This window comes from Oryctolagus cuniculus, chromosome 1 (genome assembly GCF_964237555.1).
Source record: "Oryctolagus cuniculus chromosome 1, mOryCun1.1, whole genome shotgun sequence".
In the NCBI taxonomy this organism is placed as follows: Eukaryota; Metazoa; Chordata; class Mammalia; order Lagomorpha; family Leporidae; genus Oryctolagus; species Oryctolagus cuniculus.
The window spans coordinates 186,867,067-187,155,424 of record NC_091432.1 but is presented as its reverse complement, the minus strand read 5'-3'; the positions used below and the strand labels follow the sequence as shown (position 1 = coordinate 187,155,424).

At 41.0% G+C, this 288,358-nt stretch overlaps 1 protein-coding gene and 2 long non-coding RNA genes across 33 annotated transcripts in view; 2 read left to right on the top strand and 1 right to left on the bottom strand.

Annotated features, from left to right (window-relative positions):
• The window catches only part of LOC103346257 (uncharacterized), a 1,098,305-nt gene extending 1,041,759 nt beyond the window's left edge, over nt 1-56,546 (bottom strand). For 7 of the 16 annotated variants that reach the window (XR_011380304.1, XR_011380303.1, XR_011380310.1 and 4 more), the window contains exons 1-3: nt 56,270-56,544; nt 55,521-55,601; nt 54,534-54,594 (exon numbers count right to left, since the gene is read on the bottom strand). This is a non-coding gene — a long non-coding RNA (uncharacterized lncRNA). Of the gene's footprint in view, nt 1-54,533; nt 54,595-55,520; nt 55,602-56,269 lie in introns of all 16 variants that reach the window. The other 9 variants (XR_007923860.2, XR_007923875.2, XR_007923861.2 and 6 more) reach the window with 4 other exon arrangements.
• Nucleotides 56,547-83,771: 27,225 nt separating this feature from the next.
• On the top strand, nt 83,772-257,170 carry ELAVL2 (ELAV like RNA binding protein 2). Of its 16 annotated transcripts, none has more exons than XM_051857178.2 (8): nt 83,772-84,314; nt 166,436-166,526; nt 169,303-169,543; nt 206,758-206,861; nt 236,302-236,455; nt 240,291-240,516; nt 248,710-248,748; nt 249,297-257,170. In XM_051857178.2, exons 2-8 carry the CDS (start codon nt 166,455-166,457, stop codon nt 249,625-249,627), a joined length of 1,167 nt encoding a protein of 388 aa, XP_051713138.1. In that variant the 5' UTR covers nt 83,772-84,314; nt 166,436-166,454; the 3' UTR covers nt 249,628-257,170. The 16 variants fall into 16 exon arrangements, with proteins under 16 accessions (XP_051713138.1, XP_051713144.1, XP_002708097.2 ...); XM_051857184.2 differs by having other exon boundaries at nt 83,773-84,314; nt 249,300-257,169; XM_002708051.5 differs by having other exon boundaries at nt 83,773-84,314; nt 169,300-169,543; nt 249,297-257,169.
• Nucleotides 257,171-287,112: 29,942 nt separating this feature from the next.
• LOC127493570 (uncharacterized) overlaps nt 287,113-288,358 on the top strand; it is a 19,726-nt gene continuing 18,480 nt past the window's right edge. The window contains exon 1 of the long non-coding RNA XR_007923917.2: nt 287,113-288,358. This exon is cut by the window's right edge and continues 3,742 nt beyond it. This is a non-coding gene — a long non-coding RNA (uncharacterized lncRNA).

The following is a 288,358-nucleotide window of genomic DNA, read 5'->3' as shown; positions in this document are numbered from 1 at the left end:
AACTGAGTATTCTTTTTTTTAGCCTTTTAATATTTTTAGTTACTCAAAAAGCTTCATTTTTTTTCTTTAGCTCTGACTCTGTGTGCTTTCAGCACTCTCACAATGATTTTCTGCTCCTCAATAACAAAACCATGCTCGAACCTCTCTGACTCATGGAACCACCATAAGCCTTGCCAACAGGTTTCTTTCATTTTAGACAACTTCCTAAGAACTTCAAATCTTACACCATGAACCACATACGGATCCTGATGCTTTATCAACTTTCTTGGTATAAAGGTAAACAACTCTATTGCCAAGATTTCAATTCAGCCTAGTTTTCTTAAAAGTTGTATTGTAGAAAAGCCTATGATAGAATGCCAAACTGAACCATTCCAAACAACTGTAGACACCATCTTAGAAGAGGGGGAAACCTTAGTATTTTTAACTAATGTGCAAACACACATTACTGCATCCTTGTTGAAAATCAATTAACTGTACATATGTACTACTGTTTTTGGACTTTCTATTCTGTAGGTCTAAATGTCTATTATTATGCTAATACCAAATGGATTTGATTACCATAGCTATACAGTAAGTTATTAAAACAAGGCATGAGTTCTCAGCCTTTTTTTTTTCTTTTAAAAGACTGTTTTGTCCATTTAGATCTTCTGTATTTTTATATAATTAGGACCAACTTGTCAGTGTCTCAAACAGGGCTCTTGAAATTTTGATTGGGATCCCAATAAATGTTTTAATAATTTTGCAGAATTTTGACAATATTAAGTCTTTTGTCTACTATTTCCTCCATAAATGTTTCCTAAATTGTAACCATAGATGTCTTAGAGATATTTTATTAAATTTGTTCCCATGTATTTTGTTTTCTGATACTTTTACAAAAAGAATCAGTTGTGTTTGCTTTTTTCAAATGGCTATGTTCAATGCAGTAATATAATAGATGTGTGTATGTTTACCTTACATCCTGTGTCTGCTCTACGAGTTAGTTCTAGTGGTTGCTTTGTACTTGGTATCATATAGAATGTTTACCATTTTTCTGTATATTTGTTCTATCAACTTCTATGAGTAGCAATATTAAAATCTCCATCTGTGGTGGTAGAAATGTCTATTTCTCTCTTGGCTTCAATTTTCTTAATTTAAGTCTGTTATTAGGTACATACATATTTATGATTGTTATACCTTCTGATTGAATTGACCTTTTTATCCTGAAATACATGTTTGTATCTGTTGATTTTTTGAAGTCTTATTTCATATTAATTTTACTTAACCAGAAAACTGGAGAGACACTGCTGCAGCCCACAGTTCTGCCCAGACAGCTGCTGGCTATGAACCACCATCTTTACTAAGTCAAGGTAGAAAAAACTTGTGACATGCTCCACTGCTCACAGTTTCAGCTGAGAGGGAATTCCACAGCCACTCACTGACTTTTATTGCAGCCAGGAGAGCTGACTGGGGTCTAAGGAACTAGCTGCCTTGGAACAGGGAAGCCAGCTTGCTTCCTTTCCTTTCCCCACGCCAAAAGAGTGCTATACTTAGCAACGGAAAGTTGCACAGCACCTCTCTTCTACCAACATCATCGTCACAGTCAGATCAACATGTGGGGCAAAGGAGAGATTGTCTGCATCCTGCACTGTAGAAGTTTCGGGGCATTTGTCCCAGAGCTATGCTCATGCACTCTACAGGAGCAAGAGGGATTCACCGTAACTTCTGGTGGCTAACATTAGAAACAACCCATAAAATAGTAGTTAATGACTCCACTATACCCTGCAACACCAGTATTTTAACAATCCATTCTAAAGTTCCCAGTGCCACTGGAATCTACCTGGAGAACAAAGGGAAGAACCTGCCTGCATTCCACCCCTCGGAACTCATACCGTGCAGAGTAAATGCTTTTGTATACTTTGTTGTCACCTATAGGACTGGAACAGGGTTCGGTTCACACCCCTAGCCCTAAGACTAGGGCTGTTGGTGCTACACGCCCTAGCACCAGTTGGCCTCTCCTAGCAGGACCTGAGAAAAGGTCCATCTGTATCACATAGTCCTAGAGCCACAGCAAATGGTACCACAAACCCCAGCATCACTCAGGCTTGCCAGTAGAACAAGGGGGCAGCCACCCTTGTCCCCCTCAGCATCAAAAACTAGGCCATGGCTATCACATTCTTCAGGAAGACTAACACTGAACTCTCTGTGAAACAAAGATACATGCCCAAGGAAACCCTTATTATCTCAAAGTCACACATCTGTCCCTAAAAACTGCAGATTAGTCCACTAAGTCACTTATAGACATAGCTGACATTGATTAAGACAAAAGAAATCACTCAGAGATTATATTCCTGGGCTCACCTAGAACCAAAGCCAAAGCAACAAGCCTAGTGATATCCTGTGTTTCAGCTAAAATCATAGGCTCTTTTATGATAAACCTACTCCGTAAACAAGAAGGGACGGATACACCACATGGGCAGACATCAACATAGAGACACAGGAAACATGAAGAAGCTAGCATGACACCTCCCCAAAAAAATATAGCACTCCCTCCAGAAGGAGATCCTGAACTGAAGAAACTCTATGAAACGACAGATATAAAATTCAAAATAATGATTGTAAGGAAATTCAGTGGGATGCAAGTGAATACAGATACACAGATTAAGGAAATCAATGAGTGACATGAATGAAAATATTACTAACAGGATGGAACTCATTAAGAAGAACCAAATAGAAATTTTGGAGATGAAATTTTCAAACAATGAAATAAAAAATATGATTGAGAGCTTTAACAGTAGAAAAGACCAAGAGGAGGGAAGAATTTTTACCTCAAGGACAGAATTTTGAAATAGTCTAATTAGACAAAAATAAAAAGAATTAAAAAGAATAATGAAAGTCTACACAAAATATGGTATACCATTAAATGACCAAATATTCATACTATAAACATTCCTGAAGGAAAAAGGAGTTGATAACCTGCTAAATTAAGTAATAGTTGAAAATTTCTTAGGACATCCAGATACAAGAAGCTCAAAGAACCCCAAGCAGACTCTACCAAAAAAGGTCTTCTCCAAGGCATACTGTCATCAAATTATCAAAAGTTAAAGACAAGGAGAGAATTCTAAGACAGTAAGAGAAAACCACCAAGTTACATATAAAGGAAAACCAATTAGATTAACATAAGACTTCTCAGTGGAAATCCTGCAGGCCAGAATAGAGTGCAATGATATATTTAAGATCTTAAAAGAAAAAAACTGCCAACCAAGAATATTATGTCCAATGAAGCTATCCTTTAAAAGTGAAGGAGAAATAAAGTACTTTCCAGATAAGCAAAAACAGAGAATTCACCACCATCAGAGCAGCCTTACAAAAAATTCTAAAAGGCATTCTGCATTAGAAGTAAACATCATGATGAGGCCAGCTCTCTGGCACAGCAGGTTAACAACCTGGCCCAAAATGCCAGCAAACCATATGGGCACTAGTTCTATTCCTGGCTGCTCCTCTTCTAATCCAGCTCTCTGCTGTGGCCTGAGAAAGCAGTAGAAAATGGCCCAAGTCCTTGGCCCCCTGCACCCGTGTGGGAGACCTGGAAGAAGCTCCTGGCTTCAGATCGGCGCAGCGCTGGTCGTTACAGCCAATTGGGGAGTGAACCAGCGGATGGAAGACCTCTCTCTCTCTTCTCTCTCTCTCTCTCTCTCTCTGCCTATCCTCTCTCTGTGTAACTCTTTCAAATAAATAAATAAATCTTTAAAAAAAGAAGTAAACATCATGAAAACACAAGATACCACCAAATTCACTAATAGAGCAGGTAAAACCATTATTCAATCAACAACATGACAGGTCTTAGTTCTTAGCTATCAATACAAACCTTGAATGTAAATGGATTAAATTCACCATCCAAAAGAGTTATGTTGGCTGAATGGATTAAAAAACCATGACCCCCACTGCCTGCAAGAAACTCACTTCACAAAGATACATACAGACTGAAAGTGAAGGGTTGTAAAAATATACCAGGCAAATGGAAAACAAGTGAGCAAGGCACAGCTATCCTGATATCAGATAAAACAGACTTTAACTCAAAAACTATAAGAGACAAAGAAGAGATGAAGAAAAGGTTCAAATCAGAAAATGCTATAACAATCCCAAATATATATGCACCCAACACAAGACCACTCTGATATACAAAAATACTATTAGACCTAAAGGGAAATAGACTCCAACAACAGTGGGTGACTTCAACATCCTACTCTCATCAATGAGTAGATCATCCAAACAGAAAATCAATAAAGATACATCAGAGCTGAAACATACTATCAAGCAAATCAACCTAATAGACAATTACAGGACATTTCACCCAACAGCTAAATAATACTCATTCTTCTCATCAGCACATGGAACATTTTCTAGGATAGATGACATATTAAGACACCAATCAAGTATTAGCAAATATTAAAAAAATTGAAATCATGCCATGTATCTTCTCAGATCATAAAGAAGTACAGCTAGAAATCAACAAAAACAACAGAACACTTATAAATATTTGGAAATTAAACAATGTGCTATTGAATAATCATTGGGTCATTCAGGCAATAAAAATAGTTCTTGAAATAAATGAAAATGAAAACACAACATATCAAAATCTTTAGCATACAGCAAAAGCAGCATTGAGAAAGTTTACAGCATTAAGTGCTTACATTAAAAGAGAAATGTCCCAAATTAATCTAATGATGCGTCTTGAGGACTTAGAAAAACATGAACAACCAAACCCAAAATCAGCATGAGGTAAGAAATAATAAGGATCAGAGCAGAAATAAATTAAGTTGGAACTAAAACAAAAAAAAAAAAAATAGAAAAGATCAACAAAATAAAAAGTTGTTTTGAGAAGATAAACAAAATAGATAAATCTCTAGCCAGACTAACAAAGGAAAAAGAGAAAAAAATCAAATAAAATTAGAGAAAAAAAGAGACATTACAACCAATACCATTGAAATGATCAAAGGACATAAGAAACTACTATGAAGAACTATATGCTAATAAACTGGAAAAACCTCAAAGAAATGGATAAATTTCTGGATTCATATAATCTATCAAGATTAAATCAAGAAAATAGACAATCTGAACAAATAACAAACAATGAGATTGAAGTAGTAATCAGAAATCTGTCATCAAAGAAAAGTCTGGGACCTAGTGGCTTTACTGCTGAATTCTACAAAACATTCAAAGAGGAAGTAACCCAATACTCTTTAAACTATTCCAAAATACTAAACAGGATGGAACTCTGTCAAACTCTTTTCATAAGGACAGCATTACTCTGATACCGAAACCAAAGACACAACATGAAAACTACAGACCTATATCCTTAGTGCATATAGATGCCAAGATTCTCAACAAGATATTAGCAAATCAAATCCAAAATCACATCAAAAACATTATACATCATAATCAAAATAGATTTATCCCAGAAATTCAATGGTAGTTCAACATTTGAAAATCAATAAACATAAATCATATCAGTAGAATGAAGAAAAAAAACAATATGATCATCTCAATAGATTCAGAGAAAGCATCTGATAAGATTCAACACCTCTTCATTATAAAAGCCCTCCACAAATTATGTATGGAAGGAATAATCCTCAAAAAATATTTTCAAACCACCTGACAAAGAATTAATATATCAACATAAAAAATTCAACAACAGAAAAATAACCAATCCAGTTGAGAAATGGGCAAAGGACTTTAGGCAGTTCTTGAAAGAAGAAATACAAACAGCCAACAAATATATGAAAAAATGCTCAACATCACTAGCCATCAGGGAAATGCAAATCAAAACCACAATGAGGCCGGTGCCGCGGCTCACTAGGCTAATCCTCCGCCTTGCGGCGCCAGCACACTGGGTTCTAGTCCCGGTCGGGGTGCCGGATTCTGTCCCGGTTGCCCCTCTTCCAGGCCAGCTCTCTGCTGTGGCCCGGGAGTGCAGTGGAGGATGGCCCAAGTCCTTGGGCCCTGCACCCTATGGGAGACCAGGATAAGTACCTGGCTCCTGCCATCGGATCAGCGCGGTGCACCGGCCGCAGCGCTGGCCACGGCAGCCATTGGAGGGTGAACCAACGGCAAAGGAAGACCTTTCTCTCTGTCTCTCTCTCTCACTGTCCACTCTGCCTGTCAAAAAAAAAAAAAAAAAAAAAAAAAAAAAAAAAAAACCACACACACACAATGAAAGATCATCTCACCCCTATCAGAATGGCTACATCTAGAACATGGTAACAAATGCTGGGAATTCTCATATGCTGTTGGTGGGAATGTAAATTAGTGCCACCACCATGGAAAACAGTGTGGAGATTTCTTTAAAAAGTAGAAATGGATCTGTTATATGATCCAGCAACCCCACTACTGGGTATATACACAAAAGACTTAAACACAATGTATCAAAGAGATACCTGCACCACCATGTTCAAAGCAGCACAGTTCACAATAGCCAAAAATTGAAACCAACCCAAGTACCCATCATCAGATGAATGGATAAAGAAGATGTGTTATATATACACAATGGAATATTATTTAGCTATAAAAAAGAATGAAATTCTATCATTTGCAGCAAAATGGTTGCAACTGGAGGACATCATGTTGAAATAAGCCAGACCCAGAAAGACAAATACTGCATGTTCTCCCTTATATGTGGGAGAAGAAAAGAAAGGAAAGGGAAAAGAGGAAAGAGGAAAAAGGAAAGGAAAGGGAAAAAGAGAGAAAGAGAGAGAGGAAGGTCTGGTATATAAGTATTGCTGCAAATATAGTTTTGTAAAACTTTGTTTTATTCTTTTGTGAAACCAGTGTTTAAGAATGTTATACTACTGGCCAGCGCCGCAGCTCATGTGGCTAATCCTCCACCTGCAGCGCTGGCACACCAGGTTCTAGTCCCGGCTGGGGCACCAGATTCTGTCCCGGTTGCTCCTCTTCCAGTCCAGCTCTCTGCTGTGGCCTGGGAGTGCAGTGGAGGATGGCCCAAGTGCTTGGGCCCTGCACCCACATGGGAGACCAGGCGGAAGTACCTGGCTCCTGCCTCGGATTGGTGCAGCGCGCCAGCTGTAGCAGCCATTTGAGAGGTGAACCAATGAAAAAGGAAGACCTTTCTCTCTGTCTCTCTCTCTCTCACTGTCTAACTCTGCCTGTCAAAAAAAAATGTTATACTACCATCATTTGATGATCTGTGATACTTTAAAATTTATTGTGTATAGGTAAAATGGTCATTTTTCCATTCAGTTATTGTTTGTAGCTGCTGTCTATATTTCCACTAAACTATAGTCTGTCCTTTTACTTTTCACTTGTTAAACTTCTTATTCAGTGAAATATTAAGAATTTTGACTGTAATGTATATTTAAAACATGTATCTCAGAAACTAAAAAAAAAAGACAAAGAAAGGGAGAAGGAAGGAAGGTGAGAGGAAGAAAGGGGGGAGAGAAGGAATATCATTATGTTAGAATTTTATCTACAAAGCATACTGAATCTGACAAAAACTAAGAATTATAATTTTTTAAAAAGAAAAATATTGCTTAAACAGTTTTTTTGAGGCTTATTGAGTATTATATGCTTTTTTCCAGATTTTACTTTCAATTTATGTCCTTATATTTAAAGTGTATCTGCTTGGGGCCAGCACAATGGCACAGCAGGTAAAGCTGCCAGCTACAGCTCCAGCATCCCAGATGGGATGCTCTTCTTCTGATCCAGCTCTCTGCTATGGCCTGGGAAAGCAGTAGAAGATGGCCCAAGTCCTTTGGCCTCTACACCTGCATAGGAGACCCAGAGGAAGCTCCTGGCTCTGGCTTCAGATAAGCCCAGCTCTAGCTGTTGTGGTCATTTGGGGAATGAACCAGTAGATGGAACATCTCTTGCTCTGTCTCTCCCTCTCTCTGTCTATAACTCTGCCTCTCAAGTAAATAAATAAATCTTAAATAAAATAAAGTGTATCTGCTTTCATAGCAATCAGTTAAGCTTTTTACCCACTCTGCCAGTCTCTTTTAATTAAATCGTTTTTGCTAATAGAGTTGATGTCCATTTACTACTCTTTTTTTTCTGCACTATGGGTCATATTTTACTAGTTTTTCTCTTGGCTAGAAAAAAAATTATATTGTAGGCTTGACATTGTGAATGACACATTGCAGAAATTTTGTTCTAACATGTAGTTAACTTGGTAGAACTCAAACTATGTTCTCTGTAAGGGGCAGCAGCTAAAATCCATGCTCATCTTTCTTCAGCTTTACAACTTGATATGAGAGAATTTCTCACGTATGCCCAGCTGAGAGACCAGCCCAGGAACTGAGACAGATGACATACAGATGTAAGGGCTCACTAGGCTGTAGTACCTTCTTGCATCAGTTTTGCCCCCTTTCAATCTCAGGCTGTGCTGGTAGCCCCAGATTCCATCCTCTCACACTGCAAGCCAACACGCACTTACCTCCTTTTAATGCATCTCACTTTCGGGCATCACATATATTATAAATATGTATGTATTTCTACAAATGAAGGTTTATGGCAACCCTGCATTGATAAAGTATGTTGTCATACTTTTCTGATAACTCAGATGATCATCAGCACTTTTCAGCAATAAAGTATTTTTAATCACAGCATATATGTTTTCTAGGCATGAAGGTGTTTCACACTATAAATAGATTATGAAATAGTATAAACATAACTTTTATATGAACTGAGAAACCCGAAAAACTCATGTGACTCTCTTAATAGTGATAGTTACTTTATCGCACTGGTCTTCAACTGAACCCACAATACCTATGAGGTCTGCTATAGTTCCGTGGCTTTTTTCTGGAGTTCTAAGTGCACTGCCCTGCACAGATGAGAAAGAGCCTTTTGGAGGAACATTTATATAAATGTGAATCTCACTCAATGCTGTTCCCTTCTTTTAAGGATTGTGTTTCTTTCAGGGTTTTGTGTTTTACCATTTTATTTTATCTGAGAGAGAGAAAAGTCTAATCCACCAACTCACTCCCAAATGATGACAAAGCCAGGCCAATGTGGCCACCAGGAGCCGCATGCAATGCAGTTCTCCAGCACAGATGATAGGAACTCATTTCCTTGAACTATCACCACTTCCTCCCAGAGTCTGCTTTGGCAGAGAATGGGGATAAGAAGCCAGTAATTCAACACAGGCACTCTGATAAGGGCCATGGGAATCTTAACTATTAGCTAAATGCCCACTTCCAGGCTTTGATTCTCTTTCCTATTTTTTATTAAATGTTATGCCTTTAAGTGAATAGTTTTCATAACTTAATACAGAGCTTTGAATTGTTACAGAAAGGATGATCATTCTAACACAAGATCCTTGGCTACTATTAAAACAAAAACTAAAGATCCCATAGTTTATAACAAAACTAACAAAAAGGGGCTAGCATTATTATGCAGTAATCTAAGACACCTCCACTTGTGATGCTAGTTCAGTTCAAGTCCTGGCTGCTCCACTTCTGATCCAGCTCCCTGGTGATGCACCTAGGAAAGCAGTGGAAGATGACACAAGTGCTTGGATCCCTGCTACCTACATGGGAGACCCTGATGGAATTCTAGGTTCCTGGCTCCAGCCCTGGCCACTGTGGACATTTAGGGAGTGAACCAGCAGAAGGGAAATCTCAATCTCTTTCTCTCTCTCTCTCTCTCTCAACTCTGCTCTTCAAATAAGTAACTCTTTAAAAAAATAAGTAAATAACAAATTAAATCATCACTTCCCAAAGTATAACACAGGCAGATCTTAAAATGAACAATCAAAAGAATTTTTTATGTAGTCAATATTTAGGAAATTTGGTTAGTTTTTCATTCACTATGCCTTCTAGATGTTCACAGTTACATAAACATATCGAAGACTATTCCAAGTCTTTAAGTAAATAAATCTATTAAACTTTAACACAGTGTTCTATTGATTTAATAAATATTCATTAATTGACATTTTAGTGTTTTTGCAGATATACTTTATAATGGAATCTTTTTTGTTTTCTTTTAACACTTTTTTATATTCCATAACCTAATGTTCTATGTAACACATGTTAAGAAATGCTGCAAAGCATGACCCCTACCTAGGATTTTAATTTCTTTTCCAAAAAATTTACTTCAGATATTTGCTGTTCCAGAAAACAAACTAAGTTTCTCCTACCATCTGGAAGATTTCTAGGACTCCATTTGCATATGGGGTTATCCCCACCAATAACCAATTCTGCAGATGATTCTCCAGCTGACACCAACTGGGTATACTACAATTCAATTCAATACTGATTATTACCTACCTAGTAATAACACCAAATCTCCCAGCTTGAAGGCATACCCTTGCAAGTCTGCCTCCTAGTTTGAATACCAATTGCAATCCTCAGGCTGTTTTGTTTTTTTTTTTTGTTTTGTTTTCTTTTGTTTTGTTTTTGACAGGCAGAGTTAGACAGTGAGAGAGAGAGAGACAGAGAGAAACATCTTCCTTCTGTTGGTTCACCCCCGCAAATGGCTGCTATGGCCAGTGCACTGCGGCCGGCGCGCCACGCCGATCTGAAGCCAGGAGCCAGGTGCCTTCTCCTGGTCTCCCATGGGGGTGCAGGGCCCAAGGACTTGGGCCACAGCAGAGAGCTGGACTGGAAGTGGAGCAACCAGGACAGAATCCGGCACCCCAACCGGGACTAGAACCCGGGGTGCCAGCGCCACAGGCGGAGGATTAGCCTAGTGAGCTGCAGCGCCAGCCAATCCAATCCTCAGGCTGTTTTACCTGTGCCTCTGACCAAGTGGTTTTAAACTAGAGTTTCCAGAACACCCTCCTTAGGTCTAATTTGCTGAAGCATATCACCAAACTCTGGGGAACACGTTTATTAGTTTATGACAACAGACTTAAAAAGGATACAGAAAACAGAAAATATACATGGGGCAAAGTACAGCAGAAGAAGCAAAGATTTTAAATGTCTTCTCGAGGTGCACCACCCTCCAGGACCCTGCATGTGTTCAGCTATCTGGAAGCCCACCACACTCTGCCTCTTGAGTTGGGATGGAAGCTTCATTACATAGGCATGACTGATTACATCATCAGCCATTGATGATCGACTCTATTTTCAGTCCCTCTCCTCTCCTCTGAAAGTTTCAACCCTTTAATCTCATAGTTGGCTTCCTGGCAAGCAGCCCCCATCCTGCGTCTATTTAGGGGCCTACAGAAGTGTTGCTTCATTACACTAAAGGATGCTCCTAGCACCCAATCATTCAGGAAATTACAACAATTTCAGAAGCTCTGTGCCAAAAAGACTGAGGGAGAGACAAATAAGCATGTTTCTTATTATTTTACAATGAATAAATACATCTCATTGGTTTTCTACCTCCATGATTTCACTTAAAGTAATTAAATTAATCAATATGTTTTCTTCCTAATTACCAAATTTGTATTTCCAATTATTTTACCATGAAGGCCAATTCTTTATAATTTATATACAAACTAGAATTCTACTAAAGATCAACTACAGTCCAGTTATTTCTCTCATACATGTAGCGCATATCAGAGAGCATGCCTATTAGAGATGAGAATTACATCACAGAAAGCAAGATGTCGTTTGTTTGGTTTTCTATTACTCTGCAACTAACCATCCCAAGGCTTAGTATCAAAATCAATAATATGTTATTATAATTCACAATTTAAGGATGTGGCCAACTCTTCTTCTCCACATGGCATCAAGAGTTACTCAGGGGCCAGCTCTGTTGTGCAGCAGGTTAGGTCACTATCTGCAGTGCCAGCATCTGATATGGGTACCAGTTCGAGTCCTGGCTGCTTCTCTTCTGATCCAGCAACCGGCTAGTGGCCTAGGAAAGCAGCAGAGGATGGCCCAGGTCCTTAGGCCCCTGTACCCATGTGGGAGACCTGGAGGAAACTCCTGGCTTTGGCCTGGCCCAGCCTCAGCCGTTGTGGCCATTTTGGGGAGTAAACCAGCAAATGAAAGATCTCTTTCTCTCTGTAACCCTTTCAAATAAATAAATAAATCTTTTTTTAAAAAAGTTAATCAGGGATATCAATGAACTTGAGGCCAACGGGTATGATTTAGATGACTTCAGCCACTTCCCTAGCACCTTGACAGGGATGGCTGGAAGGCTGGGCTCCAAAATAACCCTCTACATCTCCTGTAGCCTTAGGACCTCTCATATGATGGCTCCTGTTAAAGAGTCAGACTTTTAGCCATGTTGTCTCAGTGTTCCAAGAGAAGGAAGGTGGAGGCTGTCATTACTCTTCTTTTTCTTTTCTGGAAACACAGTTACAAACGTAAAAACAGTGAGAGAGAGAGAGCAAGAGAGAGAGAGAGAGAGATCTCTTCTATCTGCTGGTTCATACCCCAAATGGCCACAACACCTGGAGCTGAGCTGATTTGAAGCCAGGAGCCAGGAGCTTGTTCTGGGTCTCCCAAAGGGGTGCAAGGGCCCAAGCACTTGGGCCATCTTCTACTGCTTTCCCAGACCATTAGCAGGGAGCTGGATCAGAAGTAAAGTAGCCAGGATTTGAACCGGTACCCATATGGGATGCCAGAGCTGCAGACCGGGACTTTAAGCTGCTGTGCCACAGAGCTGGCCCCTGTCATTACTTTCAAAAACATGGTACCTTTTTCTTCCATACACAGTTTGTCAATGCAGTCACTGTTCATCCCAGATTCAAGGCAAAGGAGAACCAGAACAATCTTCACGGGAGGAACATCAAATAGTTTGTATTCATCTTTAATCCATGACACCATTCTGTAGTAAAAATGGTGTCAAAGAGAAGAAATTCTGTTCTATTGCAGAATTACAAAGGTAAAGGTAATAAGCTAGTACAAACTGCTAGTGTTAAAACATACAGTTGGGGAAATGATGAGAAATAATATAAACATGAAAACATATATAGGAACATCATGAACAACTTCAAGCCAAAATATTTTAATATTTAGATGAAACTGAAAAGAATCTAGAAAAGAGAGCTTATAAAACTGATTAATCAAGGCAATCTATGACAAACCCACAGCCAGCATCTTATTGAATGGTTAAAAATTGGAGGCATTCCCAATAAGATCCAGAAGCAGACAAGGATGTCCAATATAGTCTGAGAACTTTTATATGGAGCCATCAGGAAAGAAAAAGAAATCAAAATGATATAAATTGGGAAGGAGGAAGTCAAACTATTTGCAAATGACATGATTCTATAAATATGAGATCCAAAAGACTTCACTGAGACTATGGAATTCATAAGAGAGTTTGATAAAGTAGCAGGATATAAAGTCAACACAGAAAAATCAATACCCTTTGTATACACAGACAATGCTATAGCTGAAAAATAACTTGTAAGATCAATCCCATTCACAATAGCTACAGAAAATTAAATACCTTGGAATAAATTTAACCAAGGACACCGAAGATCTCTACAATGAAAATTACAAAGCATTAAAGAAAGAAATAGAAGAATATATTTTAAAAAATGGAAATATCTCCCATGTTCATGGATAGGAAGAATCAATATCATCAAAATGTCCATACTACCAAAAGCAATTAATAGATTCAATACAATCCCCCATCAGAATACCAATGATATTCTTCTCAGATCTAGAAAAAAATGATGGTAAAATTCATATGGAAACACAACAGATCATGAATAGATAAAGCAATTCAAAACAACAAAAACAAAGCTGGAGACATCACAATACCAGATATCAAGATATACTATAGGGCAGTTGTAATCAAAAAACCCTAGTACTGGCACAAAAACAGATGAGTAGATCAATGGAACAGAAAAGAAATGCTAGAAATCAACCCACGCATCTACAACTAACTTATCTTTGACAAAGGAGCTAAAATAAATCCCTGGAGCAAAGATAGTCTCTTCAACAAATGGTGTTGGGAAAACTGGATCTCCATATGCAGAAGTATGAAACAAGATCCCTGCCTTACCCAAAAATCCACTCAAAATGGACCAAAGACATAAACCTATGATTCAATACCATCAAATTACCAAAGAACATTGAAGAAACCCTGTAAGACACTGGCATAGGGAAAGACTTCTTGGAAAAGACCCCAGGCAATCAAAGCCAAAATTGACAAATGTGATTACATCAAACTGAGAAGCTTCTGCACTGTAAAAGAAACACTTAGCAAAGTGAAGAGGCAACCAACATAATGGAAGAAAATATTTGCCAACTATGTAACTGATAAAAATTCATTTCCAGAATCTACAAAGAGCACAAGAAACTCAACAACAACAAAACAAACCCAGTTAAGAAAGGGCAAATAACCTGAACAGACATTTTTCAAGAGAAGAAATTTAAATGCCCAACAGACATATGAAAAAATGTTCAGGATCACCAGCCATCAGGGAAATGCAATTCAAAACCACAATGAGGTTTCACCTCACCCCAGTTAGAATGGCCTTCATACAGAAATCAACAACAGGATGTGGGGAAAAGGGTACCCTAATCCACTGCCTGTAGGAATGTAAACTGGTGCAGCCACTGTGGAAGACAGCATGGCAATACCTCAGAAATCTGAATATATACCTACCATATGACTCAGCCATCCCAATCCTGGGAATTTACCCAAAGGAAATGAAATCAGCAAATAAAAGAGTCATCTGCACCCCCATGTTTATTGCAACTCAATTCACAATAGCTAAGAGATGTAATCAACCCAAATGTCTGTCGACGGAAGACTAGATAAAGAAATTATGGTATATATGCACTATGGAATACTACACAGCAGCAAAAAAAAATGAAATCTTGCTATTTGCAACAAAATGGATACAACTAGAAACATTATGCTTAGCGAAATAAGCCAGTTCCAAAAAGACAAATATCGTATGTTTACTGTGGTCTGTGATAACTAATAGAGCGCCTAAAATGTAATCTATAGGAGTGAAATTGACACTTTGTGATGTGATTATTTTAAACAGCCCTTGTCTTGGCTGTTGGGAAACAATTATTTTTGTTTTTGTTTATTTTTCTTCATTTATTTGTTGAACTCTCCACTCTGTAGAGTCAATCTTAAGAGTATAAAGTTAACTGAAAATAGATCTTTGTGAAAAATAAGAATGGGACTGCAAGAGGGAGGAAGAAGAGGGTAGAAGTATGGGCAGGAAGGAGGCAGGGTAGAAAGAATAACTATGTTCCTAAATTTGTATATATGAACTACATGAAATTTGTATTCATTAAATAAAATTTTTAAGAATGGCGCCGTGCCTCAATAGGCTAATCCTCCACCTGCGGTGCCGGCACACTGGGTTCTAGTCCCAGGAAGGGTGCCGGATTCTGTCCCGGCTGCTCCTCTTCCAGTCCAGCTCTCTGCTGTGGCCTAGGAGTACAGTGGAGGATGGCCCAAGTACTTGGGCCCTCCACCCACCTGGGAGACCAGGAGGAAGCACCTGGCTCCTGGCTTCGGATCAGCGCAGTGCACCGACTGCAGCACGCTAGCCACAGTGGCCATTGGAGGGTGAACCAACGGCAAAGGAAGACCTTTCTCTCTGTCTCTCTCTCTCACTGTCCACTCTGCCTGTCAAAAATAAAAATAAAAATAAAATAAATAAAATAAAATTTTAAAAAAAAATAAAAATAAAAATATTAAAAAAGAAGAAGTTAAAAAAAACTGATTCAGGGGAAAATATCATTATCAGGTAGTTTTATATAATTGAAGAATCTAGAACAGAAATTTAATATCTCAACACATGGATAACACCAGGCCTGGGGCAGGTCTTTGGCATAGTGGTTAAGATACCACTTGAGATGCCTGCATACCCTATCAAGAGTGCCTAGGCTCAAGTCAGTCCTATTTTCGCTCTGCATCCCAGCTTCCTGCTAATGGTATCCTGAGAGGCATCAGGTAATGGCTCAAATACCTGAGTCTCTGCTACCCATTTGGAAGACTCAGTGTGTTCCAGTCTCCTGGCTTCAGTCTGGCACAGCGTCCCAACTATTGCAGATATCTGAGGAGAGACTCAGCAGATAAAATATTCTCTCTCTGTCTCATCCTCCACTGCACTCCATGGCCACAGCAGAGAGCTGGCCTGGAAGAGGGGCAACCGGGGCAGAATCTGGCACCCCAACCGGGACTAGAGCCCAGTGTGCCGGCGCCGCAAGGCAGAGGATTAGCCTAGTGAGCCGCGGCGCCAGCCCTCACTTTCAAATAAATATAAATCAATAGATATTTTTTTAAAAAAACCTCCAGGAACAAAGACTTCTGAGCATTAAACAGATAACCATTCTAACAACTATTTCCAAGTATTTCAGAAGATGGTAGTTAAAATTCCTAAAAGATTTTATTAGGATAACATAATCTCATGTAGAACATATATTTATTAGAGAAATTAGCCTGTAATTGCCCACCCTTTCTTTACTATCCTTCTCAGCAGGTAAATTATTGTATTTTGTTAATATCCTTAAAATATGGCTTACATTATATATTTGCTATTAATATATTATCAAACACAATTAAGCATTAACCCATGTTAATGACCAGTCCCTTAAGAAATTTAAGGGACATAGATGACTGGATCGCAAGTGATAATTCTTTTGTATTAGAATTTCTGGCTAGGACAAAAAAAAAGGGCTGCTTTGTTTTGCTTTTTAAACAGGAGTGTGCCCTATTTCACTCTCCCTTTTATCTCTACTATAAGAAAATCATGTCCTTGCCCATTTAGGTCCTCTGCCTTCTAACTTTCTTCTCTGCTGGAGCTAGTCTTTTTGTGATGCAAAAGTATAAGGAGGAAGGAGTGGAGAGAGGGATGAAGGAGAGTCTTCAAACACAAAGGCTACATCTATTTACATAACAAAGAACCAGGAAGGGGGGGGGGGCAAGAGGACTGAAAGCTCTGGGTGAGTTTGGGAAGGGTCCTAAGGAAGACCCCACAGAGAAACCACAAGTCAGTAATGGACATTTTAGAAAGTGTAGTTTGGGAATATAAATCTTATCCTCATTTCTCTCCTACAGACGCAAGTGAAGATTGAAATTACTTTCTAGTGATCACTGTAGTAGTTACTAACATAGTGTTACTCTTTTCTACTTTATGACACTTCAAAAAATGAGCAATGTGGGAGTACTACCAGGAGCATGTTCTAGTTTTATAATAAAGTTAATAGAAAACTTACTTATTTAACCAAGACAAGATTGCCCCTCCTTGTGAACAGAACTAATTTGGCCTGATCTAATTTCCACAATACAAAATTCTTTCAAAAATTACAAACAATTATCCAGGGACTCATATTCTCAGCACTTCTTTTGCTACCTTGATTCCTGCTCTCACTCAATGGGTTACTGTTTGTTTTTCCTCTGCCTCAGAGGCAGAGGCTGACCATAGGCCATGGTGTCAACTATGCAAATGGGCCCTGATCAGCCAACACGACACATACATATACAACCTCTATTACCCACAGCCTCAATCTATATATTCACACACAAACAGATGGCATGAAGCATTCACAAGACTCTACCAACTCTGAGGGCAAGATGAGAGATAGGCTTACACTTCCCCAATTCAAACAACTTCCATAGAACAAGCCTGAGCTATTTTTAAATGCCCTCTGCTATCCTTTTATTGTAATATAGTCCCAGGTGTTCCCTAATTCTCTGAAACTCCCTGCCCTTTTCTCTTTATGCCTGTCTCACACAGAACAACATTGTTTTCTGATGATGAAAATAATAATAGCTAGCACTCGCTCAGTATTTCACGTTTCAGATATTTTACTAAGTGTTTTATATGTCTTATCACACTCACTCCTCACAACAGCCCTAGGAAGAAATTATTAATATTACCATCCTTCTTACAAACAAGGAAACTAAAAGACCTTGTAATTTTGTTCACACAGCTAATTAATGGTACAGCTGAAATTTAAACCAATAGAGTAAGATTCTAGAGCCCATCCTTTGAACTACTATGCTATCTTGCTCACTACTATCACGTATGACCTTGGGAACTTCCACACCCTTACCACAAAGCACAATTTATCTCAACTGAGCCTCTTATCTAAGGCAATCTCCTTTACTTAAAGTCAATGGATTAGGTAGTAGTTTAGCAGTTAAGACAATCTCTGGGACACTCACATGCCATAATCAACTGCCTTTTTTTTTTTAATGACTTAGTATTTATTTGAAAGACAGAGAGAGGGAGAGAGAAATTTCTATCTGCTGGTTCACTCCCCCAAATGCCCCACAACAACCACAGTTAGGGTAGGCTGAAGCTAGGAGCCAGGAACTCCATCCAGATCTTCCATGCTGGTGGCAGGAAGCAAGCATTTGGGACATTATCCCCTGTCTGTGAGGTTCATTAGCAGGAAGCTGGATCAGAAGCGTGAAGCATGGACAGTTGGAACCAGGCAGTCAAATATGGCATGCAGGCATTCCAAGGGAGAGTTTAACCTGCTGTGCCACAACACTTACCCTAAGTGCTTGAGTTGGAGACCTGGCTCCTCCACTTCCAATTTCGGTTCCATATTAGAGAGCACCCTGCGAAGCAGCAAAGGCTCAAATACTTGGGTCCTGGACACCCAAATAGAGTCCCAGCTCCCTGGCAGTGGCCTGGTCCAGCCTTGGCTCTTGCGGGCTTCAGAAAAGAAAGGCTTGCGATTGAGGGGAGGGGGCAGGGGTGGTGTAAGAAGCATGGACCCTTTCTGGAGAAGCTCCAAGAGCTTTGACAGCATAGAATAACCGAGAGGATGGGATTTTAAATGTTAGGTTGAATTACAGTCGCCAGGGAAATTTATTTAAAAGCCAGGTTCCTGTATTTTTCCTTAAGATATACATTTTAACCATGATGCACACAAAGACGACAATTAAGGAAAAGCAGAGGCTAGTGACAAATATTCATCCCATGACTAATAAGAATGTGAACTCCCAAACATAACAATCTCAGTGAGGACAAACCTCACCCACTGAAATGATAGAATGACCAGCTAGACCTGAATCATATCTTCCCACAGAATGAAGATAAGCTCCACAAAAGGAAATGATAGCCTAGATATGCCAAGCAAATTTAATTTCAGAATAGCCATTTTTGAATGTACAAATGGGATCAGAACAAATCACAATTGAAAGCCAATTTAGGATATGGCCTACACCCCACTTCCTATCCCTACGCCTTTCATTTGTTTGTGGTAATAAAATTAGAGCATATCACAGAGAAATAGAACAAAGTAACTGCAATGCTAAGAGAACAGTTTGTTCTCAGTACCCAGTTTTCCAAACTGCTGTTTATAAAAAAAAAAAATGCATTGTTTTTGCCAAATGAGATGCTCACCAGTTTGAATGACTTATATAGGATTTATCAGAATGCAAGCACACCAAAGACAAGGCTTCTGATGAAAGATGAGCTTGAAATAAAATTTTAATTGAATTACTGTTGATAATAGAGAATGGAATTAAACTTTGATCTTATGAAGCAAAAGCGTTATTATTATTGTGTGTTTGAAATTACTCTTGCAGCCTTGCAAGCAGAAAAATAAAATCTCTCCCCTTTTGAACTTGATTTAATTCATAACTGCCATCCAGGGACCTCTAACCAGTTCCTTATCATATAGAAACATAAATTTCTAGAATCTTAAATTTACATGTAGTCTTGATATTCAATCTCCAAATCCCCTATACAATGTATTGACAAAAGGTCTTCAAGTCTGTGTTTTAAAGTTACTGATGATGGGTAAGTGTGGGGAGCAACTCGGACTAGACTAAGTTACTGGAATTAAGACTTATTCTATGCATCTGCTCTCCCACAATATGGCGCTGGGAGAGGAGGCAACAGCTTCTACCCAGCTGCCTCTCACCAACTTGACAAGCTGCAGGAGCTGCTCCTGATTGGAGGAGAGCAGCGTACTCGGCGTGTGGGTAGCAGAGTTGGGATTGGTGGAAGAGGACTATAAAGGAGGAGAGAGACAACATGCACCAGGAACATCTAGGGGGAACATCTACCTGAAGGAACACCTGTGCAGCCCCCGAGAGAGCCAGCCGGCGGTGTGCCGCTCCCCTGCAGAAGTGGGGAATGTGGCAGGGGGAACCGCCCTTCCACGGAGGTGGAAGGGACGGCAGCCAACCCGGGAAGAACCAGCAGCAGACCCGGGGAGGGCCGAGCAGACAAAAGAACAACGCAGGGTCCTGTGTCGTTCCTCCACGAAGAGGGGGAGCAACAGGTAAGTATTATCTCAAGAGTATCCCTGTACACTTACCAACACTAATTTGAAAGTTTTCTTTGGGGCCAGCTTTGTGGTATAGAAGGTTAAGCTGCCATCTGCAGCACCAGAATCCCATATAGTCACCAGTTTGAGCCCCAGCTGCTCCACTTCCAATCCATCACCCTGCTAATGTACCTGGGAAAGCAGAAGAAGCTCCTAACTTTAGCCTGGCCCAGCTCTGGTCATTGCAGCCATTTGGGAAGTGAACCAGTGGATGAAAGACTTCTATTTCTGCATCTCCCTCTCTCCCTCTCTCTCTCTCTCTCTGTAACTCTGCCTTTCAAATAAATAAAATCTCTTTTATAATATAGTTCTCCTCTTTGATAAATTGTTTTCATCTAATTTTTCATAATAATCCTCAATCCCACTCCATCCTATCCCATACATCCCTACATCAGAGACTCTCTCACACACACACATACAAACACCCTTCACACCACACATACTCTAACCTACTTGGGACACTTAAATAATTTCCAAGGAGCACGCATTTGACCTAACAGTTAATATGCCCATATCCTACGTCACAGTGCTTCCAGTTCCTGACTCCAGCTTACTGCAAATACAGACCTAGGAGGCGATGGCCATGGCTGTACTAACTGGGTTCCTGCCACACATAGAGGAGACATGGATTGCATTTCCTGGCTCCCAGCTTCAGCCATCAGCCCAGTCCAGCCCACCCACTGCAGGCATTTAGGATTAAATCAGCAGATGAGAGTCAGTCTCTCTCTCCCCCTACTCCTCTGTGTATGTGGTGTGTGCGTGTCTTTCTCTGACCATGACAAGGAAGCAGACCAGCAGAGCTGGAAAACATTTCTGATTCCCTATAATAATATGGATTCACCCAAATAAATCATTTATTACCTTTAGAATATTATTAGTTAATACATGGAAAGTAATTGACATTAAGTTTATTAACAATCTCCATCTGTAATCAGAAAAGAAACTAGAGCTATAACTATATAAAGCAAATGTGTTCAAGCATTCTGAATTTTTCATTCAAACCTTTTGCTTCATTCCTTGTATTGAAAAAGCATGTGAGAAGGTGGGAGGGATGAAATATAATTTGATATTAGAATGACAAGGATGCATATAAATAACGGTGTGGTTTCTGAAGAGTCAGATTTACGTGACTCCTTATTTTGCAACAGAATCTTTAATGATATCTATCTTTAAAATGAATAACCAGATCTTTTACATTGTTAGTCCCATAAAAAATGGGATGTGGCAGTTACTCAAGATTCTTCATGCTGGAACTGGAGCTATGGTGGTAGACTAAGCCTCTACCTGAAGCACCAGCATTCCATATGGGCGCCAGTTCATTTCCCTACTGTTCATCTTCTGATCCAGCTCCCTGCTAATGAACTTGGAAACCAGGAGAAGATGGCCAAAGTTCTTGGGTCCCTGGACACATGGGACACCTGGAAGAAGCTCCTGGTTTTGGATGGGGCCAGCTCCAGCCATTGCAACCATTTCGGGAGTGAACCAGCAGATGGAAGGCTTTTCTCTCTGTCTCTCCTTCTCTGTCTGTAACTCTGTCTCTCAAATAAATAAAATCTTAAAAAAAAATCTTAATGTCTTCTGTATATCTAATTAATGCCCTAACATATCATAATAGATCAGTAAAGTCAGAGAAGATTTAATCATTTAAGAATTCTTATACCTATATTTAAAGATATCTCCTTATAAAAATAAGTTCCTAAATATATTTAAATTTTAGATAATACAAAATTTCCAAAATTGTTTAGGTTTCCTTTTTATAAACATTAATAAAGAGAATGTTAAATTTTTACAACCTGACACCACATGAGGCTGGTAAAACAGCATTATTTGCTGACATTTCTTTAAAAATTTACTCAGTGTTAACATAACTATATCATAGAGCTCATAATTCTATTTGCACAGAAACTATAGCAATGTAAAGTGAGTTTACTTTGTATAAAAGAAATCTTGACCCAGTAGAGGTAAAGAAAAATGAATTGGAATCCTGCTTCCATAACTTACCAGCTATGTGACAATGAAAAAATTATTTAACTTCTCTGACCCTCACTCTCTTCATTTGTATTATAGATATAAATATTATTATTAAAATGAGAGTATTTTGAAAAGATTATAAATATTTTATGTAAAATGATAAACATAGTAGTTGGTACACAGTGAGGTACAGTAAGTCACAGCTGTTCTCATTGCTGTAGTTGTTTTAAGTGATCAAAAGTTAAAAAAAGATTTAAAAACACAACTGAAAGTTTAAATGTCAGTTACTTTCTTTTTTTAAAATTTATTTATTTATTTGGAAGTCAGAGTTACACACAGAGAGGAGAGGCAGAGAGAGAGAGAGGGAGGGAGGGAGGTCTTCCATCTACTGGTTCACTCCCCAGATGGCCACAAGGCCAGAGCTGGCGGCTCCAAAGCCAGGAGCCAGGAATTTCTTCTGGGTCTCCCACGAAGTGCAGGAGCCCAAGGACTTGGGCTATCCTTCCACTGCTTTCCCAGGACATGGCAGAGAGCTGGATAGGAAGTGGAGCAGCCAGGACTTGAACTGATGCCTATAAGGGATGCTGGCACTGCAGGTGGCGGTTTTACCCACTACGCCACAGTGCCAGCACCAGTCAGTTACTTTAACACTTTCTATATATTAACTAATGTTCTTTATTGTACTTATGTCATTTTTCTTATTTTAAAATTTATAATTAGTGAAGTACCATACTGATATGAGAATGCTTGTACTTATTGCAAGCTGATAGAAAAATGCTCTGTAATAAAATTTACAATATTTGAAGTAATATACCCCCAAAACCCAGTAAAAATCATGATTTAGAAAAGGACATTGAGGCCGGCGCCGCGGCTCACTAGGCTAATCCTCCGCCTAGCGGCGCCGGCACACCGGGTTCTAGTCCCGGTCGGGGCGCCGGATTCTGTCCCGGTTGCCCCTCTTCCAGGCCAGCCCTCTGCTGTGGCCAGGGAGTGCAGTGGAGGATGGCCCAGGTGCTTGGGCCCTGCACCCCATGGGAGACCAGGAAAAGCACCTGGCTCCTGGCTCCTGCCATCGGATCAGCGCGGTGCGCCGGCCGCAGCGCGCCGGCCGCGGCGGCCATTGGAGGGTGAACCAACGGCAAAAGGAAGACCTTTCTCTCTGTCTCTCTCTCTCACTGTCCACTCTGCCTGTCAAAAAAAAAAAAAAAAAAGGAAAAGGACATTGAGTTTCAGAGGAATTGTTCTTAACCAGGATCACAGAGATAGTCTTCTCAGAAAACCAGAGCTTGAAGTAAGATCTTCTGTGACAAGTTTCAGTGGATACAGTGGTGAAGTCAAAGAAACTCAGAGCAAAATACTGATTGTTATTTCCCATAAAATAGTATTAATCAAATCTGAGAACACTGAACCAAGAGTAAATGAGCAAAGGAATTCCAATTATTTGATACACATATCTCCCATTTGAAAAAGAACACCTTTGTTAATTGATATTATGCTAACAAAATAATGAAATTATTTGTAGAATCTGCTTGTTAAAACCTGCTCTCAAGCGCTGCCATTGTATTAAATTTTAATAATTTTAATTATCTAATAGTGATAAACATATATAATATATTTTAAGTAATGAAATAATATATAAAAACACTTTAAAAAGTTTGTGGGCAACATGTGTTTGGCCTAGTGATTAAGACACCAGTTAAGCTTCCTGCATCCCAGGGCAGGTGTTTGGACTACATTTTGAGCCACCAGTTAGGACACCCACGTCTTACATCAGAATGCCTAGATTTGAGTCCCAGCTACACTGCTGACTGTAGCTTGCTGCTAATGTGCGTCCTTGGAGGCACCAAGTACTTGGGTCCCTGTTACTCACATGGGAGACCTAGATTAAGTTCCTGGTTTTGGCCTGGCCCAACCCTGGCTGTTGCAATCATCTGGGGAGTAAACCTGCAGATGACAGTTCTCTGCTTCTATGTATGTGTGTACTGGACTTTTACTACCCATGAAGAAGTCCTAGATTAGTCTAGCCATGGACATGACAGGCATTTGGGAAGTGAACCTGTGGATGAAGTTCTCTGTCAGTCTCTCCCTGTCAAATAAATAAGAAAAAAATTGAAAAACTGTTGAAATCATGAATAATTTAATAATATGTATTTTTCATACATTTTAGAGAATCCTTGTATGCATAGATTTCAGGGTTTTTTTGCACAAAAATAAACTTTTAATTCCATTTACCACAAATTTTGAGGTGTCCTATTATCTATAGTTATAATACATAATATATTATACCAAAAAGTCACCTAAGTCAGTGTTCATTAAAGTACATATCACAGTCCACTTTGTGAGATGAGTCATTATTTTGTGGTACTTAATACAAGTAATTCACTAGCAGTTTGTCAAAAGGAATGGTTTCCTTCTCTCATATCCTGGTCAGCGTGTGAATGAGACAGAATGCCAAACAGATGACTTAGTAGATCTGCCAACAAGGCTTTCTATAAATACCTGTTGATTACTTGACTGACATCCATCAAAGCTAAAGAAAACTACTATCAACTGAGGTGTATTTCAATTTCAATGTTTTTAGTTCATTAACTTTGAAAGCCATCCAGAGAAAAACGGAATTTTCCCATTTAAAAATGCATTTTAATTGTAAACACAAGGTATCAGATATTAAAGGCAATCATGGTTATATGAGAAAAATGGCATTCTTAACTATGCATACTAAAGTATGCTAAAGTGTAAGGGTGAAATTACAATGCTTGGGATTTTACTTGAAATACTTCTGCAAAAGTACATACAACAGGGGCCAGTGCTGTGGCGCAGCAGGTTAAAACATCAACTGCAGTGCTGGCATCACATATGGGCACCGGTTTGTGTCCCAGCTGCTCCACTTCTGACCCAGCTCCCTGCTAACAGCCTGGGAAGGGCAAGGGAACATGACCCAAGTTCTTGGGCCCCTGCACCCACATGTGACACCTGGAGGAAGCTCCTGGTTTCCGCCTTGCCCAGCCCTGGTCACTGTGGCCATCTCGGGAGTGAACCAGTAGATGAAAGAGCTCTTGCTCTTGCTCTTTCTTTCTCTCTCTCTCTCTCTCTCTCTCTCCTTCTTTCGCTCCCCTCCCCCTCCCTCCTCCCCTCCCTCCCTTCTCTCTCTGTGATTTTCAAATACATAAATGAATCTCTTAAGAAAAGCATATACAACAGAAATGCATACATGTGTTCATTAAAAATATTTACAAAAATTATAATGGTAGCACTACTTTTAATACTAAAGATGGGAAAAATCCAAATATTTGACTTATGCATATAACTGAAGACAAGAACAAACAAATGACAACAAAATGCTACAATATAGGTGAATCTCATAAGCACAATGTTGAGCAAATACAGACATGAAAATACGTGAGATTTTATATAAAATCCCCCAAACAGCAAAACCAGTCTATGAAGTAATAACACTGATTACTCTGACATTGGAACTAGGGACTCGGGTTCACTTGTGGTCTGAAATGGATGCTTATGGAAGTGTGTTTTTATGGTTTGTATATCTTCTCTGTAGTTTGTTATTCTGTTTTTTTTTAAGTTTATGTAAAATACTTTTATAGGTTAAAATTATGAAGCAATCAGTAAAGTCTCTGTAACTGTTGAAATTGCATGATGCTGATATGGAGATTTAATTTTACTTTTCTTTCTACTTTTGTGTCTGTTTGAAATTTCTCATATTAAAGATATAATTAGGTGTCAGCACTGTGGCACAGTGGGTTAAAGCCCCAGCCTGCAGCGCTGGCATCCCAGATGGGTACCAGTTCAAGTCCTGGCTGATCCTCTTATGATCCAGCTCTTTGCTATGGCCTGGGAAAGCAGTAGAAGACGGCCCAAGTCCTTGGGCCCCTGCACCCGTGTGGGAGACCCAGAAGAGGCTCCCGGCTCCTGGCTTCGGATCAGCTCAGCTCTGGCCATTGCAGTCATTTGGGGTGTGAACCAGCAGAATGGAAGACCTCTCTCTCTCTCTCTAACTCTAACTCTTTCAAATAAATAAAATAAATTTTAAAAAAAGATATAATTGGGGATTCCAATTCAATCCCATCAAGGTGGCATGTGCCAATGCCATCTCACTACTCCAAGTGATCAATTTCAGTTCACAATTGATCATAATGAAAGGACTAAGAGTCAATGGGAGCACATAAACAAGTCTAGTATCTGCTAACACCAACCGATAGAATAAATAAAGGGGAGAGTGATCCAACATGGGAAGTGAGATACTCAGCAGACTCATAGAATGGCGGATGTCCTAAATAGCACTCTGGCCTCAGAATCAGCCCTAAAGGCACTCGGATCTGGCTGAAAAGCCCATGAGAGTATTTCAGGCATGGAAAGCCAAGACACTCTGGCAAAAAGATCTCTGTGAGTGAGATCCCAGTGGAAAGAACAGGTCTTCAAAGAGGGAGGTGCCTTTCTCTGAAGGGAGGAGAGAACCTCCACTTTGACTATGACCGTGTCTAAACAAGATAAGAGTCGGAGAACTCAAGGGGCTTCCATAGCCTTGGAAACTCATAACTGGTGCATAGGGAGATTACTGATGCCATAAACAGGAGTGTCAATTGGTAAAGTCAACAACAGGAGTCACTGTGCACTTACTCCTCATGTAGGATCTCGGTCCTTAACGTGCTGTACACTGAGGCTTAATGCTATAACGAGTACTCAAACAGTATATTTCACTTTGTGTTTCTATGGGGGTGCAAACGACTGAAATCTTTACTTAATGTACACTAAACTGATCTTCTGTAAAAAAAAAAAAAAAAGAAAAAAAAGAAAGAAATTTTCAATTCCCAACTTGACTCTCACTGGGATTAAACATGACAATAGGTCTGATCTGATTTCATCATCATTTAAAAAAAATCATCTATTATTTTTCACTTTATGTTTCTGTGTGGGAGCAAACTGTTGAAATACTTACTTAAGGTATACTAAGCTGATCTTCTGTATATTAAGATAATCGAAAATGAATCTTGATGTGAATGGAAGGGGAGAGGGAGTGGGAAAGGGGAGGGTTGTTGGTGGGAGGGACGGTATGGGGGGGGAAGCCATTGTAACCCATGAGTCGTACTTTGGAAATTTATATTCATTAAATAAAAGATAAAAAAAAAAAAAAGATATAATTGTCCACTGGCTTCAGAATGGCACAACACATAAAGCCACAGCCTGCAACGCTGGCATCCTGTATTGTGCCAGTTCATGTTCCAGATACTTCACTTCTGATCTAGCCCCCTACTAATGTGCCTGGGATGGGCAGCAGAACATGACCCAAGTGTTTGGGCCTCTGCACCCATGTGAGAGTTCCAGAGGAACCTCCTGGCTCCTGGTTTCAGCCTGTTGCAGAACTGTTCTTTATGGCCATTTGCAGAGTGAACCAACAGATGGAAGATCTCTTTGTCTCCCTCTCTGTAATTCTTTCAAGTAAATAAATAAGTCTTTTGAAAAAATGTTTTGTAATCTGGAAAATATTGTATCCATAAGTAGGGACTACAGAGTTTAAAATTTGGGCCCTACAGATACACAGGTTCATGAATTTAAGATGTAGGTTTATAAGTATGTAAACATTATTATAGATACATATTAGTTTGAGTCTTTTGAAAATAATTGATTCTGCCCCAAATGGCACTTTTCCCACCTATCCACATAAAAGTTTGTTAAATTAAATTAGGTCACTCACCCTAGAGAGATTAATAGGCTAACACAAATATGAGTGCAATCACCATGGATCCCAGCATTTCCTTATTAAGGAGTCTAAAAAAGTTAAATCAGTGCTCAACACTGTAATAAAGAGGGACATCCTCCCTGACACCTGAATAGAAGAGCTATGCCTATGTGAATCTTATTGATGTCTATAATGTATATTCTAAAGAGTGATTCTAACAGACTTGGAAGGGGGTGAGAAAAGAAGTGAAAGGAGAAGGTGAAACATTTCCGAGCAATCCTCCAACAATTTTCAGCACAGTTACTCCAAATTTAGATGCAGGCAGAGTTAGACAAAATATCATTAGACTATTGATTTAAAGAGGTAAAGAAAAATTTAGCCTACAAGGAATAGCACAATATTTCATTATGTTAACATGAAACCTCAAGAGTTTGCTGAACAGAACCTACTGGGTATACATGCCAGACACATTGTCTTTCAAATTAGGCCATTTTTATACCCACTATGAAGAGTGCTCTTTCTGGGTATAATAATACCTAAGCTTGCAGACTTAGAAAAGTATTCTCATGATATGCTATAAAATAATCAATTTCTCTTTATAGGAATATGATTCTTATTTATGAGGGTTTTCATTAAGTCCATGGAAAATGTGTATTATGAAAAAGCTATGTATGACTATCAGAAATGTTATTGGATGAAAATAAACATCTTTTTATTCCATTTTCCACACTTTTTGAAGCAGCCTTATATAATCAGAGAATGTGATGTCTGAGGTGAGGCTAAAAATTAACAACTCCATGTACTGATAGATTTTTTTTCATTTTGAAACCATTTGCTTGATTATTTCTAATTTTTTTTGCATAAGTTGAAAAAAATATTTAATACCAGCCAGTTACAAGTCAGTTTCTTTTTCAGCAAACTAACACTGCTTGTTGCTTTTTAATGTTAAAACTCAAAAAGAATTCTCACCTAGTCATAGGGTATATGAATTGTAGTTAATAAACCATTACTCTCTGTGAACATTATGATTTTGGGTACCTACTATTATATATGCCTTAAATCAAAAGTTTAAAAAAAAAAACTCTCTCCATTCAGCACAAATAAAATAGGCTTAGCAGTAAGTAATTGCTGATCATTTTTGCTGGATATTTTTATTAGAATTGCATGGTAACCATTAAAATGGGTTTGCATTTTCTTCAGGAACATTAATTTTCGGATTAAATAAAATACATGGTCTTATTTTAAATCAGGCTCATTTTATACAATGGACCAATTTTTAAAATGAGCTACCCTACACTTAATGTCATTAGAAAACAACATATTTAGTCACACAGGAATACAAGGCTCATATATTTAAAACACTTCAGCATCTAGTTATGCCAGCTGAACCCTACATAGTGATGTAACCCAACAGCAGCTATTTATATAACCAAATGGATATAGGAGACTGATTTTCCAGCACACATGCTGCCTCATTTTTAGCCTCTCTAGTAAAATATCAAAATAGTCATCATTATAGATGTTGAATATAGTTGGTGTTTTTCTAGGATGAGAAATTGTTATCCATATCTCACAGAATTCCAGGGAAAGTCTACTAAATGGAATTTCCCAAGAGTTTGTTCTTAGCTCTAGAGCTTTATTAAGGTATGTTATATGACCTAACAAAAGGTTATGTCTGTTATGTACAAAAGGTAACAGTGTACAATGTCAACATGATTCTATTATTAATAGTCATGATTATGATGCATTAACAATGAGTGTGCTAAGTTTTTCACATGTTTAATCTCACTAAACACTCACAAAAGCCCTAGGAACAGTCTGTTTCCTCATTTTTATTTATTATTGAGGTTAAAAAAAAAAAAAACAGATTCTAAAACAGAAGAAACAATGGGCTACTGGTTAAACAGGTAGAAAATGGCAAACTTGGAATTCAAGTTAAGTCTAAATGACTCTACAAAGAAAACACCCTAGCCAACTTTCTTTTTTATATATATAGAAAGCTTTTTTATAGAAGCCTTGAGTCCACAAACTCCAACATTATTTAGACAAGGCGATAAGCAAAGTGGAAGTTCTCTCCTCCCTTCAGAGAAAGGTACCTCCTTCTTTGATGGCCCCTTCTTTCCACTGGGATCTCACTCACAGAGATCTTTCATGTAGGTCATTTTTTGCCACAGTGTCTTGGCTTTCCATGGCTGAAATATTCTCATGGACTTTTTAGCCAGATCCAAATGCCTTAAGGGCGGATTCTGAGACCAGAGTCCCTAGCCAACTTTCTAGCATTTCAAAATAATACATTCTGCCTTTGTTTCTTACTTTATATCTTTTATCTTTCTCTAAAATTAAAGCACCAGCATTTACTGGTAAATAAAGCTTTGTCACTATCTAACACATTTCAAGTACCCATAAAAAGTTATTTGCAAATAAATCTTATTTTATTAAATTGTATTATATCTATGAGATAAAATTCTAAATAAAATGAGTAGATGCTCAAAAATTTTGTTAAATTCAATTTCTTGGTTATTATCAGTAGTCATAAAAATCACAATTCAGATTTTAAAAATATTAATATAGGAATAAAATAGGTTTTTAAGTAAGGAAGTGATTTTAATGACATTTCATAGTCTATGGAGTAAAATAGTTTACAGAAATTATTTGGTGTCCTTCCACCTTACCATCCCCAGCTCCAAACCACTCTCCCTAATATTCAAACACAAACAGACACATCCCCATGGAATGCTTTAGTATCTTTAAAAAAAATGTTACCATAAGTGGAGCTCCCATCTGTACCTAACCTATCAATGTCTTAGTTCGGTTTGTGTTACCATAACAAAACACCAAAGGCTGGATATTTCATAAAGAAAATAGGTTTGTTTGGCTCTTGATTCTGGTGGCTGGAAGGTCCAAACAGTGTGGCAGGGCATTCTGGTGAAGACCCTGAATATGTGACAGCACAGTAAAGAAATGGAAAGGAACTGGTTGCATATAGAAGGACCAGGCACTTTGTAACAATCCACTCTCACAAGACAGCATGACTCATTCATGGAACAGAGCTCCCAGGATCTAATTTTCTTTCACTAAACCCCAGCTCTTTAAGCTTCTACCACCTCAACACTACCACAAAGGGGACCAGGCATCCAGTATATGATCCTTTGGGAAACAAGGGACTTCCACATCATCATACTCACCAATCATGGGAAACTAACTTAGAAGGAAGCTTACTCCATTTTGTAGGCAATTCCAAATGCTTACATTCCTCCAAAACTAATGTTCACCTCCTAGTCTGGTAGGTAACTAAAATTCAAACCAAAAATTTATCAAAATAACCATTGCAACATTAACAAAACTGTTGTCTCCTCTTTCGTTTTATTTATTTATTTATTTATTTATTTATAAAGGTGAAAGTCAGAGCCACACAGAGAGAGAAGGAGAGGCAGAGAGAGAGAGAGGTCTTCCATCCACTGGTTCACTCTCCAATTGCAGCAATGGCCGGAGCTGCGCTAATCTGAAGCCAGGGGTGTCTTCTGGGTCTCCCATGCCGGTGCAAGGGCCCAAGGACTTGGGCCATCTTCCACTGCTTTCCCAGGCCATAGCAGAGAGCTGGATTGGAAGTGGAACAGCCGGGTCTTGAACCAGCACACATATGGGATTCCGGCTCTGCAGGCAGCAGCTTTGCCCACTACGCCATAGTGCCAGCCCCTCCTCTTTCATTCTATTTATCCTTATGAACCTGTATCTCTTTAATTTCTCCACTCTGATTTTTTTTTTTTTTTTTTTTTTTTTTTTTTGACAGGCAGAGTGGACAGTGAGAGAGAGAGACAGAGAGAGAAAGGTCTTCCTTTTTGCCGCTGGTTCACCCTCCAATGGCCGCCGCTGCAGCCGGCGCACCGCGCTGATCCTGGCAGGAGCCAGGATCCAGGTGCTTTTCCTGGTCTCCCATGGGGTGCAGGGCCCAAGCACCTGGGCCATCCTCCACTGCACTCCCTGGCCATAGCAGAGAGCTGGCCTGGAAGAGGGGCAACCGGGACAGAATCCGGCGCCCCGACCGGGACTAGAACCCGGTGTGCCGGCGCCGCAAGGTGGAGGATTAGCCTATTGAGCCACGGCGCCGGCCACTCCACTCTGATTTTAAAGCAACCTTAGCAAAGCACACACAAGCATATGTTTCCTTTGGGTCTATTTACACAGAAACTTCTCAAAATTTCTCAACTTCTACAGTTGTTTCAAGAAAGGTGTCTTGTGATTTATCCACTCTCAAGAGATTTAACTAGAAGGTCTATAGTGTATAAGTTTTATATATTAAATATTTCACAACTAGTTTTCCTATAAAATACTCAAATTTATATATATTTGCATATAAGCATAGATTTATACACACAATTTTAATAGTGAAGTTTAGGGCAGAATGGAGATTTATTTTGTTTTATGAAAATGAGAAGGAAAAGTAATCCTTTATCCATAATTTTAAATGAATAATTAGTTATTTAATAGGAGTTAATTTAGCATACAAATTCATAATATGGCTAAATAAGAAAACTAGAAAATAGTTATTTTGCCTATGCTATTGCAACAAAATATACCAAGAGTAGTGACAGATACAGACTAATTCTTCTTCCTGAGATGCAATGCTTTTTTTCATTCCAAAATTCAGTATTATCAAAACTGATTATTTTATTTACTTAATAATGTGCAGTTGGTGAGAGTAGTGAATAATTTTTTTTATTTGCTGGTATCTAAAATATCTTTACTAATATTAAGTTGTAGCCAATTGAAGCTATAACTCTAAGAGTCCTTTGGATACTCAAGAAAAGATTTATTTTCCAGGGACCAGCACTGTGGCATAGCAGGTAAAGCTATCACCTACAGCACCAGCATCCCATATGATTCAAGGCATAGCTGTTCCACTTCTGATCCAGCTCCCTGCTAACAGCCTGGAAAAGCAGCAGAAGATGGCCCAAGTTCTTGGGCCCCTAGAATCCAGGTCAGAGACCCAGAAGATGCTCCTGGCTTCTGGTTTCAGCTTGGCCCAGCCCTAGCCATTGCAGCCATCTGGGGAGTGAAGCAGTAGATGGAAGATATGGAGTTCCAAATAACTAAATACATCTTTTTAAAAAAATATATATTTATGGGACCGGCACTGTGGCATAGCAGGTAAAGCTGCTGCCTGCAGTGCCAGCATCCCATATGGGTGCCAATTGAGTCCTGGCTGCTCCACTTCCTATCCAGCTCTCTGCTATAGCTTGGGAAAGCAGCAGAAGATGGCCCAAATCCTTAGGCCCCTGTACTGTGTAAAAGACTAGGAAGAAGCTCCTGGCTCCTGCCTTCGGATCGGCACAGCTCCAACTGTTGCAGCCAATTGGGGAGTGAACCAGAGGATGGAAGACCTCTCTCTCTTCTGTCTGTCTGTCTGTCTGTCTCTCTCTCTGCGTTAACTCTGACTTTCAAATAGAAATAAATAAATCTTTAAAATATATTTATTTATTTATTTATTTGAGAGGTAGCAAAGTTACTGATAGAGAAAGGGAGAGATAGAGAGGTCTTCCATCCGCTGGTTAATGCCCCAAATAGCCACACAGCTGGAACCATGCCAATGCCGGTGCTGCAGTCAGAGGCTTATGCCGCTACACCACAGTGCCAACCCCAATAAATAAATCTTTATTAAAAAATTATTTTCTTATCTTTCTTTGAAATATTAGAGAATCTTTATGCCATATTGTCTACCAATCAAACTTGAGAACAAGTCCAATTAAATTATCTCAAAACAAACAAGAGATAAACAGGGCTAGCACTTTCCCATCAATTTACTACAGAAAATGGTTTTGACAAGTTTTTAACAAAAAGAACTCTCATTTTAAACCAACAGTGAACAATACTATTAGCAGAGTAAGTAGATTAATTAAGTTGTTTTTGTAAAAATTAAAATAAAAACACAACATATCCTTTGCAGGTGCTGAAGTGCCAAGTCCCAGGCCCCTACCCCAGTGTCAGAGACCCGGAGGAAGCTCCTGTCTCCTGGCTCCAGATTCGCCCTGCTCTGACCATTGCCACCATTTGGGGAGTGAACCAGAGTATGGAAGACCTCTCTCCCTATCTGACTCTCTCTCTCAGTAACTCTGCCTCTCAAATAAATGAATAAATTAAAAAAAAAAAAAATACCACAACTTATGGGCAATAGCAAAAGAATTACTAATAAGGAAGTTTATAACAGTAAGTACCTACATTAAAAATTGGAAGATTTCAAATGAACAATGTTTATTATAATGTTTATATTATTAAAAATAAACAAGATTTCAAACAAACAATGCGATTTAAGTAACCATAAAAACAAGAACTTGGGGCAGCACTGTTCTCCTAAGCCTCTGCCATAGTGCAAGCCTCCAATATGGGCACTAGTTCTAGTCCTGGCTGCTTCTCTTCCATTCCAGCTCTTTGCTATGGCCTGGAAAAGCAGTGGAAGATGGCCCAAGTGCTTGGGGCCCTGCACCCATGTGGGAGACCCAGAAGAAGCTTCTGGCTCTGGATCTGCCCAGCTCTGGACTTTGTGGCCATTTGGGGAGTGAACCAGCAGATGGAAGACCTTTCTCTCAGTCTCTCCCTCTCTGTAACTCTAACTCTCAAATAAATAAATAAAATCTTAAAAAAAAAATTAGCAGAAGGAAAGAAATCAAAAAGATCAAAGAAGTAATTAAAATACAGGCTAATAAAACATCAATAGAACAGAGAGCTGGCTTTTTTGAAAAGATAAAATTAATAACCTTTAGTTAAAGTAACGAAGATAAAAAAAAATAGGAAGAAAATTCAAATTAATAAAATTAGAGGTGCAATTAGGCATTGTGGCAAATCAGGTTAAAATGCCCACTTCCCATATCAGACTTCCTGGTTCAAGTCCCAGCTACTGCATGCTTCCAGTCCAGCTTCCTGTTAATATGGATGGCAGACGGTGGCCCAAGTACTTGATGGGTTCTTGCCACCCATGCTGGATACCTAAATGTTGTAGATGAGTGGCTCCTGGCTTCAGCCAGGCCTAGCTCTAGCTGTTGCAGGTATCTGGGGATGTGAACCAGTGAATGGAAGCTTGTTCGCTCTCTCTCTCTCTCTCTCTCTCTCCTCCCTCCCTATGACTCTTCTTTTCAAATAGATATATCTTAAAGAAAAATCAAAGATGAAAAAGGAAACATTACAGCTGAAACCATGGAAATAAGGATTATCAGGAACTATACATCAACATGAATAAATGTATGAACACACATGACATATGAAAATTGAACCATGAAGACAGACCAACAAGTAAGAAAATTAAATCAACAACAAAGAAATCTCCTGGTCGGCGCCACGGCTCACTAGGCTAATCCTCCGCCTTGTGGCACCGGCACACCAGGTTCTAGTCCCAGTCGGGGTGCCGGATTCTGTCCCGGTTGCCCCTCTTCCAGGCCAGCTCTCTGCTGTGGCCAGGGAGTGCAGTGGAGGATGGCCCAAGTGCTTGGGCCCTGCACCTCATGGGAGACCAGGATAAGTACCTGGCTCCTGCCATCAGATCAGCATGGTGCGCTGGCCGCAGTGCGCCGGCCGTGGTGGCCATTGGAGGGTGAACCAACGGCAAAAGAAGACCTTTCTCTCTGTCTCTCTCACTGTCCACTCTGCCTGTCAAAAAAAAAAAAAAAAAGGTATGAGACTATTAGGAAAAATCATGTGCCAACAAATTGGATAACCTAGAAGAAATGGATAAATTTCCAAATACAGCATTCCATATCAGAGTGCCTAGCTTTGAGTCTCTCTCTAATATATATACATATATATATTAATGTATATATATATATATTTTAAACAGATAAGATGGCAAAGTTATGATGGGTTCTTTTTACAACAACAGAGAAAATTCAAAATAAAAGACTATCAATAACACATTTAAATTTTTGAGTATTTGGCATTACTATAACACTTTACATGAATGGAGGGAGAGGGAGAGACAGAGAGAAAGATCCTCCATTTGCTGGTTCACTCCACAAGTGGCTGTAATTGCCAGAACTGGGCCAGTCCGAAGCCAGGAGCCAGCAACTTCCTCCAGGTCTCCCACATGGGTGTAGGGGCCCAAGGACTTGGGCCATCTTCCACTGCCTTCCCAGGCACATCAGCAGGGAGCTGGATCAGAAGTGAAGCAGCTGGGAAGTGCAGCAGCCAGGACTCGAACCGGCACCTACGTGGGATGCAGGTGCTACAGGCAGCAGCTTAACCCACTACAGCGCAGTGTGTGTCTCAAAAACTTTAACAGAAAAAATTAGAGTTCAAACCTACATGTAAATATGACAAAATGAAAGAAAAATCAAGAAATCAACAATAAAAAATTTTTAAACAAAAATGTTTAAGCAAAAACAATCATATACACAAATAGGCAAAGGCCATTAAAAAAGGAAGATGAAGAAATAAAGGGCACCACTGTGAATCTCCCTACACCAACCTACAACCCACCCCACTCCAACCCAAACTACAGTTAGGATCACTGAGGGTTTCTTCCTGGCCTACATGTGTTCTAAAGGGGAAATAATGACAAAAAAATACAAGGTAGAGGTAGACAGAGGCTAAAAATAGTACATTTAGGATAACAGCACAATGGACCACCAAATTAATATCCAGATTAGACTGATTTAGCCACCAGGTCAGAGCCAACACTGTCCATCAGACAAGCTACCAGAATACAGTGTTACCAGATGTCCTTCAATAGTGTACTAGTCAAGTTATCCAAAGAAACAAAACCCATAGGGGTGTGTGTGTGTGTGTGTGTGTGTGTATGTGTATGTGTGTATGGGGAACTGACTTATACAATTATAGAGGCTTAGAGCTATGATCTGCCAACTACAAAGTAAATATCCACAAATGCCATTGATATAATTCAAGTCTGAAGGCATGAGAATATGAGGATGGATAGTTCCAGTCCAAAGGCAAGAGAAAATCAATATTCCATTTCAAATAGTTAGGTAAAGAGAATTTCCCCCCTTCCACCTTTGTGAGGTATTCAGATCTTAACAGGTTTGGATCATGCCCACACACTTTGGGGAAGACAATTCACTTACTCAGCCTACTGATTCAAATGCTAATCTCACCTCTAAACATTCTCATAGACATACCTAGAAATAATGTTTAGCAAAATATCTGGGCACCCTATGATCCAGTGAAGAAGACATGTAAAATTAGCCATCACATGGAAAATCTCTTTCTATCTCTCCACATCCCCCTACCCATGTTACTCTGCCTTTCAAATAAATATTTTTTAAGTTTTTTTTTTTTTTATTTGAAAGACAAAGTTACAGAGAGAGGTAGAGTCAGAGAGAGAGAGAGGTCTTCCATCCACTGATTTACTCCCCAAATGACCACAACAGCTAGAGCTGAGCTGATCCAAAGCCAGGAGCCAGGGGCTTCTTCCTGGTCTCCCACGCGGGTGCAGGAGCCCAAGGACTTGGGCCATCTTCCACTGCTTTTCCAGGGGCATTAGCAGGGAGCTGGATGGGAAGTGGAGAAGCCAGGTCTTGAACTGGTACCCATCTGAGATACAGGCACTGCAGGCAGCGGCTTTTACCCACTGCACCAGAACACCTGCCCCTCAAATAAATATTTTTTAAAAAGAAGAAAATTAATAATCACAAATATGAAAGGTACTCACAGGAGTGAACAACTTAATATTTCCTGTCTTCTTATTGGGAAGTAGTGGAAACGATCATGAAGGAGAAGGATGTAAAAATCAAGAAAGTGAACAAAGTTATGCACTGTTTCTTAGAAAGAAGTGAAGTTTATGCACAGAATGAAAAGGCCCTGGGTGGCGCCGCGGTTCAATAGGCTAATCCTCCGCCTGCAGCACTGGCATACTGGGTTCTAGTCCCGGTCGGGGCTCCGGATTCTGTCCCAGTTGCTTCTCTTCCAGTCCAGCTTTCTGCTGTGGCCCGGGAGGGCAGTGTAGGATGGCCCAAGTGCTTGGGCCCTGCACCACATGGGAGACCAGGAGGAAGCACCTGGCTCCCTCCAGGCTTCAGATCAGCACAGTGCACTAGCTGCAGCGCGCCAGCCGCAGTGGCCATTGTAGGGGTGAACCAACGGAAAAAGGAAGACCTTTCTCTCTGTCTCTCTCTCTCACTGTCCACTCTGCCTGTCCAAAAAAAAAAAAAAAAAAAAAAGGCCCATCCTGCTTCCAAGCATATCCCCAGTGTGAATGAACTGGAACAATACTGCCTAAGTAAGTCATTGAACCCTGGTAGAAGACCTTTAACAACATTAGCAAAATGATATTGGGAAGACTTAGATGGGCTAGACAGTTAGGAAAGGTCCCTGTGGGAATAAGGAACCAGGTGTTTGTATAAAACCTACCATCCGCTGATTAGAAAAAAAGGGCATTGCCCCAAGAAAATGAAAAGATTGAGAGTTAGGGAACACAATGTGTCATATACCCATAGGTAACCATACCAGAAACTAGGCTCTGCACCATACCAGAACACAACACAAAGCTGCATGCCTCAAATGCTTAGCACTGATCAGGTAGGCATAAGCTGCCTTAATTGGTCATGTCAAGAATATTCCTCAACTGTATATCTTCCAAGTGGTCAGCAAGATAACATTTGTTAACTGGTCAATAATCATAGCCACTACACAAGAAACACAGGAAAACAAAGCAGACCTCTGATGTATTGAAATTATGTAGAAGAATTGATCAATTGATATGCACTCCCTATATAAGCTCCCAATACCCAGACCTGGTTGGAGCCCTCCCTTAGAGACCCCCCCTGGTAAGCAGGAATCTCTGCTTTTCAATAAAATTTACTTCCACTTGCTTTGATCACCCTCCTTTTTTGTCCCCATCAAGGTTCTTCATAGGGGCCGGCACTGTGTACAGCGAGTAAAGCCACCACCTGCAGTGTCTGTATCCCATATGGGCACTGGTTCAAATCCCGGCCACTCCACTTCTGATCCAGCTCTCTGCTATGGCCTGGGAAGGCAGTAAAGTTGGCCCAAGTTCTTGGGCCCCTGCACTCACATGGGAGACCCGGAAGAAGCTCCTGGCTCCTGGCTCCTGGCTTCCAATTGGTGCAGCTCCAGCCATTGCAGCCAGTAGGGGGTGAACCAGCAGATGGAAGACACTCACTCACTCTCACTCTCCCTCCCTCCCTCCCTCCCTCCCTCTCTCTCTCTCTCTCTCCCTCTCTTTCTCTCTCCCCATCTCTGTAACTCTTCCTTTCAAGTAAATAAATAAATAAATCTTTAAAAAAAAAGTTCTTCATCATTGTGAAATAAAGAACTGACTCCAAACTCCTACAACAAAAGCAGATCTTTCATGTACACACATTCTTGAGCTCTTCCCATTCCCCATTTTTCCCTCATGGTCTAGGAAAAAAAACTTAATTAATCAAATTCCTAGCTTTTAAATTCTATATAAAAGGGTGCAACAAAATGGTCTTTGAATGGCCAGGTTGTCGAAGTGTTCCTTTCATTATAAAAAAATAAATGCAGATTTGGACACATCCTCAAGCACAGGCAAGATGAAAAGATAGAGCATGGCAGCTAAGCAAGCTAATTAGGAAGGGAGGAAGAATGTTTAAGACCAACCCTGAACCAAACCAAGAAAAAACCATAATGAAAGAAAGCGAATTAATTTCTCTTCAGGTGCTTTACTGCCCAAAGGGACTTTAAAATAACAAAATAAGAATTAAAAGATGAGTTTAAAAAACAGAAGAACAGAGAAAAGAAGGATAACAGACCTAAGGAAACAAAACTGAAACAGTATCATTAAAGAACTAGTAACAAATTTCAGAAGCAAGAAAGCAACACCAGAGATAATCATAGTAAATGTAGATCGAAGAAGTAGAAATTAATCAGAAAGCAGCTCTTAGAAGTGAGCTAACCAATCCCGTGCAACGCAGCAATGTCTCTTCTGCAAAAGCCTGTAAGAATACACCACAGTCGGGCCAGCATTGTGGCACAGCTGGTTAACTGCCGCTCGCGATGCAGGTCCCTGCCACCAAGGTGGGAAAACAAAATGGAGTTCCTGGCCCTTGCTTTGGCCTGGCCCAACCCTGGCTGTTATAGCCATTTGTGGAAAGAGTCAGCAGATAGATCTCGCTCGCTTGCTCTCTCCTCTCTCTCTCTTCCTCTTTCCCTCTGATACTCTGCCTTTCAAATAAATTTTTTAAAGATTTATTTATTTATTTATTTGAAAGTCAGAGTTATACAGAGAGAGAGAGGCGGGGGGGCGGGGTGGAGTTCTTCCATCCCCTAATTGGCCGCAACAGCCAGAGCTGCGCCGATCCAAAGCCAGGAGCCAGGAGCTTCTTCCAGGTCTCCCATGCGGATGCAAGGGCCCAAGGACTTGGGCCATCTTCTACTGCTTTCCCAGACCACAGCAGAGAGCTGGATGGGAAGTGGAGCAGCTGGGACTAGAAACGGCGCCCATATGGGACTGTGGTGCTTCAGACCAGGGCATTAACCTGCTGTGCCACAGTGCCAGCCCTCAAATAAATAAATCTTTTATAAACAACAAAAAGCAATGTCCCAGGTATAAAATTTTCTAATTGATGAAGACATTTTTCACTGAAATAAAGCAAAAGTCCAACCTGCAGATTGAAAAGGAACATATATTTCACAGTGATTTAAGTACAAACACCCAGCCCTGAGATTAAGTGCTTAGTTGGTCTCACATTATTCCATAGTAATATTCAGTAACACAAATCACTGGAAAAAACTAAGAAATTTTGAAAGGAGATAAATGCAATCCATCATACTCCATAGGTATACAAAGTATCCATACATGCAAGGTATATAACTACAACAGAACAGGCAGATGTCTTCAAACATGAAAGAAGTCTGAAGAAGACAATACTCATGTTTCCTTTTTCCCTCAAACCAAGTGAAACTAAAACAAATGCAGGTAAACACACATTATCTACTTGATAATGAAATCAACAACTTAAGAAAGGACTGAAAAGTAAACAGAGAAGGAAATGCCTAAGAGGTCTTGGGTGAACACTGAATTGATTTTAATATTTAAACCTTTGCAATACATAAATAATAATATAAATAACAAGACCAAGAGGTGAGAGAGGAAGAAAAGATGAGACTAATGTCTTCGTCTTTCAGAATAGAGAACAAAATTGATGCCATCTACAATTGAGATGTAGATTGTAAAGCTATGACTTGAACACCTTAAGGTTTTTAACAATCTCTTTAGAGGTGTCTCAGGAAATAATATGTCCAGTACTGAATACAGCATTTATTTGCAGTTTAACAATCCATTGCAACATTTCAGCTTCATTTGTTCTTTTCCTACTTCAATACTTATTTTCAAAAAAGCATGTACCAGCCAGCGCCGCAGCTCACTAGGCTAATCCTCCGCCTTGCGGCACTGGCACCCCGGGTTCTAGTCCCGGTCGGGGCGCCGGATTCTGTCCCAGTTGCCCCTCTTCCAGTCCAGCTCTCTGCTATGGCCAGGGAGTGCAGTGGGGGATGGCCCAAGTACTTGGGCCCTGTACCCCATGGGAGACCAGGATAAGTACCTGGCTCCTGCCATCGGATCAGCACGGTGCACCGGCCGCAGCGCGCCAGCCATGGCAGCCATTGGAGGGTGAACCAACAGCAAAGGAAGACCTTTCTGTCTGTCTCTCTCGCTCCCTGTCCACGCTGCCTGTCAAAAAAAAAAAAAAAAAAAAAGCATGTACCATATGTTAATAACGGTAAATGGTCCGGTGTTGTTGTGTAGTGGGCTAAGCCTCCACCTGAGGTGCTGGAATCCCATATGGGTGCTAGTTCAAGTTCTAGTTGCTCCTCTTCTGATCCAGCTCTCTGCTATGGCCTAGGAAAGCAGTTGAAGATGGCCCAAGTGCTTGGGTCCTGACACCAGCATGGGAGACCTGGAGGAAGCTCCTGGCTTCAGATCAGCTCACCTCCGCCCCTTGTGGCCAACTGGGGAGTGAACCAGCAGATGGACGATATCTCTCTGTTTCTCCTATGTCTGTAACTCTACCTCTCAAATAAAACCTCAAAAAAACAAAAATAAATAATGGTAGAAAGGAATTTGTCATGAGATTTACAACCTCTTTTTACTTTTCTGCATGACTTAAACTCATTATAATGAACAAGTGTGAGGCTGGCACTGTGGCTCAGCAGGTGAATGCCCTGGCCTGAAGCGCCGGCATCCCATATGGGCACTGATTGGAGACTTGGCTGCTCCACTTCTGATCCAGCTCTCTGCTTCCGATCCAGCTCTCTGCTACGACCTGGGAAAGCAGCGGAAGATGACCAAAGCCCTTGGGCCCCTGCACCCACGTGGGAGACCCAGAAGAAGCTCCTGGCTCCTGGCTTCAGATCGGCACAGCTACAGCCGTTGTGGCCAAATGGGGAGTGAACCAACAGATAGAAGACCCCTTTCTACTTCTCCTCTCTGTGAAACTCTGACTTTCAAATAAATAAATAAATCTTTTAAAAAATAAATTTAAAAAATGAACAAGTGTTATATTTACCAAATTAATATTTTTTCTTTTAAAAATGAACAAAGATAAAAACAAGGAGACATTTAAGGTTTATTTATTTGAAAGATTTATTTTATTTATTTGAAAGAGTGACAAAGACAGGTAGAGACAGAGAGAGAGAGAGGTCTTCCATCTGTTGGTTCACTCCCCAAATGGCTGCAATGGCTGGAGCTGAGCAGATCAAAGCCAGGAGCCAGGAGCTTCTTCTGGATCTCTCATGTGGATAGAAGGGGCCCAGACACTTGGGTCATCTTCTGTTGCTTTTCCCAGACACATTAGCAGGGAGCTGGATCAGAAGTGGACTAGTGGGGAATTGAATTGGCATCCATATAGAATGCCAAAGCTGTAGGCTGGGGCTTTAACCCACTGCACCACAGTGCTGGCCCCCACATTTAAGTTTTTTGACAAACTGATTTTGGACTCAATAAATGTGTTATAATTTAATCACTTTTCAGGCTTAAGATTTTCTCTGCACTTGGATAGATCTCATCTCTAAATTCCAGATAAGTACTTCCATTTGAAAATCCTTCAATTCTGCAAACAGAATTTTGCATGCTGAATAAATCCTAGCACTTAAATTACTGAATTGGCTGCTAAATCAACAGCATAGATGGGATCCAGGGCTGAAGTCAGAGGAAATGACAGATTCGAGCTCAGAATCATTACATTATAAGATAGCAAAATGCCTGCTTTTACTTTTAGAACACCATCTTTTGTTGTGCTCTGTGTATACCTGTACCTATTTTATTTGAATTGCTCCCTATTTCTTTAGGGGGATGGGTTCCAGTTCTCATAAATGCTTTCCTCATACACTTAGGTGTGATGCCTTCAGGTGAAAATCAATACTTACAGAACATGAACTATACAACCACATATGCTTTCAGAGAGATACATTCGTACAAGCTACTGAATAGCAATTCCCTCTTCAATCTCCTTAGAATTTTTGGTATATTACATGAATTCCCTAAGGTCAAAGAGCCTGGCACATTTTTATTTGTATTTTGTCTTTGTGAATAAGGAGATGTCTTTATAGATATTTGTTTACCATGTGAATTTGTTTCCTTGCTATGTACATATGACAGAATAATGCTCCCTCGGCAGATATATGTCCTCCAGAACTTATAAATACCTAGGGTCCCTCAAAATGATCATGAAAAATAGGATTAAAAGATATTTAGGTACAAAAAATTTTGAAGTTCATGCATATAAGGACATCTTAAAAATTTAATGGAAAATGTATATTATAAAAAACTATGCCTCAGCCAGCACTGCGGCTCACTAGGCTAATCCTCTGCCTGTGGCACTGGCACACTGGGTTCTAGTCCCGGTTGGGGCACTGGATTCTGTCCCGGTTGCTCCTCTTCCAGTCCAGCTCTCTGCTGTGGCCTGGGAAGGCAGTGGAGGATGGCCCAAGTGCTTGGGCCCTGCACCCCATGGGAGACCAGGAGAAGCACCTGGCTCCTTGCTTTGGATCGGCGCAGCACGCTGGCCGTAGCAGCCATTTGGGGGGTGAACCAATGGAAGGATGGAAGGAAGACATTTCTCTCTCTCTCTCTCTCTCTCTCTCTCTCTCTCTCTCTCTCTCTCTCTCATACTGTCTAACTCTGGCTGTCAAAAAAAAAAAAAAAAAAAAAAAAAAAACAACTATGCCTGAATTCCAAATACTTCTCTTTGAATTCCAGTTAACATAAAATTTTCAAGTACCCTTCTCTTCTATGGCAAAAGAGATTTAAAGTGTCAGCTGAAATTAATGTTACTAATCAGATAACCTTGTGATAAGATTATCTTGGATTATCTGGCTGGACTCAATGTAATCATAAAGATCCTTATTAGTGGAAGTAAAAGGCATGAGAGTCAGTGTGAGAAATACCCAACTCCTCACTTCTGGCTTTCAAGATAGAAGGAGGCCAGGAGCCAAGGAATGTGCCTGGCTTTCTGGAAACTGAAAAATCAAGAATATGGTTTCCTCCTGGGACAAATATGACCCATTTCAGATTTCTGATCTTTTTGGTTTTAAGATTTATTTATTTGAAAATCAAAGTTACACAGAGAGAGGAGAGGCAGAGAGAGAAAGAGGTTTTCCATCTGATAGTTCACTCCCCAGTTGGCCGCAACAGCCAGAGCTGTGCCGATCCAAAGCCAGGAGCCAGAAGCCAGGAGCCAGGAGCTTCTTCCAGGTCTCCCACGTGGGTGCAGGGGCCCAAGGACTTGGGCCATCTTCTACTGCTTTTCCTGGCCATAGCAGAGAGCTGGATAGGAAGTGGAGCAGCCAGGTCTCGAACCGGTGCCCATATGGGATGCCGGCGCTTCAGGCCAGGGCATTCACCTGCTGAGCCACAGCGCCAGCCCCAAGATTTCTGATCTTTTTGTATTGTGTTTTTTAAGCCATTGAATTTATGATCATTTGTTATAGCAGCAATGGAAATTAATCCAGTAAGTATTAGATGAAAACATGACACAACTTTTCTCCCTGGACCATGTCTCTGAATGTTCATTCACAATGGGTAGGCATGAGGCAAACATTTGCTCCCTGTCAGCAATTTACTACTTTTTCTGGTAGGTTTGGCTTATAGAATCCATAGAATTTCAAAAATGGAAGACACTGTCCTCTGGATACCTTTAATGCTGCTCCATATTCCTAGGACCAGGTATGATGACTATGTGTTGGTCATTTACTTCACCTGTCATTCATTTTTAAGGCTTGGAAGGTGGATGAGACAGCTGCCACAAGAAAGCCTTACAGAGAGACTGGCTGTCTAAACATAGAGACAAACAGAAAAGTTCCTGATCCAAACATAGACATCGCCACTGATGTCTCTTCATCTCGGGTGGGAGAGTGGAAAGGAATAAGGGAGTGGAGTAGACATGACAAAAACACAGTTATCAAGTAAATCGTGTAGCAAAATATTACCAGTTACCCAGGCAGGTAGATGACTTTACTATGAGAGCAGTTTAAAGGCAAGTATTGAGCTCTAGAACATGTAATGAATATGATTTATGCATAGCCACACCAGTCAGTTCCTGGTTTGAGCTCTGATACCTGTTAGCAAAGAATACAATAACACAGGAGACTACCTACTAGCAAATTATGGTCAAATTAGGATAACCTTTAGACTGAATCAATAAAGATTCATGTATTGCCTTTACCCAAGGATAGGTATCATCTAAATGTGGGGTTGAAGCTAAATGCCCCCATCACGGAATGGTATCTAGTTACTCAAACCGTACCCAAGGTCATCATTACATACTCAGCACTGTCAAACCTGAAACTTCTGAATCCCGTTCTATTGAAGGTTTTGTTAGATTTCACTGAAAGTAAATTTAACTAGATAAACCACCCGAGGCAGTGTAATAGTACAGCAGTACCCCTTGACCTTCACTATTGCTGCTGTTTTCAATCCCTGCACACCTGGGAATTGGATAACATACATTCATCCTAACAGTTTACTACGTCCATCACTAGAGGGAATCCATATCCTCACTCTGGAAAATCACTAATTCAGCTTAAAATTGACCTCACTGGAGACAGCACAGCAGGTTAAGCTGCTGCCTGTGACACCAACACTCCAAGAGCACTGGTTCAAGTTTCAGTTGCTCCGCTTCCACAATCCAGCTCCCTCCCAATGTGCCTGGGAAAGCAGCAGAAGTTGGAGCAAGAGCTCAGGATCCTGCCACTCATGTGGGAGACCTGCATGGAGTTCTAGGCTCTTGGTTTGCTTTGACCTGGTCCAGCCCGAACTATTGGGACCACTTAGGGAGTGAATCAACAGTTGGGTGATCTCTCCCTCTCTGTCTCTCCTCCCTCAGTCTCTCTGCCTCTAAATGCCTGAAATAAATCACTGTTTTTAATTGACCTAAAAGTCAGAAAATGAAGATCTGAGTACTGGTTCTGCAAGTAGTTTGACATAAACTTTCTGCAATAATTCATGGTTCACCTACAGCAGAATCAGTTATTAGGCTCCTTTTAAAAGGAATATTCTTCTACACAACAAAACAACTCAGCAACTGTTGTTCAGGATCTCAGGTGAGTATTTGGCATTCTAACAGTCACAAACATTGTACTGTAAGTGACATTAGCCAAGTTATTGGACTTTTTTTTTTTTTAGCCTGAAAGGTGTTTATAGTCCTGGTCCTTCTCATTCCTGCTGTGAGGCAGAGTGGGAAGACAGGGACTCGGTAACCAAAAGGTCACCAACTTCACTACTAACTGTGTAGCACTGAGTGATTTTTTTCAACCCCTAATACTTGCAATTTCTTCATCAGTAAAATAGGACTAGTCCTGTTATCTACTCTGTGGGGTGTTTTAAGAATTAGCAATGGTGGGGCCTGCACTGTGGCACAGCGGGTTAACACCCTGGCCTGAAGCACCAGCAACCCATTTGGGCACCAATTCGAGATCTGGCTGCTCCACTTCCTATCCAGATCCCTGCTATGGCCTGGGAAAGCAGTAGAAGATGGCCCAAGTCCTTGGGCCCCTGCACCCACGTGGGAGACCCAGAAGAAGCTCCTGGTTCCTGGTTCCTGGCTCTAGTTTGGCACAGCTCCAGCCATTGCGGCCAATTGGGGAGTGAGCTATTGGATGGAAGACTCTCTCTCTCTCTCTGCCTCTCCTTCTAACTCTTTCAAATAAATAAATAAATAAAATCTTTATAAAAAAAAAAAAGACTTAGCAATGGCAAATATAGAGTGCCTGCTGACCCTTAAAACAGCACACATAGGGCCAGCACCGTGGCTCAATAGGCTAATCCTCCGCCTGTGGCACCGGCACACTGGGTTCTAGACCCAGTTGGGGCACCGGATTCTGTCCTGGTTGCTCCTCTTCCAGTCCAGCTCTCTGCTGTGGCCTGGGAGTGCAGTGGAGGATGGCCCAGGTCCTTGGGCCCTGCACCCGCATGGGAAACCAGGAGAAGCACCTGGCCCCTGGCTTCGGATCAGCGCAGTGTGCCGGCCACAGCGGCCACTGGGGGGTGAACCAACAGAAAAGGAAGACCTTTCTGTCTCTCTCTCACTGTCCACTCTGCCTGTCAAAAAAATAATAATAATAAAACAGCACACATAACATTTTCCATAATAGCAAATGTTATCATCTCACAAATAACATGATGTCTGATCCTCACTAAAATGTTACTAGATTCTTGTAATTTTAACTCGATAGCTACCCATTCTATATTTTATGGTAGAGTGTATCATTTCACATACTGCTGCATAACAAAGCATACCAAAACTCACTGGTTAAAATTACAAGCATTGACTATTGCTCTTGGGCCTGGGAGTCAGCAGAGCAGTTCTACTCTTGGCTGTGGATCCTGCAGGTGAAATCTGCTGACCATGGCTGTGCTCCATCATATATTTAGGAACTGGCTGGCTGGAAGCTGGTCTGGATAGCCTCAGTGGGACAAGTGCACTCTCCTCCCTGCGCTCTCCTGTTTTACCAGGTTACTCTAGGACTGCTGACATGATAATGCCAGGATACCAAGGGAGAGGAGGAATAAAGGGCCTCTTGAGGCCAAGATTCGGTGTTGGCACCTTGTCACTACTTCTACATCCTATTGGTCAAAGTACTTTACAAATCCAAGCCAGATTCTAAGGGTGTGGATAGAGACTCATTCTCCTGATATGAGTAACTGCAAACTCAACCTACAAAGGACATATTCCTTTGCACAAACCTACAGCTGGGTTTAGAATTCAGGCCATCCTCGGCTGCTTTCCCAGGTGCATTAGCAGGGAGCTGGATCGTTAAGTGCAGCAGCAGGAACACCAACCAGCATCTATATGGGATGCAGGCATCACAGACAGTAGCTTTACCTGCTATGCCACAATGCTGGTCCCTGGGTTTAGAAATCTTAACTAATGCGTCAAATCTCCTGAAAGGCTTAATAAAACAGAGATTGCTGAGCGTGCCTGAATTTCTGATTCAGGAAGTCTGGGATGAAGCCTTAAAACTTTTTTTTTTTTTTTTTTTTTTTTTGACAGGCAGAGTGGACAGTAAAACAGAGAGACAGAGAGAAAGGTCTTCCTTTGCCATTGGTTCACCCTCCAATGGCTGCCACGGCTGGCGCGCTGCAGCCGGCGCACCGCGCTGATCCGATGGCAGGAGCCAGGTGCTTCTCCTGGTCTCCCGTGGGGTGCAGGGCCCAAGTACTTGGGCCATCCCCCACTGCACTCCCTGGCCACAGCAGAGAGCTGGCCTGGAAGAGGGGCAACCGGGATAGAATCCGGCGCCCCGACCGGGACTAGAACCTGGTGTACCGGTGCCGCAAGGCAGAGGATTAGCCTAGTGAGCCGCGGCGCCGGCCAAAACTTTCATTTCTAATAATTGGTGATGATGACTTTAGATCACACTATGAGAACCACTGATCTACCATAGAGTCTTCTACCTTTATATAAAAAAATGAAGATTTAATATATGTATATATACACACTTTTGTTTCTGAGTAAATATTATTTTCAAGATAGCATAAAATACATATCATAACCTGTTTCTCTATCAAAATATGAAATCTTTAAAAATCTAAATTTTTGGAGGACATTAGATTTCTTTTTCCTGCCTCACTCCCCAAAAAAATCCTTTTTGAGGTTCCACCCTTATACACATAATAAACTCCAATCAAATACAAATTTCTGGAAGATTCTATTTCATCTCTCATTTTGCTTACCCCTTCTACAGTCGATCTCCCTCCTTCCTGCCAGAGACAGGAATGTCTTGATGAATCAAATGAAAAAAATGTATTTTGTTAAAATTAGCTGAAAACAGAAAACTGAATAATAAAGCACATTCATATTCCACTTACTCAGTATATAGATGCAGTAAAAGATAGAAAAATTTAGAAACTTGTACCCAAACAATGATTTTTGTTTAATCACCTTGGCTTGATAGATCATGAATACATATGATCTAAACCAATAATCATCTCTCTTCCAATTTCATCTTAGTTCTCTATGCAGTAGAATAGAGATATTTTGTAAACAACATGCTAATTGTGTTTTCTTGATTCGTAGAAAATGCATCTGGTTTTCCATTCTTCATTAACAAAGGCAAGTAAAGGAATAACAAAGTTCATATCTATTTTTTAAGGACATTTCTCTAGAAAGACAGACATTAGTTAAACCATAAAAATGACACTTGGGTAGGTAAAGAATGTTACCTATAATCACACACCAGAACCAGAACTGGTTTGTTCAGAACCAATTTCTTTTTTCTAGTACCCCAAACAAGGTGATAAATATCCAATATCAGTTCATGTTAACTATCCATGATTAACTCATAATTAGCTAAATTATTTTAATGTTGCAATTTTTACTAGCAATGCCTAGAAACACTTAAGATTCTTTACATTTTAAGTATTTCAAAGTCCTCACTATCTGCCTAACATGGTATTATCACAAGTAGTGCTTGTTGATCACTTACTGCATGTACAGTACACAAATCCCATATTTATTGTCTTATTTGATATTCATGACAACTCTCTAAGATAGGTACTATTTTTATCCTTATTTTACAGATTAGAAAACAGTTTTAACTAATTAAATAACTATTCAAGTCACACAGCTAGTAAGTAGTAAAGATGGTATTCAAATGAAATTGTTTGATTCAAAATCTTACTATCTTACTCATGTCAATATTTGGTCTTGATACTTGTACTCTATTTAAAAGATTTATTTATTTATTTGTAAGGCAGAGTTACACAGAGATCCTCCACCCAGAGGCTCACACCCAAACTGTTGTAATGCCAGGGCTGGGTCAAGAAAAAATAGGGAACCTAGAACTGCATTCGAGTCTCTCATGTCAGTGGCAGGGGCTCAAGCACTTAGACCATCTTCCAACTGCTTTCCCAGGTGTGTTCAGCAGGTGCTCATATAGGATTCCAGCATTGCAGGTGGTGGCTTAAACCAGTGTATCACACGCCAGCCCAGATACTTATATTTTTTAAAACTCAATGATAGTAAAATGATAGTACTATAAAAATATCTGATTCAATTGAACACTGAGCCTGTCTCAATAGGAAATTTATGACAGGATGGAAAGGGAAAGGTGAAAAGACAACATCTGGTTTACTCAAAGAAACAGAGAAATAGCAACTAAAAGTAGCTGCTAGGCTGACATGTTTAACTAACACATATGACCATGTATGAGTCTCCAAAGCAGTGTCCTTGGAAGACACATGCTTATTTAAACAAGCTCATTATTTTGAGCTTGTTTTACATCTTATTATTATGCCTAACTGTTTCTCTAACAACAAAAACCTACCCTATATCATATCACTTACCTGATTTGACTGTGAAAAAATTCTAAATTGAATCATAAATTCAATCTTTAAAGAACATATTTGTTAAGATTAACACTGTTGCCATTTCCTAAAACTGTGATCCAGTTTCTGAACACAATTCCTAAAGAGGACATTCAAATTCATTTGGAGCTATGGCAGCAAACTAGAATCATGAATTTAATAAGCTCTGATAGTCTTCCAAAACGAATGCTCTGGTTTGCATCCAAAGGTAAATACATCCCAGCAGGAAAACAACAGCAAAAAAGAATGTATTAATAAAAATGGAAGTGAATTTGAACTCTAACCTGTTTTAGGACAATTTATAGGACATCCTCAGGGGAGGGAAAAAAAAGGTCCTTACAAACCACATTCTAGTTCAATAATTTGAGTACTCAATCCACTTCCATTACGTTATGGATAGAATCTCTGAGAGATCTTTCAACTGAATCCTTCAGCTGATATTTAGGGTGATGTAAATAATTTAGGCAGATTTAATTTACAAGCAGGAATAAAGCAGATATATCAGGTAGGAAAATTTCCAGTTATATTTACCTATTTAACTATGGCAAAGTCAGGAGCAGTTTATTTTTTCATAAGTAAGGATACTTTGAGAAGTTTGTGGAGGGGCACAATTTTAGCCTTGTGGTTAGGGTGCTGGTTAAGATGCCTAAGAGTACCCGAGTTCGCTATCTGACTCTGGCTCCCATCTCCAGCTTCCTGCTAGTGCAGACCCTAGGAGACAGCAGTGGTAACTTAAGTGGTTGAGTTCCTGCCACATACGTTGGAGAACTGGATGGAGTTCCCATCTCCTGGCTGGGTTATTGTAGGCATTTGGGAAGCAAACCAGTGGATGAGAGCTGTCTCTACATCTCTCTCTGTGTCTACAAATCAAATAAACTTTTACAAATCCTGTGGAAAATGGAATTAAAAATTTATATTGGTACAAGAGTTTTGAAATCCATGCGGTTTTTCTTAAGTATTTTCCATGAATTTTTAAAATGGATTTCAAAATTTTTGGATCAAAACAAATGCATCTTTTAATTTCATTTTCCGTAAGTTTTTAAAGATTTATTTATTTATTTGAAAGGCAGGGTTACAGAGAGGCAGAGGTAGGTAGGTTAGGTAGGTGGGGGGAGGGAGAGAGTCTTCTATCCACTGGTTCATGCCTCAGATGGCTGCAACAGCCCAAGCTGCACAGAATGGAAGCCAGGAGCCAGGAGCTTCCTCTGGGTCTCCCACATGAGTGCAGGGGCCCAGGGATTTTGAAAAGTTTGTGGAGGGGCACAATTTTAGCCTTGTGGTTAGGGTGCTGGTTAAGATGCCTAAGAGTATCTGAGTTTGATATCTGACTCTGGCTCCCAACTCCAGCTTCCTGCTAGTGCCCATCTTCTACTGCTTTCCCAGGCCATAGCAGAGAGCTGGATCAGAAGTGGAATGGCTGGGACACGAACTGGCAACCATACGGGATGCCAGCTCTACAGGTGGTAGCTTTACCCACTACACCACAGTGCCAACCCCTTCATAAGCTTTTTTTTTTTTTTTTTTTTTTTTTGACAGGCAGAGTGGACAGTGAGAGAGAGAGAGACAGAGAGAAAGGTCTTCCTTTGCCGTTGGTTCACCCTCCAATGGCCGCCGCGGCCAGTGCGCTGCGGCTGGCACACTGCGCTGATCCGATGGCAGGAGCCAGGTACTTATCCTGGTCTCCCATGGGGTGCAGGGCCCAAGCACTTGGGCCATCCTCCACTGCACTTCCTGGCCACAGCAGAGAGCTGGACTGGAAGAGAGGCAACTGGGACAGAATCCGGTGCCCCGACCGGGACTAGAACCCGGTGTGCTGGCGCCGCAAGGCAGAGGATTAGCCTAGTGAGCCGCGGCGCGGGCCCCCTCCATAAACTTTTAAAAGAATGTTTGTGCAACAAGAAGTCTGAAGGTAAGCAGTCCCCCACTAATTGAGCAGGACAAGTATGCCATCAGGAACCTAGGTTCTTCTCATCTTTCTTCAACACTTCTCAAAAATCGGCCTTCAACTCATATGTATTGCTTCATAGTGAGAAGATGGCTTCTCCATCTCCAGACATCAGATAAGATTTCAAGTAGGGAGAAGGCAGTAGGACAAAAGCGGAAAAATTGTGACTGCTGTGTCTATTCTTCTTTCATTAGGAAAGCAAAAGTATTTCCACAAAATCCTTCAGCAAATATGTATTTAAGTTGCCAGGGCTGTTAAACAACCACTTTTAGTTGCAAATAAAACTGAGAAATCAAATATTCCATTTTCCAATCTGTAAATTAGAGTAAGATAAGGAAGCAGGAGGTTGAGAATTTGTATTGAGTAAGCCAAATTACACTATCTGACTCAAATGGATTGATATTTCAATAGGCAGTGTGCTTTCACATTTTGCATCTTTAAATCATCACATCTGTAGGATCTGGTCCTTGTTCTTTTAAATTTACTAAAGATAGAGTGTGATCTAGAGTGGTTAAGGAAATTGACCAAGTCATCTAGTTTATAACAATGGAATGGATTTTTATATAATCCCCCAAACCCTGCTAACACAGGTTTAAACATTGTAACAAGGGAAAGCCCTTTGGTGAAACAGCTACATCACTGCTTGGGATGCCCGCATCCCACATCCTAGTGACTGGTTTGAATCCTGACTCCACTTCCAATCCAGCTGCCTGCTAATGCACATCCTGGGAGACAGCAGATGATGGCTCAAGAACTTGGGTCCCTGGCACCTATGTGGGAGACCAGATGGAATGCCTGGCTCCTGGCTTCAGGCATTTGGGGAGTGAACCAGTAGATACTCTCTTCATTTCTCTTTCAAATAAAAGAAAAAGAAATTATTAACAGCCTGAAGATAAATGCTTTCCCAAACACTGAGTATTATACTTGCTCATTAAAGAGCATTCTGTAAAATCCTTACTGGATTTGTACACAATGATTGTGCTCTCACATGTAACAGAACTTGATGTGCAGTTTCTAAAAGGAGATAGCCAAGGTCACTTGAGATTAACCACTATATTCCATTAGTCACTGAAGCCCTCACGGGACACTCAACAGTCACCCACTGGTGGGAGATTTATAGGTAGTGAATTACTTCTTTAATACCTAGCTTATATATTTTCCAGACTTGGTTTGCTTTTATTGATTATAATGTAGTCCTTAATGTATGCCAAAGAAACTATTTTGCCTTCTACCTTTCCTTCCACAGATAGAGCAAAGCCTAAAATAAATCAAGCACAAAATTATATTAATATAGAAAATATTATTTTGTTCAGGTATTAAACAGCCTGTTTTCAAAGTAGTATTAACACTATTATATGGGTTATTGCAAGCTGGGCTAGGAACTTTTGGTAGGATAAACATTTTTGCAGGATAGTTTTCTTTTTTTTAATCTGCCTACAGTTTTTCTTTGGGCTTGATGTATTTTCATCTCCTAAAAAAAACACTGATTTACATTTAAGTGTATAATTCTTGCCAATTCAGTACAACTGTGCTCCATACTAGGCTCAGGTTCTCATTAATGCTGAGTGAGTTGATATGTCTTAATAATCTCCAACTGTGTTAACTTCTCCCAGGTGCAATCTTGTGTTTCACAAGGTTAATATATTTAATGCATATACTTATTGGAGTTGTTTTTTTTTTATCACATCTTAAAATTTTTGCTTTTTAAAAGACCCAATTTCAAAATTCATTGTCTTTTAATCTATCTTTCAAAGTGTCAAGGAAAATACCTTTCTTCCGTTAGTTGGCATTCCCATTCTTTTCATTTTCCCTCCCTTTATAAACAAAGTTATAGGGTAGAAAAAGCAGAAAGGTAGATCAGAGAAAAACAAACTTATTAAATTGGATGCTTTCCAGGATGGGTTCAAAATAGTTGAAAAGACAATTTCGGAAACAACAAACAAACTTGTCCAGTCAGGTAATGAGCTATTTGTTCAAAAATACCTTAGTAGCTTTCATTCAGAAGGTGTTCAGAATAGTGTTTAGTATCTTGCCCATCCAGGTACTGAGGAAATGGAGAGTTTTAACAATAACAAATCTTTTTGGCTTGTTATTATGCTTACAAATAATGGACTGCAAAATCCATTCACTATCTCTGATTCCAATTATTTTATACACTTAATGCAAACTATTAGTAAAACAATATAAAAGGGAAATGTACCAAAGTAGTTTTCAGATGCCTCTTAAGAGAACTATTTACATGAACAATTTACATATAATTCTACATTCTATGTAAATATATAGAATTCTAAAGAGAATTTGTATTCAAAAAGGTAAATCTCTAAGGATTTCATCAAGAAAAAAGGATTTCATCTACGCAAAATTGCTATTACTGTCAGTCAATAAATTAGGCAATTAATTTAGATCTCACTACTTACAAATAGTCTTCCCTCCACCTAGCTCCATCCAACCCCATGCCTTTATATTTAATTCTAGGACATATATGAACAGAAACCTGCTACTACCTTCAAAGCATAGAATTGTGAAAAGTAATTGGTTAAAAACAGGGGTTTGGTGGACAGGCATCTGACCTAGAGGTTAAGAGGTTGGCTGCGACACCAACATACCCTTTCAGAGTGCCAGGGTTTGAGTCTTGGTTCTTCTCCTGATTCCTGCCTCCTGCCAATCCACACCCTGGGAGGTAGCAGGTAATGGCTCAAATAGTTGGATCCTTGCCTCCCATGTGAGAGACGCCATGGAGCTCCTGTCCCAGCTGTTGCAAGCATTTGGGGAGTGAACTGAGCTTTCTTCCTCTCCCTCCTCCTCTCATAAGCTACTTGATTTTCTAAAAAGGGGTGGGGAAGACTTTTTGTGGCCCTGAAGGTTGACAACCTGAAGGACCCCCAGGAGGTCAGTCCTCTGCCTAGGTCTCTCCTTCCCGTTAGAAGTGGTTTCTTAGGAGGAGCTATTAAGAGCCCCTGGATCTTTTACCTTCCCTGTGGATCAGTAGCTCTTTGGGGTGCAGCATACAGTCTTTAGTGCCTTCCCATGGCCTAGAACAGGTTGCACAAGCTATATACACAAATTTTAAATGATAAATAAATAAATAGCAGGCATAAAATGGGAGAGATGCTTCATTAGACATAAATGCCCTGTTTTCTCTCTGCTACTTGCTTTCTCTTGGCTGCTATAAGGCATCCACGATAAAGACATAATAGTTGATTGCACAGTGTCGAGAAGTGGTGCTCCATAAACTCTAATAAACACAGTGAATGCCTTCCTGGCGGTTCTGGAGAACGGCTCAGGATGTTTGGAAGGTGCTTTGCAAAGCGCATCCAGAGCGTCAGCAGCCCAGTACGTTGAAATGGAAGTTGAGTGTGAAATAAGTCTATCTGTCCACGTAGAGAAATAAAATGTTCTGTATGGCTTTTTCTACAAATGAAAAACGGACGCCTGTGAACTAGGTTCTTGGGACCACCAACAAATTTGAAAGGGAAAAACAAGTATACGCCAACCTTTTCAAGCGGTATCGGAAACCGGGAGGCGGTGAAGTAGAGAACCAAAACTCCCCACGAAGGGGTGAAAGGAAAAATGTTTCTTTTTTGCCTTCTGGGGGCAACCTGGAGTCACCGGGAGCCCCAGGCCGAGTGAGACAGGGAGGGGGTGCTGGCCGGGGGAGGGGCGGGGGAGAGGAAGCGGTGGTGGGGGCTAGCGCTGGCGGCAGGGGCTTTGCTGCGCACCTGTGAGCTCAGAGCTCTGAGGAGGGACAGGAGCGTCGGTCCGAGGGGGACCCAACGGCCGCGGGGCAGCGGCCCTCGCCCGAACCGGCCGTCTCGAGCCCTGAAACTCGCCCCCGCGCGCTGGCAGCTCCTCCCCATGGGGTCGGGTGGGCTGTCTGGGTGCAGGCTTCCTCCCTCACTGGCAGCCGGCCGTCTCGGGGCCTCTTGCCGTTTCCGCTGGGGTTGGGCAGCTTCCTCCACTTGCTCACCCCGCGGTCTGCCCCCTAGGCGCCGGCGTGCGCTCGCTGAGACGCGGTGCGCCTGCCCGTGCCGGCCGGTGCGGCGCAGAGTTGGTGCTGGTGCACCGACAGATGCAAACTATTGACCAGTCGGCGGCCTGCCCGCTCCCCACCTGCCCCCAGCCCAGCCCGGCTTTTTTCGTCCCTTTCGTCGGCACTTTTCGAGTTTAGGACCTTCTCCTTCCTTAAGTGTTTTGCGTAAATTCTGTCATCTGTCCAGTTGGAAACGACCCGATGGTTTTCATAGTGATTTGAACGCCGACTGCAGCAGAAAGTGCCACAGGGAGGTGGGAAAAGAAGGAGGAAAGTCTGGGAGGGGGAGGGAGAGAGAGAGAGAGAGAGAGAGACCGTCCTAGGGGAGGGCAGGGGGCTTCCTTCTCCTGGCGGACAGACAGAATGATACATACTGTCATTAACAGTTTTGACCCACCCAGACCCCACCCTTCGGTTGCATCCATCACAGTCATTACAAAGGGGCAGCGCTTGTCACACCGCTTGCCCTGCTCCTGGGGCTCTCGGGCTGGCTTAATGAGGTGCACCCAGCCGGGGCTATTGTGCAGCGCGAATGAGGCAGGAACGACACAGCGAAGATCCTAGCAGCTGCTCGCAGCCACCCCGGCGGCAGCAGCCCCACAGCAGCAGCCAAGCCCAGACCTCAAGCGGGTGGATGCCTCTGCAAGTGTTTTCCTGAACGGATCCGTCAGGCGGTGGAAGACTGTGGCAGGGCTAGTGAACTTAGACGGGGCTCTCGTCTCCTGCAGCTGAGCTGGCTGGAGGCAAGTGCAGTCACTCGGGTAATCCTAGCGTGCTGGGGGCGGCGGCGGTGGTGGTGGTCAAAAGGCGGCTTGGATCAATTTCCCCTCCAACCACTCAACTCTCCCCTTTACCTTTTGTTTTGTTAGCTTGGCTTTTCCCACCCCCTCCCCCTCCATAGTGTAGTCTGAACCGTTCCCTCTTGCTCTGGGGTTTGATTGTGTATTTATATGTAATTCCGATTGGTGAAATGTTCTCTCCTTTTTGTTGTGATTACTAGAGATACTTTAGTCCTGCCTTCCCAGTTCTGCGCCCTGCACAAGCAGTTTTGAAAAATTAAGTGCAAAAAGCATGACAAAGCAATATGAGGTTGCTGTGGTAAGTGAACTTTTAAACCAAAAATTACCGTTTATTCTCGTATGCTCGGTCTGTGGGTGCTTTGAAGGGGAGTCCTCACACACAAAGGGTTGGGGGCTGGGAGGAGGGGTAGGTTAAACCACCAGACAAAAACCAGTAGTTCTAATTTTGTTTTTCTCTCTACTATGGTCAGTACACAAGGTCTGTATTTATCTGTTCGATACTCTTGGGGTGGTAAAGGGTATGGTGCATTTAAACTGGGTGAGAGTTGGCAATCAGCAGGGGAGAGGTGCATGCAGGGAGAGGAGGGAACTAGGTTATTGTCTGGTTTTTAAAGAACCTTGCAGCTCTGACTTCTGAACTTGGCACAGTAGCCAGGTCATTCCTGATCAAAATCCTAAAGGCAAAAAGGGACCATGGGGTCACCCTCAGCCAGTACAACAATCTCTGTGCCCTCACCTGAAGTCAGACCGTGCCCTGTCTTCGTGACTCTTCCTCAAGTAGCACCATTAGAAGACATCCTTTCTAAATGAATTTTAAATGCAGAATGATAATCAAATAATGCATTTGGGAAATTATGATCTTAACAGATTTCAGACTGGAGAAAGGAATTCTTACTACCCTCTTTATTACTGTTCCCTTCTTGTCACCTCACCCCCACTTTTTAAAACCAAAATGTCCAGATTGATTTAAGAGTTCTTCTTCAACGCCCTCTATTTGTTTTAAAATCATCTCTTTATTTGTTGTAAAAGGAAATATATTGCAGAGAAAGATTTCTGAGCTCTGCCCCTTTTATCTCATTCGTTTTCTGAGAATAGCTATCCAACTTAGTATTTGTGGCAAAGCTGACAATTCCGAAAGAGTGAAAGGCTCAACCTTTGCTCTGAAGAATTCTAAATTGTTTGGCCAGCTCTGCACTTTAAGGAAAGGAATTAGTAGTGCTCAGTAGTCTTAAAACTTTTTCTGTTTGTGGATCTAGTTGCCTTTTAACTTATTGAGGGCCGTTGCCATGGAGATGACTGGGCTGCCTTATGATGGGATGGACCTGCTCATTCTCTGATGGCCATGCCATCTCAGTCTTCTCCTTTGAAGGATGGGGTGGAAACAAAAATGCCCCCTGAAAGGAGAGTATTCTTGTTTTGTTGAGTGCATTCTTAACTCCATTTACATATGTGTAGATATAATTGCATGTGCCTACATTTCTCAAGGTCTTTCCTAAAGTAATCATAAACTTCCTATGATCATAGGAAATACACAAAATAATTTAAAAACTATATTGCAATAATGATTGATGCATTTTATTGGGTAAATTTAGTAACATCTCAACAACTGACTTTTTTGGTTCTTTTCTATATAAAGCTCCTACAGTATACCAGTAAGTATCACAAGAAAGTGATACTTTATGCAGTCAGCTTCCAGATATCACTACTGCTTTCAGTCTTGTCATTTGCAATTACTATCCTTAAAACAGTTTTCAGTTTGAGAATTTAAAAACCAAATGGGTAGCTACACTACCCAAAATGGGTAACTAAACTTCCTGTGTGGGTACAGGAAGAATAGATTCAGTAAAACTTTTGGGAAAAAAAAACTCAGAAGATTTAGAGTATCATATTTTATGTATTTTTACTAGTTAAGAATTTCAGTTGGAAAGTTTGATTTTCTTATACACTGATGTTCTTAGATTGAAGAAAGTCAGTTAACAATGTTCTTAGCTATATAACTCATTTTGGACCAGACTATTTAATTACTACAGCTATTTAATTTTGTAAGAAATCTAGAACTATACTAGCATTATCTGGTGTTTTAAATAAACATCTTAAACTATATTCATGTATACAATATTATGTAAGATGAGAATTCATTATGTAGTACTTTTGTATAAATAATTATAAGAAAATATTTGCCATGTACATATATAAAATTAGATTACTTGGACATTTTGAGAAAAACACTTTTAGTCAAAATTACTTTAAAAGCAGCTTCAATCAAAACAAGCCCTCAACTTTGGTTTTCTACCTACATTTGGAAAATACTGTTTCAGTTGAAAACACCCATAAAAAGATACTGTTTAAAATAAGGTGGGTATTGAAAGTTATCTTATAAATTATAAGAGTACATGTGGCATATTTCCCTTTAAAATTACTTATACTATTTAAAATCACATATTCCTAATACTTTGCCTAAATAATGCCATCATTCTATGCCAGTTTTAAGTTTGCTCAATATTCCAAATATGGAAATTTATTTATATCAGAATGTAATACTATAATAATACATTTTTTTCTAGAATAATAGATTGCTTAACATTTTTATACAAAAATATAAATCTTCTATTTGTATGTTATTGGCAATTAGAAATATAATAGCCATATTCTGATATTTTCTCTAAACCTCAGTCCATTAGAAAAAATTTACAAAAAGCAGAAAGCTAAAATGTACATAAGAACAAAATTCTAAGTGTTTTCAACTAAGTAGTGCTCTCATAGCAATATTCATTGCCTTCCATAACACTAACTCACTTGGAGTTAATAGGTGTTCATTCATTAAAGAAGAAAAGTGGTGGAGATACAGGCAGTGGGAGTGGAGAACAGCTAGGTTTTTAATTAACACTACAGGTTTGTACCATATCTGGGGCATGAAAGGTGTCTGCCAACAAAAAGGTGAAAAAGGAATGGCTTTATAAAGTAATACAATAATTTAAGAAATGCAGAAGTAATCTTCATTATTACTTCTGATTTATATTAAGTTCAGTACTTAATCTTTTATCAAATACATAATCTACAAAAGCTAAGAAGTTAACTTGAATAGTTCACACTTGTTGTCTCCCTGCCATAATCCAGTCATATAGGCAATACTTTCAATGGGATATTTCAGTTAATCTTCAGAATATTCTGGGCAGTAGGTCTTTTTTGCCAAGAAACGGAGTAGCTAAGATCAGACAGCTCATAAAGCTTATAAAGTAAGTATTTGAATCAAAATATGACTTCAAACTTGGGTCCAGAATCAACGAAGATGTTAATAGTTATACAATAGGAAAATATGAGATAATTTACTAGATGTATAAAGACCCTCTTACATAAAACTCACATAATCTCCACAAATTCTAAGGGTACGGATGATGGCTGTTAGTCTTGGCACTTTCCACAATAAAACATTTTTGAAGAAAAAGAACTTACTGAAATAATCCTAAGGCTTTCCCAAATTGAGTGTGATCCCATTAGCTGGGTTTGGCTGGTTGTTTCTCCTGTGGAATATTAATTATGGAGAATTTATGACATTCTTCATTGTGACCCAAAAACAAACGAAAGGAAGATTAACTTAATTATAATGACAAAAAGATTCAAAAATAAATACAACTATACTTTTTTTAAAAAAACTTTAAGACTGTGCTTTATTGGATTCGTTCTTTTTTTCTTTCCTCCAGAAACCTTTTATTTAGGTACACAGACTTCATGTATTTCCTAAACACAAATATAGGAACACTGATTTTTCCCACCCTACCCACACTCCCGCCCTTCTTCCTCCTCCCTCTCCTATGCCCATTCTTATTTTTTACAAAGATCTATTTTCAATCAACTTTAGCACATAAGAATAACCCTATACTAAGTAAAGAGTTCAACAAATAGTGTGAAAAAGGAAAACTTAACTACACACCCAGTTTATCTTAAAGAGTCACTTAAAACAAATAAGCAGTGATTCTTTTCATTTTACCAACTGAATTGGGATGTAGTTTTCATTTTAAAGACTTAAAAAAATTCAATGAGCTAAAGTGATAAAATGTTACATGATTTTTATAGGCAGCAAATCATTTGATTTATTTTCTTGCCATAATTTTTCTTTATAAGTTAGAATTTATCTCAATACACTTATGCTAAGGTAACTTCTATCCTAATCGTTCAATGATCAAGGGCTCTCCATTTTTTTAAACTGCCCTCATTACATGAACTAAAGAAACAACTAGAAAGTGGTACAGAAAGCATAAAGTTTCAAGTGAATCCTATTAGGTGACTGCTTTTTAAACTTTAAAGATAACAGGCTCTAATAAACACTGGGAGAACATCCTTTTCCTTTAAAATATCTAATTTTGCTTTTTTTTGTTATTTACAAAATCTTTGAACCTGGGAGATTGGGACATGGATACTGCATCTGCTCAGGTTTGTTTATTAGCGTAGATCTGCAAAAGCAGAGATGTTAAGATTTTATCAAGATTAGTAACTCAAGTTCCGTAAGTATCTGTAAGAAATGTTTAAGGACATCATTTACATTCAGCAGAAGACAGCTTACTATTTCACTTTCACCTGAGAGAAATGAAGCACTCAGAGTAACTGTCCACATTTATGCAATAAATGGGCTCCTGAGTTGTTTTGGGTAAATTTTTTTCTTCAATTGGGTTACTTTATTTTTTTCAAATGCAGAGAGCTTATTATGCATTTTTGCCAAGCCTTTGAATTAATGGTCTTGTCAAGGGAGGAACTTTTAAAAAAAGGATTCACTCAACTTGCAAATTTCAGATTTTATGAAGTGAAATCAGCTGGATTCACCATCTTTAAACCAAGTTACTGTGAGAGTGCCAACTATGAGAGTGCCAATAGACTTTTTTTCTTAAAGTCAGGTAACCATAAACTTTTAAGAACCATGTTATAAATGCGAGAATTTTGAGGCTCGAGCATCAAATTCAACAGTGCGCTAGGAGTCGATCACCTACTGTCTATAACTCTACTTTGTTTGTCTATGCCTTGAAAGATCCCTGAATTTCTGTTCCCCAAGAAATTAATTATTGGCTTCATTTTAAATTTAAATTTAAGTTCATGCTCAGTTCTCTTCATCATTAATAGAATGTTTATAATTGGAATTTCTATGGTAGGATCGAATTGTTATGGCATAAATGGTAAAAATCAAGCATATATTAAATATAAGCTCTGACTCAATATCAGATTTAATTTCTGTTTTGACTTGTAAATTTGTATCTCATTATTATGTGCCAAATCTAGACAGTTTTCCTTTTCATTCAAACTCATCAAAAGTGCATAAACCTGCTATATGTTTTAATAATAAGCATATATACACATATAAAAGTTAAGTCATATCAGTATGAAACAAAAATAGGAAAGTTACTAGAAGCAGTTTTTCATTTTTCATCAATTATGGGATAATTAATGCCACAAAACTAAATTTTTTATCTAATAAGAATATTAGCTACATTTATTATTAACTAAAATTCCGGAAATATTTTAGAATAGATTTGTGGAGTCTATTTTTTTTTCTATCTCTCCATTACTGCTTCTTCATAATATCATATAAAATGACAATTTCACCTGAAAAATTAGTAGGAAAAATGTGGCATATGTTTAAAGTAGGGTGGAGTGAAAGTACCTTAAAGAAGTTCTTGCATAAGTTCTGAAATCCTTTGAGTTATGCACCACAATTATCCTTGTAAATTATTTTGAACATGAAATCATTACATTTTGTGTTAAAAGTAAAGCTGTATGAGCGCGGTGCGCCAGCTGCGGCGGCCATTGGAGGGTGAACCAACGGCAAAAGGAAGACCTTTTTCTCTGTCTCTCTCTCCCACTGTCCACTCTGCCTGTCAAAAAAAAAAAAAAAAAAAAAAAAAGTAAAGCTGTATGTTGTGGAGTTTCAAAGCCCCTCAGAACATGAAGGTGGAAAAGGCAGAATAACACAAGCTAGATATCACCATACTTGACAGACACTGACAAGGGATTATAAAGTTAATGAAACCTAAGGTCATCCGCATTAACAACTAAAAACTCAGGTTTTTTTTTTTTAAGTGTTTCCAGTAAGAATGATTAACCATAGGATAGTTTAAAGGACTGATTAATGTTTATAAATATTTAATAACAAGTTAAAAGCTTACCGCTATTCTTTGTTAAGGATAATGAAAGCACAGAAATCTAGACTTTTGAATTTCAATTTCTCAGTGCTTCATCTGTCACTATTAAATCTGATATTGTGGCAGAGATGGTATTTAATATCTAAGTTTGAGTCTTACTATAATAGTATGATGTGTTGGGAATACAAATGAGTGATATACCTTCCTCAGCAAACATTAATGCATGCTTACTAGGTTAGGCAGAGTGCTGGAGCCTAGGAGCATCTGACTAGAAAAGATGGCTGTGCTGTTGAGTAATACACACTGTGTAGGAGACAGACATGGCCACTGTAGTGAGATCATCGGTATCAGAGGTATATACAGAGTGCTTTCAGGAGCACAGTGGGAGCTATCACCAATACACCTGCTGTTGGCTTTATTATGGTTTTTGGGAAGGCTTCTCAGGGGAGGTGGAAGTTTTATACGCTGACTTTGTTTTTTTTCCATTTAAAAAGTAGAGTGGAACTTCAAATAATCTATAGAAAGATGAAGTATGTATTTTCTCATCTTTACATATTGATATGCACTTACGATAAGGGCAGAGCAAGTCTTCCGCATAGGATGCTGAGTTTTTCAAGATTCATTAGCGTAATTTCTCAGATACACTGCCTTTGATAAATGTGCACAGCCGGGAAAGCCTTTCATATATTGATTATGTTAGTGTTTTGCTGCAAGTAGCATAATGGATAAAGCAAAGACTCCATTTTTATCCTTCTATGCTCTCCCAAACATAAATAAATAAATAATAAAGGTGTCTTGCAAATGTGAAAGACATACAAAAGCAAAAAGTAATTATATAACATAAATGATATGGGAGGTTGCCTGTGATTTGGGCTAGAATAAGAAAGAGGGAGGTGTGTACGAAGGAGATTATTTGAGAGGAAATGATACAACAGTTTTTTTTTTTCTTTTAGAAATTTACTTATTTAAAGTCAGAGCTATGGAGGGAGAGGGAGGGAGAAGCAGAGACAGAGGTTTTCCATCCACTGGTTCATTTCCCAGATGGCCATGTCCAGGAGTCAGGAGCTTCTTCTGGTCTCCTATGTAGATGGCAGAGGCCCAAGCAGTTCAGCCATCTTCCATTGCTTTTCCCAGGTCATTAGCAGGGAGCTGGATCAGAAGTGGACCATGTTGGGTGCAGAGTCCCAGGTAGCAGCTTTACTTGATACACCACAGCACCCATGCCAGGATGGTGTTTTAGAATAGGAAAAAGTGTTCAGCTTAAGAACAATAGGACGTCAACTTCAGGGACGTCACTTTCCTTTGTGTTGCTTTCACATTTGCAACCAAAGCCAGAGAAATACTACTAATCTGAAAGTTTCCTTATTTATGATTAAATTTCATCCATGATTAGATGAAAATTACCTTATTTTTTCTTCTTGAACTCCAATACATATGTAGCATTAGTACAAAAAAAAAAAAACCTTTACTTCAGAGTGATTAGTACTTTATGTGAACACCATTATGCATTTTGCTCCTTGATATCATGGCAATACAGTTTAGCCTGTTCCCACTGGGATTCTCTCCTGGCAACAGTTTTTTATTTCCCTGTGTTCATTTTTAGGAAAATCCTCTCAACATTGTCATATTGTATTATTTTATAGGAAGGAAGTATGTAAAATACTCTTGAACTCATTTTACTTCTGAGTTTGAATAGCATTCAGATTAGAATGATTTCCCCAGAATTTTGTAGGCTTGCCCAATCCAGCTGTATATTTTATATGCTAATGTAAATTCTATTTTTGTTCCCCTTGGGGGTTTAAGTGATTATAATTGTTGCTCTTCAAAAGCCAAACAGATGATGATTGCTGCTTCAGGAGTATACCAAAAGAAACTGGCTTTCATTAAACCTGCTCATCCACTTCATAATTATCTCCATTTTATCTAGCTAAGAAGCAGGAAAAAATGGCAAGTACAGTTCATTGAAGCCAGTTCAGTTATTTAAACATCGCTTTATTGAACTACCAGGAGGTGTTAAAGTAGGGGGAATGTTTTCATTCTAACACTGATGTATAGCCAGTGGCCCAACTCAAGAGTTAGTTGAGCATCAAATGCCAGAGGCCACAGAGTGAGGGGAGATACTTTGAGCTGTTCTGAGAGGAGTCCTCTAGTGGATACAATAAATAGTGCTATAATGATAGCTATTTTGAAAAATTTTTTTAAGACTTATTTATTTGAAATGCAGAATTATTGGGGTAGGGGTAGAGAGGAAAAGACAGATCCTCTATCTGCTGGTTCACTCCCCAAATGACTGCAGTGGCCAATGGGCCAGGCCAAAGCCAGGAGCCAGGAAATTCATCCTGGTTTCCAACCTGGGTGGCAGGGGCCCAAGTACTTGGGTCATCTGCTGCTACTTTCCCTGGTGTATTAGCGGGGAGCTGGATTCTAAGTGGAGCTTCTGGGACTCAAATGGAATTCCAGCATGGCAAGTGATGGTTTATTTAACCCATCGCACCACAATCCTGGCCCTGAAATACTCTTTTTGCTAATTCTTCTTCCTGTAAATTCAAAATAGAGTTAGCTATTTACTATCTACCAAGAGAGATTCAGAAGTACTTTCTAAATGACAGGGAAATTTCCTGTACAACATAAAAAAAAAAAGGGATATTGAGAAATTCTTGAAGGATAACAGATCTTGAGACTAACATCTAGAGTCCTTCAAGGAATGCCTAGGGTCATACCAAGCCTTGGGATTGACCACGGGTGGACAGAAGGCAGTTTCACAGGGAGGTGGCTTTCTTCAAAGGGAGAGGATCTCCCCTATTCAGGTGACCTAGTAGCTCTGAGTTTCCTGTTTCCCAGTCCTAGGGCAGCCTTGGAATTGTACTCTACACATATCCTTGGCCATAGTCCTGATGGAACTTTTATGGAGGGTAGCAGGGGAATGCTAGACCGCAGTTGCTCAAGCTTCCAGCTGTGAGAAAGCAATTCTCTGCTAGCTGAATGAAAAACCTCTGAAAGGGCACTCCCTGAAATTTCAAAGAGCTGCCTTTAAGAAACCAACTATCTAAGGCTAGACTTAGATAAACATGATGTTCATAAACAAAACAAGAAAACGGAAGATTTCGCTTTTTCTGTAGATTTTCATTTTCATGTTCAGCAAGTTTTGAACAATATCACTTTTTGAAGCTTAGAGTTATTGTTTTAAAACTTGATTTTAAACTTTTGGATAATCATACTGAAAAAAGAAAAGTCACTTAATTTTAAAAAAAGGAAAAAAGTACATTCCTGGTAGATTTTTTGATAATTTGATAGAAAGCTAATGTGTACATTTAAATCACTTTTATTTCCCCCTCAATTCCTATGCCACATTAATAACACTTTTCAGTACTCATATATATATATATATAGAACACATGTATATACATGTGTGTATATTTACATATATGCTTTTATTTTAACTTCATAAAACCTATGAAATAAGAAAACTATCATTCATTCTATACATAGAAAAATAGAGATTCATGAGCAGTTTCTTTTTAAAGATTTATTTACTTATTTGAAAGGCAGAGCTACAGAGAGGCGGGGCGGGGGGCGGGGGGAGGTATCTTCCATTCCCTAGTTCACTCCCCAGATGGCCACAATGGCCAGAGCTGTGCCAATCCAAAGCCAGGAGCCAGGAGCTTCTTTTGGGTCTCCCAAGTGGGTGCAGGGGCCCAAGGACTTGGGCCATCTTCTACTGCTTTCCCAGGCCACAGCAGAGAGCTAGATTGCCAGGTCTCGATCTGGCGTTCATATGGGATGCCAGCACTGCAGGCAGCAGCTTTATCTGCTATGCCATAGCACCAGCCCCTCATGAACAGTTTTAAAAGCAGTGTCTGTGTTACCAACTCTTTCATCAGCATCTTGATCAATATCTCTTGTTTACTAATATCTGTTTTGTTTGCCAAACCATAATGTTGAATTATATCTAGACTGCCGAGTCATTTCTAAACCTTGAGGGTAAAATATCCCTGAAGAATAAGTATTTTCCCAGGGAGCTGTTAGTTAATAGATACAATTTGCTTTCTTAAATCCAGAAAGAGGGTATATCAATGGCCTGTTCTCTACAAACTCTAAATTAAAGACTCTGGTGGTGTGGCAGCATTGGAATTTTCCTGAATTCCAATGGAGAGGTATGCCAAGATATAAATCACTCTGATTTTCTATAAACAAGGTCTACAGAAATTTTAAGTCTGAGAATTTTCCAATTGCACTGTGATCTGCTGTAGGCAAAAATGGTGAAAACTGTCTGATCTTCTCACCTCCCCATCTCTTTTCTTGATACCTCTTGGACCTTGTTGTCCTGGGTTTGTGCTGCCCCAGTTACTGACATTGCTAAAACCCAAGGTCTACCCAGGGACAACATCTCATTCCTTCCCAAAGTGATAGGTTATTAGTCCAATAAATTAATTTCCACTAATGGCAGAATATCAACGAGGGTTCTAGTTCCAGTTAATACATAAAAGTCACATCCAGGGGAAATGCTCTGGATTTTGTTAGATGATCATGGTGATTAACTTGTGAATTAGTCATGTCCAGCCAATATATACAAGAATATTTTTCTAGTAGTTGTTTTTCTTCACTGCAAGGCATTCCTTGATTTCTGTCAGAGGAGATTGCTTACTTATCTTGAAGCAGGACAGTTAGAAATGAACTACCTCAACAGGAAAACATAACTCTGAAAAAATTGATTTGGTAGTATTAGCTTATCTTCCTATGTTTATTTAAGTGGGAGTAAAAGCTAAAAATATAGCAAACACTAAAATATATCTTTGTCAGTGGATGACTCTAATTTCCCAGACCTATCTCACATATCAGTTCTTTCATTTCACTAACAGGAAATTGTGTAAAATCACACTTATTCTGTGACCTCACAGCCATATGAATGTAAATGAAATCTTATGATATCCCAGTTAAGCCTCTCTCCACATAACATAAAGTACAAAGTTGACAATTATTCCTATAGACAGCTCAAAGAGAGAGCTGGACCAAAATAGTTCAAGCCACAGGTTACCTTAACCCCATGTTAACCGAGCAAATGAAAAACCTGTACTTTTTTTTTTCTTTAAATCACTGTTTCATCAGAATCAGTTATGGAGCCTTTTATTATTTTGTGCATATATATATATATATTTTTTTTTTTTTTGAAAGAGAGAGAGAGACAGAGATCTTCTATCCGCTATTTCACTCCTCAAATGGCTGCAAAGGCCAGGGCTGGGCCAGGCCGAAGCCAGGAGCCAGGAGCCAGGAGCTTCATCCTGGTCTTCCATGTGGGTGCAGGATCCCAAACACTTGGGCTATCTTCCACTGCTGTCCTAAGCACATTAGCAGGGAGCTGGGTTGGAAACGGAGCAGCTGGGACTGGAACTGGGGCCCATATGGGATGCTGGTTCTGTAGACAGCCACTTAATTTGCAGCACCACAGCGCTGGCCTGCATTATGGGGCTTTTTATATATATATATATATATATATATATATATATATATATATATAAAAATATATGTACTTAGACTCATCTTAGGGTAAAGACCAGACATTTGTACTTTAGAAGATAAGACCTCTGCTGGTAGGTTGAGGCATTGAAACACAGCCATGAATGAAAAGAGCTGGGCTTTTCTCTCAACGGTGATGTTCATCACTGAAGAGTCAGTCTGTGCCAAGCATTTGAAAAATGCTTTAATTTTTTTTTCACTTAATGCCCAAAACATCCCTACAAGGTGATTATGGTTTTAGCTTCCCATTTAACCAATGGGAAAGCTGAGGCTTAGAGAGCTCAAGCAAATGTACCTAAAATCATAGACCAAGGACACAGGAGAGGCAGAACCAGAATGCAGGTCTACTTGAATACTTTTAACCGTGACAACCCTGAACTTGAAATGGCCCTTTTAATATACAGATTGAAAACGTATCGCCGTATTTTATAGCTGTAATTTCCAACCTAGAAGCTTCAATTTTGCTGCTTTGATTACCCTAAGAATATCCAGAGCGTACAGGGATTGTTTCATTTTATAGCCTTAAAAGAGAGCCAATATATTCATGGGAAAGGAGATATGGTCTAACAGGTAAAAGATCCTTTAAAATTATAGGTAAAATGTTTTGCTTTCTTTGTATAAAGGTCACAGATGACTTTCTACCTCACTTCTTAATTCAGAAACACAAGGAGCTTCTATAAACCACTTTTTAATTTCCTTGCAAAAATTATTCCTATATAAGAATATGATTTTTCCCTCCAGGTCAATTTCTTATAAAAAATGTGAACAATTGTCTAAAATTATTGCTGATAAAGGCAGTTTTCAGCATGTACTATGCAATTTTAGGTTTGTTCTTTCTGATGTGGGACTGACACCAATATTTAGAATAGTGATGACTCATGTCTAGGGCTGAAATTTGTTTTTCATGGGTTTATACATTTTTCCCCTTGAATTGCACCAAAAATGGCTTTTTAATTGGCTTTAACTCATTCCCAATAAATTGGATGAAAATTGATTGCCGCAGTCATGTTTGGTTTAAAATTATTCAAGACTGCGCCATGAGTCAAATGAGTGCATGAGTGAGGGCAGAGGCACTTTATGTCTGTTTATGACAAATAAGTTTTGTTTCAAAGTGGTCATAATTCATATCTAAAAATTAAGATATGACCACAGTTTATAAAGCTTAAAAGATAGTAAAATGGTACATTAGAATATGTCATATTCAGAAATAAGTTTCTCTTGTTTTAGTATTGTCCCTTAGTTCCTTTTTTTGGTTTTACTAATACTGAACATTTAATCATAATATCCCTTTAAGTTAAATAATAACTCCATGTAGCTTTTATTAGATTCTTGGCCAGATGTTAGAATATTTCTAAGTAATACAATGAAATAAATAAGTGGGGATGTTCAGAGATTGTCCATCCTATGGAGATGGGACAGTGATCCAATTTCACATTCTCCCAAGAGTGATTTTGAAGACAAAAGTTAGACAATATGAAAATTGTCTGGGGTGCATACCCAAGCCAAAAGCTTAATAAACCACTAAATGACAAAAAAAAAAAAAAATTGAATTAACTCAGGTGACTATTAGGGCACTGAAATAGCAATTCACTAAGTGGTACCTGTCAAGAATCTAGTTTTTATGCAATCTAATTATAATTATTTACTGTATTATGGTTTTCCTTTATTTATGTGCCATAGAAAAATAAGCAAATCACGTCAAGGGCTTCACTAGTTGGGAATAAAAGTTCATTTTATGATATTATTGAGCAAGTGAGGGAATGGGTATAATAGGGGAAAAGAAATGATTAATTAAATGAAGAACTTCCCTTAGTTATTATACACGTAGGTAATCTACGAAGGAAAGACTTGGTATTCTTGTGTATAATTAATACTAGACAATTCTACTTAGATGGGACAGTTATATATGGCATTGTAGCTTAAGAAACTTGTAGAGCAATTTCTGAGAATTTTGTAATATTGCTTTGCCATATTTATTTTTAAACATGTCACATATCAAAATTAGTTTTTATAAGTGAATGTTATTTATTTACAACCCATAAAGATCTGCAGGCTGTTAATCTGACCTCTGTCTGAATCTAACTCGTCTTTGGAACAGTTTCTGGTTCTTATCACACGTCAGTATGCAGTAGCTGCTCCCATCTGGAAGCTATAGGGCCTAAAGTTTGAGATGTAGAATCCCACCCCAGAACACAAAAATGCTTTTCTTTTTTATGAAAAAGAATGCATGCTCAACATTTTTATGAAATTCAGAAAATTTAGGGAAAAAAGTAACTATGAGTATGACTCCCATTAATTCCAAATAACCATTATGTAATGTTCTCTGGAAAATTCTTTATATGATGTTTAATATGTTCAATAATATTTCATGAAAAATATTCCCATATACTTAAGTAATAAATATGTAGTCACTTTTAGTGACTTTATAACTGTTTACTTGTATTATTATGACAGACTTTTAAAAATATGCAAAAGCTAAATAATAAATATTTCCTAAAATCCTCCAAAAATATTACTGAGGGTTTGGAACATATTAGAACATCTTATATATTGCTTCTCAAATTTCTATTATATTTAACCTTATTTATTTTAAAGAAGAAAATGATTCAACTATGAATTTTATCTCACTTTGATTTATTAGCAATGGATTGCATGGTGAGAAAAGATGATTATTTCTGATAATATGACTGTGTTAATTGTAATATCTATTTTTCGTATGCATTTGTACTCTTTTTTTTTTTTTTAAGATTGATTGATTTGGAAGGAGAGTTTACAGAGAGGGGAAGAGAGAGAGAGAGAGAATCTTCCATCCACTGATTCACTCCCCAAATGGCTGCAATGGCTGGAGTTGGGTTAGTCTGAAGCCAAGAGGCAGAAGGCCGGAGCTTCTTCCGGGTCTCCTATGTGGTGGCAGGGGCCCTAGGACTTGGGCCATTCTCTGCTCCTTTCCAAGGTGCATTAGCAGGGAGCTGGATCAGGAATAGAGCAGCCAGGACTTTGAAAGAGTGCCCATATGGGATGCCGGTGTCACAGGCGGCAGCTTAATTCGCTATACTACAATGCTGGTGCCCGTTTTATTCTTGCATATGTTATGTGCTCTGTAATTTCTGAAGTATTTCTTTAAAATTAGGAACATCGGGAAAGTACCCTGGAGTTAATCTAATAAATAGTGGTTAAGGACCTGGGCCCCAGGGATGGACTACTTGGGGTCAGTTCCCAGCGCTGTCAATTTCTAGTTGTGTAATCTTGGGCCAGTTTAACTTCTTTGATTTCCCCATCTGCAAAATTGTAAGATTATTGTGAAAATTAACTGGCGTAATCTAATAAATACTGGTGAGGGACTTGGGCCCTAGAGACAGTCTGCTTGTGGTCCAATCCCCAGCTCTGTCAGTTATTAGCTGTGTGGTGGTGGGCCAGTTACTTAATTTTCTGTTTATTTTTCTGTAAAATGATAAGAGTATTGTATGGATTAATTGATCTAATACATATAGAGCACCAGAATGTTATCTTTATCTAGCACATTATATGTGTTACTCATTATCATTGTTATTATAAATCCACTCTTTTGGGAATTATGGCTTGCTGAAGACAATCACCTAGTTAGTAGAGAAACAACACTAACACTTGTATCTCCCTTCTCCAAGTTTAGGTTATCTTTGCTTGATACTACATTTTGTCTTTTCCCAGCAGAGATTTTTTTAAAAATTTTTTGACAGGCAGAGTAGACAGTGAGAGAGAGAGACAGAGAGAAAGGTCTTCCTTTTCCATTGGTTCACCCTCCAATGGCCGCCGTGGCCGGCGCATCGTGCTAAGCCAGGAGCCAGGTGCTTCTCCTGGTCTCCCATGGCGTGCAGGGCCCAAGTACTTGGGCCATCCTCCACTGCACCCCCCGGGCCATAGCAGAGAGCTGGCCTGGAAGAGGGGCAACCGGGACAGAATCCAGAGCCCCGACCAGGACTAGAACCCAGTGTGCCGGCACCGCAGACAGAGGATTAGCCTATTGAGCCGTGGTGCTGGCCCAGCAGAGATTTTAAAGTCCTCCCTGAGGCACAAAGCTGTCTAAGAGGGATCCAGGGCTAAGCAGGATGCCAGTCTGATGGGCTCTAGACCCTGATTTCTTTCCCTCTCAGCTTTCTTGTGCTTGTTGGGTCAAAAGTATTATTTGTTCAAAAACCCTATCACTTTCCCAGTGCCTGGAAGGAATACTGTGGCCATCACAGCACTTTTGTTCTTAGCATGAATCCCTCTTCCATTCCTCAGTCTTTCCCCCATTTCTATTACCTTCTGACCCTATCACCTCATTCCAGGTAGCCAAGAATTTTAAACAAAGGCTTTTTAACTCTGCTTATGTTCTAGTTTTGATTCCTATACTTTAGGTGGCTTCCTGCTTGGCTTTCAATATGTATACCCTGCATCTGGTAGTTTTATGTTAGTACTTCCCTCTACTGGCTTTCAAAGCCAGCATGAGATGATTCCACAATGCCTAAGCCACCTGATGTCCTTTGCTTTCCAGCCTACCTCTGTACTGGGGTTTGGGCTCTTCCACCAAAGTCCTGTAGTTTTCCCATCTGGACATCTTTTCATTTGTGGAGAACATACACAGGCACACACACACACACACACAGCCCACAGCAGAGTAGATTTACATAAAGGTCTTTTGAAACTGAGGACTGAACAGTGTAATATATATGAATATTTTCTTCTTTTATACAGACTTTACAAAGAGGCTGAAACTTTGATGTATCCTTTTGATATGGCTAATATGGAGACACACCTCCCTTTTAGTATTCATTTTACATTCAGGAAATATTAGTATTCTAGAAAACATCAGTGCTGGATGAGTTAAATAATGAGCACTGACATAAAAGAAAGGCTTTTCTTTTTATTGTCTGCACAAGGAATCTAGAGACACCAGTAAGAGAAAAAAAGAAATTTCACAGTAAATTGTGTCCAAATAATTCAAGGAGACGTCTATTTGTTACTCAAACAGCTAAGATAGTCTGTAACACCATTCATTGATGTACGTCTTCCAACTCATGTTTACAAAACTGACATTTCATGTTCTCTAATTTCTCATACCACAATGTAATGACCAAAGGAATAGTATTTCTATTGTAACATTATTGCCAGCCTTAAAATGCACATAGACTTGATTCAAGAAATAGATTTTCTTTCTATTTAATCATATCAATATGAACAGTTAAGAGGGGTTGGTATGAAACGGCAGTGAACAGCAGCTCTGGCTAGTCTGTGTGTACCCACATGTGTTTCTTCTTGTGCTAATTATGCTTTCTTGTAGAAGGCTGGCAGTCACATGGTTGGACATGACCTTGAGTGGGTCAATCTTATCAAATTATAAGATGCATTTAGAATGCAGACAGATGCCTATTGAAACTTAAAATAAAAACATTAAGTCTGTTTTCCATTGTGATCTACAGTGCATTTAGGCCTGCTTTATTCTTTTATCAGGCTGCTAAATTTTGTTTCCTTCCATTTCACTTACTTAACGAAAGTCCACATTTCCAGCTGCATCTGTATCAACCCATAGCAAAGTAAGCCCAGGAGAGAACTGTAGAAGTAAAAACCATAAGTAAGTTTTAGTAATCTCTGATATTCTGTTTTACAATTTCAAGTGGACAGACATTAGTTTTCCATTTTGCTTTATTCAAACAAATGACTATGATAAAAAGCTCTATTTAGTCTACTTCTGTATTCTTTTGGATATTTATTTTGATAGATTTTTTCAAATACAGACTATCTAACCAATAGAAAACTAGGACATAAAGTACTGTTAGCCTATGTAAATGGAATTAATATAATAGCCTATAAAAAATGGGGAGGAGGGAGTGAACGTAGGGCTAAATAAGTGACAAGGAGATTGGAACTGATTTCTTTCAAGATTATAAATCGCTAGTAACTTTAAAATTCTTGCCTTAGATTAACACAGAAAGGAAAGTAAGAATATATAATGTGTGCGTGTATATAATTAAATAATAAAAATGTCTCTGCATAACATCAAAATATTTTAATTTGATTAGACTATGATAGCACATCGCCAATTCAACATGATTTCATCAAGTAATTAACTGAATTATAAGCTATACTTAATGCCAGACACTAACATTTGAGCCTAACTAAGGTAACAATAGCCATGATTAATGCTAAAGGGAGTATCAGATTGCAGGAAGACTGACATTCAGGAAAGCTATTCTCTATTTCTATTAACCTTAGAAATGTTACCTAAATTCCTTATGCCTCTGTTATGCCCCTGAAAATGAGAAATAATTTATGTCCTTCCTTACCTCCTGGGGTTACAATGATAAATATGTAAAAGTGCACTGAGCTTTTGTGATAAAAGGTACCATAAAAATCTAAGGTGCTTTTATTATTATATCAGTCAAATGGGATCTCAGACTCAGTTCTTTTTTGAAGACCCACAACTTTTTATGGGTGAATCATGAAATTGTATTGGGAAATATATTGAAGTCACATAACCAGGCAGACAGGAGGTTTTATGTTTTGGGGCCTTTTAAACTTGGTTACAATTAGAAATGTGAGAAGTTATTATGAGATATACCAGTTAGGACATTAATGAGAGCACATGAAAGTATTTAAGAAATAATATGCAAAATCAGGAATTCTCATTCAGCTTCATTAGATAAATGTTTCAAGTTACTATTTTTGTTCCCATAATTGTACTTACCATGTACTGACTGCTTCCTCCATGCCAGGAAGTTTGAGTATTTTACATTCATGATTGCATTTCACCTCACAATGATCTTAAATTGAGCATTATTATCCACCATTTTATAGATGAGGAAAACAGACATAGAAGTGATAAAATAACTTGCCCAGGACCCCATGATGCTACATAGAGTCAGGTTCACATCTACCTGCGTCTTATTTCCAAACCTCAAGTCCTTAACAATTTGAAAAACTAAAACACCTAAAAGGGAAATGTTACAATTTCTATTTAAAGGAGAAAGTTTTGACAAGTTACACTATTAAAAATTTATCAAGAGATATCATACAAAAACTTAGGGGGATAAACAATAACAAAACTTGAAGCACATTGTTCATGATTTATACAACACATTAACTTAGTTATTTAAAACAACAATATTTTCACTTTATTAGAGCTTCCTAAAAAGTAACATGATGTTTTTTAAGCATTTATTTTTCCTAATTCTGTTATTTTGGGAAATGATAGGTACTCAAAAGATGCTTTTGTAATTGAAATGAACCTTTTGTCACAGTCAAGAAAAAATATCTAGAAATAGGAACTGACTATTTGACCCTTATTTGATGCTAAATATTATTATCTGGAAGAACATAATTACTTATGTCTTATATTTTCGGTAAAAGAATTATGAGCAGTTGTAAACAAAAATGTCACAACTTTTGGATATTTCCAAAGCTTCCAATGTTTTTGCCTTACAAATTATAGAAAGACTGCTTGTCTTAAAAATACACTATCCCACTTCCCACAGAGTGGAACTAATAATAGAAGCACAAATTTTGCATTTTTGAATATTTTATTATGTTTCATTCATAATGATTGGCTATGCCTTTAAAAACCATGTATATCATTCATTTATGACAAAAATGAGGAGTGGTTTTTGCATTAATTTAATGTTAGAGTACTTTTCTGTTCCATATGAAAATTTCTCATTTAAAAATCATCCTTTTGTTTTGAAATGCTGTTATTAAATTCATGAAATGCACTTTTTTTAACATTTCAAACTTACAATGCATCTTTTAATCCTTATTCAAATTTACATCTTTAAAAAGTCCTGCTTTGTGTTAACAAAGAATAAGTTTACGTGTCCATTGTATACATATTTTCAATTTGATTTAGAAAAACAACAACCATGATGTAAAGGACTCATTAAAGCTTGTAATTCAAACTTGTTTGAGTATTTGTAACAAACAGAAAAATGTCTTTTTATCTGATTATTGAAAATATGGTAGTGTCAAAAATGCAGGTATTCATTAAAAGAATATTTCCTGAAATGCTCACATATTAACCATTGTTTAAACCAATTTACCAGCATAGAAAATGATGGTTTGAAAAGCAAAATGTAGTTTACAGCCGTAAATTTCTCTCATGGAAAAGGATACACATAGCTCTGATTCATCTATTCCCTGGAATTTACAAAAGAATACCAAACACCTGTGCTCTGTGTTACACGAAATGAAGGATTGTTACATTTAACTATTCAATAGAAATGTTTTGAGAGTCATGACTTATATTTGTTTGTCATTCTCTGAGTAATCAGGTAACAACTTCAAGATTTAGAATTGTTTTCAATATATAAAATTAGGTTAAAATTTACTGAAACACACAACTTAAATGTTTCCATAATTCTTTCCATCAAATTCATCTTTAATTTTTATTCATCCCAAAGTGATGTAAGCAGCTAATGTATTGTCAATTAAATGCCCTTTGACTGTGATTAAAGTTTTGGTTTAAAATAAAAACAGTTTATTTTCTAAAGCCATATTAACCATGTGTTGTCACCTGAAGGTATCTCTTTGTAAATGTTCCTAAGACTTAAAATATAAAGGCTCTTGTGGAAAATGCAATACATCGTATCATATTTACACGCCTGGTGAATGGACATCAGTGAACACGCAATCCATTTTAGACACAGAGAGCAACGTCCTGTTCTACGACATTAGTGAAGCAAGATAACAAGGTCTTTGGCTATCCACTGATCATTATACACATTCAACTTGGGGGGAAACATGCAAATAATGCATACAACTTCAAACCTCTTATCTATAAAAACAGACAAAAGAGTGTACATAGTAAGTATGCTGTAAGGATCCAGTACTGTCAGAATACATACCTGGAATTTTTTAAGTTTCCTGAATTAGCCTATAGTAATTACCTGCATAAAAGACGGAGGAAATTGAAATATAACTTATTCCTGCAAGTAGCTAGGCAGATTCTTTTCTGCAGTTGAGAAGTTCTTAGGCTATTCTAAAAATCATCCTGAATCTCTCCGGGGAGCCCTATCACTTCAACCAAAAGGCCAGGTTTTCTTCAGTTTATGCTAACTCTTCTGTATCCCGTTGATCTGCTTTTGTTACAATGAAGGGAAAACTTTAGAGTCCATTTGGAATCCACTTCCTCTGTTCCTGCTCTGAGAAAGACAGAATTCCCTTTCTACCAGATGAGTTTAAATTGTTCCTTAATCCCGACCATACCAAACTTCACAGAACTTTATACTCTTCCGATTGTTTATTCTCAGTAGCTGTTATTAGGATTCATGGGCAGACTCCGAGTCTCTTTTTCACTCATCTTTCCTCTTCCCAAATCATTTTTAAGCCCGGCGGGTGGGCTGCTGCTTCTCACCGTCCCTCTCCCCCCACCCCCAATTTTTTTTTTCCTTAATAAAAAAACAATATCCCATTCCAGGCGCCCCCTCTCTGCCTGCCGAAAGCATTTTAATGACAGTTTACTTTCGCGGTCTATCAGCAGGCTGCTGCCTCTGCCACCTGAATTTCAATTTCTTAATTTACAGCCCAGATAAAACAGAATGGAGCAGGATCTGGGCTGCTCTCTACATTGGGTTGGCCTTATCAAGCGTGAAGTTTGGCGCATTGCAAACCTATTCAAGTGATTATCTGTTGAGGACCTCTCGAGCCATCTCCATCTCTGCAGCGGGCTGATAAGACAGCTGTTTCTCTAGCCGCGTGTCTCCCCGGGCCCCAGCCTTCTTCTGCCACAAACCCCGCCTTTGTCACCGTGCCCCGCTGCCGTCACTTGCTCTGCGGGGCAAGGGCTCGATCTGAACACACGTAGGGGGAAAAGTGTGAGTGAGAGGAGAGCCGGGGTTGGGTGGGTGGGGTGGGGGGAGAGTTAGAGACCCGGGGAGGTGGGGGGCAGGGCGGGCGCCGAGCGCAGTTGATGGCTCTGATTGACTGGTTGCTCAGCCCGGCTTTATTATTTCAAATTAGACGTGCATCGCACACAAGTGGAAACATAAATCTTCAATATAAGAAAGAGCCTCCGAGCATCGGAAGCAGAAAAACCGTTTCTTCCCGGGTCCCCGTAAAGGGGCCGGCGAGAAAAGGCTGATTGCTACCAGCTGAGACAGATGGTTTCCTTTAACTTTGGAAACTGCTATTTTTAATTACTTGTATTAATTTTGTATGAGATGTATCGGCTCCAGGAGGAAGCGTAGAGAAGGCTGTTAGCAAACCTGAAAGAGAGGAACACAAGGCGCTGATGTACCCTTCTTCAACTGCAGTTTTTCCTCTCTCAACCTCGCCCGGTCGCCTCGATGTCCCTTTGCATGCTCAGGAAAGACGTGAGTTTATTATCCTCCTAAAAGTTGTTACTGAGTAAAAGAGGGGAGGAAAATCCGAGAACTTTGGTGGGAGCGTTTACATAAATACTCCTGGTTCAGAGGCTGCAAATATATTGGCACGTGCAATAGATCCGAGTCTGAATATCTGCAGGCGAGTCACCTAAAGGAAAACGAACCTCATCAACATTTTGTCCAGAAAAGAAGTATCTGTGTGTGGGGGGACAGCAATCCAGCCTGATCTCAAAGATTTTGCTGCGACACTAGTTACATGTATTTATTTAAAACAGAAAGGTTTAAACAAGCAATTCACGTGTCTTTAAATGTTAACCTGAACCTCAGGATGGAGTGGGGGAATTCTCCTTCCGTGTGCTCTCTTTACTGCCTTTTCCCTCCAACAGGAGTTTAAAGACACCACGTAAAGGGAAAGTAAAGGCTACTGTGATCCTGCTCGCTGCCGCTCTGGCACTGTCCCCAATGGAAAGTGTTTGCAATATAAAAGAGTCCTTTCTAAAACAGTCTTGGAGGTCACTCACCTTCGGATAAAAGGCTTTTGCCCCTTTGCCAGAGGGTGGAGGGAGCTGGGTGAAGATTTGGGGGAGGGGAGAGAGGCTGAGTGGATAGGCATGTTTTGCAGCCATCCCCGCTGGGAATTCCCAGGATTAAGAACTCTGAAGTAGGTTTAGCAGACTTTCTGAAGGCTACCTGGATTTGCATTTATTTTTCATGAACACTTTGATGAAAGGCAGACTCCCCAGGACCAGGGAGTGTATGTGAAAGAGGAAGACAGTGGAAGGTGCACCGTGAATTTGGGGCTCTAACTCTCTAGGTGGTTGGTCACGATGGCAGAGTTCTAACAAAAGTGAGCGTAATTCAGAATAAACGTCTTTCCATGGGGTAGGGTGATCTATTCCTCAAAGTCTGTGGAATGAATCGTTCCCAAGAAATGCAATTTCCTTCTCTCACAGGGAAAGACAGAAAACAGTCAACAGGCTTTGCAAACCCTTATTCAAGGTCTGCTCGTCTCTGTCCATGGTGCTAATTCTTGCTTTATTCTTTTTCCGATTCTCAAGGTCTGAACTCAGTTTGGTGTCAATTTTCTCCACTTTCATTTCCTTCCTATTTTCTAAACTAAGGAAAGAAAACTGACATGCTTCTTTAAGGAGAATAAATAAAAGAGTAATCATCAAGCTATACCATAACTGTGCTTCTCATATAGGCATTAAATTGCCACATTTCCAACATTATGAATACAATCTCTCTAAGCAGTCCAACAAACTAACACAGGGTGATATTTACATTCATCTGAAGGGTGTACTGTTTGGAATTATCACAATAACTCCAATATTGTAAACTTATTTACATAGTTTAACTGCTTTATTTACTTTTAAAAAGAGTTACAAATAGTTTACAGGACCATTTAATGTGAAACACTAAAATCACTCCCTTCCCTGTTCCCAAGAGGACTAGTGTAAGGAGCTTATTTATCCCAAAAGATATTGTCCACAATATCTGTAATTATTCCTATGCATAACTGTTTTTTAGAAGCAAAACTTTAATAAAATAATCAGTTGACTTCATTACCTTTTCAGCCTTGAGAATCTTTTTTCAACTTTATTGACACCAAAACTTTTTCTCTAAGCCTTCAGTGACCCAGTCTATCTTTACCATTTCTGCTGCAACTCAGCATAATACCAAGAACTCTGAAAATATGTGAGACCTAATGTGGATTAGTCATAACTCATGTCTTTTAAATACTTTCCTAATGCAAGCTCAGACTGTGGATAATTCTTTTACCTAACTCAGAATGAGGAGGGGATGATTACATTTTTGCTTCATCTGGAGTGAGATGTTTGCACACAGCCTCCATTAATCATAAGATAGAATATGTTAATGTTTCAGGCTATGACATATGAACTTCAGAGTGAAATTTACTACCCCAAAAGCACTTGTTTTAGAGTGGTCATATAAAGTGTTTTCTTTTTTCAAAGTTGAGCAAGTACATGCTGCCTATGCTACATCTACCCATTTTAAAAGTTTCTAAATTTAAAAACACTTGTTTTTTTGAGGAAATAACCTAGTATTTTAAGATATTTACAATTTCTTAAATAAAGAAAGTTCATTTTACATACACAAAAAAGTTAACATGCTGAGGATGGCAATATTTAAAAAATTATTAGCTCCTTTGAGCACACTAAGAAAAAGCATATATACTGGATATACAGAATTTAGCATATTACATTTGAATGGACAAGTTTATCATTTTACATGTAATTTCTTTACATAACATGCTAGATTTTCATTGTTACCATCTCGAGCTTTCCATTCCTCCCCTATCACTTGCAAAATATATCACTGTAATCTACAAACTTTCTTGTGGATATAAATATGAACTAAAATGTAAGGCAAAGTATCAATGTCCACCCAGTTAGGAAGCATTTATATAATTAAAACGGTAAAGATTTTCTTCAAAGTGATAGAAGATTATAAGAACACATGGAGCTAATTCAATATCAACTTCAGAGTATGGTAAAAAGCAGGAAAGACAGTTGACTTCATAGATAAACCTGATTTAAGTCAGTATTATACTTTTACCCAAATTGTAATTGTCTAAGAGTTATTTCTTTGTACGGAGCTGGGGGTGAGGGGAGGAGCTGCAGCAAGATGACAACAAATCTAATCTTCTGTTATTCATGTATCTATTCTGGAGGAGGTGCAGTGTTTGTTTTTTTTTTTTTCTTCTCAGTCCTTAGCTTTCATTTCTTTAAACTGCTTTTCCTTTATTCTTTCCATGAGCTCCACGCAGGTCTAGAGAATAGTTTTAAGTTGACATCAAGATTTCAGGGGATGTTTTTATATACAGTGTGGGAGTGGAGCAAGATAATCATCAGTATAAAGGCTAATTATAGCTAACATATAGATCCAGGCCTTCCTTCCCAACCTCCTGTTATTGTTATGCAAAGTAACAAAACTCAGACACCATTACAGGGGCTACACAGGGAGGGAGATAAACAGGTCTTCTGTTCTTTGCCATTAATCATTTATCAACATTCAAGGACACTCTCAAGGAATCCTGATTTACTATATTCTCACTTCCAAGTCATTTTGCTCTGGGAACCCCCCACCCTGTCCCTCTCCCCTCCAGGGTACCCTGGCTCTTGCAATTTCTGATTCTTACCTGTGCTTTCTCTTTCCGGCATTCTCAGAGAGAAAGAGGGACTAGCAGCAAATAAACAGGTAAAGGAATTCCTTTCAGAAGAGGTATGTTCCTCTAGAGAAGATGCATTGTTTGTGTAAGACATGTAAGTACTATCTAGGAAGTTGGCAGGACCTTTCAAGACTCAAAGAAGAAATTCTGGCTGTAAAAGAACATTCAGAAATGAACATGATTCCGAGGACCTCACTTGCATTTAGAGGAAGAAATAAATATGGTGAATAAAAATTATTTCAGCCTCCTGAATGTTATTAAAATATGGGGTCACAATAAAGTAATCATCATCTATAAAGCATTAAATGTTGACAGCACTTGGTCTTCTGGTTAAACTTTCTCAATGCTCAGAGAAAAAGCCCTGATAAAGGTTCAGCGGTTTTTACCGTCAGCAATACATGTGTGGTCCAAGAACTGTGCCGCCAGCAAATGCAGAGAAGCTGCTTGTTCTAATTTTAAATACAGCTGCTCTTTTTGAGAGTCATCATATACCTCAAAGTAAAGGACCTTAGTACCTTTTTTCTTGGACAGGAAGTCTGTTCTACACTTTTCTATTCTAGCATGAAGTGAAAGCTAATTCAAACCATGCAGCCTTATTTGAAAGCATTTCTAACTTCATTCTTATACTCAAAGGACTTAAAAAAAAAAAAGTAGTTGCAATACCCACATATTAAAACAGAGAAAGGCAAAAACAGTTGCCTAATACAGAATACTGGAACACAAATCGAAAAAGGCATGCGGGCAAGTAATGGATGTACATTCATCCTTTATACTCAGATCAAAGACAGGGAGCGCTCTCAATGACTCATACATACCGGTCAGAGAGTTAAATATTATAAAGAAATATGCCATGGACGCAGCAGGGATGGCAAAGGAAATGAATCTTTCGGAAGCAGAAAGATTTAAGAGGAAAGGAGATCGTGCCATAACGCAAACTCTGATAGTACAGTTCCAACCCTCCCACGTTGCGCTCTCCCCATCTCTTTTTGCTTCTTGCATTTCCCTTCGCCGCCAGTGTTAAGTGTGTACCTCCCCGCACAACATACCTTGAAACGGGACTCCATTGAGCTCTCCAGATTGACGTACCCTTCTGGCCAATCGTATCACGCAGCCTCGCCTGGGCGGCCTCAACGGGAGGGTCTAGACCAATCAGGACCCCGGAGCGATGAGCAAGTTGCGTTGTGGCTCGACTCGGCGTATACTTCCGCGCGTGCTGCCCGGGATAGGAGCCTGGCAGAGCAGCTGCACACACGGCAGTGCGGAGGCAGAGAAGGGGTTGGTGATACGGTGCTATAAATCTGTGGTCCAGTCCACCTCCCTCTTAAGACGTCCTCCCCCCTTATTTCTGTTCTCACTTAGAGATGCAGCAGCTTACTCCTGTAGCGACCTACTAAAAAGCAACAAGGAGAAAGACATCGTCTTTTTGAAAAAACGTTCTTTCGTCTCTTTTCTTTGTTCCTTGGTTTGTTTTTCTTGCCCCTTTTTGTTTAGTTGAACGGCAATAGGAGGGTAGTCTCTCCGTCTTTTTAAACTCTCTTTTTTAAGTTTCCCCCTCCCTTTCATATTTTTTTTTTTCCTTCGCCGTTTCTTTTAGCATTGGACTTTGGGGTCGAGAGCATTTCTTTTTATTTGCTTCTTTTAAGCCGAGCACAGTTTAGGTTCCGTGCTGTCTTAAGAGAACTATCCAGCAGCTTCTTGCTCATCCTTATTGGGAGAACTGCACCGTTACTTTAAAAACACATATACACAAAAACCTTAAGGGAGAAAGGTAAGTTTCGGTTTGGTTTCTTTAATCATTAGTTGCAGCGATGCGCTGGCAAACCCAAAAAACCTGTAAGTGAGCGGAATGCAGAATATGAAGTTAATTGCACATGTCTGTCTCATTTCAAAGCTACTGCTCTGCTTTTTAATTCCAGAGAGCTAGACGGGGGAAAAAAAAAGACAGTGGTCGCATGCTTAACGTACTGCATATTCGCCAATGTCAGCGGCAGAAACTTGAGTGATGAAGGTGGCCAGGGCAGGGCAGGGGTGTAAGGGGGTGTTGAGTGAGCTCCGGGATGGAGGTGGGAAGTTCATTTCGTGGCAAGAGAGGGATAACTTGGGTGTTGGAGCGATGCATGCCTCTACTTTCGCAAAGCAACCGAAGGGCCAGAGAGGCTTTAGTGTCATTAAGGGGAATCAGGAACCTGGGCTTGCAGATTAGACCGGCGAAAAAAACCCCAGGCTTAATTGCATTAACCAGATAGCATGTGCTGGGGAGATGGGATTGCCAGATGGAATTTAGATGCTGCACCAGGCAGCAGCGAGTTGTAGTTGACTGAAAAAAAAGTACATGCCGCCTGAAGGCTGGGGCAAGGGCTGGGGCTGGGGTGCTTGGAAGCTGTCAAAACTCATCATTGCTAGGGATGCGGGCTCTCATTCACGGACGCCAGTGGCCATCCTTAAGCTCCTTTTAAAAGAAGAGAGCCAATTTGGGGCCCGAATGCTTAAGTCGGTACCGGATATGAGATTCCCTTTGTTCGGAAAAGCGTAAATAAGATCCTCGGAGCTGTGTCTGTGAAGCGGCGGCTGCCTGGGAGCCTCGCGGTGCTGGGCGCTGGGAAGCGGCTTCCAAGCCCTGTCCTTGGTCCTACGCGGCTGGCGTCGCCCTCGGGGAGAGGGGAAGCCTTCGCAGCCGCCAGGCGCCGCGGCCACCCCCGGAGCCAACTCCGCCGCCGAGCCCTCCCCGCCCCGGCCTCGCCGCCCCCCTTCCCCAACAGCTATTGTTAAACTGCCGCCGGGAGAAAGATGGTTGGGGACGGGGAGCTGGGCACCCAGGCTCACGCTTCCGTTTAACTTTTGGGATTTTCTCCGGGCTGGGGAGACGTGGGAAGGCGGAGGACGCTCGCGGGGCGGGGAGGTCGGGCGGGGGTGGTGCTGGAGCGAGGTGCCGGCTTTGCTCAGGACAAGTTTAAATTACTGGCACGAGGGGGGTGTGGGCGAGTGTGTGCGTGAGAGCGCCCGTGCGGTGCGGGAGAGCCGGAGGCTGAGGAAGAGGCACCGCGCTGGCTGGGCTTGCTCATTTCTCGCCGCTCTGCGCCCCACCCACCACCCTCGAGGTTCGCAGAGCCACGGCGCCGCCGGCGCCCCCGGCTGCGCTCTGCCAAGGGCGGAGGGGGCCAGGGCTGGCCAGGTGGCAGTGCCCAGCGCGCGGCCGCGCGGCGCACACGACCTCGCGTGGCCATTGTTGCCTCATTTATGCCCAGCACGTTGCTCCGTACCCACCTATTTCATGTCTGTCGAGAATTAATACGGGAGCTATATATGTGTGGCAAATTGGAGGTTGGATACCTCCCTCGTTTTCTGTTTTCAAGTATTGGTGAGCCAAACTGGTGTCGAGGTCGGGTATTCGCTTCTCCTAATTGCCAGCTGCAGCAGGTCTGGCTTCATTGTGGCGAGGGCGAGAAAAATAGCCGACCATTTAGGGTTGACTCCTAGCACTGATGGACGGGGATGGATGTCTCCGTACTTTCTCCTGAAATGCACGGATTCTCTCCCCTCCCCCACTGACGTCCAAACACTCCTTTGGGTTGAGATTCTAAACCTTGAACCCTTCTCCACACTCCTATTCAATCTACCTAGCCACTGGGTGGTAGGGGTGGGCGGGAGAGGAACATGTTTTATTTCCTAGGCCTACATTATGCATCCTATAAAAACTAGGCTTAAAATGAAATGAGGGGTGGGGGTACCTGCGGAGCAGACAATAGTACCCAAGGAGATGATTTTCTTCATTGAAAACCTGCGCCTGAAGGTCAGGAAAAGGTTGCTCATGTTTTGGGGGAACCGAAGGGTAGGGAATCTGGGTTCTTAAGACTTCCTTGTAAAATGGCTTCTTAACTGGGACATCTGAGAGATTTATCAAAATTTGAGTAAGTCCGAAAAAAAAAATTGAATGTTTCAAAGTCACCTCTTAGAGGATTTATTTTTTCTGTTCCAAATTTTAACGCTCTTCCTTAGATGGCTGTTGGTGTCTTCCTGAGTTTGTCTTACAAGCAGCCACTTCTGGCACCGGCTTTATCGCTGACCTGCTCCCCAGTTCTCCAGGAAAACCCAATGACTGTAGGCAGAGTAGTTTGGAAGACTTGGGGGACTCAACTGTTGAGAGAGGGCTCCCATAACTTCAAGAAGTCGGCTTCAGGAAGTAGCGGGTAGGGCACCCATCCTAAGAGTTCCAGACTTGGGTTGGCAAATCGGTAGGCCCGGTTTCGTCTAACGTTCGGAAACTGGCCTTTTTAGCAATCCCGCGTGCTGGGGATGGGAATGTTCTAATTAACTGTTTAGAGGGAGGTCAAAGAGGCGCAGGCGCTTTGAGCGGGCTTCTGCCCCCACCCCCACCCCCAGGAACCGGTACAAAGTCAATTAAGGTCATTTCATTGCAAATCGGATTTGGGGTGACACAGAAATGCTGATATGAAGCCAATCAGTTATTTCCGCTGTCCGCAGTCTGGGTCCCCCCAAATGGAGAGACAGCCTCGCTCTATCTCGATCTTGGATTAGCCCCCCGCCCCCGCCCACACACACTTTACTATGCCTGATTTGTCTTCTCCCCAAGAGGGCACATTTGCCTACCCCACCCCCGAGCTGGCTCAGAGGAGTCCTCGCCGCGTCCCCCCTCGCCCCGCCCGTCGCGTGGGGGCGGGGAGCGCTGGGCGCCCTGAGCGGACCTTGCTGCATCAAACCCGCAGCATGCCCTTGAAGCTGTAACCTCGGTCACGTTCTCGCGGCGACTCAGTCGCCCACTGCTCACTCCCTCTCTCTTACCTCCCGTGATTTCAGGTAGGTGTGACAGGTGATATTTTTAAATGCAGTGTTTTAGGAGGAAGGGGGAAAGCCGAAGCCTTTGCAATGGGGGAAAAAAAAACCACCTCCAGACGACAGGTGCTCTCGTAATGAAGCGGCCAGGTGTAAAAACGTGCCCGCGCCGCGTGGTTGGGGGGGGGGTCGGATTTTTTGACTTCTAGCGGTGGGGCTGGGTCTGAGGACAAGCGCAGGTTTTTCTGAGGAAAAAGGATTGAGCCAGGCAAGAGGGCGGGTCGAGGCCGGGCAGCGACGGGACGCCCCCTCGGTGAAGAGTTAGCCATTTCGGGGCTTGAGTGAGGGCGTTGCAAGGATGCGGCTGGTGGCAGGCTCTGGCATAGTCGAGTGCAGAATTTCCTACTGTGCGTTCGAAGCAGAGTATAGCACCCTGCACAGGTACTTGGGACTTATTTAAACGTCCCAGTCTCTCTAGAGAGGGAGGGAGGGGCAGCAGGGGCCAAGCCTCGTTTTCCGTCGAGGGACAGAGCCCTTTAGTTGTGAAGGAGGGGGAAACATGGCCTTTTAACTCTGCTTGCAATCTGTATGCCTATGTATGCGTGTGTGTATATCCGATTATATATATATATATTTGATACACATAGGTATCAAGGTAACCCCCGCGCGGACCGCGCTCAGTCCCCGTTAGCGCCCGGAGCCTCCGGGTTTGCAAACTTGCACCTGGCACCGGCTGCCTCGAGGCGCGCGCGACGGTCCCCGCGCGGTGCCCAAGAGCTCAGTCGGAGGAGCCCGCTGGGGAGGCACTCGCCATCCCGCAGGGACCGAGGGGAGCGGCCGCAGCGCGGCTTCTCCCCGGAGGCACGGACCCCGCGCGGCCGCCGGGCAGAGCACGCGCCGCGAACTCGCCGCCAGCCCCGCCTCCTGGCGCTCTTCCAGCCAGGCCCCTCCTCCCCGCCGCGCTACAAACGGCGGGACCGCTGCGGCCGGGCGTCGCTGAGGCAGCAGCCGGCCGGGCCGGGAGGGCGGTCGGTCGGCCGGCGGCGCGGCGCGCGTGGGGCGGGGGTTCCACCGCGTTCCAGGCCGCCTTCCCGCTGCCGCCGCCGCCGCCGCCGCCTCTCCGCGGAGCCCGCCGGGAGCGACTCCTCCGCGGCCGCGCTGAGCCCGGCGGCACGAGCCGTAGTAGCTGCAGCTCCGAGTCGTAGCAGGCAAGTGCAGGGGGGCGTGGGGGCGGGGGCAGGGACGGCGGCCGCGCGGCGCCGGGTCCCGGTCCCTTCTGGACACGGGGGCTGAGGGCTGCGCCCCACTGCCGCGGCGCCGCGCTGGCTCCGGCCTCGGGGCGGGGACGCCGGTGGTGGCGGTGTAGGTTGTGCCCGCGAAGTTCTGAGAGCTCGGCCCCTGGCGGCGGGAGTGGAAGGAATTGGGCGCCTCGGGAGGCGGCACCGCCCCTCCTCTGGGCACCGGCTGGTCGGGGGCGGAGGGAGAGGAGAGCGGGGCCAGTTGCGCCAGGCAGCGTGCACGGGCGTGGACGAGCCCGGGTACGGCCGCGTGTAGCGCCGGGAGGAAAGAAACTGCGCCGAGACGCAGGTGAGTGTATTGGAGGGAAAGTGGGGGAGGGGGCTTCTCTAGAAAAAGGGGAGGCTCCTGGTGCCCCGGCAGCCCCGCCCTGTGGGAGGATGTGTGCCCCGGGTTCTCCTGCCGAACGCCGGGTGGTGGCTGGGGTGCGCCCGCTTGGTACGCGGCGCCTCCTCGAGCGCCGTCCTCGGAGCTCGCGGGGCGCCTGGAGACTTGGCAGCGGCCACGCCGCGGGGCCCGAGGTGGCGTGAGGCCGCGGGCGCTCTGGGGACAGGAAAGAGCCCCCCTCTCCGAGCGCGTGTTAGGTGAGGCCGGGCGCAGCCGCGCGAGGTCGCCGCTCGCGGTCGCATCCCAGGTTTTTTTGCGCGCGGGCGGTGCGCAGAGCGGGAAGCGCGGGCGCTCTGCCGGGCGAGGGAGGCAGGCTCACTCGCCGTGGTTGCGGCAGCTGCTCCTCCAGCTCGGCCTCGAGCCTGGCCAGCTGCGGCCCCGGTGCGCGGACGCGTGTGCGTGCACTGGTGGTGACATTGCTGGAACCCGGCGGGCCAACCGCGGTTTCCCCGGCAGGTGCTCCTCCAGTGGCCGTGACAATGGCCAGCGGACAGTCTTTCCACAGCTTTCTCATGAAAGCCCCAGCGTTATCCTTGAGGGCCAGAGCGCAGCACCGTGCCTGTAGTTGTGAGCTGCGAGCCTGGAGTAATAGCTGTCCAGATGGCCATTTAGAATTTGTGTGCATATTTAAAGATCATCTTCATGATAGAAATTTTCACATCTTCCCCCTACATTTTCTGAAAACGTGGGAAAGCGAGGGTTTGCTATTGGTTACCTACTCTCTTCCCTGTCCCCAAAGAACAGTGCTTAACAGTGTCAAAATGGAATACTTCCACAAAGACAAAAGAGCTGTGTAAAACTTAATCTTGTCACGGTGTTTAATAATTTTGCCTTCCTAAAAATGCAGCTCAGCCGCAAAACTTAGGGCGAATAAGTCCATTTGAAAACCATTCGAATGTCAACTGAGCTATAATTTTCCCATGGCCCGAGTGAAGCCTTCCTGTTTGAGATACTGTGCAGTTGTCCCCGAAGACAGTGTGTTTCAAGAATCATTTTCCTAGATTGAATTTCCCATTTGTGCTGGGGTCGAGCTTTCTCGAGGAAGCTGAGCTGTGAGCCGGTGGAAAAACCTCTTCTGGATCTACTTTCTCATCTGGGCCTTTGGCGATAGACACGGGGACGGGTTTTGCTGGATTGACTTGAGTTCTTTATGAGAAGTGTGTAGGGTTGTGGATTTAACACTGCTCAGGCTGGGGGGAGGTCTTAGATATGGGGGTGTGTAGAGACAAAGGGAAATGAAAACATCTGGACGGTAAAACAATTGGAGAAGCATGGAAAAATAGATTATGAAGAAACATCCATTTTCACTGTACTATCTTTTCCTTGTTGAAAGGCCGTTTTTGTGTTTCTGTGATTAGCATTGGTCTCTCATTGCCTATTTGAGTGACCGTGTGCTGCCACTTTTGGGGAAGTGAGGTCTGCAAAAACATGGAACCTCCCATGTTATATCGCCACCCTCCCACCGCTTGTCTCTGGATGTCTCCTTGTGTGCTGTAAGGAATCGTGTCAAGTCAGCAGTTTTCAGCCACACACACACACACACACACACACACACACTTTCCCCACCCTTCAAGACAGGTTTAGTGTTGGCATGTACCTCTTGGGTGGAACAGGCGGTCAGCATCTGCCAGCCCAGCTGTTATTTGGTATAGAACCATGGAACCCCATTTTCCTTTCTAGGCCCAAGAGAGGTTTGTTGCTGAAGCTCTGTTTTGGTTTTGGATTGTTCTGATGAACACTTCTTCAGACAAGGTCCTCTGTCCCAGTTTCTGTGGTTTAAGGTGAGGCTCCCAGTAGGTTAAGGGAGAGCAGTGCTGTGACTGGTGTTCTGTTCTCTCCTTGAACCTGCCTTAAGGTTCTTTGTACACACAGACATATCTGGCCGAATCCTTGTAAACACCGTCAGCTGTTGTAGGCTTTGGTACTTTTCTTGTTAATAGTATTTTTCAACAATGCTCTACCCACCTCCTTTAGGAGCAAGTCCCAGGTTCTCTTTAAGGACATGACAGGGTCGTCCAGAATACCTTGACTTCTAATCTGGGATCAACCTTTTCTTTCTTGGCTGGAAAAAAAAATTTTTTTTTTAAACTATGACACTTCCCAGGCATTGATATGCCATAAGAGCACCACTGTGGCAAATAACCTTTTTTGTTCTTTTCCCCCAAAGGACTGAATTCTCCAAAATAGCTTCTTAGCAACACCAAGTTTTAACATTCGCTTAAAAAAAAAAAAAAAACCTTTGTTTTCATTTTGTTTGAAAGGCAGATAGAGATACTTTATCAGTTGGTTCACTCCCCAAATGCCCACAGTACCCTGGGCTGGACCAGATGAAAGTGGGAGCCAGGAACTCCATCTGGGTCTCCAACATTGGGTGGCAGGTACCCAAGTGCTTGCTTGTTTTATCACCTGCTGCCTTCCTAAGTTGTATGTTAGCAGGAAGCTGGATTAGAAGCAGAGCAGGGAATCAGGCCACACCCTCCAGCGTTGGGTGCGAGCATTCCTAGCAGCTTATTAACTGCTAAGCCATTTGCCTTTTTGATCACTAATCTTCATGGTGGAATCAGTTCTTTTCTCATTTGAAGCCTTACTGAGTTTACCAGTAAATTCTTTGTGCATAAAAAAGGCGGCACTGTGTTTATTTGGAAGTGAGAGAACCTGGAGATCTGGTTGGGTGGGCAAGCCTGGTGGCATTGTTGGAGAGGTGGTATTGGGCCTGGATGGTGTGCCACCCTGTGGAAAACCTGCCCATAGCAGTCCACCCAGCTCTTCCTGTTTCCGTGGATACTCAACTGGACAGACCAGAAATCATAGTAAGCTACCACATTTGAGTGTTCCTTGTTTAAATATTTTTTAGCATGGTTACTTGGTTAGAGGCTGGGCTTCTTTGTGGGCTTGTAACTTGTGCCGCTGTACACACTGCACACCTCCCTGTCTTGAAATTCCGAACAACTTTTAAGCAGAGGGACCCTGCATTTTGCGCTGAGCACCTCAGATTATGTGATTATCCTTGTTAGATGCTTATCTACTTGGTAATACTTAGCTGCCAGTGTTGCTGCTTTGTTGATGTATTATAGAACTGTTTGCAGGCTTTATGCCACACCCAATTCTTGAGTTAACTCTGTGGATTACAGAATGCAAAGCATAAGACGTACATGTCCTTTGGTCAGTTCACTTTTACAAATGTGGATGTCTTCACTGGTTCTAGGTCCTCACAGGTCTCATATTTGTAGTTAAATGTCAAAAGCACTGTTTCATATGTTTCTAAATTGTGAAGAACATTTATTGTGTATGTATTTGGCTCAAGAAACTAACTGGTTTATAGCACTGGTTGATTCTTTCTGGATTTCAGTACAAACCTGCTAAACAGAAACAGAAGGCATTAAGCCTGAATGGGGTTATTTGTTTTATGCTTTTGTGTATGAAAAGATACATTTTTTTATACCTTGGTGACTTTTGGAATCTGATCTAAAAGTCAAAATTAGGGTAGTTAAAACTTCAGTTTTCTGGAGTATTTAGGAAAATTTTCACTAACAATAAATTAACAGATTTGACTTTAAGCTTATGTGAGGTACATGGTAACTTTGATTTTAGTAAGGTTACTAGGAGAAATTCTTTTATTCACGTGAAAATTGTCTATGTTGCTAGTTTTGTATTCCACTCTATAAAATAAAACTGCAAGGTGACTTGTGCGAGCAACATTGTAGTAGGTGTAATTGCAAATATAGCCACCTCCCTATTTGTTTACTAGTGCTAAGTTTTTGGACATTAATTTTCATAAAAATACCTATTTTTGGAAAGGTTATTTTCTCAGCTCTGGGTTAGGTTTTGAATGCATCAATTGTATTGAGGCTCTTAACTGCATGTTTCCTTTTTGAATGTTGCTGAATAGTTTTATGTGATGACAGAGATTTTCATTCTAAGATATATTCATGCAGAGAAGGAATACAATAGACAGAATGACCAAGAAGGTCCTAAGAATAGGTGGCATGGGGTTAAATCCAAGCCAGTTTGTATGTCGTCTTACTAACAACAAGTTAACCATATTTTTTGCTTTTTTCAGAATTGCAGTTTTTCCCCTTACACTTATTACTGATTTCCATTATGGAAGTTTGTGACTGATAACGAATAGCAAACAAGATCTGACAAACCCCCCCCTTTCCCACTTTGAAAAATTCCTTATTTAAAAGACTTGACAATTTTTCTGAAGTTACTTTATTGTGAGACTACTCCAGTAAAATATTAGCTTCTTTTTTTTTTTTTTTTAAAACAAGCATATTGAGGATTTTGTTTGCTTTAGGACCAGATATGTTTTGAAATCCTAGGTTTTAACTACCCATATATTTTGTCCTCATCTAATTTTTTTAAAGATTATGTATTTGAGAGGAAGAGTTACAGTGAGAGGGAGAGACGGAAAGAGGTCTTCCATCCGCTGGTCCAATCCCCAAATGGCTGCAATGGCTGGAACTAGGCTGATCCATAGCCAGGAGCTTTTTCTGGGTTTCCCACACGGGTGCAAGGGTTCAAGTGCTTGGTCCATTTTCTACTGCTTTCCCAGGCCATAGCAGAGAGCTGGATGGAAAGAGGAGCAGCCAGGACTAGAACTGGTGCCCATATGGTATGCCAGCACCACAGGTGGAGGATTAACCCACTGTGCCACAGTGCTGGCCCTGTCCTCATCTAATTTTAGTAATGATAGATTAATACCAGGATTTCCCCCTTAACATGAAAAAAAGAGTTTGTACCATTAAAAGGAAATTGATATTCTGAGTGACTAGCTTATATTCTGAAATTTGGTTGTTGTGGGCTGTTCATTACTAGAGTCTGTTTCAGCAACTTTAAGAATCGTATCTGTATTAATGGAGCATCACAGAAATCCCTATTTTCATAAATTTCAAACAGATCAGCTCTTCAGGGTAAGTTTTTATTTCATTTTGCTTTTCATCAGCAATGGTCAAACACACTTAAGCTTCAGTAGACACTTTCTTGACTAATTTTTATCTCCTTTTGAGAATAGGGAGTCAGTTATTTTGGAATTCTTAGCTTTCATGTATTTCCTTATTACAGAGTCATTGTGAAATGGAAACTTCCTGTTAATATGACTAGTGAGGAGTCTCAGCATCTTGGAGCATTTGAAGGAGGTGTAAGCCTTCCTCTCCCTCCTAGAGGAATACACGCAACACAGATATTTTCATACAGTTTTTAGTATCTTGCTCTTGGGAGTGAAGAGTGTTAAAATGAGGTGCTTTGCATGTGAAATAATTTGGAAATTAGAATTTGGAAATTAGAATTGTGTTCTTAACTCTGGTGAGAGCAGGCAGGAGCCGTTCAGATAGATTTTTGTGTGCTGTTGAATTAGCCATGTGGATGGACCGTTCAGCTTTCTTCAAAGGACAGCTCTAAGCTTGCCTGTGTCTCCTCATAGTTTATTTTAAAATCTGTTCTGTTATTGTGAACAAATATTACACATGTCAAGTCTTTTTGTGAGCTCTGTCCTGCCTGTGTAGCTGCTGAGTTGTCTTGCCTCAGTAGGTTTTGTCACTTGGGTTGAAATTCTTAATTTAGCAGAGCCAGATAGAAAATACTAGGATGGAGACCCAAGTTGCCAGCATCTAATTTTGTCCCAATTGCCCGTGGCCTCGGTTTGTTTTCCTTTTTTGTGTGTTTGTATAAAACCTTACCTACCTCATTTCAAGGACTGGGTAAAGTTTGGCATATTGACATACAAGATTTTTGGACAGTGTTCACTGAATTGGAAAGGTTGTAATAGGTGAGTCTGCATAGATAAGTTTTATATTTTTGGTGTGCAGTATGACCCATTTTTAGTGATTCTTGAGAACACCATTGTGTGTGTGTGTGTGTGTGTTTGCCATAGAGGAACAGAAAAATCTTGAACTGAGGGAGGTTTTGAGAGAGTTGTGACTCTGAACATTTTGATATGGAAATAGGTGTATTTTTATCTATGATGTTAGAACTTGGAAGGAAAGTTTAAAATGTGTTTTCCTTGAAAATATAAGTAATGTTGAAAGATTGCATGTGAGATTATGGTATTTTAGCCAGTTAGCATTCCAGGAATATAAATTTCATGATTTAAATTTTCTGTATTTTTTTTTCAGTGAGAGATAAAATTTTTAAGTTTAAGCATTTACATTAAAAAGTCCGTATTCTGATTTGAATTTTGCTTAATCTCTTATGAAGATCTATTCCTATATATCATAAAACGGAGTTTGAATAGAAACACATTTTTTCCTCACTTATTTCAATACCCTCTTACTACCCTAAGTGAAAAGTCATTGATGGATGCCCTGCCAAGTAAGTTATTGGAAATTGCTCAGTTGTTCAGTTTTTAAAGGATGTTTAATATTTTTTTATTCTTTAGGCATCATTTGTGTATATCAGAAGTACAAAAGATGTTTTTCAAAGCAAATAAATCACAGCGTGTTTGAAAATAAATTCAGTGAATTATGTAAGGTAGGGAAAATATTCTTGTGTCTGATTGCACTTGATCTTGAGTTTTCTCTGAGCTTCTTTTCAGAATAAGAAAGTGAGGTTTTTCTGTTTCACTGATGCTGCTGGGAGGTACCTCTGGTGACGTGGGGTGGGGGTTGTCACCAACCTTTATTGCAGAGCCACATGAAGCATGTTAAATACAACTTCTTCTAGAGGAAGCGGTTTTTATAAGCTATTCCGAGGTAAGGCTTTTTTCTGTATGAGCTCATTTAATACCTCTTTCTCTCGTAGGTGGTACTTACTGATTGCTGGTTTATCTTGTTTAAATTCTTGGTGTCCTTTCTGGCTTGTGGCTGTGAGTGACTCATGGACTGTTCCCAAATACCAGGTCAACTGTGCTTTTGATTTTCATTCTTTCTCTTACAGTGTCTCTGTAAGGAACCTGAACTATCCACAGCCTTTCTCTCCTCTTTGTGACACCTCTGTCCCTTATTATGTTCTGAGCCTTGTGTGTGTGCTACTTCCAGCCCTGGTAATTCTGGGTCAGGTGCAGCTATTTAGTTGTCCCTTTATTTTCTTATCCTGCTTGCACTTTAGCATTGGCTTCTAGCATTAATTCACATTTTACTCACTGAAGAGTCTGACCAAGTGAATCCCTGCAGTTATAGGGAGAAATGGGGATCAGTGCACAAATAATTGGAACACCAGGTCCCAAATGGTAGCTTATGTGCTGTGTATGACCTAGAGCTGTTTTATTTAGCCTAAATTGTATTTCTAAAACTTTTGAGTTGTTGATTCTGGGTTGGAAACAACATCATATAAAGATCTAGAGCCATATTCCTTGCCTCTTCATAATTTGGACAGATAAAGCAACACTGAACTTACATTTATCAAGTGCCCCCTTAAGATTGAAAAGGGATCGTTTCACTTTGGAATTAATCACTGTTTGGCCTCAGGATATTTGAATTTGTACTTCTAATGCTATAGTTCTAAAGCCATGGGAATTAAAAAGTTCACTCTGATATAAAGATAGGCTGTAGTTTTGAAGTTTTACAGTCTTGATTTTTCTTTATGTTGCAAAAATGTTTGAATTAAGCTCAGGAATGTATGAATTACATGCATGTGTTTATAAATTTAGAGTGGTAGTTACCTTTTTAGAGCTTGTAGATACCTTTCCTTCAGCTATGGAAGTCTTGTTCTTCCTCCACCCTGACTGCAAGAACGGTTTCTTTCTCCATCCTTTGTGAGATGTGTTTCCATCTGCTTGTCTAATCTTTTCCCTCTGTCTTCTTGGGATTTCAGTCCTGTCCAATAGGGAGTGGCAATTTCTCCCTGCCAGGTGCGTGCTTCTGTTTGTTCAGATGCTTTGGGGTCACGAGCAGTTGCTCGGTGCTGGGAAAACTAACAGGATGTTAGGAACTGTTTGAAAGAGGCCTGTGGCCCACCTGCTAACCTCACTGCTGAGGTTGTTAGCTTAGAAGAGACATTCTCCTCTCAGATTGCTGTAAAAAAGAGCTGATACGAGAGGCGACCAGGTGTGAGGTTTATGTGTGTGTTGCTTCCTCCTCTCCCCTCTTATATTTCTCAGTCTTCAGCCAGCTTTTTCTCCCCCGCCCCTCCTAGAAGCAGCAGGGCAGGTTGAGCAAAGCTGTCTCCCATGTGTGTGGTAGTGCAAGCTGAGGTGCCAGCAGAAGTAGAAAGAGGCTCACATGTCACGTTTGGACCAATGCTGTAATTTTATTGTACAATAAGGAAGGTGGATATTATTAATCTACTTCTGAGCATAATAGTACGATTTGAATAGCAGAGAGCAACTTTGGTGCGTGTTAATGTCTAGTGAGATGAATACAGATGAATGCTAAGTAGGTAGAAAATGTCAGCATAGAGTCTTCCTTTTGGTGACTTTAACCACTTAGATTTCTAGTTAACTTTTGTTCAGCCTGGCAAATAGATATGAAGATCTATTTTATCAAACCAGCATTAATGTAGTTTCTGAGGACAGAACAATGCTAAGAAAGCCCTGCTCTCCTGACAGCCACTTGAGCTAGGGCAGTTATAACGATGAATCAGAGTGTGTCCCTGTATTGAACATCTTAGCAAAACCCTTCAAAATAATAGGAGCTTAATGCTGGCAGTTTTAAAAATTGGCACAGTCTACAGTCCAGCCATTTTTTCCCTTTAATTTTGGGGTGTAAGTGAAAGTATATACTTTAAAAAATTCTCAGGGGCAAATGGTCTGGAGATTAAGACACCAGCATCCTACATTGTGTGCCTAAGTTCACTTTCTGCTTCCAGCTCCCTAGCTTCCTTATAATGCAGACCTTGGGAGGAGTATGTTGATGGCTCATGTAGTTGGGTTCCTATCCCCTCCCTGGGTGATGTGGATTGAGTTCCTGGCTTTGGCCTTGGCTCAGCCCTTATTATTTTGGGAATTCCGGGAGTGAATCATCAGATGGGAATTTTCTTCTGTCTCTCAAACCAATAAATAAATTTTAAAAATTAGTTTTGGGCCTGGTGTGGTGGTGCAGTAGGTTGAGCCACCACCAGTGATGCTGGCATCCCATATCAGAGGTCCTGTAGAAGCCCCCGTTGTTAGCTTCCGATCCAGCTCCCTGCTGATGTGCCAGGGAAAACAGTAGAAGATGGCTCAAGTGATTGTGGCCCTGCCACCATGTGGGAGAACCAGATGGAGTCCCAGGATCCAGGCTCTCCCCTGGCTCAGCCTCAGCTGTTGTGGCCATTTAGGAAGACAGCCAGTGGATGAAAGGTCTCTTTTTGTCTCTCCATCTCTCTGTCATTCTGCCTTTCAAGTGAAAAAAAATCTTAAAAGATAGTTTTGAATTAACTATTTTTTAGAACTTATTTGAGAACAGAGGGTTGCTGGTTTGTTCCCAAATGCCTGGGAAGGCCAGGGTTGTGCCAGGCAGGAGCTGGGAGTCGGGAATTCAAGCCAGATTTCCCATGTGGGTGACAGGAACCCTGTTATTTGAGCCATCATTACTGCCTGCTAGGATTTACATTAGGAGCTGGAGGTAGATGTTGAACTCAGGCATTTTTTTAAGATTTTATTTATTGATTTGAGTGACAGACACACACTCCCCCAACCCCCACAGATATCAATATATCTATATATCTATATCTATATCTGTATATATACACATATCAATTAATCTTCCATCCATTGGTTTATTCCCCAAATGGCCACAACAGCCAGGGCTGGGCCACATTGAGGCCAGGAGCCAGGCACTTCTTCCGGGTCTTACATGTGTGTGGCAGGGCCCCAGTTACTTGGGTTTTCTTCTATAGTGTTGCCAGACGCATTAACAGGGAATTGGACTAGAAGTGGAGTAGAGTAGCTGAGACTCAAACTGGTGCATATATGGGATGCTGACGTTGCAGGTGGCAGCTTTACCTGCTATGCCAGAACACAGGTACTTTGATAGGTGATGCAGGCATCTTAACTGGCATACTTGTGTGTGTGTGTGAGAAAGAGAGATCGATTGATCGATTGATTGATTGGTTTTGAGAGATCTTCCGTCTGCTGGTTCATATCCCAATTTCCTGCAGTAGCAAGGATTGGGCCAGCCTGAAGCCAGGAGCCTGAAACTCATTCTGGATGGTCCACAGTGGTAGTGGGAACCCAAGTACTTGGGCCATTAGCTGCTGCCTCCAGGGTTTACATTAGCAGAAAGCCAGAGTTGAAAGTGGAGCTGGACTCTGGTGTGGGATGTGGGCATCCCAAACATCATCTTAATTGCTTGGTCGAGTGCCTCCTCCGTAACTGCCATCTTAACTTCTAGGCCAAAAGCCTACCCCAACTGTGAATTTTTTTTTAAATTAGTGTAGGTATATTTTGACCTTACTTTTGAGGTGCACTTAAAAATTCTTGACACCAAGCATCTTCCATTGATTACAGGATTCTGTTAGATGAATATGTTGCTTATTTTTGCTCTCTGTGGCGTCTGGTTGAGGGGCCTCCAGGGTGTCTTAGGTATTAGATGGGGGCTGGTGGAATAAAGAAACAGTAAAAAGTTTGTTTTATCTCCCTGAAGATTGGGGATCATTCCTTTGGAGCTTTGCTGTGTGTGGGTCAGTGGTTAACTTGTAAGTTTAGACCTTTCTTCTTCTTCTTCTTCTTTTTTTTTTTTAAAAGATTTATTTATTTATTTGAAAGAGTTACACAGACAGAGGAGAGGCAGAGAGAGAGAGGTCTTCCATCCACTGGTTCACTCCCCATTTGGCTGCAATGTCTGGAGCTGCGCCGATCCAGAGCCAGGAGCTTCTTTGGGGTTTCCTGCGTGGGTGCAGGGGCCCAAGGACTTGGGCTGTCTTCTACTGCCTTCCCAGGCCATAGCAGAGAGCTGGATCGGAAGTGGAGCAGCCAGGTCTTGAACCGGCGCCCACATGGGATTCCGGCGCTTCAGGCCAGGGCATTAACCCGTTGTGCCACAGTGCTGGCCCCCTAGACCTTTTTCAAATTCATCTAAAGTCGGTGTTTTTGTTGTTGCTTTTAAGGAATGTTACAAAATGTCTTCAAGCTTTTGTATTGGCATCATGCAAAGAAACTGGGAAGGCTGTGTAATACTTACTGTTTTGTCATACATTACTAAGTTCTAGACTCTCGGAGAGCCTTGAATAAGTTAATAAAACATTTTTGTCCTTTTATCCCTTGTTCTGTACCCAAGGGGAGATGAAGCAGAAAATGCTAATAAAAAAAAAAAACACACACACAAGCTCCCCGCTCCCTAGTTTAATAGTAGAAACTGAGTGTGGGAGACCTTGAGAGAAGGGACATCTCTTTGGATTCTAGGTGTCAGGTGTCAATCAGGTTACTGCATATTGCTTTGGGGACAGGCCTGTTGTCTTCAGTTTTGCCTGTATATATATATTTTTGCTTTGTTTTTGTGTCCACTTTCTTCCCCTCTTGATTCAGTCTGTGTGGTTTGCCAGGAGCCCAGTTATAGGTGAAAAACATTGACGCATTTCCTGCCAAGTTTGATGTTGTGGCTGGAGAGAGACCAGTGCAAAATGTCTTCATTCTGCTGTTGTCCCAGTAGAATGGGCCTGAGGCACGTGTCTGTGAGAAATGGTGTGAAGCCTCAGCCCTTCCCCCAAGCTTTATTCTCTGGAATGCACTACGTGCTAGCAGCCTCCTATGGGTATAACATTTATTTTTCAAAGCACCTAGCCAAAAGTCATGATTCTAATGTTTCTTTTGCTCCTTCCTTTTTAGGTGTATAGTTGCAATAGCAAGGAGCAATAAAAACTCAGGTGCTAGGATCCTTTTGAGAATATTGTTATATGCTTGGGAAATTTTGTTTGTTTGAAAGGCAGAGCAATGGAGAGGGAGTGACAGAGGGAGAGATCTACTGGTTCTCTCGCTCCAGATGGCCACAAGAGGCAGGTCTGGACCAGTATGAAGCCAGGAGACAAGAACTCTATCTCGTTCTCCCATACAGGAGGTTGAGACTCAAGTGCTTTGGCCATTATTTCCTGCCTTCCCCAGTGCATTAGCAGGAAGTTGGATCAGAAGTGGAGTAACTGAGACTCAGATGGGCACTCCCATGTGGAATGATGGTGTCAGCATTGCAAGCACAGGCTTAACCTGTTGCACCATGATGTCAATCACTGTGATGCTTTTAGGAGCCAGGATCTGTGCCGCCTTGAGTCTTCCCCCTGGCTAAGGCCATGTCCTCCAGGAGGAGGTGTTTTCTGGGCTGCTGACTGTGGTTTCTTGTGCCAGTTCTTAGTGTTCTCAGGTCTTCCTGTTGCTTTTCTGAGTTTATGGCATTGGCCCTTTTGTATTTTTATTTTTAATTATGAAAGTTGGTGGAACAGCATTTGTGCTGCATCATCTTCGTTTGCTGGAGAGGCGCGTTCCCTCACTTGGAACTGGCTGTTTGGGGAATAATTTGTATTCTTGCTTCTTAAACTGCCCTCCTTGCCCCGAGTTTTGCTGATCTATAAATGTTGTTTTGTGGCTTGTAGGAGAAAAAGTCTGATTTCACAAGGAATAACATCGTTTGTGATCTAAACAGCAAGAATAAAGAGATGTTTTGGTTTTCCTGTTGTGTAACTTCTAAAGTAACTTCTAAATTATTGCCTCTAAAGAGTTCAATTAGAGGAGGAAATTTTGTTGGGACAGTCAGGTTGGCAGGGTGTTGGAGCTGCTTGCTTAAATTTGCTCACTGATGGACTGCTAGGAAGAGAGAAAAATGCCTGGAGTCAGCAGTTCAAGGTGGTGAAATACCCTGGTTCCAGGTGATGGAACCAGGAGATGGAGCATCTCTCTCACCAGTAATGCCATCTTTTCAGAGCTTTCCCAGCATTCCCTGGGGCATTTCATAGGTGAAGGGAAGGGCTCAGGTCAGGTGGTTTGCCCAAGTGTACACTTGATAAATAAGGAAGTAGGAATGAGGTATGATGCCTGCTTCTGTGTCTTATTCATGGACCCCTGAGTGATGTTCTCTCTACCTCTGGTAGTTCAAGGTGGTTCAAGCCAGAGAGACTCGAGGCAGCTCAGCTGTAATGTTTTCAATGTTTGGAGAATGTCTTGCTTCTGTTATGGGTGCGTTGTGATACAACGGGGTGACCCAACAGCAACTGCATTTCAGCTCCAGACATAATTATTTAGTTCTTAACAGTGGTAAGGCTTGTATCAGGTTTTTCTTTTTTTTTTTTTTTTTTTTTTTAAATCATTTTTAAACTTCACTCTGGTCCCTGAAGTGCTCACAGAATGGTCACAGCTTGTTTCTCTGGGACAGGATTCTAGCCTTGGATTAATTTAGGTGTGTGTCTAGGTGACTTCTGGAAATGATTCCGTCACAGGCAGGTGTCTTTCTAATGCCAGCTGGCAGTCTTGACTTGCAGGATTACTTTTTGGAACCATGTGAAGGATGGCTTGGTTATTTTCTGTAAGCGAGGGAGTGAAGACACTGTCTTCAGACTTATTTTAGGCTGCTGTGAAATCAAGAAAGAAGGTTGAAATATGGCATGTTTTGTTTCCTCTGAAAGTGGCATTCAGATAACTCCAGCTCATTGTAGTAGAGAATCTGTAAAGGAGATTTTGTAAACCCCGTTATGTTTAGAAATGAATATGTTCCAAATCTGCTGGACTTTAAGAAACAATACAGTTTTTGTTTGGAGAATAAAGAAATCCCAGTTCAGGTGTTCGATAGGATATATGAGGTCCACATTTGAATTAACAAAATATTAACCCTATACAGAGGACTTTTAGTTTACCTTTCCTCAGTAAGTTGTCGCATTCAGTTTCTCTAACATTACTGACAGGAAAATTAGTTGGACAGAGGGAAGAGAATAGAGATTCAAGGTAATCTTTTTGTTCTTGTCTAGAAAGGTATTTGTGCATTGTCCATTTCTTTATCTGTACACGTCGTGTCTTTGTGGTAGAAATTCAGGATATAATAACAGTACTGAGACTTGTAATTGAAAGTTCTGCTTGTGTCTTAAGTAAACCATGAATGACAGGTGGCTTTACTAGAATTTCAATCATTACAAAGAAAATTAGCAAAAAATACTGCTTTAGCTAACGCAGTATTTCCTATGTCTTGGATGTGCAAATACATTATTTTTGAATCTCATATATAAGTCCACTTAATGTAGTGATACCATGTCCCCCTAAATGGTGAGGTTAATGATGTATCATTTAATCTATAATCTTAAAATTGAGAAGCTGAAATAGCTACATTTTAACGTGTTTTTTGACTTATTATATCTGTGTATATTTTACTCATTCTAGAGTGACTATATTAGCCTATGCTATATGAAACTAGTCTAAACCTAAGAAAATATGCTCATTGAATTGTCCTCCACATAATTAAAGTGACGTGTTGTATAAAACGGGCCAGCAGACTGTGCACAAAGCAGAGAGAAGCATAGAAGTCAGGTGCAATCTGCCCAGGATGCTCTATACTGTTTAGACAGTATGATATATGAATAGCATTTTATATAATTCAATTTTATAGAACATGGCATTTTAAAAAAAATTTTTTTTGACAGGCAGAGTGGACAGTGAGAGAGACAGACAGAGAGAAAGGTCTTCCTTTGCCATTGGTTCACCCTCCAATGGCCGCTGCGGCCGGCGGGCTGCGCTGATCCGATGGCAGGAGCCAGGAGCCAGGAGCTTTTCCTGGTCTCCAATGGGGTGCAGGGCCCAAGCACCTGGGCCATCCTCCACTGTACTCCCTGGCCACAGCAGAGAGCTGGCCTGGAAGAGGGGCAACCGGGACAGAATCCGGCGCCTCAACCGGGACTAGAACCCGGTGTGCCGGCGCCGCTAGGCGGAGGATTAGCCTAGTGAGCCACGGCGCCGGCCGTCATTTTAAATTTTTAAGACTTTTATTTATTTGAAAGCCAGATTTACAGAGAGGTAGGGAAAGATAGATCTTTCATCTAGTGTTTCACTTTCCCAAATGTCTGCAATGGCTGGGGATGGGCCAGGAGCTTCTTCAGGTCTCTCTTCTGGGTGTAAGGCTCTAAGGACTCAGGCTGTCCTCAGGTGTTTTCCCAGGAGCATTAGCAGGGAGTTGGATTGGAAGTAAGGCAACTGAGGCATGAACGTGTGCCCTTATGGAATGCTGGCATTGCAAGAGATGGCCTAATCCATTATGCCACAGCGCCAGCTCCAATCTTATTTTTTTTTATTTTTTGCCAGGCAGAGTTAGAGAGAGACAGAGAGTTATAGACATTGAGAGAGAGAGAGAAAGGTCTTCCTTCCATTGGTTCACTCCCCAAATAGCCGCTACGGCCGGTGCTGCATCGATTCAAAGCCAGGAGCCACGTGCTTCCTTCTGGTCTCCCATGCGGGTACAGGGACCCAAGCACTTGGGCCATCCTCCACTGCACTCCCGGGCCATAGCAGAGAGCTGGACTGGAAGAGGATCAACCAGGACTGGAACCCCGGGTGCTGGCTCCTCATGTGGAGGATTAGCCAAGTGAGCCATGGGGCTGGTCACCAGCTCCAATCTTAAACTTTTTTTTTTTTTTTTTGATTATACGGCTTTTTTTTTTTTTTTTCCAACTTTTATTTAATACATATAAATTTCCAAAGTACAACTTTTGGATTGTAGCAGCTTTTCCCCCTATAACCTCCCTCCTATCCTCAGCCATCCCATCTCCCACTCCCTCTCCCATCTTGTTCTTCATCAAGATTCATTTTCTTTTTTTTTTTTTTTAATTTATTTGACAGAGTTAGAGAAAGGTCTTTTTCCGTTGGTTTACCCCCCAAATGGCTGCTACAGCCAGAACTTTGCTGATCCGAGGCCAGGAACCAGGTGCCACCTCCTGGTCTCCCATGCAGGTGCAGGGACCCAAGCACTTGGGCCATCCTCCACTGCCTTCCTGGGCTACAGCAGAGAGCTGGACTGGAAGAGGAGCAACCGGGACTAAAACCCGGTGCCCATGTGGGATGCTGGCGCTACAGGCAGAGGATTAACCAAGTGAGCCACAGCACTGGCACCATCAAGATTTATTTTCAATTATCTTTATATATAGAAGATCAGCTAAGTGGGCTGGTGCCATGGCTCACTAGGATAATCCTCTGCCTGTGGCGCCAGCACCCCGGGTTCTAGTCCTGGTTGGGGCACCGGATTCTGTCCCGGTTGCTCCTCTTCCAGTCCAGCTCTCTGCTGTGGCCCAGGAAGGCAGTGGAGGATGGCCCAGGTGCTTGGGCCCTGCACCTGCATGGGAGACCAGGAGGAAGCACGTTGCTCTTGGCTTCTGATCAGCGCTGGGGGGCTGATCAGAAGGAAGGAAGGAAGATCTTTCTGTCTCTCTCTCTCTCACTGTCTAACTCTGCCTGTCAAAAAAATAATAAATAATTAAAAGGAAAAAAAAGATCAACTTAGTATATACTAAGTAAAGATTTCAACAGACTGCACCCACACAGACACACAAAGTATAGAGTACTGTTTGAGTAGTAGTTTTACCGTTAATTCGCATAGTACAACACATTAAGGACAGAGGGCCTACATGGGGAGTAGGTGCACAGTGACTCCCGTTGTTGATTTAACAATTGATACTCTTATTTATGATGTCAAAATCACCCGAGGCTGCCAAATCTATGGAATCCTCTTGAGTTTGCCAACTCCGATCTTATTTAGACAAGGCCATAGTCAAAGTGGAAGTTCTCTCCTCCCTTCAGAAAAAGGTACCTCCTTCTTTGATGGCCCGTTCTTTCCTCTGGGATCTCACTCACAGAGATCTTTCATTAGGTCATTTTTTTTTTTTTTTTTTTTTTTTGCCACAGTGTCTTGGCTTTCCATACCTGAGAAACTCATGGGCTTTTTAGCCAGATCTGAATGCCTTAAGGGCTGATCCTGAGGCCAGAGTGCTGAAACTTTTTTAAAGATTTATTATTTGAAAGAGTTACAGAGAAAGGGAGAGACAGCTCTTCTGTCCCCTGCTTCAGTCCTCAAGTAGCTTCAATGGCCAGGCTGAAGCCAGGAGCTTCATTGGGTCTTCCACATGAGTGGCAGGGATGCAGACACTTGGGCCATCTTCCACTGCTTTCCCCCGGGCCATTAATAGAGAGCTAGATAGGAAGTGAAACAGCCAGGACATGAGCTGGTGCCCATGTGGGATTCTGGTGTCACAGGTGACAGCTTTATATGCTACATCACAGTGCCAGACCTGCACTCTTAGAATTTCTTTTTAAAGATTTATGTATTTGAAAGTCAGTTACACAGAGAAGGAGAGGCAGAGAGAGGGAGGTCTTCCATCCGTTGGTTCACTCCCCAGTTGCCTGCAATGGCTGGAGCTGTGCCCATCTGAAGCCAGGAACCAGGAGCAGCTTCTGGATCTCCCAGACAGGTGCAGGGCCCCAAGGATTTGGGTCATCCTCTACTGCTTTCCCAGGCCATAGCATAGAGCTGGATCAGAAGTGGGACAGCCAGCATGTGAACCAGCAACCGTATGGGATGCAGGCACTGGAGGCAGTGGCTTTACTAACTGTGCCACAGTGCCTGCCCCTTCAATCTTACATTTTAACCTTAATGAATATATAACATTTATCTTTAATTGCTCTGTGTATGTATTTTAAAAAAATTTGCATAGACTACCAAAATTTTATTGATTAAACATTTCAGTAGTCGCCAGTTCCCTAAGGAATTCAGAAATACAAAGAGTTACAAGGACTTGTAAAGTCTTGAATGTTCTATTTCAGAGTCTCCTTAAGGAATTTTATGGAACTTTATCCACCAGGAATTTTTTATTATGGCTACTATTTTGCTGTCTTTCCCATTCCTTATGACAATTTTCTATAGTTTGTTAAATGGCTAATGAATTTTTGAAAATGCTTATAATGAATTTTTGGCAAAATCTTAGATTTTTAGTAGTCACTGCTTTAAAACTTCCAAATCTTTGCTAGACCTCTACCTTAAATAGGATTTAAAATTGTATGGTTTTATTGTGTCTGGTCTCTGGACCTCAGTGATATTTTCCTGTCTTTTTGATTGTTCAGCCATTTACTCTTTTAACTGTTGATCCAGTCTTTTCTGCCCTGCAGTAATTTAAACCAATATTTTTTGCCAATTTATAGGTGAAATTTTCTTTGTTTCCTGTGCAAAAGTTTATTTCTTTACAGAAGTGTATGTTCCTTCTTTATGCCACACACTCTCTTAAATGTTCAGGGCACATTGAGGAACACAGTATAGTCTCTGCTGACTTGGCTTAGGCTTTATTGGAGGAAACACATATTAAAGTTCTACAGATTATAGCTTACAATTGTGATTTATGCTGTGAAGGGTTAAGAGCCTTTGGAACACCTAACATAACTTGGAGGTGGTTAGGAAAGGTCATTTGTTGACTTTATCTTCTCCCTCAGCTACCCTCTGCATTACAGAGAGAGACTTTTGCTTTTAGTTTTACAAACATTAAAATATGAGAATAGATGGGACCCTAAAATTTATTCTCCTTGATAAAGTCATGGTGAACTTTGGAGTTCTGGAGCTGATCCCTGCCAAGTAGCTTGTATCTCACCATAGATCTGATTTTTTTTTTCCCCTAAAATGATTTATCCATTTATTTATTTGAAAGGCACAGTTACACGAAGAGGGAGAAACAGATTTTCCTTTGGCTGGTTGACTCCCCAAATGGCTACAATGGAAAGGGCTGGATCAGGCCAAAGCTAGGAACCTGGAACTCCATCCAGATCTCCCAAGTTGGTGGCAGGGGTCCAAATACTTAGGGCATCTTCTGCTGCTTTCCCAGGCACGTTAGTAGGGAACTGGATCCAAACCAGAGCAACTGGGACTTGAACTGTTGCTCCTATGGGATGCCAATGTCAAAGGTGGCGGTTTAACGTCCTGCCTGCAACGCCAGCACTGTGTTTTGTATTTTTTAAAAACAGCTGAGAAACAAATCTTAATATTCTTTAAAGGACATGTAATTAGGCAGCCTTTACTCTAAAATTTTACAAAAAACTGACAGTTCCTGTAGTGAAATCTCAGATGTCTGTTGTCTTGTCCTTTATTCTCTTCATCTGTGACTTTGAAAATGTGCTGTATCAGATTTGAAATCAAATGTATCAGTTTTTTAGTAACACTTTTCCAGTGTATTCATTGAGGCAGAGAATTTAAGAGGAGTATTGTTAGGCTTTTTACTTTGCGTAAAGGGAGTATTGTTGGGTGTTTTACTTTGCGTAAAGGATTTCATCAGTTCATCTAAAGTTTTATTTTGTCATTGACTGGATTATTTCATTAGTTTATGAGTAACCTTTTATTGTAATCCTTTTCTTTGCCAGATCTTAGCAACCTACCCCATTTCTTTTATGATACTGTGTTCCCCTCAGTATTAATTTATTTAAAAATTTATTTGAAAATCAAAGAAATGGACAGAGATTAGGAGAGGGTGAGCTCCCATTTGCTGATTCACTCCCCAAATGCTGGCAACAGGGCTGAATCATGCTGAACTGTCTGGATCTCCCACATGGGTGGCAGGGACCCAAGTACTAGAGCCATCATTTGCTTCTTGTCAGTGTGTGTGTGAGCAGGAAGCTAGAATGGACGACAGAGCCAGGACTAGAATCGAGGCACTCTGGGTTGTGTTTAAACTACTATGTCTGCATCCTCCCTCTATTTCAATTTAAACTGAAGGGAAACACTCTATTAATTTGGTGTTGTCTAATACATTTGTTGGGAGTGGGAGAGGCTTAGGTAGTTTTTCTTTGTAGAAAACTTGGAAGACATTTATTGTCCAAAAGTGTTGAGAAAGATGAGGAACTGAATGGCTTTGGTGGAGTCTGTTAATCCTAAAGGGATATGTATTCTTGTTAGAGATGAGTAGAAACAAAGAAATTACTCTAAGCAATCAAAAACTAAAGAGAGGCCAAGGGAATTGAGGAGGAAGTGTTTCTTCCATCTGGCAGGTTTCTTCATCCACACAGATCATCAGAATCTTTCTGACCTGCTGATGAGCTCTGTATGCTTCCTTGAGTATACTCCTGGTTTCCTCAGAGAAGTGGGTTCTAGTGGCTGACCCAGTTTTGTTTGAATATTACATTTGGAATATTACTATTGGAAGATAATCAAAACTTTGGTTCCCTTTTAGTTTATTCCACCTATAATTGTTTGATGTTTACATGGTGAGTGTACTTTTTTTTTTGTTGTTGTTAAATTTTATTTTATCTCCAATTTCAGATCTCAGGTCCTTTTTCTTTAAATGCAGAAAGAAGTCAGTGATAATGTGCACTGTAGCCTCCATATTCTTTTCTGGATGTAATTTTGAAAAGTAAAAGTCTTAGCTTAGGAAGATTCTGATACTCAGATATTACATGGACTGCTGAGGTGAGAGTTGGGGAGTCTGAAGAAGGGGGGCCCTGGTCTAATGACTTCCCATTGCCTTGGGTGTCTGGTCTGTTGCTGATGGCTCGCTATTTTTGTATGTATGTATTTATTTAAAGATTTATTTATTTGAAAGGCAGAGGCAGGGAGAGAGAGAGATCTTCCATCTCCTGGTGCACTCCCCAGATGGCTCAATGGCTGGAGTTGAGCCACTCTGAAGCCAGGAGCCAGGAATTTCTTCTGGGTCTTTCACAGGGGTGCAGGGGCCCAAGGACTTGGGCCATCTTCTACTGCTTTCCCAGGCCATATCAGCTGGATTTGAAGTGAAGCAGGCAGGACTCAAACTGGCACCCATATGGGATGCTGGCACTGCAGGCTGCAGCTTTACCTCTATGCCACGGTGCTGGCCTCCACTGATGACTCTTTAAATTGGTTTAAATTTTTAAGAAACTCCTTAAATGTTGGTTTTTACTATATTGGAAGTTTCTTGATGTCAGTGACTCTGGCCTACAACCTTGTTTCTTGATTCAGTAGGCTACACTCTTATTTCTTGAATATAGTGGATTTTGTTTCTTTAACAGTTAAGGGGCTGACATTGTGGTGTATCGGGTAAAGCCACAACCTGCCACACCGGCATCCCATATGGTCACCAGTTAGTGTCCTGGCTGTTCCACTTCTGATCTAGCTCCCTGCTCATGGCATGGGAAAAGCAATGGAGGATGGCCCAAGTATTTGTTTCCCTGCTACCCGTGTGGGAGACCTGGATGAAGTACCCAATTCCTGGCTTCTGCCTGGCTCAGACCTGGCCATTGGAGCAATCTGGAGAGTGAATCAGCTGTCTCTCCCTGTCTGTGTAACTCTAACTTTGAAATAAATAAAACAAAATTTCAAATCTTAAAACTTAAAAGGTTAAAATTATAAAATTACATACACAAAATGTAAATATTACATGTAAGTTTTCAAAAAATGTTAATGGTGTATTCAGGTTTGGTATTGTTATTACGAAGTTACCATATATAACATATATTTGATCAGCTGGAGTTAGTAACATTTCTTTTTTTTTTAATACTTATTTTATTTATTTGAAGGAGTTAGAGAGGTAGAGAGAGGTCTTCCATCCTCTGGTTCACTCCCCAGATGGCTGCAACAGCTGGAGTTGCACCATTCCAAAGCCAGGAGCCAGGAGCTTTTCCCGGGTCTCCCACATGGGTGCTTGGGCCCAAGGATTTGGGCCATCCTCTACTGCTTTCCCAGGCCATAGCAGAGAGCTGGATCGGAAATGGAGTAGCTGGGACTAGAACCAGCGCCCATATGGGATTCTGGCATTTCAGGCTAGGGCTTCAACCCGCTGCGCCACAGTGCTGGCCCCAGTAACATTTCTTAATGTTTAAACTACTGAGCACTTATATTTTTATGGATATCACTTTTTATAATATAATTAAGCGCTGGATATTAGATAAGTTAATATTTTAAGGTGACTGCTATATTTATTGTGCTCTTTCTCTATCCATTCTTCTGAATGACTAAGACTAATATATTTGCAGTATTCTTGCTGGTGAGATTTAACTATTTACTTGCACATGCAGGGAATGTTCTGATTGTGATGTTCTGTAATTACTTTGTTGTTGTTAAAACTTTTTTTTTAAATCTATTTCACAGGCAGAGAGACAGAAAAGATTACCCATCTGCTGAATTATGCCCCAAATGAATACAACAGCTGGGGCTGGGCCAGACCTAAGCCAGGAGCCTGGCACTTTATCTGGGTCTCCCATAAGGGTGGCAGGGGCCCAAGCAGTTGGGCCAATGTATTCTGCTTTCCCAGGAATGTTAGCAAGGAGCTGGATTGGAAGTGGAGCAGCCTGGACTCAAACAGGTGCACTACTATGGAATGCTAGTGTCACTACCACACAATGCCAGCTCCTGTAACCACTCTGACCAGGATAAAACTATGTCTTTATGTGTATTTATGACCTATTTATACAACCTCAAAACATGTTATATTAAAAACAAACAAACAAAAAAGCTTCACTGCTTCGGGGTGTTCTAAAGGGGCTCTGTTTGCTGGGAGTAAGGAAGCAGGCTCCAGGGATGACCACTGGGCAGTTGTTTAATAGCTTGTGAAACCCACCCTTGCTCTTGGAAGGGTGACTGCTTATTCTTCAACACTGAGCCCGCTGCAAGGTGATAGAGGTCGAGGCCCAAGGAACGAACTCTAATCATGGATGACTAACTTATTAGGCTGGGCTTGCCTAGTGCATACCTGTAATCACATATGTGCATACACACACACATAAACAATATCCAGGGTACAACAGCAGCTCCATCTGGTATTTGGTAGACTTGCCTTGACGTAGAACTGTGTGTTCTGAAGCGATTCGTTTTAAAGCTGCAATATGTTAAACGGGCAACCTTTCATTGAATGTTTCTGGTACGTTGGCAGTTTATCAGCAGCAGGGTTGTGATCCTGTCACTTCTTGTTAATGAAGGCTTTTATTTAGCATAGCAAATCATATCTCCTGTTAACATTCACTCTTTCAAACGGTAAACTAGAAAGGGATGTATGTGACTTTCTATTAATTAGTAACCAACAGGGTGCTTTGACCCTTGCTTGTTAGAACTATTTAGTTCTGTGAAGATGCAGTTGATAAACTAGGAAGACCCTCAAATGATTAAATCTTTTTGTTTATCATTTTTACAAGGCCTTTTCATTCGTATTGGGTGGTAATTTACTCCAGTCTGAATTCTACTTCGATTTGCAAATTCCTGGCAGGGGTTTTATCAAAGCATTTACTTTCCCATTGTTTGTTCCTGGACAGCCCAATAGAAGCATTCCATCTTCATATATATATATATATATATTTTTTTTTTTTTTTGACAGGCAGAGTGGACAGTGAGAGAGAGAGAGAGAAAGGTCTTCCTTTGCTGTTGGTTCACCCTCCAATGGCCGCCGCGGCCAGCGCGCTGCGGCCGGTGCACCGCGCTGATCCGATGGCAGGAGCCAGGTGCTTCTGGTCTCCCATGGGGTGCAGGGCCCAAGCACTTGGGCCATCCTCCACTGCACTCCCTGGCCACAGCAGAGAGCTGGCCTGGAAGAGAGGCAACCGGGACAGAATCCGGCGCCCCGACCGGGAGTAGAACCCAGTGTGCCGGCGCCGCAAGGCGGAGGATTAGCCTAGTGAGCTGCGGCGCCGGCATCTTCATATTTAATGTGTGTTTCTTATAGATTGCAAATTCAAGGACATGGAAAAATGTTAGAACTGAAAGTTGCCTTACCTACAGTGTTGACCAACACTTAATGATCAGAACAGGTGCTAGTGATTCTGTGTTGCCTCATGAATGTCTAAGAAACAGTGACACTGGTTGGTGACATTGGACCTATTGCTGGTTCCTAATACTTTTTCTTCTCTCAGACCCTTCTGCTGTACACTGCTGAATTATCCATTTCCTTTTAAAAACGTGCAATACTGATGATTATATAAATTGAGAAGTTTTTAGAAGATTATTTTTGGCAGTAATTAGATAATTAAGAATACATACCAGCATTATCTATGAACCAGCAATTTTTATCTTAAAATTTTTAGTTTTGTTATCCTGTATAAGGTATTATAAGCATTGAGGTTGTTGCAAAATACTGGGGTCAATGCTGTGGTGCAGTGGGTTTAGTTGCTGCTTGGAGTGCCAGCATCCCATAGGGGTGCTGATTTGAGTCTGTGCTGCTCTACTTCTGATCCAGCTCCCAGATAATGGTCTGGGAAAGCAGAAGAGGAAGGCCCAATTCCTTGGGCACCTGCCCATCCACAAGGGATACCCAGCCAAAGGCCCAGTAGGCCACTTGGGGGAGTGAACCAGTGGATGGAAGTTTCTCTCTTCCTCCCTCTCCCTCTCCCCTTCTCTCTCTCTAACTATGCCTTTCAAATAAATATTTTTGTTAAAAAAAAAAAAAGCAAAGCCTTGAAATGCTCATCTGTACAGTATTGGTTACATTAAATAGGGCATATCTCTATTATATAGCCATCTAAAAGAACTCCATATGCTGATTACTGAAATGGAAAAAGCAAGGTACACATAACATTTATAAAGATTTATCTCTGTGTATATATTTTCTTTTCCTGAAGTAGGCTTGTACACATTTGTATCTACTTTGAAATTGTTTAGATTGTTCATGAAAACTGTCAATCCCTTGGATATAGGTTGAAAGGATTAAAGATGTACTTTTTATTTTGTACCTACACAGTTTTGTGGTTATGATCTTTCTTCACCATATGTCAATATTTATTTATTTGAAAGTCAGAGTTACACAGAGGAGGAGAAGCAGAGAGAAAGAGAGGGAGAGAGAGAGGTCTTCTATCCGCTGGTTCACTCTCCTGTTGGCTGCAACTGCCGGAGCTGTGCTGATCCAAAGCCAAGAACCAGGATCATGGGTCTCCCACAGGGGTGCTGGGGCCCAGGGGCCTGAGCCATGTTCCACTGCTTTCCAAGGCCACAGCAGAGAGCTGGATCAGAAGTGGAGCAGCCAGGACTAGAACCAGCGCCCATATGGGATGCTGGCACTGCAAGTGGCGGCCTTACGCACTAATCCACAGCGCTGGCCCTCACATATATATGTTTTAAACTGTAAAAATATAAAAATGAAATTGTTAATTACTTCAGTAAACAACTCCCTTGTATTTTTCAGAGATTTATTATATTTAAAAAATTTTAAATTTGTTTTTAAAAATTTGAATTATCATGGAATATCAGTACATTTCATGAAATATAGTTGGTATTTCAGTAGATACACCCAGCACAAAATACCACTACCAGGCAATTAGCCCTTCCATTTCCAGAGGACAGTATGGTAACCATAGTCTGTGATAAAAGATTTTCGATATTTATGTATGTCTTTAAAGACATTTGTTTATTTGAAAGGCAGAATTTTAGAGTGAGGGAGAGAAAGATCTTCCATTTCTTGGTTCACTTACCAGTTGGCTGCAATGGCCAGAGCTGGGCCAGGCCGAAGCTAAGAGCCTGGAACTACATTTGGGGGTCTCATGTAGATGACAGGGGCCCAAGCACTCAGGGCATCTTCCACTGCCTTCCCAGGTGCATTAGCAGGGAGCTGGATCAGAATCGAGCAGCTGGGACTCAAACCTGCTTTCAAATGTGGGATGGCAGCATTGCCAGTAGCATCTTAACACACTGTCACAACACTGGCCCTGATTTTCCTTATTTCTTACACCTTAATGGTAAGATGTTTAGTCGTATTTCAGGCCTCGCGTAGAGCTGAGAGTTTTGTTAAATCTTCGGGAATTCAGGTGCAACAGGAAGTGGATGATACTTTTAAGTTGTTTAGTTCTAGTTGACCGCCCCTAGGCAGGAAATGGGAGGCGCTGATGATGAGAGGAATTGGGTGAGGGCTGCTGCAGTAGTTGAGAAAAGGTTCATGAAACCCGGTAGATCTGAGTGACGCTTCTGGAGAGGTTTTATTTAAGTAAGGAGTTTCTTATAGGAGCAGATAACAATCCCAGCATGCTGAGGAAATAGTTTTCATTATAGAGGGATGGGTGGGTTTCTAGAAGGGTCCTGGAATACATGCAAGAATGCTGTTTCTTGTTTGAGAGAGCCAGACCCGGGGCAGTTTTGTAGGATGGTTTGGTCTGAGGACAGCTGAAGTTAAGGACTTGCAGGTACTTTGAAAGTGGCCCTTGGTGGAAGGAGGAGGGCTTCAGGAGGAAAACGAAACATGATTAGATGAATCTACCAAATAAAATGAAAAGCTACGTGTTGGCATCTTTTGTGTTCAGGAGAGACCTGTAAGATACACAGGCATTTTCTCAACCAAAGTAAGTATGCAACATGACACATAGTTTTCAATGATGCTTTGTAAAGTGTCTTGTTTGAGAACCAGACATAAAGTTACAACTTCCATTAAAAAAAAATTCATTTTCATTTCATTTGAAAGGCAGGAACAAAGATCCCATATCTACTTTTCACTCTCCAGATGCTTTCAACAGCCAGAGCTGGGCAGGCCAAAGCCAGAAACCTGGAAGTTAATCTGGGGTCCCATGTGTGTGGCAGGGGCCCAACTACTTGAGCCGTGACCTCTCCCTCCCAGGGATACGTATTAGCAAGAAGCTGGATTATAAGTAGAGGAATCTGGACTAAACCAGGTACTGTGTTATAGGATGAAGACATCCCAAGCAGTATTTTAACCTCATGCCAAATACCCTCCCTCTACCATGGTTTTATAAAGATTCTGTATCAGAAGTGATTAGAAGAGCTTATTTTTTGTAGATTAGGGTAACACTGGTTATCTGAAGTAGTTTAGGTATTCCTAGAGCTGGAGAAACAGTTCTCTGAAGGTAAGGAGAGCAGTGTGAGGCTATGGAATTCGCCATGAAAGAAGGCTAATTTAGTAGTGAGGTAGGCTAGTGATTCTCTAACTTGTTGTTTGTAGGATCCCTTTATACACTTACATTATTGAGGACCCCAATTTTGTTTATCAGTTATTAGTGCATTAGAAATAAAGATGAGAATATTTAAAAATATTTTTACAAATTCACTAGCAACAAATACATTTTAAAAATGAGATACATACATTTCTAAAGCAAAATGATAAGGAAAAGGGTGGCATAGATTTATTGTGTGTTTTTTTTTTTTTTTTTTTAACTTTTATTTAATGAATATACGTTTCCAAAGTACGAATAATGGATTACTATGGCTTCCCCCCCATACCGTCCCTCCCACCCACAACCCTCCCCTTTCCCACTCCCTCTCCCCTTCCATTCACATCAAGATTCATTTTCGATTATCTTAATATACAGAAGATCAGCTTAGTATACATTAAGTATGGATTTCAACAGTTTGCTCCCACACAGAAACATAAAGTGAAAAATAATAGATGATTTTTTTTAATGATGATGAAATCAGATCAGACCTATTGTCATGTTTAATCCCAGTGAGAGTCAAGTTGGGAGTTGATAGTTTCTTTTCTTTTCTTTTCTTTTCTTTTTTTTTTTTTTTTTTTTACAGAGGATCAGTTTAGTATGCATTAAGTAAAGATTTCAACAGTTTGCACCCCCATAGAAACACAAAGTGAAATATATTATTTGAGTACTCGTTATAGCATTAAATCTCAATGCACAGCACATTAAGGACAGAGATCCTACACGAGGAGTAAGTGCACAGTGACTCCTGTTGTTGACTTTACCAATTGACACTCCTGTCTATGGCATCAGTAATCTCCCTATGCTCCAGTCATGAGTTTCCAAGGCTATGGAAGCCCCTTGAGTTCTCCGACTCTTATCTTGTTTAGACAAGGTCATAGTCAAAGTGGAGGTTCTCTCCTCCCTTCAGAGAAAGGTACCTCCTTCTTTGAAGACCTGTTCTTTCCACTGAGATCTCACTCACAGAGATCTTTTGCCAGAGTGTCTTGGCTTTCCATGCCTGAACTACTCTCATGGGCTTTTCAGCCAGATCTGAATGCCTTTAGGGCTGATTCTGAGGCCAGAGTGCTATTTAGGGCATCTGCCATTCTATGAGTCTGCTGAGTATCTCACTTCCCATGTTGGATCACTCTCCCCTTTATTTATTCTATCGGTTAGTGTTAGCAGGTACTAGACTTGCTTATGTGCTCCCTTTGACTCTTAGTCCTTTCATTATGATCAATTGCGAACTGAAATTGATCACTTGGACTAGTGAGATGGCATTGGTACATGCCACCTTGATGGGATTAAATTGGAGTCCCCTGGTATGTTTCTAACTCTACCATTTGGGGCAAGTCAGCTTGAGCATGTCCCAAATTATATATCTCTTCCCTCTCTTATTCCTACTCTTATGTTTAACAGGGATCACATTTCAGTTAAATTTCAACACTTAAGAATAACTGTGTATTAATTACAGAATTAAATCAGTCATATTAAGTAGAACAGACAAAAAAACTACTAAGAGGGATAATGTATTAAGTTGTTCATTAACAGTCAGGGCTATGCTGATCAAGTCACCGTTTCCCATAGTGTCCCTTTCACTTCAACAAGTTTCCTTTTTGGTGTTCAGTCAGATTTATTTGAAAGGCAGAGAGAGAGATCTTCCATCCGCTGGTTCATTACCCAAATGGCTGCAATGGCCAGGGCTGGGCCAGGCTGAAGCCAGGAACCAGGAGCTTTGTCCAGGTCTCCCACAGGAGCCCAAGCAGTTGGGCCATCTTTGCTTTCCCAGGCCATTAGTGGGGATCTGGATTGGAAATGGAGCAGCTGGCACTCAAACTGATGCCCATATGGGCTGTCAGTGTCACAGCAGGTGGCTTAACCCACTGTGCCACAGCATTGGCTTCAGTTTTACATTTTTCAACTCTTCCGTGTCATGGAAGTCAGTTGTATTTTTGTATTGCAACAGACTGAATGGAGAAACGGATCACATGACATAAACCCTTTAGAAAGCTGTGCTGTGCATTTATGAGAGACAAAGGCATTTATTTGATGGGTAAAGAGACAGAGCCAGCTACTGTCTGCTGGTTCACTCCCCAGATGGCTTCAATGGCTGTGCCAAAGCCTCAGTCTCCCGCTGGGTGGTAGCACTACAATTATTGAGCATCACTGCTGCCTCCCAGGGACAGCATTAGCAGGAAGCTGAAGTCAGGAGCCAGAGTGGATACTGAACCTGGGTGCTCCCCTAGGGCATGCAGGTGTCCCAACCAGTGTTTACTGCTAGGCAAAATGCCTGCCCTCCAAAAGGCATTGTTTTGATCACTTTAGATCTGTGAAAAAGTGTGTTGGGATCCTCAGGGGTTCTTAGACCACACTTTTGAGAACCATTTGTGAGTCTTGGAAGAAAATGAGTTTTGGAAGAAAATGAGTTAATGGGATAATGAATCTTAACCCATTGTCCTACATGTAGGGACACCTATAAAGAACTTAAATTGGTAAATTTGAAATATTCTGTTGCTGAAGTTTTCCCAAAATTGAAAAGTTGGGGCTTAATGGGTTAAAGGAAGACTTAGAACCTGTACTGAAGGGAGAAGACAACGGCCATCTCTCCAGGGAAAGTATAAATTTAAGACTAAAGACGTGGAATTAGAATAATTGGAGATAAGATTGTCCTTTGGATTAAAGATTTGACTGCTGTGACCAAGTTCTGTCACTAGCAAGTTTGACCTTAGCACAAGTCTTAAGTCTTGCTTTCTTAAAAATTAAGACTATGGTCTTGTAGCACTCAGTGTTCTGCAATTTATTCATGTGTTTCTTTTTTATAGCTCTCAACACGTCTTCCTATAAATACATATATGCCCACACATCTACGTTCACATACTTGGAGCACTTTGGAAGGTCACATGAGCTAAAAATGCACCCTGGAGTAGTTTACCTAAGCATTTTCTCTTTCCTATGAACATTTCATTGTCCCAGTTTGTTTCTTAAATAGAAATTGACTAAATGGTACCGTGGGTGTCTGTCAGTTGTTGAACACACCTGCACTTTTTTTTTTGTTTTGTTTTGTTAACACTGCATTTAGGGGCTGGCATAGTGGATAAGGCCGCCACCTGCAACATCAGCATCCCGTTTGGGCACTGATTCGAGTACTGGCTACTCCACTTCCGATCTAGCTCCCTGCTATTGCTCCTGGAAATAGTGACAGATGGCCCAAGTCCTTGGGCCCTTGCCACCCACCTGGGAGACCTGGAAGAAGCTCCTGGATTTGGATTGGCCCAGCTCTGGCTGTTGTGGCTATTTGGGGAGTGAACCAGCAGATGGAAGACCTCTGTCCCTCTGAAACTCCGCTTTTCAAATAAATAAAAAAAACCTTTAAAACCTAAAAAACAAAAACTTGCATTTAGACCTCCCCTTATGCTCCCCATTAATCATTGGAGTGAGTGGGTAAGGAAGAGGGTGGAGAGATCTGAACCACTGTTGCCAGGCAGAATTTCACAAGTCAGTTCCTGGTTGTGAGAGGAGAAAATAACATAGTAATCCTTTCTGCCTTTAAGATGCCAAAATGGTGGTATTGCGGCTGGGTGTGGAGTGCCCGTTTATTTTTTGGTGTATGGTTCAACATTTAATATTATGGTAGATTTCAGATGTGCTGATTTAGACATTTTCTGCATTTTGATTTGCTTAATGAATTCCTGAATGTTATGTTGTCAATATGTATTGAGGCCTTTAATGCCCTGATTGGATCAAGAAATGTCAATGACAATGGCATCTAGCATTCTTAAGGATGTCGATTTCCATTTAAAATTAGTGTCCCTTATGCAGGACGCCTGGTGGGTGGTGGTGACAATTATTGATATTCTGAGTTTCAGGTTACAAAAAAATTTAACTGCTCTGAAAACTCTGTAGCCCTTGAAGGCAAAGATACATTTTTTATATTCTGCTACTTCCTTGTACTTAGAGCTTAATCTTTACTGAAGGAATGACAGTAAAACTTTCAAACACAAACTCAAGAAACATTAGTTATTTTTTATTTTGGGAATTCCTCATAGCTGTAAAATGAAATCTTCAACTTGAGATTTCTGCCTAATTTAAAAGAAATAAGACAGCAGTGAGCTTTTTTTTTTGAGATTTATTTTTATTTATTTGAAAGAGTTAAACACAGAAAAGGAGAGGCAGAGAGAGAGGTCCTTCTCCCATTGATTCACTCCCCAACTGGCCTCAACAGCTGGAGCTGTGCCCATCCAAAGCCAGGATCCAGGAGTTTCCTCCAGGTCTCCCACGCGGGTGCAGGGACCCAAGGACTTGGGCTGTCTTCTACTGCTTTCCCAGGCCATAGCAGAGAGCTGGATTGGAAGTGGAGCAGCCAGGACCGGAACCGGTGCCCAAATGGGATGCCGGCACCTAAGGCAGCGGCTCCAGCATTGAGCTTTTTAACTTTTTTTTTTTTTTTTTAAAGGAGTATGGCAATTTCTATGACACCATGATGTACTTTCTTCTACATCTTCTTCTTTTTTTTTTTTTTTGAGATTTGTTTATTTGGGACCAGCACTTTTGCCACTGCCGGCATTACCAGCATCCCATTTGGATGCTGGTTCAAGTCCTGGCTGCTCCACTTCTGATCTAGCTCCCTGGTAATGAATCTGGGAAAATCAGAAAATGGCCCAAGTCCTTGAGTGCCTGCACCCACTTTGAGACCTGGAAGAAGCTCCTGGCTTCAGATTGGCTCAACTCTGGCAGTTTGGGAATGAACCAGTGAATGGACAATCTCTTAAATTTCCCGCCATTCCTCTCTGTGACTCTGCCTTTCAAATTTATTTATTTAAAAGAGTTACAGAGAAGGGGAGACACATCTACTGGTTCGCTCTCCCAAATGGCCATAAGGGCCAGGGCTGGGCCAGGCCTAAGCCTGGAGCTTCATCTGGGTCTTCCACATCTTCCACATGACCCAGACAGTTGGGCCATCTTCCTCTGCTTTTCTCATGCTATTGACAGCTGGATTGGAAGTGGAGAGGAGTAGCTGGGACATGTCCAGGTGCCCATATGGGATGCTGGCTTTTGCAGGTGATGGCTTTACCCACAACACTGGCCCCCTTTTTAGTTTTTAAATATTGCATTTGAGACTGTTTACAACAGTGCTGTTTCTGTATTTTGTCTAGGGTTTTATGCAAGTATTTCATACTGTAGGTGTTCCTAGATAAAGGTATCTTAAAGGAGGCCTTCTTGTATCTGTTATGTAGCTCCAAATTGAGGCAGAAAGCGGAAATGAAAGGAAGGGTTGCTATATAATTCACAGTATTTAGGATTGATTTGTAATTCTCTATTAGGTTCAGCTGTTTATTGGATAAAATGTGTTTTTGATCTGAAAAGCCTAGAAGAGGTACTCTTGTCTAGAAGATCAGGAAGAAGATGTGCATGCTAGTATTCCTGTGGCTTTTATTTAAGAAATGAAAATGGGGATGGCTGTTTGGTTTAGTGCTGCTTGGGATATCCTCACCCATTATCAGAGTGTACCCATTATCAGAGTGTCTGGGTTTCAGTCCTGGCTCTACTTCCAGTTTTTTTCTTTTTCAGTTTATTTATTTGAAAGGCAGAGTTACAATGCGAGAGTGGTTCACTACTGGTTCACTCCCAATGGCTGGGGATGGCCAGGCCGAAACCAGGAGCTTCATCCAGATCTCCTGCTTTGGTGGCAGGGTCCATAGTACTTGGGACATCTTCCACTGCTTTCCCAGGCCATTTTGTGTGGAGCTGGATTTGAACTGGGGCAGCTGGGACTCTGACTGACACCCAAATGGGATGCTCGTGTTACAGCTGCTGCTTTACCCACTATGCCACAGTTCTGGTGTCATCTGCTCCCAATTTCTAGATTTCTGATAATGTGTACCTTGGGAAGCAGGTAGCAGGTATTGGCTCAAGTACCTGGGTCCCTGCCACCCATGTGGGAGACCAGTTTTGGCTAGGCTCAGCAGGCACTGCCATTGTTAGCATTTTGGGAATGAGGCTGGGATGAAAGCTCTCAGTGTGCGTGCTGTCCCTCCCTCCCACTTCCTCTTTCTATATCTCTCTGTCTCTTAAAATAAATAAAACTTCTAAAAAGTGAGAATGGGTTTCTCTGAGGAGACTTAGAAAGTGAATTCATTGCCCTTGCAGGCACCCATATGGAATGAAGATCTAAATTAGTAGTGGAATAATAATTTCAGATTTTTGTGCTTCCCCAAAGTAAATTTAAAGTTTTGTTTAAACTTTTATTGTAACCTATTTTAAGTAGGTTGAGTTTTCTAATTTTGTAGATTGCTTTGCTGAGAAGGATTCTGTACGTACTGAAACCAATCTGAAGTAGTTCTCCATTCCCTTGCTATATAAATTGAACTGAGTTAGCATTAGTCAAGGTGAGAATACTGACTTAAGTCTTTTGAAAGGTCCCGAAAACTTTATTGTTGCTTTTTTTATTTATTTATTTGACAGTGAGAGGGAGAGAGGTCTTCGTTCAGTTAGTTCACTGCCCAAATGGCCGCTACTGCCAGCGCGCTGCGCCGATCCAAAGCCAGGAGCCAGGTGCTTACTCCTGGTCTCCCATGCAGGTGCAGGGCCCAAGCACTTGGGCCATCCTCCACTGCCCACCCGGGCCACAGCAGAGAGCTGGACTGGAAGAGGAGCAACCAGGACTAGAACCCGGTGCCCATATGGGATGCCAACGCTGCAGGCGGAGGATTAACCAAGTGAGCCATGGCACCGGCCCCTATTTTTGCTTTTTAAGACAGTAAAAAAGGCTGTATGTCATTTTAGGTAATCCTTGAGTGAACGGGAAAGGAACTGGGGTAGAGTTGCTTTCAACCCTGAAGTATTGGGCTGTGCACCATGAGTAAGAAGTGGAGCCCTGCATGAGCTGACAGTCTGGTTACACCGCTAGTGTTAGATATGGTGAAGATAGGAATGGAACTCTTCTGTTTCAGAATTTGGTAGTTAAACCAGTGGCTATGAATTTACAGTCAGTATTCAAATTACTCAGCTTCTGCAAGTCCTTATTGTCTGACCTGTGAGATGGGAGTAATGATGTCTACCATGAAATGTTGATTGGGATGCGTTATAGGAATGCTGCTTTCTTTTCTTATGCCTGAATAAAAATTCTTTGGATGACTTAAGATTACTTACACTGAGATTATTTTAGGAGAAATTTTTAGAAATTAAGTCTTTAAGGCCGGCGCCGCAGCTCAATAGGCTAATCCTCACCTGCGGCGCCGGCACACCAGGTTCTAGTCCCGGTCCAGGCGCCGGATTCTGTCCCAATTGCTCCTCTTCCATTCCAGCTCTCTGCTGTGGCCTGGGAGTGCAGTGGAGAATGGCCCAAGTCCTTGGGCCCTGCACCTGCTTGGGAGACCAGGAGAAGCACCTTGCTCCTGGCTTCGGATCAGCGTGGTGCGCCGGCTGCAGCAGCCATTGGGGGGTGAACCAACGGAAAAAGGAAGACCTTTTTCTCTGTCAATCTCTCTCTCACTGTCCACTCTGCCTGTCAAAAAAAAAAAAAGTCTTTATAGTATTTCGACTGCTTCAAATCTTGCCTCGTTATCAGTTCTGTCATCTATACTCACCAGAGCCGTAGAAGCAGCTAAGTTTAAAAACAAGGGCTTGGGTTAGCTTTGCTGGGAGACCTCTTAGCTTTTGAGAAAACGAAAAAAGATGGGAAACTACAAGGCTTAGGTTTCTCTTTTCAATGATAAATAGAGGCCTTTCAGGGTTTTCTGATTCTTAATAGATTTCTTTCCCAGTGTGTGTCTCTTCATTTGGTGTATTAGGCTTGCAAAGAAGCTTAGTCTAGCCGGAAGGGACTTGGGTGTGGTAAGGCAATTAGGGGTTCTCAATAGAAGATGCAGTAATTAGTGATCTGCCTCTCTCTCAGACCAGGGTGTTGGCTGCTGGGAGTAGCAGGAGTTACTATTAAGCATCAATGACTAAGAATTAATCTTATTTAGTTGGAAATAGGGATGGATATTGTAATTAGATGTGAGAGACACAGTGATCAGACTTGAAAATCTAGGTCCTCTTTCAGAACCCCTGTTCTGGAATGAAGTTAGAGTAGTATAAAGTCTTTTTTTTTTTTTTTTTTTTTTTTTTTTTTTTTTAAATAGAGGACTTAGCTTTCAGTTCCAGTTTGACCTAGTGTATTTCAGGAGAGCACTTCACTTCTCAGGGTCTTAGTTTTTTCTTTCTAAAATGTGGGATAGGAAACAACACGGAGGTTACTTTTGTCCTTCAAATATCTGGGTTTCTGGTGTTAGAACCAGGAGAAAAGTTAAGGTCAGTAGTAACAGCATCATTTTCTTGTTTATAAGTTGTGAGAGATCCTATGAATGTTTTGGCTTTTGGTGGGCAGTTAGGAGATGGAGGTGGAAAAGTAAAACGCTGCCATGAGATTGCATTAGGTTTTGTTAGGCTCTCTACTCTTTAGTTTGATCTGTCATCATTAGGTAATAATTAGCAGTGGAGGAAGGACATTATGATAAGGGTTTTAATATTTCTTCCGTCCTTTATTTTACACAACCACACCTGGGAGAAAATTCTGTGCACGCCTCAGAATGTACAGTAGGCCCCTTGCAGGAGAAAAGGCAAGCTGTCCTGGCAGAGTTCTTAAACGCTTCTCAGGGCAATTTTTTAAGGGTTAAAGCGGTATATTCTAATCCGTGAAGTTTTGGATCTAAGAACCTAATGCTTAAGTCTTGATTAAATTCTTGAAAAATGATGATAGCGGATTACATTGCTGGATTTCCTAAAGCAGTCTTTTAAAATAATGAATTTTTTTTTTTATTTTTTGAAGGTTTATTTATTTGAAATAGTTAAGAGAGGAAGAGACAGACAGAAATCTTCTGTCTAGTGGTTCACTCCCCAGGTGGCTGCAGTGGCGAAGGCTAAGCCAGGAGCTTCATCCTCGGTCTCCCACATGGGTGGCAGGGCCAAGCATTTGGGCTGCCTCCAGCTGCTTTTCAGGAGCATTAGCAGAGTGCTGGATCAGAAGCAGGGGAGTTGGGACTGTAACTGGTGCTCTGATATGTGATGTTAGTGTTGCTCGAGGCTGTTTAACCTGCAGTGCCACGACACTGGCCCCCAAATAGTATTATTTTTATAGTGCTTTTGCATTTTTGTTCAAAATAGGATGAAGGTTCACTTTTGGGGTTTAAGTAAAAAGTTGGATTCATACTAGATTTGGTTCATTTTGTCTCAAACTCTTTAATCCTGTTCACAGCTCAGGACTCAGGTGAGCAGATGGAAGCTGTTGTGCAAGACATTGAAGCATAAAGGTCAAGTTAATTCAACCTGTGTCCACTTAGCTAAATTGTGTACAATTTCATGCTTGTGAGTTGGACTCAGCATCAACCTGCTTTGCAGTTCATTGTTCCTGTCATCATAATTTAGGGTTAGCTATTTCAAAAGTATCCATACAATTGGCTATGAGGAAATTGGCATTAGAGTGAGTGGGTAAGCAAGTGCCAATTCATTGCCTATTTTGTATTCCATGGTCATGATATTGAATCATAAGGTAATTGATACTAAGGACATAGGCAAGTGCAGTTATTCTCAGAATGCCTTTTGCATATTTGGGATATTACTCTATTTTGAAGAGACTTAATTCAGTTGATTTCATACCTTCTTGTGCAGGAAACAAAGTCAGTATAGATTTTGGCGGCAAGACTTCTGTAAGAAGGGTAAATACTGGATATCTTACCTACAGAAAGTTTTGCCCTGCTGAGGCAAATTGTACATCTTTGGGCCACAATGACTAAGCAGTGGAATTATAATCTGGCAACTTTGTGGGCTTACCGTTAGGAGTGTGAAGCTGTTTTTGCCTGTTGGCAGTATTTTGCTTTCATCAGGATGATCTCAGCTTTCATTAAGTTTTCATCTAATTGAAAAGATTGATTTTTGAGTAGGTGAGAGTCGTTTTATGTAATGTCTCAAAGGACAGAGTGTGGGTCAAATCACTCTTCAAATGGATGGTAATTGTGAGGAAGTGGCTTTTTAAAATGGAGATAGCAAGTTACCCAGACTTGATTGGAACTAAGAGCCTTATAACCCATTCTAAGTCTGAGATCAGGGCTTGAACCAGAGTAATGCTTTAACGTTGATCACTGTTCTAACATTAACATTTTACAGTAGGACCTAGAAAGTTAATCGTTTGACTTTTGGATTGCTTTGTTATCAAATTAAGAATCAGTAGAAAGTTCAGAGATCAAAATGGGTACTCTGTGTGTGTGTGTGTGTGTGTGATATTCCAGAATCTTGGGAAAAAATATTGAGGTGAAGAAAGTCATTTAAGCATTTTCCCCAGTTTTTAAGGAGATGGTAGTGCCACAGAACAGACAGTGAAGAGGAGTCACTATTAAAAATGATTGTTTAGCTCTTGGAAATACTTTCCTGGAAACGCTGAATAGCAATATATCAGCTTTCAGGGAGGAAACACATTGCGATTAAATGTCTTGTTTTTGTCTCAGCTTTGGAATGAGCAGGGGAATGTTCTTTTAAATATATGGAATGTTGAGATTTAAAATCCCATTTTAATCTTGAAGTTACTTCTTTGTTGTAAGATGTTTTATGAGAATCTCACTCTTCTTGGGGTCACTTTATATGATATTAATGATTATTGACATATTCTTTTTCAATGCTTAAAATGCTCTTTTCTCAGTTTCTTAAATAGTCAGTGGTAGGATCTTGAATTCTTAGAGAAGCTTATACGAAATATAAACAAATACTACCCACAATCCTGATGAATCAGCCTGTAACTTTTATGGTCTATTAAGATAGGAGCTTAATTTGTTTTTCAAAGTTGTTGGCTTTGAAAATATTCCTTAGAAAGTTTTTTTCTTGTAATATCTAAAGAGCAATAATATTTTATTCATGTAGTTTATTTTGTAGTTGTTTTGTAGGGTGTATATACAGGTATTTGTGTGTGTCTGTATTAGAATAAGGGGGAGATTCAGCTATAGAGTTAATTTTTTTAGGTTTTGCTAAATTTTATTTTTTGAGGAGCTACTTATACCTTAGTGTATATGGTGCTGGTTCTCTGCTTATCCTTGGAATAATAGAGGGTGGAAGTAATTTTGTTTATTTCGGCATACTTGACCTGTGTTGCATCCATCAGGAAATCTTCCCAGATTTTTAGGGAGTAGTGCCAAGGGGTTGGTGCACTTGCTCTGAAAAGATTAGGTTGAATTTAACCACCTGAATATATATTTTTTTTAAATTTTAGAATGGTTTCCCCAGACACTGGGGATTGATTGCACAAGCTTTGTGTGATTTTAAGAAAAAGTCCTTTTTGACTAGTGTAGATATAGAATGTGAAAATGCTTGATATTTTGAAATTATCTAGAATTCCAAGATTTTTAAATCTTAAAGATACCTTGTTCAGTCTTGAAATTGCTAAAGGGCACTATCTATGCAATATGGATTAGAATATACCGCTTTACCCCTTAAAAAAATTGTCCTCAGAAGCCTTTAAGAACTCTTCCAGGACAGCTTGCCTTTTCTCCTGCAAGGGGCCTGCTGTACAAGTGTTTTAGAGTCAATCTGTCTTGGAAAGTGGGTGGTTCTTTTCCCCTCTTGATGGGAAGCTGATGGCCCAGCCCTTGGGCACTTGGTGTTCTAAAGAAACAGTGAATTCCTTGCATGTTACTCTCTGGATTTGCTTCTGATTCTGGGCCCTGATTGTAGAACTGCTTGGTTCTCCGCCCTGTCAGGACTAGAAAAGGAAAGACAAGCCCATCCAGCAGCCCTCATGCTCTCCTGGTGCCTGTGAGTGACCTTTGAGTATCCTGGGTGCTGTTTAAGGTGTACTTTGTGTCAGAGCCATGGAAGAACTCAGGCTGTTGCAGAAGTCTCCTCTCTGGTTGAGTTGCTGCATATAAACTTCCACATCCAGGTGAAGTCATTGGTGGGGTCTTATGTGTCTCCAGGCAAGAGTTCACAGAGTACTATTTTTAAAGGGGTAAGTAAGTTTATTATATGCTGGGCACATGGGTAAACTGGAACTAGCTAGGGAGAGGATACCAAGTAGAGAAAAAATATGTCACAAAAGTATGGTGGTGGGAAGTCTGTGAGACATTGACTATTTTGGACTATTTTGCACATAAAAATCAACAGCAAGGTGTTCAGTATTTTGAAAATGTTGGTGTATTACTGTTTGTCACCCTCATGATGAAAATCCATCAGGATCCACAGAGTATGCTGTGAAGCTCAGTTATGTTGTCATAAAAAGGTTTTTTCAAGGCCTGTTGGCAAGTTCTTGAGAGAACTGATAGGGGAGGGAACAGTTAATTGGGAAAATCTGATTCCATCAGTAAACAAATTTTGTTGCTGAAGTTTAGGTAGTCTTGGGAATAAAACAGAGGGTTTGAAAAGAGAACTGGTTGAATACAGAGATGGAGTCTGTGTGCCTTCTGTGGCCTCCAAACCTTATGTGGTGTTTAGGGTGAGATTTCAGGGAAGGGAAAAACTTGGGAAAACCTTCCAAATTCCATTTTTGTCATATCTCTCCCATTTCCTAATTGGGTCAAGCTGAAATTTTTCTGTGAAAGTTAAACATTGGTGGCTTTAAGGTAGAGCATATAAATCTCTGTTTTCAAAGGCTAGCTGAAACCTTGTGCATTTTCTCCGCCCAGCCCTCCAACCACAAGTAGTTGGATATGTTATGGAGTTCTTGGACAGGTTACAGGATTTTGTGGCTTTCTATACCTTAAAATGTTAGCCATATAATTTTTTTTTTGTTGGATGGTTTTGCTTTCATATCGTTTTTGTAAAAACATGGCAGAATGATTAGGAGGGGCTAAAAGCCTATATGAATAAAATCAGCTGTGTGGCAAAGGAGTATTTTTATGGTGGAGGGTTTTGTCTTAGCTCTTTGTGATTGTGTAATACTCATTAGTGGCTGCTGTATCCCAGCCATCGTTTAGAAAGGAAAGGAGCAGGGGCCACAATGTTGGCCACGTGTTTCGGCATTGCGTGTGACACTGGCATCCCAGCTGCTCTCCTTTTTTCTTTATTTGACAGGTAGAGTTATAGACAGAGAGAGACAGAGAGAAAGGTCTTTCTTCCGTTGGTTCACTTCCCAAATGGCTGCTACGGCCAGCGCTGTACCGATCCAAAGCCAGGAGCCATGGCACTGGCCCCAGCTGCTCTACTTTTGATCCAGCTTCCTGCTGATGTGCCTAGGAAAGCACCAGAAGATGGCCCAAGTGTTTGGGCCCCTGTCAAGATCTGAATGGAGTTCCAGGCTCCTGGCTCATCCCTGGCTGTTGAGACCATTTGGGGAGTGGACCAGCAGATAGAAACTTGAACTGTCTCTGTCTCCCACTCTTTCAAATAAGTAATAAGTAATCTAAAAAAAGGAGATAAGCAGAGGACATTCTTAAGTATCGAGGCAGTAAGCATGAACACAGGGAACAATAAATTGTAAGAGTTTCACAGGGGCCAGCACCATGGTGCACTAAGTTAATCTGCCGCCTCTGGCACTGGCATCCCATTATGAGTGCCGGTTCTAGTCCTGGCTGCTCCTCTTCCAATCCAGCTCTCTGATGTGGCCTGGGAAAGCAGTAGAAGATGTCCCAAGTCCTTGGGTCCCTGTACCCATGTGGGAGACCCGGAGGAAGCTCCTGGCTGCCTGCTTTGGGTTGGCGCAGCTCTGGCTGTTGGCGGCCATTTGGGGGAGTGAACCAACAGAAGGAAGACCTTTCTGTCTCTCCCTCTCACTGTCTGTAACTCTACGTCTCAAGCAAATAAATAAAATCTTAAAGATTCAAATGTTATAGGTCACTTTTGACCTGTGCAGAGTTTCTGAGTGGGTAGTTAAAAGAAAACATTAGGGTAGATAAAATTGAAAAGGTTGTTGAATGCATGGATTTATATACACACACACACACATGTATATGGGTAGTAGTTAATCGAGTGATAGCTTGAGATATTCTTAGAAAGTTGAAGCTGGCCATTGTATAAAGAGTGGAGTTAAGTGTGGATGGTAGGGTAGACAGATTGGAAGCAGTGTATATGGTTATGAAGGCCTGCCCTTTGGTGGTCCTTCAGGTGGGGAGTGAACCAGCTGATGGAAGACCTCTCTTTCTGTCTCTGCCTCTGTCTGCAACTCTCTTTTATAATTTTTTAAAGCCTGCCCGATGTCGTTGCAATTTCAGATTGAAGGATAGAGATACTGGTAGTAGGGAAGAAAAATTGACAGTTGTGGATAGCCAGCTCTATGAATTCCAAAGTGAGGGATATGGTTCAATGGATATACCTAATTTTGAAAAGACTGGGTGGCAGCAGTAGGAAGAAAAAGACAGGTGGGAGAAATAGTTGGCTTGACCAGCTGTATGGTCAGCCTGTGCTGCCATAACAGACTACTATAGGCCAAGTGGCTTCAACAACAGACACATTTTTTCACATTCTGAAAGCCAGAAGTTCTAAGTTAAGGTGATGACAGGGTTGATTTCTGGTCAAGTCTCTCTTCTTGGCTTCCAGGAAAGCAACTTACCTCTCTGTGCTTACTTGGACTTTGTGTCACTCTATGGAGAAAGAGAAATCTCTTGCTCTTGTTATAGGGATACCAGGTCTGCTGGATTAGGGCCCCACCCTTATGGCCTCCTTTACCCTACTTAAAGACCATGTAGTCACAATGGGGATTTAGGGCTTCCGTGTGTGAATTTGGGGAGATCCAGTTCAGTTTCTAACAGGGGTAAGCGTATTTAATTTCTCTAGAAATGAACACACATGAGTGTCTTTTTCCTGAATTTCTGATCTTCAGTTTTCCCTTTGTGGTGCGGATGGGAAGTGCTTTCTTACCTGTTCAGTTGGTCCAGGCTCCTTACCCCATATCAGTGATCGGGATTTCCGATGTAGAGATTTTGTTTTTCTTTTTACCCTTTGCAACAGTTTCTGACTGATTCTGCCTTTTAAAACTGGGTTTTGACAGTTGATACACAATTGATTTCTTCTCCAGCCCCTTCAATTTTATAGTCTGACCTCTTGTTACAAACCGCTTTTAAAGGCACGGTGCTTTCGCTTCAAAAGCCATTGAAACAGAGCATGTTGTTTGGAAGACACAAAGCTTTTGCCACAGGTGTCACGAGGATCTTGGCAGAGTTTTCATAGAATGTCTGCTGGGATATGCGTGGCTCTGGGCCCCTTTTATTTGGAGAACATGAAGGGGTCAAGTTGTTCATCGTGAAACCTGTGGAATTTGTGTTGGAAATACCAAGACATGTGAAGTGTAGGGTGTGTTTTGTTGTTTGCTTTGTGTACCTGCCCAGAGCACAAATCCAAAAATCACAGCTACTTTTTTTCCAAGATTTATTTATCTGAAAGGCTGGTTCACTCCCCAGGTGGCTGCAGTGGCTGGGTCTGGGCCAAGCTGAAGCCAGGAGCTTCATCCAGGTGTTCCAAGAGGGTGCAGGGGCCCAAGCATATTGGCCTTCTGCTGCTGCTTTCCCAGTTCCATTAGCAGAGAGCTGGATTGAAAGTGGAGTAGCCAGGACATGAACTGGTGACCAAATGGGATACCAATGTTGTAGGTAGTGGCTTAGCTAACTGCTACAATGCTGATCCCAAAGTCCCAACTTCTTAATGAATCCTGGGTTTCAAGCCAATGGGAAAATGAGCAGTGGAGTCCTTATAGCTAAAACATAAGATCAAACCTCTGGGATGAATGGTTAACACTCAGTTACATTAGTTTACAGTTATTGGCCCCAACGTAGTTTAACTGTTGCTTTCCTGTCTGTTCAGGGTAACTGTCAGAGATCCAGGTCTTCTAACTGTCTTTTCGGGAGCTGCAGTGAGATCTGGCTCCCTCTAGGTTGAGATTTATAGGTATTTGTGAGATGAGATAAAGGATTATCATTCTAGTTCCTTCAGTCAGGTTTTTGGTGTGACCTCATTTTGGTTGAAATGAACTCCCAGAGCAGATGATATACCTGTAATTAATTCTAAGCAGAAAATCTGTTCCAAATCTCAAAGTATTTTTTGTGTTACCTGTACAGACACAGAAAGAGCACGTGTCGACTTTTGAGAGCGTGGATTCAAATGGTGGGTGGAAATGTCCACTGTCCTTTCATCTGAGCAGTCTTCATGGTTCTATGCCCTTTCTCTCACCTGTAAGATACTTATTGCTGTTTTTAACATTGCTGGCTTGTTGACATAATATTATTTCTTTAAAGATTTATTTATAAGTCAGAATTAGGGAGAGGGAGAGAGACAGATGGAGACAGAGAATCTTCCATCCTCTGGTTCACTCCCCAGATGGCTGCAACAGCTGGGTCTGGAACAGGCTAGAGCCAGGAGCTTCTTCCAGATCTCACATGTAAGTGCAGGGTCCAAGTACTTGGGCATCCTCAACTGCAGGGAGTTGGCTCAGAAGTGGAACAGCTGGGACTCGAATTGACATCTGTATGTAATGCCAGCGCTGCAGATGGTGGCTTAACCTGCTGCACTAAAGTTCAAGCCCTGATAGTATTATTTTTTAGCATTTTATTTCATAATATAAAACAAAAATTCAGATACTAATACAAAGAGGGCTCATATTTCCCCTATTGACATCTCATATTAGTATGTTTGTCATAATTAATGAACAACATCCAGATTCTCTATTTTGTTTTATCCCAACTCCTTTTATTTCTGTCACCCTTCAAAGCCTCTAGTAATCAATATTATGTGTTCAGGTTGAGATTTTAAAAAATTTTAGTTCCCACATATACAGGAGAACATGCATGCAAATTTTGTCTTTCTGTGTCTTATTTTACTAAACGTGATGTCATCTATTCATTTTGTTGCAAATGGCAGAATTCCTTGCTTTTTTATAGTAAGTGATATTCCTACACTACATTTTCTTTATCCATTCATCTGATGGTCAGTTCCATATTTTGATTATAAACATGGTGGAGCAGATATTTCTTTGATAATGTGAGTTCATGTCTTAGGTGTATGTATCCAATAGTGGGATTGCTGGATCATATTGCAGTTCCATTTCTATTAAGAAATCTCTGTAATGCTCCCTGCAGTGGTTACACTAATTTACATTCCTACCAACTGTGTATAAGAGTTCCCCTATTTTCACATCTTAGCCAGAATTTGGTAGTCTTCCGATTCTAGCCATTTTTGACAGGGGTAAGATGATAACTCACTGTGGTCTTGATTTGCATTCCCCGATGGCAGGTGATAGGGAATTTTCATATATTTGTTGGTTATTTGTATTCTTTTGAGAACTGTCTATTCATGTCCTTTACCCATTTCTTAATTGGATTGTTTGTCCTTGGGTTTTTGAATTGTTAATATATTCTGGATATTGATCCTTTGTCAGAAATGTCAGTTGAAACCATTTTCTCCCATTCTGTCAGATATCTCTTCACTCTGTTGATTATTTCCTTTGCAGTGCATAGTTTCTGAGTTTGGCATAATTCCATTTGTCTAGTTCTGCTTTTGTTGCCTGTGCTTTGGGGGTCTTATCCAAGAAGCCATCACCCACACCAATGTCTTGAAAGTGTATCTCCTATGTTGTCTTCTAGCAATTTAAGTTTCAGGTCTTATATTTAGGTCTTTGATCCATCTTGAGTTTTGTGTGTGGTACAGTTTCATTTTTCCACATATATATGTCCAGTTTTGGTAGCACCATTGATTAAAAGGTCTGTCCTTTCTCCACTGTATGTTCTCATCACTGTTGTCAAAAATCAGTTGTATGCATGCAGGTTAATTTCTAGGCTCTCTGTTCCACTGATCTATGTGCTGGTTTTTATGCCATTACCATGCTGTTTTAATTACTATAATTTTGTTGTATGCTTTATATTGTGATACCTCCATCTTGATTCCCTCCCCTTCCAAGATTTCTTTGGCTAGTCTGGGTATTTTGATATTCTATATGAATTTTAGGATTGTTTTTCTGATTCTATAAAGAATATCATTGGTATTTTGATAAGGGTTACAATGATATTTGTCCCTTTGGGACTGGCTTATTTCACTCAGCATGATGTTTTCCAGATTGCTCCATTTTGTTGTAAATGACTGGATTTCATTGTTTTTTACTGCTGTATAGTATTCTATAGAGTACATGGGTTACAATGAATCTGTAGATTGCTTTAGGTAACAGACATTTTAATAATACTAATCCATCTAATCCATGAGTAAAGAATATCTCCATTTTTTTGTGTGTCATTCATTTCTTTCATAAGTGTTTTATTTTCATTTTAGAGCTCTTTCACATCTTTGGTTTAATTCATCACTAAATATTTTTTGTGGCTGTTATGAATGGGATTTCTTTTCTGATTTTTGTTTCAGTGAGACCATTGTTATTGCTTTTGCTTTTTGCATTTTTATGCTGCTAATTTTGTATCCTCTGACTTCACTGAATTGGCTTATCAATTCTAATGGCTTTTTGGTGGTGTGTTTAGGGTTTACCATTTACAATAGCGTGTTCTCTGCAAACATGGATATTTTGGTTTCCTCTTTTTCAGTTTTGATGCTCTTTTTTTTTCACCCTAATTGCTCTTGCTAATACTTCCAATACTAGAAGAGTGGTGAAAAATGGATGTTCTTATTCCAGATCTGGGGGAAAGTGTTTTCAGCTTTTTCACATTCACTGCGGTGTTGGCTGTTGGGTTGTCTATATATAGGCTATGTAATTTTGGAGTATGTTCCTTCTATACCTAATTTGTTGAGTTTTTTTTTTTTTTATTACTATGCAGGATGTTGAGTCCTATCAGATGGTTTCTCTATCTATTTAGATCATACAGTTTTTGTTCTTCATTCTGCTGATGTGATTTATTTATTTTTTTAAGATTTATTTATTTTGCTTGAAAGAGTTAGACAGAGAAGGAAAGACAGAGAGAGAGGTCTTCCATCCGCTTGTTCACACCCCAATCCGCCTCAACAACCGGAGCTTCGCCAATCCGAAAGGCAGGAACCAGGAGCTTCTTCTGAGTCTCCCATGTAGGTGCAGGGGCCCAAGGACTTGGGCCATCTTCTACTGCTTTCCCAGGCCATAGCACAAAGCTGGATAGGAAATGGAGCAGCTGGGACTCAAAATGGCGCCCATATGGGATGCCGGCACTGCAGGCGGTGGCTGTACCCACTATGTCACAGCGCTGGCCCTGAATTGTTTATTTTTTTAAATTAACATTTGTAAGAGTACAGCCTTTTTTTTTTTTTTTTAATAAACATTTATTTGTTTGAAAGGCAGAATTGCAGAGGAGGCGGAGGCAGAGGCAGGGAGGTCTTCCATCTACTGGTTCACTCCCCAGATAGCTGCAATGGCCAGAGCTGGACCGATCCAAATCCAGGAGCTTCTTCCAGGTCTCCCACCTGGGTGCAGGGGCCCAAGCACTTGAGCCATTTTCTGCTGCTTTCCTAGGCCATAGCAGAGTGCTGGATTGGAAGTGGAGCAGCTGGGACTTGAACCAGTGTCCATATGGCATATTGGCAATGCAGGCAGCAGCTTTACCCACTATGACACAGTGTTGGCCCCTTGATGTGATTTATAATATTTTTTGATTTCTGAATGTTGAACCACTTTTGCATCTTTGTGATAAATCTTGGTTGATCATGATGTATGTTCTTTTTGAAGTAGTGTTGGATTCAATTTGCTAATATTTTCTTAAACTTTTTCATCTATTCATCAGAGAGATATAGGTCTATAGTTTTCATGTTACATCTTTGGTTTTGGTATTAGTGATGCTGGCCTTGTAAAGATTATGGCAATGTTCCATCCTTTTCAGTATTTTGGAATAGTTTGAAAAATATTGGAATTAATTCCTCTTTGTTTTGGGGAATTGAGTAGGAAAGCCTTTAGGTCCTGGACTTCTCTGTGATGGGGGACTATGAAGTTTTTGCTTCAACCTTGTTGTTCGTTATGGATCTGTTTAAATTTTCTTGATCTTATCTTGGTAGGTTATATTTATCCATGTCTTTGAGATTTTTCCCTCAATTTGTTACCATATATTTGTTCATAGTAGTTTTTTTTGCCATTGGTTCACCCTCCAATGGCCGCCGCGGCCGGTGCGCCGCGGCCGGTGCGCCGCGCTGATCCGATGGCAGGAGCCAGGAGCCAGGTGCTTCTCCTGGTCTCCCATGCGGGTGCAGGGCCCAAGCACTTGGGCCATCCTCCACTGCACTCCCTGGCCACAGCAGAGAGCTGGCCTGGAAGAGGGGCAACGGGGACAGAATCCGGCACCCCGACCGGGACTAGAACCCAGTGTGCCGGCGCCGCTAGGCGGAGGATTAGCCTAGTGAGCCGCAGCGCCGGCTTGTTCTTGTTCTTCTAATACATTGAGATGCATCATTAGATTGTTTGACTTCTTTTTCTAATGTAAATATACTACTATGAACTTCCCTCTTGAGATACTGCTTTTGCTGTATCCTGCAGGTTTTGATATATTGTATTTTTGTCTCTTTCTAGAAAGTTTTCGATTTTCAAATTTATTCAGTGACCCTTTACTCATTCAGGAGCATGCTTTTCAATTTCCATGTATTTGTACATTTTCTATTCTTGATGTCTAGTCATATTTCTTTGTAGTATGAGAAGACAGTGGTATGAATCTTTAATTTTAAAATTTAAGAATTTTTAAATTTACTGGGACTTGATTTGTGGCTAGGTATGTAGTCTATCCTAGAAAATAATCCGTGTGCTAATGAGAGCAATGTATATTCCATAGCTGTTGGTGAAATGTTCTGTAAATGTCTTAGGTCTGTTTGCTCAGTAGTGTGGTTCAGCTCTGACATGTGTTTGACTTTCTGTCCATTGATGACAGCAGGGTGTTGAAGACCCCCCACTTTTATTGTATTGGAGTCTATCCCTTTAGGTCTAGTAATATTTGCTATACGTATCTGGGTGGTCTTGTTATGCACATGTAAATTTGATATATGTTCTCATGGAAATGATCCTTTTATATATGATATAAATATATATAATGTTGTCCTTTATCTCTTTTCACAGTTTTTGATTCAAAGTATTTTATGTGATATGAACGTAGCTACTTCCGCTCATTTTTGATTTCCAGTTGCATGGTATATTTTTTTCTAGCCCTTCCCTTTCAGTCTGTGTATCTTTACCTGTGAGTTTCTTGTAGGTAGCATATAGTTGGGTCTTTTTTTTTTTTTTTAATTCCGTTCAGCCAAGCTGTGTATTTGGGGAATTTAATTTACAATCAAGTTTAATAATGTTAAATAAGGACTAACTCCTGTCATTTTGTTGAGTGGTTACTGGTTTTATATGCTTCATTAGTGAGTCTGGTAGTGTCATATCCTCTCATGATGTTTATTTCTGATGTCAGGCTCCCTTGAGGATTTCTTGCAAGCTTGGTCTGGTAGTGGTAATTTCTATCACCTTTTGCTGTGTGGGAAATAATTTAGGTCTCCTTCACTTCTAAAGGATAGCTCACCAGATATAATATTCTTGGTTGGGATTTTTTTTTTCTTTCAAAACCTTGAATATAAGTTCCCATTCTCTTCTGGCCTGTAGGGTTTTGCTGAGAAGTCTGCTGTTAGTCTAATTGGTTTTCCTTTATATGTAACTTAACATTGTTGTCTTTCTCTCTTTAGGATCGGCTGCTTGTCCTCAGCTCCTGACAGTTTAGCTCTATTATGCCTTGGAAGGGATCTTTTGTGGTTGAATCTGATCGGAGTTCTTTGAGTGTCCACATCTCTTTCAGGACTGGGGAAGTTTCCACTGTTACTTCACTCAGTAGGTCCTCAGTACCTTTTTCCTTCTCCAGGCATAATAGGAAATTTTTTTTTTGTTCTATTGTATCCCATATTTTGCATAGGCTTTTCTTCTTCTTCTTCTTTTCTTCTTTTTTTTTTTTTTTTTTTTTTTTTTTGACAGGCAGAATGGACAGTGAGAAAGAGAGACAGGGAGAAAGGTCTGTCTTTTCCGTTGGTTCACCCTCCAGTGGCTGCCGCGGCCGGTGCGCTGTGGCTGGCGCACCACGCTGATTCGAAGCCAGGAGCCAGGTGCTTCTCTTGGTCTCCCATGTGGGTGCAGGACCCAAGGACCTGGGCCATCCTCCGCTGCACTCCCGGGCCATAGCAGGGAGCTGGCCTGGAAGAGGGGCAACCGGGACAGAATCTGGCGCCCCGACCGGGATTAGAACCTGGTGTGTCGGCACCGCAGGTGGAGGATTAGCCTATTGAGCTGCGTCACTGGCTTTTCTTCATTCTTTTTAATTCTTTATTTTTGTGTGACAGGGTTATTAAAAAATTCTGTCCTCCAGATCAGCAATTTTCTTCTACTTGGTTTATTCTGCTGTTGAAGCTCTCAGTTGTATTTTTTTTATATCACCAATTGATATTTTAGCTCCAAAATTTTCTGTTTGATTTTTTTTGTTTAGCTGGAATGTGGGGTGTCACTTGTGTTGTTCCTTTGTTTTTGGCTCTAGATGAGGCCAGAAAGTTAACCTCTGAGTGATTTCTTTAGTGGTCATCAGTGTCAGAAGTGTCTACAAGAGCCACAGTTGTCTGGTCTGCAGCAGTGTGACTTGGAAGTACACCTGGGCTTCTGATGGTATGGGTCTTCAGTCTTACACTAGGGATTGTGGTGGCTGTAACCACCTGTCTGGCGCTGTGAGACAAGAGGGGGCTGTCGTCCTTTCCTGAGTGATGCTGGGGCTTGTGGCACCGAGCCCTGTGGCCCTTGGGCTACATGATGTAGACAGGACTTTCTTCAGGTCCTGCTGTGCGGGTGTGACTAATTTCGGGACTTAGAGCACTAAGAGCCCACCTCCCATCACTGGGACATCATTAGCTTATTTTACTCCAGTCCCACAGAGTGCATACAGCTTATGTTGAGAATTGCACACTGGCAGGTGCTGGTCTGGAGCTCTGGCATTTCAGGTAGCTTCTTCCCTAAGTTCCACAGGATATGTTCCCATGACTGAGGAACATAGTACAAATAGTCACAGTCGTCGTGCTGCAGGATACTGTGGGGTCCTTACCCAGGTGAAAGTTACTTATTCCTGAGATTGTGGTCTGGCAGTCACAGGCCTGAATGCAGATAGGACCCTGTAGACACTACAGATAATGCAGTTACTTCACGGGTTGTAGCACAAACAATGGCAGTGCCACTGTGTAGGGTACAAAGCAGGGGACCATGCCCAGTTCTTCAAGGACATGCAGGGGTGATGTAGGGGGCTTGTGCTGTGTCCCAGCTGCAGAAGGGGCTTTCTCAGGTCTGGTTCTCTGCGTTTGAGTGTGCTGCTTCTGGAGTACAGGCCCCAGGAGCCAGCAGGAACTTTAATAGATGGCACAGAATAATAAAGTGTAGCTCAAAAGCTTGTGCCCAAAACTCCTGTGGCTGAGGGTTCACAGGGGCCTGCTTTCTGCTGTGGAAAGTGCCCTTGCTATTTCAGAAGGCATCTGCTTGCTGCCTGCCAAGACTGGTGGGGTTTAGCAGCTTTTGGACAGCAGCTGGGATCTGGTGCTTTGCGGGCAGCAAGTGGCAGGAATGGGTTCCCTCTTAGGAGCAAAGGGGTCACTTGAACCCCAGTTAGCTCTCCAGACTTAAAGTCAGTGAGGACTCTGCAGTTCTCCCAGTTACAGCTTGTTCCCCTCCTTCCAGTCTCAAAGAATGTTTGTTTACTTTTCACCCTAGTCACCAAAACTTAGATTTCTATCGTAATGACTAGATGTGATAGTTTGTTTAATGTGATGAATTACTTAGGAAGCAGTTTCTTGCCATTTAGACTGTGAATTCCAAGATAGCTACAGGATTATCTGTGACTGTGGAAATCATTTTAAGACAAAATAAGGTATGTGAAAATCAAAGTTGAATTTTTTTTCAGACAACCCTGTCAAGCTTTATCATTCTGAGCCATCAGGTTTTCAGCTGTATGGGGTTATTATGAGAATAATTCAGAGTTCAAGGGGAAGTATTTGGCTCGGCAATTAAGGTGCCTTTGGGGACACTTGTGTCCGGCATCAGAGTAACTAGGTTTGAGTCCCGGCTCTGTCCCCGATTCTAAGTTCTTGCTAATGAGCAAGCAGGTGATGGCTCAAATAATTGTCTTCCTGCCACCCATGTAGCATACCTGGGTTACATTCCTGACTTCAGCCTGGCCCAGCCCTGCCTGGCCTTGGCAGGTATTTGGGGGGAGTGAACCAGTGAGTGGGGTTTCTGTCTTCCCCAACCCCCTGTGTGTCTGTCTCAAAATATAAAAATTGAAAATTTAGTCAAATCCTCTTATTAAATGTATTTCTTCAGTAATATTTTACCCCAATAATTCAGTTGACAGTATGGAATCACTTTAATAAATGTATATAATTTATATAAATCTAACATCACAATATAATTCAGCAACTGTTTGTGAAATGACAGTCTCTCTGGATGGGATGTGTTTTGCCTTACCATTTCTCATTGTGGCTTCTAGCATCTGGGCACTGGTGTAGCGTGAAGTAGAGTAACTTAAAACAGAGAAGGATTGGGCAGACCGGACTCACGTATTTACTATCAAGGCCATCTGAAATTTAATAGTAAACAGGGACAAGTTGGGAGACTTTTCTTATACAACACACTGTTAGAATGCAGACACTGTGGTCTGTTGTCTTTTACTTGGTTTATCCCATTTATTCCTGCCAATAACTGAGCAAGATGATAGTATTTTCTGCATTTTTTTCCAGTAGGAAATCGAGGCTCAGAATGGTGAGCTAATGGTTGTAACCACTGTTCTACATCTGATTGCTCAGCAAGCCCTGCTCGTTCTCGGCTTCTTTCCTGTACATTTTGTATTCTTATCCATTGGCTTTAGATTAATCAACCATTATTTCTTCCTTATCTTCCTTAAATTCATATGTTTCTCACATTAATTATAAAAATCATTTCATGCTCCTTTCTTACCAATAGTCTTAAAAGTGTAGATTTCCTAGCCTGAACATTGTACTGTCAGCAGGAGGATTCCAGCCCCCTTTTTCTGTCATTTTAATTACCACTTCTAGTAAAGACTCTGGTTAGACAGACTCTGGACTCCCCAGGCCGGCACTGGCACTGCAACCTCCACTGATGATCTCAATGTCCTCTTTCCCCCTAAAAGCTGAATGCCGTCTCCAGACTGATTTTTTTTTTTTTTTTTTTTTTTTTTTGACGCTTGTCTGTTCTGTGTGACCCAGCTGATAGCCCTTGTCTTATGAAAGTCTTTTACAATGGCTCTTGACCTTGGATGAACATTAGATTGGGTGCTTATAAATACCAGTGTCAGGATCCTTAGGAGAGATTCTTGTTTAATTGATCTGAGGTGAAATAAGACAATGGTTATCTTATCTGCTTAACTGATGTGGTACAAAGAGCATATGCTTTGGAGTCTGATAGATGTAATTGCTAAGTTTTGTGATTCTGGGCAAGTTATCTTTTCTAAACCCATGCCTTTATTTGGAAAGTAGGGATAAAACAAGCTCTTTTTGGTTTGTTTGTTAGAATCACACAGGGTTAATACTCCCTACAGAGGCTTAGTACACTGCTCAGCACACCCTAAATTAATAACAGCTATTGTCGTATCCCATCCAGTATTGTTGCTTTCCTTTTCCAAATGCCCATGCTCTTTCTCTTGCCATTCCTCTGTTGCCCTTTTCCTGTGTTTGAATTCATGTCTTCCTCATTAAAAGTTATTTACAGATCCAGGGTGCTTAGTGGTGTTTTATTTTATTGTGTGCTTAAGTAAAAGCCTACTTTTCAGAATCTATTAGACATTCAAAGAAGCTTCCAAAGAGAGAGAGGGAAAGGGCATCAAAACTGCTTTGAATAGAGAAGTTACTGGCTTCGTGTGGGTGTGTCTTCAGGATTGTGGGGCTTTTCTGTGGTCCTCCACTCCTCTCTCCTCCCTCTCCATTCCCTAAGTCTCTGTTGCTGAATCCACTGCAGGTTTCTTGCTGATACACTTTTTTGAACACTTACTATTTTTTTCTTAATAGACCTATTTTTTGCCCTATCTTTACCTTGAGGTTCACACTGACTTTCTGAATAATATGTTATGTCTCCAGTGAGAAAGTTGATCAACAACAGTTGAAAGGGCTAACTGTCTTTCCATTTTTAAAAGGTGGGTTTTTATTGGATTGATTTTTTTTTTCTTTTTAAGAGTAAAAGATAACAGGGCTGGTGCTGTGGCGTAGGTTAAGCCTCTGCCTGCAGTGCCAGCATTCCATATGAGCCCCAGTTCCAATCCTAGTTGCTCCACTTAGCCAGCTCCCTGCTAATGCACCTGGGAAAGCAGCGGAAGGTGGCCCAACTGCTTGGGCCCCCGAATTCATAGGGAAGACCTGGAAGAAGCTACTGGCTTTGGACTGGCCCAGCTCTGGCTGTTGTGGCCATTTGGTGAGTGAACCAGCAGATAGAAAGAAGATAATCTCTCCTCTTTCTCTGCTCCCACCCCTCTGTATTTCTGTCTTTCAGATAAATAAATCTTTAAAAAAAAAAAATACAACTCCCTTTTTTGTTAATGACAGGTCAGCAGTCACCTTTGGATTATCATTTTAGTAGCTCAGTATTCACGTATATTTCTAAATAAATGCCTTATAAATCTTGGTATGAAACAAACCTCCATCTGAGGTCCTTGCCTTAGAATAGTCTTGAGTTATGTAGATGCTCTCAATATAAGTTAATCTGTACTGCTTACAACATTTTGGTATAATTGGGTATCAAGTTTTTAATTTTCTTGAAATTCGCTTGACTTTGCTGGTAGATAATAGAGCTTTGTGGTTCCACTTCTCTGTTACTTTCTTTAATAGTGTGTGTGGTGTGAGCTTTCATGGCAGTTTTGGAAGGTGACTTTTCTTTAGTAATGGAGATAAATGTTCTGGTACAGACTCAAATGTTTCTGATGTCCTTGGAAAGATTCAGAAATCTCTCAGGTTCAGCTGGCTTGAGACAATTAGAGTCCAAAATAGAGTGTAGCATCAGTGAAGACCAGCCAGGCTGTTCTTTCAGTAGGTTGGTCAGCCTCGTGTTTGACCTCTATTCAGGGTGACCTCAGCTGGTGACCTTCAAGGACACAAAGTTCTGGAGTTCTTGTTCAGGCCATGATCTGTTCCTTGGGACTACAAATTATGTGAAAAAAAAAATTGATTCTTTGCCTGTATGAAAGAGTTCCGTCAAATGACTAGTGATTTTTCTCACTATGTGTCCTCTCCAGTTTTGACCTACAATTCTGCTCAGGTTGGAGCAGGCCATGTGCTTCAAAAACACCTGTTTACAGATAGACCGAGACCTTGAGCAATCACTACTTGGCAGAGTAGCTCTAGGTTTCTGTGTTACAGCTGATTAGTACTTGTAGTGGGAATTTCGGATTAACAGGACATGAGCAATGAAGATAGAGCTATAGGAGCTCCACTTTGAATTGGATTTTCCCCCTTGTTTTTGTTTATGCACTCTAAAAAATGCAAGGTTTGGAAATTATATGATTAAAAATTGATGTTTCATTTTGACTGTGTCTGACTTAAGAGGGCAGCTGTAATAACCAAAATACTCTTAAGTCCTTTTATTGTCCCCTGGGACATGGCATTAAATTCATCAGAATTCTTAGTTGGTTATTTATGTTGGTCTGTGCATGGTTCGTCTCATTTTGCTGTTGAATAATGTATAATTTAGTGAACAAAGTATCTTCCTATCTTCCTGTTTATCCTCTCTGATAAGCACTTAAGTTGTTTCCACTCTTGAGCCTTGATCATCATTGCTGCCCTGAACTCCCTATTGGTTCCTGCACTCTGCCCAATCCTCTTTGTAACAGTTGTTCCTTGATGTTTGTATTTGTCAGGAAAGTACAGTAAAAAATAAAAAAAAAAAGTCCACGGGAGAAGGGGAATGATGAGTTTGCCAACTCTGTGTTTTGCCATGGAAAGGCATTTAAAATAACTTGACACATTCTCTATTTTCATCATATTTTCCAGAGTGCTTAGAGACCCAAAAGTAGGATACACATAATTTCAGAAGAGAAACTGAATACATTTTCCTTAACAAACTCACTACGCGTCTCATTTTGTTGTGAGCTGGCAAAGATTTTCTCACAATGGCTAGGGAGGTGCTGAGGTCCACGTCTGTTTTCCTTACAGATATTAAGCATTTCTTACACACCATGAATTTACCGAGAGCTGGCTTTCTAAATAAATTCTGTGATTAAAAAAGCTGACTGGGCGTGTGATGTAATGGAAGTTACAGATAGGGACCCTGACTCTGCCTAGTTCTGTGCCACTGAGCCTGAGCTTCACTTGAAAAAAGGAATGTTAAGCATGAGTGATTTTGAAGATGTCTGTAGCTGCTTAACTTTCCATGATTATGGGCTGGCGCCGTGGCTCACTAGGCTAATCCTCCGCCTTGCGGCGCTGGCACACCAGGTTCTAGTCCCGGTCGGGGCGCCGGATTCTGTCCTAGTTGCCTCTCTTCCAGGCCAGCGCTCTGCTGTGGCCTGGGAAGGCAGTGGAAGATGGCCCAAGTCCTTGGGCCCTGTACCCCACGGGAGACCAGGATAAGCACCTGGCTCCTGCCTTCGGATCAGCGCAGTGCGCCGGCCGCGGCGGCCATTGGAGGGTGAACCAACGGCAGAAGGAAGACCTTTCTCTCTGTCTGTCTCTCTCTCACTGTCCACTCTGCCTGTCCAAAACAACAAAAACAAAAACAAAAAAAAACTTTCCATGATTATGAAATTCTGCCTTGTGGGCTTTTCCTTCTCCATGGATTTATCAGGGCACAGGCCCTATCTTACTCCTTCCCTCAATATGTAGCATGTTGTGCAGTACTATCCCCTACCCTCCAAAGGCCATATTCATAGATCTAAACATGTGCCTAATCTGCAGTTCTCAGCTTAAATGCCACTTCTTTAGAGAAGCATTTTCTTAGCATTTCTCATTGTATCTTATTTTTTTCACAGCATAGAATAAACACTGGAGTCATCATTCAGCTTGTTTACTATCTATCTCTTCCACTGAGTTCCCTGAGTGCCTGTCTTGTTTAATCCTGAGACTCTGTGCACAGCACGTAATAGGCATTTATGAAGCGGCTTGAACCCATTGGGTCCCTCATCCTCTGAACATATGATGGCAGATAGCCTAGTGCACGTGCCCTTTCTCTGTTCTGAGCTTTTTAAAAATTGTTTTTCCTGTCATCTAGATATAATCCCATCTTCTCACACTTAGCAGATTGTGTCCTGTGTTGTAGTTCTGCACGGTTTCATTCTTTGCTAGGCTGTAAGTGGGAACTTCTTATCTGAGTCATCTTGAGTATCTAGCATAGTGCCCTGCATGTTAAATGAATTGCATATTAGAATGCATGTGGATGTTTTTGTCCTTCAAATGTGTTGATATTTGAGACATATCTATTTTTTCCTATGGCCTTTCAGTTGTGACTAAAGTCCCAATGGAATGCTCCATCTCCAAAGATCCCTGATGCTTTTATTCAGTAACTAATCTCCTTGTTTTCAGGGTTGTGCATAGACACTTTTTAGCTGTCCAGAATTGTACTGGTTTGTCATGCTCTCCAACATTATGTTTGTTTCTTCAGTTTGACAATTCTGGTATTGCTTGCAGTCACTCCATTTAAGTGGCTCTTGGATTGTGAGTTGAGATCCTGCCATCTTCCATCCTTGGCACTTTGAGCATTTCCTTTTAATGTTTATGAGCTAGTTTCTCTGTGACTGTTCTTATTTTGGGGACTACGGTATAACAGATGAAATAAGGATAATTCAGTCCAGTGAATCATCTGGAAGTGGGATGACTCCACCACTGCAGAGGGTAGAAGTTGGCCACCTTGCACAAGCACTGGAATAAATTCTGGGTATATCCTTCCCTTTTGACATGTGAGTTTGTGGGATGTGTAGAAAATGAGGTGGACTCTCCTTTCCTAGCCAGATATTTACCGGTTACTATCTTGAACTACCAGGGGACTCAGCTGAACTCCCAGGTGGGCGAAGGGATACAGTCCCAATAAGCAGCTGGAAGGAAAGAGACCTGCTGGAGGACAGACAAGATTATCAATGCATTTTCTTCCTGCTACTCTCCTTTTCATTTCCATGCCTTGAATTCTCCTTCAATTATGCATTCTTGTTATGCCCAGGTCTGCTTCACAAAACCCTGGAGGTTATTAAGGCTTGTAAGTAGCTTCTTCATCAGTAAATTAAAGGAGAATTGCCTCATCAGCAGACAAAACAAGAAGTATTTGGCTGTATAAAGTGGACTTCTTGGTATGAAATGGTGCATTATGGTTATCTTCAGATTTAATCTTAGTATGTACTTCTAGCTCTTTAAAATGGTTTAATCTCTTGTATACTTCTGTGTGATATTTATCAGAGGTTATTGTCAGTTTGACCATGCTGGGAGCCTAGATTATTTTCAAAAAGATTTATTTATTTGAAAGGCAGAATTACATAGAGAGAGCTTTCATCCACTGGTTCACTCTTCAGATGGCTACAACTGCCGGAGCTGGGCCCATCCAAAGCCAGGAACAACCAGGAGGTTCTTTCAGGTCTCCCATGTGGTTGCAGGGGGCCTAGTATTTAGGCCATCTTCTGCTTTCCCACATGCAGGGAACTGGATCAGAAGTAGAGCAGTTGGGACTAGAACTAGTGCCCATATGGGATGCCAGCACTGCAGGCCATGGCTTAACCTGCTGCACCACAGTGCCGGCCCTAGTATATGATTCTTGATATGTGAACATCACTGTCAGATCTTTAGTAATAGTGTTGTTGTTTGTTTCTTTCTCTCTCTTTTTTTTTTTTTTTTTTTTTTTTTTTTTTTGAGATTACTTATTTATGTCAAAGGCAGAGTTACAGAGAGGAAAGACAGATGTTCCATCTGCTGGTTCATTCCTCCGATGGCCACACTGACTGGGGTTGGCCCAAACCAAAGCCATGAGCTTATTCCACATCTCTTTGTGGGTGGCAGGGACTCAGGGACTTGGGTCATCCTCTGCTGCTTTCCCAGGTGCATTATCAGGGAGCTGGATCAGCAGTGGAGCAGCCCAGACTTGAACTGGCACCCATATGGGATATGGATGCTGCAGACCATGGTTTAACCACTGTGTCAAACAGAGCCAGCCCCAGTAATAGTGTTTTGACTTGGTTATTTGCATGAACATTTTTATGTTAAATATTAAGTATGCTATGTTGGCTTAATTACTTAATACTGGGATCTTAGTAGATGGTAGTTTCTGGTCTGCTTTAAGTAAGTTTAAGGTGAAAAACTGACCTTTTGAGTGAGGAAAGCCCAGCTACCATGTATGCTGGAAGAGGGGAGTATTATTTGAATTTTCCAACTTACAGTAATATTGCAGCTTGACCTTAGCATAAATTAGAAGTATGTTGTTAGAACATGAAAGCAAAAAACAAGTCTCAAGAAGGTTAGCATTTTAAGAACAATATCAACCTATTTTTTATAGTGTCTGACAATTTTTATAAGTTGTTCTTTGAATTATTATTTCTTGTAAAAGCCCTGGTTGCTAGGGAGAGTGAGAAAAAAATCTGTTTTATAGACGAAGGAAGTTATCAAGGTTAAAACTTTGCTGAAAGTCACAGATCCACCAAGAAGTAAATTTAAGACCATCTGCTGTTATCTTTGGAGTTCACTTGGGCTTTTTGTTATTTCTGGTCAGTTTCCGTATTCTTGTAAATTTTCTGTTAGTCTGGTAACCGGGGGAGAATATTTGACCCTCTGGAGCCTCTCTGAATCCTGACTCTGCTTGATAAGTAAACCGCGTATTTTCCACATGCTACATTATGTTGAGACTTGCCACCCCTCCCCCACTTTTTTTTTTTTAACCCCAATCCTTATAACTGAAGAACTGAACTGAAGCCTATATTTTAATATAAATGCATGCATTTAGTTCTGAGTTTAGGTACCAGAAGTAGTGGCTATATATGGGAGCAGATATGTGTTGCATGTGATAATTTTGATTTGAGTTGGATCAATCCAATGTGCTTCATTTCTGTAATTTGGGCCCTTGAAGAATATTGGTAGGATTCAACATGGTTACGAATGTGAACTAAGAAGTGTATTTCTTACATGATAGTCACGTTTTCTAGTCCTTAAAAATATTGACCCAAAAATATCATAAGTGATTATATGAAGACGCATAAGGTATTAATACTTAAAGTCTTTTGTCAAGTTCTAGGTATTTGGTAGGTATAAAACCATTCTTCAAGATTATCAGGTTGTCTGTTTATCTTAAGGGTTAATAATAGTTGATGTAGGGCTGGTGCTGTGGTTCAGTGGGTTAATCCTTCGCCTGTGGCGCCTGCATCCCATATGGGCACTGGTTTTAGTCCCAGCTGCTCCACTTCAAATCCAGCTCTCTGCTATGGCCTGGTAAAGCAGTGGAAGATGGCCTAAGTCCTTGGGCCCCTGCATCCATGTGGGAGATCCCAAGGAGGCTCGTGGCTTCAGATTGGCCTAGCTCCAGCCATCTGGGGAATGTTCTAGTGGATGGAAGACCTTTCTGTCTCTCCCTCTCACTGTCTGTAATTCTAACTCTCAAATAAATAATCTTTAAAAAAAAATAGTTGATGTTAAGAGGGAGTCATAGGCCGGTGCTGCGGCTCAATAAGCTAATCTTCCGCCTGCGGCGCCGTTACACTGGGTTCTAGTCCCAGTCGGGGTGCCGGATTCTGTCCTGGTTGCTCCTCTTCCAGTCCAGCTCTCTGCTGTGGCCCGGGAGTGCAGTGGAGGATGGCCCAAGTGCTTGGGCCCTGCACCCCATGGGAGACCAGGAAAAGCACCTGGCTCCTGGCTTTGGATCGGCGCAGTGCGCCGGCCGCAGCGGCCATTGGGGGGGTAAACCAATGGAAAAGGAAGACCTTTCTCCCTGTCTCTCTCACTGTCCACTCTGCCTGTCCAAAAAAAAAAAAAAGGGGAGTCATAAACACTTGGTATTTATACTTAAGTAGAATCTGAAAACCTTAGCTTCTGTTTAGTATCTGTTATGCGACCCTTGTCTGTTTTGAGTTTGATGCACTAAGCTAGTAAACAAATGCAACATGATTATTATAATGCAGTAGTATTTAATGCCAAATGTTGGCCTGTTCTCAGTTTAGGTTTCTTATTGTAGCCTTTGATAGGAGAGAATCAACTTAGGTTGTGTAGTTTTTGCAGAGTGAATAGGTTTTGTGCATTTAAGAAGCTGTACTTTATTTACCTTATAATAGAGGTTGGGCTTAAGTATTCATGAGGATTTTCTCTTTTTAATAAGGAAAATTACCATGGATTCTGGGGGAAAAAGTCAATAGTATTAAAGCAGTACTCTGCAATGTTAAAGATTTGCAGTTGATAGAGAATAATTTAATGTGCCCTATAAAACCCTCAGTTTTGGAGTTCTTCCAGCTTTTTATTTTTAGCTGTGGCTTTTTAGTTAACAAGAAGAGGTGAAAAGTATGGTTTTTCTCCTTGGTCTCTACCTGAAACTACTGAAACGTTCAGTGCTATGCAAGTTTGGGGATTGGTAGAGACCCTCATTACACTTTGGGTGTTGTGTCTTTCCCTGTTCCTTCAGATCTCTAGAGAATCAGGGAATGGTGAGTTAATTACCTCACAGTTGTAACCCAATTGCAATTGCTCTGATATTGCCAAATGGACCTAGGGACAGTCTGTAGCAATACTTTGGAAAATTGACACAGGAAACAAATTAGCAGCTTGGAAGGTATGGAAGAATGCTATTAGTTTCTGGCTAGTGGGAGGGAAACCTCCATTCCCTTGTCCACATTGGGGTACCAAGAAGTCTGTGGAAAATAGAAGTAAAAAGTAACTTCATTTTGGTCCCCAATTTTGAAAACCATCCATAGTGTTTTATAAAACACATTTGCACGAACATTTTGAAGTCTCTTCTTATGAACCCTTAAATTCCCACCCACCTCCTATGTTGTCTTTTCACTCTGCTGTAATGGAGCTCATCTTCAGGCCAGACTTTGCTTTCTATCCTTCTTGCCTTAGAAGGATTTCTCTAGGCCCTGAAATCATCTTATTCCACCTGCCTGTTCTGCCAGCTGTGAGCAGATTTTCACAGGAGTCTGTTTGGGTAAACTAAAGGCAGCAGAAAAGCTGACGACCTCTTTATAATTCTGCTCTGATCCCACTTACCCCCAAATCTACCTCCAAAATGTGAGTGGTGTGTCATTAGACAGCTTTTGGAGAATAATGTGGAAATCTGATTCTATGTTGAGGACTTTCAGTGTAATAAAAGGGTATAGTAATCTTTTTGGGCTGTTGCCTCCCCTCTCCCTCCCAGGGAAAAAGTGACCTAATACACCCCTCTTCTTTCTGGTACCACAATACATAATTGTATCTGAATTAACTGTTCTCAGCACTCATAAGGGACAGGATATCCTTGTACTGAATTCTTGGTAGACAAGGTATCTCTAGTTCAAATCCAGAGTTATGTAAACATCCTCACATGGATCTTATTTTTAAAGTGTTTCATATATATGTGATACATTAGGATGTCTAATAGCTGAGATTGTTGTATTCTTTTGCCTCGTTTTCTTATTATACTTAGTCACTAATATTTTCATAGAACTTAGATTTAAAGTTAAAGATCATTTGTTTAGGTGAGTAGATGTTTCTGAAGTAGTTTAGATTAATTTACCTTGCGCTCCTGCCCTTCATGAGTTTTATCTATGGCTGTACTATATCCACAGTGAAAATTTTTAGCATTTTGTGCCATTAATTCTCCCGTCCATCCTTTTGAACCTTTTCCATTACCATGATAGAGAACTGTGCTTTTCCTGCATTATTCATGTCTAGGCTATAGTGTTCTTTTCTTGGGATCCAGCCTTCTCAGTCAGCAAGGTGTTAAGGCAGTGTTGGGAACCATGGAGCCCTATTTAAATGACACCCTGCTGGCTAGTAGCTCTGTGGGAAGGTCAGCTATGTTGCTAATCCCTCTTTCTCTTAAAGTATTATTAAGAAAGCTGGGATTTTTTTTATAATGGGAAATTGGTAAAATTTTAAATGCTGAACACTGTAATAATAGTAATAATAAAAAAAGATATTCAGTAGACCAAATAACATGTTTGCAGCCTGAATCTACCCTCTGACTCTGACCTGTGGATAGTTGCAGATTTACTTATTTCATCTGTCTGTTGACTTTCCTCTAAGAGGTACATGCATGATGATAGGTGGTTAACTATGAATATGTTTTGCTCTGTTCAGATGTGATACTGTAAGTTCTTTTTGACTTCGTACATAAATTACTTCCAGAATCTATTGTCTTTTTAATTTCATTTTTGATTTCACTAGCTGTCCATCAGATGCTGCCATTTACTTATTTGTTTATCTGAAAGACGGTGTGGGGGACGGGGGGCTTCCACTTTGTGGTTCACTCCCAAATGCCTGCAATAGCCAGGGCTGAGCAAGGCTGGAGGTGGGATCTAAGAACCCCATACAGCTATCTCCGACAGGTGGCAAGGCCCCAAGCATTTGGGCCATTTTCTGCTGCTTTCCCAAGTGCATCAGCAGGGAACTGGATCAGAAGAGGAACAGCTGGGACTGGAACTGGTACTCTGATACGGGATGCCAAATCCACAAGCAGTGATTTATCAGTTGCTTCACAACACCAACTCCTGCCGCCATTTATTTGAATGCGGAATATTTTAAGATAAATTTGACTAGCCCTTTTCCCATCCTCCTGCATCTTTTCTTCTTGCTGATTAAAGCCACTGTTGGGCATTGTTCACCATGCCATTAGGTGTATCATGAACTTTGTACTACAAAGAACGTCCCAAGTGTCTCCCTGACTTTTTTTTGTTGGCTGTATTTATTAGGTCTTAGTTAATGTGCAGCCAACCTTGATGGATAAATGGGATGATTCCCTTGTTTGCATTTTGGTCAGTTGTTAATGTACAAGGCCAACTGTCTTTAGTCTCAGCAAGTCCAAGTATAGGTCATTTTCAGATAGAGCAAGAAGTTACTTTGGAGAAATACCGCTGTGTCTTGGCTACTGAAACACAATCATTGCTCTTCTTGATCTGATGGCAATGATATTCACAACTAGAGAGTATTGGAATGCAGTGGAAGTTTTCTCCAGGCCTAAATTTAGTACTCCCATTTCTACTTCGCTAGTTGCTGTCCTTCTTGGTCTTGAAATGGAGAAAGAAAGTTGGTGTCCTGGGCCGACACTGTGAAGCAGTGGGTTAATGTCCTGACCTGAAGTGCCGGCATCCCATATGGGTGCCAGTTCCAGACCTGGCTGCTCCACTTCCGATCCAGCTCTCTGCTGAGGCCTGGGAAAGCAGTAGAAGATGGCCCAAGTCCTTGGACCCCTGCACCCACATGGGAGACCCGGAAGAAGCTCCTGGCTTCAGATCCGCACAGCTCCAACCGTTCTGGCCAGTTGGGGAGTGAACCAGCAGATATAGGACCGACACACCCCTGCCTCTCTCTCTCTGCAACTCTGACTTTCAAATAAATAAATCAATCTTTAAAAATAAAAGGAAAGTTAGTGTCCTGATTCTTCAACTCAGTTCAAAGGCCTGAAGGATATAAAAACAAGCCACATTTCTAAACCGTTCTACTTTTCTTATAGTGATGATTCTCAGGCTAGAGATTGGCAGTCAAAATCAAGTCAAGGAACTCTTTGAAATATGTCTAAGAGTACACTGGGATAGGCTTCAACACTCTCTACGGAATTAAAAAATTGACTTTGGGGCCCTTGTTCCCTTCTGAAAAATGGTTTAGTGAGTGTTTTGTCCAGATGCATCAGAGAATAAGATGGTAGATGGTGGTGAAAATTTCTTCTTAGGCTGATCTGAAAGACATTGCCAGTCATAACTGTTCTAGATTAGCATAACACATAGTACTCTCAAACTCTGTCAATGGCAAATATTGTATTTACTGCTGAGCACTTTACCTGTTAAATATTGTACTGATTTTTATTTTAAGAGACTTGGGTTCCCAGAAACTCCAAGCAATTCTAAGTCATAAAAAGTTCAGCTTCTGCTTCTTTGTCATTTCAAATATTCACAGTAAGGCGGAAGTCTACTTTAATGTTAAAATACATTGCAAATGCTATGCACAATCTCCTATTATTCTCTAGCATTTTAAATACTGGGAAGCAAAGTGCTTCATTTCTTTCTGCTCAAATACATGTCTAAACTCATACTTTTAAGTTGGAGGTGGTAGTTTCTATAGCAGCAGTGACTTTGCCCTTTTATCTTTTTCTTGGATAGTGAAATATTTAGCATGGATCTGCCAGAGAGGTTATTATTCCTGGTGTGGGGTCTTGAAGGTTTTCTGTTGTGCCTTTGACTTCTGTGGTCATCCTTCTCGGGGTGCGGGTATGTTCAGGAGAAGATTCATGAGGAGTGGAATATGATTTTGCTTTGTAGACCTTTGTTTTCCCAGAGTCTGGCACAACACCGTGCACATCTTGAATCACTGACGTTGCTTTGCTGGCCTTGGGTGGTTTCTTAGGTACTCTTACTTCTGATATTATCCTGTACACCAGACCTTGGCAAGGGGAGAAAGAGCATCAGGTGTGGTTCCTTACATTGTTTTAACAAAGGCTTGTAGCTAAGAATGAAAAAAGAAAAAGTGATAGTTCAACTTGAAGCCTGAGCTTATAAGGATTAGTAGCTACTTCTGGAAAGGTAAGGGGTGTGTGTGTGTGTGTGTGTGTTTGTGTATACACATGCGTTTGTGCAAGAGAGAGAAGTAGGGCAAGGCAGCCTTCCGGGTCAGTCCACCTTCCCTTCCCCTCTATAAACATTTGCCTGCATGAGGCTGCAATGGAAAGTTTCCCCACTTGGCAGGAAAATAAAAACACATGGATAAATAAGTGGGACCTTTTGGTTTGCCACCTTGAATGGCACTTCACAGCATTTGTTCTCTCTTGCCCTGTGGATCTCATGTTTATTACCGAGGAGACAGTAAGGGTGTGGGCTTCTAGGAGCACAGAGAAGTTATCGGGCCCAGCTTGGTGGCTCACAGAAGCTTCCTGGAGGCTTCGTGGCCCCTTTTTTATTTTTACTGTGCTGTGGATGTTTCCATTAGCAAGTAGGAGAAAGATAGAGAGGCTTTGCAATTGAAGAGGCTGAGTAACAGTGGGAGGCAGCCTGGCAAGTGGGAGAAACTCCAAGGAGTTTGCTAGAACTGATTGTGTGTGATGGGGATGGGATGGGTATATGCAGTCAGGAGCTGGGGGGAGCCAGGTCAAGTTAGATGCCATCCATTTGAGCTGAGGTGTGGAGTCCTGCACACCTTACAAAGAGAGGTGGTTATGGGATGCTGGCCTTTATGTAGATCAACGTCGGCCTGGAATGGAGAATGGATTGTAGAAGCAGCTGGCGTGGCACCAGAGGTAACAGTTTAGGTGGAATCTCAGCAATGGTTTTAAATCCCCAGTATCTCTACTTAATACTTGTGCAGACTCTTGAAGCTTAGAATTCTTCATTTATAAACTGGAGGTAATGTATATAGCTCATAGTGCACAAGAGGATTAAATGAGATTTTGTCTGTAAATTGTGTAGCTGGAGGGAGGCCTGGCATGGAATAAGGAATCAATAAATGCTAGTTCCTTTTCCTTCGCTACTTTTTCCTACAGTCTTTTAGTTGTGGGCCTCATTAAGTTCTACTACAAAAGGCAGTCAGATCATCTGAACCTCTTTCCTGTAACAAAAAATACCCAAATCCTGTAGAATGTTGAAGTTGCTTATTTTTCTTTTAATTAAAAATAATCTTTGACCAGTTAGAAAAATGATGCTTAAACTCCAGTCATTCTGAAAACATAAAAGGATGTCAGCAGGCTGTATGTGAATTATTTCTGATGGGTGAATGGCAGAAACTTTGACACCTTGTGACATGTCTCATAAGGTGCCCTTTATCAATCTAGATTCTGGAGTACAGTCATGAGGAAAGCTCTATACCACCTTTCTTCCTGTATTTGAGGTGATAATGCTCTACAGAAGTTGTAGATACTTGGATCTCCCTTGGGTTCTTAGCCAAGGGAACAAGGAAGTAGTGATTTATAATCTTAAGTACTTATTCCAAGCAGCTGAGGGATAGTTGACCGAGAGACTGAGTGGGGGCGATGGAAGGCACATGCGCTTTTATTTTGGGGAGGGGGCATACATAGTTTAAAGCCTAGTACATTAAAATAGAGAAGGCTGTAATTCTAATGTGAAACATGTGGGCTATTGACATCTTATATTTTTAAATATAGTCTTTGGAAGGCTGGGGTTAAAAATTGCAGCAATTCAAGTAAAATTGTGCCTGTCTTAGTCATCATTTGTGACTGTGTGCTAAACGTAGTTTAACATAGCTCCCTTTCAGGGGCCCAGGACAGGAGTTGAGAGTCGTGGCTGGGAGAAGCCTGCACACTCCACTTCGTGTCTATAGTGTTCTCCTTTCACAGTCAAAACCCTGGGCAAGCTCTGCAGCCTGTTGCTCATTTAAATATGAGAGAAAAAAGGCTAAGCTTGAACCTAAAAGACAGATAAGTGCATTTTCTATAGTAACATTTGAAGAGACATCTTCTTTTGTCCAACAGTAATGATAATAGCCCCTAATATTCACTTAGCACTTTAGAGTTTGTCAAGTGCTTTGACATATTATCTGACAAAACATATGTATGTAATTAAAGCTTTTAAAGAGAACAGACCTTTTTACCCCCCTCCCTCTTTTCAGAGTAGAAATAATACAAAGACTAAATGCCTTTCTTTTTTTAAAAAAGATCTATTTTGTTTATTTGAAAGATAGAGTTGAGAGACAGAGAGATATTGTACATCTTACATCCACTGGTTTGCTTCCCAAATGGCCACAACAGCCAGGCTGAAGCCAGGAGCCTGGAACTCCTTTTGAGTGCTGCCTTCCGAGGTGCATTAACAAGGTGCTAGATCTGAAGTGGAGCAGCCAGCACTCGAATAGCACCCATGTGAGATTCTGGCAGTGCAGGTGGCAGCTCAACCCACTGCACCATGACTCCGGCCCCAACTGAATGCCTGTGCGGTTTGAGTCTTCAGAAAAATTTCCTATGTTAAAATGTGGCCTGTTGATTGCGTATGTGCCTCCTTTCCCTGCTTCAGCCTGTGAGAGAGATACTGCTCTCAACTCCTGAAAATATGTAGGTTTGTGCATATATACATAGGTTATAGGTTTTAAATACACATACATGCTCACATACTTCCTTCGTTGTTTATCTCTATCGTGGGCCCCCGTGTACTCGAAGATCCTTGAGCATTTGTATAAAATGTGTTTCACTTTGGTACCATGAGGGTAAGTTGTGAAGTGGGAAGTCTGACAAGGAGGAGTGGGTGAACCCTCTGAGCTGAGATAGATGGATGATCAGGCATCATTGCCTAGGAGCCTGGATATCTTGTTAGGGTGGTATCTGAGTCTGGGATTGGGCATGTGTGTCTGCGATGGATATAGCACACAAGGTCTTAGGCCAAGGAGGTCCTTACTGTTTTGTAGTGTACAGCACTAACTTTTTTTTTTTCTTTTTAAGATTTTATTTATTTATTTGAGAGGCAGAGTTATAGGAAAGGAGAGACAGAGAGGCCTTCCATCTGTTGTTTCACTACCCAATTGGCCACAACAGTCAGGGCTCAGCCAGGCTGAAGCCAGGAGCCAGGATTTCTTTTGGTCTCCCATGTGGGTGCAGGTGTCCAAGCACTTGGGCCATCTTCCATTGCTTTCTAAGGCATAAACAGAGAGCTGCATCGGAAGAGGAGCAGCAGGGACACAAACTGGTGCCCAGTTGGGATGCTGGTGCCATAGGCGGAGGCTTAGCCTACTATGCCACAGTGCCAGCACCAAGCACTAATATTTTTAAAAAGTGAATTTGAATCCCATCTCAGATAGCAGATTGACCAGAAATTTTCTTGTGATCTCTCCTGGCAACCCATCCCCTCTTTGGAATCATTATGGGTTAAAAAAAAAAAAAAAAACCACTTTAATTGAACACAAATTTTGCCATTTTGTTCTTAATGAACATAAAAAGTTACAGCTGTACCAAGGTAGTCTGCCTCATCCCCAAGAAACTTCACTATTTTGGGAGGAAAGGGACAAGATGGACCAAAGGAAATAAAGTAACTGGTAACTTTCTTAGTGTGAATCTTGATTTTTATGATGCCCCAACTCTCTATACTAAATAATTGATAGTCATTTCTAAATCTCAAAAGTGTGTGTCTCTTGGGAGTCTCAGAACTTTACACATCAACTGAAAAGAAAAATGTTTCATAGGCGAATACCCGTGAATGAGGTGATTCACATTTCAGAGAGGAGGGAAGCTGGCCATCCGTGTTGATCAATTCCTGCTGTGGGCAGGAAAGAGTACATCCTCTCTACACATGTGTTAATAAATGATGAGACTGTATGCCTGGGGATAGTGTGTCTTTATTTTCAATTTTTCTCAATTTCTACAGCGATCTTTGTAGCCTTCCAACATTACTGAGGAAATACATATACCTTATTTTGAAAGTTGACATTTTGGATGCTTTTACTTTGGTATAAACTGCTTGAAATCAAACACTAACATTCGGTTTCCTGTATGTAAGTCTTGCTAAGTAAATTAAAATGTCTGCCAGTTGGAGGGTCGCAGCCCTTTATGACATTTGTCAGTTAAATGTTTGTGTCCTTAAACCTTAAGATGAGGCATTCTTGTTTTGAAACTCGAACGTGACAGTGTCTGTATTCTATAGAGGAGCTGTTTTTAACTTACCTAATGAAAATACTCAACTATTGGGATTAATTTGAGGATTTCCAATCAGCCTTTCACAACTTGTACTACCCTGAGGGGGTTCCCTTTAGCTTCCGACTTTGTAGAAGAATGTGAAGATAATCCAATTTCTATGTTGATTACTATGTTAACCGTCTTAATTTAGCAATTCAGATTTATCTGTCTATACCAAACAAAAAACTCTGTTGCAAAACTGTGGGTGTAGTTGATTTCATTCTTATTGTAGTCATATCCCTTTTTAGGTTCTATAGCCAAATAATAGCATGGAAATTAATTAGGCCCACTGAGGTTGGAATGAAAGAATGAGGTTGGGATGATTCATCACCAGAAGATAACAATTTAGCAGATCCCAGCCTGTAACCAACACTGAGTTAACCCACAGCTTAGCCCTGATTGCTGTGGAGGTATATAAAGACCCTATTGAAAAATGCAGATTTTAAAGTTTACTGCCATTTCACAAAATGCACTTTATTTTCCTTACCATTATCCTCCTTGTTTTTAAGCTTTTGGGGGCAACTTTGAGATATTTCTTTTAAAAAAGATTTATTTATTTATTTGAAAGGCTGAGTTACAGATAGGCAGAGGCAGAGAGAGGGAGGGAGGGAGGGAGGTCTTCCTGGTAGCTTTGGGATCCGCATGGAAGGAAGGCCTATACTTCTTGGAATGGAGAAGTCCCTACATGTACTTCCTGGGAAGAAAATTCCTTGTCGAGGTCCCTGCAGGTGCCTAAAGTCAACCAGTGAGGGTCAGACCCGCCTCAACTTTTAACTCCCATGCCCTGAATCTATAAAAGGAGTACTCCTAATCTCTGACGCACGACTTCCTGACCCCTCCTCTTTTGGGACCCGGGAACCTCACCTGGGAGTGGAATCCCAATAAAAGCTTGTGAATTAATTGATTCGTCTGCCTGAGAAGATTTGTTACTCTCTGGACACTTGCACTTCCATCTGCTGGTTCACTCCCCAGATGAGCGCAACAGCTGGAGCTGTGCCCATCTGAAGCCAGGAGCCAGGAGCTTCTTCTAGGTCTCCTACGTGGGTGCAGGGCCCAAGGACTTGGACCATCTTCTATTGCTTTCCCAGGCTATAGCAGAGAGCTGGATTGGAAATGGAGCAGCCAGGACTGGAACCAGTGCCCGTATGGGATGCTAGCACTGTAGGCAGTGGCTTTACCTGCTACACCACAGCACTGGCCCCGAGATACTTTTATTTGAATCCTGGCATACTTAGGGGGAGCTTTTCTAGGTTATCAATGAATTTCTGATGTACCATGTTTAGTGTTTACAGATTTTTGATTTGACATTTACTATTAAATAAGTCAGTTGCTGAGTTCTTCGGTAAGCAATCCATCCTAAATGAATAACTCTTGATTTAATACTTAAAAACTCACATTTTTGTATGTTAGTTTTCCTGAACGAGATACACATATTCTTCAAGACACAACTCTTCATAGAAGCTCTTTTATTTATTTATTTTTAATTATTTGAAAGTCGGTTATGGGGTGGAGGTAGAAGAGAAAGATCTTCCATTTGCTGGTGTACTCCCCAAGTGGCCACAAAAGCCAGGTTTGAGTCAGGCCCAAGTCAGGAGCTTCATCTGGGTCTCCCACGTGGTTGGCAAGCGCCCAAGCACTTGGGCTGCTGTCTGCTGCTTTTCCTGGGCCTTTGGCAGGGAGCTGGATCAGAAGTGGAGCAGCTGGGACATGAAATGGCAACAATATGGGATGCTGGTGTTGGAAGTGGCAGCATCGCCAGCTATAGCACAACACCAGCCCCTCATCTTGTATTCTTAGTGTGCAGAATATTTTAAGTATTTTGGTGGTTTCTTTTTGATTATAAACAGAATCTAAACCAACTTCTTGATGATGGATTTAAATGGTGTGCTGGTGTAATTAAAGTGTAGCACATTAGTACTGTGCTTCCATCTAAGTGCATCTGGAATCCGATGCCACCTTCTCCAATGTCACTCTGATAGGAGTCACTTTCATCCTACACCTGAATTACTACGTTTGCTTCTTGACTTATGTAACTGTTCGCAAACTCACCGAGTCTTCCACTCTCACACCATATTTATTTTCACAGTGTACATGCTACTGTTGTGAGAACACTGGTGAGGTGAGTCCAAGTCCTAGTGTCGATGACAACTTACTAGACCAGAAACATTGGCCGGCGCTGTGGCTCACTAGGCTAATCCTCTGCTTAGCGGCGCCAGCACACCGGGTTCTAGTCCCGGTCGGGGCGCCAGCTTCTGTCCCGGTTGCCCTTCTTCCAGGCCAGCTCTCTGCTGTGGCCAGGGAATGCAGTGGAGGATGGCTCGGGTGCTTGGGCCCTGCACCCCATGGGAGACCAGGATAAGTACCTGGCTCCTGCCATCGGATCAGCGCAGTGCGCTGGCCGCAGCGCGGCGGCCATTGGAGGGTGAACCAACGGCAAAGGAAGACCTTTCTCTCTGTCTCTCTCTCACTGTCCACTCTGCCTGTCAAAACAAAACAAAACAAAAAAAACAAAAAAACAAACAATGGTGAAGAGTAGAAGAAGTGCAGTTTTATTTAAGAAGAAAAGCTTGGGACAGTACGATTCGAGGGGACATAGAGACCAAGCTGCTTAAGGTCTACAGTCTAGGGGTATTTGTATGTCCTTCACACATTAGTCCAAGGAACAAAGGTAGTAGTTATACATTAGTTACTGTGAAGGCCAGGGCAAGTCCCCATGGAGCCCTTTCTAGCTTGTTTTTACCTCATATAGCTCGTTGTTGTTAAGTGTTTGTTACAAAGGGTTTCCATCCTGTTCCATGTAGTGTATACGTGCTGGGACTGCACTGCAGTTTGTAGGTGCTAGCAAGGAACGGTGGGGTGTCATCAGTCTGGCCTTTAGTCCCAAGCTCCCTCACTACTGTTTTGTTCAGAACCTTCTGTGGTTTCCTTTCTTCTTAGGGTGGCTTTCGCCTCTGACTCTCCTCTTCCTCTCCCTGTAGTTCCTTGCTGTTCTACGTAGAACAATAGCTTTGCTGTGGCTGGTCTCCCTGCCTGGAGTGTTCCTCTTCTAGATACCCCCACGGAAGCTGTATTTCCTGTTAACACCTGAACAAATGACTGTAAAGCTTACCTTGTAATTCTGAAGATTGGAAGACCCCAGTGGGTCTCGGTCTCAGTTAGCTAAGATGAAGGTGTTTACAGAGATGTATTCCTTCTGGAGGTTTTAGGGGAAGATTCTGTTTCCTTGCATTTTCCAGCTTCTGGAGGCTGCTTTTGTTAACTTGGCAGGTGGCCCTTTTGGAAGTTAGTGAACCAGTGAATGGAAGATATCTCTCTCCTTCCCTCCCTTCCCCCACTCCCCTCCCCCATCTGGCTTTCAAATAAACTAAAAAATAAAAAGTTACCAGTGGCCTGACAAAGTCCTTCCAGGCTGCATCAACATAACACCAACTTTCCTGACTCTCCTTTCGCATAGACCCTTATTACACTGGGCTCAGCCAGGTACCTGAGGCTGCTCTCCCTTTCTTCTCAGGCTCAGCTGGTAGCCTTAATTCCACATTGCTGTGTAACATGACATAGTCATAGATTTCAGGGAGTAAAATGTGGACATTTGATGGATGAAGGTGCATCATTCTACCTACTGCAGTGTCTCTTTGAAACCTTGCCTCAAAAGCTCACCTTCTCAGAGACCTGCTGTTTGATCCTGGACACCATCTCCACGTTTACTCTACACTTTCATTTGTTTCAAAGCGCACTTCTATCTGGTGTACTGTTTCTCATGGGTGTTTATTCTTGATGTGCACATACCCCTCATTGCCAGTGTTCACAAACGTGTATGTCTTCATTGCTGGCTTTAAGCACCTAAGACTGTCCTTGCTTCATGGGAGTTGCATGCAGATGTTTGTTGAATCGATGCTCGAGCAGGATGGGAAGCTTAAACTCATCTTTCCCACCAGATCTTTGCTTTCCCAATGCCCAGTGTGCATGCCTGCAGTGGACCCAGAGTGAAAGGAAAGACTTGGGACCCTAAACTCATGCTGTTTACTCCCTAGTCTCAAAGCTTTTAATCCTGCCAGCTCCAGAACTACAAAGCCTCAGAAAGCCTGGCATTGGAGGCATTCTGCTTTGCCTGTAGGAGCTGGAAGGGGCCAAGAGACAGCAATGTTTGTGCTTGCTGCCAGAGAAGATTCTCCCTGTGACTCTTGCAGCTGTTCCGGGCACTGTCTCTGGCAGCTCTTGGACTCTTGTTAGCTCCAAGGCCAGAAATCTGAATTTGAGGTTGAGGAATCCATAGAGCTGTGAGACAGCTAAAATGGTGTGGGGGTGGGGTGAAGATAGCAGGGATTCTAGAATTGAGGAAATCCCATGAAACTTGAAACCGCCAGCCTTTATTTTTTAGGAACCATAAAGCAAAGCACAGAGGTTTAAAGAAAACACTCTAGTTATAATGTCTTCTGTAACTTCCAGGTTAACCCTGCGGTTTTAGTGCTTGATCTTGTTATTGCTTATTAATTCAGTATAGCCAGAAATGTATTTTGAAAGTGCCATTTTAGTGTTCTGTGAAAAGATAAAGCATTTGCTGTGTCAGTGGTATCGTCTAGACAGATGACCATATCATCTGCTTACCAGCTCTCATCTGTAAGCTCTTGTCACTCATTTCACCAATGTTTTTCATTTCTTCCTTCAAGTTCCCTACAGGAAGATATTTTCTGGCAAAATTTGCTTTGTGTGTCTGTGTGACTAGATTTGTCTCTTACGCTTTAGAGACAAATGTCTTCTGTTCACCTTGCAACTTGGCCTTCAGAGAGAAATCTGATGTGGTCACAGAAAGGCTTTCCCCTGGATTGATTTTAACCCTGTGCTTCTCGAGGTGCTGAGCATGCTGGTTCACTTAGTACAAGCCCAGCCATCCCAACCTGAGACAGAATGTTTGTCTTTGTCCTTAGCCATGATGTATTCAGAGACATGCCATTTATGTTTGACTAAACATAACGATTTGGGATCTTTAACTTAGTCATCATGGGTAACTAAAAGGCTTTGTGTCAAAATCGGTGTACTTAAAAAAAAAAAAAAGTTATCTGTTTCAAAGGCAGAGTTAACAACACAGAGAGAGAGCTTGCATCTGCTGGTTCATTACCCAAGTGGCCACAGAAACTGGGGCTGGATCAGGGCCAGGCTGAAGCCAGGAGCTACCTCTGGGTCTCCCATGTGGGTGCAGGGGCCAAAGGACTTGGACCATCTTCTGCTGCTTTCCCAGGCACATTAGCAGGGAGCTTGATTGAAAGTGGAGCAGCTGGGACTCAAATCGGTGCCCATATGGGATGCCAACGTTGCAGGTGGTGGCTTAATGTTTTATGCCACAATGCTGACCCCAGTTTTTAAAAATTATTATATTTTTGCATTTACCTTTGCTTCTGCTGTTTTCTTGAAGTCAGACCCGTATTCCACTTGCCACATTTCTGTAACCGTGCTGGCCAGGTGCTTGGAAATATTGGTGCCATGTTTTGGGATTTTTCTTGGTTTTAGGTTTTTATAGTTGGCAAGTTAGTGTGATAGGTTTTTGAAATAAAAGTATACAACTTATGACTGCAAAGATAAACAAATGGCTTCTCTTGTTGTATCATAGAACAAGAATTTGGATTTCATTGAGGGTGAGGGTGGTTGAGGGTATGCCAGAAGTAAATATGCTTTCATAATGATCTCTGGTTTGAAATACTTGGGATAGGAAAACCGGTTATAGAGTCTGCATTTATGGAGGTAAATTGTCCTTTCATTTCTTTAATTTGTGAAAAAACTGTTGTGCTTGCATACATTTTTGAACGTTTGCTGTGTACAAACCCCTGAAATGCTGGTAGGGTGCATTTAGGTGGGGGTCCTCCAGGAGATGGAAATACATAAGCAAAGCCAGATTGCTTGGAGGGATGAGGCGAGTGGTTCAGATTTTTAGGTGCTGAAATGGGTGGGGTGGTAAATATAAGTGCAAAGAATCTCAAATGTTTTTACTGAGTGGTTTGCATTTAATTTGATAGGCAGCGGACAGGTATGAAGGGTTTAGGAAAATTCTTCTCAGAATGGTGTTGGGTGGATTAGAGGGAGGCAGGACCTTAAGGGAGGGTTGCATTTGGTGGTCTGGAGGGATATGAGAACCCAGACCAGGATGGTTGCCATAGCAACGGAGCACAGATTGGACCCCAGGGGCTACACACTGCTCTCAGCTGTCCTGCTGTGACTTTAACCTGCAGAGGTCTGGGTGTCAAATCAGGTGGTGTCTGGGTCATGGAAGCCCCTTTTTTCCCTGCAGACCATATCCTGAATGAACTTGAGAATCCTCAGCACATTTCAGAAATTTTTGATTGGCAGTCTTTCTTGCTTGGTGGCTATTTACAAGAGATTTGAAATTAGTAAGGGTGGTAATTACCTTATTTTTCATATGTTTTGAGTAGGAAGATTGGAAAACAGACACTTTCCATTTTCTCTTACATGACTAGGAAACTCTGGAACTACTTTGACTTCTCAAATTCTTACTGTTTCCAACCAAGTATGACAATGCAAGAGTATTTCTAAATGTAATTATTGTAAGAAACTACAGATGTTAAACTACACAGAGAGTCATTTAAATAAAAAAGAAATTTACTTTAAAAAGCTTTTATGCTTTTGTTTGGGGGGAAGGAAGTAAACTGTGACTATGAAAAAGTAGAGCTGAGCTGACTCCCTCTTCCTCCGTTGCATGCTTCTACCAACTCTAATGCCTCTTTTGGAACCTAGTGAAAGATGAAGATATTCTAGATTTTTTAAAAAGATTTATTTGATTGATTGATTTGAAAGAGTTACACAGAGAGAGGAGAGGCAGAGAGAGAGAGAGAAAGGGAGAGAGGTCTTCCATCTGATGGTTCACTCCCCAACTGGCTGCAACGGCTGGAGCTGCACCCATCCAAAGCCAGGAGTCAGGAGCTTCCTCTGGGTCTCCCTTGCGGATGCAGAGCCCTAAGGACTTGGGCCATCTTCTGCTATCCCAGGCCATAGCAGAGAGCTGGATCAGAAGTGGGAGTAGCCAGGACTAGAACCGGCGCCCATATGGGATGCCAGCACTTCAGGCCAGGGTGTTAACCCGCTGCGCCACAGCGCTGGCCCTGAGAATATTCTAGATTGATCTATCGGTGTTAAAGTGCCTTTTCATAAATTATTACATGGAGAGTAACAAGAGGAAATGCAGTCTGAACTGGCCCAATTGATGTCTAAATTAAGAGGCGAACATATATTGAAACATTATTTTTTAAGCCTTAAAATTAATGGCTGTTTCGCTGGAATATGGCCCCTTTTTTTTTCCCTTTCCAAAGAGTTTCAGAGGCAGTGGGGTCTATAAATAGTGCGCAGCCGGGTTGTCTGTGGTGGATTGAGTAGAGCAGAATCTCCTGTCCTTAAGTGAAGGGGAAGTAGCTTTACATTTTTAGTAACTGGATTGTTGGCCAGCATAAAGGTAAGGGCCATGTGAGCAACTTATTTATAACTTCCCATAAAGGTATGTGTCTGCCTCAAGCGGAGAGACTGTCTGGGGTGCTGGAAATGTAAAAGTGCAGTAGAATCATTTTCCATACACAGCTCTCCTAGCTGGTTGGTGCAATAAAGTGATTGTTCACCTCCCTGGGGCTTTCAGAAAGAGGGGTGTCAATAGTTTAGCTCATTAGTGTCTGCCTCCTATGGGATGGAAGGAACAGAGACTATTCAATTTAAACCTATGGTTTTATATAGGAGGAATGTTTAGATATTAACTCCTGAGGGTGTGCAGGATGTATTTTAGACTTGGTTTAACTGGTTGGGGGTGTGGTCCTCCTGTCTTGCTCATCTAGTCTAATCACAATTGGGTTCTGGTAAAAGCATTTCATGGATATGAAGCACATTCCTTTTCACAGGTTCAGTTCAATAATAAGCAGCTTTTCTGAAAAATAAAGAGCACAGGGTCAAATTGGATTCTCTGGCTACAGTGGGAGAAGGGAAGAAGAATTAAAACATGTTCATGGCATCCTGTAAAAAAGTATGTCACAGCTTCCTGGTAGATGCCAGAAAAAGGATTGCTCTGTTGCTGGTGTCATTGCTAGCATCAAGAGTAAATCATTTAAAGCTTGGTTTTAACTCTCAGGATGAAATTTTTATGATTATAAATATGTAAGACATTTTCAGCTCTCATTTGTTTTCATTGTCTATTTTCAGAGATAAAAGTTTTCTGATTATTAAACTGATCATTGAAAGCATCTGCATATATGGCTGAAAAGTAAACTTTGGCTTTTGTGCCAGTATCATGGCTCTGTTTAGTATTCGGGCAAGTTGTAATAAGTGGTAAATGGCCCATTAACTATATTGGAGGCCTCATAGCAGCACTAATTTCAAATCGTGCTGGGTTTACAATTTACATATTAAAAAATGTTCACTTGATTTCGTTCAGGGACAAAGCTGACATCCTATACAAGCATTACTCCAAACAATCCTATTTATTGGTCCAATTATTTCAATTGAAAGATGCTGGTTTACAGCCTCTTAGTATTGGTGAATAATTCTCAGTGAAACTGTTAGAAAGTAGTTTGACTATAGCGGCAGAATAACCTCACAGGGTTTCGATTCACTTTTAATTTTAAGTCCCAAGATTAAGGATCATTTGTAGTATAATGTAACAGTGTGGGCAAATATAGCTTCTCTTAATGCCCTTTTGATATTTTGGGGGAAAGAGTGCTTTTATGCAAAGCAATCACTTATCACTTGCATGCTTTTTCTCACTATAAAATTCCATTCGCATTTCCTCCCTTCTCCCATATCCTTAAGAGGCAGGTCAGCATGCATTAGTTTGCTTCATTTTATTTTATTTTTTAATTTCTGAGATGTGGTTTAAGGTAGCTGTTTAGGATAAATGCCAAGATAACTAGTTAATATTGCTTTAAAATCAGGCACTTAATTAAAAATGCTTACATTTGTGCAAGAAAACTACATGTTAAAATGAATTTGGAAAGATTAGATTGGAATTGCCTCAAATTCAATTAAGCCACACTGCATGGACGTGCTGGGAATATCAATACAATCACTGTAAATTTTGTACAAACTGATTTGTTGCATTATCTTGCTCATCTAACATACGGTACTTTTTGTGTCCATATTGCAGACGGCAACTCCAAACTAACATGGCAGTCAGACTGTGTGATGTGGCTTCTCTGCTTAGAAGTGGTTCGTGGGCAGCAGAGCCTTGGACCGGGGTCTGTGGGATTTTTCTTAAATTCTGTAGGCTACTTTTTTTTAGCATGTTGCAGGAGTGCTGAGGCCATACCAAACACTTGAACATTCTATTTGGCATATCAAGTAAACTCACATTTAACCTATTGTGGTATGGCCATCATTAGGACTTAAAGCACATTGCAATTAACTGTAGTGGTATATGTAGCATCAGAATCTTGCTCTTGTTTGTAACATTTTATAATCTAAATTAGGATTTAGTGCAGACTCAAAACAGTGACAAGCTTTTTTTTAAAGACAAAAAAAGTTTTGGTATGGTCTGAATACTAAGTTACCATAATTCCTTACATTCTGTTTACTATGTATTTTTTTGGTTACTAAATTTTGAAGTTATTTACAATTCTTGATGCTCCCAAAACAACAAAAAAAAAGTTGTAAATCTGGCTGAAAATTATTTGCCCAGTAGCTGTTGAAGGAGTTTGCATTCTGTGAACAGTTGTGTTGAGCCTATCAATGGAATATGCATTATTTGTAAAATATAGCACATTAGTATCATTTTATTCTGAGCAGATGGTCCTATAGCTGAAAGATGCTGTAATTTTCAGTGCACACAGCCTAGTGCAGCTGTTCACTTGAATGTTGGCTTAGGAGCTCATTCTTGCCACCTGAACATGGGAATAAATGTGCAATTAAGTGAGGAATGTTTGTTGTCCTTGCTAAATCCTGCTAATTTCAGTCAATGAACACTATATTTCAAATGCCATTCCAATAAGCTTTAGTCCGAATCTCACATTTGGGGCTCTCATTGTTTCTACACATACCCTAACTTTTAAAAAGCGATTTGTTTTAATTGGCTTTGACCATGTTCATCTTATAGCTCATTGTTTTCATAACTGCTGGGCAAAGGCTAACCCCACAAGAATTTTGCTGTGGAAAGAGCAGCCCTCAGCTAATATTCTACAAACCAGAGCAGTTATGCTTTACTAGGAAATCTGAAACCTCCCTCCTTGGTTTCATATAGATTGTTAATTATAATAAAACCCATGGCTTGAATTATTGCAGATTTACTTCATACAGATTTTTAAAGGTTTGTTTTCCTTTGCCATTTTAAGTATTCCCTGAGAAAAATAGCTTGCAGCTTGTAGAATAATACCCATTTCTTTGAAAAGGACATGATGTCATGGAGGGGTTACAGGTTGTTGGATATTTCATAGCTATTCTCGTTTTGGCCTCCTGTTTTTTAAAACTTATTATTTTTAGTCACAGCAGCAGTGATTCTTGTCCAGTCTGGCCAGTCTCAATCTGTCCTGTGCTGCTGCCTTTTATGAACATCTCTTGGCAGCAGAGATCTCTTCCTGTGTGTTGATCCACTGATGTGCCCTTTATTTTTCCTAGGCAGTCCGCTTTTTGAAACAGTTTTTTCTCTTTCCTTGTAACCCTCTTTCCCTCTTCATTTTTCTTTGCCTCAAATTCCTTGACTTTTCTATGTTAAAACTTCCCTAAAACTAGTATCCCATCAATTGAGCATTCTCAGATTGGAGAAGTAGTCCTGTGTGGAGCTGAGAGAGGTATTGGATGCATTGTGAAGGATGATGCTTTCAGTGATGCTGGGAGTTTTGGATTCCCCCACCCCACCCCTCAACGCTTGCTGTTCAAAGTTAGATAGCTGTTGGAAGTTGCCTTTGGAAAATTTGGGGCTATCGTTTGTGACTCTTTTGCTCAAAAGAGCATAGGATTGTTTTTTTATGAAATGGCATCCAGAATTGCTTGAAGAGTGATTTTTTTAGAAGCTTCAGTAGTTTGAGGCCATTTCCCCCAACTCTGGCATTTATCTGGTATTTGGAGTTCATAGGTACCTCATTACTTGCATTTTTCAACAAGCTTATGTGCTTAAATGAAAATTTCTTGGGCTGGTCTGTTTGCAAAAGTTGATATTACATTGTTTTGATGTATTGGATAGTTTTGTGTATGTGGGTTTTGTTTTGTTTTTTCTTTGATATCGGAGCCAAGATAAAACATATTGAATTGTTTGGGGGTTTTATTCTGATGCTGTAGATCATTTGCCTTATTGGTGATCTTCAGCTGCCAAGGTGGATAAGGATGGCCTGTTAGATTCTTACAAAGGTAGACAAAGTATTTGTAGCTTCATTCCCAAGTTCTCCTACAAATTATTTTCACTCCCTAACATTTAATATCTATTTTTCTTATTTATTACCAATGGTAGAAGTACAAGTTGTTGTCAATCCAAAACATTCTCAATATGTAACCAAAACAGTACATGTTGACAAATTTGTATTTTGTTAAAGTATTCTTTCCTTGATTTTAAGTTAATGGATATTTGAGATTTAGAATATTATTAAGCTAATTTAAAACTTCTTGAGTTAGGTCTTTTTTTTTTTTTTTTTTTTTTCTGGTAGCATGTAGAACACTTTAGTTTTCTAGTATGATTTTTCAGTCAGGATTCAGTTCTCTGCCCCTTGGTCTAAATACTCTCTACTAAGGACGCTGCAGGTAAGTAAGGGTTTGTGAGTACACCCAGAATGTGAGTCTAGAAAAGATTTAAAATTTAAATTGTGTTATGTGCATGTATGGAATATGTGTGCAAAAATATAATCTTAAGTTGAATAGCTTAATATGAAGTAAAAATTAGCGTAGGCGTTGCACTTTTTATTGAAGCTTTTTTGTAATTTCAGCACAATGACTTGTGTTTAGTGACAGGTGTTTAAACTCTTGGATGGAATCTCTAATAGGTTGTGAAATATGAATTCTGACATTTCTTATTTTCTCTGTTTTTAGCAGGTAATTGCTGCCATGGAAACACAACTGTCTAATGGGCCAACTTGCAATAACACAGCCAATGGTCCAACGACCATAAATAACAACTGCTCATCACCAGTTGACTCTGGGAACACGGAGGACAGCAAGACCAACTTAATAGTCAACTACCTTCCTCAGAACATGACCCAGGAAGAACTGAAGAGTCTTTTTGGGAGCATTGGTGAGATAGAGTCCTGTAAGCTTGTAAGAGACAAAATAACAGGTATGCAGTATTGTATGGATGATTCACGTTTAAAAGATTATGTTTCAAGATGTGAGAAAATAATACGGTTAATACTTATAAGTCATTCAGGGCTGCAGATCTACACATCTAGACTTTCTGCTGCCGATATCAATACTTTGAAACTTAATTTTTTTTTTTTTTCGACAGGCAGAGTGGACAGTGAGAGAGAGAGAAAGGTCTTCCTTTTTGCCGTTGGTTCACCCTCCAATGGCCGCCGTGGCCAGCACACTGCGGCCGGCGCACCGCGCTGATCCAATGGCAGGAGCCAGGTACTTATCCTGGTCTCCCATGAGGTGCACTCCCTGGCCACAGCAGAGAGCTGGCCTGGAAGAGGGGCAACCGGGACAGAATCCGGCACCCCGACCGGGACTAGAACCTGGTGTGCTGGCGCCGCTAGCACCTGGTGTGCTGGCTAGGTGGAGGATTAGCCTAGTGAGCCGTGGCGCCGGCCCGATACTTAATTTTAAAAGCTTTAAGTTTTCTTTTTGAAGGAGAGGCAGTCTGTATTTTAACTGAACTTTAGTGTAAGCTGGTAATATCTCTGGAAAATGTCTTGTAAGTGTGCGCCCTGGGAAAGCTAGTGTCTTATTAGCCTTTTATTTTTTTAGTTCCCTGGACTTACGTGACTTAGCATTTAAGCAGTGAGATAGGAGAATATTGTGTTTAGGAGAGGGGGAACAAAAACCTCTTAAAAATGTCCTTTCCTTTAATTCAGTATAGTGTTTCTGCTTATAATATGTGCAGTAAATTAAAATGTAATATTCACGCTGTCAATACAAATCTTTGCACTGATAGAATTCGAGTATAATGAGATCTTCTGTTCCTTTTCACGGAAAGGAAGAAGTGGTGTATCAGTATCCCTTTTATCAAAAAGATAAGAATAAAAAGTCAGGTAATTTGGTTTTAATGATGGTACACTTTGAATAGTAGGTCACTGAAAATCTCCTTGGGATTTTTAAATATTTGACTAAATTTTTAGCGTAAACCACAGCCTAATTAGGATGCATGTTCTTGGGATAGAAGAGCTAATGGTCCCTGTCAGAGCTGTTTTCAAACACTGAAGTGTATGAAGTATAGAGAAGCCTTACGTATTTTTTGTGTTGTTAAATTTGAATACTGGTATTTACCAAATTACTTTAAAACTAACATTTGCAGTAAGCAAAGGATACTTACAGTGCGAAGGATAGAATCAGGAATAAACTTTTTTTTTCTTTTTCTTTTTCTTTCTTTTTTTCTTTTTGACAGGCAGAGTGGACAGTGAGAGAGAGAGACAGAGAGAAAGGTCTTCCTTTGCCGTTGGTTCACCCTCCAATGGCCGCTGCGGCTGGTGCGCTGTGGCTGGCGCACCGCGCTGATCCGATGGCAGGAGCCAGGTACTTCTCCTGGTCTCCCATGGGGTGCAGGGCCCAAGCACTTGGGCCATCCTCCACTGCACTCCCTGGCCACAGCAGAGAGCTGGCCTGGAAGAGGGGCAACTGGGACAGAATCTGGCGCCCCAACCGGGACTAGAACCCGGTGTGCCAGCGCCGCAAGGCAGAGGATTAGCCTATTGAGTTGCAGTGCCGGTCAGGAATGAACTCTTAACTAGTTCTTGGACACATCAACTCTTTTTTTTTTTTTTTTTTTTTTTTTTTTTTTTTTTTTTTTTTAAGATTTATTTATTTGGAAATCTGGGTTAGGAGAGAGACAAAGAGGTCCTCCATCTGCTGGTTACTCCCCAGATGGCCATGAAGGCTAGCACTGGGCCAGGCTGAAGCCAGGAGCTTCCTTGCCACATGTGTCTCTGGGGCCCAAACACTGGGGCCATCTTCTGCTGCTTTTCTCAGGCTGTTAGCAGGGAGCCAGATCAGAAATCAGGCAGCCTGGACACGAACCGATGCCCATGTGGGATGCTGGCATCGTAGGCGGCCACTTTGCCCACAATGCCACACTAGCCCTAACACATCAGCTTTTTTTTTTTTTTTTTTTTTTTTTTTTTTTTTTTTAAAGATGTATTTATTTGAAAGAGTTACAGAGAGAGGTGGAGACACAGAGAGAGGTCTTCAGTCTGCTGGTTCACTCCCCATATGGCCGCCACTACCGGAGCTGAGCTGATCCTAAGCCAGGAGCTTCTTTCGGGTCTCTCACGTGGGTGCAAGGGCCCAAGGACTCAGACCATCGTCTGCTGCTTTCCCAGGTGCATTAGCAGGGAGCTGGATCGGAAGTGGAGCAGCTGGGACTCGAACCGGGACTCATTTGGGATGTCGGCGCTGCAGGCCAGGGCTTTAACCTGCTAATACCACATTGTTGGCCCCACACATCAGCTCTTGAGTTGAGGTTTCCATCAGGAAACTGAGGTAGAGGGCAGAGAAAGGGTAGTACTATATCATCCTGAAGGCCTTTTTGGACTTTTCTTGACATAGTGTTGTCTAGATTACACAACTCATCCCCTTTAAGCTTCTCCAAGTGAGTTCTTACAGCACGTGGGCTTGGCCTCGCAAATATGCATGTTTCCTTGAACTGCAGATTGAGCTTTGTAGAGAGACTTACTCATTGAGATCTGGCAAAAGCCGATTGTCACCCATCCAGACTGATCAGTTGCTATATTTTGTCATTTAGATGTTAACCATGATATTATCAGGAAGATTTTTCTTAATGTCCTTAGATACTGACAATCAAGTAGATGAAATTTTCAGTTTCTTTCCTAAAATGAGAGTGAACAGTATATAAAGTTTATAAACAGTTTCAGTGAATTGGAAAAAGTGGAGAATAAAAGACTTAATTATATGCCTGTCTTGATACTGAATCTTTTTTAGGCTAAACATCCTTTCTTGTAGATTTTATAATCTACAAGACATAAATGTCAATATGTGATACATAACCTAAATACTGTGACATAAATGAAGTAACTTCTGATTCCTCAGTTTAGCAGCTGCCCCCACTATTAAAAAAGATGCTGAACAGAGCATGAAAGTCAAACAGGTGTTTTATTTTTATGAGAATGGGAGGAGAGTAGTAACTGAAAACATTAAACAAATCATACATTTTTGGATTAGGCAGTTGCCAGAGGAAGCAGCTCAAATTTTCATCTGTTGTCTCTGGTCCGTCTTCAATTATCTTATTCTTTTGCAAGCCTTTTACTGGAGCTGTTATGTGGCAAAGTGGGCTAAATTAGAGTTCAGCATCTTCACTTGCTTTATATCACTGGCTTTGGTCTGGAGGATTCTGGTGGAACACACAGCACATGACTAATTGGAAATGCGTGGTTAGCTAAAAGCCAAATTTGTTTGTTGTCCAGTACCTTTACCTTCCCCACATTGTCTTCCTGGTGACAGAGGGGAGTGATGGAGATTTCCACTGTGGTGAAAATTTCGGTTAAGAACATCTGGTAAACAAGTATAGTGCCCAAGAAATTCCACAGCGGACCTGAATATTGAAAGATGACTTCAGAGCTTTTCTTTCATGAGATAGTTGTAGTCATTCTGCGTAGTAAGTGTACTGTTGTCACACAGGTTGGAGGAATGCCACACTTAGTACTTCTGTAAGGATCACTGCAGATCCTAAGCATGGTGAGAACTATGAAAAATCGTACACTAAATATATTTGGTGTATAGTTTCTTAGCCTTGTTTGATCATAGAAACTGTTTTGGAGAATTTCTGTCACTAAGATTTCTACTTAACATCATGCAATGAAAGTGTTTACAATCATTTGTTAACTGTTTATCAAACAGTTTAATCTGGAATTTTCCCTAACCTGTGCACATTCATAAAGTGTGAACGTGTCTCGTAAAATGAGCATGCGTGAAAGTGAGTATAAATTAAAAATGGAGTAGGAAAATCTTAATACAGAGTACCTTTTGCTTCCAGTAACAGTTTTGATTTGGCCCATTGACATTTTATTTGTCATCCTATGGGTTAAAACTGCTTTCAGAAAGGTTTGACATTTAGCTGCAACCAGAAATTTCCTTAGGAATTTTTTTCCCACCTCTGAGTTACTTAGTAAATATTTATATTGAACAAAATAGTCTAGTAAATGGTAGTTATCCAAAAATGGATTCTGTATGGTTGTGCTTTGCAAAATTAGGCATATCTTCATAGGTGGTTTTAATACACCTCTAGAAAGGTATTGGAAAGAATTGTGGGAATTTGGCCCCTACCCTGTGGAATTTAGCCGACCTGTTTTGTACAGTTTCTCAGTATGCATTTGTGGGACAGAGCAGGCTTTGTTTCCTCTCAGTATTTGACCTTACCCTATCTCCTGGGGAGCAGTTTGTCCAGATTTTTGTGTTCTGATTTTGTAGGTACATGAGCAATAGTTTGTCAGATTTATAAGCAGATTCTGGAGTTGCTCTTAAAAAGATATGAAATCTCTTCTCTTCAAGGGAAATACATCATGGTTGTGTAAATTCATAGTTAGGAAAGTCTGTGCTTTTTTTCTGAGCCCTTGAAGAGAGTATATAATTTTTAGATTGTGTGTGTATTAGCAAATTAATGTCACTATTTTGATAGAATGAGGATTAGGGAAGTACATTAAGAAATGCCTTTAGCAGCAAATAGAATAATCTTCTCTCTAGCCTAAATTATATTATGTTGCTTGTCAGGTTGTCTCTTCGGGCTTATGCCCAATTTTATGCTTCTGCCTGTTTCCTATCTATAGGCATTCATCATGAGAAGCTATGCTGCATGTATAGCTGAGCTGACATTGGTCCAATGCTCTAAGTTCTAAATGTACTTCAGAGTCTTTGCCACTTGCTGATGCTGTTAGATAGGAGTGAAGTGGATTTTATTTATGCAGGGAGCAAATAGATTAATAGAATATTAGAGCCAGAAGAGCCCCGGTGGTGACCTTAACCAATCCCTTGTAAACATCACAGGGAAATGACTGGTCCAAAGCCACACAGCTGTGATGTGCTGTACGGCAGGGGCCAGGATTCTGGTTTTCCGATTTGTTACCTGAGTGTTTCCCCCTTACCTTTTGTTGGGAGGTAAAACTCATTTAAAAATTGAGCACAGGGACGACTGATGAATTTATAGTGAGACATAAGATTTCACAGGGTTCCCAAGGGGGTGTCTTCTGGCAATTATGTCTTCTTTGGAAGGGGAATAGAAAATTTTGAGATTCTAGGAGTGAAGATTCAAAAATATCAACAATCACATCTGTACTTCTCTAGAAACGTGAATTGATGGTTGGTCTGGCCTCATGGTCCCTGTATCTGGCTGCAGCTCTTCCAAGGGGAGTTAGGAAAAAATATGGACTGTGGAAGTCTTGGAAATTTCTTTATCAGAGAGCTTCCCAAGTGACTTTTGAAGCCCAGTGTTGGGGATCATAGCATATCTCTTGAAGTTTGGTTACTAGGGTACCTGAGTTAGAATCGCTTGTGGAGGCTGGTGCTGTGGCATAGTAGGTAAAACTGCTGCCTGCAGTGCCTTCAACCCATGGGTGCTGGTTTGAATCCCCGCTGCTTCACTCCCAATCCTGCTCCCTGCTGAGATACCCAAATGAAGCTCCTGGCTTCGGCCTGGCCCAGCCTCATCTGTTGTGACTATTTGGAGAATGCACCAGTGGATGGACGATCTCTCTCTCTCTAACTCTGCCTTCAAATAAATAAATAAAATTCACTTGCGGCAACTGCCAGAAATATAGGTTCCTAGGCTCTGTGCAGAGACCTGCTGACTAAGAGCCTCTGTCGGTATAGTCTAGAGTGTTGTAGTCCCCTTGGAGTTATCTATGTCATTTGTGGAACATTTTGAAGAGTTATGGAACCACAGTTATCCAGATTTACCTGAATTCTGGCTTTAGGATGGTTGGGAGAAGTACTCTAACTGCAGTACCTAATTCTCTGGCAAACTTAAGTTTCCCCCATGTTGTTTTTTTGGCATTGCTCTTAGATGAGTTAATTTCCAGGTTTGGGACTAGAGATGTTTGAGTTATTTATTTATTTATTTATTTTTAAAGTTTTATTATTTATCTGAAAATCAGAGTTACACAGAGAGAAGGAGAGGGAAAGAGAGAGAGTTCTTCCATCTGCTGGTTCACTCGCCAATTGGCCACAGTGGGAGAGCTGCACCGCTCCGAAGCCAGGAGCCAGGAGGTTCCTCTGTCTCCCTCGTGGGTGCAAGGGCCCAAGGACTTGGGACATCTACTACTTTCCCAGGCTATAGCAGAGAGTTGGTTCGGAGGTGGAACAGCCGGGTCTCGAACTAGCGCTCATATGGGATGCCGGCACTGCAGGCAGTGGCTTTTCCTGCTATGCCACTGTGCTGGCCCCAAGAGATGTTGGAGTTTAAAAGTCATGAGGCTGTACCCTCCCTGAATGCTGGACCTGTACCTGAAAGTGAGTGGAGTGTGTGAGTAGCTTTTTAAAACTCGAGGATAGGTTGCTCTGTCAGTGTTATTTTTTCCTTCGAAAAGAAGGGCTAGAGAATTACAGTTAAAGGCCTCAAGTCATGAGTATTGATTGCTTTATATTGATACTCTCAGTCTGTGAATTATTTGAGGTGGGTTCTGTGCAGGCCCCATCAGCTGCCAACTGGAAGCTTTTAGACAAAAGGGGAAAGAAGAGGCAGATGCATGGGCGTGGACACTTCAGGGAATCAAGGGAGATTTTGTATATATTGATTACCTCTGAACAGCTAGTGCCTTGTGTGGTAAGAAAGACCCTTCCCCCAACCCAGCCCAACCCCATCTAGGTTAACTTTGTCCTTGTTGCTTCCTGAGAAAGTTAAAGCTAGTTTTAATCCTCATTTATTGGGTCAGAATGTGATTTTTCTTTACACATTTATTTATTTATTTGAAAGGGAGAGTTACACACACCCACCCCAAGATAGACTCATAGATCCAATCTTCCATCTGCTGGTTTACTCCACAGATGGCCACAGCTGCCGGGGATAGGCCAGGCTGAAGCCAGAAGCCTGGAACATCATCCAAGTCTCCCATGTGGGTGGCAGGGATTCCAAGTACTAGGACTATCTACTACTGCTTTCCCAGGTGCATCAGAAGGGAGCTGGATCGCAAGTGAAGAGTAACTTGGACTCAAATCTGCTCTTCATGGGATGTGGGCATTACAGGTGGCAGCTTAACCTGCTGCGCCACAGGGCTGGCCCCCAGAATGTGATTTTTCTTTTTGTTTTATTACACACATGTATGTTTGTATTTACTTAGAGCTCTTCCATCCACTGGTTCAGTCCCTACATGTCCTCAGTGGCAGCACTGGGCCCAGCTAAAGCTAGGAGCTTTGTCCGGTTCTCCTACATCGGAGGCAGGGACCTAGGTTCTTGGGCCATTTTCTGCTGCTTTCTCAAGCCATTAGCAGGGAGCTGAATTGGAAGTAGAGCAGCCAGGATGTGAGTCAGCCAGCACCCATATGGGATGCTGGTGTTGCAGGGTAGCAACTTTATCCTCTACTCTTCAATGCTGGTCCCAGAATGTGATTTTTTTTTTTTTTTTTTTTTATTTGACAGGTAGAGTCATAGAGACAGACAGAAAGAAAGGTCTTCCCTCCGTTGGTTTACTCCCCAAATGGCCACCATGGCTGGTGCTGTGCCGATTGAAGCCAGGAGCCTGGTGCTTCCTCCTGGTCTCCCACGCAGGTGCAGGAGCCCAAACACCTGGGCCATCCTCCACTGCCCTCCTGGGCCATAGCAGAGAGCTGGATTGGAAGAGGAGCAACCGGGACTAGAACTTGGTGCCTATATGGGCAGAGGATTAACCAAGTGAGCCTCGGTGCCAACCCAGAATGTGATTTTTAAACTTTATAAAAGTTTTATGGGTTAGTATTCTCATTTTTTAAAACATGCAGTCAAAGCTCAGAATTGAAACAGACAAGTGATTTATTATATTTTAATTCATACCTTCACATTAATCGTGTATTTCCTGTGATGAAGTCTGTCAGTCACAGGGGACACAAGGCTGGATGTGCGTGACATTGGAAATGTAAGTACAGTTGTATGGCTAGCCTCTTAGATGTCCATCAAAAAATCAAGAGTTCTGCTTCTTGCAGACAAGAAGCTGAGTGCAGTAGGATGGTGGGCAAGAAGGTGAGTGGGTGGTAACTTGATAAACACCTCACTTGGTAAACTTTGTGTGCTGTTTATAAAGTTGGTAGAAGGGCTCCTTGTGTTCCCAGTTCTGTAGGAAAAGAGATACTTTGGCAGCACAAGGGTTAATAAGACTTAGGTAGGCCCTAGTGTATTAAGTGGAATAAAATACATTTGAATCTACTTCTAAATTTTGGTGCCTAATTTGTATAAAATGAAATTTGTATCAAGTTTGTGGAACTCTTGATGTAAATTTCAAACATGTCTAATGGATAAAAGGTTCTGAAAAAACTTCATTTGCATCTTTATCGATGTATTTTTAAACCTAATTATTTTTCCATTATACCTTTTTCTCTTCCAAAGGTCATGCCTGATTTGTCATTAAAAAAATTTGATATCACTATAGAAGCTTTTTACAAAATTTTCGAAAAAGACTTTAAAAAGGTATTCTTCTAGGTTCCTTTTTTTCTCTTGAACCTGAGTATTTTTATAGAACACTCTTCAGTGTCAGTGTTGATTAATTTAGATGAGAGATTTCAGCAGGATGAAATTAGAGACTTAGAAAATTTAAGAGATTAAATACAATTCTTTACCACTGTCACGACACACTTCCTCTGCTCTCTTAGTGTACTTTCCAGGTATCCAGGTAATAAATCTAACAAGAGATTAATTGGAGAAAATGTACACAGTTTTTAATATTTTACATACTCAGTAATTCACGAAAACTAGGGAAACTCACAGTGACTCGGAGGCTTCTGTTTCTTTTTTTTTTTTTTAATTATTATTTGATAGAGTTATTAGTGAGAGAGAGAAAGGTCTTCCTTCCGTTGGTTCACTCTCCAAATGGCCACTATGCTGATTCGAAGCCAGGAGCCAGGTGCTTCTCCTGGTCGCCCATGCAGGTGCAGGGCCCAAGCACTTGGGCCATCCTCCACTGCACTCCTGGGCCACAGCAGAGAGCTGGACTGGAAGAGGAGCAACCAGGACTTAGAACCATATGGGATGCCGGTGCCTCAGGCAGGATTAACCAAGTGAGCCATTGTGCCGGCCCTTCTGTGTTATTTTAACGAAGGAAAGGTTTTCACTTTGAGCAACATTAAATTGTGGAGAAGTGCTAAGAAACATGTGAGAAACTAATGGAAGATGAGGATTTATTGTAACAAGATTTGCTTATGCAGACTTATCTCGCTGTCACCTCTGTGTGTGATCATAATGGTCACTCTCCTCTTATTTGGTACAAGGTGGAGGACACCTTCACATGGAAAATTTATGCTGTGCCTGCAGACAGAAAAGGGAAGGGCAGGAAGCTCTTCTTGTAATTGTTGATTCTTACTGCCTGGGGGAGGGGGCACTGGATACAGTGATTAAGTGGGGCACCTTCATCCCAATCAGAGTGCCTGGTTTAAGTCCCTGCTCCTCTGATTCTGATCCAGCTTCTTGCTGGTGAGCATCCTGGGAGTCAGCAGATAATGGCTCAAGTATTTGGGTCCCTGCAGTTCACCTGGGAGTTCTGGGTTGAGTTTCCAGCCCCTGATTTCACCCTTGCCTAGCCTGGTGTTGTGGACATTTGGGGATGAACCAGCAAATAAAAGATATTTCTGTCTGTTTCTCTGCCTTTTAAATAAAATAATTTAAAAAAAAATTAAGCTGATTCTTACTTTCATTTAAGATAATATATCAAAGTAGAGTGTTTTGAGGTGACAAGTGCTGGACTCCTTTACGGTGGAATGAGTTAACTCCCAGTTAGCAAACTTAAACAGTGAAGTTGCTGCTTGTAGCCTATGGTAATGAAATATTCAGTCACTAGTTGCTGAGAAAACATCTATTGTGAGAATACACTTGAAAAAGACCCATTACTGATTAGCTAGTAAATCATTCGAATTTTTGTTCCTCTTATTTACTGATATTTACATTCACAGTATGCTATATTTTTTACTTTTAGAAGACAATGTGGAAGAGGATGTGTGACTTAGGAGCCAGTTTATGCAAATTTCCAACAACTCTTAGAACATTCAGTGGGAAAAATCAGGTTGAACCTCTAGGGAAATGAAGTTTAGGAGTTTTAATTTTGTGTTTTCTTAACCCTTGTCACTGGGACTTCTTGAATGATCAAATTTGTGTTACCAGTCGGTTAGGAACATATTTAGTCCTCTTTTTTTTAGTTTGATAGAAAACCCAAACTTTGTTGATACATTCCAATTCATAGAAAATAAAAATATAATTCTCTTACGAGGATTTTCCCCATTATAGTCAGTGTGTGAGTACATGTGTGCTATATGCTTTTCTAGACTTTTTTTTTTAACAGTAGTCTCTCGACATTTGTATCAGGAATTGATGGTTAGAATTCTCAGTGTATTAAGTGGCTTTCATAGTAATGATGGGAAATGTAGATGAGAAAGAAGATGTTGATTTAAAATAAGAAAAGATAAAGAACAATTAAATTATCATACAGAACTTCTTCCTCCTTTGTGAGCTAACAAATGTTAAAATCCTGTTTTTCCCTAGTTATGAAATTGGCCCATCTCACCGCTCAAACTTGTTTTCATAGTGCAGTACAAACTCAACCTGTCTTTTATTTTTTTTTATTCTATTTCACTACTTTACTTTTGAAACAACCTTAGCACCAGCCATTTAATTCTCTCTACATTCTGAATAAAGCATTTTTATTTTGTACCTATTGGAACATTTTCTCTTGCATATTCCTGAACAAAATAGTAGATTGTTGAAACTAAAGCTGTGCTTCAGAATTTGCCAACTTCGTTTGAGCTTGCTTTAAGTTAATTGACTTTCAACTGAGTACACTGCTGCTACTGATTTTTGAGAGTTGTGGAAACTCAGAGCATGCTTTCCCAACTAAAAAGGTCAACTTTAACAGATATTTTTTGGCATTTTACTTGGGGGTCATTTGATTTGCCAGGTCTATATAGTGACTTAATTAGCATGTTTTGCTCCTTAATGTACTTGTTTTTGCTCTTCTAAATTTGAGAATATCAGCATTTTGACACCGTTGGAAATGCTATCTGTTGATGATGGTGCCTGGAAATTCAAAATTTTTAGAATGGCATTAGGCTATGGTACGGCATGAGCACCTCTTCCAAAGATTGTTAAGAAGCAGAAATGTAATTAAATTGTCTTTGAGGTCCAGCTATTCAGAAAACCTTTATCCCATACATCATCATGAGTACCACAAGGGATGATCACTCTAGTATTCTAAATAAGAACATTTTGTACTTTATACCTTCTTCAAGAGAAAAAAGAAGAGATGGTGCTGTTTAAGAGGAATTCCTTATTGTCGTTTGCACTGAATGTGAACACAGTGGTAATAAATTTACAAAACCCCTTTGCTCGAGTTCCTAGCACACAGTTATTCTCTCTTGCCTGGTCTCATTTTACCAGCTGATATTTATTTGGTTGCATGGCAGTTCGAGATTTTATTCTTCCGTTTAGGTAAACTGGTTTTTGAAAACCATCTCCAAGTAGGTCTATTTTCCTGGAATTCTTAGTTTCTCATGATGTGGGAAAATTGCAGAGCTTATTTTCTATCCGTTGCTTTCTAGGTGATTTGACCAAAATAATTGGTTTCCCAGGGGTGGGACAAAGTAGGAATAGGAAGGGTAAGGCAAGACTGGAGAGCCTGGAAATATGATTAATGACACTGTACCAGCCTCTCAGAACCAGAGCACTGAAGTGTGGAGTTACTGCTCCATGTGGTGTTGTGTGAATGTTACTCAGAATGAATTAGCTTGACTTAAAATATGAAGGTACTCTCAGCGGAGCTTCCCCAGTGGACTACACTTGGCCTAGGTAGGAGGTCAGCAAGTTGTTAAATTGAGCCATGAAGCATTGGTTAGATAAGAACTAACTGTGACTTATTTTTTTTTAAATTTTTACTTTTATTGATGTCTTCTTCTTTGAAGAATATCTCTTTAATATAAAGTAAATATTCTGATTTTGTCAAATAAGACATTAGAGACCTATGCATTTAGATGTTGAGAAGCCCAGTATTCTGCAGTGTTAGCAAATCAAAGGACTTAGAAAAAATTTGCTATCTCTTTGTTTTCTTTTCTGCTGAAATATTCATTGAAAACTTTTAAAGCTTCCCTTCATTCAGTTTTCAGAAACTGCAGATTTCAGTTTGTGTGGGGGAGGGGAGCAGTGATTTCCATGAGGGAATGGTTAACTTAGCAGATGCAATTTTACATTTTGTTTTCCTTTTTTTTTGTTAAATCCTTATGCATATTGTGAATTAGAGTTTATTTTTAGCTGTTAATGAGTTCTTTTCTCATCATTGTACTTTTTGTTGGAACTCTGTTTTCTACATAATGCTTTGATTGTTAAGGGAGAGCATATTTGGTGTGCAAGTCCTGTATCCTACCCCCCACCGCCAGCTCTACGAACACTTGCTTTTCTTGGTGTGGAGTGATGGACTTGAATGTTTTCATTACCTTGATGAGTAAGTGTGATAAGCCCTTCAGACTTCACCACCTGTTTGACCTTGGACTTACCCAGAGAAATTCAAATCTTCCTTTTAAAGAAAGGTTTAAGGGAGTTACAGTTCCAAGGAAACAGTAAAACCAGAATCATTTCATGTTTTCAAGGTCAGTGGAGCAAGAGAAAGAACGACTTGACTTCATCACATTTTGATACTCTAAATGTAGACTTTAAGGAGACGTTCACTGGTCATTAACACTGTGGTCACCAAGAAGTTGTCCTCTGAGCCCTTCCTAACCTTGATGTAGTAGTTCTTGAGAGCATCTTTCCCCCTGTCCCCCATAGAAGTGTAGTTTGCTCTTGGTTCACTTTAAAATATATCTAACTAGGCTGATTATGCTGTGTCAAATCAATTGACATCTCCTCATGTGTAAAACACTCTCCTGAATGATTTCTCAAATCTTGTAAAATTCTATGACTTTTACCCTTTGTGAACCTGAGTAAATGTGAGGTTAGCTCTTGTTAAACACAGTCCTAAAAGATTTTTACCAAGTATGGTGCAGAAAGCTTATTACCTTCTCAAGCAGAAAGATTATAGAATCTAACATCTTAAAATCTAAAGATACTGTGGCCAACACTTTGGCTCAGTGGGTCAAAGCCTCGGCCTGAAGCGCTGCCATCCAGTATGGGGGCTGGTTCGATTGCCAGCTGCTCCACTTTGAATCCAGCTCCCTGCTAATGTGCCTAAGAAATCAGCGGAGGATGGCCCAAGACTTTGAGCCTCTGCATCCGTATGGAAACCCAGATGAAGTGCCTGACTCCTGGCTTTGGATAGGCTCAGCCCCAGCCACTGCAGCCATTTGGGGAGTGAACCAGTGCATGGAAGACCTCTTTCTCTACCTATACCTCTCTCTAACTCTTGCCTTTCAAATTAATAAATGAATCTTAAAAAAAAAAAAAAATCTAGAAGATAGTAAGTCAGGTTTGTTTTTAGTCCCTTATTTTTGGTATTTCTGTGCTTTTATTTATGAAGATAAGTCCCTTCTTGTTAAAATAAGATTAAAATACAGGATTGGCCATACTAATTTGTTGTTGTATACATTTCTTTCTGTAAGTGCTGGAAATCAGGAGACTTTACAGAAAGGCTGATAGTGTATTTTATCCCTCAATTCCAGGTTTACTTATTTACTTTTAAGGATTTCTTTATTTGAAAGGGGGTAGGGAGGGACATTGGGGGGGGGATCAATTTCCATCTGCTGCTGCTTTACTTCCTGGCTGGGACAGCAAGATCTAGGCTAGGATGAAGCCAGGAGCCAGGAACTCCATTTAGGTCTCCTGTGTGGGTGACAGGGACCTGTGTACTTGGGTCATTTTCTGCTTTCCAAGGCATGCTGGCAGGGAGCAGGATCAGAGCCAGAACAGCTGGAACTAGGGCCTCTGCTCTGATATGTGGCTTGTACCACAGGCAGCAGCTTAACCCACTATATCACAATGCCAGCCCCTCAATTCCAGGTTTAAAACCCTCAGTCCTGGACCTGATGTTCTATTCAAAAGCAAAATGTGGAATCTTCTGGGTTTATTAGCTCATTACTCTGAGATTTTTAGTTTGCTGAGTATTTGTTATAAGCAGTGTATTTGGATATAACTATCATATAAGGAGGTAGCTAATATTCTTTCCCAGCTTTTAAATCTGGACTGCAAACTTGTTAAAAAGAGTCATTTCCCTCTTTTTTTGAGGGCTGAAGTACTGCAGATGGACATAAATTAATTTAGTGTATAGAGCTCTTTGGTAGTTTTGGGTAGATGATAGTAAGCACCAAAGTAGAAAGAGGGAGGCTGAGCTACTCTTTCATAATGAAAGCAAGTCTCTGGCCAAATTGTAGGACACAAGTTGGCCCAAAGTGATTGGTGCAGTGATCTGCATGCTTAAGCCTCAGTTCTGTTTTTGGTGGTCTGAATACAACCTTAAATAAAATATTTGCTTAAGGTTGACAGTATCCCCAAAATGGGATTCTGTATCTTTTGTTTGCTTCCTGGAAAAAAAAAATGCCATTAAACAGAGGCTGGATCCTAAGACCATTTAATATTTAGTTCTAGTGGGAAGAGTAGGACCACCTTGGATTCTTGTTCTCTGCTTATATTTGGGTGGATGGTATTTCTGAACTATTTTAACTCATCTATGTATTGAATACCTTAATTTTTACCGATAAGACCCCATTTTTCACACTTATTACATTAAATAACTAGCTTACAGAACAAAACCTCATTTTGACAGTTATGTGAATTAGCAGAAAATTGCTTATTGATTTTGATAGACTTGTACTGGTCACTTTTGGATTTTGACCCTTATTCATACTAGGCTGGTTAACCGTTCCTTGTTGTGCATTAATGGTAGTATGTTAGATGACTGCTCTTAAAATTAAGGCTTACACTGCTGGTAAACATGTAACACTGATTCATAACATTTAAAAATTTATTGTAGTAAAATATGTTAAAATTTAGCATTTTTTCTATTTTGTTTATACTATAACTATCAGCATTATCTGTTTCCAGAACCTTTTTTATCATCCAAAACTGGAAACCTTGTGCCGTAAAACAATAGCCCTGTACCTCTACTCCCAGCCCCTGGTAGTAGTTCTTTCTGTCTCTATGAATTTGCCTATCTAGATACCTCATAAAAGCAAAATCATAGAACATGTTAAAATGTAAATTATGATTGTTTTAAGACACACTACTTTTTCCTCTGGGGCTGTAAACTTTACTGTGTGTTTTGTTTTGTTTTCTTTTCCACATGACTTCAGAAACCAACTTCCCCTTTGTCTTCAAACTTAGCTCTTGCCACTTTGACCATACATGAAGTATCCAACTAAACCACTACATTTATGCAGTGTTTTTTCAGGTTGCTGACTACTTGCAGGGAGTCCATCTCATCCCTTTGCAGTTGTGTAGCCTGGATCAGGCTTTTTTCATTCTTTCAGAAGTTGCCCTCCATCGAACGCCAGGTCACCTGCAGGAAGAGACAGTGGCATGCACAGTAGATTCAGAAAGAACCCAGTAGTTTTGTTCTCTAGCTGTCTTTTCTGCATGTTTTGTTTCCTACTTCCTCTTCTCCCAGAGAGCCAGAGCATCCGGGAATGAACATCTGTGTGGATACCTGGAATACAGAACACAGTGCGCAACATCCCCTGACTTTTTACCTTACTTGGTCCCATCCTCTGCTGAGAACTTGATGAAAATCTTGGCAGGAAGAGGTTTCTCAATAGAGCCAAAGAGAGAAAAGTAGAAATCTCCTTCTGTAGTTTAAGTTCTTTCTTTCACTTTCCCTCTTCACTTGTACACATTCGACCCACCCTTCAAAACAAACAAGCTTACCAGAGTTGCAATCAACCAACTTACTGCCAACAAACCAAATACTCATGGCAGAGCCATTTTTTTTAGACCATATGAATAATTACTGTTTTTACAGAAGACTTGGGTATCTTCCTCAAGCAACATTGGGAGATGATGATTGTTGAATTTAGAGGCAGGTACTTTGTGGCCTATTTCTGCTTTGCATAATTTCAGATGTGTTACTGAGTAGAGCAGTCTTCCTTTTAAAATTTGAGATCTTATATCTTGGCCTCCTGCCTTCTCTGTTGGCATCAGCCAAATGCCTGATGGCTGCAGGAACATCATCCAAACTTGGTGACTGTATTTATTTTCAAATGTTGGCTATTGACAACTGAAAAGCAATTCCCTGTGTTGGGGCTTAACAGGAAGCCTCTCCTGGGTTGTATGAATTTAAAATAATAGAAAATGCTAATACGCCTAATGTCTAAGATTTTTAATAGAAAATTTTTATTTAATAAATATGAATTTCAAAAGTACAACTTTTGGATTACAGTGGTTCTTTCCCTCATAACCACCCTCCCACCTGCAAACCATCCCATCTCCTACTCCCTCTCCCATCCCATTCTTCATTGAGATTCATTTTTAATTATCTTTATATACAGAAGATTGACTCTATTCTAAGTAAAGATTTCCACAGTTAGCACCCATACAGACACACAAAGTACTGTTTGATGACTAGTTTTACCGTTAATTCTCATAGTACAACACATTAAGGACAGAGGTCCTACATGGGGAGCAGGTGCACAATAACTCCCATTGTTGATTTAACAGTTGACACTCTTATTTATGACGTCAGTAATCACCCGAGGCTCTTGTCATGAGCTACCAAGGCTATGGAAGCCTCTTGAGTTAGCCAACTCCGACCTTATTTAGACAAGGCCATAGTCAAAGTGGAAGTTCTCTCCTCCCTTCAGAGAAAGGTACCTCCTTCTTTGATGGCCCCTTCTTTACGTTGGGATCTCTGTCACAGAGATCATTCCTTTAGATCATTTTTTGAATGGCTATGACCTAATTTCAGGCTTCATGTTGGTTTTCTTTTCCCCACTACCGACTTTGCTCCTGTCTGTGGGGACTTCCAGAGTCCTCTAACTATAATGAGAAAGATCTTCTACCTCTGGGGTCTTTTTTTTTTAAATTTTTAAATTTTTTAATTTTATTTTTTTTATTTTTTTGACAGGCAGAGTGGACAGTGAGAGAGAGAGACAGAGAAAGGTCTTCCTTTGCCGTTGGTTCACCCTCCAATGGCCGCTGCTGCAGCCGGCGCACTGCGCCGATCCGATGGCAGGAGCCAGGATCCAGGTGCTTTTCCTGGTCTCCCATGGGGTGCAGGGCCCAAGCACCTGGGCCATCCTCCACTGCACTCCCTGGCCATAGCAGAGAGCTGGCCTGGAAGAGGGGCAACCGGGACAGAATCCGGCGCCCCGACCGGGACTAGAACCCGGTGTGCCGGCGCCGCAAGGTGGAGGATTAGCCTATTGAGCCATGGCGCCGGCCACCTCTGGGGTCTTAAGTCTTGTTTGGAAATAGTGGTGAAAATGACTCAAACAATCAGTTTTTGTGGTCTTTGTATAAAGTTTTGTGGATGTGCTGGTAAGTAGTAGCCAGCATTGAGTTCCTGATTTTGAGGTTTTTTTTTTTTTTTTTTTTTTTTTTTGGACAGAGTTATAGACAGAGAGACACAGAGAGAAAGGTCTTCCTTCCGTTGGTTCACTCCCCAGATGGCCACCACGGCTGGCACTGGGCCAATCTGAAGCCAGGAGCCAGGTGCTTCTTCCTGGTTTTCCATGTGAGTGCAGGGGCCCAAGCATTTGGGCCATCCTCCACTGCCCTCCTGGGCCACAGCGGAGAGCTGGACTGGAAGAGGAGCAACCCGGACTTAGAACCATATGGGACGCCGGCGCCACAGGTGGAGGATTAACCAAGTGAGCCACGGCGCTGTCCCAATTTGAGTCTTAAAATATGGATAATGTAACTTCGTGTGAGGGACTCATGGTTAGGGTGAGATGGGGTGCAGAGAATGGATGATGCAATGGTGCTAGATGAATTTTTTTTTTTAAGGTTTATTTTATTTATTTGAAAGGCAGAGCTCAGAAGAGATTTGATTCATTCCCCAAATGGCTGCAAAGGCCAGGCTGGGCCCGGCTGAAGCCAGGTACTTCTTCTGGGTCTCCCATGTAGGTGGCAGGGGCCCAAACACTTGGACCATCTTCTGCCTTCCTAGGCAACATTAACAGAACTGGATCAGAAGTGGAGCAGCCAGGATGTAAACGTGAGCTGGCTGCACAGGTGGCAGTTTAGCCCACTACGCCACAGTAGTGGCCCCTGGATGTAAAATATTCCAAATTGTTTTGCTTTTGAGCCGGGAGGTAAGGATAGTACCATCTGGCACACTAATGATTTGTCGATTATGGTTACTATTTGATGCGATCATTTGAACAGAAATGGGAGTGATATTTTTTTTTTTTCAGTTTGAATGGAAAGATTGTAGAGACTTTAGGCCCAAAAGAAACTTGTTTCACTTTTGCATTTTATTTGGACTCTTCTGGGTTGAGGAATCTCATCCCTAGAATGTAGCCACTAGGAAGGAAATTCCAGAAGCCACTGGGCAAGCCCTTCTTGTCTCTTAGTTGGACAAGGAGCTGGTATGTGACCCCAGTTAAGAGATTTAGTCATCTTCTGAGGACCGTGGCTCTCAAGGACATGTGGAAAGTTGAGATAGTTATAATGACCTTCCTTACTTGTTTTGAGCTGGTGGTTTTACAACCTACTTACTAAGTCTCCAGAGCTCCCAGCTCCTGTTCATTGTGAAAACCCTCTGTGCCTCTAACAGTGAAATTTCTTTCTGCTGCTTAGCTAGAGTCAATTTGTATTACTGATAATTTAGAACACTAGTGAGATAACTTTTATGTAATTCATATTTCTACCACTGTTTTTATCTTGCTTTCCCTGTGAGAATAACTTTTGTAACTGCTTAAAAGTCTATACTATGAAATTCCCATAGCTTTTGGTGAGTTTGTCTCTACTAAGAGGTGTATATATGAGGATCCTCCAGAAAGCTTGTGAAAAAGTAGGATTAAAATAAATTTATATTGGTGCAAAAGCTTTAAAATTATATATATATGATTTTCTAAAAAATTTGTGGAAAGTGCATATTAAGAAAAGCTATGAATTTTAAAAGCATGAATTTTAAAATTCCTTTCAAAATCAACTTACCTTTTAACTCCATTTTCAACAAGCATTTTGAAGTACCCTTTTTATGAATATTTTATTTTAAAAAGCCACTTGTCAGTATCTTTCAAATCACTGATTTCTATTTGTTGGGGAAACCATATTTTAACTTGGTTATGCAAAAATAGGGACAGGTGTATTTAAGGTAGTGATATTCCTCCCCAGTAACCTCGCATGACCTCTCTCTCATTTGATTGTTTGCTGGTCTGTACTCCCTCCTTGACATTGAGTAACCTAAAGAAGTCCTAAAGAAGGACTGAGATGACCAGCAGTGAAGCTATTCTCTGTGACCTTATAGCAGGTCTTTTTGGGTGTCTCATTTGTAGCTTTTACGCTTCAGAAGTCAGTAGTTTGCTGACTCCCATTGTTTTATAGCAGCTAGTGGGAGCCATACTTGTGGAAAAACAGACCTGCCTGTGAAAGGTCTTCACTTATTCCCACTGCCTATGTAGCTTTTTGGGCTAAGCGATGTGGGAACAAATCTTACGTTCAAATTTCTGTGTCTCATGGAATCAGTGGTATGTATTGGCATTACCAAGTCTTTGGACAATCTTTAGTTCTCTTTGAAGAAATTAAAATCTAGTTTTGTCTTTATAGTATGCTTACTCCTAACAAGACACTGATATAAAATCATAAATGTGATTGTTTTTTTAAAAAATATCTAGTCAGTTGTATGTTTGTGCCTTAGAACCTGGCAAGATGTTTGTGTTAAGGTTAAAGGATTGGAATAGGATATCTGCTCAGGTAGCTTTAGGTGAAAGCATGGTGTCTGGTGGTGCAGAGGGATGGCCCACCAGGTTCCTTAGCTATTAGAAGATGATACAGAAAATCTCTGCGTAACATTTAGTTAACTGTGTAGTTTGTGCATTCAGAAAGCAAACTTCCTTTATGGGTCTTAAAAATGTACCTTAGCTCCTTGTCATGTGATTGTGTTTTCTCCCTCCTTTTTAAATTTCTAAGTAAAAATGAAAGAGAGTGTAAGTAAAGGAACAAGTTAGCTTATTAAGGATAATGCCAGCAGGGGTCTTGGGCCAGCGAATGGGAAGTGATGTCGTAGTGATAAGATTTATAATTTGACTAAAGACAATAATTTATACAGTTTGATAACTGAGGTACTTATACTGTGATTAACCTTTAGCTTTTTTGTTTCTATTCAGCCTGAAGTCTCAAGAATTGCTAAAAAAGAGAAGGAATTCTGGGTTAATTTCCATGTTGTAAGAGTGTAAAGAGTAACATTAAGATGGTTAAGTAGCTTATAATAGTTAATTGAATCTTTTAAATACACCTTTGTCTCATATTCTGGAGGCTTAAGAAAAATAATTTTTCCCTCTGCTATTTTTTTCCCTAAAGAATTCTGTTTAGAGGCAGGCAGCCATTATCTGAATCTTACCTTCAGATTCCTCTGAGATGTTCATACACAAGTCACAACTACAGGTTTGAAATAACTTTTTAAAATGTGGCACAGCTTTACTTTCAGTAATTAGTATTGGATACAATTTAGAAGATGGTTAAGAACTCAAATATAGAACAGGCTTTTGTATTAATGTCGGTTTCACTGTATATTTGGGTGGGTTTTTTATTTTTTGGTTAGAAACTCTTTTGCTTGAGAAAATTAAATTTAGTAATCTAAATATAAATGGTAATACCTTATGAATGTTGGTGTCAATTAGGGGAAATAGACTAAGCACCTACTTCATAGGTTGTATTATATTTGGGAAAGAGCATGAATAGTAAGTGATCTGCCAGCATACATATTTCTAGTTGTTTTCTCAATGAAGGGAGTTACTATATAACTTTGTTCCGCTGCTCCTCTATAAACAGTAGTGAGGGAAAAGTTGTCAGCAACAAAATAGACTGCTTGACACTAGACTGAGTGCTGGGATGAGCTGAAAGACTAATACTTAGTGAAATCTTCATTCCTTTGAGTGGTGTACTTTGGTTGAATACCCAACATGTACTCATATAGTATTCTGCAGTATAGTACTAACCAGACTGGTTCTACCCCACATCTCTGCATTTATTTGTGAGGCTCACTTGACAAAGGGGAGGCATATGGTGGAGCTGCAGAGCGAGCATTAGAGAGCACCTGTAGCTCAGCTTTTTGCCACAGATGAGGTATTTCACAGACTTCATTCTCAAGGTCCTTTTTCAAGGATGCTTTGTGGAACAAGGTGGATCCTTTGGATGCAGCTGTTTTTGCCTTAATTTTGAAATGTGTTTGCAGAGTAGCCACATAGTGGTGCTCAGATAGTTGAGAAGCTCTGCATAAAAGATGTCCCTTAATGTTGTTTAATCTAGTGCTATAGAAACACTGCACCTTCCCCAAAAGTGAGCTTCAGTTAGGTGCATAAGTAAATAATCAAATAATGGCAGATGAAAGAAGGCATTGTGGTAAAAATATTAAAGACGAGTTAGGGGTCTGCACTGTGGTGCAACAGGTTAAGCTGTATGAGCACCAATTCATGTCCTGATTGCTACACTTCTAATCCAGCCCCATAATAATGAATCTGGGAAAGCAGCAGAAGATGGCCCAAGTATTTGAGCCCCTGCCTCCATATAGGATATCCAGATGAAGGTCATGGCTTCGTCCTGGCCCAGCCTGGATGTTGGGGTCATTTGGGGAGTGAACCAGTGATAGAAGAGCTCTCTCCTTCTCTGCCTCTCTTTCTCTTTAACTCTACCTCTCAAATAAATAAATAAATCTTTTAAAAAAAGGGATGAATTAAAATTGAGGTGTTCTTGCATGAGATCTTTTAAACCCCTTACTCTGCAATAACTTCATGGGTACTAAGGATGATAGAATGGAAATAACCTACAACAATTATATTTGTGTTGAGGCTCTTCCTGTTTAATGGGAAAAATATATTCAGAATTAGCAGCAGTGGGCTGCTGCTGTTCTAAGTAGCTGTACATACAATGTAAAGATTGCATTTGTATCCTGCTTCTTAGTGGCAGCAGTCTCTGTGCTTCTGTACTTCATCATGATGGTGCATTTACTATGATGCTGATATAGATGGGGCCGTGTTACTTTGTATCCTAACGAGTCATCATCTGGGCAGAATCTTTTCTTTAAGCATTTGCTTCTTCCTAAGAGTGAGTCTGTGAATTTAAACGTGGAGGATCACAATAGTAATCTTTTAAAAGGGGTGCTTTGGGAAGACATGCTTGTTGTATGTGAGAAGAATGTGGCAGCTTTAGGAGCTGCACCATTTTGTAGTTCTCTTTAGAAGCCACCTGTTAATTGGTGAGCAAATTGCCCTGTGGCCAGAGAGTGGTTTGCTGTAATATTAAGCGGTCTCTTAGCAAAAACAAAATGGGTATTCATTTCTGTCAGGGCACCTCTTTGACTTAATTTGTAGCTGTGGTTCCTGTCTGACCCCCAGCACCTTTGCAACTTTGACGGTACACAGCTTGGGTACACAGCTTGTCCTCCTCTGTGGATTGTATTCTGCTGGGTTTCTTTTCCTAAGTCCTGCTACAGAGAGATTTCTGGAGGTCTTTGGAGCTGTGTCTGCAGGATTTAAATATGTTTCCATTGTACTCAGCACTTACAACGTAACCTGCCCAAACACAGTTGGCCTGTTTAGGGATTTCTTCACACTATAAAGATCGGTGCTTTTGTGTGATTATTTTATATGTAGGGGGAGGAAAAAATAGGTCCCTCATACCCTCTTGAAAATGTAACTGTCTTTCTTTATTAAACAAAATGTCCCGTACAAAGAAAAGGAAAATCATGTGTTATTTATTCCTAAATCTTTGTGTCAGTTGAGGACAATGGATGTCCTCTGGAAATCTACTTCCTTTGTCTTGCTAAAAATACCACTAATTTAATTCTGGGCTTTCTTTTTGAAGTGAAATGAACTTAAGTTGTTTCCAGGTGGAAGCTTTGTACATATCATTTTGTAGTGGACATTTTGTATTACAATACAGATAGGGTACAATGTTCTTCATTTAACTTGTTTTAAAAAAGATTTATATATTTGACAGAGTAACAGAGAGAGGGAGAAAGAGAGAGGTTTTCCATCCACTGGTTCACTCCCCAGATGGCCACAACAGCAGGAGCAGAGCCAATCAGATTTGAAGTCAGGAGCTAGGAGCCTCTTCCAGTCTCCCACATGGGTGCAGGGGTCCAAAGACGTGGGCCATCCTTTGCTGCTTTCAAGAGGCTTCCATAGCCTTAGCAGCTCATGACAAGAAAGTCTTGGGTGATCACTGACATAATAAATAAGAGTCAGTTGTTAAATCAACAACAGGAGTCACTGTGCACTTATTCCCCATGTAGGACCCCTGTCCTTAATGAGTTGTACTATGAGAATTAATGGTAAAGCTTGTCTTCAAACAATACTTCATGTGTCTGTGTGGGTGCTAATTGTTGAAATCTTTACTTAATAGAGTTGGTCTTCTGTATATAATTAAAAATGAAACTTAATGAAGAATGGGATGGGAGAGGGAGTAGGAAGTGGGATGGGAGTGGGATGGGAGGGCGGGTATGTGGAAGAACTGCTGTATTTCTAGAACTGTACCTATGAAATTTATCAAAGGCTTTATAAATACACACAAACACACATACATGAGGGAGAGAGAAACTGTATCCATCTACTCTTTCACTGCAACAGCTGGGGCTGGGCTGAAGCTGGGAGCTGGGAACTCAATGTGAGTTTCTCCTGTGGGTAGCAGGGACCCAAGTACTTGAGCCATTACTGCTGCCTCCCAAGGTGCATTAGCAGGAACCTGGACTCAGGAGCTGGAGCAGGGAGTCAGACCCTGTTACTCTGATGTGGGACACAGGCATCTTAACTGCTAGGCTTTGCGAGATACACAGCAGACTCATAGAATGGCAGATGTCCTAAACAGCACTCTGGCCTCAGAATCAGCCCTGAAGGCATTCGGATCCGGCTGAAAAGCCCATGAGAGTATTTCAGGCATGGAAAGCCAAGACACTCTGGCCAAAAAAAAAAAAAAAAAAAAAAAAAAAAAAAAAAAAACAAACAAACAAACAAAAAAAAAACAAAACTAAATGAAAGATCTCTGTGAGTGTGTGAGTGAGATCCCAGTGGAAAGAACAGGTTTTCAAAGGAGGAGGTACCTTTCTCTGAAGGGAGGAGAGAACCTCCACTTTGACTATGACCTTGTCTAAACAAGATAAGAGTCGGAGAACTCAAAAGGCTTCCATAGCCTTGGAAACTCATGACTGGAGCATAGGGAGATTACTGATGCCATAAACAGGAGTGTCAATTTGTAAAGTCAACAACAGGAGTCACTGTGCACTTACTCCTCATATAGGATCTCTGTCCTTAATGTGCTGTACATTGAGATTTAATGCTATAACGAGTACTCAAACAGTATATTTCACTTTGTGTTTCTATGTGGGTGCAAACTGTTGAAATCTTTACTTAATGTATACTAAACTGATCTTCCGTATATATAGAAAATTGAAAATGAATCTTGATATGAATGGAAGAGGAGAGGGAGTGGGAAAGGGGAGGGTTGTGGGTGGGAGGGAAGCCATCGGGGGGGAGGGGGGAAGCCAATGTAGTCCATAGCTGTACTTTGGAAATCTATATTCATTAAATAAAAGTTAAAAAAAAAAAAAAAAAAGAAAATTGGAAAGAATAATAAAACCCATAGTTACAATCTTAATAAAAAAAAAAAACTGCTAGGCTTTGTAATTGTCCTCCCCGGGTTGTGGACGTTCATCCTTTAATCTTTGTCTTCTGAACATCCCTGAGAGCTTAGATCTGCACCTTCCTGGTGTGTCTCTTGTGTCGCTCTCTGAGTACGCCCTGCCTTGCCATTGACTGCCATAAACCTTTGTGTGGGCTGGTTCTGCTCTCAGGTGGGCCGTTGGCTTACCCACCTCCATACCACTTATTCATTGTGCCTGTGACCTGCTCTTCCCTTCATTCTTTGCCACAAATCTGTCTTCTCCATGTGCCTGTATTCTTAATTTCTCTGTCAAGAGAAGTCTGAATTTCATCTCCTGTTTTGACACACTAAATACTTCTCTTTTTTAAGTTTGTTCTGATTAAGCATGAAACCCCAGTAATAAACTTCTCATGTTCCACATTCATTAGCTGCTTTCCTCTTCCTTATTTATAATGGGACTTTAAATTTCTGTGCATGTTATAGGTCAGCAACCATGTGGTATTGATCCCACCTTATTTTCTGCAGCTAAGAAATCATACTATGCATATGAAAGCATTCTAACGCAATCTGCTGAGGAGAGATGTGTCTTGTGTGGGAGACAGTTTTGGCAGTAGCAAACATGTTTGGCTTTAGCCATAGGAATTGCTTTCTGAATATCTGGAAAAGGAGTATGTAAATCAGGGCCCGTTTTAAGTGAATCTTTTTATAATGCAGATATCTCTCATCTATCTGTTTTGTAATGGTGGATTTGTTTGGAGGGTTTAAGCAGTTTTGTGCACCTGCATGATGCTGTACTCTTTTCTTTCAGGTTTTTTTTTTTTTTTCCTTTTTCTGTTACACATAGTCTCTGGGTGGATTAAGAAAGAACTCTGAAATTCTAATCAATTGATTACATGACAGAGAACAAGGGAAAATGGCAGCTATATTTAGAGATGATAAATACTCTGGCTGGAGAGCTGTGAGCTTTGGATGCACAGGACTCTTTCTCAAAGTAATTCTCATGCTTGGGAAAAGGCAAGGAAGTCCACACCAGAGAGATTGAGTTTGGAAGGGTCGATTTTTGAGTCTGAACCTAGCTACCATTTACTAACTAGCTGTGTGTCTTTGAGCTAGTTACTTATCATCTTACCTTTTCGCATTGGAAGATTTGGGCTACTGAATGTTTAAGTTTTGGGTGATAAACATATTTTAGAAAGTGATATGTTCAAGAGGAAACTTTAATGAGTATTTTTTAATCACATGGACTTGAGATTTATATAGTGTGCTTATTTTTCTGGACAAACATTGTTCACAGTGGTTTGCAAGATTCTTGACATGGTTTCGAAAAGGGCATTGAGTTAATTATAATGTGTAGGGTCTTAACTTTTGTTGTTTTGCGGTATCTGAATAAAAAACGATCTCTCAGAGAAAAACCAGAAGCTATAGTGCTTCTCTGTGGACTGCGTGGTGGTTCCTTTGTGTGTGTGCAAGGCGTGCATGATGCAGAGATTGACACCAGCTGGTAGCATGAGCAGCAGCAGATGCCCTTTTTACTACTGCAGTTGTTAACTGGTCCCTTCTTACCACAATACTATTTTTAAGAGTAAAGTACCTTTGCCCTTATCCCAAATAGTACTTACTTGAACAGCTCCATCACCTTTTAAGTGAGTACATGATGAAATAGGTAACATAAGCCCCTACAGGCTAGGAGGGCGTGTGAATCTGTATAGAGTTGAATACAATGAAAAAAAGAAACGAGAATACTGCAGCAGATGCAAACCTTTAACAGAGTGCGTTGTGCGTTACGCGTTACAAAACTCCCAAGTTGCTGAAGTCCTAATAACTTTTTTTTTGAACTATGGGGTCTTTCTGGGCACCTGTTTTTGGCTTTTGCTCTCATCACAGTGGCAGCTCTGCTGTCTGAAGGCAGAACTGCTGAATCTTTCTTTGAGAACAGCTACCTAAATCAATAAATAATGACAACTGCCATTTGTTTTCATGATGATGCTGAGACGCTACACTATCACGTACTCTTCCTTTCAAACTGGAGAACTTGCTCCAAGTGAGAAAGTCTTACCCTAAGATGTCTATACTAAGGAATTGGTTTATTTTCCCCTGTCAGATAAAGATTACTTGTCCTACCTTTCCTGGTCTTGGATGCAAGACATCTTAGTACCTGGTACAGTGCTTGATAAGAATTTAGAGGGTTTAATCTACTCTGTTCTCGATAGCTTAAGACTGAGTTGTGTGGGAGTTCTTAATGTCTGAAAATGTGATGTATTAAGAACCCAGAGAGTTGCCAACTTAAGCAAGGTCACACTGCATTGCCAGCAAATTCATAATTACTGGGACTGGAATTATAAGAAAATAGATCTCTACCAGTTGCATAATCAGGACAGATATGGCCATAAAAATTTTGAAAGGAAAATGTCCTATTGCTGAGGACATTCACTGCTCTTTGTAGAATCAGGCTGCTTAGGTAATATTTACCAAATGATTACTATTTACAACTTTGATTTCAGCAGAAAAGTTTTCATTTGAATTTCACTACAGTATCTTCATATATTTGTGAAGTTTTGAAAACCATTTAGAAATTAGGACCTTTTTGTCTCAGGCCAGCTTTATTAGCATTTGGGTGGAAGATGAGTCTTCGAGTGAGCCATCTGTCTTCTGTATTATGTGAGCATCTAGGTTGAATTCTCTGTCCTTGTTATAATCGCTAGTAATGTCCTTTGGGAAGTTCGAAAAACACTGAGGTTGTGGGGAAGCTGGCTTGGGCTGTAGTAATAAGATCTCGCCAGTCTTCCACCTCACAGTTTGATCTTACTCATTAGAGGGCAGCAAGGAAGACCTGTTTCATTTGACCTGAGTAAGATGAGTGTTTAAATGAGAGGGCTCGTTGCATCTAGCGTGCTGCCTTGGAGGAAGGAGACTCCCACTAAGTCAGGAATTAAATTTACAAGAGAAATGTGACTGGAGAGTGTTGCGTCCCTCTGTTCTCCTAAGATTCTCTCAGATCATCTCTGCTGTGTGATACCCACATGATTTTACTGTATGTCAGGTCTGAGATATTAAGTAGAGTTCCCTGGGAAGGTCTGGCTTGCCTTGCTTCAGTGCCAGAGTTGTAGTGCACAGCCTGTCTGAACAGACACACATATCGAGTGCCCAGGAACAGAAAGTCCATCTGAAGAAATACAGCACATTTCTCACTTTCATTTATGTTCGGGGGAGGATGGGAGAAGGGTGTTTAGAAAGAGGGGAACCAGGTCTTTTTTTTTTTTTTAAATAAACCTTGGAATGAACACTCATTTTTTTCCCCCCAAATTCAATTATTTGCTTTCTTAAAGTTAAGGTATGCATTTTTACTTGGGAGCTGTGTTTGGAGACAAAATCTTTACATCCTGTCTTTTTTCAGGTATTGCATTATTAGACCTTAGGTTGCAAGAGACTTGCTTGACAGACAGGACTGTGGTGGCCTGTTTGTACTAACTGTGGGATTTTTAAAAAGATTCATGCTGCTTTAATTCTCTTTTATTTCATAAAACATTACTACTGCTCTAAATGAAATAATAGATACACATCAATCAGTGTAGTCACCTTTTATTGTTGATTCAACTACCAGGTTTTTACAGAATTCATTCTGCATTTTATTTGACTTGTACATGAATAGTCTCGGCAGACTTAATTATATTAGTGAAAAAGCACTTTCAACAAAATTATATGCTGACATCCCATAATTCATACTTACAGATTTGTGAACCAGATTTATGTAAATCTATCAAATTACTCTAGATGACATTATTTTTTTAAATCGAGATTTCATTTTAATGATATTTATAGAAAATTTTTATGAAAAATTTTGCATGAACTATTTTAAAAAACGTATCTCATATACACTCCCTTGTGAAGAGAGAATCCTGTATCATTTGAAGATCTTGTCTCCACATGATCTGCAATCCATCTGGTGTAGTGTAGGGACATGGGGAGCATGTTTGTAAGGACAACTCTCCTGGACCATGACGTCCTGAAAGGCAGATGCTGCTGTTCTTTCATTTGTTCATTCATTGAATCACTGAACATCTAATTAATAAACTGTGCTAGAGTTGTTGTTGTCAGGAACTAAGTGTGGCTTAGCTCACTTAACAGTGCATCCAGATGGGTTCAACACACACATATGCAGTGACATAAAGGTATAAGGAGGCTGGCGCCGCAGCTCACTAGGCTAATCCTCTGCCTGTGGTGCTGGCACCCCGGGTTCTAGTCCCGATTGGGGTGCTGGTTCTGTCCAGGTTGCTCCTCTTCCAGTCCAGCTCTCTCTCTGGCCCCGAGAGGCAGTGGAGGATGGCCCAAGTCCTTGGGCCCTGCACCTGCATGGGAGACCAGGAGAAGCACCTGGCTCCTGGCTTCGGATCAGCACAGTGCACTGGCCATAGCAGCCATTTGGGGGAAGGTGAACCAACGGAAGGAAGACCTTTCTCTCTGTCTCTCTCTCTCACTGTCTAACTCTGCCTGTCAAAAAAAAAAAAAAAAAGAAAAGAAAAAGGTATAAGGAACTGAGAGAGGATTAGGAAAGAGCCCTGAACCATGCACATTGAGATGAAGCAAGCTGTGAAATCAAATAGTCTCAGAGACAGTATCACAGGAAATGGTAGAATTGGTTGAAGAGGTTATGTGTTTCAAACATAGCAGACTCTGTATTTTAGGGTGCACCTGTAAGAGTAGTTGAAGTAAACAAGAAGCTGATGGTAAGCTTGATAACCAGAGCATGGTCAGATTTGTCACTTAGGAAGATCACACAGACAAGATTATAGTGAAGGGTGACTGGTTGGCCGGCGCCGCAGCTCACTAGGCTAATCCTCCACCTAGTGGCGCTGGCACACCGGGTTCTAGTCCCAGTCGGGGCGCCGGATTCTGTCCCGGTTGCCCCTCTTCCAGGCCAGCTCTCTGCTGTGGCCAGGGAGTGCAGTGGAGGATGGCCCAGGTGCTTGGGCCCTGCACCCCATGGGAGACCAGGAAAAGCTCCTGGCTCCTGGCTCCTGCCATCGGATCAGTGCGGTGTGCTGGCCGCAGCGCGGCGGCCATTGGAGGGTGAACCAACGGCAAAGGAAGACCTTTCTCTCTGTCTCTCTCTCTCACTGTCCACTCTGCCTGTAAAAAAAAAAAAAAAAAAAAAAGGGTGACTGGTTTTGTAGTTAATAGCAATCTAGGGAGGGAAGGGGTGATGGGTCAGGATATTGTAGCAAAGGCAGGATGTAACTGTGTAGTAGAACTTGAGCTGAAATAAAAATCTACTTGCCCATCTTAATTGATAAAAATGTGAACTTTTTCCTTCAACTCTTGGATCAAGTATTGCTTTTGGGATGATTTTTTTTTTCATTTTAAAAATTTATTTATTTGAAATGCAGAGTTAGAGATTGGGAGAGAAAGATATTTTTCTCCTTTTTAAAAATTTTATTTAAGGTATACAAATTTAGGAACATAGTGATATTTCCCACCCTATCCTCTGTCCTATCCACTCTGCCACCCTTCCTCCTCCTTCCTTTCTTTTCTTTCAATTTTTACAATGGTCTGCTTTCAGTTTACTTTATACTCGTAATAAGACTAACTCTACACTAAGGAGTTCAACAAATAGAAAAAAAAGAATAACAAAAAAACAGTTCCCCAACAGTAGAGACAAAGGGTGTGAACAATCATTGAATCTCAAAATATCAATTTCACTCTTAACACATTACATTTTCAGTACTCTATTAGTTACCACAGATCAGGGAAAGTGTATGGTATTTGTCTTTTTCCATCCACTGGTTCATTCCCCAAATGGGTATAGTGTCTGGGGCTGGGCCAGACTGAAGCCAGGATCCAGTAGCTTCTTCAGGGTCTCCCACACATGGGTGTAGGGGTCCAAGCTCTTGGGCCATTCTCCGTTGCTTTCCCAGGTACATCAGCAGGGAGCTGAATCAGAAGTGGAGCAGCTGGGACATGAACTGGCACCCATATGAGATGTCCACCATTGCAGGAGATGGCTTTACCAGTATGCTACAGTGCCAGCCCTGGATGATCTCTATTCTGTCTAGACTATATTTATTCTTTTTTTTTTTTTTTTTTGCCTACCATGGAAATTTTATCTACAATTGCATTGTAATAATGGTACATATTTATATGGAATACAGTGTGTCTCAGTACAATGTATGCATTGTATAATGATCCATTCAGATAGTTAGAATTTCCATCACCTTAAATGTTTGTCACAGTTTTCTTGTGAAACATTCAAGATCCTCTTTTCTGGCTATATTATTAGCTATTGTCACCCTGTGATGTAATAGAACAAAAAAACTTATTCTTCTCCTCTAATTGACCACAATAGCGATCCCACTGCTATGTATACACAAAGAAGATGGAATCAGTATGTTAAGGAGACATCTGCACTCTTGTGTCTACCACAATACCACCCACAAGAGTCAAGACATGGAAAAACCTAACTGTACATCACTAGATGGATGGCTGAAGAAAATGTGTATGTGCACATTGGAGTGCCACAGTCAGCCATAAAATCTAACCACTATAGTTAACCATTAGCCTTGCCCATCGATTTCCCTCTCTCGCCTGTTTCTTTTTTCTTCACAACCCTTCTTTTCTTTGAATACACTGTAGAATTAGTTCATTTGTCTCACCCTTTGAGAATGTAAACTTGATAAAAATGAACTTCCTATCTTTTTTTTTTACCCTCAGGTCTAACAGAATAGACTTGCCATAATTCTTGAACAAATAAGTAGAAGATATCTAGTATGGCTCTTGTTTATTTAAATTCAAAATTTTATTTATCGCAGTTTCATATTGAGAAGAATCTCATTTAATACTGGTTGGATAAAATTAAATTAATGTACCAAGTTTATAATCAAGAATTATGGCTGTCTGTTGCCTTTAGCTTTAGACCAGAGGGGGTAATTTGATATTCTGAATGTTGGTAGTAATTTGAAATAGAAAAGGCTAAATAAAATGACCTTTGAATGAAACAGGTCCAGAAGAGTGTGTATTTTTAATTAAAATATGCAATTAAAATTTTAATTAAAGTATGCTATTAAAGGCAATGTAGGTGGCAAGGGAATGGCTGATGCTTTGAATTACACATAGTTTGGGATAAATTGGCATTTACTGTGTTTCCCACAGTAGCACTTTGTCATTAAATGGATTGTCTTCCTGTTACTCTTCCTGTTCTGACCCCCATGCAGCTTTTGATAGTCCTCAGTGCCTTTCAGAGGTCTGTGGAGTGTTTCGGCTCTGTGCTATAGATCACTTGACCATGATTCTAAGCAGCCTTTTTATAACTGTTCTCCTTGTGCCAGGAGCATTTATAAGTGATTCTTCTATCTTGTGGAGAAGGGATCCTTTTCTGTGGCATATATGTTAGATCAAAAAGGAAGATGGAGAACAAAAGGCATTCATACACAGCAGTGTACACAATACATGCTGAAGTGCAGTATTGACCAGGGGTTTCCAGTACCTATGTGAAGGTCATAGGCTGTGTGACTGTTCAGCTAGCTGCTTCCATTGTGAAGTTCCAGAGTCTCTGTCACTGCTGGTAGGACCATGACTTGAATCAATGGTTCCAAAATCCTTAAGCACATGTGACCACATGTAGCTAGCTTGTAAGGCTAGCTGGGGACAAGTGGTTTTGATTCTTTTTTTTTTTCTTAAGATTTATTAATTTTAAAGGGGGTGGGTTTTGCTCACTATAAATGGCTCCAACAGCCAGATCTGGGCTGGGCTGAAGCCAGGAGCCAGGAGCTAGGAACTCCATCCTGGTCTCCCTTGTGGGTAGCAGGGGCCTATGTACTTGGGGCCATCTTTCTGCTGCTTCCCAGATGCAATATTAGGAAGCTGGATTGGAAGCAGATCAGCAGGACTTGAACCAGTACTCCTATATAGGATGCAGTATCACAAGTGGAGGCTTAACCTGTTGTGTTATAATGCCAGCTCCTTGATCCTGTTCTTAATTTTCAGCTATCATTGAGAATATGTAGGCTTGCAGAGACAGAATTTGTTTATCTTGAAGGCTTTTTTGAAAATGCTTTTTAGCTTTATCACTTTGATCAGAATTTTCTTTTTTTTCTGAAAAATTCTATTTAAGATTTTATTTGAGAGGTAGAGTTACAGACAGTGAGAGGAGAGACGGAGAGAAAGGTCTTCCTTCTGCTGCTTCACTCCCTTAATGGTGTCAACAGCTGGAGCTACACCTGTCCGAAGCCAGGAGCTTCTTCCAGGTCTCCCACACAGGTGCAGGGGCCCAAGCACTTGGGCCATCTTCCACTCCTCTCCCAGGCCATAGCAGAGAGCTGGATTGGAAGAGGAGCAGCCGGGACTAGAACTGGTGCCCATATGGAATGCTGGCACGTCAGGCCAGGGCTTTAACCCACTGTGCCACAGTGCCAGCCCCTTGATCAGAATTTTCTTTTAATCATATTGGTTTCCAGAGTGGTTATACTTGGAGTTTAAATGTAGAGCCTTAAAAATTTTTAAAGAAGTGATTCTTGATTTTGAGATTATCAGTATGCAAATTCTAAATTCACAGTGACTTGAAGAGTAACCTTAGATGATGTGGGTAAATGATACGTCGTTTCTGAGCCTTTTTGATAGCTTGTGACCATTACTAACTGATAAATAAAAGGACTGGGGAAAGTGGATCTGGGCTGAGTGTTTTTTCTGGATGTTTGACTTGCCTACTCATTTAAAAAAAAAAAAAATCTGCCCTCACTTATAATAGCCAGAAAAAGGCTCTATGTAGCTAAATTAAGTTTACATTGTCAAAAGAATGGATAAGATTGTCAAAGAAATTCATATGTAGTGAAACTGATATTTACACCATAATACAGATACTTAGAAAGTGGGCAACCAAGAAGCAATTTTTGTATAAAACTTTTGACAGAGAATGCCTGGTTATGTCATGCTTCAGATATATTTAAGGTAGTCTGGGATCAGGTGTATGTCAGTTGTGAATTGGGTAGTGAAGAGAACAGTGTTTGAAAGAGTCATGGATGCAGGGCCTGACTCCACTACTTCCTACTGCATTTTTGATTTGTAGAAGCTGATTTACCTTGCCACGCTTAAGTTATCATTTGTATGTTATTGATAAAGAATTTGAATATTGAAAATGATTAATGTGAGGCTAAAATTAAATGGTAACATACTGTGTAGTTAAAAGGTGAGAGTGGGGAGTCTTGTCTGTCTTTGCATCCATCTGTAATGCCTTTATGTATTTTAAGCATCTGGTAAATACTTGCTGGCTGGGCTAACTCACTTTACAGTGAGATCTGTAAAGTTCCTAACTCCCTTAGGTAATCCTGACAGCATTTTTAATGCATGCACAGGAGTGGATTTAGGAGTACAACATTTTAGCAGTAGATAACCTCATTCATATTATTTTGCTTCGGATATTAGCAAAATTTTGCTTACCTCAGCCACTTTCTAATGGGTGGGTGGCAGTAGGTAAATTAGAAACTAAATGCCACTAGGTAAAATTAGACATGTTTTTTCAAGGAAGAGAGATTATTTAGCAATAAATATTGTCTAAGCAGAATCAGTATTTATAAGGAGTAGAAACTGGACTGATTCATTATTACAGCTAGCCATGGTTACCTGAGGAAATCATGTCACAGACCCATTCAAGGGATATTTCCTGTGATGATTGTGGTGAAAAAGTCAAATGAGTAACACCAGGAAGCTTCTCATTCAGTCATTTAGCAAATCTTCGAGTGCCTGCAACATACTAGGCAAACTCGGAGGCCAGCAGAGGAGATAGCCAAGCAGGACAGGCTTTTCACTTTGCTTAGCGATCCTACCCCAGTGGATACTGCTGTGGCTGAGACTGAATTCAGGAGGCCAGTCAACTGTTCTTTGAAGTGGTAGAAAACTTGGATACTTAGGAAAAAGACAGCCATATATATATATATATCTTAAAAGTACAGCTGTCAAAAATGCAGTCTTCCCTGCGGAGTATTCTACATGCCCAGACTGTCAGCACTTGGCTCCCTCTCAGGGTTCCCAGAAACCCAGAGTTGCCTGTATTCTCTCTCTCATCATTTATGCAGTGATTTGTTAACCTGGTTGTATGATACAGTCACCAGGATTTTTAAAGCTAGTACCAGAACTTCATAATAGAACAATAAAGTCAGAATTTGGGGGAATGGGGATTCAGGCATCAAGTTTTTTTTTTAATTTATTTATTTATTGGAAAGTCAGAGTTACCCACAGAAGAGAAGCAGAGAAAGAGAAAGAGAGGTCTTCATCTGCTTGTTCACTCCCCATTTGTCCGCATCAGCTGGAGCTGTGCCGATCTGGAGCCAGGAGCTTCTCCCGGGTCTCCCATGTGGGTGCAGGGCCCAAGGACTCGAACTGGCACCCATATGGGATGCTGGCACTGCAGGTGGTGGCTTTACCTGCTACACCACTGGCCCCAAGAACTTTCTTTAAAGTTTTCTAGATTATAGTGGCCTAAAATTATGCCCATTTTGGTCACCTTTTCAAATTGAGAAATTTTTCTTTAGTTGAAAAGTTGAGACTTTTGGGGTTGAGTTTACTTATGTGTATGTGCCATTGATTCCAACTGCTGAATACCTCCTATTTTCTGAGATTGAGCCAGGGGTGAAAAAGAGTCACAACAACAAAACTTATTTTGAAGTAGCTTCTACTCCACAAATTTTCACCTTTTTTGTTTTTTGGTTTTTGGTTTTGCTACTTTCCCACATACTATCATTGGCTGAGATGTCACCACTGTAAATCATGTTCATATTTTCCTCATCTAGATCCTAAAGACTCCCTTTAGAAAATTAAGTTTATTGGGGCCAGCACTGTGGCACAGTACGCTAAGTGGCCACCTGCAGGGACAGCCATATGGGCGTTGGCTCGAGTCTCGACTGCTCCTCTGCTGATCTTGCTCTCTGCTTGGACCTGTGCACCCACATGGGGGACTGGGAAGAAGCTCCTGGCTTTGGATCCGCCCAGCTCCGGCCATTGCAGCCATTTGGGGAGTGAACCAGCAGATGGAAGACCTTTGTTTCTGTCTGTAATTGTACCTCTTAAATAAATAAAACCTTAAAAAAAAAAGAAAATTGTTTATTTGATGAAACCTACCCCTCCCTCCCTCTCCCTTTCTCTCTCCCTCTCTCCTTCCTGCCCCCTCCCTGCATGTATACACACACACTCATACACACACACATACATACACACACTCTGCCATGCAGATTTAATGATAGTGACCCATTGTGAGAAATGTGTCCTTGGGCAAATTTACCATTGTGTTAGTCAGAGTGTGTTTATAGGAGCCTAGCTGGCATGGGTCAGTCACTCAACATATGAGACTGTGCTAGCATAACAAGGGCCTATGATTTTACAATAAAATTTTTTATAAGTAGGAGCATACTCTAAAATACAATAGAAAGTATAGTATAGAAAATCCATGATCTAGCAACAGGAGCTTAATACCATTACCAGTTATTATGTTCTGTAGGACTGGTAGCACAGTAGGTTTGTCCACACCAGCATCACCACAGACATATGCCTGATACATTGTGCTAGGACATTAAGAGAGCTGTCGTCACAGAAATTTTTAGCTCCATTATGGAGAACCCCTGTTATGTTTGTGATAAATCTGTCCTTGACCTAAATGTCATTATGTGACACATGAGTATGTGCATCATACACAGATGATGCTTCACTAGTTTATTTGCCTTTAGAATGATGGATATTCTAACTGCTGGTTTTCTCCCCAAATGCTCTCAACAGCCAGGCTGGGCCAAACTGAATCTAAGAGGCTGGAATCCAATCTGAGTCTAGTATGTAGATGGCAGGATGCAAGCACTGAAGCCATCACTTGCTGCCTTTCAGGGTGCATTATCAGGAAACTGAGCTGGGACTTGAACCTAGGCACTTCAGTATGGGATGCAGGAGTCCCCAGCGTTGTTGTAGCCACTGTGCCAGACACCCACCTGATTCTTGACTATTTTATTCTATACTCTGAAATAACTGTACTTGGGTAAGACCGTAAACTTGTCGGGATACAACTTGCAGAACACTGGTGGGTTCCTGGTTGGTGTTTGCCGTCTTCTGGTTTTATGGGTAAGGAAACTAAAGCTGAAAAGGTGCTCTCCTTGAAGTGCTCTCAATAGCTCCGTGGAGATTTTCACCCACAGTTTCTGAAGCTGAATGTTGCCTTGCTGCTGGCACACTGGCTGAGCCATGGCATGTGTGATAGAACACTTTGGGGATGTGTGGTTTTTTAAACAGCACTGCCTGCTGAGTCCAACTGATGTTTAAACTTGCAAATATAGTAGACAGGAGATGAATAAAAAAGAAAAGACTACATGTATATTTCTAGGAGAATTAATGGAGAGTTCTTTTTACTACTGAGAAAATATGCTGGTGTTAATGACAAGACCATATGCCAAAATGAAAGTCGATCTCTGTTGATGTGTAGAACTAATATATGCCTTTTTCCACTTCCCTTTCATTAGGGCAGAGCTTGGGATATGGCTTTGTGAACTACATTGACCCCAAGGATGCAGAGAAAGCTATCAACACCCTGAATGGATTGAGACTTCAAACCAAAACAATAAAAGTATGTCTAAAAAATTTTATATGTACATGTAGAACAGAAGTTAAAAAAAAATCAAGATTTATCTGTAGGTTTTTTTCACTCTTAATTTTGGGCCAGTAGAAACACTTCTCTGGGAGACAGAGTGGAGCTGTTTTGTATTTTTTGGGTGATGGGGTGGTAAACTGTTCAGTGGTTAATGCTGTCTGTAATCACGCATATTAATAACAGGACTAAACAGCTTTCTTAGACAAATACTTGATGAAGGCTGCCGAATTAAATCCTTTTCCCTTGTAGGTAATTATTTGCTCTGCAGCTTGAGGGAAGCCTGAGCCCACTTCCAGTGCCGGGGTCGTCAGCCTCGTTCAGCACAGGCCACGGTGACTCTCTGGGGGAACTGTGAGCTGATGCAGGCTCGGCCACTACTTCCTGACTCTGCCACTGTTGCAGCACAGAAGCACCCACAGTCACTGCGTACACGAATAGAAGTGATCCAGTAGCACTTTACAACACTGACACTCAGATTTTCATAGAATGTTTGTCACAAAATACTGTTTTTATTTTTTCCTATTTAAAAATCATCCTTGACTCATAGATCGAAGAAAAGCAGTTGGCAGGTTGCTTGGTGCTTGGGCAATAGTTGGTGATGGCAGATTCAGCTTACTTTGAGGAGGCTGAAAGAGCTTATAGGACTCACGGGTTATTTTTCCTGTGCTTTTTTTTTTTTTTCAAGACCTTTGTATGTAATTTTTCTGATATTTTTCTGTTTCTGTGGATGATTGAAATTGTTATGTGGGTTCTCTTTGGATAAGAAGTTAATCCAGTGGATAGCATATCTTTATTTTGCTTTAGGAAATAAAGGGGATGTTGTCTCTAGCCAGTTCTTAGAACCTGTACTATCCATTTACCATCCCTTGCCCAGACATCACCAATCAGTCATGGCACTCTTTCTTATTGAATCTAGAAGTGACTCCCAAATATTTTTCAAAATCATGCTCCAGCTAGCCTCTATCAATTGACTCAAGTTGAAACCTATTTTCTACCCTTGATTTAACAAAGCAGCACAGTGTACAGCCTGAAGTTGTGAGAGGAAGTTAGTCAAGGCTGAATGTGGCATCCGTCTTGCTTAGAGACTTGTCTGGAAGATTTCTGCTCTTTTTTCAGGTATATAAGACTGCAGGATCATCTTTGTGCTTAAAAGTTACTTCTCTCAGAATTGTCAGTTAAGATAATTTGTTAGCTCTGGGTAGTTTTGACATCTCATTCTTTATATTTATTGGCCCATAAGAAAAATGCCTACCAGCTCTTTTCTAACTGCATAGGGCCTCCCCAGTACACTTGGATGTAGGATGTCCAACAATTCTAGAAAAATGTCCCGTGAAAAGATTCACCCTTCTATTAGAAAATTAACTGGTTTAGTGTTATCAAAATTTGAGGAAAAAAATTAGACCTTTAATTTAATAAAGACAGGTTTGTTTTGACTTTTTTTTTTTCAACCTGAACTGCCTTTTCTAATTGTTCACGTTTCTCTGCATACTTTCTGTTTGTGTCAGACATTAATATTTTAGAGAATGATTAAGAAGTAATTGAGGACTCAAAAGACATGCATTGTCCATTTATGAGATTTGGACTGTTTTGTGTGCTCTTCCTTTTACTTAGATTTTTGCAGGCTTTCTTCTCCCTGCTTTTGTTGATTTTCAAGATTTCTGCTAATTTGTCTTTGTTCTCATATTCTGAGTTGTGGTTAAGAAGAAAATGGGATGGGTTGAGGTGGCTCATCCTGGGAAATACCCTTTCCTCTTCCAGAAATAACATTCGCTGTATCCTTAGTTGAGTCGGTTCTTGTGCTGTACATTCTGACTGCACTAAGATCCAGGAGAAGGTAGATATAAAGGGAAACGGATCACTATAGGAGAAATGGCCGTGGCCTTCAAGGAGATCACTGGTGACAGCTGCTCTCTTACTGCCCATCATCCAGTCTTCTCTGTTCAGGGCCCAGCTGCTTGGGTTGAGTACATGGGAGAAAGGACAAGACTGCCTTGTGGCTTTTATGCTGTGACATCTGCTACTTCTCTTCTGATTTTCTGAAATGCAATGGTGGTGATGGATAAGCAGCAGGCTACTTCTTTCCCCGCCCCCATTTGGTTCCTGCAAAAATATCAGATAACAGCTGGTATCCTCACTTTGGCCCAGATTTCTTTGAGAGGCAAAGCAAACCATTTTCCAAAAGTATATAGCACCCTTTTTTGCCTGTTTGTTCTTGCTATTTTTTTCTTCTTCTTATTTTCAATTAGATAGGTTTTGTGCACTTACAACAAGGTCTTAAGCCAGGATTCTCTAGTGTTCACGGCTTTAAGTACCTTTTGGAAGCTACATTTAAGCCATCCATTCCCTGGGATGCTATTCCATAAATTAGTGTCTTTTTGCATCCTCTAGTTCATCCTGATGATGGCTGTCAGGCTAATCTTACAAAACACCACTTTCCTCATGTTACTTCTTACTCAAAATTCTATCATGTTTCTGTACTGTTTTACCATATCATTTGGCTTATCTCTGGAGGAGTGATGCCAGTGCTATTGCTGTTCTCCACTGTAGTTGGACTGGCTCTTCACTTGTAAGCAGATCTCATTCCAGCCTCTGCATATGCTTTGTAGCTCCCACTTCCTGGTGTACCCCTTCCCACTCATTTTTAGCTTGGAGCAAATTTAAAGTCCCTCCTTCAGCTGCTGCATTGCTGGGTTGTTCCAACTCCTCTAAGTTCCTCTTTCCCTTTAGACTCTATTCTTTACCGGTGGGGAACCAAAGACTTCTTGGGACTGAGATAAAATTCAAGCCTAAACAGTACTCTCTGCCCCCGTCTACATGGAGACCTTGGTCATGCATTTTGCCAAGACCAGACTATTGAAGACACAGTTGGGACTCAGAGCCTTATCTCCTGATATCTACGTCAGAACTCCTCTCATGACACTATGCTTTACTTTAAAAAACTACAGAAAATTAGTGTATATTTAATGAAAGAGTATATAAATGCCTGTGTACTCCTTGAATCTAGGTTTCTGTTTTTTCCAGGCTGTCTAGCATATAGTATGCTTTTTGGTAAAATTCCTGGTTATTGCAATATTGAAACACTGAATCAAGAACCATGAAAGGTGGTTTATTTAGTAGTTTCTCCTGGGGCTTCCTAATAGCATTAGCCCAGTAGGGTTTTGTGCAATAGATGATGTGTTGAATAACTGACATACATTCAGTATTTGTGCAGTGAGTGAGGCGGTCCCTCAGGCATTGTGAGATCCTAATGCACTTGTTTCCAGACTTGGTTGCCTCATATCACACTGGGAGTGAGTTAGAGATACAGGTTCCGGGTCCTATTACAGATCTGCTAGATCGTTGTCCACAGGTGAGTGTTGGAAATCTATATTTTTTAATGAATTTCTAGATTTCTGCCTTGATGATCCTTTTATAATTAATTTCATAACTCATAGCATTAATCATGCTTTTTCTTGGGAGTATTCCATAATAGTTCAGCATTTGGAGTTCAGAGTTGTTTGATATTAACTTTTTAAATGTGTGGCTTAGAAATTAGAAAAACTTTAGTATTCATTTTGTGTTAGGATGGAATGGATATATTTTTAATGGGAGCATTCATAGCTTCTAGGTCTCTTCTTCTAAGGATCACTCTTTTCTCTAACTGGGAAGATGCCCCAGCACTTGGCCTTGTTGGCAGCATCATGTTGTTCCTAGGCTACACAAGAGACAGCTATTACTAGTTCAACCTGCCCATGTTGCCCCAATACTGATTCAACAAAATGTGACTGGTACAAGATATTTTTAGCTTCTGATAATAAAGAGGGTAGTAAAGGCATCCAAGGGAGAGAAACATGGCAGCCTCAGACATTGTATGTCCATGGTTGATGGGATAGGGATGGGGATCGTGTCTCATCAAGAGCCCTCTGTGCCCCATGGGACCCTTCATTTGGTGGACTTTTTAAAGGTCAGTGGTTATGACTGATGTGTTCAGTCTTCATGTTCTTCACTCGTTTTAAAAAGAAGGTCATAAGTATTGATAAAATATAAATAGTATGTGAAATGTTTCTAGCTTAAAGTCAACACTTCTGTCTAGGTTAACAGTGTCACATTTAAATTCATGATTAGGGCTGGCACCACGGCCCAATAGGCTAATCCTCCGCCTGTGGCGCCGGCACCCTGGATTCTAGTCCCGGTCAGGGCACCAGATTCTGTCCCGGTTGCCCCTCTTCCAGGCCAGCTCTCTGCTGTGGCCCGGGAGTGCAGTGGAGGATGGCCCAGGTGTTTGGGCCCTGCACCCGCATAGGAGACCAGGAGAAGCACCTGGGTCCTGGCTTCCGATCAGCACGATGTGACGGCCACAGCGCACCGGCTGTGGCAGCCATTGGAGGGTGAACCAATGGCAAAGGAAGACCTTTCTCTCTGTCTATCCCTCTCTCACTGTCCACTCTGCCTGTCAAAAAAAATTAAAAAATAAATAAAAAATTCATGATTAGGAAAGCAAAATAATTTTTTCAAAAGATTTATTTATTTCATAGTTACACAGAGGAGGAGAGAAAATGGGAAAGGAGAAATATCTTCCATCCATCAGTTCACTCCACAAATGGCTGGGCCAGGCCAAATCCAGGAGCCGGAGCTTCTTCCAGGTCACGCACGTGGGTGGCAGAGGCTCAAGTACCTGGGCCATGCTCCACTCCTTTCCGAGGCATATTATCAGGAAGTTGGATAGGAAACGGAGCAACCAGGATTCAAATTGGGCCTGTATGGGATGCCAGAGTTCCAGCTCAACTCACTGCACCGTGATGCCAGCCCCAGAAAGTAAAATAGTTTATTTCCAAAAATACGAGTAGACTCTTCTCCTTACCAAGTACTCTGGATGGGTAATTATCACATGCTTACTGAAATACGAATGCCTGACTCCCAGCATCTCTACCAACTTTCCCTCGTCAAACAGGGGGCTGAGGAAACTTTAAAGAAAGGGGGGGGGGTCCCTTTATCTGGAAAAGTAGCAGCGATTATCTCGAGGAATAGAACTTCATTATTATTGCTAGGAGATACTCCTAGAAAACAGTCTTTTCTGTAACCCTCCAAAGAAAAGACCCTGTCTGCAAGTATTGCCAGCATAGACAAACTGCCTAAGTGTGATCTTGGTTAAATACTCCAAATCTTTTCCTAGGTAATTCAAGCATAGCTAGGCCAGGCTAACATTTACCTTTCCATAATAGTTATCAAATGCTGAACAGTAATATGAAATTTATTACAGTAAAATAACTAAACCATTATTAAGCACATGAAAAGATTTTATAAAAATTAGAATATGATCTTTTTTTATTTGACAGGTAGAGTTATAAACAGAGAGAGAGAACAGAGAGAAAGGTCTTCCTTCCATTGGTTCACTCCCCAAATGGCTGCCATGGCTGGTGCTGCACTGATCCGAAGCCAGGAGCCAGGTGCTTCTTCCTGATCTCCCATGCAGGTGCAGGGGCCCTAGCACTTGGGCCATCCTCCACTGCTCTCCTGGGCCACAGCAAAGAGCTGGACTGGAAGAGGAGCAACTGGGACTAGAACCGGCGCCCATATGGGATGCCGGTGCTGCAGGTGGAGGATTAACCAAGTGGGCCACGGCGCCAACACCAGAATGTGAATTATTTTTAAAGATTTATTATTTATTTGAATGGCAGAGTTAGAGAGGCAGAGATAGAGAAGATCTTCCATTCTCTGGTTTCCTCCCCAAATGGCTGCAATGGCTGGAGCTGTGCCAATCTGAAGCCAAGAGCCAGGAACTTCTTCCGGGTCTACCATCTTCTGCTTTCCCAGGCCATAGCAGAGAGCTGGACAGAAATGGGACAGGCAGGACTTGAACTGGCGCCCGTATGGGATGCTGGCACTGCAGGCGGTGGCTTTACCTGCTATACCACAGCACTGGCCCCATGATTTGTTAATAGTAATGCCCCTTGAAGTGTTCAGTTTCAGAACAGTTAAGCAAAGCTAATAAACCTTTATTCTGAGCTATATTGCTTTGGATTTTTCTTCAGTTTATACCTTTTCCTACCCAGCATTTCTTTTCTGTTAGTAAATGTCATGTTTGTACTTTCTTTAGTTTCCCATGAACTTGATCCTTAATCTGTAGGTGGAATATAGAACTATAATTCTGAAATCTCTGCTAAGTCACCTTGCTCAAGTGATTTAACTATCTATGTGATCTTGGAAAACTCTTTTTTAACTCTTTTTTTCTTTTTTTTTAACTTTTATTTAATGAATATAAATTTCCAAAGTACAGCTTATGAATTACAATGGCTTCCCCCCCATAACTTCCCTCCCACCCACACCCCTCCCATCTCCTGCTCCCTCTCCCATTCCATTCACATCAAGATTCATTTTCAATTTTCTTTATATACAGAAGATCAGTTTAGCATATATTAAGTAAAGATTTCAACAGTTTGCACCCACATGGAAACACAGAGTGAAAAATACTGTTTGAGTACTAGTTATAGCATTAAATCTCAATGTACAGCACATTTAGGACAGAGATGCTACATGAGGAGTAAGTGCACAGTGACTCCTGTTGTTGACTTAACAAAGTGACACACTTGTTTATGGCATCAGTAATCACCCTAGGCTCTTGTCATAAGTTGCCAAGGCTATGGAAGCCTTTTGAGTTCACTGACTCTGATCATATTTAGACAAGGTCGTAGTCAGAGTGGAAGTTCTCTCCTCCCTTCAGAGAAAGGTACCTCCCTTCTTTGATGACCTGTTCTTTCCACTGGGATCTCACTTGCAGAGATCTTTCAGGTGGTTTTTTTTTTTTCCAGAGTGTCTTGGCTTTCCATGCCTGAAATACTCTCATGGGCTTTTCAGCCGGATCCACATGCCTTAAGGGCTGATTCTGAGGCCAGAGTGCTGTTTAGGACATCTGCCATTCTATGAGTCTGCTGTGTATCTCGCTTCCCATGTTGGATTGTTCTCTCCCTTTTTGATTCTATCAGCTAGTATTTGAAGACACTGTTCTTGTTTATGTGATCCCTTTGGCTCTTAGTCCTATCATTATGATCAATTGTGAACAGAAATTGATCACTGGGACTAGTGAGATGGCATTGGTACATGCCACCTTGATGGGATTGAATTCGAATCCCCTGGTTTGTTTCTAACTCTACCGTTTGAGGCAAGTCAACTTGAGCATGTCCTGAATTGCACATCTCTTCCCTCTCTTATTCCCACTCTTATATTTAACAGCAATCACTTTTCAGTTAAGTTTCAACACTTAAGAATAACTGTGTATTGATTACAGAATTCAACCAAAAGTATTAAGTAGAACAAACAAAAAAAATACTAAGAGGGATAATGTATTAAGTTGTTCATCAACAGTCAGGGCTCTTTTTTTAACTATTTGTTTCTACCTTTATTTGTAAAATGATTTACAAGTTGGGTATCCCTCAGATGACTGAAATCTGAAATGCTTCAAAATCCAAACCTTTTTGAGCACCAACTTGATGCTACAAGTGGTAAATTCTACACCATAAATTTGTTTCATTTACAAAATTAAGAATGTTTTATAAAACTACTTTCAGCCTATGTATGTAAGGTGTAAATAAAACATGTGGATTTTGTGTTTAGACTTAGCACCATCCTTAAGATATCTCATTGTATATTTGCAAATATTCCAAAATCTTACTTATCTAGTGTGGTCTAGTGAGTGTAGTCAGGGGATCCAATAGGACCCAACTTACTTATTCTGACTTCTTGTGTTACTCTTCCTTCCCATTACCTCCACAGTGAGGGTTTTGAGGACACTAGGGAATTCTCAGAAGACAATAACTTGTCAATCTTTGAATGGAGTTTAATTCTTAGGTTTTTTCCCAGAGTTGGTGGAGCAAGGCTGAGCCTGCACAGAGGGCAGTTGGTAAGCACCAGGGTTCCTGGTAGCAGTGTCAGCAGCATGCTTCTTGCGTGTTCTTGCTTGTGAGCCACAGGGGCTGGTGATTGTGGATGAGTCTCAGCATGATTGAACCCATCTTTCTTAGAAGGGAATTGGTCATTTTGTTACTCAGGCATGCTTCCTGGGAGATATCATGGGCCAAAAAAGATGCTTAAACTAACACAGAGTGAGATCTGTACCAGAAATTCCTGGCCATTTCATTTCTGTAACCAACAAGGGGGATTGCAGGTTTTAATAAATGACTTCCTTGGAGTGAAAAGTAGCTAACTCCTTGTGAGTGTGTGCTTACGGCAAGGCAAGAGGCAGTCTATAGAGGTAGAACTTGCAGGCCAGCGCCGCGGCTCAATAGGCTAATCCTCCGCCTGTGGCGCCGGCACACCGGGTTCTAGTCCCGGTCAGGGCGTCGGATTCTGTCCCGGTTGCCCCTCTTCCAGGCCAGCTCTCTTCTGTGGCCCGGGAGTGCAGTGGAGGATGGCTCAGGTTTTTAGGCCCTGCACCCGCATGGGAGACCAGAAGAAGCACCTGGCTCCTGCCTTTGGATCAGCGCAGTACGCCGGCCGCAGCGGCCATTGGAGGGTGAACCAACGGCAAAGAAAGACCTTTCTCTCTGTCTCTCTCTCTCACTGTCCACTCTGCATGTCCAAAAAAAAAAAAAAAAAAAAAAAAAAAAAGTAAAACTTGCATGCATTTAGGGAATTGTTGCTCTTTTTCTGTGTATTATGTGGGGCAGGGAGAAGGGAGAGTATTTTTGAAACTTGACAACTTTTTCTTTACCTGAACTTTGAGTCATTTAGTCATGACTCTTATTAACAGCTTGAAAGGGAAAAACTGTTTGCAGGTCTATAGTGTTAAGTGCAAAATTGATTTTCTAATAATAAACCTGAGGAAGAGAAGGTTCAAGCAAACCATGTGCATCCTGCAATAAGGCACTGAAAATGTAGAAGCATGTGTTGAAATTCGTCTGGGTTTGGGTGCTAAGCTAGCATTGAGACGAGATAAATCAGAACTCAGCTGGGTGGCCAGGACACCTTTCTACCTAAAATGGCCCCATTCATCACCTGTCCTGCCTGTTGTATAAGCATGCAGCTACAAAAGCATCTTTAGCTCTTGTTTTACTTTTCTGCTGTTGAAGAAGAAGATAAAGTGGGGCTTTTTTTCCATTTACGAGCCAGGAAAAGTGTTGCTTGCTTAGTTTAGCTGCAGTGTGCTCTCCACTGCTAGCTTAAGAGAGTATATGAACATGGGTGTTTTGCATGGAGCTTTCAGTTCCTTGCAGTGGACTCTGGCCTTTTTACTTGTTTGGATTTATGTAAAACAATAGTCATCTGTGTTAGGCCACTACTTTTGACCACTGAGGTCAAGCTCAGGTGATGGGACTTGTTGAAAATGATGTAACTGTTAGCACTACGGGCACCAGAAACATTATTTTTTGTTCTCTGTTCATCTCCTGATACTTAGGTTAACATGTTCTGTTTAGAATTAGGTTGTAGATAATGTTGTAAATGAACTGAATATACTCTGGTGGACCTTTTTAATGTCTTGAGATCTTTGTGACATGTGAGGGAGTGGAGGTGTCTCCGTCTTGAAGGGTAGAAGAGCTTTACTGTTTCTCACACTGAGCAATTGTGATAGACCTTGAGTCTCAGAAGAAAACTGGTGTCTGGAGGTCATAGCTAGCAGCTAAGTGAGTTAATATTGCCTTGGTTATTTCAATTGTAATTGAACAGTGAAAGGATTATTATAGAAATTTTGTCAGTCCGTTTTGTGGGAAACTGCGTTCTTCAAGAACGTTTTTATGGACAATTCTTGAAAGTCTTATTAGATAGTATTTTGAAAAATACGGGAAAGTGCATTAACGCAGCACTGTCTTTAGATCTGTGTAGACTCTCAAGAATGAATGGTCAATTTTCTTTTATTCTTGCTTCTGCCAGACTTTCCATTCATTATCTTTTAGCATCAGTTCTCAGCCACAGTACTATCTCAGAATTACTTGAGGAGCTTTTATTTCTAGAAGTTTCTTGCCATGCTGCTTATGGGCAAGCAGAGAGAAAAAGAGGGCTAGATTTTGAAAATAGCACAGGAAATGAGATACTTGATTGCCTTTTCTCTCACCATTTGACTTGACACTCTTACTTGAATGTTGCAGTCAGACTTGAAATCGGTAAGTTCTGGATTTGTGTTCTGTTCTTGCTTTCTTGATCTGGTTTCCTTAGTTATATAGTGATGTAGATGGTCCCAGTCTACACAAATACTATGAGTGTTACTAGTATAAATGTAGACGGCACTTGTGCTGGCTTGTGAAAGGAAAGATCAAGAACATTATGTTGTTTCTCAGTATTCCTTTCCCTGTGTTAAAGTTGTATTTTAAAAATCTAGTACAGGAGGAACTATAGAAAAAACGTACTTTTTGCTCGGGAGAGTGCAGTCACAAAGCTTAGTTTTTTGTTTTAATTTTGTTGGAGGTTGTAGCGTTTTTGTGGTTACTCTGTGTTGTGGAGAAATGGATTTTGAGAGGAAAGGCAATCATTCGTGCTAATATGCTAGGTTTGGGTCATTAGTTTAAAGTTCCTCCTCCCAGGGGATTGAGAAGTTTACTGCCCCCTGCACAGGTTCTGGGGTTGCTAATGAGTCTTGAAGTGGCCTGTGGGTTACTTACAGGAAGGTCAAGGAAAAGCAGAGAACCTGTGTAGTCCTGGAAACTGGTAATGCAGAAGCAGCTTTCATTTCCATGAGTTTTGTGAAATGGCTGTCTTTAGAAGTTTGCCTGCTTTCATCGAATGATGACCTTATTCCCTTTCCTAAAAAGACTGTGGAGTCCTTGAGAGCGGCTCTGACTTCACAGCATCATGCACAGCGGCCTTCTTGCAGGCTGGCCAGGTGCCTGGGCGCCCTGTCCCAGCTGACCGCACCTAGCCAGTCTGAGTTCCTGGAAGTATCTTTGTATGGTTTTTATGGGCTTCATTTATTTTTAAATTTTTGCATTTGTTTGGTGATTGGTAGTCCTCTGCTTCCCTTTTAAGCTGCTTGAGAATTTGTCTCATTCACAAGCTAGCATCAGTGGATGGAAAGGAGGAAGGCTCTGCTTTTTGACTTCTGTGAGCTCCCCAGGAAATGCTTGTAAGCACCAGAGTTCAAGGATTACCTATTTAAATCCCTGAACACATGGCAGTGTCAAAACATTCAAGTTCATCAGAATCACCAAGGTGGGTTGGTTGACAGAATGAAGATTTCTGATACATTTTTCTCTGGATTCACCTTTTTTAAGTTCATTTATGTATTTGCAAAGCGGAGTTACAGGCAGAGATTGAATTTTTTAAGGATTGATTTATTTAATTGAAAGAGTTAGAATGAGCTAGCTCTTCCATCTACTAGTTTACTCCCGACTTGGCTGCAGCAGTTTGAACTGGACCAATCCGGAGCCAGGAGCTTCTTCCGGATCTCCCATGTGGGTGCAGGGGCCCAAGGACTTGGGCCATCCTCCTCTGATTTGCCATGCACATTATCAGGGAACTGGATTGGAAGTGGAGCAGCTGGGACACAGATTGTCACCTCAGGCAGTGGCTTTACCTGCTATACCACAGTGCAGGCCCCCAAAATGAAGATTTCTGGACCCCACCCAAGACTTAGTAACTCTGATCATCTGCAGCACAAAAGCCAAGGAAATTGAATCTTCAAAACCTCTGCAGGGGTCAGTGCTGTGGCACAGCAGATTAAAGCCCTGGCCTGAAGCACCAGCATCCCTTATGGGTGCCGCTTCTAGTCCTGGCTGCTCCTCTTCCAATCCAGCTCTCTGCTATGGCCTGGGAAAGCAGTAGAAGATGGCCCAAATCTGTGGGCCTCTGCACCCATGTGGGAGACTCCGAAGAAGCTCCTGGCTTCCGGTTGGCGTAGCTCTGGCCGTTGTGGCCTCTGGGGAGTGAACCAGCGAATGGAAGACTTCTCTCTTTCAAATAAATAAAATAAACCTTAAAAAAAAAAAAAAAAAAAAAAAAAAAAACACTGCAAGCAGTTTTTAAGCAGGTGGTAGCCTGACCTGAGAACCAGTGTTTAGTGGACATTAATGGTTTGCCTTGTGCTGCCCTATGGTGCTTGTTTCAAAACAAATCAGCGTGTGAATAACAAGATGTTCATTTGTGGGTTGTATCAAAGTACCTTGAATGATTGGGACTGACTCATGTATATTAGTGAATGAGTAGCTTAATGAATGCAATGCTGATTTACCTACAAAATAATGTATATTCCCTCAAACACCCATATTCACACTGAACACACACAATTTGCTCATTTTTCAGAGCATTACTAGGTTATTACATACTTGAGCATTGCAAGTACATAATTTATTACTTGATTCTCAGAGTATTTGAAGAATTCGCAGTATGGGCCCATCCATTTAAAATGGGTGTTCCATAGTGTGGAGGTTGGGAGTTGAGTTATGAGATAGATGACCTGTGATTTCCTCGATCATAAAAGCTGTTCTTGCAATTCAGTAAAAATTTGATTTATAGGCTCCCAACCACACCCTTTTCCCACAACTCCCACAACTCTAGTACCTGGATACTAGAGCCTCATTCAGTGTTCCACCCAGGGCCTGAGTAAATGGAATTTGTTCTGTTATTTTAAGAACTCTTAAATTTAACATGACGTGAATATTTTCATAAGAAAGAAAAACCTATTTGCTACATGCAGCCTTAATTTAGAAACTTTTTGACTTGTAAACTGAATTGGGCCCCGGTACTGGAGAGAAGCATGCTCTTCTGCCAAAAGACTTAGTGACTAGAACTTGCTCAGATTTGCACAAGTACATTAATAAGAAACCTCATAAATAAGGATTTTGTCTAGTGTTCTTCAGTAAGCAGTTCTTGAGGGAAATTGTGAAATATGTTTGTAGATGACCCTGGTACACAAAGTCAAATAACCTGTGAAGGTGAGGTGTAAAAGCATCCCTCTTACCTTTGTACTTTGTATTAAAGGACATTGATCTACCAAGTGGCAAAGGGGATACTATTTGGAGGTTTAATTAAAGCCAGTGAATGTTATTGATGCTATCAATCAGGGAGACCCAAAGAGAGGGCCCGCTGCCAAATCATTCAGTGTAATTAAATACCTCAGAGCGGGAGTCTCAAGGTAAAGAGAGGTGCATCCGCAGATCTGAAGCAGAAGACTTTGTCTTGCAACAAAGATAAAGGTGGTTGTCTCTGTCCGTACTGCCCCCTCTTTAAGTTTCTGCAAGAGTTCTACAAATGCCTCGAAACACTCTTGTTATTGTGTACTGTGAAGCTTGACTGTCTTTTGCTTAAAAACTTTTTTCTTGTACATTCTTCACAACTGTCACACAAGGGCTTTAGGAATGTGTAATTATTTTTTTTGTTAAAGCTGTTTGGGGGAATATACAGCTCAGGTGTTTAATAGATATTTGAAGAATGAAGGATTGTCTTTGAATGAGACTATTAGTCTTGCAAATCAGTTCATTTAAAAAAAAAAAACACTATCTCCGTGGTGATTCTCTAATGTCTAATCATGTTGAGAAAGAAAATATCGCAGTAGATTTAAAGTCATAAAACACTCAGTAATGTTTCAGATGTTATCCCCTTATGTATTGAATAATTTTTTGATAGCTGTGTAACTTATTTCAGTCCATAAAATATATGTAGGTAAAACTTCCATTGGCTCAATGGGGAGGGTTTATAATTGACGTCCCTTTTCCCCTTTAGTGTGTGTGTGTGTACGTGCATGTCTGTGTCTGCTAAATTCCCATCCTAGCCTTTTGGAGAGACCGTGCCATAGGCATTCCACAATGTTTATTGCTGCCGCTTTTTCTTTTTTTTTTTTCAAAATTGGTTTACAGTTTTACTGTTTGAGGCTTACCAAAGGCAGATTACCCTTGAAAGTGTGTTGATTTCCTAAATTGCCTGTGTTTATGTTTATGTGTACATGGCTATCTAAGTCAGATCCTTGAGAGCTGAGTCCCATCAGGCCACTCAAAACAATCTTGGATATTGTGTGCCTTTCTTACACTACACATGTGGACTCTAGATTTTATTTTGAATTTAAAAAAAGTATTTCAAGGGGGATTATTGAAATACAATGTCTTCTCCTTGTTATGGATTTTTTTTGAATGTTTGAAGAATAGTTTTTTTAAAAACTAAGTTAAAGGTTTTAGTTAAAGTGAGGATTTCGTGTTTAAGGGCTATTCCTTCCTTTTAGGGCCAAGTTATACTGTATGAAACCATAATAAGACAAGCTTGTAGGGAAGGTCACCACCTTTAAAACTTACTAATGTCTGTCATACCTGTGCTTTTCTCTTCTCTCCTTCCTCTTTTCCTCTACCCTCAAAAAGGACAGGGGTAAGATAATGTAAGATTAACAGTGTGTCTGAGAATTGTTTTTTGTTTTTCTTAACTGCAAAATTTTGACTATAATACGGTTTGGAGATGGGGAAATCTGTAATTCAGTAAGTAGTTAATTCTGTAAGCAGTTTGAGTTCCTAGGGTGTAACAACCAGCATTGCTGACTGTTGGAACAGGGTTAAAACAAGAGAAGAGATAATCTTGTCCTTGTTGTCTCTGTGTAGGGGGGAAGACAGCAGTTACTTTATATGACCATTGTTTGGATGTATGATAAGTGAATATGGAAAAAGAAAAGCATTACACTTAGAAGGGTGGGGTCCCTGAAGGCACAGAGGCCTTGGGACCTCTTGGAAGAAATCTGTATCTGAAAACTGAAGTGTACATCCTCTGTCAATTAATAACCTTCAAAATTGGCCAAACCCAGCTCCACCTTTTACATTCTCCCCTTCCAGTGAAAACCCAGCATATAAGGGGAAGTCCAGGAGTGACTTTTGTGTAGATTATTTGATTTGTTTGCTTGTAGAAACATTTGCTGTGTACTGCAGAGATCCATGATGACCTATGGGACTCATGGAGAATATTTACAAATGGTACCAAGATGAAGTTTCTCTCCGTAGTATTTAATATGTATGTACACGGGTAGGATCGTTACATATTTTCCAAGATGAAGTTTCTCTCATAGGATCCTTATATATGTTTTCATTACCATATGTATAAGTAGGTCACAGAAGACTTGAGTATCTGAACTAACACAGTGGTGAAGCAGTTTTGTTTTGTTCTGTTTTTTTTTTTTTTTTTTTTTTGTAGTTTTAGAACAAAGGGAAATTTACTGTCGGTGGAAACTAAATTAGCCTTTTTGCTACCAGGCTAATTTTGACTGCTTTCCCCACCTCCATTGGAAAGGAAGACTGGCTCCATATTCTTCTTTCGCAACATTTCTGTGGGGGTGATAATTTGCCAACATTTAGACTGGGACTCCTGTGCTTATAAAGTTACACCCTGATGTGAGGGCTCTAGAATCAATGTACAGCTCGCTATTCCAGTGCTATTGTTGTAAAGGCATTTTCATTCCCGCTCAGCTTTGCTCACTGCCCTTCAGTATGCCAGTCTGATTCTTTCTTCTGGGCTTTATGTCACTCTCCACTTACGCAGCTTATACCCCATCATGATTTGCTCAGTTATTTGGACAGAGAAGCACTTTCTGTCTACTTTTTGGTGGTTGTCTCTGAGTGCAAAGGCATCTTTGTCTTTGGCGTGCCTTACAGAATGTATATATTTATATATAACCACTGATGGGAATGTATCTGTCATATGTATATATGATATATATATGTATATATAGTTTATAAGAAGCAATGGAGGCCTGCTCTATGTACTCAAAGATAGGAAAAGTTATAATTTTAAGTGAAATTAAAAATGAAATTTTCCAGGTTTTTTTTTAAGCCCCCCCCCTTCTTTTTAAGCCATTCCATGTGTGGGTGGTCACAATTTTGTCACTTCCTGGTAGGCATCAGTATACATTGAAAATATAGTCAAATTCAGAACATTTTAAGGGCTTATCAGCTTCTTTATCTTTTGTAAAAACAAAAGAGTTAACTAAAGCTGCCTCTTTATGTGAGATTTTTCTAGGCAGTGTTTCTTACCCTGTGTCTTCATGTGTCATCTCTCTCTCCCAGGCCTTATATAAAGGAGCAAAAACTCAGATTTTAAATCTACCAAAACTGGCTTGATGAGAATCTTTTTTCTTTACCACATACTATCAACCAGTACTGGTTGGATTTTATTCTTAAAAGGCTCTGATTTACTTAACACCAGTTTATAGTCTCTCTTCAGGTTAACTTTCTAACTCAACATTTAAATCTCTTAGACATCCTAGATATTCAAATACTACACAAATTATAGCTTAAGTATATTTTTGGAGATAGCTTTGACAGTTGTCTAGATCGTCTGACTTTTGTTGGAGATGTCACCTGACAAGTTTTAGATTCCTGAAAGAACCCTTAAGAAGCCATTACTGCAGAATGGCTCTCTAAGAATTGGATGAGTACCTCTATTTTTCTGTAAGCCAGTTTAACCTGTATTGTTTCCAGTGAAGCATAAGAAGCCAGGATGTTTGGGCAAATATCACAACTTCTAATCGTCTTGCCTGAGAGGTACTTCAGAGATAGCTCCGGCACAAGGCCGTGGAACATACCCACTTGACAGGTATTGGAGTGCCCACTTGGTAGGTGGGACCATATGATAGGCATACATATAAGAATTAGTTTCAGCCCTCTCAGAGCTAAAAACCTAATAACATAAAAGGTTTGAATTGCAGCACTGTCACCCTGGGAGGAATCTCTGAGGCAGGGTGGTGCTCTGGCAGTGTTGAGGCCTCAGACACATCTATGGGCTGAGATTTCCCTTCTTCCTCTGTGTCTCCAGGGTCTTCAGAGCATATTTAGTGGCAGGGTATGATGTGAATATTCTGTACTACTACCTCAAGATTTTTTTATACTGGGAAATCACATTGAACTCATTAGACAGCTGGTTGGTGGCATGATGACTTAGACCCATGTAGCAGGCTGAAACTTACAGATAACCCTAATTGGAAGTTAAGTATTATTCTTTGAAGTTCATTTATTACTTTAGTTTTTCCCCAATTATAAATGCTCTGTTTCTCATTTCATATTTTACTGAGTTTAGGTTCTTTTTTTTTTTTTTGGACAGGCAGAGTGGACACAGTGAGAGAGAGAGACAGGGAGAAAGGTCTTCCTTTTCCGTTGGTTCACCCCTCAATGGCTGCTGCGGCCAGTGCACCACGCTGATCCGAAGGCAGGAGCCAGGTGCTTCTCCTGGTCTTCCATGGGGTGCAGGGCCCAAGGATTTGGGCCATCCTCCACTGCACTCCCGGGCCACAGCAGAGAGCTGGACTGGAAGAGGAGCAATCGGGACAAAATCTGGCACCCCGACTGGGACTAGAACCCGGTGTGCCAGCACCGCAGGCAGAGGATTAGCCTATTGAGCCGCGGCGTCAGCCCTGAGTTTAGGTTCTAACAGATGTCTCCAAGAGAGAATGGGGAAGTGGCAGGGTTTACTATGTAATAGTTTGATTGGAGAAATTATATTGGTTTCTTCTGAGTCCACTTAAAGATGCTGGATTTTTTTTTTTTTTTAAGATTTATTTATTTATTTGAAAGGTAGAGTTACAGAGAGACAGAGGCAGAGAAAAAAATAGAGATCTTCCATTCCCTGGTTCACTCCCTAAATGGCCACAACAGCCAGAGCTGGGATAATCTGAAGCTAGGAGCCTGGAGCTTCTTCCAGGTCTGCCACATGGGTGCGGGGACCCAAGGCCTTGGGCCATCTTCTGCTTTCCCAGGCCATAAGATGCTGGATATTGACTGCTCATTTGACAGTAAGACAGTCTGCTTCCTCACACTTCAGCCAGGGAACAGGCTTTCCAACACACTCATCTGCCATCTTCTTAAAAAATATATGGAATATTTGAGAATTTCAATAATAATTTCCATGGGTTTGGAAGATGCCTCTTTTATTAAACTGAACTTTTTCTCTTAGGGGGCATACATCATTCTGTACCAAGTCTGCCTATTATCTGTGTCATCTTCTCTGACTTCAAGGATAACAGTCAATTTGAGTTTTTCTTTCATAAACCAGGGATGATGATAATATCCAATTCATAGACTTAATTAGGTATATGATAGAACAGAATCTGGCACACACGGTAAGCCCTTATTACATGTAAGAGGCTGTTATTATCTGTTATTATGAGATACATATCTACATATTATGAATGAAACATTTTTATGGTTCTCAGATCTGTGGTAATAGTTTTATTATTCCATTCAATACTGATGAAGCTCCCCATAAGGCCGGTAATATCACTGACATCATTTTACAAATGAAAGAAGCTTCAAAGGACCTTAAGAAATTATTCCGAAGTTATTTAAGTGGCAGGTGACAGAGCCATGACCTAGACCTAGTGTTGTGTTGCTCTATGCCCTATGTTTTCATTCTGTCTTCACTTTGAAGGACACTTGTCCAGACATTTTATTTCTGACCACTATTTCATAATGTCCTGTCTTGTGGCCAAAGTTCACCCACGATAAAGCATTCTCTTCAGCCTTTTATAGGTTTTTCCACCTAGTCCTAAACTAACTTGCTGTTTGCCTGAATTCCAACCCACTAGTGTTACATAATATTTATAAAGATTATGTGGCCAAATAAATGCGGGCTCATTTCTCATTTTTAATCTTTAAGGGGACTAGATTTTTAAAAAAGATTTTTATTTATTTAAAAGTCAGAGAAAGCTTTTTTTTTTTTTTTTTTTTTTAATTTATTTGACAGAGTTAGACAGTGAGAGAGAGAGAGAGAGAAAGCTTTTTCATCTACCGTTTCATTCCCAGATGGCCTCAACAACTAGGGCTGGGCCAGGCTGGAGCCAGGAGCTTCATTTAGGTCTCCCACATGGGTGCAGAACCCAAGTAGTTGGGCCATCTTCTGAGGCTTTCCCAGGCAATTAGGGAGCTGAATAGGAAGTGGAGTTGCTGGAAATCCAACCAGTGCCCACATAGAATGCCAGTGTGTCAGGCTGTGGCCTTACCCACCATGCCACATACAGGCTCTGGGAACTAGATTTTTTTTTTAATATTTATTTATTTATTTGAAAGTCAGAGTCACACAGAGAGAGAAGGAGGGAGAGAGGGCGGGGGCGGGGGGGAGAGGAAGAGAGGGGGAAAGGTCTTCCATCCTCTGGTTCATTCTCCAGTTGGCTGCAATGGCCGGAGCTACGCTAATATTTATTTATTTATTTGAAAGTCAGAGTCACACAGAGAGAGAAGGAGAGGCAGAGAAGGAGGGAGAGAGGGCGGGGGCGGGGGGGAGAGGAAGAGAGGCGGAAAGGTCTTCCATCCGCTGGTTCACTCTCCAGTTGGCTGCAACGGCCGGAGCTACGCTGATCTGAAGCCAGGAACCAGGAGCTTCCTCCGTCTTCTACTGCTTTCCCAGGCCATAGCAGAGAGCTGGACTGCAAGTGAAGCAGCCAGGACTTGAACCGACACCCCTACGGGATTCTGGCACTGCATGATGCTGCTTTACCTGCTCCACCACAGCCCTGGCCCCCTAGATTTTTTTAACTGCTACTGAAAACTTCTTCAAAAAAGTAGATACGGGGGCAGGTACTATGGTATAGTAAGCTAAGCCTCCACCTGCGGCACCAGCATCCCATATGAACACCAGTTCGTGTCCCAGCTGCTCCTTTTCCAATCTAGCTCTCTGCTTGTGACCTGGGAAAGCAGTGAAGCTCCTTGGGCCCCTGCACCCACGTGAGAGACATGGAAGAGGCTCCTGGCTTTGGACTGGCCCAGCTCTGGCTGTTGGCGGCCATTTGGGAAGTGATCCAATGCATTCAAGACCTTTCTGTCTCTCCTTCTCTCTGTAACTCTGCTTTTAAATAAATGAATAATAATAATAGTAATAGATAGATCTGGAGTCTCTGGTGGGTACAGGTGAAACACTCGTTTTTTCTTAAATTCCACTTTAGTATGGTCACTTTCTAAAACTGAGTTAAGTGAAGGTGTGAGTTTGGAAATGCTTTGTGAAGCATTTTAATTGACAGATTCCCCCTTAGACCTCGGATGATTTTTCTACCAGCGCTGTCTCAGGTACCATATCCACCATCATTGTTGAACTTGTGTTTTATTTTTTGTTGTTTTTCATGTGCGGAGATACTGAAGAATTTAGAAGATACTTGTGGTTTTTCTAAGTTGCATTCTGAAAATACCTTTATCATCTGCAGTATTCCTTGTTTGCCTTTATCACCGGGAGAAGTCCTTGTTGAAGCAACTGTGTACTATAGCCAAGCAACACAACAATAACAGAGCAGAAATTATCTACTAGCTTTTTTCTTAAGATTTATTTTGTATTTAGTTGAAAGGCAGAGTTGGGGCAGGGAGAGAGGGAGAGATCAGAAGTAGAGCAGCTGGGTCTCAAACCAGTACATATATGGGATGCTAGTATCACAGGCGGAGGCTTAACCTGCTAAGCCTCCATGCCAGCCTCCTAGCTGTGATATCTTAATAGAAATGAGTGTTTCTTGGGGCAGCCTGCTTGGTGACCCTCATTTAATTGATACACATGGATGAAACTGGGTGGCATTTTCAAAAACATGCTCAGTGTGGTTTTGCAGACATGTGAAAAAGGTAATCAATTTGTCATGCTTGTAATTTATTATTAGTTTCTTAGTAACTAAGTCTTATGACATACATATTTTTGTTTTCCTGTGACTATTCAGTAATTTTAGTATGGTCTTTAATAGTATGTGATTAGTTATTCTTGTCACATTATTTATTCTTAGCTTCATCTTTAAGTTGAAGCTAAGAGCAGCTGCCTTTTCTTTTATTTAATGATGTTGCACTAAGACCTGAAAATAGTGAGCCTGAGAAGCCTCCCTATGTAAATGACCTGTTGCTGTTTTCTCATTGCAATAATTGGTGTATAATACAAAAAGGCAGAAGCATTTAATGTCAAGGAGATTCTGATTATTGTAGGCATGTTCTAATTTTATGAAGCCATGGTCTCATGATTCTTAGTTTGATTTTCCTCTCTTTAATATTTGCAGGAGGGTGGAGGGAGAGCTTTTCCTTAAATAGCTAAATGCCTAGGCAATTACTAGAAGAAGAAATATAATAACTTTCCTGAAAGAATGGCTTACTTTGATGTGTTTCATAGTTCCCTATATGTAAATAAGAAAAAATATTTTCCTTAGCAAAGCTAAGGCTTCTGCCTTGCAAATCTCTTTTCTGGAATATTTTGGAAATGTCTGCTTGTTTTCCAAAAGCTATCATTTTGCTATAAAGTTTCTTGCTTTCAAAGACACTGTTGTGGCTGATTCTATAATTGGGAACTCCTTAATGAAGAATCAAGAACCCTGCAACCTAAATCCATCTCTTTTGCTCTGTGTCTTTGGACTCATCACTTGGCCTTTCTGTGCCTCAGTTGTCTTTTTTGTATATAATGAAATTTGACTACGTAATCTCTATATTTTATTTTTGCTCCAAAATTGAGGTCCCCCTATCTCACCTCCAGCAACATACTCTTCTGTCAAAGATTGTGCTACCTCTGTGGACTTGAATCTCCACTTTGAGAAATGATACCACATTTTAAAATGTTTAATGAAATTTTCTATTCTGTGCACAATGTACCATCACCTGTGATTTTTTTCTGTGTCATATAGCAGATTATGGCTTAATTTTTAAAGAAGATTTAAAAACTAAACTTAAATTTGGCAGGTGATTATAAACAATCTTCATTATAATAACTGCTAGGAACAATGTAGACAGAGTAGGATTATGGCAGTTTCTATTTGGAAGTGATTAAGCCAGTCACAGGATAAACAGAGGAATACATTTTGGTGTAGTCAGTATTTAAGAGAACAAGACATATAAAACAGTATGAGTATAGGTAAGAGGCACCTAATTCATGCCAAGGTGAAGAGTACTATTCAGTGTTGACTCAGGGAGGAGATGCAGAGCCTGGAATGTCTGAAATTTAGATGAGGGGAAAGAACAGCTTCTTTTAACATATGTAATTGAGAGAGCAGGAAGTTTTGGGCAACTACTAAAGGAAGTAAGTGTGTGTGTGTGTGTGTGTGTGTTGGGGGGGGGGGTAGGCAGCACTCTGAGCATAAAAGACCAATAAATTCATGGAGCCTGGAGGAGTTTTAAGCAGTGACATGCTCAAATGCAGCCCATGATATCCCTAGACTACTCACTTGAGTTAAAGCCATCATTATTTAGCCTTAAAACATGCAACAAATCCAGTATAAATAAAATTTGAGGTTCCATAGGTGTGTGTATCTGTAATTTTTCTCCCTCTGATGTAATTTTCTAAATTCTGTATCTTGGAATTATCTTGGAATCTATTAAGAGTATCTGTTCTAATTTGTAGTATCTTTTTTTAAACCTTCTGGTTAGATGTGATCATTTCTCTTCGGTCCAGTGCTTCTGTTGGAGTTGAATCCATAATTTCTTATTGTTTGAAGCTCACTGATTTCCAAACCATTGTAAAACATGCTTTTTATTATTGAAAACCTATTCTGGGCCGGCGCCATGGCTCAATAGGCTAATCCTCCTCCTAGTGGCGACGGCACACCGGGTTCTAGTCCCGGTCGGGGCGCCGGATTCTTTCCCAGTTGCCCCTCTTCCAGGCCAGCTCTCTGCTGTGGCCGGGAAGGCAGTGGAGGATGGCCCAAGACCTTGGGCCCTGCACCCCATGGGAGACCAGGAGAAGCACCTGGCTCCTGGCTTTGGATCAACACAGTGCGCCAGCCACAGCGCACCAGCTGCAGCGGCCATTGGAGGGTGAACCAACGGCAAAAGGAAGACCTTTCTTTCTGTCTCTCTCTCTCACTGTCCACTCTGCCTGTCAAAAAAAAAAAAAAAAGCCGGCGCCGCGGCTCACTAGGCTAATCCTCCGCCTTGCGGCGCCGGCACACCGGGTTCTAGTCCCGGTCGGGGTGCCGGATTCTGTCCCAGTTGCCCCTCTTCCAGGCCAGCTCTCTGCTGTGGCCAGGGAGTGCAGTGGAGGATGGCCCAAGTGCTTGGGCCCTGCACCCCATGGGAGACCAGGATAAGTACCTGGCTCCTGCCATCGGATCAGTGCGATGCGCCGGCCGCAGCGCGGCGGTCATTGGAGGATGAACCAACGGCAAAGGAAGACCTTTCTCTCTGTCTCTCTCTCTCACTGTCCACTCTGCCTGTCAAAAAAAAAAAAAAAAAAAAAACCTATTCTGGTACTATGATAAACCTATGCATTGATGTATGTTTGAAACCTGTTTCTGGTAGGGTTTTGCATTTAGAAGCTGATTAAAGAATTCTGCTTCCTTTTTGAAGTCTGGCCTGAATTGTGGTTAGAGAGCACATCATTCTGTATATTTTACTTCTGAGTTCTTCTGGAAGGTCCAGTGTGGCCAGCTGTCTGTATGGCCATGATACTGTCAGAAGACCTTTGCTGCTGCCTATTAGAGCCAGAACTAACTTTTATTGAGTGATAGTGTCTTCTGTAGACAGTCTCATCAAGGCTCCATTTTTTGATGTGAACAGCAATTAACTCTGTTTAACTAGGCATAGCTATGACCTTGCCCACTCCTTTCAGCTGAAGAGATTGGATGGAGCTTTTCAGAAACATCTAAACTGGCAAGTAACCAATTTTCAGATTTAACATTTGTCATCTGAGGTCAGTAGTGGACAAGTGATAAAAGTTATTCAGTGATGATCTTGTCAGTGGGTGGTTTCTCGAAAGTTCTTAGTTTAGAAAAGAAGGAATTACTTTGTTCACTTAGGGGCCAATATCACATTGGTATTAATGTTTTCCATCACTGATCTTTCTGCTGATGAATCAGAAATCAGGGCAGTTCTGTCTTTGGACAAAAGCATTTCTATGGACTTCGATTGAGAGAGAGATACTGAGATTTTTAAACTTTGCCATGTTCATTTAATAAAGTAATAATTATCCATACTATGTTTTATTCCTTTAAATTCTTAGTATTTTGATTAACTTGTTTTGATAACCCGTTGCTAGTGTATATGTAATTCTTTGAATTTATGATTAGTTTTTGCTGCTGATGAAGAAATGAGTTGTTAGTTTGAGAGACAATATATTCCTGATAATTATTTCATTTTCAAGACCTGATGGCATTGATAAGTCAATTTTTGTCTCTCCCTTGCCCAGTCTGATCTCATTAGTAAAGATTAATTGGAGAAGCCATTGGCTGGAGCATGTATTTGCTTGTTGCTTTTAACTGCCTCCCTTCTTCTCCCCTCAAGTATCTCAGTATTGCATGTCTTTGTTTATTATATCACTTGTAGGGTTGTGAGAAATTCCAGAGCAAACCTAAGTTTTAAATTGCTATCTTTGGAGTAGATTGGTGTTCAGTGTTGTACTCCCTGTTTCATCTTTAAATATTTAAATTGCAGACTCTCTGGCTGCCTCTTAAATTAGATCCTTCGCTTAGTAGTTTTGACATTTCATAACCTTGCTCCTCAGGCATTAAATATTCACCTGTTTAAATGGCAGTGAAAATTTAAAATCCAAAATGCATGTATTAATCCAGTGAGTGTAGATGGAGAACAACTTGCACTTAGAGCTGGAAGAAGCTGTGTTGACCACAATAAAACATACGCTAGAAGTTCATTGCATTGAAGTATTTCTAATAGAATTTGTCAGTTAAAGCAAACTGACTTATGGGGTTTCTCCAAGGGATTTAGTCTCAGACACGTAACACTTTGAAGCTGAAGATAGCCCCTGCATGATTCTCTAGGTGAGTATTAAAGCAAGGCACTGTGTAAACTACAGATGAAAATCAGAATGGAGAAAGTTGTTGATAATTGTCAGAAGATTTGATCTGGTGACTGATTTGACTCTCGAAAGTGCAAATCTTTATGTCACGGCAAGCCTTCTTCCTGCTTTGGTCCAAATACATTGTCTATTTGTAATTCTGAGAGATGAAGGAAGAAATTTTTCCTGAAATGAGGTTGAAGATGGGAGTTTCTTTTGTAGAGCAGGTGACAGTGAGCTGCTTTAATCCTGAGAACCAAGGGGGTCTGTATGAAACCTGCTGCATTGGTCTGGGAGGAAGGGAAGGGCACTTGCCTCTTCTAACATCTTTATTTCCTGAGAGTGAATGGAGGTAGCATTGCCTACTTTTTTTTTTTCCAACCTCTAAGAGTATCTAGTTTTTTTCTAAATATTTATTTATCCATCTATGTATTTGAGAGGCAGAGACAAAGATCTATATCCACTGTTCATTCCCCAAATGCCAGTAACAGTTGAGGCTGGGCCAAGCCAAAGTCACAGGCCTTGAAGCTAATCCAAGTCTTTCCCATTGGTGTCAGGGACCCAACTACCTGGACCAACACTTGCTGCTTCCCAGGGTGTGCATTAGCAAGAACCCAGAATCTGAAGCAGAGCTAAGACTCGAACCCAGGCACTCTACTCCAACATGGAATGGCAACATCCCACGTGGCGTCTTAATTGCTGTACCAAATGCCCACCCAAACACTGCTTCCTTCTAAGAATTAGAAAATAGAACTAATTTATTATGTGTCATTTCTCCATTTAATCTCAGTTATCACTAAGGAAAGTTGTTTGTTTTAAACAGTATCATTAGAAAGTAAAGTAACTTCTGACTGCCATTTCTGGTGACATCCTTTTTCTCTTGTGCTTAATTTCTGTGTGTGTACAGGAGAGAGAGACAGTAGAGCAAGCAAGCAAAGATGAATTTTTCTGATTTGGAAGAAATGAGCAAATAAACTAATCACCATAATGTAGTTAAGTGTAGTATGGTGGGGAGAATACTGGTTGGGGAGACAAGGCCACAGGGCCAAGAAGATCAGAGCTTGAATCTAGAATTCAGTCCCAATTGTGTATAGCCTTAGCCATGTTGTTTACTGTACCTTTGCTGGTTTCCCCAACTGTAACATACTTAATGTGTTTTCTGCCTACCTCACGGGGTTGTTGTGAGGCACAGAGAAAATACCGTATTCGACAGTGCTTTGTAAATTATGAGGTCCTTTCACTTCCTAAATGTAAATTGGATGTTAAAACATTTTGTTACCACCGTGAGTTTACATATGATCACAGGTCACCTCTGTTCTGCCTGTTGTAATGGAAGCTGGTTATTTGACAAGGTTACTGAAAGAAGGTTTGTCTTAAAGCCTTTTTAATGGGGCTGGGAATTAAAGAAGCAGTGTGAATTTGAGTGGACACTGAAAAAAAGAAAAATCATAGTTGACCCAGGTATGTTTTCATAGCTTTTATATAAGCACTAAATATAAACCCGTTTTCCTAAATATATTTTAGAATAGCTTTTAAAGCACTCCACCCACACTCGTCTGAAATACACAAAGCAATGAATGTCACTGCCTGAGTAAATTATTCTGGAACACTGCAATGGACTCAGGTTACCCTTAACTTTAATGATCTGGGTTTTTAACCTGCATCCTCAGGGGCTTGCAAGAGATTAAATAATATTTATAGTGTACTCATCAGGGTTTTGAGAGTTGTGCTAAAAGAGAGTTGTGCTAAACATTTCATATAGATTTGAAATTATTTTGTTTAATTTTTCTAATACCCATACAAAGAAGGTACAAATATATGGCAATAGGCTCTAAGTTCACAAATCCAGTAGTAAATTCACCTTGTTTTGAGCTCAAGGACCAAGACTGGAGAGCTGCCACCTTTATGCTGTCATGCCACCCTTGAGTTCACGTTGAGACTACCTGCCTCTGCTGCCTGCTTCATCAGTCGTTGGAAGTTAGTCTCCTGTGAAACTGTAGCCCATGGAAAGTGGCTCTCTATATGGTCATACTTCAGTCACATGCAGTGAACTGGCTGACTTGCTGAGAGCATCCTACCTCAGAAATAAAGCTATGGAGTCCAACATGGGTGTGGGACCTTGAGGAGTGGGGTGCTTAGCTTTCCTAAATTATTGAGAACTGTTCTCTAGAAAAAAAATTAGATATTTGTTTATTGACATTTCTGAATGCATATATAATTCAGTGGCTTTATATTTCATCAGTTTATAAAGTCCCAATATTAGATACCACTTAATTATGTGATTACTTGAAAATTTCCTTTATTTTTCATTTACACTTTCCAGTTTTGATTGTTCTAAGTGTTCAGGAATAAAGGGAAAAAAAGTAGTATGTGGATAGTTACCCATTTTCTCTACACCACTGTTCCAAATTCATTCGTTCTGTAGGACAGGACAGTACTGATATGACTTCAAAATGTACCTTTGGAATGACAGGTGTACTTTTACTTGTTAATGAGAAAACTGTGTACACTGTTGGCATGGGTAAAAAATTGAAGTTTTATAAAATAGCATAAAGCTTGACTTAAATGTTTTATTCTGGAAAGCTGTAGAAAAAATGTGTGGTCACAGAGCTGTGGGATATTTTAAACTACAGAGAAAATATTTGGCGTTCCCTGCTACAGGTTATTTAAATATTATAATTAGACAGCATCTCTTTTCGAGAGGATGAATAATAAACTAAATTAAAGGTGGGTACCAATGAATAAAATAAATAGGCAGAGTAATCATATCATGATACCCCAACAAATCAATCCTCAGGTTAGAACCATTGGCCATTTTTATGGATGATCTGAGAGATGGGTATATTGTGAAATATTTGTATTTAAAAACTGGCTGTCCAGGAGAACTTAGTTAAATCAGAGGGAATGTGTGTAGGAATAGCTCATGAAGCACACAGCTATCTAAAATTGGTATGAGATACATTATAAGCAAAGAGCTGACATTGTGGCACAGTGGGTTGGGCTGCCATCTGCGACACTGGCATCCCATATGAGTGCCTCTTCAAGTCTTGACTGTTCCACTTCTGATCCAGCTCCCTGTTAATGCACCTAAGAAAGCAGTAGACAGTAGCCCAGGTGCTTGGGCCCCTATCACCCACACAAGAGACCCAGGTGGAATTCCTGGCTCCTGACTGTGAAGTGAACCAGCAAATGGAAGATCTCTTTCTGTTGCTCTCTGTAACTCTGCTCTTCAAAGAAATAAATCCTTTTTTTTTTTTTTTTAAGCCATTGATTGCAATCTTGGCAAGATATCTAGGTGACTTGGTTATTGAAGTGTTCCTTAAATGCTGTGGCCTAGTAATCTGTTGTGGACTGATGGGATATTGGATAAGCTTTATACATCGAATGTTTCAGCATCTAACAAATGTCAGATATTGAACTAGATATTGAGGGTACAGTAATGAGTGAGGCGTGAGGAGTGATTATAATAAACATGATTATCCGTGTAACATTTTGGATGCCATATTCCAAAGATAGGAAAAATATATAACATGACACATAAAGTCAATAAGAGGAATTAAAGCCTTCTGAAAATCAAGATTAGAAAGACTTGTGGACAAGAAGACACCAAAGGATGATGATATATAGTTTATTCATATATTTAAATTTCTGGGAACTTAAGAAGTAAAATTGTTTTAGAATAAATCAAAGGGCATTCTTTCTGATGAAGAGTAAAGTTTTTAGAAACATGATAACTATGGCCGGCGCTGCGGCTCACTTGGCTAATCCTCCGCCTGCAGCGCCGGCACCCCCGGTTCTAGTCCTGGTAGGGGCGCTGAATTCTGTCCCAGTTGCTCCTCTTCCAGTCCAGCTCTCTGCTGTGGCCTGGGAAGGCAGTGGAGGGTGGCCCAAGTGCTTGGGCCCTGCACCCCATGGGAGACCAGGAGGAAGCACCTGGCTCCTGGCTTCGGATGGGTGCAGAGCGCCGGCCGTAGCGGCCATTTGAGGGGTGAACCAACGGAAGGAAGACCTTTCTCTCTCTCTCTCTCACTGTCTAAGTCTGCCTGTAAAAAAAAAAAAAAAAGAAAAACATGATAACTCTATGCCCAGAAGCTGGTAGGGGTGACAACAATATGCCCAGTGACTTTGGAATCCTGAAGTTTGGAATGATTGGACCTGCATCCCTACTGTAGAGGGTTGCCTCCACAGAGGACAACCTGCTGCCACGAGTATACTGTGCTACATGGGCCAGTGATGTGTGCTGAAGACTTAAAAACTCTCTAGGACCAAATACTCTGTTCTGTCCACTCGGAAGTGGCAATTCCCCTTTGCCTAGAATGTTTCCAGAAATGAGTCAAGCAGGTAATGCTAGGGTTGCTTTAATTTCAGTGTTTGTTGTATGCTTTTTTTTTTTTTTTTTTTGACAGGCAGAGTGGAAAGAGAGAGAGAGAGAGACGGAGAGAAAGGTCTTCCTTTGCCGTTGGTTCATCCTCCAATGGCCGCCACGGCCGGCGCACCGCGCTGATCCGATGGCAGGAGCCAGGTACTTATCCTGGTCTCCCATGGGGTGCAGGGCCCAAGGACTTGGGCCATCCTCCACTGCACTCCCTGGCCACAGCAGAGAGCTGGCCTGGAAGAGGGGCAACCGGGACAGAATCCGGCGCCCCAACCGGGACTAGAACCCGGTGTGCCGACGCAGCAAGGTGGAGGATTAGCCTAGTGAGCCGCGGCGCCGGCTGTTGTATGCTCTTTATAGAAAAGTTAATGAGGTGGTTTTTGAGTTTCTGAAGGGAAGTGCTTGAGTATGCATATATATATATTTAATTTAATTTCCTTTTTCTAGGTTTCCTATGCTCGCCCAAGTTCAGCTTCCATCAGAGATGCAAATTTGTATGTCAGTGGACTTCCAAAAACAATGACCCAGAAGGAGTTGGAACAGCTTTTTTCACAGTATGGACGCATTATTACTTCTCGTATTCTTGTCGACCAGGTCACTGGTAAGTAGGCAGCTGTTCTGGACAGTCATCTGCTCTCTCTGACTGGCAGTTTGTGAAGTATTTTGTCTTCTCATACAGCAGTCTTGCCTCAAGAACACATCAAAGGTATATGTGGGCCAGAAAATGCAATTTTCTGCTGGAATTGTTCATAAATATGCATGGACAAAAATAGATTGTGGAGTGTAGTGAGCGAGTTTGAGTCATTTCCACCCTGAAGGGGCAGGTTTTGAAGCCTGTTTCATGGCTTGTAATAAATTTATAGATGCTATAATCTTCCATTCCAAGCTGCCATGTGAAGAAAGCCCCCATCCTCCGTATAAAGTACTAATAAACAATCTTCTTTTTGTAAAAGCAAAGTTTAATGCAGCAGTATGCAGCTAGTTCTCCAAGGGTAGGTTCCATCCATGCATACTCATAATTGCTGTGAAGTGTGTGTTCCTAGGCTGTGCTGCGCTATTTAGGCAAATGTAAGAGTTTGCAACTTTGAATTTCCAAAAACAATTTTTTATGCCTAATGCAACTTTTAACCAAGCTGAAATGAGAAGGCCAAGAAGTTTATCAAAACTTTTGTATATAAAGGGGCCCTTCTGCCAAAGCTGTTAGTGAAAGGAAAGCTAGCAATGTAGACTTCCTTGATTATAGATTTTTAACCTGAAGTACAGATAGATTTTTCTAGTAAATGAGTTACTTGTTCTTATATAAACATTTCAGAAATAGAGAAACATGGTAAGGAGGGGGGGAAAATCACCCTGTGTAGTGCTATATGCACTTTTCTCTGTTTCATTCTCATTCCCCCACCTCCATCCCTTCCTTCTCTCTTATTCCCTCCCTGTTTTATAATCACCAGATCCTGGAGATACTTTGTATATTGCAACATCTGTTTTTTCAAGAATGCAGTGTGTTTATCCCAAGATAAAATTAAGCTTTTAATTCTCTGAGTGAAGATATCACTTTAGGTGATCTGAATGTGAGGATATGTTAGGCCTCAGTTTTGTGCCTCTGTGCTGTTCATTGGCTTCAAAGGAAGCACTTCCTCAGTGTTCTAGGTAGAAAGGTAATCTACCACTACCTGCATGCCTGGGACAGTGCCCGAGGGATACTGCTGCCAAAGAGACTTCTGTCAAGTAAGGGTATATAAGATAGTCTTAGTTGTGTGAGTTATTCCCTAATCCTTCCTATACATTCTGTCACACTGTATCGAATCCTGCAGACTACTAATGGACTGAAGTAGAAATCCAGGCCTAGCGATCAAGATTAAAATTGTTGAAAGCAACAACAATGCTTTATTTATTTTGTATGTATTATCTGTGCTTTTTAAGTCACTATTCTTAATAAAAACTTAATGAATCCAAAGTAGATTTTACTAGTGAATCAGAAAGTCCATGAAATCCTTTCACTGACAATCGGTATATTTTGAGAGTGTGGGATCACAGGTGTATCTAGCTCACTACATAGCATTTTACTTGATGGTTTTTATGTACTATTCTCCAGCTACAACATCTGCATCTTTCTGGATCCTTGCTAGAAATGCAAATTCTTGGGCCTTACCTGGCACCTATGAGTTTAAAACTCTGAGGGTGAGCATTTCACCCTCCGGTCATTCTGATAGAGGTTTAAATTTGAGGGCCACCAGCTTAGCTGATTGAACCTGTGTAGAGGCAGTTTCACTGCTTATCTAATGCTTTCCTAATGGAACAACTCGGTGTTAGGGGTCATTAATTCTTAAAAGGAGATAGTGGATAAATGAAAGGATATATTTGCCATCAATTCACTATTTCATCTTCAAACTTAAAGCTTTCAGAGCAAGCTAACTTCACCTGAAGTGAAAATTGAAACCCTACAATTTTGTTATCAGGTGGTAATAATGTGCAGTGGACATAGCTTAAGTAGAAAAGTTAGTGATAGGGGCTGTCTGAGATAAGAATATAAGGAAAAAATGCCTTTACCAACTTACACAATTCTAAGCCATTGACCTTATGTAGTATTAATTGTAAAGCAAGTAGATCTTCATTTCTTTTTCGTTTTTTAAATATTTATTTATTTATTTGAAAGGCAGAGTTGCAGAGGCAGAGAGAAGTCTGCCATCCACTGTTTCATTCCCCAGATGGCTGCAATGGTCGGAGCTGCACCAATCTGAAGCTAGGAGCCAGGAGCCTCTTCCAGGTCTCCCATAAGGGGGCAGGGGCCCACGGGCTTGGACCATCCTCCACTGCTTTCCCAGGCCATAGCAGAGAGTTGGATTGGAAGTGAAGTAGCTAAGACTCAAACCACTGCCCGTATGAGATGCTGGTGCAGCAAGCAGTGGCTTTACCCACTATGCCACAGTGCTAGCCCCTTCATTTCTTTTGAAAGTTCCTATAAGTCATGATCGTCTAATCCTTAGCCTAACATTCTCAGTACTCTGTTATTCTTTTCTTCATTGGTATACTGAATCATACATATTTTTCTAGCTGCTCATCCCAAGCCAGTAGTGCTAGGACCAGCTTGTTTGCCAAGAAGCATCTTCCTGCATATTGTTATCTCCTGATAACCAGCTGTGGCCACCCTGACTGACCTGTTCATGCCAATTAAACAGAATAAGTTTGGTTTCCCTTTACCATTTCTCATACACTGGAGAGACGGTTAGCCATTCTTTGCTTTGATTCTGTCTCTACAAGTGGGAAAGTGTGGGACATGGAGTGATCTTTCATAGTCAGAAGTAATGCTGTGAGGCCAGAAAGCTTTGGTGCTTTACTTTAAAAAATTAAATTTTAAAAATTATTATTTGAGGGAAGGAGGGAGAGAGCAAGAGAGCCTGAGAGTGCAGGTGCTCCTGTTTGCTGGTTCACTCCCAGATGCCTGCAATGGCTCTTACCAAACCCAGGAACTCAATCCAGGTCTCCCACATGGGTGGCAGGAGTGCAGTTGAGCCATCACTGCTGCCTCCTAGAGTCTGCATTGGGGGTAGCTGGAGTTGGGAGCTGGAGCCAGGTATTTGCTATGGGATGCAAGTGTCTAAATCAGCATCTTAATAGCCACACAAAAAAATGCCTACCCTGATGTTTAACTTTGTATTTATTTTATTTAAGTTATACAAGTTTCATGTATTTAGTATATACAGATTTAGAAACACAGTGATACTTCTCCCCCATCCTCCCTCCCACCCAGCTTTTTAATTTATTTTTAAAAACTTAGGTCTCTTTTCACCTTTTTTTCCCTCTCCATAATACTCATATTATTTCTTTAATTGGAAGCATAGGAAACTTCAGAGTACCAGGAACTTCTGCAAACATTTTTTCTAAAAGGATGTGTGTACAATAGTATTGAGCTGAAAATTAAAAAATTTATCTGAAATGTATCTTTTACCATGGTTAAAAATATAACATAGCTTTCTAGCATTTTTAGCAAAGGCTGGTTCTCTTGCTATAAGGAAAGGAGCTACCGTGCCCCTCATTTCTAATCTGCTTATCTAGTAGCACGATTTGAAAAATGGAACTTGGGTATACTGTTGATGTTGTTAAAGACAGTGTCTGGGAGGGAAAGAGGAAGGGAGGGGGAGAGAGAGAAAATATGGACGTCCTTGTGCTTTCTCATCTTGGCTTATTGGAAGGCATGTGATAATCAGTACTCATATTGCATAAATGACTTCATGCATTTAAAAATTGCAAAATTATGATTCTCCACTGAATTGCTAGTAGGTTAAAGTAAAACTTTCCTCTTGGTGTGATTTTTGTGGCAAATGTTTATGTGGGTGAAAACATGTTCTTGAGAAGGAAAAATTAATTTATCCTTTCTTCTCTCCCTCCCCTCTCCTTCCACTCCCTCTTTCCCAAATCTTTACTCAAATCTACCATAGGCATATCAAGGGGTGTAGGGTTTATTCGATTTGACAAGCGGATTGAGGCAGAAGAAGCTATCAAAGGCCTAAATGGCCAGAAACCTCCTGGTGCCACAGAGCCAATCACTGTAAAGTTTGCTAATAATCCAAGCCAAAAAACCAATCAGGCCATCCTTTCCCAGCTGTACCAGTCTCCAAACAGAAGGTATCCAGGACCGCTAGCTCAGCAGGCACAGCGTTTTAGGTAAGTCTGGTTTAGTTCTTGTGCCCAGCTACTAAAACTGAAAGAGAGTTTACCACCCACTTTGATTGACAGAATCTCTGGTTTGCTTTCATCATTTTTGTTGTTGGTGTTTTCTTTCTTTCTTACGGGCACAGAGACGACCTACCTATTTGGGGAATAGTTTCTTTCGCTAATATTAAAGGTGGAAGCAAAAGGCCAGTAACTCATAGCAATGGTTCTCTGGCCGGGGCGATGCTACTAAACATCCTGTAGCATACACAGCATAGCTCCAACGGCAGATTATTGGCCCCAAACATGGATAGTGCCATGGTTGAGAATTCCTAACATACAGACTGCTGGAGTCTTCTTAACTGTTTCCAGTGCTTCTGTGTCTCCCCTTTAAAAAGTTTTTTTCTTGATAAACTTTTTGTTCTTGTGTTGCTAGTGTTTGAATTTTTGGATCAAGCTGTTTAGTTATTTGTTTTATAATATCTCCACTCTTAAGGATATGTAATGTATGTGAATACATGTCTGCAGATAGATAAATGCCCCTGCCCTTGATTTTTCCTTATATTTTAAAGGTTGACTGTCTCAGTCTTTGTGGGTTATGGTCTCTGCCTTTAAAAAAAAGTCTATTTAAAAATATAAGAGCCATTCTTTGCTCTTGGACCATGCAGCAACTGGTGTCGGTCTGGATTTGGCCTGTGGGTAGTTATTGCTGACCTCTGTGTAGTCCATAAAATGGTGATGACTTTAGTCTAAAGAAGGCACTTTCTTATTAACAGGTGTAAGTAGTCCAGTTTTTTGTTTTATTCTGATGCTAGGATAACAACCCATTTTGGAGTCATTCAGAAACCATTCCAATCTGCATTTAAGAGAAGTGACTTTAGGAAGTGAAACGGAACACAAAGTTTGCAGGTTCACAAATAAGTCAGTTTTTATTTTCCAGGACATTTAAAAATATCCTTTTAGGCCATATGGTGTACTTCAGCCATAATACTATCTAACCCCTCATACTATTTTTTTTTTAATTACAAGTGTTTATCAATTTTATTCATTCCCTTCCTGGGACAGAATAATTAATTATCAAACATATAGTCACAAATTTAACCCAATGAGAAGTTATATGTTTTCTAGTTCATGTGCATTTTTTTTCATGGTGGTTAAAGCATGCTGAAGAGAGTAGGGATAAAATCAATTAAAATACTTCCTTTTAAGAAATATTTGCTGTTTTACTTGAGGTATGAGGAAGCTGTTTTCCATAAGTGCCACATTAAACTCTTAAGTTGGCTTTTGCCCTGGAAAAAGAGATGGTGCTCTTAAAAGGCTACTATTAAACTGGGTGACCAGGTCCGCAGTTGTGAGCTCTGCTGCTGCTTTGTGAGGAGAGGGGGAGAGTGTTAGTGGGAAAGAAATGTTCACCACCTTTGCCTTTGGTGGATGCTAGAAGAGAATCAGCTCCAGGGGTGAGGAACATCTGGCAAAATTATTTGGTGTGGCCCTGCCAAGGCAACTGCAGATGGGACTCGAAATGCAATAAAATCTATAGCAGGCTAATTTTTAAGCTGTTAATTTTTTTTGGCCCACGAATGATGTTATAAATATCGAAATGGCCCTCAGCAGAAAAAAGGTTCCCCATCCCTGAGAGGGAGAGGTGCATCGTGCTTGCTTGATACTTGCCCTGGTCGAACAGGAAATGTCACAGAACTGATTTTTAGCTCTGCCTCTGAGTTTGCTGTGTGGCATTGTCCTTAAGTGAAAGTATATATAAATACTCCCAACCCCCACACTGAGGACAGAGCATGAAGGAATTTTACAAGTGTCTTAGATGGCCTGTCTAGTCAACTTCAGGATTCTCTGGGGCCTGGAAAGCAATTTTGAGCTGAATTAGAAGAAGGTTCTTTATAACCTATTTTAATGCTGAGAAATTTCTTTATAACCTATTTTAATGCAGAGAAATTATAAAATGTTTGATGTTAATAGAAAGCCATGTTAGTTTAAATTGTTATTTTTCCCATCCAATTTAAGCTGTTTTTGTATGGTAATCATGAAGTAAGATAGCATTTTAACAATGAAGATTGAGTTTGGAGGAAGATTGGGCAAGGAACAGAAAAGACAGGAGAGTGCCTGATTGCTGAAGGGGCGAGGCTTGCAGGTGACCCCATGTTAAAGTGTTGATGACTGCACCATCCATTCTCAGCTCTCCCAACCCTTCCCGAATGCCCTGTGCTTTTTATTCAATGGGGTGATGCCCCCACCCACAGCGTGTTCCTGTGGGTCAGATTCAATAGCTTTTAGACACATGTAGAATCATGAACTTGGAGATTAGATTCTTGACTTTCAGAGAAATTTTTGAAGAAGGGAATAAGAGTTGTTTCACGTTTTAGGCGAAGCCTGGTCAGTAGGTGGGGTAGATTGTTCTTTGCTGTATTGGGTCCTGTCTGTGGTTCCCTTCCCTCTACTTCCCAATCCTCCCGTAATCTCTGTGCAGATAATTAAATAAGGAACTAGTTAATGTGCTCAGTGAAAGTCTGATTTAGACTGGGTGTCGGGAAAAATCCAGACCCTTTATTCCTAGAGTTCAGGGTTTAACTTGATGTGTGTTTGAGGCTTTTCTTTAGTATCTTTAACTTTGCTGTTACTGACTTGATTCTGCCCCCTACCCCTTGTTCTGCTAAGTAAAGGTTGTTCCTTCTTTCACTTCATCAAGAACCTTGAATTAACGACGGTTGTGTTTTGTTGATATTTTGCTCCTTTCTGTTGAGGAGTTGTGGTCTAGATTTCAACACGTACTTTGTCCCTAGTATTTGTGTTTGAATGCTCTCAGCCTTGGGTTTGTCATTTTCCAGCAGACACTGAGAGTATCTCACTGTGTTTTTTCTGTTGTCTTGGGAGTTGAGATTGGGGAATACAAATTATAAATATTACAGCAGTAGCTAAGGAACTTTTACTACTTACAAAGCCCACCATATCTTTTAAGGGCATGTAGTAACATTTAAACTTTAAAGTGATCTTGTGAGGTTTATGGCTCAGTTAACCCATGTGCGTAATTAGAGAATTATTTTAACATGAGCAGTGCTAATCAAATAAGCTTATTTAATTGACTGCAGTTCTCAATAAATAAAGTTGTGTTTATTTTGATGGGCAGTTTGATTCAAGCTCCTTAAATATATATTCTTGGGACATGATGTCTAAATTAAACTTTAAGCCAGATTTTTTCATGTTCTCTGATGAAGCAGCCTTAACTTTGTTGAATGTGATCTAGTCTAATGCTCATGTGCCCACTTCTGTGAACCTTTATGCATTTCTAAAAGAGCCTTTTAACTTAGCTCTAGAGTTGCATGCAAGACATTTGTTGCATCATGACAATTTCATTTTGGAAGAAACTGCTATCAGTCCTCTTGCACGCTCCTCTTTCTCAGAAGATGAGATACTCCCATCTGGTTGAATCAAGGTGTAACTTAATTACGAAGTGGGTCTTGATCAGTGTTCTAGAAAGGTGTGGATAACTATTATTTGTACTATTCAGAATTTTATTTCTCATTAGTAACCTCTCCATATTTTTATTTCTGATTTTAATTTTAGTTTATCTACTTGCATGTGAGCCTTCTGTGGTCTATCAGCTAGTTTTTTTTTTTTTTTTTTTTTAAGGCAGAATTTTTTCAAATGTGTTTTAAATTAAGAATTTTAGGAAGTACAAAATTTTCGTACACTCCTCCTCTTACCTCCCTTTCCATATTTTTATCTAGTGTTAACATTTTGGATTAATGTAATGCACTTGTTACTGCTGGTAAAGCAATATGAACACATTGTTATTACCTGCAGTCCATAGTTCATATCATATCTATCTTTGTGTTGTGTAGTTCTATGGACTTTGACAAATATCTAGTTATTTATCTACCATATTCACAGCATCATATAGACCAGCTAAAGTTCTTGAGAATTAGGCAAGTACTTATTTTGTTTTCTGCTTATAAAAATCTGCCTTTGGAATGTGACTGCTGTATCTTAATAAATGGTTCTGTTCAAAGTATTGACTAGTTTAATCTGAGCTGCATTCTTGCTAATAGAAAAAGGTACACACTGGCCTATTAAGTATTTTTCATAAATTACATAAATTCTAATCAAACATAGAAAATAAATATAGGATAAAGTAACAAACAGTATATAAAATGTTTCTTTCTAATTGCTGGCTGGTTTCACATTTCATTTACCTAATATCTTAATAAATAATACGGCTTCTAAAGCAAGATGCATAAAGTAATATTGATGATTTTCAGTTTCCTCTCTGACTTCACTTGAAACATACTGGATTATCCTGCGCCTAACTTCATAATGTAACGTGTACTGGGATTAGGAGAAATAATTGTCTCTCCTTTTTCTTATTTAACTTGGATTTTTTCTTCCTGGTATTATCCTCAACTCTGATTTATTATTATTATTTTTAATGAGGATCTTTTTTAAGCCACCTTCTCTTGAAGTGAAGGCTACTGTAATTAAAGCTAGGTTATCCAACCCAATCCTTCAAATCCCCTTAATGTTTATTTGTAAAGTAGATTATGTCTGGGCTAAGGAATAGGTGAGATGGCTATGGCCACTTTGCTCCTCTGAGTACTGCTCATTCTTCCCTCAAGGGGAGGCATGCAATGGTTTGGGGAGTGAGTGTGGATACTGGGCACAATGCATTTATTATATATAAGAAAATAATTATTTTTAATTTTATATTTTATTTGAGAGAGCAAGAGCTCCCCCATCCACTAGTTCACTCCCCAGATATGTACAGTATCTGGGACTGGGCCAAGCTAAATCTTAAATTGGGACCCTTTATTTTCCACATTTGTGATAAGGATCCAAGTACTTGAGCCATTTCTTCTGTCTCCCAGCATCTGCATTGGCAGGAAGCTAGAGTCAGGTGTCAGAGCCAGGACTTGAACCCAGGCTGCTCTGGGGCATCCCGGGTGCCTTCTTAACCGCTAGGCCAAACAAGTGCCCCAAGAACGCTTTATTTTTAAACATTAAAAATATACTTAATGACTTCAACTTTTACCTTCCACAGAGGAGTACATCATCATGCATACCCGCTGAGTCATACCGAAGACTTTTAGCTTGATCTCCATTTAAAAATTGACTTCAGTTTTAAGTTACAGTATATAAAAGATGTCCTTGAGCTATGGACAGACATGGCAAAGACATGCAATGTAGGAAGTAATCCTTATGTCCTTTGTGAGATACTGCACCCTTTTCTCTTGTACCTACCTGATTCATAGCTAGCCAACTGCTGCTGGACGTGGGGTACATGCTGCCCATGTGGTGCACCAGTGCCTTCTCTGGTCTTCTGTGGAATGGGGTGTGGATAGCGCTGAAAGAGCAAGGAAAGTTACTGGGCTGAGCTGCATTGAGGCAGAGGGTGTCAGCAGCACTTGGCACAAGTCTCCTTGGTCTGATGCTCTTCTCTCCCGTTCCTGGTGATGGGAAAGGAGAGAGAGAGAGAGATCTATAACTTAAATTCCAAAGGGCCGAATTTTTCCTAAAATAAAGATGAGTACAGAAATCCGTGAAAATCTTGAAAATCACATAGTGCTTCACAGATTGAGCAAAGAGGAGACCCAGTGGGAGCATCATGAGGGATCTGAGTCTAGAAGTCCTAGACCTCCTGTCTGGTGATTCTGAGGATCGAGGGACAGGAGTGAAATTCTGTCTCCCTCAAATAATGTTACTCATTTCTGGAGTAGGCTTGAATGCTACCCTGCTTTGAAAATACTGAAAATTTCTTTAGCAAATTCTGAGTCTGAGCTTTTGGTTACTGTCCTAACTGGGTAGTGGCCGAGAGTGGTGGTCCTTATGTCTAGACAGGTGCTGCCACATTTTTTAGTGAACTAATGTGTTGCCTCTGTACTCTTGGACTCTTAGTGTTTCAGTACTGTATACAGGGACTTCAATATGCTGTTCTATACTACAGGTATCATATAAGGTTAGGAAATTGCACAAGGCTTGTGGACAATAGGATTAAATAAGTTTATCTTTGTGCAACAATATTTTTAAATTATTGCACAGCTTTTTAAAAAAAGATTTATTCATTTGAATGGCAGTTTAACAGAGGGGGAGGGAGAGAAAGACCTTCCGTCCACTGGTTCACTTTTCTAGAAGGCTGCAACGGCTAAGGCTGGGCCAGGCTGAAGCCAGGAACCTGGAACTTCTTCCAGGTCTTCCCAGTGGGTGTCAGGAATCCAGGTCTTGGGCCGTCTTCTGCTGCTTTCCCAGGCCATTAGCAGGGAGAGCTGGATCAGAAGTGGAGCAGCCAGGATTTGAACTGGTGCCCAAATGGGATGCTGGCATTGCAGGTGGCGGCTTTACCCACTATACTACAATGCTGGCCCTGCATAGCTTTTTTGCTACACTCATTTAATGAACTTTCTGAAGACCCCTGCATGGATATGTGTGGATGTCAAAACTGTGCACCAAAATAAACTTTTAATCCCATTTTCCCATGGATCCTTTAAAGTATCCTTATATGCCAAAAGCAGATTTTCTGTCAGATGACTTTATGTGTGTGTTAGTGATACCAGTTGGTGCTGACCTGTATTTCTGGTGTTGGTGGCCTTAATTCTTGAATATAAAGGCATGATATCTTTGATCGTATTTACCCTTCTACAGGTAACAAAGCTGTCACACACATATACTCTTTTCACACATGTGCTTTTGTCCCTTGCAAATGCAAATAGGCTCACTCAGCTGGTTCTCCTGGTAGTTTTCTTATTTAATAACTTCATTACCTTTGTTTAATCATCAGATAATTTATTTTAAACATGCCATGATATAGGTCTGTGGTCAGTGGTACAGTGAGACATAGTGGGACAAGACACACACACACACACACACACCAATGAGGATCCTTTGTTGTTGTGGTTTGTAGTGTTTCCCTGCAGTTGGGTTACATCGGCTTTGTTCTTTTTTTTTTTTTTTTTTTTTTTTTTTTCAAAACAAAAAATGCTCAGTGGAGATTAGGGGCAGGTATTCGTGGGAAGTGTTCCTTTTCACTTCTGAAAGACCAGCCAAAATGTGTTTTGGCTTTTATAAAAACTAAAAGGAATTGCTTTTTCTTGTGTGGTGTAGCCTGACTTCATGCCAGAGGTTAGCTGATAAACTGGAGACTTTTCTTCAAATTTACCCTTTACAGGTGTTTAAAAGAAAGAAAGAAACTTTGTTCTTTATGACCCAAGGTCGTCTTGGGAGAGGGTTAAGCATGGTAGCTCCACAGGGAGGTCATATGGGGTTTGTGTTAAGTTTTGCATGCCACCTCAAAGCAGATATATGGGGTACACTGTGAAACTTAGGACATCACAGTAATCTTTTTGACCATGATAAAGGAAGAAGAATCGAGTAATATAAAATTCATTTAATTTTTGGAACAGGGAAAGGGTAGAAAGTTGAGGAGAATACTTCATTGCCCTGTCACTTTATTTTAACTTTTTAAAAGATAATCATGTTGCCTTGTTTGTTTCCTGCCTGGTTTCTTAACCCTGAGTAGGGCTACACTTCCTGTCGGGGGTGGGGGGGGTGGGAGGGGTGGTAAATACAGCGTCAGGCTTAGGATCTGAACCTCCAGCTTTGTTGCTCACTAAAGCACTGGATCTTTCTTCTTTACTTCCCTGGACCTTAGCTTTGTATATTTGAGCAATGGGAGCATTAACCAAGATTGTAAAGTTCTTTTTTATGCCTCTTTGGTTCTAAGAGACAAAAAGTCCTTCCAAGTTGGGTGATGGACAACTACAGAAATCTGTGATATCAGTCAGTGAATATCAGTACCACCATTTACTGTTGTGTGGACAAGCAATGCCTTTGTATCCCCAGTAAGCAGCAGAATTGTTAAAAGTGATATATGGCAAATCCGGAGCACTTGGAAGTTGCCTGCTCAGAACGCAATGGTTAGCTCTTCCTCAGGTTCCACATTTCCTCTCTGAGCACTTTCCTCAGGTGACCATCATACTTTGCCTGCACTGACCCTTGATCAGCTGTATCTGTGGGAACAGCTAATACCCTGTGCCCATGGCTGCTCATCCTCTCAGGAATATGAAAAGACTCAAGTGTACCTTGAGACTTCACATAGAAGCAGTGTGCAGACATGCCCTTGGATGATGGCAGTGAGGAGCCCAGCTTTCTCGATCATCAAGGGGAAAACTTAAAACTGAAGTTTGCTAAATGTGTGTTTTGCAGGTTGGACAATCTGCTCAATATGGCTTATGGAGTAAAGAGGTAATGATAGAGGTTCATGATAACTCATCATCCCTTCCCACGATTGGTTTCTTTGATTTTTGGGACCGATACTTACACCATTCATGAGTTTGTGTTGGGTTTTATTTTGCATGTACAACTTAATGAAAAGCTGTTTTCTTGGTGCACATTTGATTCAAAGAATATTTCTTTACCACTGGATGCCACTTGGTCTTTTAAAAACCCGTTATTTGTTTCATGTTGCGTTCCGACGTTAAAGCATGTTTATGTGTGTTGGTTCTTTTCCCTCCAGTCCTGCTTATTTCACGAAGCCAGTTCTGATTTCTTTGCTATTGTAGATAATGTTATTCAATACAGAAAATAATGGCCATTTCATAGCATATTAATACATTGATGACATGTCACTGCCAGCCACATGTAGGCCTTGGTTGAAAAATCAAAATAACTGCATGTATCTGTTGGAGGGAGGAGAATTACTAAAACTGCGGATGGGAAGAGAAAAAGAAATTGGTCCATTGCCATAACCAACCTTTGTTTCTTTTTTTGTGTGTGTTTACTGTTTTGTTTAGTAGGTTTTCTCCGATGACCATTGATGGAATGACCAGTTTGGCTGGAATTAATATCCCTGGGCACCCTGGAACAGGGTGGTGTATATTTGTGTACAACCTGGCTCCTGACGCAGACGAGAGTATCCTGTGGCAAATGTTTGGGCCTTTTGGAGCTGTCACCAACGTGAAGGTCATCCGTGACTTTAACACCAATAAATGCAAAGGTTTTGGATTTGTGACTATGACAAACTATGATGAGGCCGCCATGGCGATAGCTAGCCTCAATGGATACCGTCTGGGAGACAGAGTACTGCAGGTCTCCTTTAAGACAAACAAAACGCACAAAGCCTAATGAGCTCTTGTCCTCAGTCCATTTATATATGAAAACTATACAACAAAGGCAAGTTAAGAGAAACTTTATACATTAGTAGATGTCTTTGTAAGTCAGTGTTGAGATGGGGATAAAACGACTACTTAGCATCCTAAGAAATATGTGAGATTTTTTATTGCTAGTATTTGAATTAAAACTTCTTAAATATCTTTTATGTTTGAATATGGACAAGAGGTACAGGGTTTTTACCTGTCACATTGCATTCTATTGCCTTCTTTGAAGAAGGTGGACCTTTTAAAGTGTTTCAGCTAAGGGAAGACATTTCTTTGCTTTTTACATAACTGCCTTGAACCTGTGAGTAAATCTTGAGGCTTTGTGTTGTACTTCCTCAGTTGGTTGTGTCTTTTTTTTCCCCCCTTTTTTTCCTTTTTCTGATTAGCTTTGTGTTTGGTTTACATTTAAAGCATTACTGTTATGTCTAAGAAAAGTATTTTGAAGTTTACATTTTTATTTATGAAGTTAAAAACAGTATTTATTTTATAATTATGATTTGGGTTGGGGAAGGGGGGGGCTACATTATAAACGCTTATTGTAAGAATACTGGAGAACTTTTCGTAAAGCAGTACCTTGCCAAAGAGATAAGAGCCTCTTTGATGTGGGTTTAAAAAAAGCATCTATTTTTATAAAAAAGAAAATTTGGAGAAACTTTTTACTGGTCCTGGAACAAATATTTTGACTTGAATACTTTGAGAAATCTCTTCATATGACACCTAGTGAGCTTTTAAAATTTACCAGGAAATTTGCAGCGGCTGGAAAACTTAGAAAGATTTATGATGTAGAAAATACTTTTGAGATCTTTGTATGAAAGGAGTAGAATCAATGAGGGAACCACTGCTGGTTTCGTTTTTGTAATCACCAGTGGAGCGTCTGATCATCCTGGTTATTATGTGACAGGTGGCTCACATTGATTTGTGATTTTGAAACAAATAAAAAAAATTTACAAAAGAATATATAAGAGCAGGCAAGAAATTTAAATTACCAAGAGATGGGGGAAAAAATCTGTTCTTCCTAAAGAAATCCCTTCAGATAGAGCTCATGGTGTTTAGTGATGTACTTGCAGTATTGTTTGAAGAATTGTTTTGTCTTAAGGAAAAAAAGACGTTGCACATGATTTGTACTGCAGCAAATCAGCAAAAGTGACCTGAGTTGGATATATTTGAAGGTATTTTGAAAGTTACGTTCAAGGCTAACACCTGAGCTTTGTGTAATGTAAATAAGACCTTGTGTTTATGAACCTTTCAGCTAATTTGATTTTTTTTCCCTTACATGCCAAGTGATGTTCAGGTTTTGAATGTTTTTGTATCAGTTTTTTCCTTTGTAAATGGCATTAACATTGTTACTTGAGGTCTTGCTTAATCACTTTTGTTGTCCTGAGGACTTGAATTTACAGTGCATCAGATTTGTTGCTAATTTTGTCTGTAGATAGTCTAGCTTCAGCTGTTTATGGTGATGCTACATTTTCGTTTATAAATATGTTTGTGGTAAAAAAAAAAAGTATAACCATAGGTTTTGAACAAATTTCCTTACATTTTTCATACAAAAATCATAAATATCTGTATGCTATTGAAATTTAACTTTGTATGATGCTTAAACCACTATTTGGGGAAATAATAAAATAAGACTTTACCATGTATGAAAGAAATTTTAAAAAATACAAAATATTTTCTGATTAGCATCTAGCTTATAATAAATTTTCAAAAAAGCTGAAGGCAAAAATTGCCTTCATCAGGATGCACTGAGAACTATATAGTTACGTCCTGCTTTTTGTATAAACTGAGATGCTCACATGCTTCCCCTTAGAACAGGCAATGTGCTATGCATAACATAGTTGTACATTATCTTTGCGGTTGCTTTGAGTTTTATTTTTTATTATTTAAAATTGTAGTTATAAAATTTTTCAGTATAGTACAGTACATATACTGTGAGGCGCGTGCTAAAGTGAATAAGCGAGTTTTCATGCTGACCCACTCAATGCTATTCAGAAATCAATTGGCTTAGCACTTTCTCATATCCTTAGGTGCATTTAGATTGTCAGAGTTAACCTTCTGCGTTTAAAAAAAAAAAAACTAAAAAGTAAAATACATGTATATACTTTAAAAAAAAATAATAAGGTTTCCCTCAGGGGAAAACAGCAGCTACATGCTTCTTTCCTATACTACTGTAGCAAACCAAGGCATTGATGAGAGGGCATGCAAATTGTGCTTCACTTTACAGTGTTTATCAGAGCACTTAATACAATGTAAGGCTGGTATTTATTTGAAGTTGTACAGTATGACTTAATTCACATCTGTTGGAATAGAAAATATATTCTGTTGAGTATTTAAGAGGCTGTACATGTTTTCTTTTGTGTTTGGATTCTTTGTACTTTTTCATGTTCAGTACATCAATAAACAAAGTTGAAGGGAAAGAACAGTGTGGTGAGTAGGTCTTTATACACATTTTGGGGGCTTCTGGGGTCAGTCTAATAAACACACTTGTGTTCTTGAGTTGAAAGAGGTTTCCTCAAAGCACTGAAGGAAAAAGTGTTTTCTGAAGGAAGAATTCCAAAAGACAAATGGGTTGAAGTAGAATGTACAAAAACGGTTTTGAATGACACCTTCTGATACATCAGCTTTCAGATACTATATGTGAATAATTCTTAGAGGGGCACATTGTAAGGGTTGGGAAATCAAATGCTTACATTCCACTGTGGCTCTGATTTTACCTTCAACTTTTCACACACAAGCAAATTGCTGTCAGGCATTTATAAGTTAAACCAAATTGAAGGAAGATTATTTCTTCTGCTCTCATCGGCAAGATTTAATTGACTTGTGTGATTAAGTGTTGGTGTGTGAAATTTACTTTTGTGGCATGCGTGCTACATGGTTGAGATTATTCTCTGAACTCAGAAACTCCAGTTTCTGCTAGGTAGGGGTTGGTACATATCACACAGTATACACATCATAGACTGTATTGACCCTGTTTTACTTATGTGTTGAGTTCTTGTAACACATCTTTAATAGGTTTGTGGGTGGGAGAAAATGATTCCTTGCCTTTCTTTTATGCAAGGATTCTTGTATAGAACTTAAGAAAATTGAATATTGTAATGAAGTATGCTTTTAAAAAAATAGTAGTAAGTGGCTTCTTTTAATTTGATTCTCTCGGCTTTTTTGGTAAAAGCCGTTCTAAAAGTAATTGTCCTGAATTCACAACCTAGTAGTCAAGAATGTAGTTGAGTGACAAGCACTTCTTCTTTCAACATGCAATTAATTTCAAATCTCCAAACTCTTCTTTATTATATGAATTTAATACTCTAATTTTGTGATGTTGGAACATCCTCCCCTTGCTTCTATCCTCTTGAATGCCTTATCAGTATTTTGACTGGTTTTGCATGTCAGCAATTCTTTTGTATTTGAGCAGATAGTGGAAAAATTCTCAGTAAAGGAGGTTTGTAAAACTGTTATATTTGAGGAGAAACTACATTGTTTCCCTCAGAATCTATCACACAAGCTTGCAAATCATTTGGAAAGTACTGTGATTTAATGTTAGAGTAGCCAACATAAAGTCTTAATATCATATTATTTTAATTGAGCAAAAATTCAGCAATTTTATCTCATGTAAAAAATTATAATATTTATATTTTACAAAAGGATCAAAAATGACTTGTAGCAGGAACTTTGCAGCTGACTTACTCAGAGTGTTGCCTGGAATAATGCACATCTCCTAGCAGTAAATATATTGAAATTTGAGTATCTGAGTCACTGTTAATATATTTTCATAGTGATATGCACATGCCTTTTATTGGTTAGAAGAAGAGAGAGAGACAGTGGTTTTGCTTCTTTCTACTTCCGTTGCTATATTGGAACCTCAAGTAGTGGGGAACAAACAGAAATATTGACACTCAAAACAATTATTTGATAGAAGAGCATGTTAAATCTGTCACTGAAATGAATGTCCATTTCTCTACCTGTGGTGTTCTTTACATTCTTCCTCTGAAAGTTCCTCGAAGTAGGCTCATTTCCCTTCGAGTGGGAAAGAAGCATCTGCGCGGTTAGTATAGGCAGCCCGTCATGGTAGGGTGGCCCATGTTGAAACTGACTTTCCACAATTCTGCTTCCTAGAAATAAAGGATCTTGAAAATCACACTCGAGATATGGAGTACAGACTGGCCTCCCAGCCTTGACTACAGTGTCATAATTGCTGTGAAAGCCCAGACCAAGTCATCAAGCTAATTTGCTGTAGTTTTGATAAACCCAGTTAAAATTCACAAACGTGGACCTGCTCAGCATTTCTTAAATTGTTTTTGATGATTAACTCATTTGTGCGATTTTTAATTGACATAATATCATTTAGTGTGCCTTTAGATACTCTTACTCATTAATACACAATAAGACACTGCATCTGAGTGGGGCCACTGAGGAATTTGGCTTTGGTATTCTTTCTTCTCTAAATACAGGCTTTATGGGGAGACAAAGCCTAATGGTTAAATATCCCAAATATTGCTTGGCTGATTTTGCTCTACTTTGAGTTACAACACAATGTTAGTTTTGCAAATTAAGTATTAACATCATTCTTACTCTAAACAACTTAAGATGTAGGTTGACTAATTACTAGCCATTAAAAATACTCATAGATGCTACTTGTTCAAATAAATACTTTATACCAACCTTATAAGCATGAATGCAAGGAAATAGTCTATTTTTGCAGACATGAATGTATGGAAGATGTGCTTCTCTGCTGTTGATCAAGCCTGTCCTGTGCAGTCCAGAAGATTCCTGCGTATCCACAAATAACTACACCATAAAAACAAGAGTGCTGTGCACAGAGTATTGTTTTAAAAAAGGAAAGGAGTGGCTGTGTGTGTGTGTGTGTGTGTGTGTTTGTATGTTTGGGTTGGGGGTAAAATCAATGGGTGGATAGGGTAAGCCACACAGAAGTGGTATGAATTTATCTGGGTCATTTAAGAGTAGGAAGAATTTAAGATACTCGAAGAGGAGATTCAGGATGAGAACTCTATGATCAGACACAGGTAAGCCCCTGTCTATTAGTATTTTCTGGGCAATTAATAAACTAAGCCATGTTTGATACAGACCTGCAAGTCCCTTAAACCTTTCTGGGTTTGTGACTAGTTAAATTTCAGATGAGTACAATATCTTTGATGAAAAAGAAATTGTAGGTGAATGTCAAAAGGTTTTCTTGTCCTCTTGCGCATTTCTCCTGTAATAGTAAAAGTATTTGCCACAATAAATTATATGCGATTTGGGAAGTTGCATAGAATTTACTAGCCAGGACAATGCCTTCTTTTAGAAGAGGTACCTGTTTGAAGCATGCTCTGTAATATGTGAACAAAAATGAGCAGCATCTCACCAGTAATAGAATACTGAACCAGTCTTCTCAGAGTGCATATATATTATATACATATATACCTTTCAAACTCAATGGTCTATAATAAAGTGTGACCCTCCTTTGATATTTTTACCACTTCTCCTGCTGTAGTACCTGGCTTGTGCTTTTGTTGGATATGTATTTTTACATTTTTCTCTCTCAAACATCCAAGGTAAGGGTGAAACTAAAAATCCAAGTGTTTCTCAGGTATTAGAGGTTTTAGTTTTTTTTAGAGGCTTTTTACCTTTGTGGTGTTTGGAAGTTCATTTAATAGCCATGTCTTCTCTTTCAATGCAGAACTACAGTATTTTAATAGCAATTCAGTGGAGAGGGCCAGCTGGTTTGTTTTATTCAGGAGAGTTCTTTGACCCACGGGCTGTTGGTCCCACTGATTTTCGTGGTATACTCCTGAGAATAATCCCTGTACAGTTAAATGTGTGTTTCAGAAACAGCCAGTCCTCTGTGGATCTTTCTGTAGATGGTTTACGAATGAAAACCACCCACTGGGTGCTTCCCCTCCCCCCCCACTGTGAAGCACAATTGGGAAGGTAGCTTCATGATGTGAACCCCAGGCTTTTTATTGCAGTGGTGGCAAAGGTGCAGCAAATGGCTATGAGAATGAGGGAGGGAGGCTCTGACCCACAGGCATTCTAAAAATGCAGAAGTTTTATTTCTTGGATCCTGAAATCAATGTATCAGGAGTTACAAGCACCATGTTGAAGGTAAATCTCCATACTTTTACATGCATGTTATAAATCTCTTAACATATTTTGTAAAGTATCAGGTAATAATTAGAAATAATGCAGGTTTTCACATGAAAATTTCCTGAGATACTGTCAAAAAGGATAAGGCACTGTTACACATAATGTTGAACCAAAAATTATAGTTGTTGCTGTAGTTAATACTCTTTTACAGAATTTCATCTCCTGAGAATTGTTGCTGGTCTGTGTTCTCTGAACCTCACTGCATGCTAGAAGCAAAGAAGTATCTGTCTTGCATCCATCCTTTGCATACAGAAAGCCTTTTTGCTACGTTCAATTGCTGCATGTTTTCTGTTTTCAGGTGAGATGCCCTGAGTACCAGATAAAATATCCATGTTTTTCTTAAATAAGAATAACTTTTTTCTTTCTTTTTAAGATCTGTTTATTTGAAATGTAGTGTTACAGAGACAGAGGGAAAGACAGAGATCTTCCATCTGCTAGTTCACTTCCCAAAGGATTGCAAAAGCCATTTCTGGGCCAGGTTGAGGCCAGGAGTCAGGCATTCCATCCGGGTCTCCCTGGTGGGTGGCCAGGCCTGTGTACCCGGGCCATCCTCTGCTGCTTTCCCAGGTGCATCAGCAGGGAGCTGGGAAAGAAGCAGTGTAGTGGAAATCCAGTTGGCACTGCATTGTGGGATGTCACAATTGTGTAGCTGCCTAACCTTCTGTGCCACAAGGCTAGCCCTATGAGTTTAGTTTCCAAATAAGTAATATTTAACTTTTGTAGCAAATGTAAAAATGTGTGCTTCCCAAGCTTTCATGCTGTGAGTTCTTGTCCAGAGGGGAAATTCTACGTTGACACACCTTATAGCTACTTCCTGGTCCAGCAGCTCATTGTGGAATCTGGGATGGGAAGATCTGTTCTAAATATATACTTTATTTATTTTTATAATTTCCATTCTTTGATTACATGTTCATCAGGTGCCACCTCTGTATCAGCCTGTGTACTGTGCTCTATTTTGTGCTAAAAATTTAACCTCCGTTCTAGTTTTGAACTGGAAAACATGCAGGGGTCTTGTTCGTCATTTTGCAGATGTGTAAGGCAGGCCTGGAGAAGTTAAGGCTCTCCAGGGTTCTTTTGCTAGCCTGAGACCTGGCACTTTGTACCCCGTTCTGCCTCTCAGAACTTTGCCCTCCATTACCGAAATAGGAAAAGCTGACTTTCATGAACTATTGTTTGTTTTGTGGAATCAGATTTCTGGAACCCTTCAAGGTAGGTATAAGATGCAGAAGTTGAACATAGGTAAGTGCATATAGTGTTTTATTTTGATGCACTCAATATTGTTTACATCCTTTTGAATAATTTCAGTCAATATAGTCACTGTAGAAATATTAAATGCAAAAATAGAAAACTTCCTTAATCCTCTCAAAGTTTTTGTATAGGTTTTGTTTCCTTAAAGTCATGATTATATAGGTAATTTTTTGCCACAAACTTAAAAATATTTCATTCAAAAATATTTAATTTAAAAATTGTACAGATTTATGGGATAGTATGTGATGTTTCATTACATACTGATATTTTATAATGTACAGACATGATAAATACATTTATCCTTTCAGATATTTAACCCTTCTTTGTTAGAGAAGATCCAAAAATCCTATCTTGTAGTTTAATAGGGAATTATACAGTAAATTATCATCTGTCTTCTTCCTACTGTGCAATAGAACCCCATAATGTCTTAGTCCTTTCTAACTGTAATGTTATTACCTGTTAGTTAATCTTTTCTAATTCTTTCCTCCCCAGCCTCTGGTAATAACCACAATTGTATTTTTAACCTCCCTCACCATAAACTTTGCAAACCTTCAAATTTGCTTTTTTTTTTTTTTTATAAGGGTCTTTTCTCCTTTTTCTGGTTTTCTGTGTGTATGGAGAAACTTTAATAGACATGCATCCTGATTTTGATTTAAGGCATGTCAAATAAAAGCTGTTGTCTGATTTTTATTGTAGCAATCGTACTGACATGATGTCAGGGATAAAAATCAGAATTCTCTGTGGTTTCCTTTTACAACTCTATTCTTCCAGGCTTTTAGAAAGGCTAAATACTAACTGGGAGTACAGAGACTGGGGCTATCCCTCCAAATCCGTTCCAGGTGGTGATGCCTGTGTGGTAATTTGCCACTATTTTAGTTGTGCAATTTGGTGGTGAGCTTTGGCTAAGCAGCACTTCCTGCATGGGGGAGAGAAGGAATATGAAGCTTCTTTTTTAAAAGCCTTTGGACAGAGGACGGGTAGATATCTAAGAATACTGATAAGTCAACTGTTTCTAACCTTTCTTAGCGAAAGTGAATGCTTCATTCACTAATGGGAGGTAGGAGGAAAGGATGCCACTACCCAAGCACAGGTGAGTGATTTTTTTCCTCCTTTTTGCCTTGAGTCTCTGATTGCAGTGATATTCTCTCTTGCAAGGGTCTGGGTAAATACTGGTTTTTTATTGCATGTGCTCAGAGAAGTAGCTGATGGTAGAAGAGCACTTTGAAAAGGATTGACGAGACTGAAAGACGCTCGTTAGAGTGCACCTGGATCCTGCCATGACATCACAGGCAGACCATAAACGGCTCTCCAGAAAGCACGACAGCCTTTTTTCACCCCTTTCTTAACAATGAGACGAAGATTGGGCTTGTTCTCTATTCAAGCATCCTTATGAGTAAATGTCTATTTTTACGGTAGAGCTGCACTTTAAAAATAGCTCCAATCAGTGCGACTCTTTTCCCCCATATGTTAAAAAGTTATACATGAGTTAAAATATCTCAGATTGCTTGAATTCTTCCAGACTCAAGGCACATTCCTTTTTCCTTTTCTTGAGTGTTGGGGGGATGGAGGTTGAGTGGAGGAGTGGATTAAGTACAAAATGAAGACGGACTTTCTGCGCCCCTCCAGCCCTATAATTGCTCTTTGAGACTTTGTACCAGTGGCAAGGCTTTTAAACCAAGATTTGAAATCTCTATTAAAAAATTCATTAATATTTGGCGGGTACAGTCTTCTTCCTGGAGCGATTGTTTATTTTTGTTGCTGAGAGCAATTAGCTAGAACAGTCACAGTTGCAGCTGTTAGATACTATAAGCTCCAGCCGAGATCACGAAAGGCCTTATGCACATTTAGAGTCTGTATTTGGATTGTTTTAATGGGTGATTCTTCTGGAGTCTACTGCGTTAGCTAATTCGATTGGGCGATCCTGTGCCAAATTAAATGTACAATGGGATCATCAGCATGCTGTGTTGATCAGAGTCACTTAAACACCTTGCTGCTTTGTGGAAGCCAGGATGGCCATTACTGCTGTGTGCAGAAAGAACTTGCACCATCCCTTTCTCTGAAAGCTCTCCCTGCAAACCTGAATGTGACTCATACCAAAACATTATGCTGTTTTCTGGGGAATTTTTCCTTTTGTGTTTACTTCTTGTTTGCGGTTCTTGACTTGTTGTGGCTTTTGTGGGATAATCTGCATGAGCAAGTCTAGGAAAGAGACTTACAGATACAATCTGGTGCCCATTGATTTATGTCTTTTTCTAGAGTAGCTTCTTAGAGAATCTTGGCTCTGATTTAATGCCTGACACTTCAGAAACAGCAGCTCAAATGAAGGGATTGTTGCACTATTTTTATAGTGTCTGTGCTTTTGCCTTTGAATATCATTTTGGTGGAGGAGTATGTGTGTCTGTACTTGAGAGTACTTCAGAAAGCTTGTGGAAAAAATGGAATTAAAAGATAAATTTATTTTGATGCAAAACTTTTGAAACCCATATGTAGTTTTTTTCATAATACACATTTTCCATGATCTTTTTGAAAACCACTTGAATGTATGGATTTCAAAAAATTTTGGGCCGGCGCCGCAGCTCACTAAGCTAATCCTCCGCTTGTGGCGCCGGCACACCAGGTTCTAGTTCCGGTTGGGGCACCGGATTCTGTCCTGGTTGCTCCTCTTCCAGTCCAGCTCTCTGCTGTGGCCCGGGAGTGCAGTGGAGGATGGCCCAGGTGCTTGGGCCCTGCACCCGCATGGGAGACCAGGGGAAGCATCTGGCTCCTGGCTTTGGATCAGCGCAGTGCGCCAACCGCAGCGGCCATTGTGGGGTGAACCAACAGCAAAGGAAGATCTTTCTCTTTGTCTCTCTCTCTCACTGTCCACCCTGCCTGTCAAAAAAAATTTTTTTTGCACCAAAGTAATCTTTTAATTCTATTTTTGATAAATATTTTGAAGTACTTTGTATTGATTAACTTACTACTTTAAGAGTTATAATTTTACACATTTTCTCACTTTACTCTGTGAGGAACCTGTGAAACAGAATTCTATATTGTCTCCATTTTACACAAGTATAGGTAGGTGGGTGGCCAGCCACTTTCTTAACTTCCCTGTGGTGCAGCCATTAGCTTTGTGTTGATAAAATGTTTTGTATTTTACTGCTAGTTGATGGACTCCCCTTTATTTTGAAAACAGGTAGAAGTTGCCCTCCTATCCCTGGCTAGTTTAATAAAGTGGTTTATTGGTAGAATAGAATTAGGCTATGTTACTTTGGCTTTTTGGGGTGGGGGACAATAATTTGCAAATAGTAGAGGGTTTTGGTAATTTTCTTACAAGTGGGAACTAAAGCACACACTGAAACTTTGTGTCCTCATAGCTAGCATAACTTAATTAGAAGTCATTACATTTTGATGAGATTTTAGACAATTACATGAGGATAATTTTTGAGCATCTTTTCAAATGGCAACTTATTGACCAGATGGCAGCTGTCTGATCGGCTTTCTTGAGGCTATTACTAAGTCAAGTGGAGTGATTCTTTAATCACACCCCCTCCCTCAATAAAAATCTTCGTAGAATTGGAGAATTCTGTATGAATAATGTAGAATTAAAATTTCATTCAGTAATTAATAGTTTTTCAACAAATAATTATAAATTTATTTTTAAGTGGTGTGAATCTTCTGCAGTGTTCATGTTCTGAATGGACTACACAAAAATTTCAGTAAAACACAGTATCTTCTTTCCTTATCCCTTCTGGAAAACATGGAATAATTGTAGTAATTTGAATTATTGGTGAATTTCTTCTTTCTTCAAATTCCTTGAGACCACTTTTTGATCTTTAACTAGTTAGAAACCTAACCAATACGTATTAGGGCCTTTAGCATGGACATGTCTGTTAGACAAAGGTCTTAATACTCATATTTGATTAAAAGTGTATTTGAAGATAGTATTATGACATAATCTTGGATAAATTATTTAAGGCCTCAACAGAGATTTTGGTGAGAAGGAACTGTCAGTGAAGATAGGTTGACCAGATGTCTGAAGGAGAGACACGGGTTCTGTGTTAAGTCCCTGTTTGTACCCTGAAAAACTGGAACCCTAGGACCACAGATATAGGTCAAACAGAAAGACCTCCATTAAGAAGACTTCTGAAAGGAATTACAGAAGTGATCCTGAGGTTTTGAAGACTAAGTAGCTGTATTAGCCTGAAAGTGAAGCATTAGATCCTAGCTGAAATATGTCTACAACAGACTGGAAACAATTATGAAACATTCTGTTGTCACAGTGATTCTCAAACTTAACCAAGCATGATACTCACCCTTGGAGCTTACCAATATGGGTGATGCTGACTGACCCCTGAATTCTGATTCTGGCTGTGGGGTGAGTCCCAGACAGGCTGTAAGGTGGAGAGGAATTTTTCAACAGAGGCAGAGACAACCTGGTTTAGTGTTGGGAATTAGCTGATGAGGGTACATGCAGTCTGAGGTGTTCTTACTCCTCTTCTTCCTCTATTGTGTTCTTTTTCGATTCCAGCAAGCTTATGGGTGAGGATTCCTACCCTAGCCTTCACCCAGAAAGTGTACATTGGACTGTGTGTTTGGGGTCAGGCGTAGTACTAAGCACTTTATACACAAGAATTCACTTAACGTCATGAGAGAAGTTCTCATTAGTTCAGTCTTCATTGTTGGGGGTAGGGGTGGGGGGCACTTTAAAGAGGCTTTAGAAAGCTTGTCCAAGAACTATACCGAGGAATTGCTGAGCTAGGGCTGCTTGGCCCTGTCAGACTTCAGGGCCTGCTACTGTGTTAATGACACAGTACTCTGTAATGGATGATTGTGGGTAGCATAGCAATATTCTGATTTTTTGGCCTCAAATGGGGCAGTTTGGTTTCATTGCTGAAAAAACATCTGTTGAAACAGAGTCCAGTTGAGTTTTGTTTAGGGGTGAGGGTGAGACTATAATGTGTAGATAGCGTTTGTTCCTGTTGTAGCTTTTTATACTGGAAAATCCTTAGGATAGGATCTTTGTGGGATTCAGCCCGAGGTCTGTTTCCCTCTGTGCTCACTGCAGTGCCTTGTGCATTGTGACTGTGTAGAATGGTTGTAGAATACATGAAAAGGAAGAATGAAATCAAAATTAGGGTGTGAGACCTGATTCATCCTGAAATTTATCTTTTCAGGAAGTTAGTGTTAATGATATCCTTTAATTTTTTGATGGCTCAGGTTTGCTTATTTGTTTTGAAAGTGAGTCAGAGTTGAAAATAATGCCTAAGTTGTTAAACAGGGACTTCAGGAAACTTGGGGAGAAGGAAGTGTGCTCCAGAAGAAAGTGCAACGTCCACTCTGAATTTTGCTGTAAAACTGTTTCTTAGCTCCTTGAATAAGTATGAATGTTTCCTGTGTAAATTTAAGAATGTGAATAGTCAAGCATAACGCCTTTTCTCTTGGATTATGTATAAACTGCTATTATGTCTGGAATCTGAGTGTGTGTGTGTGTGTGTGTGTGTGTGGAAGAATGAGAAAGGCATGCAAAGGTAAGTTGAATTGTCGTTGGTATTAAACCTCAGGGGTTCCAGGTTAGCATACTTAGGATACTTCCTAAGTATAACAATTTAATAGCTATTTACTTTTTGAAAGGAATATTATGTTAAATAGCCAGAAAATAACCTGCCCTATTTGAATTTATACATAGTAGTAGAATATCCTTTGCTTAGGATTATAGCTTGACTAATGCTATTTCTAAACCAAATCCAAGAATCTTACCAGAATATCAAGATGTTAAGTATGGTGTAGAGTTGTAGGATATGTTTGGGAAAATACCTCTGATTCTGTAGACTTTCATACTGTAAACTGTCTTGTCATAATGGCTTTCTTTTTTTGTAATCAACCGTGACTGAGTTACTAAGGTGGGTATTTCATGTGAGTTACCATTGATTTTCATAATTCTGTAACATACATATTATCCCCATTTTACAGATAGGAAGACTTGAGGCTTGAGGATACAAGGCAGTCTCATAAAATAAATGATTTGGATTTTTTCATCATCTCTAAATAGAACAGAGAGAATTCTGTTTTCAGGTGGGTGAATGAGAAGTGGTATCTCTTATAACTAATCTGGTAATGTAAGCATGGTAAAAGGACTGAGTTTGGGGATTAGAACTCTGAGATTTCTCTGGAAATACTCAAATATATTTTCTAGTAGCACTTTATAAATTGAAGTGCGTAAACCTGAAGGATTTGGATTTCTCTGAAATAACATGTAATATTTCAGGTGGCGGTCTGGTTTCTTACTACCACCACTGCTCCCATGAATATCACATAGTATTAGTCCCCAAATTGGATTCCTAATGAATTATAGTACACAGAGTAAGAGCACTGGACTCTGTTCTCCAAAGTCTTGCTTTCTAAATATGGTCCACAGATCCGTAGCATTGATATCACCTGGGACTTTGTTAGAAATTCAGACCCATTCCACCTCCTACTCACCAACCTACTAGGAAAATTTGCATTTTAGCATAATTTCCTGGTTAATGCAAGTACACTTGAAAGTTTTAGAAGTGCTATAAGGCAGTGTTTCCATACTCAAGTGTGCCGAGCTCAGGTGATCTTGGGAGCTTTTTGAAACACAGACTCCCCCAACTCCAAGTCCAAAGACTGATTTTGTTGGCCTGGGGTACAACCTTGGGGGTTGTCTTTTTCCCTGGACACCTTGCAGCATCGATTGTATGGCCCCTGGATCTGGGATATTCCAAATATCACTTGGGTTGTTGAGCTCAATGAAGTCTAGATCCTTTGCAACCAGTTCTGGGTACTTTAACCAAAGATTGAAGGTAGAGTCCAAATAGTTAACCCATTTATTCATTGAAAAGTTATACTGCAGGAGGACTGAGGTTGATGGAAAAGTGTTCTGAGGTCGCTAGGAAAAGCAAAGGTGTGTACAGCGATAAATGGAAAGGGGAATCATGTCCAAGCAGTTTCCAATAAACCATTTAATGGCTTGAGCAGAAGCTTTGCCCTCTTTATCCATCCAAAAGGAAAAACTTGCACATCTCAGCTTTTCTGTGCTTCCACTTTTTTCTAAGGACTCTGATAACTTTTCATTGCTCCTCTTGGCAAGCAGTGTACAACAAACACAGACTAGGCTTAAGCAGCTGACATGACCATTGGTCTTTTTCATTTTAAATTGATTTGGGGCAGTTCTTAGGTAGCCTAAGCTTGGTTGCCTGCATTTTTTATCTGTTTAGCCATTGAGAGCATAGGTACCATTGAGAGTCTCAAACAGTTCTGTGGATTAGCGTGTTCAGAATGTGCCAGCCCCTCCACCATTATAGGATGGTGAAGTCTGTGGGCGTGTAGCTGTTGGATGCATTGGTCTATATAGGTTCTTGTTAGAATGAAAACTCTTTGATATGAAGTATTCTGCTGTCTCTTGAAATTAAATAGTGCTACTGGAAAATTCAGACCCAAAACTGAACTTTTCTAAAGGATATTTTTTCTATAATGTTTAAAATATTGTATATCTTCTGTGTTTGGCATTAAGTATTTGATTTGACCAATGAAAAAAAGAGTTGCTTTCCTGCTTGTGGGTGCAGTATTTAGCTGACTTGACTTTTTAATGTTTGTAAGTGAAGCTTGCCTTTGTGAGCTTTTGTTCATTTGCACTTAATTTCCAACCACCTCCTTTAATAGTGAAATGTAATCCATTCATAGGAATGTGAAGGTACTTAAAAAAGTTCATGCAGAAACATATAATAGAAAAACTCTGCATATATTTCACATTTTTTGTATCATAGTAAACATCTTTTAATCAGTTTTCCCGGAGTTTTTAAAGTACTCTCTTAATAAAGTGAACTGCTAAGAAAGGAAGTTTCTGTGATAGATGTCAGAATTTTAAAAGCTTTGCTCCTTATAAATTTCTTATGTCTCAGCACGTATGAGAGTATGCCTTTTGGTATGATGTTATTAGTGTAAAAAATTGCAGGGATTTTTTTTGGAAATTGTGTCCTAGGAAAAGCTGAGTTCCATTTGAACATGATGTGCCTATGCATGTACTACATGCAAAGAAACTTAGAATTCTGGAGGTTTTAGTTGGAAGGGTCTTCAGGATTATAAGAAGAAAGTTGGTGTTTCATTCATACCCACTGTTAGCCTAGTCCTGTGTGGCATCCCACAGTTCTACAAAATGGCATGTGTTCCACTTTTCCAGTGGGGGTACAAGAGAATAAGTGATTTTTCAAGATTTATTTGCAGGACTGACATTGAAATTTGGAATTTGAACCTGGCCTTTGGAATCCATTCTGAATATATGGCCTGTTTTGTTGAAAGCTGGTTGGAAAAGGTTTAAATCAGTGTGGCCATTAACAATGAAAATGCCTAATGCCTATCTCTTTTTTTAAAGGTTTAAATATGTATTTTCATTTGATTCTCTGAAGCTTGTGAACTAAAGAGAGCAGGTGCTAATCCGCTCATTTACAGGTGGATGCGAGTGAGTAGTTTGAAACTCAAGAAGGTGAAGGACTTGTTACCAAACACTGCTGGCAAGTGGCAGGGCCTGGAATCATACTTCCTCCTGTTGACTGTAGCCCTGATATGATGAGTCCTGCCTGTCTTACCAGTTTCCTAAAACAAGCCCGGAGAAGCTGTTAATGTGTCAGGCCAGTAACATTTCATAAAGGGTTGAAAAATACACCTTTACTCCCACAGCCCTCATCACCCCCTCCCCATCCTTCAGGAGCTGACCAGCAGGAAGCTTTGTGGTGCTAAGGGCCACCTGGATGAAATGTGTTAATGGCTGAGTTCTAATCTAATGATATTCAATACCTTTGTCTGCAAAGCTTAATTTTCTTTGGAGAAAAAATTGTAAAGACCTGTCCCTTTAGAAGTGAGTTATTCTTTCCAGAGGATTGATCGTGTTTACTGAAAAAAGGTGTTGATCTTTAGACTTGTGCCATAGCTTAGTGTTTACATCGTTAATTTTTGTTGGCATTAAAAGGACTTTTGCTTTCCATAAGAACTGGTTCAGCCTTTTTGCCCTAAAGACATTTGGAGTATGAAGGCAGTCTCCAGCGTGAACTCCCATGGCTCTAGTAGTGACTGTTGCGGGGTGGGTGTTTGTTCTTTCTGGAGGGTGACTTTGCTTTTGTTATGACCTATCATCCCCATGTGTCTGGCCCTGTCTGGTCATGTGTGTTGGCCTGTTCTTCCTGTCTGGTTTTCCCAGGCTTGGGAAGTGATTTGTCATCTCTGCCCTGCAAGCCTGCTCCAGAGGGTTGGCAACCCCTCCTGGTCCTGCTGTGAATCCCTCAGGCTTGTGAGGGACGGCAGATGGTTGAGCTAAACTCGGAGCCACCCCTCTACGTAATGATGAAAAATGACCAGCCTCCTGGTAAGTGGAAAGCAAGGTCTGTGTATCTTTTAATTCTAATGAACAGAACTTTGAAACAAACAGAGCAAGGAAGGAGGAGGGACGCCTCTAGCAAATTATCAGTTCATCTTGGTAGTACTTTTTGCATTCATTCGTAGGAAACACCTTCATGTGTGTGCTTTTTCATTTATATAGTCACTTCACATACATAGACTACTGGGATGGAGGAATAATCCTATGTGTCCTTTTGGGTGTAAGTAATCTTTGTAAATGCCAGAAGTGTAGGCAGGATACAAAAGAGGATGCAGAATGTTGTCTGTATTACAAAAGCAGCACAGGCCCACTGTGCCCCCAGCCCCTTGCATGCTGTCCGCCTCTCCCTTACTCTTGCTGAAACCTGTGCTACCTGGAGTCTCACTAGTGCCTTTGGCTCCGCGTATCTCCATGAAGCATGGTGATGGGCTTTTGTACGATCGCTGTCTTCATCATCACTCATATCCTGATGAGATACTTATGTAAGTGAGCTCCTACCTGTGTTTCTGTCCATGGACACAGTAGCACCATGGTTACAAGGCAGTCTGTCTCTGAGTAAATGATGTGACTTCAGTACAAGCTCTATGCACTCCCAGCTCATGAGCTCTTGGGTAAGATCCTTAACCTCTAAAGCATCCATTTTCCTCCTCTGTGAAACCAGACAGTAATACCTACCTCAGAATGCTGGAAGACTTCATAAATAACAGATGAAGCCTTTAGCATAATGCCTGGTACATGGTGCATTCACAAGAGCTACGACTGCTGTTGTAACCATTATTATCGTTGCCATTATTGTTACTCACCTGAGACTAAAGAATATACTCCCCTTTGCTAAGAGAGAGCAGAGTCCCAGGACTATCATTCGTCAGCAGCTCCTGACCACTGCTGGATGGAGCAGGGTTGGGCCATTTAACAGTGACGCTAAATACTGCAAGACTTTCCTTTGCTTTCCCAAAGCCCCTTGGAACTCTGGCCAGTGGCCTGATCATTAGCTACAAACCTGAGGCTGTCTTCACCTGCTCCCATTTGAGAGAGAAGCATCTAGTCCTACAAAGGGAGCCCCAACTCTCATGAGTCCCAGGTTACTGAGGGATTGTCATGCCAGAATAAAATCAGATTTACATAGTGACTTCCTTAGAGCATCCATGCACCTTGAATGTTTCTCTGCCGACTAATGATTTGATACCTGGAAAAGCTTAATAACATTCTTGGACAGCCCAGATGAATGTTGTTCAGTGAAATACACAAACATGCCACAGCCTTTGACCATATTTTTTTTCTCTTTTGATGACCAACGCTCTCTAAGTTCCCTCCTACTGGCACCTGGACCAGGAGCAGGTAAGCGGACATGGTCTTTTATCTCTGGACTGTTCTCATTTGGCTCAGCACCCTACAGCTTGTGTACAAGAAAGAGAAGTAATTATTAAAGAGAACTTCCCCACTTTGTGCTGTGGCCTCCTTCTCTGACAGCCAACTTTTTAAACAAGCATCTTAATATTTCAACAGATGGTGCTAAGGTTTGTAAAAGCAGCCTACAGTATTCCCAGTTCATTCCCACATTTCTGTATTCCTTGTAATTAGCTCATGACATGGGTGAAAGTAAGCCTCGATGTAACCTAAACCCATGGAGCTTGAAGGAGAGAAGCATCTGGTGAGGGGAGGTGATGGATAATCTTGTTTTGGTTTAAGGGAGTTGCCCCGGAGGTGAGTGTAATGAGATTAACAGCAGATAGGTCATTGCAGCTGTCTTCTGGAGTCTGCTTGGCCACAAATTTGCTTCCAGAAGCAATCCAAGTCTTGGTTTTTATTTATAAAGCCCGGTGTCATTTTTGTCTCCAGCCTGGTTGTTAGGAAAATCAATACTTGGTCCTTGGTTTGTTATTTGCTCACTGACTCTCCTCCTACATTTTGCACAGGTGTCTAAGGATCTCACGTAGGAAAATACAGGGTTAGATTTTGTAAACAAATAGTGTGCTCTAAAATGCTGTAAGGTTAAATATGAGCTAAGTGCTTTACCACATTGGAGTCAGTAGTGGTATTTTCCTAATGTTACAACTGCTTAACAGCTATTCATACTTTGTAGAAGGATGTCTTCCCAATCTACTGATTAATGCTGAGTATATAACTTTCTTGATTGATTTATGGATTATCGCTTCTCTGTGGATATCTACAGTTCATTTTCTTTTCTTTTTTTTTTTTTTTTTTTTTTTTTGACAGAGTGGACAGTGAGAGAGAGAGAGAAAGGTCTTCCTTTTGCCATTGGTTCACCCTCCAATGGCCACTGCGGCTGGTATGCTGCGGCCGGCGCACCGCGCTGATCCGATGGCAGGAGCCAGGTACTTATCCTGGTCTCCCATGGGGTGCAGGGCCCAAGTACTTGGGCCATCCTCCACTGCACTCCCTGGCCACAGCAGAGAGCTGGCCTGGAGGAGGGGCAACCGGGACTAGAACCTGGTGTGCCGGAGCCGCAAGGCGGAGGATTAGCCTATTGAGCCGCGGCGCCGGCCCCTACAGTTCATTTTCAAAAATTCTTATTTTTATTTTATTTAGAAAGCAGAGAGACAAACAGAGATCTTCCATCTGCTGGTTCACTCCCGAAATAACCACTACAGCCAGGACTGGGCCAGGCTCAACCCAGGATCCTGAAACTTATTCCATGTCTCCCATGTTGGTGACATGGACCCAAGTACTTACGGCATTGCCCTTTGACTCACAGTGTGCATGTTAGCAGGAAGCTGGGTCAAACGCAGAGTTGCCAAGACCTGACCCAGGCACTCTGATGTGGGATGTGGGTGTCCAAAGTGGCAACCTAATGACTGCTCCAGATACCCACCCCCACCTCCAGTTCTTTGAGGCAATATCTTTAAAATATATGTGTGTGTGTGTACACACGCGTGCATGCATGCGTGTTTATTTATTGAAAGGAAGATTTAGAGTGAGAGAGAGAGAGATTTGGCATCCTGGGCCAGGTGAAAACCAGGATCCTATAACTCTCTTTGTGTCTCCCACATGGGTACAGGGGACCAAACACTTGGACCATCTTCTCCTTTCCCGTGTGCATTAGCAGGGAGCTGGATGGGAAATGGCCCAGCCAGGGCATGAAATCGGCACTCCTAGGGGATGCCAGTACTGCAGGTGGCAGACTAACCCACTGTGCCACGCCACTGGCCCTGAGGCAGTATTTTTTTTCCTCCTGATGTTGAAACTGAGGTGATGTTAGGTAGCCTTGTCAGGCTCACATGCAATCCCAGACAGGGTTTGGGAACCATATTGTTAAGTATTCCTAATGATAGAGTAGATACAGAATTTAGTAACACCTTTTTTGCTAATGCCCTTTCTTTGTCTCCAAGTACATGAGTCAGAAGAAAGTCAAGAAAGATATCATTCCCTTGTGACTACTAGTTTAGTCCACATTTGTTCTGCTGGTAGGAGTAACTGCTGTCTGCAGGAATTCAGCTCAGTTAGGATCTTTAAGTACATATTAAGGACTTAGAGACGCAGGTGCACCATTAAATGATTTATATGCATTGTCATTCAGTCCTCACAGAGACACCACAAATAATGAGATTGAAATTTTGTCTTATACACAAAGATTTTGCAGTTAAGAAGATGGTAAGTAGTGGAACTGATTTAAGCCACTTAGTCTTCAAAAGCCTTTTATGGGAGTGAAAGTTTAGCCTAGTATTATGACACCTACATCCCACATCAGATGTCTTAGGTCCAGTTCCTGGCTCTGGCTCCTGACTCCAGAGTCCTGCTATTGCAAACCCTAGGAGGCAGCACTGATGGGTCAAGTTAGTGGGTTCTTGCCACCCACATACGAGAACCGGATTGCATTCCTGGCTCCTAGCTTAAGCAACCAGCCCAGCTGTAGCTGTTGCAGGCATTTGGGGAATAACCCAGTAGATGGGTTACTGTCTGTATCTCTCTCCAGTAAATTATTTTTTAAAAAAGCCTCTTGAATTGAGATGAAATGAAAAGTGTTGCCATCACTTGCTTGCCTTAATATCCCTGCTTCTTGTTGCCTAACTTTCCTCCCGGGTCTGATCTTAATTTTGTCTCTTTACTGCTTATGGATGAATGCTCTATGCTGTGTAGACTTAGGAATGAAATGGGGAGAAACATCAGATCTGAGTTAACTTTGCAGATTCGTAGTTTGTTACTTAAGTAGAAATACTTATGAAATAACAAGGTCCAAGCTGAGTTAGAGTGGTTAATGGGAAAAATTGTTGTATTTAGTGGAAGAGAGTTACTCTTAGCAGATGAGAGAGCAAGTATTACTTCTGCTGTTTTCTGTAAGTGGCTGAATATTGGGGTGTTTTTTCTCCTAAGTAAATATTTATTGTCAGAGGAGAGTGAATGAATTTTCTTCAAAAAGGTCCCTATATGTGTAGTTGGTCATCCTTGTCTTCATCTTTGTAATCTTCTCGTGTCCTTATAATTATTGGGAACTTCTTGTCTCAAGGGCAGAATTGAGATGTTTTATTGACATTTTGACAAAGAATAAATAGCTAACCTTGGAGCCTAGGATTCCCCTCCTGAATGTTAAGCAAACTTGAATAGCAAAGGTACTCCTAAGGAATCCTCCCTGGCCAGATGGATCAGGGATGCATTTCCAAAATTAGTGCTGCACAGAGAATTCTCTCTCTGGGCTAATTCTTCTCCCCCTCTCAGGACCATCTGTCCCATGGGCAGAAGAAGAAATAGGCATCTGTTCAGATTTGCAGGGTTGCCACCTGGACCTGTTCCTACAGTGTTTCCAAGCTGAGGGCTGGGATGTCTTTGGGCCAACCCAGTGCCGTAAGTACTGGGATAGTCAGTGAATAATTATTAAATCAAGACAGAGTAATTTTGATTCAGAGCCTGGTTTTTAAGAGCAAAGATTAGAAAATGAACCACCATTCTAGACTTCGAATTGGTAATCTTTTTTCCATAAAGAGCCAGGTAATAATGTGTGCCATGAGATCTTTGCCATAAATACTCAACTCATCCACTGTAGCATCAGCCACAGATAATGCATAAATGAGTGATCATGGCTACGTACCAATAAAACTTCATTTACAAAAAAGGTGGCTGACAGGATTTTGGCCCACAGGTCACAGCCTGCTGACTCTTGTGTTAGACCACAAGAATTCAGTGTATATTGGAGATGTCCCATCAGAGGATTTGGATTCTCACACACGCAGGTGACAAAGCTAATGTTCTCAAGTCTATACTCTTTGGTCTTATAGGTTTGATATAAGGTAGTTTTGCCTTCACAGTTCTAGTTACTTGGAAATAACTTCATCATTGACACAAGGTGACACCTAGAAGATCTCATGCTGATGTCGAACTCCCGGGGGAACATAGGTGTCTTTGAGTGTTCATCCAAACACATCCACGTAGATGTGCTGCTTTGTAGCTGGATGTGACTGGCTCTGTCCTGGGAAGCCACTGGGTATACTGAATAAAGGTAATCCTGTTGAACAGCCTGTTCCTTTATTTTATAGACTTTGTATGTGGGTTGGAGTTCTTCAGTCTGAAACTCATTGCTTCTTCCTCGTGATGCGGTGGGTGGCTCCGCATATCACAGTGGCAGCAATGGATTTAGGCCCAGTACCTTTGTTCCCTTCCCCGTTTTGGCTCTGAAAAGATACATTGAGGGGGAAAAGCTGCAGATGTGAGCCACCAAAATAAACACATTTATGACAGAACTGATGCTTCCTGTTTCTTGGTTGGGTTTAAATTCTTTACATCCAGACTGATGGTTAACTGTCTCAGCAAGTGAATCAGAAATTGTTTACAAGCTGCAATGTGAATACCAGTCGAATGTTGCTGTATTATTTTGCATCATTTCCTCTCTCTTCATTCTCTGTGGGGAGGGGTGGTAATTGTGCCCATCTGAAAGTTCTGCTTTTGCTACTCAATTTAAAGAGGCAGTGCCTTGTTAGACATGTTCAATATTTGCCTATTTGGGATCAAAAATATAGGTCAAGGAGAGGTACTCACCAGTTTGCTAAGTGATTGAGAGACAATATTAACATTACTGCATCAATTTTGAGCCTTAATTTTCTCTTACTAGATGAAGTATGCAATCAGGTAATGACTCGTGCTACACTTAGACATCCTAGTGTTGGAGATGTATGAAAACCTTAAATGCCAACGGCGCCATTTGTACTCAAGAACTCTTGTCAGAATTCACTGGCAAGCAACAGAAAACTGAATGAAAAATGAAGCAATACAGCAAGTAAATAAGATAGGGGGATGAATACTGACTTATTTCCTCACATCATGTTCCTGACCCAGTGTACTACATCTTCTATGTACCAACTGATGCTACTGGAATTTATGGAAAAGTTGCATGAAAAATAGTCATGGAATATTGCTTTTAATGCTCTCATTCATGTACTACGTTCACTCATTCTCATATCTACAAATGTTTAAGTCTTCAAAAAGGCTAATAACTACAGTTGCTGTCTATGAGCAGAGGAATTCAGTGTAAAAGGAAGAGTAGAAAAAATTACACAAGTACATAGTATTTTCTTTAGTGTTTTTCTTTAGTGACTTTTCTAGTTTTTTTTTCTTTATAATTGGGAGAAAAGTTAGAAAAAATGAGTAAATATACAAATATACATAATGGTAGTATTGGCTTATATAGAGAATAATTCATTTCTCCCCTATGTGTGACATGCAAGGATTTAATGTGAGATCCTTAGTGGCTTCTTAATCAGTGAGAAAGACAATTGGGTAATGGCATAAGTGTTTCTGATCTGGAATGGTGAGGGTGAGTAGATCAGGGTGCTGTAGAAAAACAAAGGAAGGCTCCTAACTTAGACATGAGGACATAGGCATGTCTTCCTTACAGAAGTAACATATAAACTGAGACCCAGAAAGATAAAGGGGTTAACTGGAAACAGGTGAAAATCAGGGAGGGGCCTGCCAAGATTAAGTGTGGAATAGTTGATAGCCAATGCTTTCAGCTAGGAACAGGGGCCACATTTGTTGGGCTTTATATATTGTGTTTGAGTGGGCTTCCGTCTGTGATGCCTAGGAGGCCCAGTAGGAGGGGCTTGTGGAGGATTTTTTTTTTTTTTTTTTTGACAGGCAGAGTGGACAGTGAGAGAGACAGACAGACAGAAAGGTCTTCCTTTTTCCGTTGGTTCACCCCCCAATGGCCGCTGCAGCTGGTGCGCTGCGGCCAGTGCACCGCGCTGATCTGAAGCCAGGAGCCAGGTGCTTCTCCTGGTCTCTCATGTGGCTGCAGGGCCCAAGGACTTGGGCCATCCTCCACTGCACTTCCGGGCCACAGCAGAAAGCTGGACTGGAAGAGGAGCAACCGGGACAGAATCCGGCACCCTGACCGGGACTAGAACCTGGTGTGCCGGCGCCGCAGGCGGGGGATTAGCCTACTGAGCCTCGGTGCCAGCAGTGGAGTTAGTTATTTTATGTATTTGATAAATACACAGAACACTGCCACCCTCTGGTTCATTCCCCAAACGCCTGTAAGCTGGGAGCTGGGAGCTCAATCCAGGTTTCACACTTGAGTGGCAGGAACCTATTTGAGCCATCATTTTACCTCACAGGGTCTGATTAGCAAAAAACTGGAATCAGGAGTACAGCTGGATGTGGGTCTCCAGTATGGGATTTGGTCATCTTCGCTAACATACCAAATGCTTACTCCTCTTGAACGGTTTTAAGCAGGGGAGTTAGTTTTGATCATTTTAGGAAAAAAAAATGGATGACTGGGAGAAAAATTAGATTGGAAGCAAGGGGATCAATTAAATGATTGCTGCAATGACAGATGATGGTTTTCGCTTTTAAAACCTGTCCAGTTATGATTTAGTAGCTGTAGAATCTTTTAAAAATTATGTTCAGAATCAGAGCATAGGATGGGTAGAAGATTTAGAAGATAGATTTTTTTACTTGATTTTGCTATACATTAAGTTGTTCATTTGTTGAGGAAAGGAACAATGCAGGGGGTGATAGGGTTGGGGAAAGAGTTGGGGTAATGGTACATTATCAAAGCCATTATAGCTGGTAAACTTAATGGGTGTAATGTGTACATGGGTGTGTAGGTAGAGCAAGAATCAAGACTTGGAATGTAGTTGTGGAGGTCTGTGAGTGCTGTGTGAGGCCAGGTGTGCTGACGAAGGTAGTGAGTTTGATCTGTATATGTAGGAGAACTGAGGATGTGGAAGGAAGACTGGAGATTGAGTGACTTTGTAGGAAGTCAAGTGAGAGGCAGCCCAGTGGGGAGGAAAGGAAAATGCCCTTGGAAGTGGAAGGGGCTTGCAAGAAAATGTAAGGGTAGATATTGATGGAATTTGACAGAAATATTGGAAGAGTTTAATGCAATTCTGATACATTTCTTGCTTGTACAACTGGCCCGGTCCTGTTACCTTCTGCTGTGCCTTTCACATGCGTACACTTTAGCCAGCCTTGACAGTTGGCAGTTTTCACACAAGCACTTCATTTATGTGTACTCCTCCCTTATTTTCCTTTCATTTTAGATACCTTTCCCACTTAACCGAACCCTGATGAGTCTGGAAAGGAGAGTAGGGTTTCAGTTTAAACAAAATTTTTCCTAAGCTTCACTTCAAATGCCACCTTCTGCATCCTCCCCTCTTCATCTAATCTCTGTTGTAGCACCTGTAACATGGTTAGTTCACACATCTCACTCGGATATATATCTTGCATTGTGTCTGCCTCCATTATGCTATTACCATCTTAGTGAAAAATGTACTCTTGCTTACTGGCGTCAAACAGGCTGGGATTCACTCTGTGCTAAATCCACTTACTGGCTCTGTAACATGGAGCTACTTAGCTCAAGTCTTTCAGCTTCAGCTTCCTCATTTGTAAAATGAACATAATAAAATGTACCTTGTGGTTTGTTGTGAGCAGTGAGTGAGATAATACCTATCCAGGACTTAGCATGGTGTTTGACACATGACAGCTGCCATTATTGAGTGCCGCTGATAGCGGTGTGAATATTGGGTCACAAGTGGCCCTGCGCATGCTGGTGGTTTCTTGTAAATCAGGAAGGACACTGATACTAATGGGTGTCCCTCTTGTACAAATGAGACATCCAAATGATGGATTCTAACAGTTTTCCTGTACTTCAAGAAGAGCTAGCAGATACCTGAAACTTAGCAACAGGAAGGAGCTGTAGAGCAGAGAGCCCTGCAGGGGCTGGCACTGGGGCACAGTGGGTTAAGCCACGGCTTAGGATGCCGGCATCCCATGTCAGAGGCTGGTACCAGTCCCAGCTGCTATGCTTCCCATCCAGCTTCTTGCTAATGCCCCTGAGAAAACAGGGGAAGATGACTCAAGTAACTGGGCCCCTGCAACCCATGTGGAGGACCAGGATAGAACTTCCTGCCTTATGGGTTCTGGCCTCAACCTGGCCCAGTTGTGGCCACCTGGGGAGTGAACCAGCAGATGGACGATCTCTTTCTCCCTCTCCTCCCTCTCCCCTCCCCCATCTTTCCTCTCTCTGTCACTCTGCCTTTTAAATAAATTTAAAAAAAGAAATGAGACCTACAGCCATCATAAACCCATTCATGTTTTACTTGTGATTGAAGCCTACCTAAATTCTCCCCACATTGAGCTGCTGAATTATACAGTGGATCCTGTTTCAGACCTCAGAAAATCCTGTGGTACTCTGTCACAAGGTACCTGGATTCTACCCTCCACATCTTGAAATGTCACCATCACTCCTGAAGCTTCCCTGTGTTGCCCTAGATAAGGAACTTGCCTTTAACAGTAGCAAATCTGATGATAGATGAGTTCATCTGTGTTTGCTTCATTAAAAGTGTTTAATGTTGCATTTTTCTCATATTTCTATGTAGCTATGCTGGCTGAGTCTTAGAGGCAGCTTAAGATTTCATTTTACTTTATTTGCTTTTTGAGATTCATTGCATGTGTTCTACAGAGGTTCTCCACCCACCCACCTCCACCCTCCAGGTTGTTCCTGTGTTATTTCACTGGGAAAGGTGGACTGTCCCTTGCTTGAGTAGGTGGTCAACTAGCTGTCATAGGATCCAGGTTATATAACCCCCTTCTCTTTTGCCCACCATTGGATAGGACCAATCACGGAGGAACTGAGCCTGTAGACCTTATTTTCCTCTCTTCCCTATGGATTTATTTTGTATGTCATGAAGTCTATAGATACTGTCTACATCCTGAACGTTTAGCATCCAACACAATTATCTTGAAGTGAAATCTGTTTGTGTTTTTAATCCACACAGGCAGTTTCCCATTACAGTACAGCTTTCACAGTTGAGTACCACTGATCTCTTGTGTTCTTGAAAATGATTGGTGATTAAAATCACCCCTTTGCAAGCAGCTACCCACTGCTGCTCTCCACAGAGAATAATAAACTACCATACACAGAAATATTAAGATACCACTTAGAGTATTAGAATTTTAACCACTTCATGCGGCTGAGGCACAAGGGCCTTTTCAGCCCCAATGCTAGTTATCTGAAAATTGGTAATGCAGCCCAGCTTAGCTCGGTGCTCTCCTGGGGCCGGGGCTGCCTCCTGCAGTGCAGTGTGAAACTTAACTGTAATTTGTTGTGACTGATCCCTAATGCAAGTGTTAACAGTGGCTACTTGCCATGAGTAGGAGAGTGAGAGTAAGTGTTGTTTATCCAGACAAGAAGTGATACCAAAATGAGACTGGAGGTGTGATTCTAATTTGCACCTCCATTTCATTTGCCCGGAGGAACTACATTTCTTTGTCATTATTTCTGAATATATATAGTGACAGGGGAAGGCTTACCAAATGCACTACTAACAGATGTGGCAGTCACACTTTCTGAAGCCCCTTGTTCTGTTCATTCATGCTTTCATCAAATCGCCTTGTTCTTTGGGGGAAAGGCCCTTACCAGAATTTCCCGAGATATCAACTAGGTGGGAAATATGAGTAATAATACCAAAGAGCATTATGATATGTATTCATTGTCCTGTCTCTTTTCCATGTTGCTGTACTGTATTTTATGTTAGTCTACATGTACTATGTACATAAGAGACAGGAAAGATAGTAAACTGTTTCTGATACTTTTAAATGAGATTCTAAAATTTATTCCATGGAATTCTATTAGCCCTACAAAAGATTGCAGTTCATTAAGATTCAGTGAGAAAAAAGTTGTAATAGATTCACAACACATATCAGAATATTAAAGCCTCAGAGAAACTCTGGAAAAAAAAGGACCCATTCAACTTTTATTTAACCCTGTACTTTCTGTGTTTTACCATAGAACACACCCCCACACAATAAATTATACTTGTGGAAAGCCCACCCTGATCTGATTATTGGAATAAACTTTTTTGGGGACAATTCGTCAGCTTTTGTGGCCGTGGGTTCCTGGATAGACAGGTGTCTAAGCAAAGTGCAGCAGTTTTTCCCTGAGAATACTTGGGAGATTGTCATTATTTTTTACGGTTACAATTGACTTTAAATAGCTCTCTTCTAAAGAAAACCAGAGTGTAAGTTCAGAGAAGAAAGTAGGGCTGAAATCAAGCTGAGACTATTGTGTTTCCCACTCATACAGTGGAGGAGAGAAGGGGAAGTCCTGCTAGAAACTTAATCTCAGCATCCGTGGGAGTCTTCACCAGTCAGATGCAGAGCAATGCTTTTACCCTGTAGACAGACTTATTAGAAAACCATGTTGGAGATTTGCAGGCAAATTGAGACATTTTTTCGTTTCTAGCACTTACCATGCGTTGTGGAAATAGAGCTTTAGGAGCTGCATGATCGATGAATGCCTTCCTTCCCTTGTGACTCTTAGCAGTATCTCACAAGGAATACTTTGGGCCAAATAAAGAAGAATTGTACAGAAAGAAGTGCAGTAGCAACTAAACTGCATTGCCTTGTATAAGTGCGGGCCTGGAGAATGTATTTGTAATGAATCAGAAGCAGCACCGGCTTCATTGGCCAGTACTTGATCACTTTAGAACATGGCCCATGTGATTGGTTTTCTTTCTGCCATGTGACAGATGGATCTCCCCAACATAGTATCAGAAGGCTGAAAACCACACAGCCTGCCTAGTCTGGAGCTAGGGAAGAATAATGCCTGCAGTTTCGCTCTGGCTGCTGTTTTGAAGTGTACACCTCAAGGTGCTGCTTTGTGAGGAGAATTACATTCAAAGAGAAAGTGCTTAGTTGTAAGTTAATATTAAGCCAAGGACCTACTTCAAGAGATCTGGAGGGGTGGCATCACCACTGGTGGTGCCTGTTTATCTGTGTGAACACAAAGTTGGGCAAGTGTAAAAGTGCATGCCTTGTTTTTCCAAAACTTAGCATCTTGCAGCATGAAATTCACAATGGAAAAAGGAGAGGATTCAGCCTCTCTGAGGGGAGCAAGTAGGAAGGGGCTCTTCTCACCCAGAAAAAAAAATCATGCAAGAACACCCCAGTCAAGCTGTTTTGTATATAAGAACTGGGGGAGCAGAATCTATCCCAGGCAAAGGAGCCTGACGCTTTCAGAGCCTGTGATTTTTCCCTGTGACAGAACAATTGTAGCAGAGGAAGATTTCCCAGGACTGGTTCCTGGCAGGTTTCAGATTCTTGTGTCTGGTCTTGCTTTGGGGACTCTGCACTGCAGGAAGAAAAATTCGCATAACTAGTGCTGACAGGTTATTTTATCTTCAGTTAAATTATAGTGTGCACCGAGATCAGATCGTTCTACCTAAATTGAAGATGCTCTTCCTGTAGAAGTTTCTGAAGCGGGAGAGAAGCTCAGAGGAGGAGGTGGGCGAGAACAGTGAGAAGCTCGTGAGCTTCACCACAACTGGCCACTGAGAAGTCGGTGCACCCCATGCTCTGATCACTTGGCTTTCTGTGAACTAACTTCGCTCACAGGCACTTGTGAGGAACAGCAAGCAAGCCAGGACTGGGTAGACCTTACCAGAGGTTTGTAACTATAATAGGACACAAGTAAGCTTTACTTGGGAATGGTGGCATTAAACCGATGAACTCTAAGCAAAGACTTTTCCTGTTAAAAGAAATCTCATTTCTAAGCAGAGATGCTTATTGTTAAAAGGTATAACTGGCGCCGCGGCTCACTAGGCTAATCCTCTGCCTGCGGCACCAGCACACCGGGTTCTAGTCCTGGTTGGGGTGCCAGATTCTGTCCTGGTTGCTCCTCTTCCAGTCCAGCTCTCTGCTGTGACCCAGGAGTGCAGTGGAGGATGGCCCAGGTCCTTGGACCCTGCACCCACATGGGAGACCAGGAGAAGCACCTGGCTGCTGGCTTCGGATCGGTGCAGCACACTGGCTGTAATGCGCCAGCCGTAGTGGCCACTTGGGGGGTGAACCAGCGGAAAGAGGAAGACCTTTCTTGTCGCTCCCCCTCTTCGTGGAGGAACGACACAGGACCCTGCGCTGTTCTTTCGTCTGCTCGGCCCTCCCCGGGTTTGCTGCTGGTTCTTCCCGGGTTGGCTGCCGTCCCTTCCACCTCCGTGGAAGGGCAGTTCCCCCTGCCACATTCCCCACTTCCGCGGGGGAGCGGCACACCGCCGGCCGGCTCTCTCGGGGGCTGCACAGGTGTTCCTTCAGATAGATGTTCCCCTTAGATGTTCCTGGTGCATGTTGTCTCTCTCCTCCTTTATAGTCCTCTTCCACCAATCCCAATTCTGCTACCCACACGCCGAGTACGCTGCTCTCCTCCAATCAGGAGCAGGTCCTACAGTTTATTGGTTGAACTGGAGGCAGCTGTGTAGAAGCTGTTTCTCCCTTCTCAGCGCCATATTGTGGGAGAGCAGATGCATAGAATAAGTCTTAATTCCAGTAACTTAGTCTAGTCCGAGTTGCTCCCCACACTTTCTCACTGTTCTCTCTCTCTCACTGTCCACTCTGCCTGTCAAAAAAAAAAAAAAAAAAGTACCTACTAATTCTCATCCTGTCTCTGATCTACCGTTGATACCTAGAGTCTTTCTGATTTAAAAGAAGCCACACTGAGTGAATGCGGAAATGGTGTGATGAAGTTGGTTCATTTGGCAAACCCTTAAGCACCTACCATGTGCCTTGGAGAGTGGAGATACCCAGACCTCCAAGATGCACAGTCTGGTAATGGGAGAGAGGGTCCCTTCTGTGAGTGACATGGGGGCGGTGACTTCACTGTTATCACTAATACGAATGCCTAGCTAAGTGTAGACAGAGTGCCTTGTAAGTAAATCCTCATTCCACTGATGGGTCCAGAAAGCAAGAACAGGAGCGGGAAGGCAGCGGGGTGTCGCAGCAGTGAAGGGTACAAGCACTGCTGATGGCAGCAGTGGAAAACCTCTATTTCTGCCACGGGCCATACAGAAATATCAACTTAAAAACTAGCCTGCTATAGATTGGTTGAATTTGAAGTCCCAGCTGCAGATGCCTTGGCAGGGCCAAACCAAATGATTTCACAAACCTTACTCTGCCAGTAGGCTGGACGATCCTCACCCCTGCCTTATGGGGAGATCTGTATCCTCCTGTTACACAAGGATCGCTTTCTAGGAAAGCAGATGGAAGAGCCAAAGAAGAAGGAAGGGGGATGTAAACTCTAGGCTATTCATTTATTTCACATTGATTGAAAGTGTGTGTTGTGACAGGCGCTGCCTTAGGGCTGGAGGATACATGAATAGCACAGATGTGGTGCCTACCCTGATGAAACTTTTCTTCCAGGAAAGATGGGCACAAATAAGTAAATAAAACACTTAAAGACTTGATAAATGTTTTGAAGGGAACAAGAACCAGAGGCTGAGATTGAGAATCATGGGTAGAGGGTGAAAGGAAACTTTTTCAAAGGATATTAGGAGAAGCTTAAGCTGAGACTTGAACGAGTGATGAACATTCACAAACAAGGAAAGGTGCAGGGCTCCTTACGTGTAAAGAGCATCCTGTGTTTGAAGAGGGAAGAGAGTGTGTGATGCTTTGTGGTCAGACTGAGGGTTCTCCGGAGAAACAGGACAGTGCAGTGGGTGTCCAGAGATGGAGCATAAGGAATTGGCTCATGCAGTTACAGAGGCAAGCAAGTCGCAACATCTGCAGGGTGTGTCAGCAATTTGGAAACTCAGGAGAGCTGATGGTGTAGTACGAGTCTGAGCCCCGAGGCCTGAGGACCATGAAATCTGGTGTAGTTTTTATCCAAAGGCTGCAGGCTTGATACCCAGGAAGAGCTATTGTGTCAATTTGAAGACGAAGCAGGAAGAAGTCTGTTTCCCACTTTAAAGGCAATGGGGCAGGAGCTGAGCCTGTATGTTCTCTTTAGGACTGTAGCTGATTGGATAGGACCGCTGTCCATTAGGGAGGGTGGAATGGTTAAGTTTATGTGCCATCCTATTTGGGATTCCAACTATCAAGTTCAGCATCATTTCTGGATGTGTCTGAGGGTGTCTCTGGAAGACTAGCATTTTTTTTTTTTTCTTATTGGTGGACTAAAAATGCAGATGACCCTACCCTGAGTGCATGTGTGTGTCTGGAGGGGTGGAGTCCTCCACCCCAGGGATGGCCTGAGTTCAACAAAATAGCAGAAGGCGGCTAATCTCTCACTCCAGGCCTGGCAGTGTGAGCTGAGACATTCGGCTTCTCATTCCCTTGGACCAGGACGGACACCAGCAGCACTCCTGGTTCTCAGGCCTTCAGACTCAAACTGTAATTCACACCACTGGCTTTCCTGGTCTCCAGGGTAGAAACACCAGATCGTGGGCCACCTCAGCCTTGGAATTGTGTGAACCAATTCCTTATAATATGGCTCAATCTGAACTTAGCTGTATGTTGATCTTCCTGGTTATGTTTCTCTGGAGAGTCCTGACGCAGAGGGGACCTCTGCTTTACTCAGTCCACTGACTGAAATGTTCCCCTCATCCAGTAACATTCCTCCCCTCCACACATACAGCACAATGTTTGACCAGGTGCCTGTGATCTTACAGCCCAGACAAGTAGACATAGAAAATGAACCACCCAGGGTGGTCAAAGACAAGGGAAGGGGCACAAATAAAGTTAGGGAGGAAGGACCTTACACTTCACAGTAGCATTTGAAGTTTATTAAGTGCTTTCAGGTATTTTTGAAGAAAGTTAAATAAGGAATGACTTGGTCCCTTATTCTGAAACCAATCACTTTTTCTAAAATGCAATTATTTATGTATTTGAAAACATATCTCCCATCTGTTCGTTCAGTCTCCAAATGCCAACTGCAGCCAGGGCTGAACTTTGCTGAAGCCAGGAACCAGTCAATCTGGGTCTCCCAGGTGGGTGGCGGGGACCAAGTACTTGACCTGTCTACTGCCTCCTAGAATATGCATCAGCAGGAAGCTAGAATGGAGAGGTAGCCAGGAAGGGAATCCACGCAGGCACTCCAGTATGACATGCAGGTGTCCCACTTAGCGGTGTAACTGCTGCACCAAGTGCCTGCCCCACCCCCGACAGAAGACTGCTGCGAAGGTGAGAGAGAGCTGTAGAAGAGAAAGTGGAGGGCGGGGAGGGGTGATGGCAGCAGAGACAAGCAGCTCCACTGGAGGAATATTTTGGAGGTTTGGTGTGAGGGAGAGAAAGGGATAAATCACGAATTAGCAAGCTTCTGAAAAAGACTGCAGTCTGCATTCTCCGAGGTAGGATGCTGAATAAGACAGTCGCCACATTCCTTAGAGCAGAAATCAGCAAACTATAGCCTGCCTGTTTTTATATGGCCCGTGGGCTAAAAATTGGTATGTTTTTAAATGGTTGAGGAAAATCAAAAGGAGAATACTTTGTGACCTGCAAAAAATTATATAAAAAAACTCACACTTCGGTGTCCGTAAATAGTTTTATGGAAACGCAGCCACACTCTTTGGTTTGTGTATCTTCAGTGGCTGCGTTCGCCCTAGAACAGCGGAGTTGAGTGGTTGCAGCCGAGACCATGTGGCTCACAGGACCTAGGCTATTTATTCTCTAGCTTTTCACAGAAAAGGTTTGCTGAGGCCCTTGCTGCTTTCTTCAGCAGTGTCTGGAAATCCGGGATGGTGTTCATCTGTGCAGCTCATCTAACGCTCACCTACCTCTTGGCAGGGTCACTGTCACTGGTGTGAAGTTCTGTTTTTTCCGCCTGTAACAGGAAAGTCAGCAGCAAAGGAGCCTTCTGTTCTGCAGCGTTAGGGCCTTGGCCCATTCCAACAGCCGATGAAGGCGTTTCCTGACATGGAAGAGAACCGAGAGGGTTCTGGGAGTCCTGAGGTTGTCTGCTCTTGTACTGGAAGGGACGGCCTTGGGCAGTGTTGGGAAGCACACCGGTGGGCCTTGGCTCCCTGAGGTGAGGAGCAGACTGCCTGGGGGAAGGGAGGAAAGGCGGGCTGAGGGTAGCCCACGCCTAGGTAGCCCACACCTAATCCTTCCTCCCCCCCACAATTCACTTTAAGGAATACAACTTCATGCATTTTCAAGGACTCCTCTCCTGGCCAGATTCAGTGATTGTGGCTGCCAGGGTGAGGCTGTGTGCCAGGCATCGAGCTTCTGGTGGCCATGCAGTGCAGCAGGTTGGTCTCTTGAACACCTTGGTGTGGCCAAGTTTTCCTACAAACAGAAGCCTATCCGCAGGGTTCCTCTGGTGCTGGAGCAAAACCCCCCAGCCTGCTTTTCAGAGCAAATGGAGCGTTCCTTAGTCCTATGAGACACAATGCCTATGTGGTAGTCTCCAATGGGTATGAATTGGATGCATTTCTTTTTTTTTTTCCATTTTGGGAAGACTATTTGAACACTTATAATTGGGGTGCGATCTCATAAAACTGACGTGCGGGATCTTCTTTATGAAAATCTATTTCTGCAAATGTGAGTGTGACTTAAGATCATAAAAGCTGGAGCCGGCGCTGTGGCATAGTAGGCTAAAACTCTGCTTGCGGCGCCGGCATCCCTTACGGGCGCTGCTCCAAGTCCTGGCTGCTCCACTTCTGATCCAGCTGTCTGCTATGGCCTGGGAAAGCAGTGAAAGATCACCCAAGTGCTTGGGCCCTTGAAGCTCCTGGCTCCTGCTTTTGGATCTGCCCAGCACTAACCTTTGCAGTCGTTTCAGGAGGGAACCAGCAGATGGAAGACTCTCTCTCCATCTCTCTCTAACTCTGACTCTCAAATAAAAATCTTAAAAATAAATCATAAAAGCCTAGAATGACTATGTGGTGTGAGTTCTCAGCTGGACCCCTGTTTAGGTGGAGGGATTTTTTCAGGAGTGCATCCAGGGCACAAGGCTGTCCTCAGTCATCTGAGAGGCACTTTTCCTACACCTCCAAGCATTGCCTGTGAGAGTCCTGCTGTCAGAGTGCTGACATTTATAGCTCTAATGGCAGGCCCAGGTTTAACAACTACAACCAGAAATGCAAGGTTTCCCAGGACAGCTCTTGGCATTGCTGAATGGAGACCAGGGTTCTCTCTTGGGCTCTGTCAGATTTCTAGAGCTGTGGCACATCTTCAGTAAAAAATATCGACTGTGCCTTTCTCATCTTTGTTTACTTCCTGTTTCCATCTTAACCTGATGTTCTGTTTCGCCGTTGCTTACACCTCATGGAGAAATCTGAAAAGAATACTGAGTAGGAAGCATTCTCAAAAATGAAAAAAAAATCTCCAGCATTATTTTTTCATACTATGCTAATCATTTTTGAATATATTGTACAGATGGTAGGTTGTATTTTTGTGGAAAGTTTTTTTTAAAGCCAAGTTCATAGACATGATCTTGAATTTGTAATGCTGTATTCCTAAGTGTCTTTTTTGGCTGTCAAAATAGCGCTGTCTTTAAAAAGTACAATATAGATACCATGGTGAGGCTGATTACTTAAGCTTGCTTTCTTTATAAAAAAAAATTAAGTATTTTCCCCTCACTATAAAAGTAACATATTCATTATTGAAAATTAGTTAAATAAGAAAAATAAAAATAGGGACAATGATTCGGTTTAGGTACCACCCTTAGGAACAACCACCTCCTTTTCTTTTCTTCACCCCTTTTTTGATCATGAAATGTGTAACATGAGATACATTCCACATTTGCATGATATACAGTTCCACCTTAACTGCCTGTGTCTCAGGTACACAGGGGACAAAACATTTGGCTTGGAGAACAGATTAATAGAGAGCTTAATTATGTGAAGGCTTTCCAGACAGATGGAAAGATCATAAGTTTTAGGGACTTAGAAAACTCAGTTTTAATAATAGAATTAAAAATAAGTTGTATGAGGGTACTTCAGAAAATTCGTGGAAAAACTGAATTAAGACAATTCTTTTGGGACAACTTTTGAAGTCTATGTGAAATTTTTTCATAATACACATTTCCCTCCAACTTCTTAGAGACTGTTTGTTCTTAGAAAGTTGTTTGCCTATGTTTTAAATGCAAGTTGGGGTAATAGTAATTTTGGAACGTTACCTAAGGGTCCTCAGGTGATGCTGGCTGGGAGGCAGGTCCTTTGTGATGGCAGGGGGCAGCAGTAGTTCTCACCTCTGAAGCGTCTACGGCACAGGGCTGGTGTATTGTGTATTGTAAAGGGACACATAAGAAAAATATTTTAGGCCTTGCACACCAAGAATGAAAATCAAGAATATAAGACAGGTGTACTTACATGAATATGACCAAATAAGAATGTAAAAATCATTCTTCAATCACGGGCAGTATGAAACAGGCAGCTGGCCAGATTTGGCCAACTCCCGTCCTCGAATGCCTTCACACATCACCTGTACTCAGAACACCAGGCGGTGGTCATGCCTCTGCTAAGCGGTGGGTTCCTGATTCAGACCAGGCTGTCTGGACCTGGAGCATCCCTCATCTGCATTCCACGCCCTGCCTGAGGGTCAGAGTAGTGGCCTGTGTAACCAACAGGACTGCAGTTCTCTGATTCTGCAGCTCTACACTTTTTCCCTTTCTGATCCCTCCTCCCTCTAGCCCCCTCAACCCCACCTTCCCCTGGAGCTCACCAAGTTCTCAGGGCATTTTCATTGGATGATCTCTCTTTTTTTATGTTAAGGTTTGTTTGTTTATTTTGAAAGAGTACAGACTAGGACGGAGAGGCAGAGAGAGAGAGAGATCTAACTGTTGTTTTACTCCCAAAATGACCGCAACAGCCTGAGCTGGGCCAGGCTGAAGCCAGGAGCCAGGAGCTTCATTTGGGTCTCCTCTGTGGGTGGCAGTGGCCCAAGTACTTGGGCCATCCTCTGCTGCTTTTCCTAGGCCATCAGCAGAGAGCTGGATCAGAAGTGAAACAGCTGGGTCATGAAATAGTGACCAAATGGGATGCTGGCATTGCAGGTGGTGGCATTGCCCACTATGCCACAGACCTGGCCCTTGGATGATCTCTTGGTGGAATGCCCTCCCCTGGTGGCTGACTGACTCCTCAGCCTTCAGGGTTCAGCCTAAATTTTAGCTCATTTGAAGAATCTCTCCTCAAATATTTGTCCTTGTGCTCTAGGTGATCTATCACATCATCCTTTTTTCCCCGTTATTTCCCTCCTTCCTTTTCTCCACTTATGAGCATTTTTCATGTTCTGTAATTGCTTTGTGTTGTCTCTTTGCTTGTATGTCTATCTGATTCTACTCAACAGAATATAAGCTCCAAGGCAGTATCTGGACTTTGTTCTTTTCTTTTCATTAATTCATTCCCAGGTCCAGAAAGTCTCTGTAACAAAATAGGTGCTTAGTAAATATTTCACCATGTATCCTTAAAAAAAAAAAAAAGAAAAAAAAAGGTTTATTTATTTGAAAGGCAGACTTGCAGAGAGGCAGAGAGAGGCAGAGAGCAATCTTTCATCCACTGGTTCACTCTCCAGATGGCTGCAACGACTGGAGTTGGGCCAATCCAAAACCAGGAGCCAGGAGCTTCTTCCTGGTCTGCCATGCAGGTGCAGGGGTCCAATCACTTGGGCCATTTTCCACTGCTTTCCCAGGCCATAGCAGAGAACTACTTAGGAAGTGGAGCAGCTGGGACTTAAACCAGCACCCATGTGGGATGACAGCACTGCAAGGTGGTGGCTTAACCTGCTAAGCCACAGCGCCAGCCCCTTGACACATGTCTTAATTTTCTACTTAACTCCTTATTTTTCATAAATCAGCTTAAATTTTCAATGTGAGCTTCTCTGATCCAATTCTAGGAATGGTACTCCCATTATTTTTCTTTGTGGCTATATGAGCCACCTCCTATTTGGTAAGCTCTGGATGTGGGGAAGAATCTGTCTCTTACAGAGGGAGGTATGAGATGTGAGCCACAGGAACCCACAGCAGCCTGGATCCATGCACATGGCCAAAGTTCGTCAGTAGTGAGAGAAGGAAAGTCACACAGGGAGAGACATGCCTGGCAAAATCGTGACTGATCCAGTTGTTGTGGGAACCGAGGGTCCTGCTCCTCAAACGTAATGTTCCTGAGACTCCTGGGATCTTCTACGAGTTCTGATTTAAATTATCTGGGGTGAGGCCAAGATTCTGAATTTCTGACCTACTTTTAGATGCTGTTGAAAGCAGCCAGCCAACATACCAGACACAGGTCCAGGTCAGCATTTCTGAACCTCAGCAATGCTGACATTTGGGGTCAGATTATTCTTGGTTGTAAAAGGCTGCCTTGGTACTGTAGGGTGTCTAGCATGATCCTGGCCTTTGCCTACTAGAAATCAATAGCCGTTGCCCATTTGTGACAACCAGAAATGTCTTCAGACATTGCCAAATGTTTCCTGGGTGATGAAAATTGTCTCCATTTGAGAACTAGAGGCCTATGGGCTTCTCTGCCCTACATTTGCTTTTCATCCCGACTTTGAAATCTCTGGGCCAATAAATTTCCCTTTTGTGTGAGCTCATTGGATATTTATGAACCTCTAATTGAGTCCTGCAGTTTACATACATGCAAGCCTGTACTTACTTGTGTGCCTTTATCTGTATTTCTTGTGTACTCAACCAAGTTCTGTAACTTCATTCTGAGTGTCTTCATTTTGATGCTGTAATTGAATGCTTAACATGGCAGCCAGGCTGTGGAAGGTAGTTGAAAAATGCTGA

Bases quoted from the DNA above. Each gene is read 5' to 3' on its own strand.
- ELAVL2 (XM_002708051.5), top strand. From the start codon at position 166,455: ATGGCAGTCAGACTGTGTGATGTGGCTTCTCTGCTTAGAAGTGGTTCG. The intron at 169,544-206,757 runs GTATGCAGTATT...CCCTTTCATTAG, and splicing joins TGTAAGAGACAAAATAACAG to GGCAGAGCTTGGGATATGGC. The intron at 248,749-249,296 runs GTAATGATAGAG...TGTTTTGTTTAG, and splicing joins ATGGCTTATGGAGTAAAGAG to TAGGTTTTCTCCGATGACCA.